General features: G+C 52.1%; 2 protein-coding genes and 1 long non-coding RNA gene across 26 annotated transcripts; 2 read left to right on the top strand and 1 right to left on the bottom strand.

The window, feature by feature from the left end:
• Nucleotides 1-47,718: 47,718 nt before the first annotated feature.
• TP53I11 (tumor protein p53 inducible protein 11) lies at nt 47,719-65,308 on the top strand. 9 transcript variants are annotated; one of them, XM_042233399.2, is made up of 10 exons: nt 47,719-47,859; nt 49,312-49,380; nt 59,484-59,551; nt 60,352-60,511; nt 61,150-61,208; nt 61,389-61,437; nt 61,780-61,876; nt 62,589-62,690; nt 62,954-63,086; nt 63,182-63,654. In XM_042233399.2, exons 4-10 carry the CDS (start codon nt 60,383-60,385, stop codon nt 63,219-63,221), a joined length of 609 nt encoding a protein of 202 aa, XP_042089333.1. In that variant the 5' UTR covers nt 47,719-47,859; nt 49,312-49,380; nt 59,484-59,551; nt 60,352-60,382; the 3' UTR covers nt 63,222-63,654. The 9 variants fall into 9 exon arrangements, with proteins under 9 accessions (XP_042089333.1, XP_042089336.1, XP_042089331.1 ...); XM_042233402.2 differs by lacking the exon at nt 49,312-49,380 and having other exon boundaries at nt 62,959-63,086; XM_042233397.2 differs by lacking the exon at nt 49,312-49,380.
• On the bottom strand, nt 65,234-269,708 carry TSPAN18 (tetraspanin 18). 14 transcript variants are annotated; one of them, XM_060399534.1, is made up of 12 exons: nt 269,436-269,708; nt 238,838-238,980; nt 229,521-229,599; nt 206,034-206,244; nt 97,130-97,205; nt 91,930-92,002; nt 89,512-89,706; nt 83,189-83,263; nt 82,082-82,180; nt 81,348-81,530; nt 71,048-71,131; nt 65,234-68,581 (listed from the first exon to the last, which is right to left on the bottom strand). In XM_060399534.1, exons 6-12 carry the CDS (start codon nt 91,990-91,992, stop codon nt 68,534-68,536), a joined length of 747 nt encoding a protein of 248 aa, XP_060255517.1. In that variant the 5' UTR covers nt 91,993-92,002; nt 97,130-97,205; nt 206,034-206,244; nt 229,521-229,599; nt 238,838-238,980; nt 269,436-269,708; the 3' UTR covers nt 65,234-68,533. The 14 variants fall into 14 exon arrangements, with proteins under 14 accessions (XP_060255517.1, XP_042089325.1, XP_060255515.1 ...); XM_042233391.2 differs by lacking the exon at nt 206,034-206,244; XM_060399532.1 differs by lacking the exon at nt 238,838-238,980 and having other exon boundaries at nt 97,126-97,205.
• LOC132657835 (uncharacterized) lies at nt 145,111-192,404 on the top strand. Of its 3 annotated transcripts, none has more exons than XR_009596549.1 (3): nt 145,111-160,855; nt 161,439-161,701; nt 162,862-192,404. It is a non-coding gene; the product is annotated as an uncharacterized LOC132657835 (long non-coding RNA). The 3 variants fall into 3 exon arrangements; XR_009596547.1 differs by having other exon boundaries at nt 145,111-160,909; XR_009596548.1 differs by having other exon boundaries at nt 145,112-160,909; nt 161,558-161,701.
• Nucleotides 269,709-285,022: the final 15,314 nt, after the last annotated feature.

Below are 285,022 nucleotides of genomic sequence, written 5' to 3'. Positions count from 1 at the left end.
TGTGACGGGCCACAGTTGAGCCCTGACCCCTATTAGATTGACCCTTAACCCTGGCCACTCTCTAGGTCCTTTCCCTACTGATGTCCCCAAACTTGCGCCTTTGGTGTCCAAGTGGCACTCATTTGTAGACAAGTGTCAGCTAGAGAGGGCAGGACCTGGGAGCACTGTTCAGTGCCCTTCTAAAAGGTCAGCTATCCCTGGGCATTCCTCTGCCCAAGCCCACGTGGCCCTCACATTCTCAATGCAATGAGCAGGCTGTGGGAACTCCAGATAGATAGGAACTGGTCTTGTTCTGCAGGAGGGCATAGCATGGTGGGAGAGGCATGCTGCAGTTATATCCTCTTATAAGAGGCTGAGTGGTCTAGACTCAGGCCTCATGACCCCTGACCAGCGCTCCTCCTCCTCCATCAGCCTCCCATTCAGAACGATCCTCTCTCTTCCCAGGACACCATCCTCCAGGGACTCCCCTCACCTCCAACAGAGGGGACAGGCGTAATGACAGTTCCTGGGCACCTTTGTGGGTTTCCCTGGTGACTCAAATGGTAAAGAATCTGCCTGCAATGTGGGAGACCTGTGAAGATGCCCTGGAGGAGGGCATGGCAACCTACCCCAGTATTCTTGCCTGGAGAACCCCATGGCCAGAGGAGCCAGGTGGGCTACAGTCCATGGGGTCACAAAGCATCAGACACGACTGGGCACCTAAGCACGCACAGCACAGGGCACCTGTGTGACGCGGCTGGGCTCACAGGACACTGAGGATTTCAGTGTGCTCTCTGCCTCATTCATTCCTCGCAAACATCCCAAGGTCACCCCCGGGAGGGTCACTCCAGGTCACCTACAGACGGTGTTCAGGAAAATATTGTCCCCTCCCTGTAGAGAGCCCAGGAGTATTGAAAGTGGTGGTGGGTGGGGGAGGCGTGGAAAGGGGCCCCCCACTCCGTGCTGCCTGAATTCAGTCCTGCAGGGAGGGGTGCATCTCGGGCACTAACAGCCAAGAGCAGAGGCCCTGCCCCCACAGAGGGAAGTCTGGGAGGCCTTGGCTCCCTGATCTCGGCTTCTGCCAGTCTGACCTGCGAAGGTGACAGAGGATGGCTCTGTGATTCACTATTGGAAAAAAAACCACCGCAAGGAAACCAGAGAAGCACCCGGAAGGCGAGCTGAGGGCAGAGGGGAACAAATCTCAGTTCAATACTACTCAGAGGGGCCCACCTCCCAGGTGCTCAGAGCTTGCCCAGCACAGGTTCAAATACGGAAACTGAACCAAGATCCCAGCAAGGACTAAAAGATGCAAACGACTCTTGCTCCGCCCGTAAGATAGATAATGATGTACTTACTCAGTATTATTTTTAGTGAATAAAATAATGTCATCTATTGAGAGTTTACTCCAGGCACCAGTCTAAATCCACTTATGCTTCAGCTTATTGGATTCCCTCATCAACTCCGGGGCCATTATTATCCTCATATTACTGAAATGAACTAGAGAAGATAAGTACACAGCTAGGAAGGGGGAGGTGAGAATTGAACCTGGTTTTCCCATGCAAAACTCACACTGGTTTAATTATTGTCAATTTATACTATATTTTGGTACCAATAAAGTAAAATCTCCTTGTCATCTTTTCATCGCTATTTGTCCATAATTTTTTTGGCTGTTTGCAAGCAATTAGTTTTCCAAATGAAGTTTACATTCCCACTACTCTTTTCCTTGGAATTACCTTATGTTTATTAATTATAGGAGAGACAATTGAGATCTTTACATTTAAGACTTTCTTTCTAGAAATATGATTATGTCTCTACTTATTCAGATATTCTTTCTTTTTCCCTGTTGTGAAGTATTAATAGATTTCTTTCTACAGGTCTTGCAATGTTTCTTGTGAAGCAAATTCTTAATGGGTTTTCAGCTTCCTATTATAAGCAAAATCCTTTTTCAAACAACACTTTGAAATGAAACAACGAAAACAATTTTTACCTAATTTTCATATCTACATCTTTTAAGAAACATTTTTTACCAGCATCGCTCATTGCTATCCAGGCACACTTGTTTGGATTTTTCAACTTAGAAAAATCACATCATCAGCAAATTGTTACCATTTTTGCCTTCCTTTCCAATGTTTTTCATCTCTGTTTGTGTTTTCTTGTCCTTGGGACCACCTGGAGCAATCCTCTCATGCGCTGAGACTGGAACCAAGTCCTGGCGAGTTAAGAGCCTAAACGCCCTTGTTCATATTCTTTACGTTTCATATTTTGCGAGCGCCGTCACAAACACTAACTCATTTGATATTCACAACAATCATTTTGTCAATGAAAAGCTGTGTGCCAAGCACCTCCTCCGTGCCAGGTGACCCAAGACATGTGTTTCTTGTCTCCATGGGGTGCACAGCATGAACCCAGGAAGTAAACAAGTACACACATTAGTTAAACAATCACAAGTAAAGAAAACACAGGCCAGAAAAAGCGGAAAGCATCATCACCTCCAATTTACAGGTGAGGAATCAAGGCCCAGAATGGGGCTGTGACTTGCACAAGGTCACGTAGCAAACTGGTGGCCTGGCTGAGATGCAAATGCTTTTTTGCCCCTTGAGGCTAGGGCCAACCTCCCAGCTTTCTCGGCCTGTGCTGGTGGCCCTTCCTGGGCCCAGAGGGCCAGCGGTCCTCCAGGCAGCGCCAGTGTCCAGCTGAGGGCCGAGGAGAGAGCTCTCTGCTTTCTTTGCCAGCCAGCCAGGGAGGTGAGCACTGCCGTTGGGAGAGCTTCCATGGAAAACCTTGAGCCCCACAGCTGTTGCTACTCTCTGGGCACCTCCTGCCCTCAGAGTTTGCCCTGCTGGGGAGTCCCGCTTCCCTTCCTAGAAGGCTCTGCCCTGGGAAGTGAGGTCTGGCTGTAGATTGTGACCTGGCTCCAGGACATGTGGCTTCAGGCCCGGCTGAGAACTGAGGCCAATGCCAGGTCTTGTAAAGTGGGAATGAGTGTGGCCATTGGCAAGGAGGCTACACTCATCTGCAGGTTTCCAGGGACTCCACAGGGGCTCAGACAGGGCGGATGGAATAGAACCTTCTACGACTCCACCTCCAAGACCAGTCCTAAAGCTCCCGCCCTTGACCCTCCTGCATCTGGCCCGGCCACTTCACCCTTCCTGGCCTTCACGTCCAAGGCCAAAAGGCGCTATTGCGAGTTCTCCATTTGCCCTCCTAGCTCACACCCTCTGTGCGTTTGCTCACTCTCCTGCCTCCGGTACTAACTTTGTCCCCCTCTCGCCCTGCCCCAGCCCTTTGTCCACATGATCAGATCCTCTCCATCCCACGCACCCCAGCCCCGATGTCTCCTCCATCAAGCCTCCTGCACCCACCCACCGCCCTGTTGGAAGTGAACTTGCTTCCTCTGAACGCCCGGTCAGACAACTAGGTATTCTGATCGACGGAGTTGGTAGACCTCTCAGGGCCTCAGCTTCTCTCTCTACAGAACTGGGATGCTAGTCCAGTTATCTGGGAGAATCACAGGCTCAGAGGATACGGTGGAGAGTCACGCAGTGCTTGCTACCTGCCAAGCACCACGAGAGGTGATTTGCAAAGGTGGCGCTTTTCTTGTTCCTGGCCTATGGAGAGAGAATCAAGGCCCAGGGAAGTGAAGGGACAAGCCCAAGGCCTAATCAGCAGCCAGGGTGAGACTATGCAAGGGTAGCCTGGCTCCAGCTCCCTGCTCTGAATCACAGTGGGGTAAGCAATTAGCGTGTGTGTGTGTGTGTGTGTGTGGGTGTGGGTGTGTGTGTGTATGTGTATATATGTGTGCCTGTGGGTACCATTTACTTTCACTGCTCCTCTCTGCCCCTCTGACTCGGCCCCTCCTACTTTGTTTATATAATTCTTGTGCTCACGGCTTATCTTCTTACCTAACTGTGAGCTCCTGAGTGGGGGGTGGGTAGAGGCTGGCTCTCCCCCAAGTCTGAATCTCCAGGCCCACCCCCAGGAGCCCTGACCACCTCCCCTTGCTTAGATTTTCCTTTCCATCTTCCTGAGATGATCCCATGATATCTATATTTGTCTGTTTCTCTGTCCCTCCCACTGGCATCTAAGCTCTGTGAGTAAAGTGTTCCTGTCCACGGAGGGGTTCAGCACAGAGCTTTTTACCAACCACGTGCTCCCCAATCACCTGGGGATCTTGCTATAAAGCAGATTCCGATGGAGTAAGACCAGGGCTGGGCCTGAGAATTTGAGTTTCTAACAAGCTCAGGTGATGCTGGCATGACCAATCCCCAAGCCCTGAGCAGCCAGGTCGTAGCACTGTGGTTGTCAGCCATATGGAATCAGAAGCTCTGGGGTGGGGCCCAGTGGCATGCGTATTAATGGGTGATTCGGAGACATGCTCGACTGTGTGAACCTCTGCTCCAGAGCTGTGTTAAGGGAGCCAGCCCTGGAGCCAGGGCTGCCTTGATTCAAACGCTAGGGCGACTCTACTTCCCTGCACCTTTGTTTGTCTTGCTGTGTAACGGGGATGATGGGGCTTCCCTGGTGGCTCAGTGGTAAAGAATTCACTTGCCAGTGCAGGAGATGCAGGAGACATGGGCTTGATCCTTGGGTCAGGGAGATCCTCTGGAGAGGGAAATGGCAACCCACTCCAGTATTTTTGCCTAGAGTATCCCATGGACAGAGGAGCCTGGTGGGGCTACAGTCCATGGGGTCATAAAGAGTCAGACACAACTGAGCAACTGAACAACGCAACAATGGGGATGATAACAGTCTCTTTCTCGTGGGACTGACTGAAGATGGAGTGAGTTAGCACATGCTTGCTGTCACCACTCTGGTGATTTGTCCAATGAGTGACTGGGTGTCAGCCAGAAGCTGTCAACAGGAGGTGATGGAAGTCGCAGCTGAAGGTCGTGCCAGGCTGGGCATGACTTTCCGGGCCAGCTGTCTCACTGGCTGACAAGGATTCCTGTTGCACTGACTCCCAGTCTCCAGCAAGATTACAGGGTTGACCTAAGCACCAAGCCACACCGGCTCCGTGGCATCTGCTGAAGCGTTGGCCACACAGGAAAGGAGAGGTCCTGGGTTGCCAGGAGTGATCCCTCACCTGGCCTTGTTCCAGGGGTGCTGGCTTGGGGGTTGCCTGGGTACCATGGAGGAGAAGAGGTGGCTCTGTCCCAGCCCAGACGAAAGGCTTGACACCGACACATTTCCCAGGCGACCTCATTAGAGTGTGTCAGTCTGTAAAATGGGCGTTATCCCCATTTTACAGACAAGGAAACCGAGGCTCAGGGGAGCGCCTGGAAGGATCCACAAACAAAGCTGCCCCTGATAGGGAAGCTAGAAGGGCTGGTCCTGATCCAGAGGAAGGTAGGTCCAGGACCCCTGCCCTAGGCATCCCCATCCTTCATCCACCAATCCCTGGAGACTAAGGGCAGCACCTCCAAACAAACTCAGGGTCCCAACCTGCCTTGTAACTTAACATACAGCCACAAGCCTGGCCCCTGATGACTGACTGAGGGCCAATAAGAACCAGACAGTGATATGCCTGCTGGGGCAGAAGGTGAGCCAGGCTCTGAGAAGAGGGCACATCCTTGTCTCTGCCATGCACCTTGCTAGCCGCCTGACCTACAGACACTTTCCCAGAGAAATTTTGTATTAATTCATAAAACAGTATACATAATTATATAGGAAACCAGTTATGTTAAAATTTGTAAAGCAAACAAAAAATTGCAATACAGTAATATAGAGGCTTTGTTGTTGATTCATTAGATAGCAAGGTCCAGCGGCAGTTCTAATATACTGGTGTGATTTCAAAGCAGTGATGAAAAATGATGAGTACAAATGAGATTTCGAGACGCCTGCCACACCTAGTGTGCATTGATAATGTGGAAATACCTGTCATTTCTTGTGGCAACAAAGTCACAGGGGCTGCTCATCACTGTGGTTTGTTGCCTACACACTCTCGAAGGAAGTGGTAAATTTCAAAGAAGAAAGATGGAAGTGTTTTTCTCCATTCAGATCTGCGGATCTCAGTCAGAGCTCTTTAAAAGAGGCTGGAGCCCAGGGGTAGAGCCTGGAGGGGTGATGCCTAAGAGAGCTGCGACTATGGTTGGAGGGAGACAGAACCTCACCAGGGCCCTTTGGTTTTGCCGGTCCACTCTCTGCACCACCCAGTCTGACCATCGGTGCTCCCGTCCCCTGTTTCACCCCACTTCCTCCACTGACTTCTCAACATGATCTGAGCTCCCATTGGGAAGGTCTCTTTGGGGAGAATGGGCTCATGGAGAATGTCCTCTCCCAGAGTCTGTATCCCCTGGGTTTGTACCACTTGCCTCCCCCCAGTGTCAAAGCCAGCAGCACCTGGAGGGAGGTGTGGATAGGTCAGGGAGGGCCTCCCAGAGCTGAGATCCAAAGGACGAACAGGAGGCAACAAGATGGGAGAGGATCAACTGGGGGCGGGGGGCAGCTGTGCAGAGAAGGGGTGAGCTATGCGGGCTCCTGTGGTCATGTATGGATGTGAGTTGGACTGTGACGAAGGCTGAGCACCAAAGAACTGATGCTTTTGAACTGTGGTGTTGGAGAAGACTCTTGAGAGTCCCTTGGACTGCAAGGAGATCCAACCAGTCCATTCTGAAGGAGATCAACCCTGGGATTTCTTTGGAAGGAATGATGCTGAAGCTGAAACTCCAGTACTTTGGCCACCTCGTGAGAAGGGTTGACTCATTGGAAAACACTCTGATGCTGGGAGGGACTGGGGACAGGAGGAGAAGGGGATGACAGAGGATGAGATGGCTGGATGGCATCACCGACTCAATGAACGTGAATCTGAGTGAACTCCGGGAGATGGTGATGGACAGGGAGGCCTGGCGTGCTGCGATTCATGGGGTCACAAAGAGTCGGACACGACTGAGCAACTGAACTGAAGTGAACTGATGTGGGCTCCGGGATCAGGCTGGTTTCAGATCCTGGGGTGTCTCACTGACTAGTTGTACAAGTATGATAAGCCCTTCACACTTTGAGCCTCGATTTCCTGAAAATCAGGGTAATAAACATACCTACTTCACAGGAGTGTCATGAAGATTTAATGGAGTGAAAGGAATAAAACTCAGCATGATGCCTGGCCCCTAGTAAAGGCTCTGCACCCCACTCCAGTACTCTTGCCTGGAAAATCCCATGGGCAGAGGAGCCTGGTAGGCTGCAGTCCATGAGGTCGCTAAAAGTTGAATGTGACTGAGTGACTTCACTTTCACTTTTCACTTTCATGCATTGGAGAAGGAAATGGCAACCCACTCCAGTGTTCTTGCCTGGAGAATCCCAGGGATGGGGGAGCCTGGTGGGCTGCCGTCTGTGGGGTCACACAGAGTCGGACACAACTGAAGCAACTTAGCAGCAGCAGCAGCAGTCGAGGCTCTGATTCAGCCCTTTAGCTTTTTTTTTTTTTTCTTGTTTTGGCTGCCCCTTGACCATGCATGGTCTTAGTGCCTCAGCCAGGGATTGAACACACGCCTCCTGCATTGGGAGCACAGAGTCTTAACCACTGAACCACCAGGGAAGTCCCCAGCCCTTCAGCTCTGAGTAAGTGTAGACACAAATAAACACATCCATAAAAGCAGTTCACGAGAAGGTCTGGCCACAGCATAAACTGAAGGGGTGTGTGGAAATTTCTACTGGATCGCCCAGCAGTGGTTCAACCTCAGCCACATATTAGAATCATCCAGGTGCCCGGGGCATACCACATATCCGGACCAGGTTCTCTGAAGGTCCATCACAGCACCCATAGCATTTAAAGCTCCCTACTTTATCCCAGTATCCAGACAGGACCCAGAGCTACTGTTTTGGAGGGAGGCTTCTTTACTGTCTGCCATGGCTGGAGAAGGCTTCTAGAGCTGTTGGTGATTGAAGGTACCCTCCAGGAACAGATCAAAAAACTAAAATCATGGCATCTGGTCCCATCACTTCATGGTGAATAGGTGGGGAAATAATGGAAACAGTGACAGGTTGTTTTTTGGGGGCTCCAAAATCACTGTGGACTATGACTGCAACCATGAAATTAAAAGAGGCTTGCTCCTTGGAAGAAAAGTTATGACCAATCTAGACGGCATATTAAAAAACAGACACATCACTTTGAGGGTAGAGTCAAAGCTATGATTTTCCCAGTAGCCAGGTAGGGATGTGAGAGTTGGGCCATAAAGAAAGCTGAGCACCGAAGAACTGATGCTTTCAAACTGTGGTATTGGAGAAGACTCTCGAGAGTCCCTTGGACTGTAAGGAGATCCAACCAGTCCACCCTAAAGGAAATCAGTCCTGAATATTCATTGGAGGGACTGATGCTGAAGCTGAAACTCCAATAATTTGGCTACCTGATGTGAAGAACTGACTCTTTGGAAAAGACCCTGATTCTGGGAAAGATTCTGGGGAAGACTGAAGGCAGGAGGAGGAGGAGATGAGAGGGTTGGATGGCATCATCGACTCAATGGACATGAGTTTGAGCAAGTTCCAGGAGTTGGTGAGGGACAGGGAAGGCTGGTGTGCTGCAGTCCGTGGGGCTGCAAAGAGTCAGACATGACTGAGCGACTGAGCTACAACAGCAACCAGGAACAGAGAAGCTTTAAATGCACAGAAAAGACCAGGGAAGGAATTCCGGACTTTGGGAAGAGGCTGAGAAAAATCTCAGAGATTGGGGTGTGGGATGGCATTTGGAAAGTGAGCTATTTCCTTCTTTCTTTGGCTGCACTCTGTGGTCGGTCAGGGATGAAGCCGGTGTCCCCTGTCGTGGAAGCACAGAATCCTAACCACCAGACTGCCAGGCAAGACCAGGGAAAATGAGGTAAGTGAAGGAGACTGGACTGGCTGGGGGAGACGCTCACACAGCTAGGGGGCTGAACACAAAACTGGTATCAATTGCTGAGGAGGCCTGAGGACAGAGACAGGCCTTGGTCTGAGTAGACTGAAAATATTGTTGCAAGTGGATGGATTTGGAAAAACTCATCTGACCTGGGGCTGCCTCATTGGGAAGAACAGAAATTAAAAGGAGTATCACCTTAACACGCCAACGTCTGCTGATTGGAGTAGCTGTTGAGAACACTGTGTTGAGAAGGATTCGGAGCCTGCATCTGAGGGTGGCAATTGATCAGCAATGGTGAGCAAGCATGTGGTGCCCATCCGGGAGCACAGATGCCAGGCACTTCCTAGCCTGGCTGGGTGGGGCTGCGGGCGCAGCAAGGGCAGACAGTAGGGGTTGTTTTCTATTTTCCTTCTGTGGTACCTCCGCTGAAGTTGCTTCAAGAAGAGGACCTTCCTGACATGGTGGAAATTAAGGAGCCAGCCAGGGGAAGGGAGGTGGGTCTGAACTGGGTAAATTACAAAACAGGAAGAGGTAAGGTCAGGAAAAATGGAGGGGTGGGCTTAGAGATTCCTAAGATTGTCCTTCTAGTTCTGATATTCAGTAGAGAAAAATTTCCCAAAATGCCTTTGAGAGATTGTGAGATTTCCGTCACTGGAGGCATTCAAGGAAAAAAAAGCTAGAAGACCAGTGGACTGGACTGCAGAGAGAGCCACATTTCAAACAAGGGCTGGCTGAGAGGACCTCTTAGGGGGTCCCAACGCGGCGGTTCGGCAATACAGCCAACAGCTGACCAGGAGACTGGAAACTGGCCTGTTCCTGGAGGCAACAGCAAGGATTTCAGAGGACTAGATCTGTGCCTCAGAGTCCCAGGGAGCAGAGATTGGGACCCAGAGGGAGAGGAGTGGGCAAGGAGGGGGCTCAAGGAGCCCAGAGCCTAAAATAAAGAACGCTGACCAAACATTGGGTTCACCCGGCTGCCCCAGGCATGGGACCCAACCGTGAGCCAGTGGCCTTCCTGAGTTTCTTTCCTCTGAGCCAGCCTTGGCCTTGGAGCACTTTGGGACCCGGGCTAGTCTCCCTGGAGTCTCTCTTCTGAACAAGAGGCTTGTAGACTTGTCCCCTCTCCTCTGCTGTTCCGACAGACACCGCCTGGAACAGCCAGCTCTGCTGCAACCAGCCCTGTTTGCAGGGGGCTGGACAGGAGAGGAAGTGCTGTCTTTGGGCCTGGAAGGTCACCATGCCCATCCATTCTGCTGCGGACTTGGAGAGGCCAAGGCGATGACCTAGCATCACCATGTGCTGCTGCGTGCACTTTGAGCCATGGGCTCAGGACGCATCCCCAGGGAGTGGCCTTGCTCTGATTCCCCTGGGACGGTACAGGGCAGCTACTAAGAGCCAGCGTGGATACAGAGCCGTCTCAAGACAGACAAGGCTGCACACGACCGATTCTCCTCCCGTTTGTGGGAAACGTGAATCTGAAATACACACATGTGGGTTCAGCGTTGATCTTGATTTCACAAAGCAGCTTGCACTTTCAGTATTTTCTAAAATAAGGTACAGCGTAAGCCACTGCAGTGCATCCGTAACACGGGTAAATGTTCTGATTAAAAAAATAAAATACATGTATATTTATGCACAGATGATCTCTGAAAGGGTGTTTAAATTTCCTCACGCAAATACTCATGGTGGATATTTCTTAGGAGGGGAATCGGGTGGCTGAAGGACAGGGTGAGAAGAGAGACTGGTCTCTCATCAAATAACTTCCATAACTTTTTGAGTCTTGGACCATGGGCATGAATGGCTGTTCAAAATTAAATCAAGCATAGGGCACTGTTCTTCGGTCAGACTCTCTGGGGTGAAGACGGAAGCCTTGAGCACATTACTTAGCCTCTGTCTGTGCCTCAGGGTCCTCTTCTGTGAAGAGGAGATGTTGACAGCACCTGGCCAAGAGCAGGTTGTGAGAACTCAGGAGAAAGCGCGGTCAGGGATGCCCGGCAGACAGGACGTCTGCGAAGACGCTGCGCTGTGATCACCATTGGTTAGTGGAACCATTCCCATCCGGGGAAGTTTCTAACAAGGAGACTGAGTCTCAGAAAGGCTAAGTGACCCAGCTGAAGTCCCCGTGTCAGGAGCCCGTTCTGGATGTGAGATCCAATGAGACGCTGTCCCTTCCCGCAGTGGAGGGTGCAGTGGGGACAGCTGTATCCACGGCAGGACATAGGAGGACCGATAACCCCACAAAGGGCTGTGCGAATGCAGAGAGGGGGCCGTGCAGGCATGTGGGAAGATGGGGGCGGGGGTTGCTGAGGGCTGGGTGCATGGATAGGCATGCCAGGTGGAGGGCACAGCATGCACGAAGGCTCAGAGGCGCTGATCAGCGGCAGGTGAAGGAAAGTGGAGAACTTGAGTGTGAAAGAAAACAGTGGGGGGAAAAGAGAGATGACTGGGGAGACGGCAAATTAGCGCAAAGAAGTAGGACAGGAGGAAGCAAACAGGAGTGGGATACTAGCGTGAAGCCAACGGGAGGGGAGGCTGAGCCAGGGCGGAAAGAGGAGAAGATTTCCTCTCATCTCCAATCTTCTCTGCCTTCACCTTCCATCCATGTGATAAGGAGTAGGCGTTTCCTGTTACAGACACACGCAGACATGCCCCCCCCACACACACACACACACTCATACATGCACAGAAGCACACTCAGTCTTCACGCTTCCCTTGTCTGGGGTGCAGGAGACAGTCACAGTTGGGCACCAGTTTTATTGAAGCAAATGTGAGAACATCAACACATGGACGGGTGAAGCAAGATGAAGCTCAGAAACCAACGTCTTCTCGTCTGTGGGGCCGTGTGGACCACCTTGTGTCAACCACAGTACCCCTCTTCCACGGCCCCTTCCTCTTCCATGTCGATCATCTTCTGACCTTCTGGTAATTTACGTAGCTGTTTCTCATCTGTCTGCACCAAAATGAACACTCCGTGAGGGTGGGGGTTTGTTTTGTACTCCAGTTCATCCCCAAGACCTGGAACCGAGCCTCGGACACAGTAGATGTTCAGATAGCAACATTTATCATGGTTGGGCAATTACCTGCTTGTCAATTCTCACGCATACTTTATTTTACTAATTGTCTCAATCCCACCCTTTGAGGTGGGGATTTTGATTTCCATTTTATGGAAGAGGAAGTTTAAGAGGGATCCAGTAAGTTACCAAGATTTGAATCCAGCTCCTCGGGTTCCGTCAAACCTTGAAAAACCTCTGAATGCCTTTCGAGCCCCTCTGAAGCAGGGAGGGGACAGCCAGGCTTCCACCACCCCACCCAAGTTGGGCGCAGAAGCCTGCAACTGGCTGGCCTATGGGCCTGCGGAGCTTGGTCACTTCCACCAGGGACCCCTTCCTTTGGCACCAGCACCCTCTTTCATAGTGGAGGCAGCAGCCCACCAGATTATCACACGGGCTTTGGACCCAGAGTATGGAATGCTACTTCTAACTGTTGGCTGTGTGACCGAAGCCCCGCTCTCCCCTAAAGGGGGAAACAGGTCATTAGGTATAAATAAAATAACTGAGCACAGTGTCTGACACATGTTGGTAGCTGCATTAGTCAGGATCCCACAGGAAGCAGAGGCACAATCAAGGATTTAACTGAAGAGAATTGAAGAGGCTCTTTACAGAAGGGTCACTGCTGCTGTAACAAATTACTGCGTATGCTTATCCCTTAAAGCAATACACGGCTTCCCTGCTGGCTCGGTGGTACAGAATCCACCTGCCAATGCAGAGGACATGGGCTCCATCCCCAGTCCAGAAAGATCCCGTATGCCACGGAGCATCTAAGCCTGCATGCCGCAACTACTGATCTTGTGCTCTAGAACCTGGGAGCTGCAACGGCTGAGCCCACTTGCTGCCACAACAGGTGGCCCCGAGTCCTTGAGCCTGTGCTATATTCCAAGAGAAGCTGCCACAGTGAGAAGCCAGCACCTAGAGCTAGAGTGTATCCCCAGCTCGCTGCAACTAGAGCAAAGCCTGTGCAGCGGTGAAGACCCAGCACAGCCAAAGATAACTAATTAACAAACTAAAAGATACATTTTATAAAGTACAAATTTACTCTCCGGTCCTGGTGATCAGGAGTCCAAAATGCTGGTTCCTTCTGGAGGCCCTGCGGAGGTTCAGTTTCTTGTCTCTCCCAGCTTCTAGAGGCTGAGGGCATTTTCCCAGCTCCTGGCCACATCATTCTGATCTCTACTCCCATCATCAAATCACCTTGCCCCTCAGCCTTCTTCTTACGAGAACCCTAATGATGACATCATTGCACCTGCCCGATAACCCAGTAATAATCTCCCCATCTCAAGACCCCTGATTTAATCACACCTGCAAAGTCCTTTTTGCCATAAAAGGTAATACATTCACAGGGTCCGGGGATTAAGGCATGGACATCTTGGGGACCGTGATTCAGCCCATCACATGTAGAAGTGGATGGAGAGGCAGCCAGGGATTAGCATCTATGGGGAGCTCTTACCATCCCTAGGCCGGAAGCAGGGGAGGGAGAAATGAAAACTGACCTTTTCTCCTGCCAGTGCCTCCTGTTGGCTGAAGCCCAACCAGAGGCAGAGGCGCAGGGCAGGGCAGGGCAGGGCAGGGAAGAGATGGGGGTGAAGAGATGGAAAACCAGCAGCAAAACGTACTGGAGTTGTCTGAGATATGCCTGGTGTTCTGAAGAGGGGCCCAAGGTCTAGGTTGCCTGCCTCTGTGCTCACCTCCCCCTCCAGGAAAAGCAGAGCCTCCCACACCATCCCAGCACCCTGGGTGGAAAGTCTATTCTCCCCAAGCCACACTGTTAGGATTTGGGGCAAAAGAGCTGCTGGGGAAATTCAAAGCAAAACAGCCGGCAAACTCTTCAAAGCCCACCCCTGCAACAAAAGACCGAGGGAAGAAAAAGGCGCAGGCCAGCAGGCGGCCAGTTAAGCAGACACCACGGCTGCCTGAGAAGCAATTAGAGCCTCACAGCCTCTCTGATCTTGCACAGAACCCCTCACAGGCCCTTAAACAAATCCCTCTGGCGAGCTGGAGGCTGAGCAGTGAGGGACGGGGACCCCAGAGCCAGGAATCTGGAGACTATGCTCTTGACTCATTATTTGACCTTGAACATGTGCTCATTATCCTCCGTGCACCTTGGTTTCCTCATCTGTACAATGGGGGAAAGGGACTCAGTAACTCCTGACAGATTCTCTAGAAGCAGAGACTGAGATGAGGATTCTTGTGCAAGTGGTGTACAGGGGGAAACCTGGAGGGGAGTAAAGGAAACAGGACGGGCTGGAGAAGAAGCTAAGCGAAGCCGTGGGTTCAGCTGAAGTCTGGATTTAGTCTGATACCAGAGACGTCTCAAGAACACTACAGGCTTGTTCCCCTTGAGACAGAGGTAGGGCCCTTGTATCCATGTTGGGGGAGGTGCGTGCCTCCATCCTTCCCCTAAAAGAGTAGACTGAACAGTAACCCCAGGGCATGTCCACGTTCTCGTTGTCACAACCTTCTAGGTTGAAAAAAGTAGAGGGGGAAGACTTTGCAATTAAGGACGTTGAGACAGGGAGATTATTCTTGGTTAACTGAGTGGCCCAGTGTTATCACATGGGTCCTTATAAGGGGCCTAAGAGGGTCAGAGTCGGTAGCGGGAGAGGTGACGTTAGGTGTGAGAGATGGCAATGACGTGTGGAAGGGGCCACAAGCCAAGAAACGCAGGCAGCCTCTGGATGCTGCCAGAGGCAAGGAAACAGTCTCCTCCAAGGCGGCTGGGGGGAGCTCAGCTCTGATGCCACCTTGATTTTCGACTTCTAACCTCCAAAATGGTATGGTTTCAAGCCGCTTTGGAACAACAGCAGCAGGAAGCGAACACGCCTGCCGTGGCACGGTGGCCACACAGCTTGTCCGGGGCCCAGGGGTCCTGGTCCCAGCCCCGTGCACGGGCTGCCCCTGCCTGCGCTTAATGAGTGGGTGACACGAGAGATCCCCTGGGGTCCTCTTGCCAGGTCCAAGTGCCCCACCTCCCACCCCCAGCCTCTGTGAGCGTTGGCTTCTAGCAGTCCTCAGGCCTGGAGCTCCTTTGACCTCGGTTGCAGAGCGCGGGTTGCTGGGGTGACCCTCAGCCTTGCCTCAAGTCTGACCAGCTCAGAGGCATGATGTACACTGGGCAGCGCCTCAGCGCTGCGCCTTGGCTCCCCTCCCCAACACCGCCCTGCCCACCCTTCCCCTGGTTCACTGGAGCCCGACCCTGATGGACTCATTGCACAGAAGCTCTCCTCTCAGGCTCTGCTTTGGAAGGCCCAGCCCAAGGGGCCCTGTGCCAACAGCTTGCTCTGTCTGGTGGTCCCCATTATACCCCAAGATGGGGAGGATGACGATTCTCATTTTACAAAGAAACTGAGGCTCTGACCGCTCCTGACCACAGAGGTTATTAAGCCAGAATCAGAATCCACACACAGGAGATAATGCTTTCATCCACGGACCCTACCACTTTGAAAAGGTACCCTTCCCCCTGGGGTCCGTGGGGAGCTCCTCTAGCCCTTGGGAATAATCGTCTGCATTTCCTGGGGGCAGGAGTGAGTGGAGCAGAACAGCTGGACTCTGTTGGTATCTTACCCTTCTGACCCCAGCCTGGGTCCCCACAGTGGGACAGTGTGAAAGGAGAAGGTCTAGACCCTGAAACTGGGGTTTCAAAGCCACGGCTGTATGACGCCATGGATTGCTGAAACTCACACAGTCTTCAAATAGATTCTCGGACCAAATCCTAGCAAAGGATTTATCCCTGGCAGATAATTTATCTCCCCTTCCTTTTTCCTCAGTGCAAGAGGCTCACAGTCCTGTGACTTTCATCCTAGTTCAGGATGAAAGAAGTAACAGACGGGAAGTGGCTAGGACAGAGACTGGCATGGTGTTGGGTCGGGGGGGGCGAGGGGGCTCCTTCCCTGCTGAGCTAATCTTACTGAGCCTCAGCTTCTTCACTCGTAAAATGGGGATAACAGCATCTGCAGTGCAGCTGCAGTGGAGAGAGACTCACCATACGGAGAAGTTGCTGTGGGGCTTCAGGAGTATGGCTGCCGGAGCCCCAGTGCTGGGTGACCAGGGACTAGTCACTTCTCTGTCTCTGCTTATCCTCTGGTTAGTGAGAACCATGTGAGTACGCAGATGTGCAGAAGGGCACACAGCACACAGTAAGTGCCTTTGTCGTCGCCTATATGAAGGGCTCAGCTGGCACCTAGTACGTGATAAGTACTCAGTCTTATTATCAGTGCTGCCTGGCCCCTGGGGTGAACGTCACCTCCCTACACTTCCAACAGCTCTCTGGCTTCAGCCTCCGAGGCCCAGGACCCCAGCAGACTGGTCAGGTCAGTTAGATGGAGATGATTTTGAGAGACCATCAGTACCGTCCACGTCACTGGAACTCCACCAACCAGCCATGCAGGAATCCTCTGCGGGTGGAATTGGACGGGTTTTGTTTTTCCACTCTGCTAGTGGACACTCCTTGTCCCCTCCACCTTCTCAGGGCCTTTTCGTGCCTCCAGCTATCACCCCAAACACATCCCCTCCACCTTTTTCCCCAACCCAAGGGCTCATCCTTCGCCCTCCGGCTCCCCACCCACCACCAGCTAGTTCACGCTGAGTCACAGCGGAGCCGGGCCGATGCTGTGATGCTGGCGTAGGTGTGCTAGCCTTCCAGAGTCTCTCGCCTTCTCCGAGCTCCTGCGGCATGGGACGAGCCTCCCCTGCAAGTCTGCCCCCAACCCCGGGGCTCTCAGGGGTGCTGCGCTTTTTCCCCAGAGAACCCTCTAACGTGGCAGCGGAGTCCAGGAGGTCCCAGTGAGGTCGGGCGGACACCCCTGCTGCTCCCACAGCGTTTGCACTGGTGCATTCCTGCCTGAATGGGAGAAAAGCAGCTTCGGTATCTATCTGACACCTCTGGTATGGAAAACAAAGCTTCGGGGCTTTTGCTTTTCTTTTTCTGGATGAACAGGCCTGGATTGCAGGACCCACCTTTCTCCCTTCTTGGGGCTCAAAAGCCCAGGACAGACAGGGCAGCCCAGAGAAGGGATCCCCTTTGGCCCTCCGCCTTTTCAGCAGCATGCTGGCCTCCCATCAGGAGCTCTAGAAGATTCTAGACCAGAATCCCTGCATCGCCTCCCATCACACCCAGGAACTCAGCTGGGGACTGGGCCAGTCTGAGGGCGCTAGGCCAATCCATGTTCTAGGCAAAACCGAAATAGGGCAGGGGAGGATCTGAGTCTGAACCTGAACTACTTCCCTTGTTAAATGAAACGAACCTAGAAAAAGAGCAGAGTGGAAAAACAAAACCCGTCCAATTCCACCCGCAGAGGATTCCTGCATGGCTGGTTGGTGGAGTTCCAGTGACGTAGACGGTACTGATGGTCTTGGCTCCGGCGGTACCTGGGCTCGGGGATGAAGCCACACATTCCCACCCCTGGAACTGTCACAGCCTGGTGGGAAGGAGAGACTGAAGGGGTGCGGTAGAGGCCAAACAACGCCCAGGGTACAAAGAACGCGCTGAGGTCTGGCTGAAGAGGTCAGGGCCTCTGCTCGGAGCAGCGCCCCAACACAGCAACCTGTCCCCACACGGGCCTCTCCGCCGCTGGGGCCTCTGCTGGCTCTTCTGACGACAGGCAGGGTCTTCTTATCCTTCCCTCTTCTGCCCCCAGAAGCAGCTCCAGCATCACTGGCTTCAGTCTCCCCTCTCCTAGACCCTGCTTCCCCCATCAGGCACCCCCCGCTTCCCTCCTCACACACTCCACATCCCCCCTGGTATCACCTTCTCTTGCTTAAGTGTCCCCTCTGGTCCCCACACTGTCCCACCACCCTCCTCCCCCCGTCCCCTCACCAGCCAAGAGAATCCCTGAAAGGAATGCCGATGACTTAGGGAAAGGCTACCCACTCCAGTATTCTGGCCTGGAGAATTCCATGGACCGTATAGTCCATGGGGTTGCAAAGAGTCAGACACGACTGAGCGGTTTTCACTCACATAGATATCTTAGCCTGATTTCAAATCGGAAGAAGCTTGGCTTTATTAAGGGTTAAACGGCTCAGGAGTTTTTAAGCTCAAACACAAGACTTCAAAGGCATTCCCTGCTAATGGGATTAAATGAGATAATGTGTGGAGCTCAGAGCTCTGAGTGGACAGAGGCTGCTTTGGATAAAGTCCTCGGACCACGACCAACCGACCAACTGGGGTCCTGGCTCTCCTCTGTTGTCAGGGCACTTTGGACGGGGTGTATGATGCTGGGGAACACAGCAGACACGGGAGCCCAGTCATCCGGCACCTTCAGGCACAAGTGTGTACAGAGGGACGTGCGTGCGGCCGACGGAGAGGCGAGGGAAACAGGGAGGCTGATGTGAGAGCCATCTGACCACGTCCTGCTGAGTCTCATGTCTCCCTTGGCGTCTCACTTAGCTGCTGTCTTGCTGCCACAGTCATTCTGGACGTAGGAGGTCACTGTAGTCAGCATGGTTCCCTCTGGCTTGGCCAGAGCCCTTTTCCCTTAGACCTGCTGTCATTTCCAAAATGATTTTGTAGGAAGAACAAGGTGAAAGCTGATTATGTCTGTATGCTTGATAGTTATTCCTTAAGGCCAGCTTTCTGGTTCCAAGAGACCCCCAAGGAATCAGCAAAGACACCTTTGAACCTCCAATGCTCCCACTAAGATAACCACAAAGGCACATTTTGGGCACACAAGCATTCTTCTGGACATTGTCTACTAAGAAGAGTCAGCCGTAGTCCACGGGCAGCAAGCAGGGGACAGGCACTTCCAAACACTCAGTTCGCACGCTGCCCAGGGCACTGTGCTAGGAGCTCCGGTTCATGAACTCACTCATTCCCCGTAACAACGTCACCACGCAAGGTCCAGCTACACAAGGCCCTGGCCTAAGGGCACGGAGCTGGAAAGAATGACTCCAGCTGTGGAATGTCTTCTGGGTTGGAAGCTAATCCATATTGTATATGTGGTTTGGACCCTCTCAAACCAGCGGTAACAGATTAGGTACTTTCATTGTCCCCATTTTACAGACGAGGAAACTGAAGCTCAGGGAGGGGAAGGGATCCAGCTAAGATCCCCCAGATGGCTGGAGTCAGCATTCTGGGACTGGAGAAGCTACTTCCCTTTATCCTCCCGGGCTTCTTGAGGAGGAAATGGGCAAATTTGGCAGCTCCTAACTTTCTGAGAGCTTTGCGTGACTATCGTCACTTCAAAGATTTACGAGAGCTCAAGAAAGAAGCAGGGGGCTTTGTCCGGTGGCCCAGAGCCCAGCTTGGCCAGTGGCCCAGTCGAGTCACGAGTCCTTCCCTTGGACTCAGCTGGAGCAGGGACGTTGGATGCCGAGGTCCTGTAAGCCTCTGCAGGTCTCCCTCCCCCGCTTCCCCTCCTCGGCTTCCTGCCTGACCTGGGCCACCCCTGGGTCTTGGGCAGCTCTCCCTGCAGGCTGGCAGGCTCTCTGCTGTCCTCCCAGCAGGGTATCCAGGCAAAATAGGGCCAACACAGCTTCTGGCCCCAGGACCAGAAGCTGATTTTAATCCCAAGTCTACCGCATATAGCCTGTGTGACCTCAGATATGCTAACTCACCTCTCTGAGACCATTTACCCCCACGCGGTGATTAACAGTAGTACTCTACTCCAAAAGATGATGTAAAACTTTCATCACTTCCACCTCTTCTATTTTTTTTTCTCCCATTTTCAGGGAACAGTATTTATATAGCACTTACTTTGTGCCAGGCACTGTTGTAAGTACTTGTATTCCTAATTTAAACCTCATCAAAACCCCGTAAGGAAGTCACTGTTACTATCTTACTTTACAGATGAGGCTTCTGAGGCACAGAGAGGTTAAGAAACTTGGCAAAGGTCACACAGCCTTTGTTGAGGAAATATAACTGACATCTAACATTACATACAGCTTTTAAGAGGCAGAGACGGGACTCAAACCACAGAGTTCACGGTTTTAACTTCCTACTCTATACTGGGGCTTCCCAGGTGGCGCAGCAGGTAAAGAATCTGCCTCTGGCAGAGGCTGACTCCAGCCAGCTGGGGCATCTTAGACGGATCACTTCCCCTCCCTGAGGGGGCAGGGCCCAGCTAGAGTGTGGGTGGGGATTCCCTCCTGACTTCCAGAGAAGGGCAGGGCGTGCTCACTTGCTTCTGCCCACCCAAGCCCCCAGCAGACTTCCCCCAAGTGCCTCTCCTGCGCAATGCGGGAGACACAGAAAACTCAGGTTCGGTCCCAGATCAGGAAGATCCCCTGGAGGAGGGCTCAACAACCCACTTCAGAATTCTTGCCTGAGAAATCCCATGGACAGAGGAGCCTGGTGGGCTATAAATCCATGGGGTCAGAAAGAGCTGGACATGACTGAGTGACTAGCCCAGCACACCTTTGTGGTTTCTGTCCCACCGTCGGCAGGGTGAAGAGTCCCACCTGGGTCAAGGTCCAGGCCAGCAGGCCCTGTTTCCTCCGAGGGTCCATCACAAAAAAAGGCAAGAGCTCCTTCTGGAGAAGTGTCCTAAACAGGCAGGGGCTGCAGCGGGGCCCTGGGGGGCTGATGAGGAAGAGGGCTCCAGCTAGGAAGGGGCACGCAGGTGGGGTGAGCAAGCAGCAGGAGGATGCGGGCCGGGGAGGGGGCAGGGCCTGGCTGGAGCCCCCCAGCCAGGGAGGATTCCCTCCTGACTTCCAGAGAAGGGCAGGAGGCTTCTCGCTCGCTTCTGCCCACCCAAGCCCCCCAACAGACTTCTCGTAAGGACATCTCAGAGTTATGGCTATCCGGGCAGCCTCAGCCAGCGGGTGATGGGAGCCCTTTCCGAGGAAGCTGTCTGTTGTCCTCAGAGGCGGGAAAGCCACTTCCTGTGGCCCCAGCTGTATCCTGTAAGAAACCAATCCCTGGCCCAACAGCCTCCCTCCTAACTGTAAACCGGAGGCGGCCTGGGGCGGATTCACCCAGAGCTCTTGCCTCGAGGAGGGTGAATTCCTGTCTTCGCAGCTTTTCCGTTTCCCCCAGTGGCGATGACAGCCCAGTGGCCCCAGAGTAAAGTCACCACGCCAGTCTGACCTCAGTGTTGCCATGGGAACGCTAGGGATGCCACTGCTACCTGCGAGCGGTGGCAGGGAGGGCAAGTGGGAGGGGACAGCGGCTGATGTTGCTCCTGGCTGCTGGGGTTGTTTGCTGCCAAACGAATGTTGTCATATCTCAACCAAGCGGGTTGGGCAGTGGACGCTGGGCGGGTAGGGGGGCTGCTGCTGGCTCCATGGTGTGTGTCTGCATGTGAGAGAGGTGTTTATGAGACCTCCCGGGGTGCTTCACTTTCCTCTCCCCCTGGACCCCGCTGACTCCTGTGCTCTTCATGGACCCAGACTTGACCTTCACAGACCTGGTCTCCATGGCAACCAGCTGTGACATCACAAGGAACCTACAGACCCTGTAGCAAGAGCGAGGAAAGCATGAATGCATGTTCAGGGCAAGAAAGAGTGCCTGCTTTCCCTCCTGCAGCCCCTCACAAGATAGGGGAAGTGGGCGGGACAGGGAAAGGGCAAGAGATTCTGGTTAGGAAACCGTTTTCCTGTGAGTTGCAAACCGACACCCCTTTGGAGGTTTGAATGGAGTCTCTACAAAGTGGCTCCCTCCCTCTCATTCTCCTCTCTCGGCATCCCTTAGAAATTACATCTCATTTCCCTCAACTTTAAAATGAGGATAATAATATCATTCTTTATTAAAGACTTGCTATGTGCTTCTTACTTGTCACCGTTTTTAAGCACCTCTTGTGAATTTCCTCCTTAACCTCATCACGACGCAGTCTGTTCAATAGTATTTCCCTCTTAGTATTCCTCCCTTATGAGCAGAGGAAAATGAAGAACAGCAAAAGAAATTGAATGCAGTCTGGTTGGAGAGCCCGTATTCACAGCCTCCCAGGCGCTCAGCAGCACCTCTATTTTCAGCCACGCTGTGGCAAACAGTTTCATGCAGGCTTCGATTCACTTTGCACTGACAGCATCTCGCCTCATGTGAGCACCAGGCATTTTTCTGTCTCTGCCCTAGAGCTTGTGCAGTGCCCAACATGGGCTGCTGGCCCAGGAGTACGCTCAGCATGAGGATGTGTGGAAGGAAGCTGTCTTTCTCTGGGCCAGCTTCAACCAACGAGGCCCGGAGTTGATGGATGGCTGCTCCTGCCAGCTCGCCATCTGGCTGACAAGCTGGAGGGCCCTTCAATATGCTGCTTTTGGAAGGTCCCAGCAGCGCTGAGCCCCAGTCACCCCCAGCAGTGACCTGGTGATGCTCCGTTACTTTGGACTTTCTGCTTTTCTTTTTTCAGTCGAATTGGTCCCTCATTTCTGCTCCCTGGGATCACCTCCAAAGTAAAGTCTTTGGACACATATCCATTCATTGGGTTCTGTTTTGAGGGGACTCTAGGCTAAGACAGTTGGCCCTGTGGCATGTTGGACTGGATTACTTGGTGAGACGCAGTGAGGATTCCACTGCAGTGGGAGTGGGCGGGGGTGGGTATGACAAGCTGCCATACTGAGCATCACAGACTTTAAGACAGTGTGGGGCTGGCTGGCTACTGTTAACTGTGTTGGAAGCCTTAAAATAAGAAAATAACAGGCTCAGGTCAATCAAGTATCAACTCATGGCATATAGCAAACACCCAAAGCTTCAATGGTACTGTTTAAAGACTCTCTCTTTCTGCAGCCAAAGGGAGCCCTGTACTGATGATCAGGCTCAGGGGGCGCTTGGAGAGGAGTAGGGCAGCAAGGGAAACTAGTGCATGGTCTAGACAGGTCTCCAAAGCAAAGCCAGAGCCCTACTCAGGAGAGAGGGTACCCTGACACCTGAAATGGGGACCCTTGGGTGGGTGATTCTGAGAACCTTAGAGGCCCAGACTCCTCTGAAACTTTGAGCACTGAATCCCTACAACTCAGCAAAGCACTTCTTGGCCCTCTGAGGCAGAGGGGCAGGGTTGGGCTGCCTCTGTGAAAGATTGCCATGTCTCCCCACCCTGTCCCCTCTTCTGAGTCAGGCTTGATGGAGAAAGCTCAGTCAGGGACAGGTCGTGCATGTTCCCAAACAGAACACCAGGCCCCAAAGCTCGTCTCATTTCAAATGAGCTTGGGATTCAGATTCATCCAGTCTTGAGTGGATATACAACCTGGCAAGGTGGGGACCACACCTGGGCTTGAGCTCAGCTGGGCCTGGGCTCTGTCCCACTTGGGGCCCAGGCAGCACACTGCCTGGTCAATCCCATTGGTGGTTGGGACTCAGGGAATCTTGTGGATCCAAAACCCATTACTGCTGACCAGGCAGGTATTTACGGTATGCCAGGCTCTGTGAAATGGGAGGCTGCAGCCATAAATAGCTCCTGTCTTTTCAAAGCACTTACAATCCAGTGGGGAACACAGACACGTATAAACTAACAGTAAAAAAAAATGGACTTTTTTGAAATTTCACTAAACACCAGGCTTTGTACTGAGCTCTTCAGGTGTGTGGTATTATAAGATTCTTTAAAGAACTCAGTGGGGGGAGTTTCACCCCAGTTCACAAATGGGAATGAGTGGTAAGGCTCAGAAGCATGTGCTCTGCCTCTGTCCACAGTTTGCTTGCATTCAGGGGTGTGACAGCCACAGCTGATGGATGTCCAAGATAAAAGGGTGGTCTTTCTGACCATGTTGGTCTGATGGGAAGGTCCAGGAACGTCTCCCAGAGGATGACAAGACAACCCACACACTTAAAGGGCAGAATAAGTGGGAACCATGGTTAGGTTTTTATTCACCATCTGTAGTGGGGGCTCTATCTCAGGATCAAGTTTTCAGAAATGGCTCAATGCCACACAGATCAAAGCAAGAAGGAGTTCGTGCCCCACACACAAATGGTGAGAGGGCAGCCCCTGGCCTTGGCAGCTGCCTGGGTTATTGTTCTTCAGTTGTTAAGTTGTCTGACTCTTTGTGACCCCAGGGACTGCAACACACCAGGCTTCCCTCTCCTCCACTATGTCCCGGAGTTTGCTCAAACTCATGCTCATCGAATTAGTGATGTCATCCAACCATCTCATCCTCTGTCATCCCCTTCTCCTCCTGCCCTCAATTTTTCCCAGCATCAGGGTCTTTTCAAATGAGTCGGCTTTTCGCATCAGGTAGCCAAAGAATTGGAGCTTCAGCGTCAGCATCAGTCCTTTCAGTGAGTGTTCAAGGTTGAATTTCTTTAGGATTGACTGGTTGGATCTCCTTGCAGTCCAAGGAACTCTCAAGAGTCTTCTCCAACACCACAATTCGAAAGTATCACTTCTTTGGCGCTCAGCTTTCTTAATGGTCCAACTCTCAAATCCTTACATGACTACTGGAAAAACCATAGCTTTGACTACACCGACCTTTGTCAGCAAATTGATGTCTTTGCTTTTTAATATGATATCTGGGTTTGTCATAGCTTTCCTTCCAAGAAGCAAGAGTCTTAATTTCACGGCTGCAGTCAATGTCCACAATGATTTTGGAGCCCAAGAAAATAAAACCTATCACTGCTTCCATTTTTCCCCCTTCTATTTGCCATGAAGTGATGGGACTGGATGCCATGATCTCAGTTTTTTGAATGTTGAATTTTAAGCCAGCTTTTTCACTCTCATCTTTCACTCTCATCAAGAGGCTCTTCAGTTCCTCTTCGCTTTCTGTCTTAGGGTGGTATCACCTATCATCTGCATATCTGAGGCTGTTGATATTTCTCCTGGCAATCTTGATTCCAGCTTGTGATTCATCCAGCCCAGCATTTTGCATGATGTACTCTGCATATAAGTTAAATAAGCAGGGTGACAATATATAGCCTTGACATACTCCTTTCCCAATTTTGAAGCAGTCCGTTGTTCCATGTAAGGTCTTAACTGTTGCTTCTTGACCTGCATACAGGTTTTTCAGGAGACAGATAAAGTGATCTGGTATTCCCATCTCTTTAAGAATTTTCCACAGTTTGTTGTGATCCACACAGTCAAAGGCTTTAGCACAGACAATGAAGCAAATGTTTTTCTGGAATTCCCTTGCTTTCTCTATGATCCAATGGATGTTGGCAATTTGATCTCTGGTTCCTCTGCCTTTTCTAAACCCAGCTTTTATATCTGGAAGTTCTCAGTTCACATACTGCTGTAGTCTAGCTTGAAGGATTGTGTGCATAACCTTACTAGTATGTGAAATGAGCACAATTGTTCAGTAGTTTGAATATTCTTTGGGATTGGAATGAAAACTGACCTTTTCCAGCCCTGTGACCACTGCTGAGTTTTCAGAATTTGCTGACATATTGTGTGCAGCACTTTAACAGCATCATCTTTCAGGATTTTAAATAGCTCAGATGAAATTCCATCACCTCCACTAGCTTTATTTGTAATAGTGGTTCCTAAGGCCCACTGCCTGGGTTACAGAGTCCCACTTCTGCCCCCAGAGGAGACCAAACACTTCCGTTCCTGTTCTCTTCCAGGTTTTCTGATGAATGAATCCTGGAAATGGGGGCTCCTGGGTTGGGTGTTTTCTGGCCTGGATGGAGGCAAGGACATAGTGCTGGGCTCCAGAGTTTTGAGATCAAGAAACCAGTTCACGCTGGGTTCAGTGACAAGGGGGACATCTTTATGAAATCCTAATGGTGTTTTCCAGATTGCCCATGCAGGACTGGGTCTGTCTGGGGAGACGAGAGCTGGGCTCAGAACTATGAGGAATATTTCTCCCTCCGCATCTGGGTCCCCCCTGCCAGCTGGCCTTGTTCCTCTCCCTCTTGGCCAAGAGCAGTTTTCATTCCTCAGAGGCCACGGCTGCCTGGAGCAACTGGGGCCCCTCTTCTGGCTCCATCCTAGCCCCCCAGAGAGACCAAACTGCTGTGTCCCTCCCTCTCCTGCCTGTCCCAAATCCCAGTGTTCAAGAGCGGTAACGACTGGCCCAGATGGGGTCACAGGTCCATCTTGAGTCTAATTACCCCTAGCTGGGGTAGAGTCACACAGTACCATCCCGCACCCTCCCTCGGGGAGGTGGGCAAAGGAGTTGCTATAGAAAGGAGGGGTTTTCTCCTCCTAGGCTCTGCAGACCTTCCCAGAAGTGGCTGAGGCCAGGGACCTACCTCTGCATCCACCTCCTACCTGCTCCCCTTTCCCCACCACCACCCTGGTCAAATGTCCATAAAGACCCTTTTAAAAAAATATTTCACCAGCTCTAGATCTCAGGCAATGTGTAATTCATCAGCTAAAGCCCTAGCCCATCAATGGAATTAATACTTTCACCCTTCTCTTTATCATTGTTACTGTCTAGCATTATTGAAGTCTTCCTATATTTCAGGCACTGGGTGTAGCCCTTTACACAAATTGCTTCTTTTAACATTCACAGCAACACCGTGAAGCAGATACCATAATTATCCTTACTTTATGGAATTAGAAGCTGAGGCCCAGAAAGGTGAAGCAACCCGCTGACCATCCCTGTGGGTTGGCAGGGCTGGCATTGAAGCCCTCTGAACCAGCGGGCTCAGCTCTGTGCTGGAGGCTGCCGGGCACAGAGCTGTGGGGTTCTGCTTAGTTGGCGAGGCTTTTCCGGACACAACAAAGTCACGGACAGGACTGACTGACGGCACAGCTGCGGGCTGGCCGGAAGAGATCACAAGCGGAGCTCAGAGAGGTCCTGATCAATGAGGAAAGGTTTCCTGGAAGGTGGAACGTGAGCTTCAGAGGACAACTGAGACTAGGGCAGTGGAACAGAGGCATTTGAGAGAGAGACCTGCATCAGGCGGGCCCGTGTGAGGACGGCTGGGAGGCAGCCAGGCTGGCTGCAGAGCAGCCTCAAGGACAGACACTGGGGCAGGTGGGCAGGCTCCGGGCTCCAGCCAGCTCTGCTTCCAGATGCGCCCCTGTAGCCCAGTGCAGCTAAGCATGCATGGCTGCAACTAGCATTTGTTGAACAGTAAGTAAAAGGCAACCCAGAGTGAGAGGAAGGTGGTACAAGCTACGGCTGAGGGAGACCAAGTCCTCTTGCAGGTCCTTTATTTGGGTCATGTACCTGCAGTGTCTCTCCAAGTAGGTCCTCCCAAGTCAGTAATGTCGGCAAGGATTGCTCCTTCTCTTTCCCAGATGATGAAGCCAAAGTGCAGAGAGTGAAGCAAGTTGTCACAGAGCACGTGGGGGCCCAAACTCCATGCCCTTTATTACACATCCAGGCTTCCAACTAGGAGGATATGGCATCCGGTCCCATCTCTTCATGGCAAATAGATGGGGAGACAAATGACAGACTGTATTTTCTTGGGCTCCAAAATCACTGCAGATGGTGACTGCAGCCATGAAATTAAAAGACGCTTGCTCCTTGGAAGAAAAGCTATGACAAACCTAGACAGTGTACTAAAAAGCAGAGATATTACTTTGCCAGCAAAGGTCCATGTAGTCAAAGCCATGGTTTTTGCATGTATGGATGTGAGAGTTGGACCATGAAGAAGGCTGAGCACTGAAGAATTGATGCTTTTGAACGGTGGTGTTGGAGAAGACTCTTGAGAGTCCCTGGGACTGCAAGGAGATCCAACCAGTCCATTCTAAAGGAGATCAGTCCTGAATATTCATTGGAAGGACTGATGCTGAAGCTGACACTCCAGTACTTTGGCCACCTGATGTGAAGAGCTGACTCAATGGAAAAGACCCTGTTGCTGGGAAAGATTGAGGGCAGGAGAAGGGGATGACAGAGAATAAGATGGTTGGATGGCATCATAGACTCAATGAACATGAGTTTGGGCAAACTCCAGGAGATGGTGAAGGACAGGGAAGCCTGGTCTGCTGCAGTCCATAGGGTTGCAGAGAGTCGGACAGGACTGAGTGACTAAACAACAGCAACAACAACCAGGAGGGGGTTTGAGAAAACCTGGGGACAGTTTCCCAGTGTCTGCACAAATCATGAAATGCTAAACCACTGGCATTTAGAGACAGGGGGAAGTGTTCTGGACCCGCAGCAAGCAGGGGTTGAATGTTAGCTTTGTCACTTCCTAGGTGACCCTGGGCTAGTCGCCATCTTCCCTGTGAGGACAACGGCTGGGCCTCCAAGGGCCCTTGTGAGAATTAAGGGAGTCGATCCATACACACAATGCAGTCAATAACTGTAAACTATTATTTATGACCATCACAAGTTGCTTAAGCTTTGAGCCTTGGTTTTCTCAGCCATGAGATGGGGGTAAACGTTCCAAAGGGATCCTAAACACAACAGGTGGGCAGACAAATGAGACAGCATACCCAGGTCCCATCCCAGCGTCTGGCTGGACGCACATTTCTTCCATCCGCCTGCAACCCTCTGCTGTGTCAGACTTTCTCTTCTAGCATACATGACATGCCACGCGAAGAAAAGCACCGCTTGAGAACTTGAACGTACAGGCCTGAGCTCAGGAGGCTTAACGCATGTTCCCACCCCGACCTGGTGAGAAAGCCTGTGCGGACGTCAGGGTGAAATGGCCTGAGTGGGTGCACGGGTACCAGAGGGATCATGCTGGATTCAGCTTCCAAGATTCCCCTCGGGGCCTGGGACTGGGGCAGAGGTGCCAACTCTGCCTGCGAATTTGGGTGGTTGGGGTGCTTCTGCCCAGAGAGCTTTTTGGTTGGGGTGGGTTGACCAGGGGTAGGGCAGAAAATTTTGGGTGTAAGGCAAGGACAATGTCCTCTCCCCAAGACTGAGCCACAGATCTGAGTTCCCTTTTTCTTTTCCTTTTAAATAAACTACCAGTTTACTAAGTTTCAGGCACTGTACCACGCAGTTTACCTGAATCACAGCCACAGCTCTCTGTGCAGCCTTGGGCAGATCTCTTAACCTCTCTGAGCTTCGGTCTCATCTGTTGCTGCCGCTGCTGTTTAGTCACTCAGTCGTGTCCTACTCTCTGCGACCCCATGGACTGCAGCCTGCCAGGCTCCTCTGTCTGTGGCATTTTCCAGGCAAGAATACTCGAGGGTGTTGTCATTTTCTTCCCCAGAGGACCTTCCCAATGCAGCGATCGAACTCACGTCTCCTGGATTGGCAGGCAGGTTTTTTACTGCTGAGCCACCAGGAGAGCCCTCCTCATCCGTGAAATGGGCTTAATATGATGTCTGCCTCCTAGGGTTGTGATGAGGGTTAAATGAGTTATACATATGGTCTTAGTGATTAGATTTTGGTGTTTTTAAGTACATTCCTCAATTTAATCTTCATAATGATCTTGAAAGAGTAAAACAATTGTCTTCTTTCTCACCTTACCCCAGTTTTTTTAATTTGATGTGTTTTGTTTTGTTGGGGAGAGAGAAATGAAAATTGAGAGGTTCAATTTGTGGCTCCTGAGTGTTGACCGGACTGCGGACCAGCACATGGCAGACGTGTGGTAAACAAAGCTCCCCGGGGAGTCCAGGATGGGTCCGAGGACACGAGATGTGTTTGCAGTTGGGTGCAGCATCCCAGGTGGTCTGAAAGTGAGAAGCTGGGCTAGATGATCGGGCAAAGGCCCCACAAGGGAAGGATTTGACTGTTGGCATCATTTTCACAAAGAGCACTTCCACTGGTGGGTGGATTCTAACCCACTCTCCAAGGCTCCTTGGGGCTTGGGAGGGGTGGGGAGTGGGGGTGTGGTTCTAGCCTGGCCCTCTCTCTGAGGAGGAGGGCTGCAAGGGGCTGTTTGGAGCAAGATCTTCTAAGCAGCCTTTTGCTGGCCACCCTGCCCCCATCATGGCTTCCTTTCCCAAAGCCACCCAAGCTATTTCATCAGCTCTTGTGCACTCTGGAAGGTCTCACCAAGGATCAGGGACCTGGCCCCCTTTGGCTCCACAAAGACTTCCTTTCCAGGACCCCGTCTCTGCCCTCTGCTGCCACTGGGCATTTGGAGAGCCTTGGGCAAACTTCAGGAGCTGCCGAAGCATTGGTTCTTTTGCTCATTTTATTAATAAATGTGCACTGATGCCAACAGCATGGAGACGGATGCCTGGGAACAGGAATGCGAGCTTGCTCTGGGGAGCTTTCTGGCTGGATCACGGTGGCAAGAGTGACAGACAGGGATCGGGGCGGGGTGGGGAGGGGGGAGGCAGGCGGCCTGATAGCCCAATTTAGGGCAACTGGGGGCATCCAAGGACTGCTGGAGTTTGTGAAGACCTTTTTGGGAAAAGGAGAGCTTGGAGGGACCTGATGGGAAGGAGCCTGGTGCCCTGACCCTCCAGCCAGAGGACCTGGAGCTGCTTGGGGCTGGAAGCCTGGCTTAGCCCAGCTGCAGGCAGCTGGACTCATTTTCCCCTGTGTCTGCTGGACTCTGGGTGTGTAATGAGGGGCGGAGGAGATGGCAGCAGTGCTGTACCTGCGGAGGAGCTTAAGCCCCGAAGGCACGAGAAAGGCAGGGAGGCAAATTTCCCAGAGGGGCTACTGGACTGATGCTGGGCTCCAAGGGCAGGAGGCAGGGATGTGGAACGAAGGGCGTGGGGCCTGACACACAGCAGACCCTCTGTACTCACAGCGCAGCATCACCAGCACCTTTCCAGGATGCTATAAACAGACAGTCAGCCCTGGCGTGGCTGATAAGGTCAGACCAGAGAAGTGGGTCTTGGTATAGAGGTAGCCAGCAGGCAAACCTCACAGGGGCAAGCTCCCAGTCTCCAGGGCTCCAGCCCCATGTACAACCATCAGAAGCACCCTCTCCTTCAGCCAGGGTATGTGTTCACTTCTATTACTGGCCAGTGAATAAATAAGCAGAAAGACTTGCCAGGATCTGCTGTTTACCCTTTAAGGGAATGAACTTCTGTTTCCTTTAGGGAGTTAAAAAAAAAATCCCTTCCAGATGAAATCCTCACATCACAGTCCAGGCGTGTCCATCAAGCTTGCTCATGCCCCTGACGCAGCAAAAAGTTTTGATCACACCTACTGAATATCTCTCTTCATTTATAAGTAATAATCATGTATTACTATACTCATGTAGGCTGAATGTTATTGAACAGGCACAAAAATATAAATTGAAAGTGCAATTCAATTAAATCAGATTACAATAATATTTTTAATGTTTTAATAAGTGTGACTGGTTTTACGCCACCATTTGCTAAGATCACAAACCAAAAATCGACATTTAAAATTGGAATCCATGGCTCAGTGGGTAAAGACCCATCCTGCAATGCAGGAGATGAGGAGACGCAGGTTTGATCCCTGGGTGGGGAAGATCCCCTGGAGAAGGAAATGGTAACCCACTCCAGTATTCTTGCCTGGAAAACCCCATGGACAGAGGAGCCTGGCGGGGTGCAGTCCACGGGATTGGACACAACAAAGCCCACAGGCGCAGTCATAGTGCTGGATATAAATTCTTACTGCAAATTGTCTCCCCACTCATATCTGGACTTTGGGGACCACTCTCTTATTAGACCCAGCTGGATCATCACGATGCTTGCTCCTCCGTACCTGTCAGAGTGGATGCTGGGAGGCAAAGGGCCCGCACCAGGCCTCATTCTGGATTCGAGCGCTTGCATTCTATTCAAGGTTTCTTACATTTTTTTGTTCTTCCTTTACGCTTTCAAGTTCTCCTTCCACTTGGTGAAAAATCAGTCGGAGAGTATTCTAATCTAGCGATTTGTTGAACCGGTCTCCAATGAAGAGAAAATTCTTCAAAATGCAGACAGCAAAGAAAAAGGCCGGGCTGCCAGCCCAATCTTTTCTGCAGTAACATTTGACATAGAGACCAAATATGGACATCACCGTGAATCCATAAATACTGGTAAAACGAAATTCTCCTCCCGCCCCTTTTTGGATTAAATGGAAATAGAAATATCAGTTTTGAATATCCCTTTCTCCTCAGTGAACTCCCTTGCACATCTCCCTGGGGTGTTTGCACCCCACTTTGGAGACCTCTGTGTCAGATTCCTAGCCGTCACAAACAGGAGCCGGCGGGAGCTCAGCAATATGCGGGAAATGTGGGTTTGGTCAAGTCACTACCCTTCCTTGCTTCTCACGGCTTCCCAGGGGTCTTGGGGAGAAAGTAAAACTTAACTGGGTCTGGCTGCCTTTCCCACCTCACCCACAGCCCCACTTCCGGATTCTGCCTCACTTTGCCTCCATCGTGAGGGCCTCCTGGAGTCCCTTCACCCCGTCACCTACCTCCGCGGAAGACAACAGGTGGCTGGCTTCCTCTCACCCTCAGGTCTCAGTTCTAAGATCACACCTTTAAGAGGCCAGGGTCAGCCCCTCACCTAGAGATTATTAACCATCCCTCCCCTCTGCAAGTATCCTCTGTCTCCACGCTCCTTCACAACCTCCAGAGCACCCATCACATTTTGTCACTATGCAAATCCGTTTGCAGACTTTGCTGTCTCTTCTACCAGAGGATAAACTTAGGGGACCACGGGGGAGCCCCCGGGTTTGCCTTTTTCACTGCTGTGTGCTTGGAGCCCACCACGGTCCCTGCCACACTGTAGGGGCTCATTAAGTGAATGAATAATGAAATGAATGAATCTGGTCTGGGTGGATCTACAAAGGTTATCTGGATCAGGCTCGTCTCTTGGCCGCCAGAAGCTCCACAATATGGGAACCAGCTCCCCATCTCTGGCCTCAGGCCTCTCCAGCCTTGCTTATATCAGGGAGGCCAGATGTCCCCGGACCTGTCCATGGGGCTCAGAGAAAGCTTGGAGCGGCTCTCCAGGGCCGGCAGAGGCTTTGAAGAGCGAGATGTCAGCTGCCCTCCTTCGAGGGCCAAGAAACCAGAGTATCAGAGAAGGGGCAGGGTTGTAGCTAAAGACACACAGCAATGTCGGGATGGGGAGCACTTCCAGGTGAAGAGATAGTTGGTGTTTCCTTGGCGCGAAGGACTGTGGCACTCGGGAAGTGTGTGGTCACGGAGGACAGTGGCGTCATTGCCTGGGCGGGGCCCTACAAGGGACAGGGTTTGAGGCCTGACATCGCCCTCCCTGGGGACTGGTGTCTGTGCTCACGTGACTCTCCTGGGACCCTCGTGGGATATCCCTACAGCCTGGTCAGGGAGGCAGAGAAGAGGTGCAGAGGGGGGTCTAGGCTCACGCAGGCTGTCAACAGTGGAGCCAAGACCACAGCTGGGCTTCTCCGCAGGTGCAAGGTGACGGCCCTTCCCCTCCCCACCTCCAACTCCTCTTTCTGAGCCAGCGCTGTGAGTTGCATTGCCCTGGAGCCTGCTTTTCCTCGGCACACAGGGGAGGGACAGTCGCCAGCCTCATCTGCTTCTCCTGCTCAGCGCTTGCCTCTGAAAAAGAAGGAAATTTGACCCTCTAGGAAACTTTGGAGAGAAAACAGAAAATTTCTCTTTTCAAGAAAGAGACCCAAAAAGACCCTGTTTCACCAGATTCCTTGTTAGCATCTGGGATAGTGAAGCTCGAATGTATTTTAAAGAAAACTTGAAGCCCACAAGGTAGAACCTGGTGGGAACCATTTGTAAACATCGTTCCCTCTTTGGGTATCAGTTACTCCTTTACCATGAAGGGAAATGGCCTTTATCACCCAAAGCTAACAGCACAGGCCTCCATGTCAGATATCTAGGCTCCAAGGAACGTTCCTCAAAAGTGGAAGCTGGATTTGCGTCTGGAAAGACCTGCAGGAGGAAAAGTTTGAGCAAACACACAGATGGGCAGGTCAGGGCCAGGTCTGGGGAGGCAGCCAGGGCCTGATCACAGGGTAGGGAGAAGGGCAGAGGGAGGGGGATGAGGAGGCCGTCGGAAGGGAAGAGGGCGGTGTAACAGGAAGAGTCTCAAATCTTGACCCTGGGTTCCACTCCAGGCTCTGCCGCTGACTTGCTGGGGGAGGTGGGGTGGGGTCTCTGCCCTTTTCCAGGCCTCAGTTTCCCAACTGGCAAAACCGGTTGGGACAGGTTTAGACTTGTTGTTCAGTTGCCAAGTCCTGTTGGACTCTTCGAGACCCTGCGGACTGCAGCACATCAGGCGTCCCTGTCCTTCACCATCTCCTGGAGTTTGCCCAAATTCATGTCCATTGCATCGGTGATGCCATCCAACCATCTCATCCTCTGTTGCCCCCTTCTCCTTGTGCCCTCAATCTTTCCCAGCATCGGGGTCTTTTCCAGTGAGTTGGCTGGTTGTATCAGGTGGCCAAAGTGTTGGAGCTTCAGCTTCAGCATCAGTCCTTCCAGTGAGCACGCAGGGGGATTTCCTTTAAGATGGACTGGTTGGATCTCACTGAGACGAAGTGAGCCCTAAGCTGCCTGGGCCAGAGGTGGCTCTGACAGCCCCTCCCCTCCCCTCCCGCTCCGTCCTGGCTGCAGCTGAAGCTGCCCACGTCACAGGACTTCTCAGGCCCCTCCCAGCAGCAGCTTGCGGTGGCCCCCGCTCATCTCCTTGAACCCACATCTTCCTGGCTGCGGTCGCCATGAATGGCCTGTGGGAGCCTCCTCTCCCTGGAAGAGAGGACTTTGTGACTTGGCAGGAGCGAGGGGGGCAGGCCGGGCCTCTGCCCGCCCCCTCCCCCGCCAGCGGCCCCCTGGCCATCTGTTCTTCAGGCTGGGTCCCAGCAGAAAGGCCATTCAGCGCTCCCTGCCTCCCCCGCCCCGGCCCAGGCCTGAGCAGATGGTCGGCTGTCACCCCTCTCTGGAGGCTGGGGAAGCCTTGAGGCCCAGCTGGAAGCTGGGGGTTGGTGGGGTCTGCCCTCTCTTTTAGAAGTGGTCAGGGCCCCTGCCAGGTCCTGGGCCCCAAACTCACTGGGCCTCTGTGCCAGACTCACGCCCTTTTCACCTCCCACTGCCCAGGCAGCCCCACCTCTGAGCATCCAGAGAGGCACCGTGAGGGTGTGAACACCCTTCAGACACGCCCAGCCCCAGGCCAATCCCCTAGGCTTGCACAACAGACGCCAGCCACCCGCTGAGGCCACACAGTTCCTCAGAATTACAGAACTTGAATCTCTGGCTCCTGGTGAGCGCTTGCCGCCTCACGGCTTTGGTCCTCAGTCTGCGGTCCTCAGTCTGCCTGGGCCTCAGGGTGACTTGGGGTGGGGAGGGGTGGCTGGATTCTGACCCGGAAGGTCCAGGGAGGGCCCTGTGAATCTGCATTCTTTTCATCGGGGGTGCTGGGTCTTCATTGCTGTGCGTGGCCTTTCTCTGGCTGAGGCAAGTGGGGGCTGCTGTGCCTCCCTTAGTTGCAGAGGACAGGCTCTAGGGTGTGAGAGCCTCACTGGTTGTGGTGCACAGGTTTAGCTGCCCTGAAGCACGTGGGAGCTTCCTGGACCAGGGATCGAACCTGTGTCCCCTGCATCGAATTCTTAACCACTGGGCCACCGGGGAGTCCGGAATCTGCACTCTTGGTAAACCTTCCAGGTGATTCCCTGCAGGCCTCACAGGCCTCCTTGCTGCCCTCTCTGTTTATTTTTAGCCTGAATGGCAGTTAACGTTTTGTGACACAGGCAAGTCACCATTCCCAATTCACAGGGAAAGAAACCTCGGCCCCCAGAGACAGGCGATTTCACAAAGTAAACCTCACACAGGAAGGTCCTGCCAGAGGCTGGTCTGGTACTGACACTGCTGGCTTCTTAGTTAGTGGCTCTTGGACCACAGTCGCCTGTCATCTCCCCAGCAGGGATGGCCCTGAGACCCTCCTGCCACTTCTCCCCTCCCCACACTTAAAACACTTAAAGCAAGTCCTGAAAAGATGATAGCATCTCCCTCTATCCCCAGGGAAACTCTAAATAAAACATGAAACTCTAAAGTAATTGTAAGGAAATCCCATGATGACAATAGTACCTTGCATTTAAAAAAATATTATTAAATCCTCTAAAAACACCTCCCCTCATTTTATGGCCCTCCTTCTATGGTGCCCAGAGCAATATCTCCACTTCTCAGAGATAACTCATTGTCCCAGGGGCCCTTTCCAACCTGGGGGTCTGAGTGAGGGGCCAGCTTGCCACTGAGAGCCGCCCTCTCTTCACTGAGCCTCGTCCTCCCCCTTCCTCCTCCAGTTCCACCCAGTTTCCTCCCCACAAAGCTGGAATCCACTCGACATCGATCTCAGATGGGCCCTGGCAGGGCAGACTCTCATTGGTGGGTTCTTGAAATATCTGCCTCTCATCTCCCTTCATCAGCCTTCTCTTTCTGCGGGGCCTTGAGGGAAGGTCCAGGCTCCCTCCTCACCCCTTTGGAGAAGCAGTTCCTCCTTAATCATCTTCAGAGAGGAGAGAGAGGGCAGCCCTCCCAGGGATGGGAGCCCCTGACACTGCCCTCTTTCGGGACCACTGGTGTTAGCTGGTTGGAGAATGGAGAAACTGAGAGGGACTTAGGGGGGCTAAGAAAGCCATGCTGTGTGCCGTTGAATAGGCTCTCTGAACCTTACTAACCTAGAATAGGAACTATAATCTAATCCTACCTTACACAGTTATCCAAAGGTGGAAGGAGATAGTACACAAAGACACACACACAAGACACACACACACACACACACACACACACACACGGCATTGAGCACAGAGCCTGACTCACATTCAGCGTTCAACACACTGTCCTTATCATTGCTGTGAGCTAGAGTGACATCAGAAGGAAGAGCACTGCAGGAGTCAGGCACCTGCATTCTAGCCTGGGCTCCGCCACTAATGGTAAGCCGTTTTGAGCAATTCCCACAGCCTTCCTGGGCCTCAGTTTGCCCACCTGTAAAATGAGAGAGTGGGGCCAAAGAGGTGTCCAGCCCCTTCCAGGGCTGGCTCTCCATCACTGCACCGCTTTCCATAGCTCCCATTCGCCCTTCCCTGTTCAGTTAAATGTCACCGTTTCTAGGTAGCCTTTCCAGAGTCCTAACTCACAAGCCTTTCCGGCAGCCCCGACCCCAGCACCGCATTCCTCCCGCTGGCCCCGGGTAAGCGGATCACGTCCCCTGACCAGTTCCATACCCGGCTATGTGCGCCACCTTGACCTCTGACCTTCAGCCTCAGGGAGAGTCATGAGATGGAGCAACCCCTTGTCCCTTCCTCTGGGCCGGTATTCCCTCCGCTCCACAGACGCAGACACAGAGGTCGGGGTATTAAACAGCCCAAGTGGCACGACTCAGGGAGCCTGGGAGACCCAGCGCCTCCCCCTTGATGTGCTGTAGTGACTCAGGGCTCTGGCAATCATTACAGGAGCGATTACTCCTCAAATTGGGTATTTTTCACTGTTGACGCCACCGCTGCCGATTGGGATTTCTTTTTTTTTCTTTTCAGTTTGCATTCTCCAGGGCGGGGGAGGGACTGAGTGTGAAGCAAGGCAGAAGGAAAAGAAAGAGAAAGCTGGACTGAGCAGAGAGGTCAGGGTGGCTGAGGGCTGCCCTGGTCCCTGGTGGGGGGAGGGGGAGGGGAGGGGGAGGGGAGGGGAGGGGAGGGGAGGGGGAGGGGAGGGCAGGTTGGGGGGAGTCGTTCAAAAGCTTGCTGCACCCACTGGAGGTCAGGCTCCTTGGACTCCAAGGGTTACGCTCTGGGCCAGGGAGCTGGATGTGTATTGGAGGGGGGCTGCTAAGACCAAGACCACCCCTGCTCTCACAGACATCCCCCCGCCCCCGACACATACTCCCTACACTCCTCAGACACCCACTACGTGCCGACCCTGGGCTAGGCACACAGATACGCCAGTCAACTGGACACAGCCCTACCCGGAATTAGCCCTCAGCCGGCCCTGGACACTCCGAACCTAACTCTCAAGTCCACCAGGGTGTCTTGAGAAAGTTGCTGGGGTCACCTGCATTCTAACCTGGGCTCTGCCACTAATGGGTAAGCCGTTTTGAGCAATTCCCACAGCCTTCCTGGGCCTCAGTTTGCCCACCTGTAAAATGAGAGCGTGGGGCCAGAAGAGGTCTCCAGCCCCTTCCTGGGTTGGCTCTCCATCACTGCACCACTTTCCATAGCTCCCATTCGTCCTTCCGGGCTCAGTTAAATGTCACTGGGAAGGCTTCTGGGAAGTGTTTCCCAAGAGCCCTAACTCACGAGCCTTTCCAGCAGCCCCAACCCTGCTTTGGGGAGGGTCTTTGGGAGCCCAACCTGGGACTAGAGTATGGGAGATGCAGGTGAGTGGCCAGGAAAGAATTCCAAGAGGAAATGAGCTGAGCTAAGAGCCGCTAAGTGAAGACTGGGCGTGGTGGCGGAAGAGCATTCCCGCGGAGGAACACACACAGGATGGAGCCAGGCCGCAGGACCCGGAAGAGGGCAACCGGAAGTAGCATCTGCTCGGATGTCTGTCTCCCCCATCGGATCACAAGCTTCTCTGTGGCAAAAATCACTTGTTTCATGTATGTATATTCTCATATTCTTTTTAGCTCAAACATTAGAAGTTCATCTAACAATCTCGCAAAATGAAGTGACAGGTCTATGACGGCCTTTACCCTCGGGCTGTTGGGTACTGCTGCATATAGGCTGTGCAACGCAACATTCCCGGCGCAATAGGATAGGATTAATATCTGGTGCTTCTGCTCTACACTATTATTTATTAGTAATTATTCTCAATCCCTCTATCAATCTCCCCACCCCCCTCTCTCTCTCTTATGTAATATGTACAGAATAAGGTGCTAGGAATGCAATGGTGAGTTAAACAAATCAAGTTTCTATTGGCAAGGAGGGTATATTTATTGGAGGCAGATGAAACAGATACATTTAAAAATGGAAAGGTAATCTTAGATGGTGACACCTGCTGTAAGGGTAGAGAACAGATGAACCAGTTGGGTGATAGGGGTCAACTGTGGTATGGTGACTGAGTAGGCTCTCTGAGATGACCTTTCAGTTGACACCAGGGTTGAAAGAGAGAGAGAGAGGCTGCCATGGGAAGGCCTTATGGGAACAGCATTCCAGGTAGAGGGAACAGCATGTACCAAGGGCCCAAAGTAGAAATAAGTTCAGTGGATACAAGAACTGGGAAGGTGGTTGGGGAATTCCCTGGTGGTCCAGTGGTTAGGACTTTGGCACTTTCACTGCTGAGGGCCCGAGTTCAATCCCTGGTCAGGGAGCTAAGATCTTGCAAGCTGCACTGTGTCGCCAAAATGAAAGACAGAACTGGGAAGGTGAACACCGTGTGGCTGGTGCAAGGGAATGAGAGGAGGAGGGCAGAGGACGGAGGGCCAAGATGCTACAGGGACGAGTCCGGATTTTACCCGAAGCAGTAGGGGGGGCCATGTCTCATCTTCTCCAGTCAACTTTTTCAAAGCTCTCCTGGACTGCTGAGTGGATGGCAAGTTGGAGAAGGCAAAGCCACGCGCTGGAGGAGGACAGACAGCAACTGAGGAGAGAGACGACAGTGACTCGGGTTACAGCTGGGGAGACGGGTAGGCGCTGGTAGCTGCGGTGAGGCGACATAGAGACAGGCACTCTTTGAGTAATTAACACCACCAGCCACAATAAGGTGGCTTATGAGCACAAAGCACTTTCCCGGCGCCCCTTTTCTCACCTTGGCAGGGACAGGGCCCTCACAATAGGCCCATTTTCAGCTGTGTAGACTGAGGCTCAGAGAAATGAAAAGTCCTGCTCTTCAAATCCTCATGGCCTGGAGGGGACCCCCAGGAACTCTCTCCCTGCCCCAGGACCCCACTGATGCCTCCTCTCCCATAGCCCTACCTGGGGCCAGTGTCCTTCCCCACCTCTGGAGTGCAGCAGCAGCCAGGCAGAGTGGGCTACTGTTTACTGCCTTGGGCTGAAAATATATTTTAGCAACTGGCAAAACACAAGGCGCAGCAGCTCAACACGCTTAGATTGGCAAATGCACACTGTGCCCTTCTCTTAATACAAGGATATAAAACAATAATTTATTCTTACTCAGAAACCAGAACACTTCCTTCTGCCAAAGTCTTCCTGCAGCCCCTTCCTTCAGCCACACCCCAACAGAGGGGCTCCCAGCATGCCCCCCAGGGTTGGGGGAGTGGGCAAATCTTGGGAGCTAGAGTGGAGGGGCACACATATTATTGAGCACCTGCTGTATGCTGGGCCTTCAGTATTTCTCATCTAATTGCCAAAATAATCCTGTAAAAGGGAGACTAAGGTTCGAAGCCAGGCTGTGTCCCTTACCAGCTGGTGATTTGGGGGAGTTTACTTATCTGTATGCGCTTCCCAGGTGGCGCTAATAGTAAAGAACCCACCTGCCAATGCAGGAGACGCTGTTCGATTCCTGGGTCAGGAAGATCCCCTGGAGGAGGGCTTGACAGCCCAGTGCAGTATTCTTACCTGGAAAATCCCATGGACAGAGGAGGCTGGCAGGCAAGTGCAGTTTTACCAGGTGCTGCCAGGGCTGGAAGAGGCAGCCTTGAAGGCTTCCTGGTACGTGTGATGGAGGGAGCAGGGGGGAGGTGCTGGGAAGGAACCCTCAGGAATGAGACTGCCAGTTGGGTGGAAGAAGGGTGCTCCTGGAGGAAGGCCCAGCCAGGAGGGCTGGAGGGCTGAAGCACTGGAGTGTTTGGGGGTCTGGCAGGGTGACTTCTCAGGATCTGGGCTGGTGGGGAGTGTGGGGGCCGGGCCGGTGTGCTGATCCCCACTCACCCAACCAGGCAACAGCGTGGCCTTGGCACCATCTGCTTGGTGAACACCAGCGCTTCCCAAGCCAAACCCCTTCCCCAGACCCTAACGGGGAGATCCACACTGTCTCCAGCATCCTGGTGCTCGGACCCTAAATGAGGAAACAGAGGTAACAACTGATCCACGGTGGTTATAAAGACCTCTTGCAGGGTACCAGGGGAAAACCGTGGGTTTGGGAGTTGACAGATAGGCGGGCTGGAATTTCTGGGGCGCGAAGCCGGCCCTCTCTGGGACTGATTCCCATCTGTAAAACGGGCCATGTCACAGACGGTTGATAGGTAAGGCACGGGTTTTGCACCCACAGGTTGCCCAGCGTGTCATCTTTTCTCTCTCTACCTGACTCCAGTGAGGACTGGACAAAGACAGCAGCAGCGGCAGTGAGTGGGGGGACGGGAGACCCTGGTTCAGCCTGCCGGGGTGGGGCGCGGGGCAGGGAGACTGGGGATCTGCTTCTGGGGGCCCCCACCCCAGGAGCGGCAGGCTGCACCCAGCCACGCAGGGGTTAACCCGCCTCGTGGGTGGGCTAACCCGCCTCGTGGCTCGGGCGTGGGAGGAGGAGCGCGTGGGGTGAGGACTCCTCGGCAGGTGCTCCCTCCACCCGCTCGCCGCCGGCCGGGGTCCCCGCGCCCCTGAGCGGAGCCTCCCAGTCGACCGAGTCCCCCGCCCCCCAAGTACCGGCGGCGGCCGCGGGTGCCCAGAGCCTCGGCCACGCCCAGCCCTGCGCTCCTCCTCCGAGCAATTACATAATGGTGCCTCCGGCGCGGTGCGCGGCGGCTAGGCCGCCTTTGTTATTGCGACCCGCCTCGGCAGAGCCCCGCGAGTATTAATAAACCGATCCCGCAACACGCCAGGCTGGGCTGTATTTATGTGAATTTGGGCTGGAGCACCTCCGAAAGAATAATAAACACGGCCCGCCCCCTCCCCTGGGAAGGAGGGCAGCTGGCTTCCCCGCTCCCACCCCCAGTCCCTCGGCTCTGAGCCCCTCTGCCTCCTCGCCTTGGTCAGCAGTCTATACCCAAGAAAGGAAAGGAAAAAAAAAAAAAAAAGCACACACACAGAGGACCGAAGACTATGGGTCTCAGGCCCATCTTTTCCACTTGCCTGGTGGGTGATAATCTGGCAAGGGGGACTCATTACTCTTACCTGTAGAATGGGCCGAATACTAGCCAAGTGTCCGTTTAAATGAGAGCGTCTAGGAAGGGACTTACTCTGCTTTGTAAACTCTGAAGCCAAGTTCTTCAACTTTAGCTTCATCAGAATTGCAGGGAGGACTGGTTGAAATGCAGATTGCTGGCCCAGCAACTCGTGTCTCTTCAGAGTTTCCATTCTGTGTAATCTGAGGTGAGACCAAGACTTTGCATTTCTAACCCGTTTCCTGTAACCATGCTTTGAGAACCACTTCTCAAAAGCCATTTATGAATTACTGTTATAAATGTAAACGTATGCCCTTACTCCAGACTCGCATGACTACACTGGAGATGTCTGCACCCGTGCTAAGTTGCTTCAGTTGTGTCCAACTCTTTGCAACCCCATGGATGTAGCCCACCAGACCCCTGTGTCCATGGGATTCTCCAAGCAAGAACACTGGAGTGGGCTGCCATTTCCTCCTCCAGGGATTTTCCCCACCCAGGGATCAAACCCTTGTCTCTTACATTTACCTTCATTGGCAGGTTGCTTCTTTACTAGGGCCACCTGGGAAGCCCAACACTGGGCATAGGGCGGGGCCAAGGGTCTGCTCAGCCTTGCAGGAGACTCAACCATCTGTGCCCTGGTCAGCCTCACAGCCAGAGCCATCTGCAGCACTCGGCCTGAGATTCCAATCCTGACCTCATTGCTTCCTGGGGTGTGGCCTTGGGCAAGTTATGTAACTCAACGGGCCTCAGTTTCCACATCTATAGAATGGGGCTAATACTGGGTACCAACCTCATAACATTTGTTAAGATGTGTGTGTGTGTTAGTTGCTCAGTCATGTCCGACTCTTTGCGATCCCATGGGCTCTAGCCCGCTGGGCTCCTCTGTCCATGGGATTCTCCAGGTAAGAATACTGAAGTGGGTTGCCATTCCCTTCTCTCCAGAGAATCTTCCCAACCCAGGGATCAAACCGGAGTCTCCCGCATTGCAGGCAGATTCTTTGCCATCTGAGCCACCAGTGATCCTTTGTTATGATGAATACCTGTAAATCACCTAGATAGGCGTCTGAAAGCTATCTACTGAGATGCAGATAGAGCCCTCTGGGGTGTGGTACCCAAGTGGTCTCACAACCTCCTGGGCAGGAGGCAGGTGAGGTGCTGCTCATGGTCCTAGTTGGCTACCCAGGGACCAAGGTCCTGACCTCACAGCCCAGAGTGGCTGCTGTATGCTATCACTGTGAAGGGGTGCTGGGCGTCTCCCAAGCTGAAGATCCACTATCTGCTGTCCTTGACCCCATAGCAATTCTTTTTTCAGTCAGGCAGGGTTCAGAGCTTTCAGAGAGTCTGCACCCATCCTGAGGCTCTAATTTGATTTGCAGAAATATCAGCTGTACCCACAAGGAGTAGTCCTTGCTCCATTCTGTCTGAGTTTTAGAAGCTGCCTTCTTCACACCAGCACAGAAAAACAGGTGTCCTGGGCCCCATACAGCACCCACCCACCCTCTCCAGAAAGGGCTGGCTGGGGCTGGCCAGTCCCAAGGCTGAGCTGTTACCTCCTTCCTTTAGAAGGGCTGAGCCTGCCTGCTCCCACCCCCATCGTAAAGGGCTGCCTCTCCCCTAGGTGAGGAGCTGCTTGACTTTCTGTGGTCCTGGAGCAGCAACCGCAGCGGTGGGGATGATTCATAGGAGGGAGGGCAGCCGTGGAGGAAAGGAGCCTGGGCAGCTCTCTCTGAGCTGGAGGCAGGGGCCAGGCAGTGTGAGGGAGGCCGGTCCCAGGGTCCCTGAGTTCCCAGCGGCTCCTCCCAGTCCCCAAGGCTGCATTCAGCCTGGGCCTGCTGGGACTGGAGAGGAGAGACTCAGAGATCTTCTTACCAGACAGGCTCACAGGGAAGGAAGCAGCTCTGGAGGAAGTGAAGCAAACCAGGGAGGGAAAGCGGCAGGAGTTATGAGAGCCCATCCGGCCTGCTTTATGAAAGCCCTGGGTCCTGGGACAGCAGACTTTCACCTGGGCCAACGTGGTGCTCGTTGTGGCAGTTTCCACCACCCCCTGGCTTGACAGGATTCACCCCAGAGCTAATTTTCCAGTTTCCAAAGCACCAGCCCCTCAGAGGCCCTCTCCCTCCCTCCTCTTATGGCCTTCAAACGAATAACATCAGCCACAACAGTTTGCTATGTGCCTTCTCTTTCTAAGGGCTTACCAAGCATCCTCTCTCTTACATTTCCAATAACCTCTAAGAGACAGGCTCCACTATTACTCCCATTTTACAGATCAGGAAACTGAGATTTAGAGAAATGAAATCACTGGCCCAAACCAAAGATTTGAACCCAGGTCAGTCAGTTCTTGCAAGGAGATCAAAGTAGTCAGTCTAAAAGAAATCAACCCTGAATATTCATTGGAAGGACTGATGCCGAAACTGAAGCTCCAATACTTTTGGCCACCTGATGCGAAGGACTGACTCATTGGAAAAGACCCTGATTCTGGGAAAGAGTGAAGGCAGAAGGAGAAGGGGACGACAGAGGATGAGATGGTTGGATGGCATCACCAACTCGATGGACATGAGTTTGAGTAAAGTCTGGAAGCTGGGGATGGACAGGGAGGCCTGGCATGCTGCAGTCCATGGGGTCACAAAGAGTCAGACACGACTGAGTGAATGAACAACAGTCTGTTCCCAAACCCCTGGGCTCAAGCACCACAGGCCTCTGACATCTTCTTCCTCTACATGTCCTGTCCCCCGCCCCCCTCGCATCCCCGAAGAGGGGACCCTGGTGAGACCTATCCCCAGTCCCTAACACCAAAGACTAGATCAACCCACACCCCCGAAGAGGGGACCCTGGTGAGACCTATCCCCAGTCCCTAACACCAAAGACTAGACCAACCCACACTCCCCCCAGCCTCTCTCCTCCTCTCTTGGGTGCCAACACTGGTCCCACTGCTGGAATTTTTGAAATCTAATTGCATCTGCATTCTCCCTCAGGGATTCACAATCCACAAGTGATTTCTAACCACAGACACTGGCATTCCCTGTGCCCACGCCACCTTCCAACACCCACCTGCGCGTGCCACACAGACACACGGGCACAAAGGAGGTGCTACCGCCCCGCTGCCGGCTGGGCCCGGGGCAGATGGAGCCCCAGCTGTTTCCAGGCTCCGGTGGGAGGCGGGAGGGAAGTGACTCCAGCCGCTCCACCTGCACCCCACCCCCACCCCCCTGGGGCTTTGAGGGATTCATTTCACAATAATGAGAATCACAGTATGAATGGTAATAATAGGAATCCGCATTTCCAGTTTGCAAACCGTTTGCATCTCATCACCTCTCGTGACTCTCACAAGCACAAGGGGCAGGTACTTTTCTATTTCCATTTTTCAGGAGCTGTAGAGGGCCTCACGGCTGATTAGAAGCAGAAGCCGGGTCCCAACCCCTTTCTCTCTCCCTGTCAGTTAACGTTCCCTGTCCTGCACTGTAAATCATCATGACATCTCAGGGCTACCATGTGTCAAGCATCTATTCTTGCCTAGATTTGGGCAGCACTTTAAAGTGCTGGTTTTGAGGGATTCGCTGGCAGTCCAGTGCTTAGGACTCTACACTTCTGCTGCAGGGGTGACAAGTTCAAACCATGGTCCAGGATCTAAGATGCCCGAAGCTGTGTGGCATGGCCAAAACAAATAAATAAAATCAATGTGTCAGTTTCTATACTCTTTACATTATGTTCATTGTAAAAATGAGGTGCCTCAGAAATGTTAAGGGTAGAATGGCAGTCTAAAGAATGTTCCCGCAATAGAAGCACATCACTCTAGAAAATTGTATAGGAAGGAAAAGAACAGAGCTTCTAATGGGCTCTTTAGGGAAAGTGGACACCAAGGATAATGCAGAATGCCTTTTCCTTCTCCTCTGCACCCCCCCACCACCCCTCAAGCACTTTGACTGTTACTGTCAGCTGTTTCTACTGTTGCTGTTGACTATATGTGAGTATATCTGTCTTCCAGGAGCTGTGAGTTCTTCAAGGACAGGGACTGGGACCTTTGCAGCCAGCACCTTGCCTGGCACACCAGAAGGGCCCAGTCAACAATGCCTCCTTCACAAAGGATGAAGGAGCTTGTGCTCACCCCTCCCATCTGATGGAAACAAGAACACAGAATCGAGTCACCCAGGGCTCAAGGTTTATCCACATCAAACACCACTAAGGCGTGAACCCCTCTGTTAGCACCCTCATCAACTCTTCCCTGGCTTCTGCTTGTATGCCTCTAGTGACAGGGTGCTCGCCTCTATATTGGAGGTCTTGGAGCCATCCCTATAACCTCCTTCTACTGATATAAGGCAGGCCCTTGGGTATATGCAGGAGTCACACCTAGTGGGGCACTAGAAGTGTCCCCAAGCCAGTGGGGGCAATCAGGGGTGCCACTGCATACCAGTGAGGCTGACGCCTGCCCTCGGGCATGCTGCTCGGAGGGCAGGAGGAAACTCACCATTCCTGCTTGAGCCAGTTCTGTTTAAGGCAGTGAGCTGAGACTCTAAGTGGTCACAAAGGCTACTACCAAGCCCTGAGACTCCAGTCAGGTGGATTTTGGGTCTGTGCTTCACACAACACACCTGGGAACAGTCCTGATCTGTATTCATACATTTATTCACTCATTATTGGCTATCACTGGCCAGGCACTTGGCTGGCAGCAGGGATGGTGACGCTGTGGGCCACCGCACTGCCTCAGGATCAGAGTTGTTACCTTGCTAATTAGACAGCTAACCGTCACTGAGTGCTTCCTGTGAGACAGGCACTTCCTGTTTACTTCCGTGTAAAGGGCATAGCATTTCCCACCCAGTCCTAACTCCCAGGAGGGTGATGCGAGTCTGCTGGGTACCCCAGCTCTGAGCACCTGATACAGTCAGTGCCCAGTAAGTGTGAGTTGCTGCCATTTAAATCTCCACAACAACCACAGCGGCTCCTAGTTTTGGTTGCCCCATTTTGTGCACTGAGAAATTCACACCGCTAGAAGATGGGTAACTCGTCTGGGGCCACACAGTTCCCAAAAGGCTGAGTCAGGATTTGGATCTGGGCCGTCCAAGATCCCGAAACCTGATTAAGGAATGGGTGCAGAAAAAAAGGAAAAAAAAAAAAATCAGAGCTGGAGTCAAAATGCCCACCTAGCTAGAAGCCTGGGGGAACCACTCACCTTTCTCTGCCCGCTTTGTTTATCTTGGGAAGAAGAGGGAGTTTGTCAGCACCTCCTCCCTCACTGAGACCATCAGCCAAGATAGAGAGGGAGGTGTTTTTTCTAGGGAGGAGGTTGGTGGGAGGTGGGGTAGGGAAACACATTACTGGTAACAAAGGATTGAAACGAACCCAGAATCTTGGTGTGTGTCTAGGAAGTTGTTGCTGTAGGAATCTAGTTTTAGGCTGAAAGGGTCCCAGAAAGCCTGAGATCCCCAAACTCCATTCTCACCCCTCTTCCCCACCACAGGATGTGTGGATATAAAAAGACTCACCACAGTGCCCCGCCCTCCCCCCACGGTGCCAACGAGCCCCAGATAAGATCCTTGTCCCCCGGCAGTGCAATTTGCTATTAGGCTGGAGAATGGAGATGTGTGAGTATCCGGGGGGTGGGGTAGGTGGGGGGGGTGGGGTAGGTGGGGGGAGGGGGATGGCGGCGGGGAGGGCGGGTTGGAGGGGTTGATGGTGTCAGGTTATTTGACAAAGTCACACCAAATAAGGGGCGACCAGAAGGGTGAGCCTAGGCTGGAAGCCAGAAGGCTAAATGAAATCAAACATTAATCCCTGCCGTCTATAAAATGGGATCCATCATCCCGGCCCCATAGGTGGTTGTGAGAATTACATGAGTTAATACTTGTTAATTCCTGCAGCACGCGGTGCCTGGCACAGAGCGGGCGTTCAGCAAGACGGGGACCATTGTTGTACAACTGTGTTCTTACACAGTCAAAGCAGAGTCCTTTTCGTTTTAGATACTGGCCTAGGCCCCAGGGGATACCCCAAGGATATTTAAGACAAGGTGGCTTGCCAACCTATGGGGGTGTTGATAGTCTCACCAAAGGAGAACTTGCCACGAAAGTCTTCCCTGGGAGGCGCGGGCCCTCGGTTAGGATTCCCGACTGCCTTCCCCCCGGAGCGTGAGCGCGCCCCCCGCAGGCCATCTCCAGGAACGCCTCTGCTGGGGAGCCCGGGGGGCCCAGTCCCCCCAACCCCTCTCTCCCGCCCTCCCCGGCGGCCACCCTCGGGGGCGAGGCAGCCCGGCGCGTGGGAGGGGACGGCGCGCCATTGGCTTGTGCGCGGAACTGAGAGGAGGGACCAGCTCGGGCCGCCAGACTCGGGCAAACCCCGGCCGCACAGGGCGCCGCGCGCAGTCCAGCCGGCCCTGCCCTGCTCTGCCCCGCGCGGGCGGCGCGATGTGAGGCGCCCGAGGGCCCGAGTCCCCCAGCTCCGCGCAGCGCCGGCGCCAGCAGGCGCTACGAACGTAAGTTCTGCTCCCCGTCGCCGCTTCGGAGCCTCGCACTTTCCCTTCCCGCCGCCAGCCGGCCGGGTGCCTGCGCAGCACAGCCCAGCCGGGCTCTCGCGGCCGCAGGGACCGCCGGGGACAGTGAGGACCCAGTGCGCGCGAGCCGGGCGCCCCAGCGCCTCTCGGCGCCGGCAGGTTCTGCCGGGACCCCGGGGATCTCCGGCCCCACCCCCATCCTCGGCTCTCCCGGGCGCCGTCCCGCAGCCCCTTCTGGTCCTCTCGTTGGCGCTCTCCGCTCGCTGCCCTGTCCTCTGACTCGGTTTCCCTTTCTCCTCCGGCTTCCTCCCTCCTCCGTCTCCTCCCCCCTGGACTGTTGATTCCGCCCTCCGCCTGCCCGTCTCGGGCTCGGGCTCTCTGCTTCGGAGCGAGGGAGAAGCCGAGCGGAAAGCAGTTTCTCCCGCTCTGGGGTCTGACTCGGTCCCCGCGCTCGGTTCTCTGTCCCCTCCCCCGCTCCATCCCCGTCCCCATCCTCCTCCTCCCTCCATTGTTCCCAGGTCCGGGGTGCGCGCGGCACAAACTTGCGAGACCCTTTCCTCGCCCCCGCTGGGTCGAGGCTGGAGGTGGCGGAGTTCCCGCTGCCCACAAGTCTGGCCGGATCTTCTGGTTCGGGCGGCCGGGGGCGGGGAGCACCGCGGGCGCCCAACAGCCCAGATCTACCGCCTGGAGCCCCCCGGCTCGCAGGCTCGAGCCTCAGAAAGTGGGTGGGTGTCTGGAGCTGGGAGATAAAGGACCCATGGGAGGGGGGAGGAGCCAGACCGAGAGACCCCAGTCTCCCGGGTTGGGAGCAGCAGAGGCGGCAGCCGCGCCTAAGCCCCAGTTGTTGGGAGGGGGTTAGGGACGCACAGGTGGAAACCGGCGCTCCCCACTCTCCCGAGCCGCGCGCTTAGCGGGACGGGGGCAGAGCGGGGCCATTGTCCTGGCGCTCGGCGGACGGGGGCTGCCAACCCTGGGCCGTGAACTCGCACCCACCCTGGGGGTCCGCAGGGGAGCCGGCAGAACGCCGCGCCCACTCCCCGGCGCCCCCAGCGCGGTGGGGATCTCGCTAGGCGTCCTGTCGCCCCGCCCTCCCCCGCCCGGTCCTGGACTCCCGCCGCCCCCGCGAGGCCCCGGGGGAAGCGGGTTTCTACCCGGGAGCGAAGGGGGCGGGGGCGGGAGCCCGGTAGAGGGTGGAGGCCGAGAGCCCCGAGGCTTCTCCCGAGCTCAGAGCCCAGCGCCGACGCCCAAGGCCGCCTCGCCGCCCCACGGGCCCCGCACTTCCTGCTTGATTTCCTTCGGACAAACTTTTCCTGGTGGGGCTGTCCTGCGGGGAGGGCACCGGGGATGGGGATGCCCGCCCCCACTGAGCAGCCTCTTGGACCTCCAGCCCTGGTGGCCTGTGGGGAGGGGGCTGATAACCTTCTCTTCCTCCAGCCCGCAGATACCAGGGACTCCGTCCTCCGGGCAGGTCCATGGCTCTGAGTTGCCACCTGGAAGGAGATGGTGAGAGGGTTGTTGCAGAGCCAGGAGGGGGCAAAGTCCATTTTTCAGCCTCGTTCCGTTTAGCCCAGGGGGAACGACGATTTTTCTTGTTGGGTTGTTAGTCTAATAAATAAGACCAAGTATTCTCCAGGCCTCTGTTCCCCCATCTGTAAAATGGGCCCTCTGGCTTCCAAGGTCCCCTCCAGGCCCCATTGTCTTGGGAACCTGCGGCTCTGACTCCTTTTCTGCCCGCTTGCTGTCAGCTTAATACATCCTTCTAAATTTGGAGTGGAGGGCTGAGGCCCAAAGCCCTCCACCCATGCTTGGCTGGTTAGCACCTGCTGGATCCTCAGCTCAGGCCTGTTCTCTGCAGCTCTGTCAATCCCACCCCTACCCCAGGGCCTGCAGCCCCACTCTCCACTGCCTCCCCTCCGGCAGGATCTGATGGTACTCTCTCCTCTGTCTACTGGAGGAAGGGCTTCCTGGTGCTTGTTGGTCCTAAGGTTGGCATGGGAGGGACAGTGGAGTTAGCAGTGACCTGTGATATTCACACAGCCCAGAACTGTCCTTTCCTTTCCTTCATTTACTGAACAAAACTGTTAGTGAGGGCTAGGCCAATGTGATTTAATGACCAAACTGCCAGATATAGTTCTGGGCACTAAGAGACAGCTGTGAACAAAATTGAAAGATTCTTGCCCTTCTGGAGCTGACATGGAGTAGGGGAGGGACAAATAACTGATAAAGTAAATAAGCAAATTATATAGTATATTGAGAGGTGAGGCAGGGGGAAGTTGAGTGTTGAGGCCAAGAGTGGGGTCACCATTTCAAATAGGGTGGTCAGGGTGGTCTCCCTGAGGAGGTGACTTTTCAGCTAAGGTTTTGAGGGAGAGTGAGCTTTGCGGAGAGTTTCAGGGACTAAAGATCTGACAGAGAACAGCCTGTGCAAAGGCCCTGAGGCTGGAATATGCCTGCTTTTTTTGAGGAACTGTAAGGAGCCAGCGGCTTCTCTGGTGGCTCAGTGGGAAAGAATCTGCCTGCCATTGTAGGAGACCTAAGAACTGTGGGCTCGATCCCTAAGTCAGAAAGATCCCCAGGAGGAGGAAATGGCAACCCACTCCAGTATTCTCGCCTGGGAATCCCAAGGACAGAGGAGTCTGGCGGGCTACTGTCCATGGGGTTGCAAAGAGTCAGACAGGACAGAGTGACTGACCATGCAGTCAGGAGCCAGTGCAGCTAGGGTAGAGTGAGAGGGTGGGGAAGAGGCAGGAGACGAGGCAGGCTGAGAGGGGATACGCGCTCCCATTTCACAGATGAAGGAAGTGATGCTCAGAAGTGACATGTGAGTAACCCCAGGGCCTCAGGAGAGGCAGCTGCAGGGGGGGCTGCCCAGTGTTCTAACTCCAAGCTCATAATATTTTCCTTTCACCCTGCATTGCAGCCATTTATTCACAATAGTGGTTGCGCCTCTCGCAGGGCCAGGCCTGGCCAAATGCTGGGGACACGGAGGGGAGCCACCCAGGCTCAGTCCTGGCCCTCCCCAGGTGCTCCCTCCCCACCTGTGGTCAGTACACTCAGGCTGGCATCTTCCTCCTGAGCCAGAGTGACCCGAGTTCCCTCTTGCCACTTCCTTCCTATGGCCCCTCTCCTATAAGCACCCCTGACTCCGTAGCCACATGTGGCCGCTCCAGGGAGGCCTGTTCTGAAGCTGATATGGCCAGGGGAGAAACTGAGCAGGGAAGTTGAATTTCCTTGTCTGAAAATAATAGCAACGTGATTTTTGAGCGTTCACCAGAGATCAGCACTGTTTTAGGTGTTTCTGTGCCGCTTCTCATCGGTAGGAGGTGCGTGTCATTATGACAGAGGAGGAAACTGAGGCCGAGATGGTGTCACAGGCCCAAGGCCATGCAACTAGCAAGAGATGGAGCCAGATGTCAGCACAGGTCTTTTGAGTCATGCCAGAGCCCCACATCCTGGGGAAGGTGGTCGGTTCTGGTCTGTGGTTATGGCCCATCCAGGCCCCTGGAGAAGTACCGGGACCTTTCTGCTTCCCTCTCCCAACCCACCCAAAGGGCAAATAGCTTCTTGCTTATGAAAAAGTTGGCTCAAAATAGTGGAGTATTTCTTCAGGGAAACTCCCTTTCTCCTCCCCTCCAAGTTTCTGAGCACCTTCAGGGGCACGGGAGATGGGAGGAGTCGGAGGGGTAAAGGATATGTCCACTACCTTCTCATAAGAACTCGTGGGATCTGGAAGCCAGACCGCCCTGATGACTGGCCCCACAGGGCCTGGAAGCACCAGCTGTCTTTGAGGGCCCTGACGTGGTCACTGGGCCAAGGGGGAGGTTGGCCCATTTCTGGGTTGAAAAGGATGGAAATTCTTCGTGTGTTCTGCCCTTTATGAGGGTAGGGACAGGGATGCCCCTCGCAGTGACTCCTGAGTGGCGCTGGATGGCCATCAAAGGGCTGCCCCCCCCACTGCGGCCCCCGCCTCCCATGTCCCCTCCTTCTTGCCCCTTGCCTGCCCTGCCCTCTCACCCTCTCCACCACAGCAGGGGATGTTTGTTTTTTTTCTGTCCCTAAGGCCTTAGAGATGTTCGTGACGAAAATGTGGGCTTTCCTCTGTCCTGGAAATTCTGTAGCTTCAAAAGAAAGAGAACTAGTAGAAAGGCAGCAAGGATGTGTGTTTCCAGAGCCAATGAGCGAGGTGCTGGTGGGACTTGGGGGCGGGACAACCTGTGCTGGATTCTTTGCTGGAACTGGAGTGTGGCTGGTGACTGACAGGGTCTAGAAACCAAGTCAGGAATATCACAGCCAGGAGGGGCCCTGGAAACCACACTTTCATTTTTGAGATGGAGGAAATCGAGTCCCAAGATCAGGCCCCGGCTTACCCTCTCCCACGGGGCAGAGTCTGTTGTTGACCTCACTTGTCCTGTCTCCCAGCCCAGTGACTCAGGACTCAGCCTTCCAGCTTCTGTCAAAGCCTCTGCTGCCAGCTCCTGTGTTCCTGGAGGTTCTTGGAAATGGGTCGTGGAATCCCTTTCTTGACTACCGAGCCTTGTCATGGGGGCAGGTTTATGTCCCTGTGGGATTTAGATTGTGTTTTTTCCTCTCCTTGGCCGGTTCTACTCTGTCGTCGTTGCCCTTGACGCATCCTTAGCCCGGTGGTGAAGCTGGTACCCGAGAGGTGGATGAGGCGGCCCTGCCCTCCCCTGACTCACCGGCTACTTGTGAGACGAGGCAGGCTGGCCTTTAGAATAACTGTGCTCTGCTCTCGAGGGACATGCTGCAAGGAAGTCCTGCCGCGGGGTACCCTCACCTCAGCTTCTGCCCTTAGCCTGTGTGCACTGAGAAAACCCCCTACCCCGGCGCAAACCTGCACCCCAGAGGCCACCGTGATCGTGGCCGTGATGCACAGGGTGACCCTGCTGGCAGCCCAGTAAGTCAGGCGTTGCCACCGTGTTAACAGTCAAGGGACAGAGGCTCCAGGAGGTCAATCTGCCCAAAGGCACAGGACTCGTGGGGCAGAGCCCAGAGACTTGGACCCTTGAGACTGGAGACTCACTCAGCCTGAGGGCCTAACCAAGCGGAGGGTTCAGGGCTGGGGGTCTTTAGACCCCCCTCTTGCCCAAGGGGCTGATGGGGTGCCCTAGATGCTTCTTGATGGACAGCAAGAAGGATGATGCTGACTCTGGACCTCCTGGCCCCCGAGGTGCCCTTGCTGGGGCTCTCCCCGCCTCCTTTCCCTCTGCCCAGAGCTGGGAGACTCCGGCTCTCACTTCCCCCGCTCCTCCGCTGCAGGTTCCAGTCCCCATTTCCAGCTATTTTGTACCAACGTGATAACAGAACAATGGGTCTCCCTGCAGCCCTCCCCAGGTCCTGCCAGAGTCACAGGCCTTCATCCAAGGGAGGCTGGACCCCAGGGCGGGGTTCAGATGCTGGCAACCCGCCAGGGACTTTCAAGGGGAGATGTGATGGGGAAGAAAGCTTAGAGCTCGGTTCTTGTTGGATGTCATGTTCACCACACCACACCCCCAGCCCACACACGGGCACGGGCACACACACACACACATGAGCTCGTGTCTGAATATCCATTAGGCACCGTTAACTTGGTTGGAATTTCAGCTTTGTCACTTAGCCAGAGACACACATGTGCGTAAGTCAGTTGGGCCTTAGTTTCTTTATATGTAATACAGCCATTCTCATCGGGCTCTGGGGGTGAGCGCGGAGTTCCTGGTCTAGAAGTCCTTGTCCACTGCTTCCTTTCCTGGGGTGGATGATCGGGGGGCGTTTCTCCTTACAGGTGCGCTGGCCCTCCTGCAGAGGGTCATGTTTGCCAAGGAAGCAGCTCTTGGCTCTGATGCTCAGCAGCAGTGACTCCCCACTGAATCACCAGAGGCTTGGCAGCTGGTGGGTGTTTTGGGCCCCCTCCCCTGCCAGTTAGGTTCCTAAGCCAGCCCTCTTGGGGGCACAGTCTCCACGAAGGGGACTGCTCTGCAGTCCATCTGTTTCTATGGAAACCAGGCTTCCCAGGAAGGCTCTGGGGGGGGGGTTGGAAGAGAGGTCCTGCAAGACTGGCACGGGAGTGATGCCCCAGCCCCACGGATCTGCTGTGGGGGCAGGGCCTGGACAGCTGCCCCGTTAGTGTTGTTCATTGCTGTCCTTTGTGGAGCACCAGGGGCCAGGCCCCTCCACTGCCTTTTCTCAGTCTGTCTAATCAAAACCCGGTGAGCTAAGAATTCGTCCTGTGGTTTCACAAATGAGGAGGCTCGGAGAGGTTAGGCAACTTTCCTGACATCACAGAACAATTGAGAGAAAGGGTTGGGGGTTTGAACACACGTTTGCCCAATCATTAAGTATACACCCACCCTCCCATCCCCACCCCCGATCCTTGTAACACCCCCCCCCCCACCGCCCCACAACACTCCCCGCCCCAGTGAGCCCTTCTCTCTTGGTGCAGTCTCTGGGGCATTGCTCAGCCTCTGTCCCATCACAGCCCCTTCCGTCTTTCAGGCTCTGGGAGCTCTTTCGGATAAGGAAGGTGGAAGGGCCTACAGGGGGTCTGATCTTGGCCAGCAGGGGGCCTCAAAACCCTTCCCCCCAACTTTTGTCACAAATTTTTGTTGAGCTCCTCCCACACCCCTGAGCTGTCCAGGCCCCGTGAGCAAAAAACCGTTAGTAAGCTCTGCCCTGTGGCATTCCCCTCCAGATGGCTGCAGCTTTCTGAGGTCCAGGGAGTGGGGTCTCATCCCACGCTCTCATCCAATCTCCACCCATTTCCTGGGCACCCCAGATGCCAGGGAAAACCCTTGCCACTCTCGGGGAGTCTTCAGCACCCCTGACCTGCTTGCCCAAGGCTGCCTGGCCGGAGGAGGTGCCAGATTGAAACCCAGCTCTGCCTGACCACAGAGTCCCTTCCCTGCCCTTTCTGTGTCACCAGCTCAGGCATGGCCCGGGGCAGCGCCTGCCTGCCCTGGGCCTCAGCTCTCTGCCTTGTCCTGCCAGTGTTTGGATCAGAGCCTCCCCTCGGGCCCTGCCAGCTCAGAGGTGATCCTGAGTCTTCTGGGTGGGGTGAGGGAGGCCTGCTTGCCTTGGCCCCACTGTCTGGTCTTCGTCTGTGCCGTTGAGTATCTCTGTGTCCGGGGGCCCGTGGTTCTCAGGTGGGGAGATTACCAGCTCTACCTTCAGATCGCTGGGTCCTGGGGAGGCCAACTGGCCCTGAAACGCTGAAGGATGGGCCGGAAGTGGCCTGTGGCCACCACTGAGGGTTCAGAGCGGCGAGGGCACTGTGCCCTAAGCAGGTGCCCTGGAGGAGGGGTGCTGCAAAGCCCTGGAGGAGCCGGGGACCTCGGGGTGGGAGGAGCAGAGGGCAGTGGTTCAGAAAGGGGAACAACTGTTGAGGCCCGTGATTTGCTGGTTTATTGGGAATTGAGCTCAGAGAAGCTGGCTGGGGGCAGCATGCAAAAGGTCATGAACGCTGGGTCTGGGGGCTGCAAGCTGAATTTCCCCTTCTCCTCTCCTGGCTGGTGGAGAGGCAGCCCTCCTCCTGCCCCTCTCTCACTTGCCTTGGGCAGCCTGGCACCCCCCGGCGGAGCCCTAGGGGCCCTTCAGGAGGCAGCAGGGCCTGGGAACGGAAGCTTGACAGCTGTGACAGGCAGGCTTTTTCCACTTGCACGGCTGGGTGAGGAAAGAGGAGGTGGAGGAGCTCAGCCTGGCTTGGCCCTGGGCAGGGAGGAAGGGCACTTTGCTGTTGGCACCTGCCCGTACACACTCCCTCCCTCCCCCGCACTTCGGCAGAGTGCCCCTTCTCATTAGCACAGGGGCAGAAACTGGGAGAGCTGCAGCGCCTTACAGAAGCAGGATTCGAACCCAGGTCTGGCTGTCCCAAAGCCAGTATCCAGCTGGGGTGCAGCGAGGGAGCGGGGGACACTCCCTCCAACCTCTTAGGTTAAAGTCTCCTAAAAAAGACACCTGGAGAGGCCTTGAAAGGGAGGACAGTTCCCGAGCAGATGGGGGTGTGTGGGGTCGTCTCTGGACTGGATGCTTAAGGATTGGTGAGAGCTGCCCACCTGCCCTCCCTGGGGGGATAGGGCCTGGTCCTGGGGTCAAAGAGCCCCAGGACTCAGTGCTCAGAGCAGTTAGCTCCATAGGGCCGGCTGGCTGCTGGGGACCCTGCTCCCTGGAGATAAAGTTCAGGATCTCACTTTCCCTGGGAGGCTGCAGGGCCCGTTGTCGGTGGTGAGCTCACTGCCGGGGCTGGGCCCTGGGCTCCAGGGGTGGCGACAGTGGGTTCCCCCTGCCCAGTTGCCTGACAGCAGTGTCTGTGGATAAGGCTTATCCCACCTCAGCGATGCTGAACTTCTGATAGTGCCCAGGACGCTGTGACCACCCCCCCACCCCGCCGTCCGTACCAGCCCTGGGCCTGTGGTGCCAAAGGAAGCACTGTGCTGTGTTGATGGGGAGGGCACAGGGGATCAGAGGAAGGCAGCCAACCCTGCCAGCAGGGGTCGCTGACCTGGCCTGGAGCGGCAGCCTTAGGCGATGGGATTGAGCTCTTGGGGCTTTGTCCAGCGGGTGGAGATGTTAGGAAATGCTAGTTCGGCCATTCTCCTGATCCTCCCTGGTCTCCATCTGAGCCCCTGCCGCATAGGGGGGCATGGGGAGGAGGGGGTGTCTGTGTATCAGTGCCCATCTCAGCCGAGCGCTTGGCGTGGGCCCGGCACTGCCCTACGCTCTTCCCCATGCGTGTTTTCTCACAGCATTCCGGTGAGGGAAGACCTTTGGCTTTCACAGCTGCAGATGGGGCCACTGAGGCCCAGAAAGGTTAAGTGACTTGCCCACAGGCACACAGCTAAGAAGTGGTAGACCTGGGCTTTGAACTCCGGAGAGTACGGCTTTGGCAGCTAAGCTCTTCCGGCTTTAGCAGTTAGCTGGCCCTTTACAAATTACTTTCTGGCCATTATTTTGCCTCCTTTGACTAGCCCTAGGGAAGATGTAAGGATTCTTGTTTCCATTTCACAGATGAGAACACTGGGGCTCAGAGAAGCAACTTGCTCTGATTGGTGGCTGACAGATCAGCTTCCCCACCCCCACCCAGGCTGTAAGCTACTTAAGGGCAGAGGCCGGGTGCCACCACCCCGTGCCCGGCTCACAGCTAAACCTCACTAAACGCACTTCTTTCATGTAAACATGCAGGTGGTCTGCTGTGTGCTGGGACCAAGCTTCCCTTTTTGCCCCTGGATCTCTAGGAGCTGAGAATTACAGCTCCATTTCACAGATGGGGAAAACCGAGGCTCAGAGCTACGTGACTTGTCCACACAGCTAGTAACAGGCACAGCAGGACTGAGTCAGGCAGCCTGGCCGGTCTGGGTGAGAAGGGTTAAAATGCCAGGGAGACCTATATGAAGGGCCAAAGTCAAGTTTGAGAACAGCTGATGCTGGGGAGAACGTGAAGGAACAGGAATACGCATGCATTGTGGGGAAACGTAAACGGTTCGCTGCTTTGGAACGCAGTCTGGCACTTTCTCCTAGAGTTGACTGTAGATTTACTGTATGTTGTCATTCAATATAATCCCACGCCCAAGCATTTACCTTAGAGAAATGAAAACTCATGGTCACCCCCGAACCTGCACACGAATGTTTATGGCAGTTCTGTTTCACTCTGGAACAACTCAGGTGTCCGTCAGTGAGTGAGTGACGGGGGAAACGAACTGGTACATTGGCATCTGGGAATACCACTCTCCTTCCAAGGGGAAGGGACCGTCCATACGCACAGCGTGGATGGGTCTCAAAGGCACGATGCTGGATGAGGGAAGGAAGCGGGTCTCCGAGGTTATATACTGTATGATTCCATTTAGGTAACACGTGTGCACAAACAGAACTATGGCGACAGATGCCAGATAACAGATGGGTGGTTGCCAGGGGTTAGGGCGAGGGGAGGGTCCTGATGTGGACGGGGTGGTTACCTGTCCTCGCGCTACGATTCTTAGCACTACAGACCACAGAGAAGGTCCATTTTGCTGTATGCAAATAAACAAAAGACCAAAGGGGGGGCTGGAAGCGGAAGGGTGGCTGCCAGGTGCTTCCTTGGTGGAGGGCCGGCTGGGGGCCAGGCCTGGGCTGTTCCTCGCAGTGGCTCACTGACTCCTGTGGGCAGCCTCCAGCGGTCCATCTGGCATCAGGAGGGATGCAAGTCTAATTATACCTTCTACCTGGATCTCCAAGAAGGTGGTGGGAAGTGACTGGGCTGTGACAGTGCCTGGGCCGCCTCCCCCCGCCGTCCCGCCCCGAGGAGCCCAGTTACACCCTGGCTCCCCAGGCTGGGGTTGGCGGCCACCTCCCCTCTGACTGGCACTGGGCATTGGGCTGCCTTCCAGGTCACCGCCAGTTGCCACCATCCATTCCCCGAGCACGTGTATACACGGGAGGGCAGAGCATAGCTACCCTCTTCTTACAGATGAGGCGCTAGGCTGCTGGGCTTAGGAGGGCTGCTGGGTCTGGACATCACTCACAAAAGACTTCTAGTCAAAAGCAGACACATTACTTTGTCAACAAAGGCCCATCTAGTCAAGGCTATGGTTTTTCCAGGGGTCATGTATGGATGTGAGAGTTGGACTGTGAAGAAAGCTGAGCACCAAAGAATTGATGCTTTTGAACTGTGGTGTTGGAGAAGACTCTTGGGAGTCCCTTGGACTGCGGGGAGATACAACCAGTCCATTCTAAAGGAAATCAGTCCTGGGTGTTCATTGGAAGGGCTGATGCTGAAGCTGAAACTCCAATACTTTGGCCACCTAATGAGGAGAGCTGACTCATTGGAAAAGACCCTCATGCTGGGAGGGATTGAGGGCAGGAGGAGAAGGGGATGACAGAGGATGAGATGGCTGGATGGCATCACCGACTCAATGAACATGGATTTGGGTGGACTCCAGGAGTTGGTGATGGACAGGGAGGTCTGGTGGGCTGCGGTTCATGGAGTCGCAAGAGTCGGAAACGACTGAGCAACTGAACTGAAACTGGATGACCATTATCTCCAGACTCGGGGCTGGTGTGCGCCGTGCCCAGTTCATCCGGTCTAAAGCCACAGTATCTGAATATCCCGCCGTTTGAGTCTTTGTTCTGAGGTTTGTTTTCTGGGTGCTTTATTTTGTTTTGAGACACCGGGAGGCTGGAGGACTGGAGGTGACCTGGGGATATGTCTGTGTCCTCCCACTGGAAGCCCTGGCTGCGGCTTGGAGGCTGAGACGTTTGCTGGGGCCGCACGACAGGAAGACCTGCATCTGAGGCCTGGTCAAGGGCGACTGGCAAGCCCACCTCGGGTCCCTGGCGGAGACACAGGCAACTTCTGAGCCTTGTCGGTTTTCGGGGGGTGGTTCTCCTGCCCTGCTGGAGTTACTGTGGGTGGGAATGAGGTGCAGGAATGTGGGAGGCACCTGGCATGGGTGGGGCACCTACTCGGGTGGGGGCTGCTTCCATTTTTTTAACCTGGTCTCTGTTGAACTTCATTGAACTTGGCTTCCTCATCTGTAGAATGGGTACAAGTGGTACCCATCTAGCAGGATGGCTGTGGTCACAGGAGGCCAACTTCTGAACACCTTGACCTCATTGTGGCTTACACTGTTGTCTCCACATAGATTTCGTGCTGACTGAAGGTGAGGACGGCCACTCAACCCATCTCAGTGTCTCCATCGCCCGGCACACAGTAGGTGCTCAAGGTCCGGCCGGAGGTAGAGCTGGGGGAGGCTGGAAACTGGGGGCCTTTGCAGCTTATGGGTGGTGGGTGGGGACAGCAGGGAGAGGCAAGGCCGGACTGCTGCCCCTGAGCCCAGCCAGCCCTCCTGGCTGGCCCTCCTCTGGCTTGGCTGGGTCCTGGGGTCCCCCCTCCCCTTCTTTCCAGTGCTGGCAGGCTGAGTGGAGGTTGTCTGGGAGTGTGGGTGGGTTGGTGGCAGGGCTTGCTGGGCAGTAGGAATTGTATGGGCAAAAATTCAGTGGGGGCCTGGATCCCAGCACTCAGGACCCCTACCCAGGCTTGGGCAGACCCTTCCCTTTATTGGCAAGGCTGACCCAGGCCCCAGTTAACTCCCTGCATCCAAGAATCTTTGGATCTGGTCTCCATCTAGGCCTGAATGCCTAGTCCTAGGCCTGGACTTCCCCTAGGACTGTCTGTAAGTCTCCCTCCAGCCTGGTCACTGGGGGTAGGCCACATCCATTTAGGCCAGACGGGCTGATAGAGCTGGAAGGCCTTAAGACCATCTGCTCTAACCCATTTTACAGATGAGGAAGTTGAGGCCAGGACAGGGCAGTGAGTTGCCCGTTTCATCCCACAGCTGGGTGATTAGGGAGCCCAGAACTAAGCCCAGGCCCTCAGAGTCCTCCTCTGGTGACCACCTGCTGCCCCAGGCTGACGGGGAGGCCTCCCCCAGGCCCCAGGCTGGGTCTGGCCGCCTTCTGAGATCTGGATGCTGGTCAAGGTCGGTGGCTGAGACTGGTGTCTCCCTGCAGCTCCGCTGCAGAGGCCGGGCTCCAGGACAAGATGGCAGCCAAGCAGCCCCCGCCTCTCATGAAGAAGCACAGCCAGACGGACCTCGTGAGCCGCCTGAAGACCCGCAAGATCCTCGGCGTGGGTGGGGAGGACGACGATGGGGAGGTCCACCGCTCCAAGGTGGGCCGGGGTCGGAGGAGGGGCCTTGAACCAACCACACGTGGGGGTCTGCCTCTGAGCACCAATTGGAGGAGGCGGGTCTGGCCCACTGTTTGGGGAGAAGAGTAGCTGAGACCCATATAGCTGCAGGGGGCCCCCAGATTCAGCTCATACTTTCTGGAAATGTAATGGATATGTCAGAGGAATAGCAGCAATAATGAAAACGGATGGTTGGAATTAGGTGAGTGCTGATTATTTGCTTGTTATGGCACCAGCTGCTCTGTAAGCATTATTTAATCTTCCTGTTAGCCCTCGGAGGTGTAGGTTCAGTTATTAACCCATTTTATGGATGAGGAAAACTGAGGCTCAGAGAGATTAAAGACTTGCCCAGGACCACACCAATAAGTGGTAGAGCCAGGCTTCGAGTCCACAGCGGGCAGATGCCTGAACTCACATTTCTCAGCCCCCATATTTTCAGCTTCCGCTGGGCCCTGGTATCGAGAGGAGGTAGAGAGTGGCCTCAGTGTGGACCCTCCCAGCCTAGGTGACTCTGGCTAAGCAGAGGCACCCAGGTGGGTTCCTGGGCATCTGGCAGGCTCTGGGAGGTAGGGAGTGAACTGGGCAGATAGTGCTGCCTTCTGACCCCTCTCTGTCCACAGATCAGCCAGGTCTTAGGCAATGAGATCAAGTTTGCTGTTCGAGAGCCTTTGGGGCTCAGGTGAGCATTGACTTGTGAGTGTTGGTTGGGGGCAAGGCTGTGGGGAGGGGCCCTGTGTAGTCTTGTCCTTGGTTCCCTCCTCCAGACCGGTATCTTGCCTGGAGAGGGGAGGGTCTGGGCTGGGGCCTGGGGGTGGCAGTGAGGGCTCTGCCTCTGACCTTCCTCTCCGCGTCTCCCCAGAGTCTGGCAGTTTGTCTCTGCTGTGCTCTTCTCCGGCATTGCCATCATGGTGAGTGGGACCCGGTGCCCTCCCCTGCCCCGGGACCCCCTGCTGCCGCTCCCCACAGGGCCACTGGGCCATCATGCTGGCGCCTTTGCTGTCCAGGCCCTCTGGCCGCCTCCCTGACGTGTGCGGATGCTCATCCCCCTGTGCCCTGCCCTAGAGCATCCGAGGTCCCCTGGTCCATGGTCCCGACTCTGTCCTTGGAACCTGAGATCTCTGCTGCCATGGACGGGGTGGGGGCAGTCAGGGTCCTGGCCCTGGGCTGCCGCTGGGGAAAGAAGGGAGATGACCAAGGGGAAGGTTCCACAGGGAGCCCCTCACCCCGAGCCTCCCGCCCGCTGTCCGCAGGCCCTTGCCTTTCCCGACCAGCTCTACGATGCGGTCTTCGACGGAGCGCAGGTGACCAGCAAGACCCCCATCCGCCTCTATGGCGGTGCCCTCCTCAGTGAGTATTGCTGGGCGGACGCTGGGAAGGTGATGAGCAACTGGGGCGGGGCGTGGAGGGCGAGGGAAACCTGGGGGGCCTTTCTTTTCTTTGTGCTGGCGCTGGCTTCCCCTTCAGCTGCCGGGTCTGTCTCTGCTGGGTGTGTGCTGCCATCGTGCGGCCACGGGTGGAACATCGCCCGTGGTTCGGGGCTGTTCTTAACCATCATCTGAGACAAAGCACTTCCTGAGCGCTTGCTGGGTGCAGTGCTCCACCAGGGCACTGGGATCGAGAGATGAAGGCAGCCCAGGCTCCGCCCTCCAGGGTCTCACAGCCTGGAAGAGGAGGCGAAATCAGCACAGCGTCTGTAAAACCCTCGCCACTTCTAGCAGTGCCTGTTAGGAAACTGAACGACGTTTAAAACCCAGCGCCTGTGGTGTCCCTCCGCGTCGCCAAAACTTTCTATGACTCCCTATTACCTGCAGGCTAAAGTCCCAGTCTGATGTTCAGGGTTATCTGTGGGGTGTAATCCAGCCTCCCTTCCAAAATCTCCCTGCCTGTGAGCGGGGGCAGGGGATGCCTGGGGTCCTGGCTCCCTGCCTGTGAGCGGGGGCAGGGGATGCCTGGGGTCCTGGCTACTTTGCCGAAGGGAAAAGGAGCAGACCTCTTGCCCCCATCTCAAGGGGCGGGGATCAGGCCGCCCCGCGCCCAGTCCCCTCGTCCTTCCCCCCAGGCATCTCCCTGATCATGTGGAATGCTCTCTACACGGCTGAGAAGGTCATCATCCGATGGACTCTGCTCACTGAAGCCTGCTACTTCTCTGTCCAGTTCTTGGGTGAGTCCTGAGCTGGACAGCTGCGGGGTGTGGGGGGGGTGATGGCGGGTTGCTGATGGGGTGCCGGTAGCTTGGTCCCTGACCTCCCAGCTCTTGCCACTTGATTTCTGGGAAGTGATGAAAACCTGTGTGAGGGGGAGGGACTCATGTGGCCGCGTTTACCTGTGTGCCCGCACACCTGTGCCCGCACGGCTGACGTGTGCCTGTACCCTCCTGAATGCACGTCCGTGCACCCACCACCCTCTGCTCCCTTGTGTCCCCAGCACAGGGGGGGACAACACACGCCCAGCTGTGCCCATGTGCTCGCCCCCGTCCCTGCCACGTGGGGGACTCACAGCAGACGTACCTGCGGGGTTGGGTGGCTGGCCGGACGCCCCAGCTCAGGACGAGGATGAGGTCAGCCAGGCAGCTGCCCCGGGGCCCCTGGCATCCCGTGCTGGGGGGTGAGGAACAGCGCTCCTGACCCCTGTGCCCTCCCGCCTCTCTCCCAGTGGTCACTGCCACGCTAGCCGAGACGGGGCTCGTGTCTGAGGGGATCCTGCTGCTGCTGGCCAGCCGCCTCCTTTTCGTCGCCATCAGCGTTTACTACTATTACCAAGTCGGCCGAAAACCCAAGAAGGTGTAGCCACCCGCCGGGCCAGGGGCCCCTCTGGGGCAGGGAGGCCCTGGGACCGCCCTCGGGTCCCCTTTGGTTCTGGAAGGCAGTAAGCATCCTGCCCTGGGCAGGCAGGGCGGGTGCCTTCCCCTTCCTCCCTGGATGCTGTGATCTCTCGGGCCCTCAGGGCTGGGGAGGGAATGGGGTCCCTCTACCCCGTCCTGCCCCCCGCACGGTGACGCCTCCTTCTTATGGGTCTCCCGGCCTCTGGATCCCCCTGGACAGAAGCTCACGGGAAAGCTTGAGTCACGGGCCTCTGGCCGGGCCAGGCCCCTTCTTCCCCTATCATGAGACCCTTCAAGAAAGACAGGCTGTGGACCGCCTCCCTGTCCGTCCCCCGCACCCCCTGGCCAACGATGCCCAAGCAGCCAGACTTGACTCCCGCCCCTGCTTGGAAAACCCGAGACCTCGACCCTGGGCCCCTTTCCTTCCATGCAGGCCCTCTCCACACACAGGGGCCCCTGTGTCCCCTAAACACCCAGCACAGCTGTGGGCTGGCAGGGAGCCCTGTGGGGGGCTGCCTTTGATCCAGCACCTCCCTTTCTGCCCCCTGGGGGTAGCGGGGCCCTGTTCTCAGCCCCGGCCTCACTCTTGGCTTCTCTGCCTTGGCCCCAGCTCGTGGAGGCCCCTTCCCTGCCCCGGGCCCAGGCCAGCCCCGACAGACGGGCACCCAGGTAACCCCAGATGCAGGCCACCTGTCAGCGATGGGGCTTGGGGATCAGGCAGAGAGAAAAGCATTTCCTCCTCGCTTGGGCATGTCCTCTGGGGTCTGCGGCACGCCTGACTCAGCCCCCTCGTCCACCTTCCCCCCTTCCCCAGCGTGCTGCCCTTTGGCCTTCTGTCCTGGGTTTGCCACCGAGGGCCGGCTGTGTGTGTGACTGGGTAACCTTCAAAGCTCAGCAAGGCAAAAAGAAACAGTTCAGCAGGCCGCCTCCAATCACACCCATCTCCCCCAGTGCCCCAGAGGGGCTGAGCCCCCTGCAGGCCCAGCACCATTGTGCCCACCGCCCACCACGTGTCCCTCACCTGACGCCTTCCATCGCTCCATCACACGGGGATTGGTGGCCCCGTGTCCTGGGGACGCATGTGCAGGGAAGCAGGCTGGGCCCCAGACTTGCCTCCTGTCTCAGCACTGTGTTGAAGGGGCAGAGCGGTTGGTCCTGAGGTGTAGCCCAGCTCCGCTGCTGCCACACAGGGGGCCCCCCACCCCTGACCCTGGGCCTCACTGCCCTCCCCCACGCCCACAGCTGTCCCAGTGGCCACAAACCCAGCCGCATGGCCTTTGCCCAGTGGTGCCATCGCTGTTAACTGAGGCCCGCCCGGCAGGTCAGGAGTCCAAGGCTGCTGACTGCGGCTGAAGGCAGGGGAAGCGGGACCCTGAGGATGGGCCGTTCCCGCTTGGCCTCCGTCTCTTGGGCTGAGGTTCTAGTCTCTCTATAGAATCCTGTCCACCCGCCCCCACCCCTCCACCGAGTCCCAGGCAGACCCAGAGCCAGTGCAGCCTTTGGGAGGAGGTGGTGGTGGCTGGCGGGCCATGCCCCCCGGCCTCGCTGTGTCGAAGCTGACCCATGCTTTTTGAGGCCCGGCTAATGCGCCAGCAAGTGATGGACGGTTTGTCCTAAGAGCCAGCTGCTGAGCAGGGGAGGGAGGCTGGCATGGAAGGGGGAAGTGTGGGTGCCGGAGCAGGGCCAGGCCGGGCCAGCCAAGCTGGGGTGGGTGGCACGGCCTTGGCTCCAGAGAGGGTGGACGAGGACCCGCAGGGACGGCGCTGTCCGTCCTAAAAGTTCGGAAAGATCAACCAAGATGGCCCTACTCGGTTCACTCCCGCCAAGCTCCTGCCCCGGCCCTGGCCTCCTCCATCCCCACCTCCAATCAAGACCACCGTTCCTCACGGTCACTATTTATTCTTCGTTCCTTTTCCTTTTTGTAAGAAACAGTCACAAAAACCAGTGCAAAACCATCAGTGTGGGCGTCCTGTTTTATATTACAAAAACTCCTCTTGATAGATAATATAAAAAAGGGAGGCTCAGGGGGGATAAACATGATAAATTAGCTCTGCTACCTACGGCAGGGAACATGGACAGTTTCCAAAATAGACTTATAGGACCCACCAGGGGAGGGACGAGGGTCTTCTAGGGAGGTGGGGGGCTGGGCCCTCAGCTGGCTTGGAGGATCCTGCCTGGGCTTCTTAGGCGTGGAGAGGAGAGGAGGGGCATGGGATGCTGGGCAGGGTCCCAGCACCCGGCCCCTGAGCAGGAAGGTGGCCTCAGTACTGGGCAAGGTATGTGACCAACTGCACAGTCTCCCTGGTTCCTGGTCTATTTTCAGGCTCCGGAAGTCTCAACAAAGAAACTCCATGCCCCGCCCCGCCCCGCCCGGCCCCACGCTAAGTTGCTTCAGTCATGTCCTGATTTTATGACCCTACAGACTGTAGCCATCCAGGCTCCTCTGTCCATGGGATTCTCCAGACAAGAATGCTGGAGTGGGTTGCCATGCCCTCCTCCAGGGAATCTTCTCCACCCAGGGATCAAGCCCGCATCTCTTCCCCTGGATTGGCTGGCAGCTGCTTTACCATTAGTGCCACCTAGGGAGCCCCACCCCCACCCCAGCAGCCCCCAAATTGCCATTTGTACCCATTGAGGGCTGTTGGGGCTGGGCTTTGCCTTCTCAGGCCTGTTCAGAATGGTCACAGACAGCCTTGCAAATAGCTGCCGGCCTGCGTTAATGCTGCAGAGCAGAGGCCTGTTTCCCCTTTTCAGCCCTGGAATGTAGTTGGTGGGGGCAGATCCGGGCTCCTTGACCCTTTATGGAAAGCGCTTGGTGATGAGAGACTCTCATATCCACCCTCAAACCCATCTTCTCCCCCAGGTGTTCCTCCATGACCAGCCTTTTATCTCAGGGACCTGGGGGTGGGGGGTGGTGCCTGATGCCTGGTTCTTCTTACCTTGAAGGCCCCAAATTCTCCTGGGCAGTGGGGACTGGATGGGGCCATTATGCCTAGGGCACCCCTAAACTGAAGCCACATAGTTGCCCAAATTGACTAACCCCAGCCTTTTTTTTTTTTTTTTGGTCCACCTCATACCAGCCCTTTGCCTCTGCCAGGAAGTTGGAGCCAAGTGGGTCTAGAGACCTGGCTGGGGTGCCGGCTGCATGGCCTCCGGGGTCCTGGGGATGCCGGATCTTTAGGGAGTTTATAACATCATTTATGGAGGTGCCAGGGCAGCCAGGTACAGGAGCACTATGGGAAGATTCAGACCAGAGAGGACGGCGGGGAGGGTGCAAGGCGGGAAGGTGGCAATAAGAGGAGGGTCAAACCAAGTCTTTACAGCAGGCACCGAGCTCTGGTGGTATCAGGTGGCAGAGCAGGGGGGCATGAACTGTAGGCCACTGCTCCGTCTCCTGGAGGCTGGAAGGCTGGAGGGGAGGCTGGAAGCTAGCATAGGGCCTGTGAGACAGAAAGGGTCCTTCCCAGACCCCAAGGAGGGACAATGATAGGAGGAGAGCAAGGCAACATACTGCCCCTTCCACGCCCATGCCTGTGGCAGACATCACCAATCCAGCCCGAGTTGCTTGGCAGACATCACTAATGAAGATCACGCTGTCCTTGCCCACTGAGCCCAGACCAGAGCTCAGATCCACTGCACAGCTGCCACTCCTGACTGGTCAGAGTTGAGACATCTTGCAATGCAGTTGTCAACACTGCTCTAGAATTTGAGACCTGCATATATAAGGGGCTGATCTGTGGGTGCTGTGTAGGTGTGGGTGAGTCTGTGAGGAAACCTCTGCCTGCCAGATCCTTGAGGAAACACTCGGAAGTGGTGAAAGGACCGGAAAACTGCGTCAGAGCAAAACTGACGAGGTGGCCTGGGGTTCTTCAGCCTGAGGGTGAAGGGGCTCGGGGGGGACCACGTGTGGCCTTCACACTTTGGGACAGAAGGAGAGAGCGAGTGGCATGACGTGGACAAAACCACAGAAAAACAGAAACCTCTTGCGTGTATTGAGCTGATGCTAAAGTCAGAGCAGTCCAAAGAGAAGCCTGTCTTGGGAGGTAGTGAGCTCCCTGTCCTTGGAGGTCTGCAAGAAGAAGATGGAGAAGTCTTGGCAGGGGTCTTGTGGAAGGCATCCAAGTGGCAATTCTGAGTGAGGAGAGGCGAGCCAGATGATCCTGGGGGTTCCTTTCAGCCCTCGGAGCCAGGAAGTTAGTGGAGCCCAAGGAGGGCCTTGTGGGGAAAGGTGGGCAGTGTGGAAAAGGGGCTGTGGTGCGTGTGTGCATGGTGTGTGCGTGTTCCTGGGACTTCAAGAAGAGTGTGGGGAGGTGGGGGTGTGGAGAGCAGGGAGGGTAGAGTCCAGAATGTTCTTAGCTGTGGAGCTGGGAGGAGGCAACTCCTGAGCAGCGTGCCCTTTCTCTTCTGGGGAAACCAGGATGCGGAGGCCAGGGAGCTGGGAGAGCAGATCTGCTGGGACCAGCAGACCCTTGGGAGGGGCGACAGGCAGCCTCGGGGAGACGGGGCTTTTGTTTGGAACGGCCATGCGTGTGCTGTGTGACTGTGGATGAGAAACTGCCCCTCTCTGGACTTTCCAGATTATTTGGTCCGACAGATGGGGAAGTGTGGACCCGACCAGCCGGGACATTCTTCAGTCCAGTGTCTGGATCCTAATGTTGGCCCCAGCCTGAGGCAGGACAACTCCATCTTCGGGGGACCAGGGATTCCGAGGAGGTTTCAAGTCCTCGAGGACGTGGTGACCAGGTCTCCTGGGGGCCCCTGGGCTCCGCCAGCCTTCCTCCACCATCTCCTTTTGCTTCCTTCTTGCCGACATCCTCACTGTTCTTGGCACCCAGTTCTGAAGCCCAGGTCCCAGGCTGCTGGATCTGGTTGGGCCGAGGAGGGGGCCTGGCCCTGCTGTCGCTTTGGTCTCCAGTGCAGACTGCCTCCTGGGTGTGCACGGGTCCACGCAGAGAACCTGCGGCGCCCACTCTGAGTTCAGACGGGCTGTATCAGTCCATAGTTTTGTCTTCTTTTTGTTTTGTTAAAAAAATAGCTATTTTCCTCTGCCCCTTTTCCTGGCCACTCATGATGGCCTCACCTCCTCCCCCGGGGCCAAGAGGGCAGGGGTGCGGGGGAGGGGGTGGCGTTGGGTGCTGGGCAGTGGTGGGCGGGGTGTGTCTTCAAGCTTCAGGTCACACCATCTACTGGATGCCCCGGAAGAGGCACATGGCAAAGATCATGGCAAATAGCTGCAAAGAAAGTAGGATTTGGCTTGTCAGTCTGGGTTCATAACCCTCCAGGGGGCTATCCCACCCCGAGGATACGGGGCTGCCTGCCCTGGCACAGGAAGGGGGCTCACTCGTCACTCTTGGGATGCTCTGCTGCAGGAACTCCTGACCCTGCCCTGGGCGGGGGGAGCGGGGAGGGGGTAAGCCCCTCTTGCCAGCCACTGTCCCCTCATGTGGTGTGGTCATGAAAAGAAGGGGGTTTTGGCCATAGGTTCAAATCCAGCTCCCTTATTTGCCATCAGCAAACATGGGCCAAACACTTCCCTTCTCTGGGCCTGAGTATATATCAAGAGCTTACCATGTGCTGGGCACAGTTCTAAATGCTTTCTCAGAAGTATTTTCACAGATCAGGAAGTGAGACCCAAGAGGCCAAGGAACCCACCTAAGATCACACAGCGACAATAAGGAATCCAGGGTTGGAGTCCAGGCATTCTGAGCCCAGAGGCCAGTCTCAGAGCCCCTGCACTCCCCTTCTTCTAGCTCACAGGAGGGGGGTGAGGTGGGAAGTCGAAGATGATTAACAACTTAATGAGGCCTGTTATATAGTAGATGTTAAATTAAAACTTTCTAGGAATGTTATTGACAGGCAAGAAAGATGTAGCCCTTCCCCAAACTAGGAGCACAGCCCTCTGAACACCAATCTAAGGACCTTGGGAGGGTGGGATATGCAGAGACCCTGACGCAGGGATGCCTGTTTATTCATGCTGGCTTGTACCCCGATGCCAGAGCTCCTGCAAGTAGCAGAAAGCACAGTCCCCCGACCACAGGCTCCTGACCGAACCTCCGGGAGGGGCTCTGGGTGGGGGAAGCGAGGCATATGGGGACTGTCCCTGCTGAGGTTCTGCCCTCCACCCAACAGAGGCCGCAGCTGGGCTTGTGGGCTGGGCGTGAAGGCAGCAGACTGGGAGCACAGACACTGTTTAATGAGCCCCTGTCTCAGGGTCCCCCCACCTCTGACGTCCACAGTGCTGTAGGAGCCCGCTTTTAGCATCATTTTGCAAATGAGGAAACTGGCTCGGGCAACCTGTGCGCAGAGAGAGGCAGAGCTGGGAGCTGAACTCCGGAAGCCCGTGTTCTTCCGGCAGGGTAGCTCGTCTGCGATTTCTCAGGGGGCCTGGTACTGATCTATGTTTCTTGATCATGGCTTCCTCCCAGGAGAGGAGTTGTTCACCTAGAACAGTGTTGGTGCACAGCTGGGGCTCAATCTATGCTTGATGAGTGAATAAACGGGTGAATGAATAAATCCATCTCCCCATCCTCGAAAGTCTCCACAAAACTGCTCTAGGACTGCAGGACACAGTACTCAATGGACAGGAGTCTGAGCAAGCTTCGGGAGACGGTAAAGGACAGGGAAGCCTGGCGGGCTGCAGTCCATGGGGTCCCAGAGTCGGACACGACTGAGCGAGTGAACACAGCAAAGGACACAGTAAGGAGCTAAGCAAGTCCAGGTTTATGGTGCTAGGTGGGAGGAGGAGGCTGAGGATTGCGTTTCCTGGTTTCATTTCCCCGCTGGCCAGAGACTGGCCTCCCGTTTCTTCAGATCAACTGGCGTGGGCAAAACTGTGCAACTTTCCAGTACAGGGGATTTGAGATCCCAGACAGGGGTGAATAGAAGGAAGCGGGCAGCTCCACCGTTTGGCCACAGCGCCACCTAGTGGCGGCTCTAAGCGTCTGCAGAGGCCTTCCTTTTCAGGGGGCTCAGCGCCCTTCTGATCTTCACTGCTGGGACTCCATCTGCAACTTATGAGGTTAACAAGGCCCCAGGGCCCTGAACATCCCACAGAGAAAAGGCCTGATCCAGAAGCAAAGGCTGCAGAGAAGGCAATGGCAACCCACTCCAGTACTCTTGCCTGGAGAATCCCATGGACGGAGGAGCCTGGTAGGCTACAGTCCATGGGGTCGCTAAGGGTCAGACACGACTGAGCGACTTCACTTTCACTTTTCACTTTCATGCATTGGAGAAGGAAATGGCAACCCACTCCAGTGTTCTTGCCTGGAGAATCCCAGGGACAGGGGAGCCTGTTGGCCTGCTGTCTATGGGGTCACGCAGGGTCGGACACGCCTGACGCGACTCAGCAGCAGGAGCAGCAGCAAAGGCTGTAGCCCCTCCCTCAGATCAGCTGCACTGATCCTTCAGAGTTCACTCTGGACCTTGGGTTGGGGGCGAGTGACTCTCAGGGCCTGGCTATCCCCATTGCCCGGAGACTTGCTCAGATGTGTCCAGAGCCCCATAACAACTCAGGGAGCAGACAGGCACGGCTGGGCTTATCACCCCATAGTTCCTGAAGTGGGGTCCCATTGGGTCCTGAGCTAGGGATCTGGAGGTGGAGGTAGGCTGGGGGTGCAGGCTGTAGGGGAGTGTCTGCCCCAGACCCTGTGAGGGTGTCTTTCTTCTGGGGAACTGCAGGAGTGGGGGCCTTCACTTACCTCGATGGCCAGCACGCCTATCGCCAGGGCTCCGGCCAGGTAGACGTAAGTCTCGAAGGCGTTGAGGATCACCGTGTAACAGCCCTGGGGGGGGAGGGGAGCGGAGAAGGACCAGAGGTGAGGCCACCGTGTAACAGCCCTGGGGGGGGGGGCGGAGCAGAGAAGGACCAGAGGTGAGGCCACCGTGTAACAGCCCTGGGGGGGGGGCAGGGAGAAGGACCAGAGGTGAGGTCACCGTGTAACAGCCCTGGGGGGGGGGGCGGGGAGAAGGACCAGAGGTGAGGCCACCGTGTAACAGCCCTGGGGGGGGGGAGCGGAGAAGGACCAGAGGTGAGGCCACCATGTAACAGCCCTGGGGGGGGGCGGGGAGAAGGACCAGAGGTGAGGCAACCGTGTAACAGCCCTGGAGGGGGGGGGAGCGGAGAAGGACCAGAGGTGAGGCCAAAGCCAGGAGGGACAGGGGTCAGGGCCAGCCTCCCGACTGGGTTTGAAGCCCGGGCGCTGGCATGTGGCCCCAGAGCTCAGGCAGCAGCCGGCCTGCCCTGTCCCACTGCTGGTGGGAGAGTTTAGCAGGAAGGGGCTGGGAGGGAGGACGCCCATAAACCCAGCAATTTGGAGGCAACGCACCAGAGACCCACCTGGCCCTCCAGCCCCTAAGGCAAGGCTGCAAATGGCCAGCTTGACTGCTGTTCAATCAGACACAGACCTTTTTTTCTCTTTCGATGGGAATATTGGAAAATTTCCAGTAACTATCTAGACTCCCGTCTGCTCTCAAAAAGATCAGAAGATCCAGTAAGGTAGGCCATCATTTCTATGTGGATCTCCCTGGGGACAGGTGCTCCCTGGGGATTCGCAGTCCCCACCATCTTCTATCATCCCACACCCACCCTTTCTACTCCTCCCCATTACCAGCCCGGCAGCAGGATTTTGGTTTGCAACCTCCACCCTAAGGAAAGCCAGCCCATTCTTCAAGACCTAGCACATACCTCACCACCTCCAGGCAGCCGTCCAGGACCAGCTCAGCTCTCACAGTGCCCCTTCTAAATGGATTGAATCCCTGTGCTACTACTGCTTTCTCAAGCAGTCCTCAGGATATACAGACTGGGACAGAGATGGAGCCAGTGAGAGATGAGCCAGAAAGAGAGGGCCAGCATACCAGCATGTGACGCCACCCCATCTGACCCTGAGTGCCTCACGTCTTGGGTCGTCTTTGTGCCCACGCGCCCTCTCTCTGCACCAGGCTGACCAGAGACTGATGCGTGGTATTTGCTTTGAAAGGAATGTATTTTTAAAGAGAGAGAATTTTCTTTCTTTTAGGAGAATCCACATGTTCCTCGGGCCCAGCCAGAGGACCTGCAAGGGAAGGAGTCGCCAGGGTGGGGGTTAGGGAATCACGCCTGGTCCCTGGGTGACAGTGGCTGTGTCTGGGTCCTGTTGATATTTGGGGGTGCTTCTTAGGTGATTCTTGGGGGCTCACACGCATTGTCAGTCACCCAGCTCTGCCTCATTGGCTGGAAGCGGAAATGATACACCGTGAGGCTGTACTCAGGCAGGCGGACAGCAGGACCTGACCTGGGCAGAGTGGCCAGGCGGATGGCATGGGCCCTCCTGCTGGAGGCTGGTGGGGGCTGGGCAGGGAAGGCCCCCACAGGCCCCTGTCTGAGCACCCCGCAAACATACGGGATGCACCCAGATGAACAGACCCCCCAGCATGGTGAGCTGGATCCACAGTGTTCTTGGGGCTGAAGGTATGTCAGAATCACCTGGGAAGTAGTTAACAATACACACACCAAGGCCACACCCCCAGGACTCTGGATCGGGGGGATCTGGTGCGGAGCCTAGGAACCTATGTGGCGAGCAGATGCCCCAAGTGATTTCTAAAGCCTGTGCCATGGTCAGGCTGAGACACCCCAGGCCTGGTAAGGACGACAAGGAAAGAAGGCCTTAGCTGACTGGGAGCCCAGCCAAGCGCTGTGTGGTTGAAGTCCTAAGGGCGCCCTCCCACAGGCCAGCTGGTCTGGAACCCAGCGTGGCTGGAGGTGGCTTCAGAGCTGGCAGGGAAGCCCCATGCAGCTGGCCAGGCCTGGGGCCATCCTGGATCTGCCTGCAGACCCGTGTTGGAGTGGAACTCAAATCGCCAACCCCCTTGCTCTGTTTGCCTGTGTTTGTGTTAAGTCAATTCAGTCAGGTCCGACTCTACCAGGCTCATCTGTCCATGGGGATTCTCCAGGCAAGAATACTGGAGTGGGTTGCCATGCCCTCCTCCGAGGGATCTTCCTGACCCAGGGATCGAACCTGTATCACTTTGAGTTCAGTTCAATCACTCAGTTGTGTCCAACTCTTTGTGACCCCATGGACTGCAGCATGCCAGGCTTTCCTGTTGATTGCCAACTCCCAGAGTTTACTCAAGCTCATGTCCATCAAATCGGTGATGCCATTCAACCATCTCATCCTCTTTCATCCCCTTCTCCTCCCACCTTCAATCCCTTCCAGCATCAGGGTCTTTTCAAATGAGTCAGTTCTTCACATCAGGTGGCCAAAGTATTGGGGTTTCAGCTTCAGCATCTGTCCTTCCAATGAATATTCAGGACTGATCTCCTTTAGGATGGCCTGGTTGGATCTCCTTGAAGTCTAAGGGACTCTCAAGAGTCTTCTCCAGCATCACATTCAAAAGCATCAATTCTTTGGTGCTCAGCTTTCTTTATAGTCTAACTCTCACATCCATACATGACCACTGGAAAAACCATAGCTTTGACCAGACGGACCTTTGTTGGCACAGTAAAGTCTCTGTTTTTTAATATGCTGTCTAGGTTGTTCATAACTTTTCTTCCAAGGAGTAAGTGTCTTTTAATTTCATGGCTGCAGTCACCATCTGTAGAGGTTTTGGAGCCCCCCCAAAATAAAGTCTCTCACTGTTTCCATTGTTTCCCCATCTATTTGCCATGAAATGATGGGACCAGATGCCATGACCTTAGTTTTCTGAATGTTGAGCTTTAAGCCAACTTTTTCACTCTCCTCTTTCACTTTCATCAAGAGGCTTTTGAGTTCTTCTTCATTTTCTGCCATAAGGGTGGTGTCATTTGCATATCTGAGGTGATTAATATTTCTCCCAGCAATCTTCATTGTGCTTCCTCCAGCCCGTCATTTCATATAATGTACTCTGCATATAAGTTAAATAAGCAGGGTGACAAGATACAGCCTTGACGCACTCCTTTCCTGACTTGAAACCAGTCTGTTGTTCCATGTCCAGTTCTAACTGTTGCTTCCTGACCTGCATACAGATTTCTCAGGAGGCAGGTCAGGTAGTCTGGTATCCCCATCTCTTTAAGAATTTTCCACAGTTTGTTGTGATCCACACAGTCAAAGGCTTTGGTGTAGTCAATAAAGTAGAAGTAGATGTTTTTCTGGAACTCTCTTGCTTTTCCATGATCCAGCGGATGTTGGCAATTTGATCTCTGGTTCCTCTGCCTTTTCTAAATCCAGCTTGAACATCTGGAAGTTCATGGTTCACATATTGCTGAAGCCTGGCTTGGAGAATTTTGAGCATTACTTTGCTAGCATGTGAGATGTTTGCAATTGTGTGATAGTTTGAGCATTCTTTGGCATTGCCTTTCTTTGGGATTGGAATGAAAACTGATCTTTTCCAGTCCTGTGGCTATTGCTGAGTTTTCCAGATTTGCTGGCATATTGAGTGCAACACTTTCATAGCATCATCTTTTAGGATTTGAAATAGCTCAACTGGAATTCCATTACGCCACTAGCTTTGTTTGTAGTGATGCTTCCTAAGGCCCACTTGACTTCACATTCCAAGATGTCTGGGTCTAGGTGAGTGATCACACCATCGTGATTATTTGGGTCATGAAGACTTTTTAATATAGTTCTTCTGTGTGTTCGTGCCACCTCTTCTTAATATCTTCTGCTTCTGTTAGGCCCATACCATTTCTGTCCTTGATTGTTCCCATCTTTGCATGAAACATTCCCTTGGTATCTCGAATTTTCTTGAAGAGATCTCTCGTCTTTCCCATTCTATTGTTTTCCTCTATTTCTTTGCATTGATCACTGAGGAAGGCTTTTTTACCTGTCCTTTAGGAGAAGGAAATAGCGACCCACTCCAGTATTCATGCCTGGAAAAATCCCATGGACCGAGGAGCCTGCGGGGCTACAGTCCATGGGGTCACAAAGAGTCGGACACGACTGAGCAACTTCACTTTCACTTTGCTATTCTTTGGAACTCTGCATTCAGGTGGGTATATCTTTCCTTTTCTCCTTTGCCTTTCGCTTATCTTCTTTTCTCAGCTCTTTGTATCACCCTTTGTCTCCTGTATTGGCAAGTGAGTTCTTTACCACTAGCGCCACCTGGGGAACCCTTGCTCTGTTTATCTCTTTTTAAAGCGTCAGAACCCCGACATATAGAAGAGCAGCAGCAAGCAGGCCTGCTCCAGAGGGAAGGGAAGGAGACTGGGAGAGGCCTGGGAGAGGTGCTCCCAGCCTCCCATCATTCCTTGAGGCTGCCACTCATCTCCTCCCCCCACCCCTGAGTCCGCCTCCTGCCACCAATACCCCACCCCCCCACTCCCTCTACCCAACACAGCCTGGACTTACGGTGCTTTGAGGGGCCACCCAGACAAGAAGCACCAGTAACCTGGGGAGAAGTGGTTACGCAGGTAACACCGGCCACTTGCTTACTGGGTGAACTTACAGGCACGTTTCGTCTTATTGCGCTTCACGGATATTGTATGTTTTTAGAAATTGGCGGTTTCTGGCAACCCTGCATTGAGCAAGGCTACTGGTGCCATTTTTCCAATAGTGGTTGCTCACTTCACGCCTGTGTCTCATCCTGGTAATTCTCACCGTATTTCCAGCATTTTCATTCTTATCAGATGTAACACAGGGGTCTGTGATCAGCGATCTTTGATGTGACTGCTACCTCTTGCTTCCCAGGTGGGACTAGGGGAAGCAAGTATCCTGTGTAGGCTAACTACTTCCTAGGACTGGTGTGAGGATAAGATGAGATGCTACGGATAAAGCACTCACCTGTCAACGCAGGAGATGTAAGAGATGTGGGTTAGATCTCTGGGTCGGGAAGATCCCCTGGAGGAGGGCATGGCAACCCACTCCAGTACTCTTGCCTGGCGAATCCCATGGACAGAGGAGTGTGCTGCTGCTGCTGCTGCTAAGTCGCTTCAGTCGTGTCCGACTCTGTGCGACCCCAGAGATGGCAGCCCACCAGGCTCCTCTGTCCATGGGATTTTCCAGGCAAGAAAATGGCACTGGAGTGGGGTGCCATTGCCTTCTCCACAGAGGAGTCTTTCTCTCTGGGCCCCTCAGAGCACAGCCTGGGGGTGGGCGATGTCTGAGTGCAGAACTGGGTTTGCCCTCTACAACCGGGGAGCAGCGGGCCCCGCGCCACATGCATGCATGCAGCCCTGTTCCATAAGGGGATGGGAGAAGCGTAACCCCCTTCTGAACTTGATGTTGACTTTCACATGCCTCACCTGGGCCTGGAGGGCCTTCTTAGGCCTGGAAGGGGCCTTATTTGGCCAAGGGAAGTTGTCCCTCCACCCTTTGCCTGCTGCAGGTGGGGCACCCGGGGCCTTAACTGCTCATCTGCCCTCTGTCGGGCTCTGACACCAAAGGTTCACCCTGGGCTGAACCAAGCAGATGGCTTGGCTGGCGGAGGCCCTGCTACTGAGAAGCCCTCAGGGAGAGCAGCCAGGGCAGAGGGCGGATGGAAGATGCCGCCAGGACTCAGTGAGTGTCCCCTCTGGCCAGGCTCTGCTGGGGCCTCATGTGCTTCTTCTGACTTGAACCCCATTCCAGCCCCTCGAGGAAGAGGAATGGAAGGAGGGCGCAGACGACCACTGGCTCAGGGTCACCGCCAAGGAGGCAGGGAAACAGGTTGGTCTTAAGGGGAGTGCAAGCTTCTTCTCTGCTCTATTCTAAAGGGAAGCAGTTGCATCAGGAAGCCTTGATTCCTGCTCATCCGGGCGGGGTCCCTGGCTCAGGGCCCAAACTCCAGCCGGTACCCCTGGGTATCACCTCTTCCTCCCCCGTAGCATGGATGCCACCCCGACCCCTCCCCTGCCCAGTGAGACACCACGGGGACCATCTTTCCCACCCTGCCACCAGACTGTGCGTCCCTGAGCTGTGCTGCTGTTGGCAGCCCCTCCCCTCCATCTCTGCAGGGAGGGAACAGGCCCCCACCCTGACTCCCGGCTGCAGACACCCGCCCCCCGCAACCTCATCTGACAGAGGCCAGAAGGGCCACCAGAAGACCGACACATTTCTACGTCCAGCACAGACCTTCCCCCGAGCCCTGCAAGTCCAGCTGCCCACTGCCTGCAGGCCCCAAAGGCAGCTGACAGTCCACTCGCCCCAGGGCAGATCCGAGGTCCCCCTCCAACCACAACCTACGGAGTCACTCCCAGCACAGCCTCATCCTCCCTTCCCCAGAGTCAATCTGCCGCCGTTTCACCTCCTGATTCCTTTCTCAGACCCATACACTTCTCTGTGTCTCTTCTGCCGTCATCCTGGTCTAACCCATCCTCATTTCTCACTGGGACCAGTGTTCTAATCCCTCCTGTCTACTCAGGCCCATCTCTAACCCCTGGCCAGTAAGCGGCCAGAGAGCCAACAGGGCCACAACCCCGCGTAGAACTTGGGCTTCTTTGCTTGTCTAGCATCTTTGCCCTGGGCCCACAGGCACTGCATGGTCTGGCCCTGCTGATACCCTCGCCTGGAGCTAGTCTTGGCGTATTCACTGTCCTCCAGCCATACTGGCCTTCCCTTGGTGCTGGGACACACCATGCTCCCTCCTACCCCAGGGCCTTTGCACAGGCTGATCTCACTGTCTGGCTGGAGCGCCTTTCCCTTGTCAAGAAGATAAGAGTGTAGAAGTTTATGTTTATGAGAGTCACAGCATCGCCCGTACTCACGACCACCCAGGAAGCAGGTGCGGAGCCATGAGGATAAAGCAGAGAATCAGTGATGCTCTGGGGCGAGAAGACTTGAGACCACCCTGACAAGTGGGGGAAATAGATGGTTTCCTCTTGGGTCAGGGTCTAGCTAGGTCACCATCTCCTGGGACAACCCCTGATTTTTTTTCCCAGCAGGGAAATACATTCTTGACTTGCCCATATGACTATCTTAACCCAGGGAAGGCCAAGGAATGAGCAGGAGAATCTGCCATGGTGGGGTCAGCTGATACCAATGGAGGAGCCTGATTTCTCATCTTGGATCACGTTCTTTGGGGACTTCCTCATTGTTCTTCATTGACATTCAGTGATGAACAGGGCTGGTGGACTAACTCAGTACCCATGGACGAGTGCCCTCTGCCTCAGCTCCTGCCAGCCATGTGACAGTCCTGGCCGATGAGAGCTAAGCGGATGTCTTAGGGAGGTTTCTGGGAAAGAAGCTGGCACTGCCTTTTCAGTTTCTTCCCGTCTTCAACAAGTGGAAAGTCTGGAGCTATGGCAGCCATTTTGCCACCATGAGGTACTAAGCACAAGGAAAGGCTGCAAGGATTACAGAGACTAGGCCTTGGCTGACATGATGGAGCCACTGATAAATAAAGAAGCCACCATCTTCCAGAATTCTTACCGTGTGTGAAACACAGAGGCATTTGCCTTAAGTGTAGATTTTCAGTTTCAAAGATTTTGCTACTGACTCAACATTGTGAAGAGGAAGTAAGGCAAAGTCAGAAAAGCATCCCGGGCTTCAGGGAGCTCGGTTTTGGAGAAGAAACAGAGTGAGCCCCTCAGCAGAAGCTTTTAAAAGGAAGAGTGCTCGGGGGGATGCCTGTGCCTCAGAAAAGGAATCCCAGAAGTCAGTCTCAGGCAGTCCTGATGAGGAGCAGGGGAAGAGTCACGGAACTAATGCACCTGCCCAGGGATCTCTCTGATGAGCTTCGATTTCAAAGCCACGCCTGGGAGAAGGAGGGAGGCAGTGTAGTGGAGGACGAAGCCAGAAAAGAACAGGGCCCATGAGAAACTTCCCTAAACAATTCTCAAGTGGCTTTAGGAAAGAGCTTTGGCTGCAGGCAGCAAGCAGTCCTATTGGTAACAGTTTGTTTGTCTTTATCAAACCCTGTATTCATCAAAACCATAGTCAAAGCTACGGTTTTTCCAGTAGTCATGTATGGATGTGAGAGTTGGACTACAAAGAAAGCTGAGCACCAAGGAATTGATTCTTTTGAACTGTGGTGCTGGAGAAGACTCTTGAAGGTCCCTTGGACTGCAAGGAGATCCAACCTGTCAATCCTAAAGGAAATCAGTCCTGAATATTCATTGGAAGGACTGATGTTGAAGCTGAAACTCCAATACTTTGGCCACCTGATGCGAAGAGGTGACTCATTGGAAAAGACCCTGTTGCTGGGAAAGATTGAAGGCAGGAGGAGAAGGGGACGACAGAGGATGAGATGGCTGGATGGCATCACCAACTCGATGGACATGAGTTTGAGTAAACTCTGGGAGTTGGTGATGGACAGGGAGGCCTGGTGTGCTGCAATCCATGGGGTTGGTTGCAAAGAGTCAGACACGACTGAGTGACCGAACTGACTGATCAACCCCTGAGTTGCTGGCTGCTCTGCTCCATGTGGTTGTCGGTGGCCCAAGCGCCTTCTCTCTTGATGCTTGGATATTCTAGGGGATCACCCTCCCCTGCAAGGTCTGAGATGGCTTCAACCATGAGCTGGGGGCAGGGGTGGTGAGAGGGAGAAGGGGTGGGCCCAGCACTTTCTCTTCAGGACATGGCTCAGGCGCACAGATCACCTCTACTTTCCTCCCTTTGGCCAGAACGTGCCACGTGGCCTAGCTGCACGGGAGGCTGGAAGAGCGGGTCAACCTGGTGGTCACTGGGTCTATAAACCTCCTCTTTCCAAGGAGGAAGCCGCAACTGAACACGAGGGCAGCCAGCTGTCTCTGCCACTACATGGGGAATCTGAGGTCCAGAGAGTGAGTTTTGGCCAAGGTGACATGGCTGCCGACAGCCCAGGTCTGCCTGCCATCAAAGCCTGAAACTGCCCCCCTCCCCGTGCTCGGCAGCCTCTCCTCAGGGCTGAGACCTAACTCCTGGGGTGGCTGTCCCTGCCCCCAGCTCACAGCAGCTTCATCCCAGGACCTTTGTTTCTGTACTTCGGTCTTTTTCACTCAACGCAGGGACACAGGACCATAAGGGATGGAGGAACGTGACTCTCTGGGCCTGGGAATCCTTTGACATGACGTGGGCAGGTGCAGGAGAAGAGGGTGCTGAGTTTATGAGGCAAAGCTGAAGCTGGAAAGAGTCTCATCAGATGGCTGGGTCAGGCCTCAGCCCAACTCTCCCCTTCCCCAGGGGGATTCCCCTTGCCTTAAGCCCTACCCCCGTCCCACCCTAGTCCCTTCTAGCCCATCATCCGGTTTTATTTTCTTTACAGTGAGATGATTACTTCCTGTGAGATTATGACTTCTTATGTGCTTGCTGCTTGCTTATCATCTGCTTCCTCTAGCCAGACTGTAGGCCCTGCAGGAACAGGGCCTTTGCCTCCTGTCCCCTGCTGCGGTTCCCAGCACCTGGAGCTCTCCCATGGGAGCCTCATCAAAGGCCAAATCAAGCACGGGGTGTGGGGCTCGGTTCACCCTCATTCTCCCTGCACTGGCCCGCCCTCCCCCAGCCTGGCCTCACATATCCCCCTGAGGAGTGTGGGGACTGGTAAGTAGGAAGGGGGATCAAGGTCAAGGCACTGTGTGTCTCACTGAGGGGACATAGCAGGATGGGAAAGGGCTTCTTCTGAGACTTAGATGAAGTCCTTGGGTTGCAAGAGAAGCCAAGAAGTCTAGGAGCTTCCCTGACTTTGGAGGCTAAGGTCAAGGAAATCTTATTCTCTTGGGGCCTGGGGGTGCTTCCACATGACAAATGTGGGTTCTCCCCAGATAAAGTGCACAGCTGAGGAGGGGCCCTGCTGTGTAACTCTGGTTTTCCTTCTTGAGACCTGCAGTACCAGAAGCTCAGGGAGTGTTCTACTTGGAACACCGGAAAACTCCTAGTTACCCTTGAACCCCAGTCAAAATGCCCACTCCTCTGGTCTGTGCCACTGATGGACTGTCTGCCGTTCTCATGCTTTAACTCCTTTGGCTGGATCTCAGGGGCATGAGTGGAGCCTTCCTTAGCCCCCGTTCAGGAGTCCCACACCACAGCCAATGTTTCCACGGGATTCCCTGAGTGCCTTCAGATCTTCTGGGCTCACACTGCCACCCACCCAGCTTGGCCAGCCGCCATTCCTGATGGACAGGTCTCCCCTGCCAGGGGAAGCAGGGCCTGGTACCTGCTTGTTCAGGAACAGGTCCCTTCCCAGGAGGCATTCCTCTCTGCTCAGCAGGACCCCGTCCCGACTCTGGGGTTCTCTCCGGCAGCAGGCCTCCGGCACCTCATCACTGTCCAAAGTCAGGAGTCGGAAAACTGATGCATACTTAAAATCTTCGGGCCCGTTGACCCCACAGCAACCAAACTAGACAGAGCAAAGAGAAGGGCAGGTAGGAGCTGGAGCCGGGCATGAGAGTGAGGAGGCAAATGCAAAGCTTATCCACAGGCCACTGCGAGGCGGCGCGGGGGCGGGGGGGCAGTCATGATCCGAGTGGGAGCTGGCTCCACCTGCTCCCGTGCAACCCCGGGAAAGCCACTCAGCCTCTCTGAGCCTCCAGTGTCCTCATCGGTAAAATCAGAGAGGTGGTAACAATTCCTACTTCACCGGGGCTGAGCACTCAATAAGTAGTTGCTATGGTTACTATCACTGATGACAGTTAAAACTGCTTGAGGACTCAAGACAGGGAGGGCAAACAGGTTTCACCCTGAGTTCGGACTGTGGCTGATGGGCAACGGCTGCCCAAGATGCTGTGCGGATGGATGCCGGTTCTGAGGCTGGGCCTGGGCCGGGCGGATCAGCGCCTGATTGATCACTGATATCTGCACAGGCGCAGAGAGCAAGGCTCTGGAGGCCAGATAATGGCTCCCCTGGGCATCAGGGCTCTGAGGGCTCAGAGCATCCCTGGGGCCACTCACCGTGATCATGACAGAGTTCCAGGTGGCGGAGAAGACGTCCGTGTCGTTGTTGCCCTGGTAGTGCTTGGTGAGCTCCTTGGTGAAGAATTCACGGGTGAGCTGGAGGCAGAGGGAGGGGCTGGACTGAGAGCCATGGCAGCTAGATACGGGCTTCTCCACTGATCTGCTCTGGGGGAGGGTGGGGGAAGGCCTCTGAGCCCTAGTGCCAGGGACCCTCCTCGGGAGCAGCTGACTTGGGGCGGGCCCTTGGGGTCCACCCCCCACCTCTAAGCACTTGTGGCCTCCCTGCATTGTCAGATCCCCAGCATGAACACACAGACTACCCACACAGCCCTCAGCAACCACTGGTGAACCTCCACCGGTACTGCAGCTCTTTCCAGAGGGTGGCTGGTCCACACTGGGGGCTCACCCCTCCTGCCACTCCCTAACCCTGAGCTGTTCCTCAGACAGAGCCGAGCGGATGCGCTGTGTCCTGGGCCCTGAAGAAGCCGCTGTGTGTGCAGCAAGACATCTCTGCAGAGCCGCAGTTTCCAGAGGCCCTTGCAAGTCATTGCTACCTTCAAAATACTCCCCGGAGGCCTGATCACCCTGCTCCCCTCTGCAGGGAAGGGTGGGGCCCTCGGTGGTTGGAGCCTCTGGGATAAGATGGTCTCTGGGGGTAAGTGGCCCAAAATGCATACTTGCCAGGGCCTCATCCAGGAGGGCTCTGCCCTGTTCTCCTGCTTGGTGCAGATTCTGCGTGGGGGCTGGGGGTCGGTTGGGGGGTGGGAAGCCTCTCTGACTATCCTTGGACTATGAAACGACCGCTGCTGGGCCAGTGCTGGGCAAGGCATAGAATGGAAGATTCTAGAGTTAGGGATGGGGTTGCACCAGACGCTTGGAAAGAGCGGAGACCCTTAAGGGCCCTCTGACTCTGACCTTCTGGGAAAGCCCTTGCAGGGACAGGCTCGCAGGTTTCTTTTTGGGCTGTGGGGCTTCACTGGGTGAGGTGGTGGATTGTGATTGGAGCTGGAAACACTGGAGGGGAGGACGCTGACTCTGTGAGACCCTTTGGGGACGGAGGGGCTGGCCACGAATGGGCCAGGGCACACGAGGCCAGGTACGTACATTCCCCCTGAAGATGAAGGCCAGGATGGCTGCTGAGAGCTCTGCCAAGAAGATGATCAGGATGAACAAGAAGAACTGTAGAGAGAAGGGGGCAGCCTTGTGAGTCCCGAGGGCAGGTAGGAAGCGGACAGCTGACCGCTCTCTGAGGCACCCTTCCATCTGTCACACGATGGGGCAATGTACCCATTTCATAAGACTGAGGAACTTACCTGCCATAAACCAGACATTTTTCATAAAAGTCTATCTTTGGAGCCAACAAGGTTGTAATACAAATATGGAACAAATAAACATACACATACGTCTTCTGTGCAAATGGCACTCTTTAGAGGGCCCTTGTGCAGTGGGCGTTCTGACCAACCGTACTTGGCAGCCCTTGAAAAAGATCGATGTTGAAACTTGTTTGGACCTCCCCCAGGTGGACTGTCCAAGTAGTGGGAATCCTGAAGTCCCTGGGGATCCCTGGCTGGCTGTCCCCACCCTATCAGGCCCAGGCCACCTCTCCCTGCCTGGCTGCCCCTCATTCCCATGGGTAGTGGGGGTAGTGACGTTACTTTTCAGCTGCAATAAAGGAGCATGATTGGAGGGAAGGTGGTATGTCTATTAAAATCTGAAAACCCAGGGGCTGGGAGTCTGGAATCTAACAAAGTACCCCACCCCCACCCCCTGCTACTCTCTGCATATCTCCATGTCGCCACGACACCTCTTGCCTGGGGCACCTCACATGCTGAGCTCCCTGGAAGGCCCTGCCCTTGCTTGCCCACCAGCACCCTGCTTTCCAGACTCGGTTCCTGGCTCCCCCACATCCCAGGGCCCTGCAGAAGTGTGTACCACAGCCGCTGCGCCCCGCCGGATCACCACCATCAGCTGGGATCCAGCGGGCAGTGTTCTTGATGCCCGGACAGCACCGGTGCTGGTATACGGCTCTCCGATGAGTAAATGAATCCACGAGTGACCAGCTCACCGTAATGACCTTGCTATCTGCTATCTCCAGGCCCGGGCCATCATGGGCACTGTTGTGGGTGGATGGTTGTGTCCTCATCACTCAGCATTGTCCGCTTGCACTGGGACCATCCTGGAGCTGTCACCCCACGTGGAGACCACCAGCAGGGCCCTGAAGCCCCAGCCGCACATGCGCACGGCGGCCCCAGGACCTGCTCCCTTGCTCAGGCCAAAGTCCTCCGAACTTCCAGTGTGCACCGTGTGTGCCCAGGCTGGAAGGAAGCGAAGGGTCCTGAGCTTGTCCTCAGCACTTCAGCCCCCACTGCCTCGCTTTGAAAGTCTTAAGACCTGGAGGCTTTCCTGGGCTCCAGGATAACATGGTGTTAGGATGGTGTTCTAGAATCGGAGGTCCCCTGTTTCTTTCCACTGTGCCGCTTGCCAGCTGGGCTGGCTCTGTCAGCTTCTACCATGTCTGGGTTCCGGTTTCTCCATCAATAGAACAAGGGTGTTGATGGTCAGCAGCTGCTTTGCCAGGCTGCCCAAATGATTCAGTGAAATGGCTTATATACGATCCATGCCCAGGTGTTAAGCGCTGGATGCGGAAGGAGTGCGTGAGTGCTAAGTCGCTCCAGTTGTGTCCGACTCTTTGGGACCCTGTGAACTGTAGCCCACCAGGCTCCTCTGTCCATGGGATTGTCTCCAGGCAAGAATACTGGACTGGGTTGTCACACCCTCCTCCAGGGGATCTTCCTGACCCAGGGGTTGAACCTGCATGTCTTGAGTCTCCTAAGTTGGCAAGTGGGTTCTTTAACAGTAGTGCCACCCAGGAAGCGCCAAGCACTGGACAGGTGATAGTTATCATGCATTTTCCAGAGACCAGTGCTTGTCTCCAGGAAGGCCACGCTCGCGCTTGGTTCTGAGCCACCACTGAGCCATTCTCACGCTGTGCACGGCGCTCCACTGCATTATCTCACTGATGTGGTGCTAAATGCCCTGGAAAGTGCACGCACACTCCCGGAGTGATGAGCACGCGGAGTTCACGAGCTCCGTCTCATCCATAGTTTATAACTGTCTAAGCTGAGATCGATAGGCAGAGACAGCTCCGTCACATCACTGGGGTGGAAACCATTTCCGAGGCTGCTCTTTATGCCAGCCTGAGGACTGCCAGCAACTGCACTGAGAGGGCAGAGGGCAGGGCGGGTCTCCATGGAGGCCTTGTGAAACAGAATCGGATGACCATCTGTCACCAGCCAAATGGAGGTGCCAGGAGCCCTGCCAGGGCCCTTCATCACTGTCAGAGGGAGGAGAGGCTGCAGAGGCGGGGAACATACCTCTTAACCCAAGGACCAGCTCGTGGAAGTGGAGGGGGATGGGATGGGCACTGTGGCCTGGGGCAGGCTGCCCAGGGTACAGGAGGCCTTCTGTCACTCTCCTTTCCGGCTGGGGAGCTCTACCTCCCAACTTCAGTCCTAGGTCACCCCACACAGCTGACTGCAGTGAGGCTTACTGCAGGTCTGCTTCCTGACCTGTCAGAACCAGAGCCCCACGTTTTAAGACTCAGCTGGCCTGCAGGGTCTCTTGTGGATCAACACCAATCCTTTCGTTTTCAATTTATCAAATGCTTATATGTGCCAGGAACAGAGTTAAGCAAGATGTACATTTTCTTATTGAATGCTGATCACAGTATTATGGCGGGTAAGGTGGTATTATCATCTTCAGCTTACATATGAGGAATCTGAAGTTCAGAGAGCTTAAGTGACTGACCCCAGGTCACACAGCCAGGAAGTGGCACGGCAGGGATAAGAACCAGGCTTTTCTGACTGCAGAGGCCATGCTCTGGCCCAGGCCCCCTCTCTGCCCCTTCAGTCCAGGCTTGTCCCCAGGCTTTTCTGACTGCAGAGGCCATGCTCTGGCCCAGGCCCCCTCTCTACCCCTTCAGTCCAGGCCTGTTTACTGAGCACATGCTCTGTGCCAGGTACTGTGTTAGGTCGTTGTGGTTTAGTTGCTAAGTCGTGTCCAGCTCTTCTGCAATCCCATGGACTGTAGCCTGCCAGGCTCCTCTCTCCCTGGGACTACCCAGGCAAGAATACTGGAGTGAGTTGCCATTTCCTTCTCCAGGGCATCTTCCTGATCCGGGGATCAAACCCTCATCTGCTGCCTTGACAGGTGGATTCCTCATCATTCTGAGCCACCCGGGAAGCCCACTGTGCTAGGTACTGATATACAAATACACACAAGGGTGATGTGATCCCCACTCTGATGGAGTTTCCACTGAGCCAAGATTCATGATCCATGAAATGAAATCCACGAGATGAAAAGCATAAGTCCTGAGATGAGATGAAAGAATAAACCCGTAACTCATTGATGGGGAAAGCAGGTCTCCCCAGAGGAGGAGGGTCTGCAGATCTCCTGGCCACTGTTCCTGCCTGAAGCAGGGCCCCCCAAAAGCCTGGGCACGGAGTGGGTGACATGAGTGTGTAAGTCACCTGGAGGAAAGTGCAGGGCTGTGGGGCCAACATGAGTAACAAGATCACTTCTGCCAGCATCTCCAGCGTGAAACAATTGCCTCCTGCTTGACGAGATTACTCCTGGTTATTTGAAGGGGCATCCCGCCTGGACCCAGCCACAGGGCTGATGCTTTCTGGGGCTCCCCCGAACCAGGGCCTTTCCCAGAGTGTGTTTCTCTTGAGTTATCTGACCTCATCCCATTTGTCTGAGGGCACACTTGCCAGTAATTCCTCAACATCAAATTTACAACGCTTTGCATAGGATCAGGCGATTAATAAAGGGGTAAAAGCTGCTATTTTGCCTACTTGTGAGCATTTCCAGACTTTCCTAACCCATCTGCCTACAATACATCTGCTTTTCGCTCTCATTTCTAATAATATTTACCAAATTTACATACTTGTTGTACAATTCAGCTCGTTTTATCGCTTTTAAATTATACTCTTCCCTTTTTGCTATTCTCTTTTCCAATTTAGCATGCCTTGGTTATCAAATATTTTGAAAATGTGAAGCTTTCAATAAATGGGTTAGAAACATTCCTTGAACTGTTTATAGGTGAGCAGCTAGGCAAAAAGGGATGCCACAAAATGTCACTAATAGGCTGAAGTAGTCTTGTGGTCCATGAAAATGCTCTAGAATTGATCAACAGGACTGTTTGGAAAAATGTTTTAGAAAAGTAGGTCATTAGGTGACATCAGGACCATTGTTCCTGGGCTAAGGGTCACTGGGACCCCTTAGGGCTTAGCCTCCAAGCAGGGGCAGGGGTCCCCCAGGTGACCTCCATCTCCAGGCCTCCTCTCTCTGCGGGCCTTTGAGCCCCAGTTCCAGAGGGGACTGAAGTCACTCTCTTGGCTTCTCCCAAGACTAGTCTTTGCTTCTTCCCGAAAGGGTGACGAGGCGGCTCAGGCTTCTTTAACAAACAAGGAGGGGTGAGACTCGGTGCTGGAACCACCCTGCATGGCTGAGTCCAGGTTGGGAAAAAAAAGTGTTTCTTCTTACTTTTCAGATTATGAATCAATCTGAAAACCTTCCAGAAGCTGTGGGAATCCCAGAAACACGCAAGCATGCACCACACACACACAGAACACACATGTATAGCCACACACACAGAGGCCCAGACATAATATTTTGCATATAATTTTGGCTGAGTTTTGAACCGCTTGAGTGCATTCCAGGGGAGGAGCCTCTGGACCAGTCCCTCTGAGACAGCAGACCCGGGTCCAAGCGTCCCCTGCCTTTGACCTGCACTGTGACCTCGGGTTGTGTGCCTTAGGCTTGTGACAGAGAGGACAGTGGAGTGGACTGGGCAAGAAGGAAGGGGAGGAGGAGAGGGGAGGCAGGGGAAGTCAAGGAAGTGCGGGGAAGGGAGAGAGGGGCAGACAAGGGGGCGTCCAGGAGAAGGAGAAGGAAGCGCAGCAGGAACAGAAACCAAGGGATCAGGAGGAAGGCAGAGAGAGACAGGGAGACAGAGGCAGAGGAAGAGCGAGAAAAGAAGGGGAGAAGCAGAGGCTGGAGGGAGACCGCAGAGGAGGAGGCGGAGAGAGGGGAGACTCTAAGGTTTGGGGGCAGACCAGCCACAGCCAGGACTTAAGCCTCTCTCCGGGGAGAGCTGCAGCCAGCCCCCTCCTGGGTCTCAGCCTTTTTCCTTAGGCACTGGGGAGAGCGATGCCTCGTCCAGCTGGCAGGCTCTGAAGGAGCCACTTAGCTGGAGAGGGCTTGCGAGGCCCCCAGCTTGCTCCTGGCCCAGAGCGCCAGCGTGGTTTTTGTCTTGGCTTCAGAGATGAGCCCGTTCATGCTGGATGAGCCTGTTCAAGCACCGAGGCGCAGGGTGGGCGGGGGAGGATGGGTTTGGTGTGTCCTGGGACCCCCGTACTCAGATCCTTTCAGAGTCCCAGGCTCCCCAAGCCCAGACCGCCGGCACCATTGGACACTGCACAGAGCTGTCCACCAGGGGGCGCTAGACGCCTTGCGAGGACGCATCGCTGACCGGCCCCCGCCTCCCTATCGCTTAACTCCTGACCCACCCGCCGGCTGGCTCCTGAGGCGAGTCTGCAAGTTGGCCCAGCTGCACAGCCAAGGTGGGCTGTTTTTAACTTTCCTTCCGGCAAGATTGCGCTCAACCCAGTTTTCCTAACCCTGAAGGCACAGGACCTGGGAGGGGAGGAAGCCAGACAAGTGAGGAGAGAAAGGGCCACAGTCCATGTGAATACAGAGGACCCGAGGAACGGGACATCCGCTGCTGGTCTCGTTTGACTCCTGTCTACAGCCGAGCAAGTTAGCCTCTGGCTTCACCAGCAGATGCTAAGGCTCAGAGAGGTTAAGAAACTAAATCAGAGTCACACTGTTTGTTATGAGACACAGCAGGTCACGCACACAAACCCAGCTCATCCTCCTGGGCTTGCCTGCCCCCCCAACCCCCCACACGACTATGGATGGTCACTCAGCCCTCGATGCACCTATAGCACCAGCGAATCACGTGGCCTGTGACAGCAGGTCAAAGACCATTCAGCTAATGAATAAAGGACCTACCGAGATCATATCACTTCCATTTTAGAAGGGAAAATGTGAAAGAGCTTCGGTCTTTTATTTGAGTTCTCGGAAGCATGCAAGTCGAAAAGCATCACGACTCAGTGCTCTCAGCTGACCCTGCGGTGGGGAAGCCTGGCCGTTCGGACCTGGAGGCCGAGGCCACCGCGCTCCTGGGGGCGGCTCACCCAGGCGGCAGGCACCAGGCCAGCATGGATGCATATGGCAAGGGTTGGTGGCTCTCCCGCTCCTGGAGGCCAGCCTACCTGGCTCAGACCCCAGTGTGAGTCCCCCTTAGTGTGGGTACAGGGCTCTATCCACCCCCCTCCCCAGGGCACCCATGGGATACTCACGAACAGCAGCAGACACTTGTTCTCCCGGACGGCCCCGCAGCAGCCCAGGAAGCCGAGCAGAAAAAGCAGGCCCCCCATGGCCAGGAGGATGTAGGCACCCGTGATGAGCAGGGGGTTGGCGGCCACGATCTCCCGGAAGCCGGTGGGGTCCACCATGACCCAGATGCCGATGCCCAGCAAGCAGGCCCCGCCCAGCTGCTCCCCAAGGCCAGGCAGGAGCACGGAGAAGACATGGGGAGACACGGCGGTTAGACACCCCCCCCCACACACACCAGCTCCCTGCTCGAGGCCCTGGCGCGGAGGTGCCGAGTGAGCTGGGCAGAAACTGCCTCTGTGTCTTCCTCTGCTTTGAACGTCCCTCCTTAATTCTGACCTAGGGTGCATCACGCATCCTCCAGAGCCCGTCTCTGACCAACACTCTACTTTGGGCCGCCAGGAACCATGTCCTGCAGAGTCTATCTGCCACGTTCCTAGTCTCCTTAAGTGTTAGAGCTGCTGGGCACTGAGGTCGTTCAGTCCAACCCTCTGATTCGACGCTGAGCCCCAAAGGGGGCCAACAAGTTGCCGAAGGTCACACAGTAGGTTCATATCAGAGCCAGGGCTGAGCCCCAGGTCCCCCTGACTCCAGCCCCAAGATGCTCCCCAAGTTCGTGAACGTGCTCTGACGCCTACGCTGGGAAACACAGACCAAAGCCATCCTCGTTGTCCTCACAGGAGCTCTCAGTTGGGGCAGGCTCCCCACTCTCAAATCCGCGCCTAGAAAGCCTTCTTGTTCATGACTTCCTCTCCACGGTCCGCTCTCCAGGCCTTACTTATCTCTGGAAAGAGGCAGCTTAGTCCAGAGAAAGGGCTGTGCCACGCGTGCGCTGTGAGACCTTGGTCAAGTGCCTTAACCTCTCTGAGCCCTAGCTTCCTCGTAGTTAAACGAAGATACTGTTTCCCACCTCCCAAGGACTTGAAGGTGCCTAGCAGGGTTCAATAGACATCCGTTCCATTGGTCTTGGGCACAGACCAGTCTATTGGAAACGGATCTGTTGCAGGAGAACTCATTTGGCATCATGGATTTTAAAGACTGGGAAGGGCTTAAAATCCCCGTGTGGCAGGAAGACCAGAGAAATGACGTAAAACTGCCGGCTGATGGGGTCTGTCAGTGGAGGAAGAGCTGGACAGTTTGGGGCAAAAGATGGTCCTTTCAGGTGCGGTGGGGGGAGGGGTGGGGCGCAGAGGCCTGGGGACCCAGGCGCAGCCAACAGAAGCAACATTTTGCCATCTGCTGAGCCCTGCCTTTCCCCCTGGTTCCCCACAAAACTTCCAGGAAAACCCATGTCCCCTCCTCACAGCTGCTGGAGGTTTGGGAGTTTAACAATTGCGTGCTGAGTTCTGCTTCAAGGGGGGCTCAGGCACAAACTGAGTGGCCCAAGGTCACCCCGCTTGGAAGTCAGGTCTAGAATTCAAGTCTGTGGAGTTGCCTGCTCTTCAAAATTAGGGGCAGGGGAAGGAAATCCAGGAAAGCTGCTGAAGTGTACACAGAATAGATGGAGACAGACAGACAGATGAAGTCAGTCTTGACCGGAAGGGGCCTCTCCTTCCTAGTGACCCTGCCCTGGGGGACTTCAGTGGGTCTTTACTCATCCAGGTCTTGGCTGCGCTAAGGTCAAAGGTTGACGTGGGGTCACTTGATGAGTGTGGCTCTGCTCCCAGGAGAGGCCATAGGTCTGAGCAGAGCAGGTGGGCTGTGGCAGGGTGCAGGGCTGGCCCCCTGAGCCCTTGGGGATGCTGTCCTTTCATGTATAGAATCCATAAGTTGGATGGGGATGGAGCTGATACATTCCAGGCACATCCTTATCTTGCTTCATTTTCAAAGAATCTGTTGAGGTAGAAGATTAAGGGATGACGATGCCGAGGTTCAGGGAGGCGGCGTGTGCTTTAGATGACACAGTGGGTGAGGTGCAGAGTTGGGCTGTGAACCCAGGTGCCTCAGACCCGGAGAGGTTTCAGGCTGCATCAGGTGACTGCGCTGGCTCTGCTCCGGTGTCCACAGCTGCTCAGGGAGTCCCGGCTTGGTGGCAGCCCCTGCTACCCTCTGATCATCTCCACCTTCCCTTTCACCTCAACTCCCTAAGAGGGGTCAGATCCCAGGATAGTAGCTGGGGCTAAAGCCTCTGCCCCCTTTTCTTTTAGAACAGCTGAACTATCCCTGGGCTGTGCAAAACGTCTCTCCTGTGATGGCAGGCTCTCCAAGTGGGGTGGGCACTATTCGGGGTCTCCCCACCACGAACCCCCAGCCAGGCAGGCTGGGCAGCTTCTAGCACTGGCCCCTAGACCTCAGCCCAACATGATTCTTTCCAAGCATCAGTCAGCTCCCCCCACCCCGCAGAGGTCTGGGGAGAACCCCAGACACGTTCCAGGAATACTCACAAATATGAAGAAATTGAACACAAACATCAGATACTTCATGCAGCTCAGACAGTCGCCTTCCATGGTGATCCCCCTGCAAAACAGCAAGGCCCCTTCAGTCCTCTCACTGGGGGACTCCATCCAGAAGGAACCCTTGCCCGTCCTCCGTCTCCTCCCCCTTGAGGTGTCCCAGGGGCCAGTCTGCCTCTGGAGCTGATAGGGGGAGAGAACAGTTGGTCACAGTGTCCTCATCACAGAGCTTTGCCCTGGGGGGCTGGAGTTGGGAGCGAGGACTTGTGAGCCAGCCAGCCTGGGTTCTCTACCATTCATGCGCTGCATGGTCTCAGGCAAACGGGGGCTTCCCAGGTGGCACTAGTGGTAGATAACCCACCTGCCAATGCAGGAGACATAAGAGATGCGGGTTCAGTCCCTGGGTCGGGAAGATCCCCTGGAGGAGGGCAGGGCAACCCACTCCAGTGTTCTTGCCTGGAGAATCCCATGGACAGGGGAGCCTGGCAGACTATGGTGCATAGGGTCGCAAAGAGTCAGACACGGCTGGAGCGACTTAGCACGCATGCATGCACTCAGGCAGATGACGCCACCTCTCTCAGTCCTGCTCACTCCAAGTTGAAAAGGGAGATTAAAAACAGAAGCTTCTTCCCCAGCGGTGTTGGGAGGATTAACTGGAATAATGCATAAACATGCTTAGCACCACGGGGCGGACGCTCAGAGGCATGACGTCATGATATTACTTGATTGCAGGCGTGAGCCTTCCGTTTGATAGATGAGAAACTAAGGCTCAGAGCTGAGAAGGACTTGCGGAGGTCACGGAGTAGGAGCGGGACCCAGGCCTGACAAACCTCCTACCACCCCACATGCCCTCTGACCAGAAGGACCTGCCCCCGGGGGAAGCGGTGTTACAGGGAAAGAGCTGCTGGCGCCTCCTGGGGCCTCAAGCCCCCAGACACTCCCCCGACCCTGACCACCTCCATCATGAGATCTATAGCATCCCACCTCCCCCTGGAGCCTCCCTGGTCCCTATGGACTCTTAAGCACATCCATGGCAGCCGGACAGACTGAATACAATTCTATTCTGCCAGCATTTACTCTGCAATGACTTGATGCCAGGCACTGCAGCTTGAAAACCAGGCTTCCCTGTGCCCGGGGGAAGCAGATGGCATCTGCTGTTACAAGTCAGCCTTCAAGGTGCTCATAAGTCGTGGGCATGTTCAGTACACCATATTCAGTATTCCCAGGCTTTCTTTCTGACAGCCCTGGGGAGAGGATGGCAGGCCCAGGAGGATCCTTGTTCCAGGCCCTGTCCTCCCAGCAGCCAGCGGAAGGCTGAGATGCAGTGGGGACCTGTGGGTATGGCAGGCCTGTGTAGCTAGCATCTCTTGGTCCACGCCATGCCCATCAGTTGTTAAACCATCATCCCTGGCAATTGATCATCCTTGTCTCTTGCATCATCTCCAAGCCCAGGCTCTCTACCTCCAGAGCAGGTCCCCAGACCAAGCCAGCCACCCTCCTCCAACTCCTCCATCTCTGACCTTCTAGAAGCAGCATCTAACCTGCATCGGAACATGACAGCTCCAAGCAGGGTCTCTGAAGCCAGACACACCTGGGCTCCGATCCCGGCTCTTCACACCTCTCTACCTCTGTGTCCGGTAAATGATGTAACCTCTAGAGACTCAGTTTCTTCATCCATGAAAGTGGGTATTTAGGACCTACGTCGTGGCATGTTATAAGAGTTAAATGAGACATCCTGCATCAGGGCTCCCCACAGAACCTGCTTCAGCGAGGGGCGGACAGCTCTTACTAGGAACACACCTAACTTGATAGTCACAGGTGACTCCCTGGGCTGTTGCGGCCCATGAGATCAGGACCCCAGGATAATGACCTGCACCCCAGGCACTGCATGCTGACCCCTCTCCCTTGGGCACTTGGCCGAAGCAACTCCACACATCTGCTGAGACCCCATGCTCCTTGGACAGGGGGAAGAAGACAGGAAAGAGCAGGCACCGAGGACGGATTCCTTGCCAGCCACACGCCAGCTCCAGGAAGTGACTTCCCTGAATTTTTCAACAGTGTCATAGGCAGGAAGCACCGTGTTCATTTCAGAGGTGAGGACACTGAGGCTCAGGGTGATGAGGTGGACTTAACCTCCTGGAGCTTGTGCATGGGCCCCTCGGCCCACTCCACATCCTGCACTCTCCCTGTCCCAGGGGCTGGTGATCAGGCAGACAGAAGGGCAGAAGGACCCCTAGACTGGGAGCCGGGAGCCCCAAGCTCCAGCTCTGCAAGTCACTTCTCTCCAATCTCAGCGTCTCCATCTGCAAAATGATGGAGAGGGATTTAACGGCCTGTGAGCTCCTGCTATCGGGTTCTGACTTGGACGGGCCTTTGGAGGGCAGGAGGGACCGCCCCTGTGAGATGCTGAGAGAGTCTGCAGGAGGCAGGCTCTGGGGCCCCGTCCTCTGCCCACCCAGGCAAAGCCTAGTCCTCAGGGTCGGATCTGGCTTCAGCTGGCTCTGACTGTTTGGCAGTTAAGGGGCATAATAAACATAGCAGCTCATAAACGGGCTACCTGTATTTATTATGTATCACGTTCATTAGAGATTACATCTAATGGGCAGCTTGTGGAGTGCTGGGCTCCCAGACGAATGCAATAAAAGAAGACGTGTCTCGTGGGAAAAGCCTCTGACCAAGGTGAGGAAGGCAGAGGGAGAGACGATGTGAGCTGGAGGGCGGATGGAGGCAGGGGGGCCTGGGCCCAGCTCCAGGGCCGGGAACCGAGTGGACAGAGGGCTTGGGAGCCTGACGGGGGACCACGCCCCAGCTCGGCCAGGCCCAGCTGGTGGCCTCGAGTGAGTTCTTGTTCTGCGAGCGTCTACATTTCCTCGTCTTTACAATTAGCATAAAAATAATGCCTTCCTCATAATGCATGGAAAATACAGAGCACAGAGCTTGGTGCAAGGTAGACTGTAACAGCGCAGTGAGCAACATCCGGCTCCCCTGGAGCCTTACTGTGTGTCAAGAAACATGCACAGCCTCATTTAGTCTCCCTAAAGCTCCTGGAGGTAGGCAATGTCATTGCCCTTGTCTCAGGTGAGGGAATTAAGCCTCGGAGGAGGCTTGTCTAAGATCACGCAGCATGGAAATGCCTGAACCAGGATTTGAACCAGGTCTGTCTTAATCTACAGCCTCAACTCTCTTTTTTTAAATTTAAAGTTAATTTTTATTTATCTGGCTGTGCCAGGTTCTAGTTGCAGCGTGTGGCATCTTTTAGCCTTGGCATGCAGACTCTCAGTTGTGGTGTGTGAGATCCAGTTCCCTGACTTGGGATTGAACCCGGGCCCCCTGCATTGGGAACGTGAAGTCCCAGTTACTGGAAGACCAGGAAAGTCCCTGGAAGCACAGCTCTTAATCCTCATTTTCAGTGAATGCTAATCCCCTTGCCACATTCATCCATTTTTCTCCCAAATTCAGGCCTGTCTTCACACCTCCTCTGCCCAAGGACTCAGTCATGTCCAACTCTTTTGTGACCCCATGGACTTTGGCCTGCCAGGATCCTCCGTCCATGAGATTTCCCAGGCAAAAATACTGGAGCGGGTTGTCATTTTATATGCCAGGCAATCTCCCTGACCCAGGGATCGAACCTGTGTCTCTTGTGGTTCTCACACTGGGTTCCTCTAGGCTAGCAATCTCCTAGAGCCATTTTCAGGATTTTAGGTAACGTCTCAGAAATCATCCCCTCAGCACCGGCTAACTCATGGGGCAAGTGTCTTTGGTTTTGGAGCAATTCAACCACCCAGGTTGGGAACCTTATTTCTCAGGTTGGTCAGAAGTCCTATGTACCAGGTACATATGAGGCCTCAGTAAGAAGAAACATACTTGGTAAAGGCAGTGCTGTTTGGCCAAAAAAGTCCTTTAAATCTTGGGGCCCAGAAAGATGAAATGCAAGAGTCAGTATCACAGGCAAACTTCACCTTGTGTGTGCGTGGTCAGTTCGGTGGTATCCAACTCTTCACGACCCCATGGACTGTAGCCCACCAGGCTCCTCCGTCCATGGGATTCTCCAGGCAAGAACACTGGAGTGGGTTGCTACTTCCTTCTCCAGGGCATCTTCCTGACCCAGGGATCCAGCCTGCCTCTCTCACGCCTCCCTCACTGTGTGCTTAGTCGCGCAGTCGTGTCTGACCCTTCGCGACCCCAGGGACTGTAGCCCACCAGGCTCCTCTGTCCGTGGGATTCCCCAGGCAAGAAGCCTGGAGTGGGTTGCCGCTTCCTACTCCAGCCTCCTGCATTGGTCTCCTACGTTGGCAGGCGGATTCTTTACTGCTGCACCATTCATGAGCTCAAATCTCACAGGTGCTGGGAAGGCAGCTGAGGCGCTGTGGACCTGGCTGCCCTTCCACGAGGTGCCTGCCCCAGGGTGAGCCTGAGAGGGGGCTCTGCACTTGCTGCCTTGAGTCTCATGGTCTCAAGTCTCTTGTCCCTGTCACAGCGCCCCCTGCTCCTGGACGCTGAGGCTTCCCGGCTCACGGATGGGTGTTTTATGATTCAATGTGACCCTGGATGCAACTGGCTGTTTCATGTATAACAAAGCCAGAGGTGTTTATGGGCTTTAAGGGGAACTATAATGCGACACTTCTGTCTGTGTAATAACTGATTTAGAGTCCAGCCCTTGCATAACTTACGTCACCAGGGAAATGGGAAAACAGACTGCAAGAGGGAAAGGAGGTGTAGCCAGGTTACAAAACCAATTAGCGAGGGGTCTGGGCCTGGAGACCCGTTTCTTAAAGCCTAGGCCAGTGCCTGTGGCTGTTCTCCAAGTTTCACTTCTTTCTTTCGGCAGCACACACCTTCCTGTTAGAATGTGTGCTGAGAAAGACATGGGCTTATTTTGCTCACTGCCATGTTCCCAGCATCCAGAGCAGTGTCTGGCACGTGTAGGTCCTCAATTTCTCTGTCTGGATGAAGGAATGAATGGAGAGTGGGAAAAGAGAAAGCAGACACCGAGAACAATAGAGACTCAGTAAATCAGAGAGATCAGCAAAGTCGGAAAGAGAGGGGAAGATGGAGAAAGACAAGGTGAGGTACGGGGAAAAAGACGGCAGGAAGGGATCCGGGAAAGGACAGACTGAGAGCTCATGGGAAGACGGGGTGGAGTCAGGGATACGGCTGGTGCAGAGAGGGGGCATGGGGAGCAATTACCGACTTGTCACCTGGACAGTTCTTCTGACGTCAGCAGGACAGCGTCCCCAGGTCAGTCTCCCTTATTGGCCCAGCTTGTCCTATAAGAGAAAATACTCAATTACTCTAGAAATAAGGAGCAGCCACTTTCGGGAAGCGCACATGAACACCTGCCCGCCCTTCGGACACACACATTCAGGGCAAGTGCCTTGCTGATCTGGGCCCATTAGCGCTGATGAAAAGTGCTCGGCACCTGGGGCACTCCAGCTGGGTGGCCCACACGCCGCGCCCGCCTTCTGCCTGCATGGCAGCTGCCGGGTGCCCTCGTTGGGGCTGCGAGGGGAACCTCATCTCCAAGAGACTCGCGGTTGCTGGCATAGGCTTCATCCCTGCTGACACCCTGCTGCATGCGGCGGGTGAACCAGGAGGAGGGCTGGGGGGCCCATGCCCTGGGATGCCACCTGGCTGCTCCCTGGGCGTCTGCAGTGATGCCCCAGCAGAGAGAGAGAGCCAGCGGGGCCCTGGAAATCAAACACCCTCCCCAGAAACCCTGACTCCCAGGGGGCAGAGAAATTTGATGCTGGAAAGGGTTCCTTAGCTTTGCCTAAGAATTTGCCAGAAGGCTCCTTTTGCTTGCCAGCTCCCAGCAGTGGAAATGAGGGTGTGGTTTCAGCAGTCGCAGGGGCCCATCCATACGGAGAAGCCTGGCCAATCACACGTGTGGGGAATTCCACAGCTGCTCCTGCTCAAACACTGGGCTGGAGGACACTGCCAGGAAACCTCGAGGCCTGGGGTGCTTGGGCTTCACAGGCATCCCCGTGGGCAGGAAGCGGGGATTTCTGGGCCTCGGGTACTGTTCAGATTCCTTTCCAGGCTTATCAGTGGTGGCGGGGGTTGGGCTGTAGATGAAAGATTCCTCCCTGTTCATCCATCCATATACTAGGTTGGCCATAAGATGTTATGGAAAAACCTGGATGAACTTTTTTGGGAACACAACACATCCCTTACTCTCTCCTTCCATTTATCCCTCCCTCCTTCCACCCACCCATCTACTCTGCGCTGGGTGCTGTGTTAGGGAACAGAGGTGCAGGTAAGCATGAACTCACAGTTGGGTGGTGGTCGGGGTAGGAGATTGGAAGAGGCAGGGGAAGGGATGACGATAGGGCTGGGGCCACAGGAAGGGGGACAAACTCTCCCCCGGGGTAACTCCACTGGGGGCAGTTGGGGAGCTTTCAGTTGGGAAGGGGATGGTGCAGGGGAGTAGGTTGGGAGGGAGTGTAGAGGTGGGGATGGGCAGATGGGAAGGAAGGCAGGAAAAGGGGCCTCCCTCCTGCGAGCTCTCGGAGGCCCTGGGAGCTGGTACTCTGCCCTAAACATAAACACGTAGGAAGTTCTTCAGCCGCCTTCCTCGGTATCTGCTGTGTGGCTTTGGGCTACACACTTACATGCATGAGCTCATTAGATGCCAAGAACAAGCCTAGGAAGTAGATATCATACCATCACCCTCACTTTACAATGGAAACTGAGACCTGGAGAAGAAAGAGACTTGTCCGGCATCACACAGCTAGCAAGTTACGGACCGGGGATCCACACCCAGGAGTCAGAATCAAAACCGGCCTTCGTGGGCAGGGCTGTGCACCCACCCACGTGATGACGGTGAGTCCTCATGATGGCCTTGGGAGGTGGACTATTGCCCCATTTTATAGAAGGAAGTTGAGCCTTAGAAATTTAAGTGGCAAAGCTGAGCATCCTCCTGAGATTTCTAAGCTCTTTCTCCTAGAAACTCCAGGCAAGATGTTAGAAAAGCTGTGTTGGGGGCAGAAGTGGGGAAGAGGGCAGAAGTCCAGCCCCATCTGAGCAGTGAGGGATCCCCTGAAATTGGCCCTGGGGGGTGTGGGGAAGGGAAGACATTGTCACTACCAGATAGGACCCTGCTACCCAGGTGGACATCTGCGATGAGAAACCCACGGGTCTAGGCAGGGGCCAAGGACATTTGGGCTGGAACCCTGTCCAAGGGTGGCTTACTGGGTAAGATGAAGCCAACTTCAGTTCCCCTTAAAACTCAGGTATCTGTAGCCTTAGGAAGGGGAGCTCTAAAGTCTAGTTCAGGGGCTGTATCCCATGCCTGACCTCAGGGCTCAGGGAAGCAGGAGGGGGTCTTATCCCTGTCCTTCCCCTGGCCCATCCCAGCTTGTGCGCCAATATCACCATTTTCTGCCCAGCATCTCAGGCTAGTGGTTGTCCTGGATGTGATGTGACCCACCTTCCTCTGGACACTGAGGCTGGGATGAAGGCCTGGGTGATGCAGAAGGCACCCCTCACCCCAGGGGCATGAATCTCTGATATCTCCTGAACTCCGCATGAATCTCTGATATCTCCTGCCCTCCTCTTTGCCAGGATGCCCCCTCCCCAGCTGTTTTCTGACACAGCAGATATCTGCACTAAGGGGAAAGGATGGCCTGGGAGAGGCCCGGCCCGCTCAGCCATCACCGCTGCCTTGCACAGCCTGGGACGGCCCCTGACTCGGCCAGCTCCTTGGAGGCCTTCGGAAAGTCACTGTTCTCCCTGAGATGCTCGGTTCTCCTCTGAAAACTGCGATTCTCAACGTTGAAGCCGGAGGTGGTTGTACGAATTTGTGCAGTGAGGCACATGAAATGAAGCGATATGATGTGAAAACACTTGGAAAACTGCAAAGCACTGCTCCCAGGAGGAGGTATTATTATCAGCATCCTCAGATATTGAAAATAGGTGGATGCCCAGACCATGTTCACCAGTTATCCATGGAGGTGGGTGTGGGGCAGACCGTGGACATCTGGCTTGGTCAGGAGGGATAGATATATATATATGTCTTTCCTCTTAGTGGCCCCAAAGTCAAATTTGTTGCTCCAATTTTGTGATAACTGAATCTTATAATAACTGGTAGTATTGAGCATTTACCATGTATCAGATTCTGCTAAGCATTTCTCCCACATTCTTTTATTCAGTCTTCATATAGGAGGTGGGTATCATTGTCAACCCATTTTACAGATGAGGAAACTGAGGCTTAGAGAATATAATTAACTGGCCTGGATTTTAATCACATGTTTAGTAAGACTTGGCCATGAATCAAGCCTAAGTCTGCTAGACTCCAAACCAGAGCTTCCGGTAAGGTCCATGGACACAGCTTGCCAGAAAGGAGTGCGATGCCTCGGTCTCCAAAGCTTCTAACCCAGTGCTGTCAGCCCAGAGTCAGGAAACCAGGCGAGTGCGCCCCAGGGACCAGCTAGCATCCTCCCCCGTGCCAGCTGCAGGCCTCTGGGTGATGACCCCGTCCTGCCATCCCGTGACAGATGGGAGCCCCGAGGCCCAGGGAGGGGCAGACGCGGGGCGAGGTCAAGCAGTGCTGCTGCGATCTCCTCTGTAGGCGCCGGCCTGGGCCAGACAGCTTTGTTCATCTCCCCTCTCCCACCGCCCCCAGACGGCCGCTCAGTTCCATCTGCACGGAGCAGGCCCAGCAGCGGTTCTGTGATGAAGAAGAACAGCTCAGTTCATAAATCACTCCTTTTACTTTCACCGTCTCTAGCTCCCACCGGGCGTGCTTTCTGGAGAGAGAGAAAAGAAAGCACGTGGACAGACAGGGCAAAATGCCCATCGGAGGAAGCAAAGGTAGGTCTGCTTTGGGCTGGTGGGAGCTAAGAAGCATCTTGTATTCGCTCCTGCCAGGTGAGGGCCCTGTGGTGCAGGGCGGAGCCTCTGGGAGTCCCAGGGGACCAGCCTCACCTGGGTCTCAACCAGCACCCTTGCCTCCAGCAAGCTGGGAGGCCTGGGCCAGCCTCCGCATCACCCGGGCCTCCACGGATGGCTTCACCTCTGAGACGGGCATTCTCACATTTAACTTCCAGGGTCAGCGCGTGGATTCAGAGATAGTGTCGGCGAAAGCACTTTAGCGTTGCTTCCTTCCTGTGTGTTTATGCCAGCACTGGGCTGCGTCCAAGGCATGGAGGCCAGCAGCTTCCCTCCCTCAAGGACTCGAGTCTCCTGAGAATTAATGACCTGCTACTCAGAACTGTTAACAGCCGCATGGACCACCTTCCCAACCGCAGGAAGGGAAACTGGCGCTGACTGCCTTAGAGGGTGACGGGGGGTGTGGCAGGGGCAGCCTGGAAGCCTGGGGGACCTGTGTGTGGGGAGCACACACATTTTTGTTGGCAGGGACCAACACTTTTGAGCCTCAGTGATGCTGCAGGGCATTGTGTCCTGGGCATTTACCTATAATGAATGACCTTACTGATCCTCCAAAGAGATCTGCAAATTAGATGAATTGCCATTGTTCCCTTTTACAGAAGAGAAAACTAAGGCCCCAAGGGGCTTGAAAACCCTTAGAGCCAGAGCTGACTCAAGTCGGCCTGACTCTAAGACCCCTGTGCTCCTTCCTCAGGACATGGGACTGAGGCTTAGAGAAAAAAAAAAAAAAAAAGCAAGGCAGTATTTCCCTGGCAGTCCAATGGTTGAGACTCTGCCCTTCGGGCCACGGGTTCGATCCCTGGTTTGGGAACGAGAGCCCATATGCTGAGCGGTCTGGCCAAAAAAGGGAAAAAAAAAAGTAAGGACTTGGGTCTGAGACTTGCTGGAATAAGGATGATGCTTCTCATCAGGTTCCAAGCCGAGGGGGGAGGATCTTATTTGCTCACTGGTGGTGCTTGCTGTGCTTCATCTCAAGACAGACGGTCTCATAAACAAGCAATTGGCCCCAAATCCTGGCACACCTGGTGAATGGCACAGACATGGGGACATGGGCACAGCTGATGGGGGAAACATCTAACTGGGCTCCTGGGGGCAGAGCCTGTGGTGGATGTAGCAGATCCCAAGCGACAGCCTTCGCCGGCCCTGCTCTCACTGAATCTTGAATGTCGCGGAGGCAGAGTGGCTGCAGCGTCTTGGAGAGCACAGTCTCTGATCTGGGAGCTGAACCAGCTCTGGGCACTGTGTGCTCCTGCCATGAGCCCTCTCCTCTGCCTCCGGAGGATCTTCAGAGAAGGAAGCCTTAGTGAGGCCTGACTCCAATTCTCTCTTCACACCAGGGGCATGTTGAGGCCCAGAGAGGGGCAGAGTCTGGTCCAAAGTCACACAGCAGGGCCAGAATTAGGAACTCCTGATTTTAAGCCCCCTGCTCTGCCCACCTGGTGCTTCCCAGGTGGCGCTAGTGGTAAAGAAGCCGCCTGCTGATGCAAGAAATGTAAGAGACGCGGGTTTGATCCCTGGGTTGGGAAGATCCCCTGGAGAAGGAAATGGCTACCCACTCCAGTATTCTTGCCTGGAGAATCCCATGGACAGAGGAGCCTGGTGGGCTGCAGTCCATGGGGTTGCAAAGAGTCGGACACCACTGAAGAGGCTTAGCACGCACACACACCCTTCCCATCACTCAGGGCAGCCTCCTGAGACTAACATCTCAATTTATTTTGACTCCAGAGAGCATTTTACACACACAGTTTCTCAATCACCCTGGAGATAGGCACTCCTGCTTTATAGAAGAGGAAGCTGAGGCCCAGAGAGATGAAACCCCTGGCCTGAGGTTGGGGAAATTTCTGGGGCAACAAAGCAGGATCCGCATCCTTCTGCCTGGTCATCCTTCAGAGGCGTGGCCCAGGGACTTTGGGCAGTCGGTCCCCAGAGTGGCCCTTGCTACAATCCTTATCCCCTGCCCCACGGACCTGAACTGGACTCAGAACCACAGACGGCGCTCATCTCTGGCAGTTCCTGGGACGGGGCCATGGCTCCATCTTCCTGCCTTTGCACTTGGGATGACCCATGTGCAAAGGCCTCTGGGAAGGCTGTGCACCCTCCACCAAAGGCTGGTAGTCAGCCTGGCTGCTTCCATGGAATTCAGACAGCATCTACCCCAGGGCCCGCCTGGATGGGCAAAGAACAACCTCCCTCCCAGACAAACATTATTCTTGTGGTAATTTATATCAGAAAGCATTTCATTCATGTAGACTTTCATTTATACTCCCTTTAGTGAGCACTGCAGGTCTTTGGAGTGACCCACAACCCTGTGGGATGAAGTGCTGGGAAGTGTCACAGTGTCCCCAGACTCGGGCAACCATCTTCCCCACGTGGGTTCTCCCTGCCCAGCCTGGCTCAACTGTGGCTTCTGGTAACACCTCTGCTTCTCTTAGTTGAGTCTCCTTATTCTCCAGGGCACCTCCTGGAAGCTTGTGTTAAACTTCATGCTACCCAGAGTTAACTCTTACTGTATATCTGGCCTTGAACTAACAGCATACAGATCCTCACAAGAGTCCTAGGAAGTGTGTCTGCTCCCCCAATGACCTGTGATTGAACCGGGCTCAGAGACAGTGAGCAGCCTGCCTTTTAGGGATTCCCCTGGCCTGATCCTAAAGTTAAGGTCTCTTCCCCCGACCCCTACATAAAATAAGATACACAGGATTAAACCAATTATATTAAATAATGTTATCAAAATATTTTCAAAATGTTTGTTATAGGCAAATACTTCTTCATTAACTCATTAAATTCAAGAACTAGTGATAGATTTGACAGCTATCGTAATTTCGAAAGATCTGCAACAGTTTGGGGGCGATGTGAAAATATCTGCTTCCACCTACTGATGGCAATATTACGAGTACAGCTAATAATACTACAGCTTGTTGCCTGAGCTCACCGAGGGTGAGATGGTCAGATGGCGTCACTGACTCAATGGACCTGAGTTTGGGCAAACTCCGGGAGATGGTGAAGGACAGGGAAGCCTGGTGTGCTGCCGTGCATGGGGTCGGGAAGAGCTGGACACAACTGAGTGTCTGAACAGCAATAACAGTAGTAAGAGGATATGCTCGATGTCAGTTAATGTTAGTGAAAGTAAAGAGAGAATTTTTTCCCCCAGACCCGCCAGTTTCTCGAGTTCCCTATGATCCGTGGACACTGGGACGGGAACTCCTGACTTAGACGTAGATCATCCCCGACGGTGACGCCCTCCCCGTCTGTAGCTCATTAACCCAGTTTGTTACTTCTGATCTCCATCTCCCTCACGCCCCTCCTCCCCCCAGACAGAGGCTGCCCTCTCCCCTCAGCCCCTGCCCCCAGCAGAGGGGCAGCGAGTTTACAGCAGGAGCAGATGGGACTGCAGGGGCAGGGGAGAGGCGGTGGGGGGGGGGGCGGGAGGGGAGGTGGGATGCAAGGATCAGAATCCTAAACTGACCGTAGCTGAATGTGGCCGTCTTCCCCCTGGGAGCAGACCCCGCCAGCTGGGGTGGAAGGGGCGGCCAGGGAGCCAGCCTGTCTGCAAAGCCCCTGGGGAATTTGTTAATAAGCCCTCAAACTTCCAGGCTCCAGCCCTGAGATTTGGATTCTGCGGGATCCAGGAGGGGTCTACCCGTAGGCCTCTCCTTTGGATCCATCCCTGGGGGCGTCTACACTGTCAGGTTCAAAGTCCTCAAGGTGAGATTCCCTCCTCCCCTCTAGGTCTATCCAGGAGGCTGGGACCCCCGGCCAGCTGAAAATCATGCTCCCCAAATCTAGAAGGGTATCGGTGCAACCAGCCAATGGCCGTCTGCCGGTTCGATGCCCGGAATTCCTCCTCCATCACCGTGGGCAGCCGCAGCCCAGGTTCCCTGACATAGCCCAGCTTCCAGCATGTGGCTCCTGGCCTCCTCTGGGCCTCCCACTCGGCCCCTCCCCTTCGCGGAGAAGCGGACAGTGATTCCACACCACTGGCCTCTGACCGGGACGAGCCAGCACGTGTCTGGAGCGTCTGGAGCGGAGATGTTAGTTCTCTGGAAATCCTCCTGCCTTTGGAGGGACCTGGGGCTGGGGTGGGAGGCAGCAGTGGGGTTTCAGAGGGGAGAAAATACAAGGAAGGAGGCGCTTTGAGGGCTAGAGAGCAGAGTCCATGTGGAGGTCGCAAGGAGCTTGCAGGGCTGGCCTCATCCTCTCGGGCTCACTTCCTAAAGGGGCATCACAGGATGGGGGGGTGGGGAACGCGCCATCTCTATGGGTGGCTGGTGCCTCCATGCCAGCTGGAGAGGGGGGCTGCCGCGGAAAGTGACTCAGAGTCACCCTCATCCCACAGCTGAGGAGACTGGCATCCGGAGGGCGAGGGACTTGCCCAAGGCCACACAGCAGAGTCATGGCTGGACGGCACAGCGCAAGCTCCCAGCCTGGGTGCTCCCTGCCGTATGCTGGGGGCCTGGCTCAAAACGCACGCCAGGCAGCTCCCAGGTAGGCTCACACTGGGATTGCAGGGGACAGGGAACACTGGACACGACCTCAGAATTTGCCATCGCTGGCAGACCTTCCTGTCAGATATAACCCTTTGGTGGCCGGGGCTGTGTCTCCCACTTCCTTGGAGTCCCCTTAGCGCAAACAGGGGTGGCTGGTGTTCAGTTGCTAAGTCGTATCCGATTCTTTGCGACCCCATGGACCATACCTTGCCAGGCCCCTCTGTCCATAAGATTTCCTAGGCAAGAATGCTGGAGTGGGTTGCCATTTCCTCCTCCAGAGGATCTTCCCGACCCGGGGATTGAACCCGCTTCTCCTGCACTGGCAGGCAGATATTTACTGCTGAGCCACAGGGAAGCCCCGGCATGCAATATCATCAATATAATAACTGCTCCTGCTTCACGTGGGCCAGGAGCCGTGCTGAACAATGTTCCAACATCATCTGAAGTGAGTGAATTATCCCCAGGGGTACATGGAGACCCAGAGAAGGTAAGCTTCCCACAGCGGTCTAGCTGGAGAGGGCAGAACTGGTGTGCAGACCCCAATCCAGACAACACGCCCACAAGGTGGAGACAAGTAAAGAGAACAAGCTGGCAGGCGTGAGGCCTGGATTCAAGTCCAGACTCTGGAAAACCGGGGAGAATCCTGCCCTGTCTCTGACCCTCCAGTCCTCTGGCTGATTCCCACGATGACGGTCTCTGTAAGTCTCAGTGGGGCTCCGAAGTCCCCAGCCCTCCCACCCTCCCTCCAACAGTTCTCTCTTCCCACATTTCATCCCCCTTCGGGCCAGAGCAGCAGGAGACCCTTTGAAAGACTTGGTAATCCATCCCAAAATATGCAGAACTGTTGCTGGGGCAACCTGGGTGCCACATAGCCCAGATTTAAATATTTAATGGCTTCTTGGGTATTAAGGGGTCCTGGGAACTGGGTGGGAAAGGGCACAGGTCTGAGCTGGGGTAAGGGGGTGGGGGAGCCCTGGAGGCTCCTGCCAGAACAGCACCCCCACAACAGGGGGCTTTGAAAAGCCCCTGATGCTGGGAAAGATTGAAGGCGGGAGGAGAAGGGGACGACAGAGGATGAGATGGCTGGATGGCATCACTGATTCGATGGACATGAGTCTGAGTAAACTCAGGGAGTTGGTGATGGACAGGGAGGCCTGGTGTGCTGCAGTCCATGGGGTCACAGAGAGTCAGACACGACTGAGCGACTGAACTGAACTGAAGTGTCTGATGGGATAAGACAGAAGCCCAGACACATAATTCTGCTGCAAGCAGGTGGAGGAGAGTGGGTAACAGAAGGGGAGGGACTCCGAGGGGACGCTCTCTGTCACACGTGGATTTTTTTTCATAAGTACTGCAGCGCAGCGGACGCTGTGCTGGTCTTACACTCTCCCCTTTGAGGTCACTATAATCCTATGAGACAGGCATGTTATTGGTCCCAACTTACAAGTGAGAACAGGGATCAGAGAGGTGAAGTGACTCCCCCAAGGCCACACAGCTGCCGAGAGGCACACTGGAACCCAAGGCCAGGTGGCTCCATGGCCAGTGTGCTTTCTGCTACATCTATCGGGAGCCAGGCTGGAAATCCTGCTGAAAGTTAATGCCTGTAACAGAGGGGGCGGTGCATAAAGCCCTTTCTACAGGCCGGGCACTGTGCTAAGGGCTTTATAGACTCTAATGCACTCAACTCGTCATGACAGCCCTATGAGGGAGGTGTTATTGCCCCCATTGTACAGATGTGGAAACTGAGGGCTTGAGAGGGGAGGTCAGACCCCAAGATCACAGGGACGTGGGGAAGCCTCTATTCCGGCCTCAGCGGAACACTTCTGAGCCGGTGCCCTTCATCTAGTTCTTAGCCCAAATTTAGAATGCTGTATAACAGAAACAACAACAAATAAATAAAAATCAAATTCAAAATGCCTTTTCACGCTGGTGCTTTGTCCATGTCCTCCCAAGATGGATAGGATGGCAATAGGGAATTCTCCCAACCGCTCAGTAATGAAGATGAGTCACCTTGGGGTTTTTTGGCTTCAGTCACTTACTCTACACATAAAACATGGGCACGTAGACAACAGTGTAGACATAGCCTCGGAGACACACAGACGCACGCTAGGTCAACATTACGAGACACAGACCCATAGGCAAATGTGGGTGCACACGTTGGTGCAAACACCGGCGCGCACACACACACACACACACACACACACACACAGATGGACTCTGATCACTTTCCTCCTGAGTGAACTAACTAGAGTGTCAGGAAAGGAGAAAGACATCCGAAATCATTTGGCCAGTGCCTCTGCCAACCTCAAGGCTATTTTAAACAGCCAAACTGATCTGATCTTATTTTTAAAGCTCTTCAGGAAGGAGGACAGATCCCATAACCTCATTCTGATGTCTCCTCCTTAAGTAGGGAAGTTCTCCTGACATCTAACCAAATTCCTGCTTTAGATGGTAAAGAATCTGCCTGCGAATGCAAGAGACCCAGGTTTGATCCCTGGGGAAGATCCTCTGGAGGAGGAAATGGCAACCCACTCCAGTATTCTTGCCTGGAGAATTCCATGGACAGAGGTGCCTGGCGGGCCACAGTCCATGGGGTTGCAGAGTCGGACACGACTGAGCGACTAACACTTCCACTTTTCACTTTTACATTAATCACAATGCAACTTTTACCATCAATACCCTGCTTTACAGCTCCCAAAGCCCTCCTGTATTGTGTTCTTATTTAACCCTCGCAGCCGTCCAGCGAGGCAAGCAGAGCAGAGATGATTATAGTATTTTATGGCGAGTGTGGCCCAGAGAAGTCAAGGAGCTTGCCTGAGATGACACAGTCCCTGTTGAAGCTAGGCTGCAACCCAGATGCAGGCTGTTGATTTCACGGCTCCTCGGGCTATGCCAGGTGCTGTCAGTGTCCTGCCATTTTCGCTTTGTCTTCCCTCTCAGCCTCTGAGCTTCCTTGGACCTCAGCCTGTCAGTGAGGGGACCAGGGACCACACCTCGCCTGGCTCGCCTCCCTCTTGCCTGAGTGATGCCCGCGTGCAGCGTAGGGGTGGGGGCCTCTCAAAGCTGGGTGATCCCAACAAGCTCCTCCAGCCAGAGGCAAACGGCACACTCCCTCCCGAGACAGTGATCTTCCTGTGCTGAAAGCAGGCTGGTGAGGCTGCCTGCTCCTCCTCTGAGCATCCTTCATCCCATGGAAGGCTCCTCCAACTCCCCAGGGACCAGGACTTGTCACCAGAGACAGAGCCAAGCCCCACCCAAGCCTCACATCCACCGGGCACACGGCCGCACTTACATTCACTCGACAGTAAATACTAGAGACACCCGGTCTTCCCAGGGCAACTGCAATGCTTCTAGCCATCTGGCCTGATTTAGGGAGGGCCACAACCCCTCCCCATTAGAGGAATGACTACAGGTACTTGGAGTTGAAGTTATGGAGGGAAAGCAACGGAGAAGTAGAGGGCTCATGGCAGAGTCCTGGCTGGCTTGAGAAGATCCTGAGAGGAAATGAATCCAGGGAAGATCAGGGCTGGGGCCCGAGAAGAGGAGGAGGCAGGAGGCAGAGAGATTCTTTCCTCCCCGTAAAAAATCATCCCAGCTGTGCCTAGGAGCCCTTTAGGAAGATGCGGGCGGGATGGGGCAGGGCCTAGATGGACACAGGCGCGGCTTGGGCAAATCCACAGCTCCAGCGGATATAAGGATCAAAAGTCTAGGGTTCTGATATCAAGTCCCGTTTGGGATTTTATGGCCACCAGCTAGCTCTGTGGCTGGACCAGTCCCCTCTCACCCTGTCTTAGGTTCTGTGTACCAGGCTTCCCTCTGTCTCTCCATCTCGAGTCTCATTTCTCTGCTCTGTCTGCGCTCTCTCCCCTCTCTGAATGCACGAGAGCACGCGCATACTCACACACACACACACACACACAGACACTGTGACCCCTTCCTGCAGGGGTGGAAGGCTGCCTGCTGATGGTGGCTAGAACCCTTTCCTCTTAAAGCCCACCTCCTCGGGGGCCTGGACAGAAATCCCCTAGCCCTGCCCTGGGACTGTGACCCCCAGCGGGTGGCAGCCACATTTAATTTAGAGGCTCTGCATGTGTGAGCCGTTGCGCGCAAGCCTGCTTGCCCAAAACAGCCTGAGGACTGCCGGGGCCCTGCTGGGAGCGGGGAGCCTGGGGACCCTCCTTGCTGGGAAAAGGAAGAACGTGGCAGGTGTTTCATTTCCCCCCAGCTGCCCGCTAATTAAGAAAGAGGAAGACTCAGCGAGTTCAGGGGGCAAGCTGGGGTTTCCCAGAGACCCTGTGGGGGTGAGGAGGGGGCGGGGGTGCAGACCAGGTTTTAGGACAAGGCCGTCCTGGGCTACCCTCTGAGCCTACCCCTAGGTGCTCGTGTGACCTTGAACAGGCACCTCTGAGCCCCTGGAAGCTGACTCCAGAGCCCCGAGGGCCCTGACCACTTGTGCAGACGTGGGTCACATCCAGGCAGACGTCAGCGGCAGGGCTCTGCCGGAGCTAAGGGGCATGTTGGCGAGAAGGCTCTGCATTTTGTCTCAGGCCATTACTCCACCAATTGCCCCTTCCTGGGTGTAATTCTGAACAGGAAATGTTACTGGAGGAGAAACCCTGTGGGGAAGTGGATCTTCTGTGCGCGAGTGCCCAGTCGCTTCAGTCGTGTCTGACTCTTCTGTGGCTCATGGACCGTAGCCCACTAGGCTCCTCTGTCCATGGAATTCTCCAGGTGAGAATACCAGAGCGGGCTGCCATGTCCTCCTCCAGGGGATCTTCCCAACCAGGGAGCAGACTTGAGTCTCTTACATCTCCCGTGTTGGCAGGCGGGTTCTTCTGTAGAAGCCTCATATTGAACTTTCCAAGGTCAGTGTTCCAGTAGGAAGCAAGGAAAACCTGGATCCATAAACCAGGTCAAGCAACAGGGAGGGGATAAACCACCTCCGAGCTCCACCCTGGGGCAACCAGCGCCTCCCGGTGAATTGGCATGAAGGAAATACGGAGGTGCTTAGAACGGGGCCTGGCACAGAGTGGGGCCTCAGGGAAGGCCCACACGCATCGCCTGGCGCTGGGTGGAGAATAGATGTTCACAAACATCCCACTGAAGCTTTCTGATGCCTTGCGACTACCCTTAGTTCATGGAGGAGGAAACTAGGATGAAGACCCTGAAGGATTAGAGAGCAGAGAAGAGAGAGGGTTAGGGCTGAACTGCGTGAGTTCTAAAGCCCTGACCTGCGGCTTTCTCTCTGCTGCTTTTCAATCACTTCACACCCTGTTAAGTCATGCGTCCCTCCAAAATATGGATTTGGGGGTCCTTTGTTCAACTTCATCAGTGGTGCCCAAAGAGATCCTTTCTTCCCAGGTTATCTTGTCCCCATGAGGTTACATCTGCCCAGCTGCTTCCGGAAGGGACTGGCCCTCAGGCAGAGGTCCAGAGGGTGGCAAGGGTCTGAGAGGCCAGGGTCTGGGGAGGAGTGTCCCTGCCCTCAGCGGTGGAACCAGTTCACCAGGAGAGAAAGAATAACAAGAACGTGTTGCTCTTCCACAAAGCTGCGTGGGCCAGACGCGGTTCTCATTGGCTTCCGCGGTCCCATGTAGATGCTCTTATTATCCCCAGTTTTCAGCTGGGACAACCGAGGCTCAGAGAGGTTAAGCCACTTGCTCGAGGATGCACAGCGAGAAAGCAGCAGGGCTGACTCCAGAGTCTGGGCCTGTAACAAAGGCCTGACACTGCCATTCTCCCATCTGTGATAGCAGCGGCCCCAGGCCTGCTGCACAAAGGCTGATGGCCAGAGCCTTCAGCCTGCAGGCCCGTCCCTGAAGGGCCCCTGGGCAAATGTGGGACCTGCCGTCTGCTGCCCTCACACGGGGAGGAATGGTGTCCTGGTGGATGGGGTCTCATGGAGGACTCCATCACTTTCCCATCTTAGAGAAGGCCAAGCCTTGAGGGGGCCCCCGAGGTTCTAGAGTCCGTCCTTTTCATCATACAGATGACGGCTCTGTGGACCTGCCCCTGGTCACACAGCATGTCCTGAAGAGCCTCAGCATTATGGGTTGGTCTTCAGCTTGTTTCACCCTCTGCCGTTGGCTTCCCAGGTCGCCTGTGGCTGGCTGCTGAGTCTCAGAGGGGACACTCAGGCTGACACCCCACTCCTAAAGGGTCTCGGGGAATGACTACTTCCCATGTTCCATGCGCTTCGATTGCCCTCTCATTTGATCTTCACATCACTATTCGTATCCTCATTTACAGATGAGGAGATGGGATCCCTTCCCCAGGGTCACAGAGCTTGGAGGAAGAGACGCTGTGGGCCTCTGCCCTGGGGCCACTGGCAGGGAGGAAGGGTCTCTGATTACCCACATGCTTGGCACAGAACAGCTTCCAGAGCTCTGCCCACAGGACCTGGAACCTGAGGCTGCTGAGCTGCCACTCTCCCTGGCGTTCACGCCATCCATCTCAGAGTTCATTTGGAGGAAGGGGACAAGGCTTATGAAGCTGCACCACGATGGCTGCCTTGGGGGCACTTCTGGCACATACAGCATCAGGGTGCCTTGGGTTGGCCTGGTTATTTTTTGGGGGGGCATGTTTGCCTTTTGATTGCACAGAGATGGAGCCTCAGAGGCCTGGGGAGGAGGCAGAGATCTAAGGCAGGAGTCATCACCTCTCACCAAACCAGAGGGCCTGCCATGCATCCCTGCCCAGGGACAACGTGTCCCCGAATTTCCAGAGGACAAAGGGACACCTTCATCCTTCCCCCTGCCATTCTGGCCTCCAAGTACTAACTGCAGGGGATGAGGAGCAACCAGCACTGGTGCAGGAATCCTCTACCCCCGGGTCATTTATTGGGTTAGTCAAAAAGTGTGTTCAAGTTTTTTTTAAACATTACACAAAACACTTGAATGAAATTTTGGGCAGCCCCATACTTGGCAAAGAGTCGGACACGACCAAGCGACTGAGCTGAGCTGAATACTTAGCCCCATGACATCCTCACAACAGCTGACAAGGCCCCCCTCCCCAAGCTCATCTTAGGCTACGTCCTCCCCACTCCCCCCACTCCAGTCAGCTGCAGTCACCCCGTCTCTTCCACACGGTAAGCACACAGCTGCCTCAGGGCCTTTGCACCTGCTGGTCCTTCTGCCTGGGACTCTCCTGCCGATACTCTACACATTGTATTCCTTTGCTTCATTCAGGCCTCTGATCAAATTCTGCAAGGAGATCTTCCCTGACCACTCCCAGGCCTGCTCCCCAGCAACCTAAAATAGCACCTCTCCCCAGTCACCATCACCGACTCAGTGGACATGATAAGCAAACTCCGGGAGACGGTGAAGGACAGGGGAGCCTGGCGTGCTGCAGGCCATGGGGTCACGAAGAGTCAGACGTGACTGAGTGACCGAACAAGAACAACCAGTCACCATCTATCTCCTTGCTGACGCTCATCTCCAACAAAGTTCTCGTGAGGTTATTTGTCTTCTGTCCCTTTCCCTTGAATGCAGGAAGGCAGCAACCTTGTTCGTCGGCTTCATGGCTGAATCCCAGCCTCTGACACAGTACCTGCCACAGAAGCAGGGCTCATGGACGTTTCAAGAAGAAAGGAAAAAAGGGAGAGAGGCAAGCAGGAATAAATCTCTTTCACACGATTCTGATTTGACTCTTGCTAAAACAGTATCAGAAGACGCAGGACCAGTTACGTAATTTGTGAGGCCCAGTGAAAGTGAGGGTGTCTCATTCAAAAGTTGTTATGACTTACAAGATGGCAACAGCGTAGCCTGAAATCAAGTGCGGGGCGCTGGGCCATTGCCCAGGCTGCATACCTTTGAAGCTGGCCCTGAGGTGGTGTTATTACCGGTTCCCTAGTGCTGCTCAGAGATGGGAGGATCAGAGAGGTATAGTGGCTTGTCCAATATCACAGAGCATTGTGCTATGGCTTAGAAACTCGCAAACTCTCCCCTCCTCAGTTCTTTCAGTGGCTATGGAAGGAATCCTGTTATCCCCACACACCTCGAAATCAGGGAACCCAGCCCAGAGAAGAAAGTAGGAGAGCAAAATTGCCTGTAAATCTATTTCACCTCACATATTCATGTCATATATATATATATTTTTTTCATTTGACTGCAAAGTATGTCCACAGTTGTTTTAATAAAAAGACAAGGTATTATCTTCCAAATCTTTGAGTGCATTGATGTTCCACTAGGACACACAGAGCTAGTCCTGAGATTCTGTGCAACCCCTGGCTTGGGGAGGAATACCCCAAGGGATGTGGGTACCCATACCTCAGCTGAAAAAGCACCTCCGTAGAAGATGCTCGCATAGGTTCAACAGAGCACTCTGCACAATACATGTTATTTCAGCTCCTCACGCACTGTCTCTCTCCTGCCTGGTCCAGGGAAAACCTCCTCCAGGATGGCCCCAGACCCAGATGGCAAGGAGTCTCACACAGATCTCCTTTTCACAACAGAGAATGGGGGATGGGGGGTGGGGGCAATCCTCCCTCCTGGGGAAATACGCCTCAGCCTGTTAACAGAGAGCGTTGTTATTACCCTGCTCAGCCAGCCAGCTTCACTCGCCATGCTAATTGGAATGTGTAATGGTTTGTTAATACGGTCTAATCTGGGGAGCCCGGCTCAGAGGGGTCTCTGGGGTGGGGGTTTGGCGCGGGGGTGGGGGCTTCTGAGGGTACTGCCAAGAAGGGCTGGGAGTGTGGCTTTGGTGCCTGCTTTGCAAAATGATGTCTTAATCCGGCATCCAAATCCAGCAGCACAGCTTGGGATCTTGGGCTGCTGCAGCTGTGTGCGTGTGTACCTGTGTGTGTGTACCTGTGTGCGTGTGTACATGTGTGCACCGTGAATACGACGGCTGGCGGGTGAGCACGCTCTGTGTACATTCACGGCGCCGGGTACAGGACTAAGAGGCGGGGGGAGAGAAGAGAACGTAGCCCAATCACATCTAAAGGCAGGACACAGCCCTCTAGTTTCGACAACGCAAACAAAGACATCTATTTTCCCATGACTAGCTCACCCAGCCCCTATTAACACTAATTAGGAGGACTGGGAATTCCCCATAACTTCATAATTACTGTTAACAGATTTCACAGGGGCCGTGAAGGAAATGGAACACTCCATCCTAGACTCATAGCCAAGGTGACGACGGTTCAGGTGGTCACTGCGTCCCCCTGCTCCAGCCTCAAGGCTGCGCGACTCCCCCCAGGGATCCCAGGTGCCCAGACTGCCCGATATGATAGGATACTGGAGGTGGGGGTGGGACCAACATCTCCGTCATGAACTGTTTCAGTCGTGCCAAGTAGATAAGGTGCCTTGGATGAGGCCTCTGGGGAAAATTCTCTGGTGTTGGGAGCTGGGAGAAATGAGGCAGGAGTCCAGGGAAGATGGGATGGTACTCGGGAAGAGACTTCAAGTTTGGCCTTGGACCTGGAGGTCGAGGAATGAACAGACCAGCCAGCGCTGATGTTGACCCACCACTGCCAGCTCAGGCCACCTGTCCTGAGTACACACCCCCCGCTGCTGCCCCTCTAGGGGCTCCAAGTCCATCAAGATGAACCATATTTTAAAGGTGGCGCTGAAGAGTTGGCAAGATCACAGCAGTGGCATTACAGTGTCATTAGGCCCCCTCCGCAGGCTGCAGCCAGACAGCTTAGGAAACCACACCTGAGCCATGCCGGGGACCTCTCAGCCGCTTAGCAGTGGGAGGGCCACTTCTGCCAGCTGACAGAGGCAGGGGCATCCCAGGAACAGCAGTTCTGGTCCTCGCCACGAGCCCCATCTGTGCTCACGAGACCCTCGCCTGGCCTCCCCACCTCGGCCCCGGTGGTCCCGCTGCAGGCCCTGCACCACGCGGGGTCGTGGGGGCAGGCACCAGCGCTGTCCCCCTAACCCGAGTGTCTGCCTGGGCGTCTGCCCCCCCCCCCCAGGCTGTGACCTTCCCAGCCCCCACGCCCAGGAAATGCTGTCCCTCCGTGCAGGGCTCGGGTTCTGGCTTCAGTTCCAGAGGACAGGTCTTTGTTCTTTCCCTGTCTGCCCAGACTCTGAGATTCTCCATTTATTAGTGAGTTTAAAGTCCCCTTACTTAACCATATTAAAAAGCGCTGAAACAGTATCGAACATTAACTGCCTCTTAGTGACTTTTTCTTTTATTCTTTATATTCAGTGACTTTTTTTTTTTGCTTACTAGGAGCATGTATTATTCATCTAATTAAAACAAATCATTGCAAAGGGGCAATTTCCTCCACACTCTGAAGCTGCTGGGTCTTTGTAAGTATTGCAACCTGGGCCTGGAATAGCTTTTCTTTCCTTGTCTGCCTAGAAAACTTCTTCTCACCCTTCAGTGTCCTGCTTGATGGCTCCTCAGCCATGAAGCCTTCCTTGATTTCTCCAGCACTGGCAGTTTTTTAAGTTTTAAAAAATTTTTAAAATTTACATTTTCTTTAAATTTCATTGAAGTATAGTTAATTTACAATGTTGTGTTAATTTCTGCTTTACAGCAAAGTCATCCAGTTATGCATACATATTTGTTGTTCGGCCGCCCAGGTTTATCACAGGACATTGAATGTAGTTCCCTGTGTCAAACAGTAGGGCCTTGCTGTTGGCCCATTCCGTAGACATTAGTTTGGCTTTGCTGGTCGCTCAGCTGGCATAGAATCCGCCTGCAATGTGGGAGACCTGGGTTTGATCCCTTGGCTAGGAAGATCCCCTGGAGGAGAGAATGGCCACCCACTCCAGTATTCTGGCCTGGAGAACTCCATGGACTGTATAGTCCATGGGGTCGCATAGAGTCGGACGCGGCTGAGCGGCTTTCACTTTCACACATTAGTTTGCATCTGCTAACCTTCTGTTTATTTCTGAGACCCTCGTTTTGGAGATGAGAGGATGAGGCCCAGAGAAGGGCGGGGGTCTCCCCACCAGTCTCACAGCTAGGTCACGGGCGCTGAGGTTACACCAGGACCCAGAAGGGCGCCTCTTATAGCAGGGGTGGGGGAGGGGGGAAGGAGGTCAGTGCAGACCCTGCTTCATTCTCAGTCCCCTGTCCTTCCCTGGAGCCAGAGCCTGCCCCGTCTGAGCTGGCCTTGACCTCCGGCTTTGTTCTCCTCGGGAATGAGCCAGGGTGCTCTTCTCCCTGCCTCCAGGGGCACAAATCAGTGAAGCCCGGGATGAGGAGCAGAGAATGGGCTGGTTGTTGTTCCACAAAGGGGATGGGGGACAGGAAGCACTGGGGCCTCTCCTCCTGCTCTGGACCCTGAGGCTGTGTCTGAAAGGCCACCTCTCCCAGGGCCCCCCTGCCCACCCGGCTCCTGCCCTGGGCCCCTCCCTGGCTCAGTGGCTAGAGGCCAGGCTCACACAAGGCCATGCCTTCATTGCCTTAAGCGTGCATCTCAGCTTTACCACTGAAAAAAAGCTGGGAGTTCACCTCTCTGAGGTTTCTTGTACCAGTGCTAGGTGCTAAGGTACTTATGTTACGTCTGACTCTTTGGGACCCTATGGACTGTAGCCTGTCAGGCTCCCGTGTCCATGGGATTCTCCAAGCAAGAATACTGGAGCGGGTTGCCATTTCCTCCTCCAGGGGATCTTCCTGATCCTGAGGGATCAACCCCTCATCTCTTGCACCTCTTGCATAGGCAGGCGGGGTCTTTACCAGTAGCATCATCTTATTTCTGAAAGCAACCTACCATTTATTAAGCTGCGGGGATCAGGGGCCTTGGTGAGGTGTTTCATAGACACTGTGCCTCATCCTGACCACACTCTGAAGAAGCTATTAGCACTCCCATTGTACGGGTGAAAAACTGAGATTCACGGGAAATGAAGTCACTCCCCTCGGGTCAAGAGTTAGTAACTGAGCTGGGACTTGAGTCTGGATCTATTTGGGGGTCAGTAAGCCCAACTCCCAAGGTAGTTTCACGGATTGGAGGAGATAATTACACAGGCCAACTGCTCTGCAGATAATAACACACTGAACATAAGAGCTTCTTCTCATTTTCTTTTCATAATGAGTGCAAGCACTGCAGGGAACTGGCTTGTGGAGCCCGCCCAGCGGATGGTGGGTGGGGAGGCGAGACATCTGGGGACCTGGCAGGGCCTGGCAGACCTCCTGGCGACCCCAATCCCTCGAAGCCCCAGGGCCCAGACTCGCCCCGAGACAGAGTGCTGTTTGAGAGTAAATATTATTTTACCCTCCAGCTTAATCCAGACCAAGCTTATCTTTCCCACTCAAAAGTCCGCAGCCCAGAGAAAGTTAAGCCCTTTGCTGCTCTCCTAATTGCAGGCTTGCAGCTCTGCTTGGGGACACTGGTTCCCTGGAAAAGCCCGATGAGTGGTCTGGTATTTGGCTGTGGCATCAGAGAGGCTGGCTCTGGGCTGGGCTGTCTGGCTCTCAGGGCCACATTGGGCTGGGGGAGCCCTACGGGGGAGAATGTAGGCTTCAGCACAGCGGCTGGTTCCTGGGGTCCCCCTTTCCCATGGATCCCAGAACCACCGCAGATCTGGCTACAGTGGGGATGAGGAAGTGAATCCTGCCCTTCCGTGTGATGCCAAGTCTCAATTGGCTGGAAAAGGAAAATGGGTCAGTGGGCCGCTAGACCCCCTTCTCTTTCAGTTACCATGTCTGTTTCCCTTCTGCCAAGAGGAAGACCTCTGAAGTGTGGATAGAACTGGTTTTTGTTCATACCAGAAGCTCTGACACCCTCCACCGGCAGTTTCTCTAAAAACAGGCCACTGGAGGGGAGGGGTCCAGTCCACTGAAGGAAGGGACTCTTCAAGGGGTTCAAGGAGCCATCCTGGGTCCAACCCAGCCAGGTCAACCCACCCAGGCACCAAATGTCCAGTTAGTTCTCCAGCTGCTTCTCATCTCACTGTTTTCCTTTCTCCCCTGCCTGTTTCTAGAAAGATACCTGGGAAGAGAAGTGATTAGTGTCCAGGCTTTGCAGTCAAGACAGACTTGGATACAAAGGTTTGCCCTGTTTCCTTCAGGTTACCTGGGGCAACTTGGCTGCCTTCTCTGTGCCTCTGTTTGCTTGTCTGTATAATGGGCTTACCACACTACCATCCACAGTGTTGTAGGGAGGACTACATGAGGTCATGAGTATACAGCTCTTAGCCCAGGACCTGGCAAAGGCAGCTCTCAGTTGACTCTGCCCAGGATGAGAAAAAGGCAGAGGTACCAAGGCGGCTGACTCTCCTGGGGGCAGACGGGCTCTTCCACTCGAAAAACCACCCTCTTTCCCACACCCGGGGCACCTGGCTCCCATCTCCTCTCGGAGGTGGAGGAGTAGGGGATGGAACTGGCACTGGCTGAGGAACCATTGTGCGTCCTGCACTGAGCTCGTCTCATCCGCTTTCTACAGATGAGGAAACCAAGGAAATCCTGTGGTATGAAGGAGTTTTCCCCAGAGCTTACGGTGCCTGTGGGGAAGCAGGACCATGTCCTCGTGCTTTTATACAGGGCTCTCCCCTGCCCGCTCAGCTCCTCGAGCCCCCAGTGAAATAGCGGGGAGTATCAGCCCTACTCCACAGGCACGAGCCGAGGCCCAGGCAAATCTCCCAGCTGGCCGGGAGCAGTGAATGGGGCTGGGATGGACCCAGCGGTGCCAGTCTGGCAAGGTTCAGCTCATAGGAGCCCCTGGAGGGGCCAGGGTTGGTGTCCATGAGTGCAGTGTGCAGCCCCCGCCCCCGGACAGCCACAGCCCTGCGCGATGCACCTGCTCGGAGGGCCTGGAGGAGCAGCGCCTGGGTATCCAGGCAACAGGTGCGTCCTTGGTTCTCTCCAAGTCACAGGTCTGCACATCAGGACAGTGCTCCTGCAGACCTCCCAGAGGGCTCATTTTCAGCTTTCCGGAAGGAAATAGACCCTAAAGAATCCAGACTCCTTGAATCCCCCAGGCTTCTGGAGGCAGAGGGCTTCTAGCCACATCTCCTTAGATGTTCCACCCGTTTAAATCTTGTAAAGGGCTTCCTAGGTGGCAGTAGTGTTAAAGAATCCACTTGCCAATGCAGGAGACATAAGAGATACGGGTTCTATCCCTGGGTTCGGAAGATTCCCACTCCAGTATTCTTACCTGGAGAATCCCATGGACAGAGAACCTGGCAGGCTACAGTCCATAGGGTCGCACAGAGTTGGACACGTCTGAAGTGACTTGGCACAAGTCTTGTAAATGCATATCCAGGTATAGATCTTTCCATGTTTCCTTCCCCCCCCCCCCCATCAAAAAGTTTGCCTACTCTGAGTCTGCATATTCTTCTTTCTGAAAACATAAAGAGTAAGGCTAGGGGATGCCAGAGACGACACACAATCCTCGGGGTTGTCACAGAATCCCCAAGGTTCAAACCATCTGGAACCCACAGAAGGTGCCACAGTGATTTTGGGAGTGTCCAGATCCCTGGGCTATGACACTGCGCTGACCACACAGGTCCCCTGAGTGCCAGAAAAAATTGAGGGGCTGCCATATAGTTCCCTGAACCAGTATGGAACCTCCAGGTTTCAATGGGTGAGGGGATGCAGCTGGACTGCTCCAGGATGCCTAGGCGATATCAGAGATCCTGGGCTACCAAAGAACCTCTGAAATATCTTAGAATGGAAATGCTCAGCTTATGGATCTTCCAACAACCCACAGCTGCACACTCTCATTCCCAGCTCTGTATTCAGGATATGTTCTTTCTGATCTCAGTTTAAATGTTTCTTCTTCCAGGAAGCCCTCCCTGGTGTCTCCCTGGGCCTTGCTAGGTACCACAGCACAGACGTGATGTTATGAGCTCCATGACAGCGCCCTGGGTTTGCCCCAGTAGAGCACTCGGCACACAGCACTGCCACTACCTGCCCTCGGGTCTGTCTCCTCCACCAGCCTGTGAATTCCTGGAGTTCAGCGACTGAGTTCTCGGCATGGTCAGATTACCCTTAACGAATCTGTTGTTATTATTGTTTAGTTGCTAAGTCATGCCCCGACTCTTTTGCGACCCCATGAACTTTAGCCCGCCAGGCTCCTCTGTCCATGGAATTTCCCAGGCAAGAATACTGGAGTGGGTTGCCATTTCCTTCTCCAGGGGATCTTCCCAACCCAGGGATTGAACCTGTGTCTCCTGCGTTGGCAGGCAGATTCTTTACCACTGAGCCACCCTGGAAGCTTAATAAATACTATTCCAATAAATAATGACATCAATTCTATTCACCTACTGGGCACTTGATGGCTGTGTGACCTGGGGCCAGTCACTTCACCTCTCTGTGGCTCCGTCTCCACTGCACAATTGGGATACTAAGAATATCTATCTCACAAGGCTGACATGAAGTTTATATCCGCTCTATAAAACACTTCGATGGAGCCTGGTATAGAAGCATGATATAAATAGATGCTGCTTTTTTTCCTCTTTTAAACCTTTTTTATGGTGATAACCACCCACTCCAGTATTCTTGCCTGGAGAATTCCCATCGACAGAGGAGCCTGGCAAGCTATAGTCCACAGAGTCGCAAAGAGTCAGACACGACTGAGTGACTAAGCATAGCACACACAGCACATGGTGATAACATTTAAGATTTACTCTCTTAAAAACTTCCAAGTATACAATAGAGTATGGCTACCTATAGTCACCATGTTGCTCATTACATCTGTTGAGTTCAATAATCTTACAGGAAGTTTGTATCCTTTAACCAACACCTCCTCATTTTCCCGAACCACCACTACCAATCTGATCTCTAGTTCCAGGCGTTCAGCTACACTAGATTCCCCATATCAGTGAGATTGCACAGTATTTGTCTTTCTGACTTATTTCTCTTAGCATAATGCCTTCAAGGTTCATCCACGTTGTTTCAATGTTGAGATTTCCTTCTTTTTATGGCTGAACATAGATATCTATTATTATTGTGTCTACTTATTAGGTTTTCACGGGGTCTAGACTCGCAGCAAGAATAGCAGATTCTCCCATTCCCTGTGTTTAATGCTAACAGCATCAATAGTAGTGTCCACAAACATATCCCTTAACACATGCCAGGTACTGCTCTTAACGCTTTACACACATTTGCCCAATTGATCTCATAGCAACCCTCTGAGGTTGGTGCTTGTTATGGACTAAATTGTGTTCTTTCAAACTCATATGTTGCAGTCTTAATTCCCCCAGTGTGACTCTATTTAGAGATATAGCCCTCAGGGAGGTGATTAAGGTTAAATGAGGTCATAAGGGTGGGGCCCTCATCCAACAGAATTAGTGTCTCCATAAGAAGGGAAGAGACCCCAGAGAACTCTCTCTCTCTTTCTGGGCACACACAGAGCAAAAGGCCACGTGAGGGCACAGTCTATAAGCCAGGAGGGGAGGCCTCAGCATAAATCGAACTTTCTGCCATCTTGATCTTGGACTTCTTGACCCTCTGGGACTGTGAGAAAACAAATGTCTTCTGTTTAAGCCCCCAGACTGTTCTATTCTGTTATGGCCGCTCTAGCTGACTAATGTAATGTAACGTTATTCTTAATCTCATTTGATGCATGGACAGTGAGGCTTGGTGAACTTAAGGGGCTTGCCCCAAGGTCATACCTGGTGAGTGGCAAAGCTGGGCTGTGAACCAGGCATTGGCTACCAAGTCCACACTCTACCTGAACCTGCCTCCAAGTTCAAGGGCAGGGGCTGGGCATTCCAGAAGTAGGTGGCTAGGCCCGAGCAGCATGGATAGTCTATATCAAGGAGCATGGGTGGAGGAACGGGGCACATTTCGGCCAAGACTTTCAGGCTGTTTCCAAGACCTGCCTGCTATGTCCAGCATCTGAAGGCTGGTGGTAGGGAGAGGGGCTGACCGCATCCTGTATGACTACAAGCTGGCTGTGGCTACAGGGAATCGTCTTCAGCCTGGCCTAGAGCCAGAGCAGTTCTACAGTGGAAAAGGTTCCCAGGTCGGGTGGTAAGCTCCCTGTCCCTGAAGGTATTCAAGCACTGCTGTTGGACCTCTATTTACTAGTGATGTTTGGGGAAGAATAAACAGCAAGAAGATATTTTCATACAATATGAACAGCAAGAGTAGATATTTTCAATAGTTCTCTCCAGCCTCAAGCAGCTGTGAAATATTAGAAGGGACAGCAGTTTTAAGAGTCCCTGGAAAAAAAACTTCCTGACCAGCTCTGCCTGTTAATTCTTGCTCATTTTCCAAGTCCCAACTCAGATATCACCTCCTCCAAGAAGTCTTCCTTAACTCCTTCTCCCTCTGACCTCCTCATGTCCAGGTTGGTGGCATGGGAGGGTCCTACTGGGCCTTCATAGGTGGCGCTAGTGGTAAAGAACCTGCCTCCCAATGCAGGAGATGAAAGAGACTTGGCTTCAATCTCTGGGTCAAGAAAGCTTCCTCAAGGAGGGCATGGCAACCCACTCCAGTATTCTTGCCTGAAGACTCTCATGGACAAAATAGCCTGGCAGGCTACAGTCCATGGGGTTGCCAAGAATCAGATACAACTGAAGCGGCTTAGCACGCCCGCACGCATGAGTCTAACGGGCAAAACTAGAAATGACATGAGACAGTTATAGGGAGACACAGTTCATCTTGATACAGTGATACGCATCTCCCATCTCTGTGAAGTCAGAGAGGCCTAGGGTTTAAATCCTGGTATCTGCCACTTCCTGCCTTTGGGGGAGTGCCTCAATCCCTCTGAACTACTATTTCCTCAGTTGTAAAATGATTTCATCTCAGAGGATGAAACCAAAGATGAAAGATATCAATAATATCTGGCTATACAATATGGTGTATGGGCCACTGGCACTAGGCCTGTGATCAGGATATGCAAATTTCCTTCAGTCTCTGGGAAGGCAGTAAGGTGGCGGAGGTATTAAGCTGTCTGGCACTGGGTGTATTCAAGCAGATGTCAGAGTCTGAGTGTAGGATCGGGGTCGGAGGACTTCTTGTTTGCACTGAAATAAAGACTGTACTCAGCAGTGTCCTTATGAGTTCTTACAACTCTCTAAAATCACACTTACGACTTGGCCTTGGCCGGCTATGGAAAGAGTGGACATGGTCTCCACCCACCTCCACCAGGCTATGAAAAACAGGAGTCCACACAATGCATGATTCCCTTTATAAAAAATGTCCAGAAAAGGCAAAATTTACAGAGACAGAGGGTAGATTGGTTGTTGCCTGGGGCAGGGGGCGGGAACAGGGACTGACAGAAAATAGGAACCAGGTTTCTTTTGGAGGGTGATGGAAATATTCTAAAATTAGATTGTAGTGATGGCTACAGAACTTCATAAATTTACTACAAATCATTGAATCATACCCTTAACGTGAGAGGATTTTATGGTGCATAAATTTTGGCTCTATAAAGCTGTTAAAAACAAAACCAAAACAGTCACCAATAACACAGGATTCCAGGGGAACCAGCGGTGTGGTGGACGGTGATGTCCACAGCCCCCAGGAAGCATGGTGGTAGCAGGTTGAGGTCAGAGGTCAGGAGCCCTGAGGTCACCTCCCGTCTCCTCCACCTGCGGCTTCCCTTGAGTACTTCCTTGTTATCTTTTGCTGTGTAAAATGTGAGGAAATGGAACAGACCCACTGGCCAACCTCATTAAAAGCCTGCAGAGACCCTCAGGCGATGTGAGGAGGTGGCTCTGCAGAAGGTTGAGGAATCCAGAGTTCTGTAGGAGACTGGCCTCCCGGAAGACTTCAGAGACCAGTGCTGTGTGGCAGCTCAGAGCATCTTGTGGTTCTGGGTCTCTGAGTTAGGATAAAAGCCAAGGACTTGGCCTGGTCTTGTCTTAAGGCACTGCTGAGTCCACTTGAGGGAGGAGAAGACGCAACCCGTTATCTGCTGAGCACCTACTATATGCTGGGGAGGGTGGGCATTCACCCTGGTGATGTGACTGGCTGGGGACCTGCAGACCCACAGCGAAGTCTTATCTGGGCACCAGACCTATGCACTGTGGACAGATCTGACTTGCTTATGGTTGTAAAGCTGTCTAGTTTAAATATAAGTGAGAAGTCAGTATTTATCAAACCTTGGCTTCCCAGGTGGCTCAGTGGTAAAGAATCTGCCTGCCAATTCAGGAGACACAGGCTCAATCTCCGGGTAGGGAAGATCCCCTGGAGGAGGAAATGGCAACCCACTCCAGTATTCTTGTCTGGGAAATCCCCTGGACAGAGGAGCCTGGTGGGCTACAGTCCATGGGGTTGCAAAAGAGTTGGACACGACTGAGCAACTACGCAGCAATATTTATCAGACCCATTTAACATAAAAGAAAACCAGAGCGATGGAAGCTACGTCACTTGCCTGAGACTGCACAGGAAGTGGCAGAAGCAAGATCTGAACCCAAGATCTTTGTCCAGCAGGAGAATAACTTTCAAAGCAATCTGAATGAAGGCAGATTCTTGGTTATTAGTGAGCTCCCCATCACTAGAGGTATGTAAGCAGAGGCTTAACCTCAAGAAGTCAAAACAGATGACCTTGGAAGCCCTCCTACTCCACTTAGCTTGCGAGTCCACAAATCCGTGCTGGTCAGTTTCCTTGAGAGATAAAACTGGACTGAGAGGAAAGTAGAAAAGCCTGGGCCATTTCTGAACCCCTGAGGGAGGGGGAGGGGATGTAGAGGGCAGGGCCTGGCTGGTACGTCCTCAGCTGGAACCATAGCTCCTCTGAGCTCCTGCCACACTCCACTGCTGATTGCTGTTTGGGGCTAACACGATACTCGAATACACTGGCTGGACTGGGGCGAGCGTCACCGGGCTCCAGGCAACAGCACTTCATCCTAAACTAGCCCTGGGAGTGAGGGCAGAAAGAGCAGGAGCTACCATCCCAAGGCTGCTGCCCAGCGGGGCAAAAGGGCCCTGTCTGGCCCTCTAGCCAGAGACCTGCTTCATAGCTGCCCCACCTCTACCCTACAGGGGCACTCGGATCTGGCCTCCCTGAGGACTCAGCATCCTCCCAGCTCTGGACTCAACACGGGATGAGCTCAGCAGAGGCCCCTTCCCAGTCAGGAGCCCCAGGCCTGGGAGAGGCCCTGGCTCTCTTTCAAGTGCCAGCCTAGCCCTGGAAGACAGCGAGGGAGGCTGGGCCTCAGAGGAGGGGGCTGGGCTGGGGGCTTTCTCTGCCTCCTCCTCTTCAGGGGGCTCCCCAAGCCAGCACTGAGGTTGGGAAGGCCAGGGGCCCTCCAGACACACACCGTCATCCATTTCAGGGCCCTCCAGCCTCCTCAGCCTCTACCCTGCTCCACCCTCAGAGGGGATCTCCGTTTGCTCTTCCCTCTCTTGGTGCCTCCCTCTGGACCTAGATCCCAGATGTACAGAAGGCACTGCAGTCTTTTCTGCTCAGTTGTTAAGGAATCCACCTGCAACGTAGGTTCGATTCCTGGGTCGGAAAGATCCCCTGGAGAAGGGATAGGCTACCCGCTCCAGTATTCTTGGGCTTCCCTTGTGGCTCAGCTGGTGAAGAATCTGCCTGCAATGTGGGAGACCTGGGTTTGATCCCTGGGTTGGGAAGATCCCTTGGAGAAAGGAGAGGCTACCCACTCCAGTATTCTGGCCTGGAGAATTCCATGGACTGTATAGCCCATGGGGCCGCAAAGAGTCGGACGAAACTGAGCGCCTTTCACTTTCACTTTCACCCCAGAAACAGTGACTGGAGACGGGATGGGAGGCATGAACGCACAGACTAATCGCAGTCCAAGACAGTTACAGCAGCCTTTCAATGTCCTAAGTCAGACAGGGACAGAGATGGTTACCCGGGCTCTCGTACTCTCCTGAGAGAATGTTCTAGCAATGGAGCCGGGCTCCTGCACGACTCAGGGCTGCCCAGCCCCACACTGGCTCCTTCTCTTCATCCGCTGCAGGCTCAGCCTTGCCCTCCAGAAGACAGCCTGCCCCCTGCTGTGATCCAGGAGCCCCAGGCAACCATCCGTCTTCCTCACCATCCTTCCTCTGCATAAACCCTTCCTTGGCTCCCAGGCTCTCCTGGGGAAAAGCCCGAACTCAGAGCACAAGACGCCTATTGATAGTGCCCTCCCCTCCCCCACACCCAGCAGCACCCCTCGTAGCTCCTTGAATGCTGGGCCTCTATCACGCCCCAGGGACTTTGCAAGGGCTGATCCTTCTGCCAGGAATCCACTCCCCTCCCCTAAGTCACACACAGATGTCTTTGTCCACCTTTAAGTCATTCATAATCCAAGCCTTCCCCAGGACCTGCCCCTTCCCCAGCATGGGCTCCTTCACCCCCTCTAAGTGTGACCGCACCACAGTGTATTAGAGCTTGGCTGCCAGCCTATTGTTCTCAAACTTGATCTTGCATCAGAATCCTCTGGAAGGCAGCAGAGAACACACACAGGGGAGAGCAGACTGTCAGAAGGTGGACAGGAACGAGCAAGTGTCTTGCTAGGAACATGGAAGCGTGGGCTGGACCGAGCCCTGGGGCACGGTGACAAAAGAGGGCCTGGCCACACGGCCAGACTTGTGTCTACGAGCCTCCCACCTCAAGCTTGGTAGGAATGTGACCCCTCAGGCTACCGCCCCAGGACTCCAGGACACAACACTGGAGACCCTCAAGGCTCAGAGAAAACTGGAGCCAAGGACACGCAGGCTGCCCTGGCTCCAACAGGACCACTGGCACTGACCGCAGCACTTTGGGCCCCGATGGCCATTTGATGCAATGGCCAACTGTCCACTGTCCCCTTCTGACTGTCTATCTGCCCTTGAGGCAGAAAAAAAGGAGAAAATTCCCAGGCTTGGGAAGCTCCGCATTCTAAGAGAATATTGCTGGGGAAGGGGAGGGAAAGAGCTGGAAGGTGGCAGACAGTGGGTGGGGGGTACTGGCTTTTATATTCAAATCTTTTCACTTGAGTTTTTAAGGAGCATGTATTACTTCTAAAGCAATAACCTTCAAAAATAATTTTTGTCTTAACAATGCAAAGCACTCTGCAAAAATGTGTTCAGAAGGGAGAAGTCTATGCCACAATAGCTTAAGGATGAAGCTTACATCATCATCCTCTCTTGAGCATCTACCACGAGCCCAGAGCGCTACTCCACTTTGTAACACCCATTATTTAATCTAATGCTCATCACAGCACTATAAGTTGGAAGCTATTAATATTATCATTTTCTAGATGAGAAACAGAATTTGATTCAGGCTAAATAACATGCCCCAGATTACCCTCCCTTGGAGCAGGGGTCTGAACTGTCTCGTGTCTGACAGACAGATGTAAGGTCTGACAGATCTCAGGTTTCGTCCTTAGATCAGGGTACACACCACGCTGCCTCCTGCAACTGAAGCTGAAAAACTGGCAAGCCCCCAAAGCCATTTGTTTTGTGTTTCGTGTTTACTCTGCTACTTGAAAACCACTGGTTTTGCACAGGAACCCAAATCAAATTGTCAAAGAAAAGCAAAGCCAGGACCTGGTATCACCAAATCACCTTGGAAATTTGGGCCGAGGCGAGGAAAGTGTGTGTGAATCCACTGTGATCCACCCATCCGTCCAACCACTCCCCAACCCCTGACTGAAGCCTGGCGTGCCTGGCTGGCTCTGTGCTAGATGCTGGGGACCAGAAAGCGTGAGATGCCTTCAGCTACCAGCAGAGGATCGGGTGAGCACAAGGCAGACAGGAGCCCTTAGCACCCTCCAACTTGCCAGCTTTGTGTCCTCCAGAAGGACCCCGAACCCTGCAATCTGGGACCCAAACAAGCATTACAGGCAGTGAGAGGAGAACACAGCCCTGTAACCCAGGCCCGCTGCCGGCCTTTCTCTCCCAAATGCCTTCCTGTGCCTAATGCCAAGCTTGGTCTTGGCAATCCAGTCCATGCATACACCAGACCAGCTAGATGTGGCGGATTCCGTGGCATTTCATCCATCAGTCATGTAAAGCTCCAGGAACTGCAGGAGGCAGGATGGGATTTCTCCCCGGGTTCCAACCTGCAGACTTGAGTGCATTTATGCTGCCATGAGCTCCTCTGGCCAGTGGTATCGACGGGGCCAGCTGGAGGGCAGAGACTGCCCCAAGCACAGTCTGAGCTGCTGAGAGCAGGCAGCGTGGGTGCCCCATTCAACAAGATCAACAGGATCCCATGCGCCTCTCAGAGACCCCGGAACACGGCATGTTTGATGGATGAATGAATGACTGTGATTTTGAGGAAGGCAGCTATGTCCCCGTTTGGAGATGGGAGAGGTGTGACCGTTGACCCCACCACCCAGTTTTTGGGAACATGGACATAGGCTGCCTTTCAGGCACCTAGACAAAGAGTCTGTTGAGGATTCCTCCCACAGAGTTGTACAACTGAAAATATAAATAATGTTAACGCCAATAGCATCAGTGCTACATCACGAGTACTGAGCTCCGGCAGGTGTGCCATCAAGCACATTATCTCACTTAGCTATTTCATTGCATCTTCACATCAGTCCTGTGAGACACAGAGTATTATTAGCCCCAATTTGTAGATGAGCAAACTGAGGCTCAGAGGGCCAAGCCTGTACCAGTAGCAGAGTTGGGGTCTGCAGCCAGAATATTATTCTGACTCAGAATACAAGCTTAAAGCTGGAAGGGGTCTCACCCCTCATGTTACAAAGCAAAACTACAGCAGCGAGGCTGAGGTCCTCAGTAGCACAGCTGGGCCAAGAACTTGAGAGCGCCCCTACCTTCAGCAGCCACTAGGCCGGCTGCTTGCTGTCCCTGATCATGGTTCCGAAGTTCTGCAAAGAACCTTGTGATGGGAAGATTAATTATTCTTGGTCAGTGTGCAGCACTGTCTCTTCTAAAGGGCCCCTCCAAAACTCCCTCTCCTGGACATGGAAGGGAAAAGGAGAAAATAGAAGAGCCACTCAGCTCCAAACCCAGCCTGTGGTTTAAGGCGGCCTTGCGTGGCCAGGCCTGGAGGACTGCGCAGAAGAAGCTGACTGCCCTCACCTCACTTCCTGCTTGGTACAGTCTTCCCAGCTGCAGAGCTCCTGCCTGCAGGCTTCAGCTCTCACTGTTCTTTCTCCTAGAAAGCCCTCCCCCCGACGTCTTCGCCTGTCCCATGTCCTACCCAGTTTTCAAAGCCCAGATCAAATACACTGCTTTCCCCTGATTTCCCACTGCTATCACCACCCAGCAGAGTCTGCCTGAACTCGTCTTTGAACCGCCTAGCCTTCCTTCATATTTCTGCTCCAAACCCTCCCATTCTCCACCTCAAATGACAGGACTTACTTTCATGTCTATCTCCCTTATTAGCAGGTGGCTCGGAGCAGGGCCCCCAGCGCTGGCTGGGAGTGGAGAGGTTGGCCTACTCTTGACTCAGGCACACCCCTGGCCGTGTTTGCATACAGTTCTCTAACCTTCCTTCCTCTTCAGGGCCCATCGCCAGCTTCATCTTAAACTCTCAGTCCTAGAGGGTGAGGACCAAATCATTCCAGTGCAGCATCAGTCATAAGTGGGGGCTTTAAAAAATAAAGTGGAAGATAATTGTGACAAACATCCGCCAAGTCCCACTACAGTTTGGCATTGAATGAGACACTGTATGAGGGGTTGGGGGCAAAAAACCCAGAGGAAAGATCCTGCCCTCAGTGGATCTCACAGAGGAGATGGAAGGGATCCTTGAGGGCAGGGACCTTTTGACTTTGCCCACTCCTAATCCCCAGCAAATAAACAGTGTCTGGAACCCAGTAGGAGCTCAAAAGAGAACGGCTGTAGAAATGAATTAATACATATTGACCCAAGAGCAGTGAGTATCCCATATAAGGCAGGGTGGTGCTGAACGCTGAGTCGGTCTGTGCGGTGAGTCAGAGCTGCAGAATTCACAGGGGAAAGAGATGGAGAGAGAGAGAGAGAGACACGGGTACAGGGCCAGGAGGTTTGTGGTTGACCGAAATCAAAGAAGGGCAGATCTTAAAAAGCACTTGGCCACAGTTGTCTGGGAGGCAGCATCAAACACTGTGGTTTTCCATCTTTTTTCTGCAGAGCAATCTTTTTTCAAATGAAATCATACACCGTACCATAAATGCATAACAGAGCTTCCACGGTGGACGTCAGCTGGGGCTATGAGGCTGACCTGCAAACCCAGGGACTCCTGGGGCCCCTCCAGCTCAACCAGTGACCTCCTCCTCTCCTCTCCCATCCCTCTGAGAGGCCCCAGGGAGGAGGTGGTTGAGGGGAGGGCTGCCATAGGCCAGGTCTTCTGGGAGGCCATTTAGGGTAAATAAATGCTAAAGTGGGCTTCCTGGTGGCTCAGCCATAAAGAATCTGCCTGCAATGCAGGAGATACGGGTTTGATCCCTGGGTTGGGAAGATCCCTTGGAGGAGGGCACGGCAACCCAGTCCAATATTCTGGCTGGAGAATCCCATGGACACAGGAGCCTGGTGGGCTACAGTTCATAGGGTCACACAGAGTCAGACACGACAGAAGTGACTTAGCATGCACACACACAAATGCTAAAGTGGCTCAAGAAACTTCCCCCAGCGATGAGGGAGTGGGGGTGGCGAAAAGAAAGCCAAAGTCCCTCCCAGCAAGGGAAGGGCAACCCAAAGCCTCCAGGTAAGTGGTAGCTGTTGTGACTCAGCTGGTCAAGAATCCACCTGGAATGCGGGAGATCTGGGTTCTATCCCTGGGTTGGGAAGATGCCCTGGAGAAGGGAAAGGCTACCCACTCCAGTATTCTGGCCTGGAGAATTCCATGGACTATATGTAGTTCATGGTGTCGCAGAGTTGAATAGGACTGAGTGACTTTCACTTTCAAGTGGTAGCTGAAATAGTGTGGTGGTTACTAGGGAACACAAGGACTCAATTTAGGACGTGTTTGCTTTCTGGACTATGCTTTCGGAAACTGAAGCGCCACCTGCAGAGTGTGTGTGTGTGTGTGTGTGTGTGTGTGTGTGTGTGTGAGGCTTTCAGATACCAGATCCATTGAAACCGAATGCATTTGTCAGAGAGAAGCTACCTGGGTGCTGTAAGCCACGGGAAGAGTCGGTTTATGACAAACCAGCCCCCACCCCCTGCCACAGCACCAGCAGGGAGTACCTGTTGCTGTATCTGCTCAGCATCCCTTCCTACTTTTTCTGAAAATAGCACCTGGGTTTCCCCTTTGGGGTACCAGCCCTCTCACACTTTCAGGCTGAATCCTTCCACTCACAATACACACACACACACCTCCAAACACAGACCACTCAACACTGACCTAGTCTGGTCAATGAGCACATTCTCTCCTTCAGTGATTGGTCAGAGGTGGTCATATGACCCAAGACCAGCCAATAAGCTTTGACTCTGGGACTTTCCTTATTCCCTGCAGCCAACCTTCACTTCTGGCCCGTCACTGGTTCTTCTGACCTGGGCAGCAGCTCTAGCCTTCCCCTCAGACCCAAGGACCATGCACAGGCCAGTAGCCTGTGGGGCTTACCCGTACCCGAGCGTTCCCAGCTGTCTGGCCCCACCTAGGGTTGTGTTTGGCTGATCTAGTGAGATCCCTCCAACCTGGGCTCTAGTTCACTCCTGGAAAATAGAAGCTCTCCTTTCATTGGGTTTGCAATGAATAGGATGTCAGCCTGGAGCTGCTGGCCGCTGCCCTATGCCACGTGGGGAGTGCTTACTAGGGGCTGAATCCCACAAGGAAGGAAGCAGAAGGCACAGACCTGGGCATCTCTTGAAACTTGGACACCAAAAAACAGGCCCCAGATTGCCACGATATTGGAAAACAAAACAAACAAACGAAAATGAATGCGTTGCATATCTTCCTGCTTTATTAGGTTTTAAATGAGCATTGGCTCCCAGATGATGCAGCCTCTGACCTCAGTTCAGGCTTTGCCTGGCATCCCTGGTGGCTCAGATGGTAAAGAATCTGTCTGATAATGCAGGACACCCGGATTCAATCTCTGGGTTGGGAAGGTCCCCTGGGGAAGGAAATGGCAACCCACTCCAGTATTCTTGTCTGGAGAGTTCCATGGACAGAGGAGCCTGGGCGGGCTCTAGTCCATGGAGCTGCAAGGAGTCGGACACGACTGAGAAACTAATACTTCGCTGATCACCCCACCCCACCCCACCACTGTGTCCGCTGCCCCACCTAGGGGTCTCGTTTGGGTGATCTAATGAGACCCCTCCAACCTGGCCTCAGATCCATTCACTCCGCCCCATCCCTCCTCGTTCTGTTCACTGAACTTCAGTTCTGCTGCAAGAAACAGATACCGCACAGTGAATGAGGGCCCTCCTGAGCTCGAGGTGGGAGGAGTCACCCCGTGGCTTTGATCTATGCCTCAAAGAGACCCACTGGGGGCAGAGGCAGTGGGGTACGACTGGGCTCGGTTGGTGGGGACAGTTCCTCGATCTTTTACCTGCTGTATCATCTTGGGCAAGCTGCTCTCTCTCTCGCAGGATCCTCAACTTTAAGCTGGGGTCATGAACTACATGCCTGACAGAAGGACAAAAATCTACAAACTGACAGCACCAGCTGGTGGTGATGAGATGGCGCAAAAGGAACTCTCACTCGTTGCTGGTGGGCATGCAAAGGGAAACAGCCACTTTGGAAGACAGCTTGGCAGTTCCTTAAACAGCTAGATATACTCTTACCAAATAATTCAGCAAGCATGCTCCTACATATCCACCCAACTGATTGCAAAGTTATGTCCACACAAAAACCTGCGCATGAATGTTTATAGTAGCTGTATTCATAATCACCCCAAACTGGTAATAACCAAAATTTCTTTCAGCAGATGAATGGATAAACAAATTGTGGTGCCTTCTGTGGACTATTATTTAGTGACAAAAATGAATGAGTCATCAAGTCATGAAAAGCCATGGAGGAATGCGTATTGCAAAGTGAAGGAAGCCAGTCTGATAATGGTACCTACTATACGATTCCATTACATGATGTTCTGGAAACGGCACAAAGAAGGCAGTAAAAGGACCGCTGGTTTCTGGGGGCGAGGAAGAAGGCATGGAGGGTGAAAAAAGGGGGATCATATCATCTGGCAAGGCAGAGGGTCCCTCAGTACCCATTGCCCCTCCTTTCTTTTTATTTATTTTTATTTTTTACTCTATTTTGCTTTACAATACTATATTGGTTTTGCCATATATTGACATGAAACTGCCACGGGTGTACATGAGTTCCCAATCCTGAACCCCCTTCCCACCTCCCACCCCATATCATCTCTCTGGATCTTCCCCGTGCACCAGCCCTAAGCATCCTGTATCCTGTATCGATCATAGACTGGCGATTCATTTCTTACATGATAGTATACATGTTTCAATGCCATTCTCCCAAATCATCCCACCCTCTCCCTCTCCCACAGAGTCCAAAAGTCCGTTCCCCCTCCTTTCTTTTTAATAGAATTATAACTGGACAGATAATCCCCCAGAATAAAGACTCTAACTCCCAGCCTCCCTTGCAGCTAATTGTGCCACAGGACTCCATTGTGGCCAATGGGACCTGAGAGGAAGTGATGCGCGCACCCTCTTAAAGGAAGGGGCACCGTCTCGTTTCCCGATCTCTTCCTTCTTGCCAACCAGAATGGAGAGACTGTCACGGGCCCTCGTGGGTCATGTAGACAAGTGATGGATACCACCACAGGACAAAAGGAACTCGGGTCCCTAATGTTTTTGTGTCAAAGGATCGCTTTAGCTTAGAAATTTCCTTAGAGAAAAATCAACCTGTCTCTTGCTTAAGGAACTTTAGTTTGCATTTTTATCACATACAACCAAGTGATTATCCTTATAAATGCAGGAACCCTCAAGAATTATCCTGAGGATTCTGCATAATATAGGGAAAACAGCTTCACTCACTCAGTCATTCATTCAGCAAATAACAGCCAGTTTACTCTGCCGGCTTCCCTGACGGCTCAGGCGGTAAAGTGTCCGCCCGAAGTGCAGGAGACCTGGGTTCGATCCCTGGGTTGAGAAGACCCCCTGGAGAAGGAAACGGCAACCCATCCAGTACTCTTGCCTGGGAAATCCCATGGATGGAGGAGCCTGGTAGGCTACAGTCCATGGGGTCGCAAAGAGTCGGACATGACTAAGCGACTTCACTTTCACTTTCTTACTCTGCTGGGATCTGGGGGTTCAACTAGGAACGAGACAGACAAACCACCCTGTCCTCTGGAGTCCATATTCTATTGCAGGAGACAGACAAGGACTCAACATGAGAATGAGTTAATTACAGATTGTCACAAGTGCAGTGATGCTATTAGTAACAGCTAATGCTTTCTGTGTTCTAAGCTTACTACATGTCCTGTTCTAAGGGCTTTTCATATATTACTTCATTTTATCTTCACCAGAAACCCAAGAGAGGGGTGCTCTTGCTTTCTCATTTGACTGAGGAGGAAGCAGAGTCACAGAAAGGTTGAGAAACCTGCCCAAGGTCACACAGCTAGTAACTGGTGATTCAGGATTGGAACCCAACTCTGTTCGATTTTAAAGCCTTAACCACTGGGCTCTCCTGCTAACGAAGGGAATACAAGATACAGTGATAAAGAATGATTAGGGTGTCCTCCAACGGCTGCTGTTAGCAGCAGCAAAAGCTGCTGAACACCCTGAGCTCCCTCACCTGGGTAGCCGGAGTTGAGAAGTCTGGGAAAAGATTGTGCCCACGTTTTTAGGAGTTCAAATGCAAAGGGTTCACGTTGCTTTGATGACAGTGTCAGAAGTTCTGGTCCCTGCAAGCCCCGGCTGCCAAGGAGATGCCCACCTATGACAGACAAGCAGAACCAGTCATGACTGCTAGTGGGGGACCCCATCAGCTCATACTGCCCAAGGTCTGTTTGTTTAAAATGCACTCCAGGCCCTGAGGAGAAAGTGAGAAGGGTGGCTGGCAGGTGGAAGCCTGGGCCTGGGCCTCAGGACTGGGGAGTCACCCTCTAGGTCCCAGCTGAACTTGCCTGCAAACAATTCCAAGACACAAAGATATGCATACGCCTGAGTGTATACGTCCTGAATGGAAATATGCAAGCGTCACGCCCACTGTGTCTAGCACGGCGCCCTTTGCAGAGCGGGAGGCTTGATGAATGTCTCCTGATTTGCTTTGATGTGAAACATCATTTTATATGTCTGAGTGAGTGGGAGGAAACTGAGAGTTCACGCACATTGGTGGAGAGAGTTTTTTTTCCTCGTGTGAAAATACACTCCTGGGATGCTCCATCCAGCCAGACCAATGGCCTCGTTTTGCCAATGAGGAGACCACACACCCCCCCCCCCACCGACCCAGAGAGGGGCAGCAACTTGCCCAAAGTCACAGAGCAAGTTGGTGGGAGAGTGAAGCCGAAACTGCAGGTTTCACCTAACCCATGGCTGGGTGCCCTCTCCCGGGCCATGCCCTCCCTTGTGGTTGTCAGACGGGCACCCGCTGGAGCAGCGTGGGCTCTGCTCCCGGCCTGACAGATGAATGCTGCTCACAGGCCTGAATGGAGAGTGGTTCTCTGGCTGCGTCCAAGCCTGGACAAGCTATGGGAGCTAGTGCTCACGGTGGCTGGGAGCTTGGGCTTGCAGGCAAATGGACCTCCGTCACATGTCGGGGCAACCTCTTTCCAGGAGTGAGAGACCCTGCGGGAAGCAGGCATCCTCTCAGAGCATCAGCCTCCTAGTCTGCAGAACGAGAAAACAAGTAGCATCTCTCTTGAAGGATTGCAGGGAGTGAAAACGACTCTCCTAAGTCTGTGGGGCCACGGCAGAGCATCTGGCTCATAGCCATCACCCCAAAAAAGCTAGGGAGGCGACCCAGAGCAGGGTCTGTGAGAGTCGGAGCATTGGACTTGGGAGGTGCCTTGCGCCCTTGGCAAGTCTTTAGACAAAAAAATCTCTCGATGTTGCCGGTGATTCATGATCTCAGCTCCCACTGTCCATCCCTGTCTCCCCCTTCACAGCCCAGTGTGGGGCCCGAGCCCAGTGTACCTGCCTCTCCCTGCTGGCTGCAACTCCCCACCTACCCACTGGCTCCCCACACCCCAGCCCACATTTCACCAGCCAGCAAAATGCAAATGTCATTAGCTCGCTGCAAGCTGGTGAGCTAATGTCACCAGACGGCACATGAGAACTGGGGCGGGCTGGAGGGTGGGGGCGAATTCCCCAGGAGGGGTGGTGTTCTCAGCTTTTCCCAATAAGGGTATGAAGGAGAGCTAAATGAATGGCTGCAGGAAAGAGGTGACCGTGGAGACCGTTCTGGCAGCCTCTCTGCAGCTGTGGCTTTCTCCAGGTTCACCATGGCCGCCTGTGGCCCCTGCTTCAACCCCCATCTGGATGATGGATGTGTCTCGGCCTCTCTGGGCCTCCACCTCCTCCCCTAACTGATGATGAAGCTCATAGGCGGGACACTCAACCTCCACCCTCTCATTTCCATCCCAGCCTGCACTCCCTAAAACCTAATGAGAGAAGTAGGCCATCCCCTCAATTAACATGGCAGTGGCGGGGGGCTGGGGGCGTCCTCCCTCCCAGGAGGAGGTGGCAGCATTGGACCCCTTGGATCCACAGGCAGGAGTTCTGGGTTCCAGCTCCAACATGGAGCTAACTTGCCCTGAGCACTCAGGCACATCCTCCCCTTCGTGGGATTCTTAGCTTCTGTAGTTGTGAAAGAGGGTGTCAGACTCACCACCAGTCCCAACAATCTCTCCAGGTCAGCTCTAACCACCACCGCCCACCCCACCTCAAGCAACTCACAGGCAGAGATGCCAATGTAAGTTTCCTTCTCTCTCTCTTTTTGTTTTGGCTGTGCTGCACACTTGCAGAATCTTAATTCCTTGACCAGGGATCAAACTCTTGCCCTCTGCAGGGGAAGTTCAGAGTCTCAAATCTTGGAGCACTGTGGAAGCCCAAGGCTCCTCCTCCTCTAATGCCCTTATCTGGAGGCGAGGGCAGGTGTGTGTGTGTGTGTGTGTGTGTGTGTATGAGGGCAGGGCATGAGCGAAGGCATGGGGAGACCCAGCAGGGGGGAAGGACTTGGAGCCGAAGCTGCCCATGAGGTGGAAAATGAGATGGAAGAGTCCTGTGGTCAGCGCTTTCCACACATGTTCCCCTTTAATCCTAACATTGCTAGCTTTCCCAATTTATTGATGAGAAACTGAGGCTCAGAGAGGTTAAATAATGGACAGAGTCACAGCACCAATTGCATTTGAACTTCAGAGCTGATTTAAGAGCAGAAGCTCTTGACTGCTGTGGGAAGCTGCTGTCTAGACTGTTTAAAATAGAAGGACCACTAGAGAAATTCAGAGCCTTTGTGTCATATAACACATGCAAGGTGGGGAGTTGCATGTGTGAACGTGTGGACATTGTAAATTTGGGTGGGTCACTGCTGAATGAAGTTGCTGCCCGAAGCCAGGGTCCAGAAATGCCAAATGGAGAGGACATGGCCAAGTGGCCAACGGGGCTGGGGAGTGGGCAGGCAGAGGGCCCGGGCCACCCCACGGTGGCCCCCGAAGCCTTGCTCTGCTGGCTACGAGTTGGGCCTGTGCTCACAGGTCCTGCCACGCGGCCTGGCCCGCACCACTTACCCCGGATCCCATGCTCCCCTGACTTCTGCCCAGGAGGGTGGCATGTCTTGCCCTTGGCCTCTTTCTTGCTCATTCTCCTCCATGGCCCCTGGGGTTGCCTGCCCCAACTGGGGACAGGTCCTGCAGACAGAGCCTGGTAGACACCTGGGGCTGCTGCCAGCGAGCGGGGAAGCCAGCAGGTGAGTGGCACCGTGCACCCACTGGGGACCAGCAGGCTGGACTCCAGCCACCAGCCACTGGCTGTGTGATCGCGGCTGCACACGTGATTTCCCCTGGGGGCCCACGTGATTTCCCCTGGGGGCCCACGTGATTGCCCCTGGGGCCCACGTGATTGCCCCGGGGGGCCCACGTGATTGCCCCGGGGCAAGGGACCCCCTCCTGAGCTGCTAAGATGACCGCCTAACGGCAGAGCTTGCAAACCATAACCTTCCGAGCCCACAAAGAGGTCTGTGGTGGCCCAGGCAACCCAGGAAGTAGTAGAGTTCCCGAGGGAGCAATGACTGGGAATCCAGCCAAGGCCTTTATGTTAAGGCCCCCTGCCCCTCTCCTGGGCCTCAGTCTCCCCATCCATAAAGCAGAGGGTCTTCAGGCTCGGGTACGGAGTAGTGCTCGGTCCCTCGTGTCTACTGTTCTTCACCATGATTCGCTGTTAAGGTCACGGCGGGATTTCACTTGTCAGAAACCAGCGGGCTCTTCATGCAGCAGTAAGCTGAGTAACTGCGGCCCGAGATGGGGAAGTTTCGACGGGTGGAGAGAGGTTTCATGGTTGCACGTTCAAGTCACTGACCAAGAAGGAATGACTCTGAGCAGACAGAAGGGAGCATGCAGGAACAGAGGGGAGCAGAGCTGCTGGAGGCGGACAGAACTGGGACAAACTCTCGCCAAGTCTGCACTGGGCTGGCCCTGAACGAGAAGACACAAGGCGTTCTATTTCCTGGAGACCTCAAGGGACAGGAGCACTAATGGTGAGCATTAATGGAGCACCTGCTGTGTACTGGGACCCTGGGGGTGCCAGGTGAGGTACCCATGAGCGAATCATGGTGAAGAACTCTGCCTTAAAGAGAGCTCCTGTTACAGGGAAGAGTCACCATGCCCAGGTCTCCATACTTCCAAGTGGCTTCAGGGGGCTCATCACTTTGCTTTCAGTTCAGAAGAAGGAGGGGCCCCTTCCTGCTTGGGCCCCAGGGAAGCCTTCCTGGAGGAGGAGGCAGATTTGAATGCATGGAGATGAGGGCACGGTGGACAAAGGGACCTGGGTGAACAAAGGCAGGGAGGTGCTCAAGTGTGCAGTGGGTATTCAGGACTAGAGGCAAGGCTGTCCATAGAGGTAGAATGAGAAATGAGACAGGAAGGGGCTGGATGATTTAGGTCCTTGAATGCAGGACCAAGGACGATGAACTCTATTCAAAGGCAGTGGGGAGCCACTGAAGTCATGAACAGGAACATGCTTTAGGAGATTGAAAAGAGCAAGGAGACCAGGCAAGTGGACACAGACAGTGAGAGGATGGGAGGAGGAAGGGCAGGGCCTGATGGTGGGGAGGGAGGTGGGTGAAGGGTTGATGGAGGCGAGGGGAAGGTGAGGGGATACTGAAACCGGCGGGTTGTGGGGAGGTGACACAGGTGTGTGCAGGGAGATGATGGTTGGATTAGGACATGTTGGGTTTGCATCCCAGCTCTGGAGCTGTCCCCATGCATTCTCTCAGGCAAGTCAGTTTACCTCTCTGGGCCTCAGGTGCCTCCCCTCTAAATTGAAAAAAATAGAGAGATGTGGAATTCAACCAGAGAATCTATGAGAGGTATTCTGAACAAAGTAAGTGACTGTTGTAGGCTTGCTTTCTAAAAAGTAAGCATTTATTGCTTTTATTAATTAGTGGTGACCGTCCCCTATTACAAATGAAGACACTGCAGTTCAAGGTCAAAGGAGTGGCTGGAATTGGCAGTGTTGGGCCTCCAATCACAGGAGAAGCAAATTATGAGCAAATAAATGTGGGATGACTCAGAGAAGAGTCTTGATTTTAAAATATTGCTAAAGAAATGACTTTTGTGCCGTGTGCTTATTAAACCCAAGCTATAAATGTGAACTAATAAGTAAAATGAGTCAAGTTAATGAAAAAAATCAACCTTCAGAACGGATCCATATTACCTAATGGCAGTCCATAAACATAAACATAAAATTTTTAAATACAAGAATGAACTGCAATGCCCAGCAGCTCAAGGAATCTGCAGTTTCTCTGCCTTAAAAATAAAAGCTATTGATTTTAGCTTGGGTTCTCATTGCTCAAGAGTGAGCTTTTGAGAAGTCATAAAGGAAGGAATTATTTCCAACTGTTTACCCACTAAGGATCATATGTATTGAATTTAAATTGTCTCTGATTCCTAATTAGTACAAACCAAATTAGAATCCGAGTACGGCAGATCTGGAAAGGCCCCTGGAGACATGTAAGCTCAGTGTTCTTTGTGTTATAGGCCTGGAACCAGAGGGACAGAGAAGGAGAACTAGTTGCCCAAGACCACATAGCAGGTCGGGGTAGGAGGGTCCAGGCTAGAACCCCGGGCTCTGGGCACACGGGTCAGCACCCCTCTCTGGTCTATGCATCGTCTGGGATCAGATTATTAAATCCAGGGTGTGCAAGGCTGTTACCTGGGCCTTCGTCCTGGTGATCCTGTAATAAGAACTTTCTCCTAGCTCTGGGGAAAAGTAATCTGCTCAAGAAAGGACCCTCAAAGCCCAACTCATCCAATACTGATAGCAAAGGGTGTTCTAAGACCCTCTAGCACATTGCTATGTATGGAACCCTTGAGTCCCTGTGCCCACCCTGCTAGCCAGGCAGCTCAGCCACGAAAGAGACACACGGGGGGCCTGGGGTTCTGTTCTGAGAGTGGCTGCAGGTTGGCACAGCCCAGGCCCAGGTCAGTTCCTCCCCGTGTTCCAGTGAGCAGGGGGCACAAAAGCCTATTGTATGGTTAGGAGGGGAGGGGTCGCTTAACTCTGCCAGGCTCTCCCTACCTTTCTCTCTCTCTCACACACACACCCACACACACCCCCACAGGGACGAAGGAGCTTTGTATGTGGCCCGGGCACGCATGCATGTTAAGCTTCAGCCCACACTCGATTATGAAGCAGATGTTTAATTACTACCTGAGTGTTATTAATCAACACGATTAATACACAACCCATACCACATAATTACTTTGCAATTACACCGAAACGAAATATTTTATTGCCGAGGGTTTGATAATTAGCCGGCCTCGCCAAAGGACAGGTATGACGGGCAGCGATTTTTCTTCTCTCCTTCCTTTTCCTTCCTCCCCTGCCCTCTCATTAATATTCCGGGCCGATGTCCCCACCAGGCAGAGCGAGGAGCCCAGGCAGGCTCCCGGCCCCCTCCCTGCAGTGATGTTTCTGCACTGACACTGGTTTTAATGTGATCCTCATTCATCCTGTGGAGAAGGAAATGACAACCCACTCCAATACTCTTGCCTAGAGAATCCCGTGGGCAGAGGAGCCTGGTGGGCTGCTGTACATGGGGTCGCACAGAGTCAGACATGACTGAGGCGACTTAGCAGCAGCAGCAGCATTCGTCCTGGTCCTCTCTGCTCAGCTCTCCAGCTTGGAAATCCACGTCTTTTGCAGAAATGAAGCTGGCCTCCCACCGGCCTGTGGATTGAGAGGCAGCGGCCGGCAGGAGTTACATGGGGGTGCTCTGCAGGCAGCTGCCTAGAGCCGAGTCTCAACTCTACCAGTTACTCACTGTGACACCTCTGTCGGGTCAACCATGCCTCAGTTTCCCCAGGTGCAGGATGGAAACGGAACAGTCGTTACTTCAGAGGGGTCTTGTATTGCATATGATAGAAGACATAAAGCATTTAGTACAGAGCCTGGCACAGAGTCACACTCCAGTAATATCTATTCTAACTACTGCTGTTATTATTTGGGCTTCCCTGCTGGCTCAGATGGTAAACAATCCACTTGCAATGCAGGAGACGAGGGTTCAAGCCCTGGGTCGGGAAGGTCCCCTGGAGAAGGGACTGGCTAACCATTCCAGTATGCTTGCCTGGAGAATTCCACGGACAGAGGAACCTGGCGGGCTATAATCCATGGGGCCACAAAGAGTTGGACACGATTGAACTACTAACACATAGTTATTATTTACCTAGAAATGGCCTCTCCAGGATTCCTCCCAATCAGAGAGTCTCCCAAACATTCAGATTTTTGGATTTCACTCTTAATCCTTCACTTAGAGCTCGGTCCCATCCATTAGGAAACATCTTCCCACCTTGCCCTTTCCTTCTACCGGCCACCTCCATGGGCCCCACTTCCCAAATCCAAGCCTTTACCCTTTCTCTCCTGGTCCACGGCCATTAACCTCCACGCCATCTCCCTGCTGCCCTCCCCCTGTTCCATCCTCCACTGGGCAGGGAGACAGGTCCTCAGGGAGCAGAGCTTAGACCATGCCACTCTCCTGCTCAACAACCATCTGTAACTCACTATTGCCTAAGCCACCTGCCCTCGCTGGATGGTCACCAATGATCCAAATCCCATCATTGCTTGGTTGCATGAGCACCTAAGCTTTTGAGGATGAACGAAGGACTGAATGTCTTGCAAGATTTGACAGGCATTCACACCCACCAAGCTGCGATGCCCCAGAACGTTTTATGAGCCTGCATATCTCCATGGACTTAGGTTTATCTTGGAATCTGGGGTTTATTCCTCACTAGTTGTTTCCCCTCCCCTCTCCTCCCACAAAAATCTTCAAACCAGTTGCATTTAAGAAGGATTCAGGACTTCTCTGGAGACCCAGCGGTTAAGACTTTGGGCTTCTACCGCAGATGGCACAGGTTCAATCCCTGGTTGGGAAACTAAGATCCTGCACACCACGCAGTGTGGAAAAAGGAAAAACAAGCAAACAAAACCCCTGAAACAAATAAAAACAACCACATCCATAAAGAAAAAATAAATAAAAATAAAAATCCATATTTTCAGACACAGAAACCACAGGTCCAGCTGAGCAAAGAGGCTATATCAGGAAGCTCCGATGCAGGGGCCAGCGTGTGATCTGCTTGAGAGGTGAGTGCAAGGGACATGGTGGCAAACCCAGCACAGATGGCACAAGAGAGAGCCCAGGGGTGGTGGCGGTGTGCTTATGTGAGCAGCTGCTTCCGGTGTGCATCAGGCACTCCTTGCTTTGCACAGACAGGGCCAACGGAGCTGCTTCTCATGTGACTTAACTCCTTCAGTTACAAAAATATCAAGAACTGTGAGTCATTCACTTACTTGAAGTGAGACGTGAAGTCACTCAGTCGTGTCTGACTCTTTGCGACCCCGTGAAGAGTGTCGGCTACCAGGTTCCTCCGTCCATGGGATTTTCCAGGCAAGAACACTGGAGTGGGTTGCCATTTCCTTCTCCAGGAGATCTTCCTGACCCAGGGATTGAACCTAGGTCTCCCACATTGTAGGCAGACACTTTACCGTCTGAGCCACCAGGGAGGCTAGAATTCATTTACTTGGTAAACATAAAACTCTGGGCTCCGGAGTCAGCCCACTGGTGAAATTCTGTCTCCACCTCTGGCTAGCTATGTGACTTTGGGAAAATCCCTGAACTTCTCTGAGTTATTAGCCTCAGCTGTTCAGATGCAAAGTTGTGTCCAATTCTTTGCGACCCCATGGGCTGCAGCACGCCAGGCTTCCCTGTCCTTCACTATCTCCCAGAGTTTGCTCAAACTCTGTCCATTGAGTCAGTGACACCATCCAACCATCTCATTCTCTGTTGTCTCCTTCTCTTCCTGCCCTCAATCTTTCCCAGCATCAGGGTCTTTTCCAAACAGTTGGCTTGTCACATCAGGTGGCCAAATTATTGGAGCTTCAGCATCAGTCCTTCCGATGAATATTCAGAATTGATTTCCTCTAGGATTGACTAGTTTGATCTTCTTGCTGTCCAAGGGTTAGCCTCAGTTATTAGCTGCAAAGTGAGGCTAATAATAGCTCCTACCAATAGCATTCTTGTGAGAAGGTCATGCACACTCTGATCACATTGTTTGGCATATGGGATGAGCCAGACAGTGTTAGCTATTTTGTTATTATTAGTAAGAATAATGGGGCTTCCCTGGTAGCTCAGATGGTAAAGAATCTGCCTGCAATGCAGGAGACCCGCGTTCGATCCCTGGATTGGGAAGATCCCCTGGAGAAGGAAATGGCAATCCACTCCAGTATTCTTGACTGGAAAATTCCATGGACAGAGGAGCCTGGTGGGCTATAGTAGTCGATGGGATCACAAGAGTCAGACACGACTTAGTGATTAAACCTCAGTAAGAATAGTAAACCCTGAGAACATATAGAAACTCAGTGTCTAAAGCAGAACACGGCATGTAGTTCTAGACCTTTGGGTGGAGAAGTTCCTGCAGAATCACTACAACAGAAGGCAGGAAAGGGATATTTGTCATTCATTTATTCATCCAGCAAATGCTCCCGGAGTGCCGACTGTATAAATCTCCGCGTTAGGTGCTGCGGGAGGGCAGAGGTCACGTGGCAGATGTAGTTTACAGGGAGCTGGGGGAGGGCAGAGTCTGGGAAGCGCTTCAAACCTTCATTTTAAGATTACTCACTGCTGTACCTCCAAAGGCTCACATTTCTGGCCATCCCCAGGTGCTGGATGGGACGTATGACAACACGGATGAAGGTGTGGGAGATAGCTCCTAGATGAGTGGGCTCCGGTCCAAGGAGAAGGTGAAAAAGAGGAAAGGCAGAGGGCACAGCCCAGGCAGTGGCTCAGGGGCCTTCCCTTGCATGACAAGTGGACGGAACAGCCAGCAGGCTGTGCTCTGGCGGAGACGTGAAAGGGGAGAGGAGAGGGAGCCAGTGGTCACGGCTGCGGCGGCAAAGCCTGGGCTAGCGGGGAGCCAAAGGGAATTCACAGCGGGGCTGATGGGGGCCATTTCAGGTCCAGGGTTTTCCTTCTTTGTCTGAAGTTCAAGCCTTGTTCTTTGGAGCTCTGAAGCCTCCCTCCCAGGAAGCTGATGGGAACACTTCCAGGGCACGTCAGATCGAATATTTCTCTTGCCTGGAATTTACATAAAGCTCCCCATTCAGCCACAGGGCAAGGCCACTGGGCCAGTGCCCTGGCCACCAGCCTCCACGGATGCAGTACTAACCCAGAGGACACACAGGGAGCATGGCCCCCCAGGCAGATGTAGGGAGGGGCGTGCAAAGCCAGGGTGCAGTTGTCCTCGCTTAGAGCCAGCCGGGCTCGCTGCTGGCACTCGCTCAGCTATACACGATGAAGGTGGCGGTGGCGGAGCACAGAGGTTTCCTTCCTCGCCCCGTGGGCCTCCTGGGCCCCCTCCCTCCCCCGACCCATTCTGGCTTTTCACTCACACATACACATACAGACATGCACACACGCACACATGTAAGCACACGCACACATACAAGCACACGCACGTGCCAACACCCAAGGCAACTTCCGGCGTTGGATTAAAATAATAAGGTCAAAAACGTTGAGAATGCTGACCACAAGGCAGAAACCTTTGCTCTAGTCTCAGCTCTGGGACAGCCTTGCTGTGCGCCCTGGGCTTCTGTTTTCTCCTCTACAAAATGAGACGCGTGCGCTAAGTCACTTCAGTCATGTCCGTCTCTTTTCGACCTCATGGACTGTGGTCTGCCAGGCTCCTCCGTCCGTGGGATTCTCAAGGCACGAATACTGGAGTGGGTTGCCATTTCCTCCTCCAGGGGATCTTCTCAACCCAGGAACTGAATCAGTGTCTCCTAAGTTTCCTGCACTGGCAGGCAGGCTCTTAACCACTAGTACAAGGATCTTCAATGCTCAAGTGAATGGAAGGGGGCTAAGTCCCCGCAGATGGGCAAAAGTGAAATGAGGAAGAATCTGAAGAGCCTGAGTCCCTGGGGTGACATGCCCTGTACCTGGGAGAAAGCCAGCCAGGTGCTGACAGATTCAACAATCTGGGGTTCTTACAGCTTCACTGGGGGTGGGGGGTGAGGTGAAATTCAAAGGCTGAGCCCATGGTTCATTATGAGATTGGAAACCTTATGTGAACCCCTCTAAGCCTCAGTTTCCTCACCTGTAAAATGGGTTCAATGACATTTCTCATTCGTAAAGTTAAACAAGAAGACACAAGGAGATTGCCCAGCATGGTGTCTGGGCCCACTTCGCTTCAGTAAGTGGGAGCTTTTGTTAGTATTACAGTTACAGCTCCAGCCACATCACATCTGGGGGAAACCCCAGCTGCAGCTCCGTTGCTGCTCTGTGCTGCCCTCAGGCCAGCAGGGACTCTGGGAAGTGGCCGGTCTTCACAGGACAGAGCACAGCCCTCCCAAACCCCTGCTAGCCCACTCTGAAGGGGTGCTTGCCTTACAACAACTTGGCCACATGCAAACACGGCTCCGGATTTAACATCAGTTTTCTGAACAGACAGCGCTCACTTCTCAGAGCTCTGGAGAAAGGAACCCACCATTAGGGCTTCTAACCTCCCCTGAAATGTGTCCTTTTTATTCTTGAGGGGAATGTCTCCAAGTATTGTTAAATACCAATGTTAAATACCTCAATCATCTGGGGACAAACATCTCTGGGGAAATCCCAGCCTTGGTTGACCTCGATGCTGAAAGCTCCAGCTGTGTTTCTCATTCTTGGAGGAAGGGAGCTAAGAACAATGGCCTTCCCCACTCCTGGCCCTGGGGACAGGGGTTACTAAAGATCACTGGTCCACCTCCAGTCTGGAGGAGGGAAGGAGCTCCCACAGGCGGGGCCAGGCAGGAGAGACTGGTCCTGGGACGGCCTCCACGCAGACGGTGAGAGCAGGAAGCCTGACGCCACCCACCCAAGAGATGCCCGGGGGCTACAATGGAGCTGCCATCCACGTGGCATCTGATGTGTCCTCCTGTGTACCCTATGGGGTATTGTGCTCAGATGCTCAGTTGTGTCTGACTCTGCGACCCCATGGACTGAAGCCTGCCAGGCTCCTTTGTCCATGGGATTTTCCAGGCAAGAATACAGGAGTGGGTTGCCATTTCCTCCTCCGGGGGATCTTTCCGACCCAGGATCAAACCTGCGTCTCTTGCAACTGCTACTTTGGCAGGTGAATTCTTTACCACTAGCACCGCCCGGGAAGCCCATGGAGGGGTCTCTAAATGGAGACCCAGAGACGGGGGTGATTCCTGTAAGTGGTAGAAAGGGGCTTCACACCTAAGTCTGCCAGGCACCACAGCTGGTGTTTTCTAATCCCAGAGGAAGGGATTGTAGGTGTGGGCGTCCTTCCCTGGAGGGCGTGTGAGTGCGTGCATACTCAGTTGCTTCAGTCGTGTCCAGGTCTTTGCGACCCCATGGACTGCAGCCTGCCAGGCTCCTCTGTCCATGTGACTCTCCAGGAAAGAACACTGGAGTGGGTTTCATTGCTCTCCTCCAGGGGATCTTCTCGACACAGAGGTCAAACCTAGATCTCCTCACCGCATGCAGGTTCTTTATGGCTGAACCACGGGGGAGCCCCCTCGAGGACGCACCCCTCCCTTGACTGCGGCTATGATGGAGGCAAAAGTCGCCACGTGCCGCTTCTCTGGGGGCACTGCTGGCACTGGCTGTTCGGGTCCACATCACTCGGTGATGCCTGGGAAGCTACAGCCCTGTCCCCACCCCCAGGCACAGCCCGTTGCCCCCGGCAGAGCGTGCTGGCCACAAACTCAATGTCATTCACGCCCTGGAGCTCCCCTGGGGTCCAGCTGAGGCTAGAAAGCTCTTGAACCCCGTCCCTGCTTAGCTTCTTCTCTGCCTTGTCCTGCTCTTCTCCTTGGGCCTGAGTATCCTCCCGCGATAATTCACTTGCACAACAGTCTCTGTTCATGTTCTGCTTTTAGACAACCCAACCTAAGTCACAAGGAAGACAGACACAGCTCCTACCCTCTTGGGAGTCTGCACCCAGCGGGAGTCAAACCCGAGACACAGACTGACCGTAACACGGGCCCTTCAACCACGACCGCCTCTCCCCTACCGGATTGGGCATCAGGCGCTTCAGACATGCTGGGTGACCCCATTCCCTTCCAACATCACTGAACACCAACAACAGCCCAGCCAAGAAGTTTCCTTAGCTCCTACTGGATAGATGGCGCTGAGGCTCAGAGAGGTTATCATTTGCCCAGGGTCACTGGCAACTCCTATGTGGCTGCACTTGGATTTGACCTCAGTTCTGCCTGATTGCTGGACCCCAGGGCTTGCCTCCCACTCACAGAGGGGACCTGAATACATCTGAGATGGAGAGCAGGGATTCCCAGTGGTTAGGGTCATCCCTGGGGCATGACCCAGGGATGCATGAATAGCTGGCTATTCCCTTCTGCCACCTCCGGCTCAAGGACAGCAGCCAGTGGGAGGCAACTCGCCAGTGGAGAGGGAGTGTGACTGCTTCCCTGGTGCCATCCTGGGCCCTTCCCACATCACAAGCCTGGGGGTCTCTCCTTCTCAAACGATTCCCACCCGTCAGGCTCCTCTCCACCCCTCCCCCAATTCTTGTTTTGACACAGATCTTGCAGTTCGGCCAGGCAGATAACAGGCAGAGAATGGGAATTTTTACCTGTTAATTCGTTTTCTGAGCCCCTGCTGCTGGCCAAGCCAGAATAGCTCTATGTCAGGCTCTGAAAGGAGTGGAGAGGGGAGGGGGCAGGAGGCAAATGGGGGAAAATTACCCCTGCAGGCAGTGGCGGCTCCCCCGCCCCCAGGCCCCAGGCATGAATCCGACAGCCAGGCCCCTGAGTGAGGGCGGTGCAGTGAGGCCAGGGCAGGTTAGCCTCCTTGGATACAAGAACAGGACGGGGTTCTGCTTCCCAGAGCACCAGCCACCTGCTCACTCTGCCCCATCTTGGAGAGGAAAGGGCAGAATGCCTCAGTCAGCCCACCGCCTGGGGATGCAGCTGAGCCCAGCCCCTCATCCTTCCCATCGACACCGTTCAGTTTTCTGCAACAGGAGCTCTCCCAATGCACCCTGAGCCCTGGCTATCCTGGGCGTCGGGCTTCATTTAATCCTCAAAAACCGTGTTCCATCGACCTCGTATGGGAAAGTATCATTATCATCCCCATTCTACAGATGCAGAAACTGAGGTTTAAAATGATACAGTATCCCCAACAAGTTCAACATAAAATCACCATGTGTGTGTATGCAAGCTCCGTTGCTCAGTTGTGTCTGACCCTTTAAGACCCCATGGACTTGGGCCTGCCAGGCTCCTCTGTCCATGGAATTCTCCAGGCAAGAATACTGGAATGGGTTGCCATCCCCTCCTCCAGGGGATCTTCCCAACCCAGGGATTGAACCTTTATCTTTTTGCATTGGTTAAGAGGATTCTTTACCATTGTGCCACCTTATGACCCAGCAATTCCACTCCTCAGTGCCCCAGAGAACTGAAGACAGGACTAAACAGACACTTGGACCCAAATGCTGACAGTGGCACTGTTCACAGTAGTCAAAAGGTGGAAACACCCCAAATATTCACCAGTATTTACATGGATAAACATAGGAATGTAATAGATCCATTCAATGGAATATTATTCTCTCAGAAAAAGGACGTGCCAGTACATGCAACAGTATGGATAGACCTCCAAAACATCATGCTAAGGGAAAGAAGTCAGGTTCAAAAGGCCATGTGTTGTATGATTCCGTTTATATAAAATTTCTAGACTAGGTCAGTCCATATACACAGAAAGCAAATTAATGGTTGCCAGAGGCTGCATGGAGGTACCCTTGATGTGTCTGGGGTTTTCTTTTGGGTGAAGGAAAGGTTCTGGAACTGGATAAAAGCAGTTATTGCATAACACTGTGGACTAAATGCCACTGGGCTGTTACTTTAAAATGGTTAATTTTATGTCATGTGGATTTCACCTCGATTTTCTTTAATGAAATGAAGTTGTAATTATTATTATTATTTTTGGCCATGCTGTGTGGCTTGCAGGATCTTAATTCCCCAACCAGAGATTAAACCTGGGCACCTGCAGTGAAAGCGCTGAGTCCTAATCACAGGACTGCCAGGGAATTCTCTCACCTCAAATTTTTTTTAAAAGCTGAGGGAGACTGACAAGGGGGACGGTGACACAATTCACTGAAGATCAAAGAACAGGTGAGCGGGGAGCCAAGGCTCACTCTTGGGTCTTGCAGACTGCAGGGCATGCCCTTGGCCATCATCCTCAGCTGCCTGACCTCACTCTCCCATCTCTGGCCTTTGCCTCTATTGTTGCCTCGGCCAGCACGGCCCCCTTGTCCCATTTCTGCCCTAAAAATCCTACCCATTCTTCAAGGGCCTTGGTTAAAAGTCACCACCTCCATGAAGCCTTCCTGATTTCTCTCCTTGGAGGCCCTGGCCCTGTGCCCTGTCTGGGTCAGCTTTGCCTCCTGCCTCCTGCAGGGTTCGCAGTGCACAGGCCTCTCCCTGGCTCCCCCACAGCCTGAGGGGGTCATCACACTCACAGGTCCTGATGAGGGGTAAAGGACATGAATGCCCACGGTGTTCTCCACTCTGGGCTTGGCAGGCAGAGAGCGCTCAATCAATGGTGCTTGTTAACAGGGTTGGGTTCACTGCAAAAGGACTTGAACCTGCTGGCTCATCTCTGCTTCCCTGGCACAGGCCCTGCTCCCAGCGGAACTCCTCAAACAATTGTGGAATGCAAGGGTAGAGACAGAAAACTCCCGGACAAGCAGGCACTTCCCTACCTGTCCTCCCGCTGGGCAGGAAGCCTGTCTTGGTTCACAGTTTATAATAAATGCAACTCCATTTCCTCCCGGCCGCACTGGCCCAGCACGCACACACCCGGAGTCGGCTGTTTCTGCTGAATGCCTGGGGCTCCTGGGACCAGCCAGGCCCCGACTGAGTCCTGATATTTTGTTTCCTGAGGTGTCTCCAGCCCCAGCTTCTGCAGATCAGGACAAATCAATTCTGGCCTCTGACCGTGAGCTCGCTAATGCCTGCTGCCCTGCTTACTTCACTGGCTCAACTAATGAATATGCAACAAGGCATTCATCGTGGAAGCACTTTCTAAACTAAACGAATTATATGCATTTAAGGTATTGGCATTAAGAATAATCCCAAACACCAGGCTGTGCCAACCTTTTCAAGATGCTTTTGGAAGCTCTTTTGAATCTGCAATGGAATGTGAATTAGTTAAAGATGCCAAGAAATTCACTTCAAATAAAACAAGGCGGCCAAATTAGAAAGTCCTCATTCCAGGAAAGGCAAAGAGATATGCACCTCCTTGATCTTTCTCTCCACTTGGCTGTTGATGGCAAGACAGGCTAAGGATAGGGGTGGGGGGTGGGAGGTAGAGGGGACGACCACATCTCCAATTGACACTCAAAAGAGAAAGAGACAGCTTGGGACCAGAGAAGTTCAGCCCAGACACTTGCCAACTCTAAGAAGGTGGGCCAGTTCCTTAAATCCCTTACTGTCAGGTGGTGTGGGGGCCTGGAGAGATGGGATGATGATATTCACCTCCCTGAGTGGTGATGAGCATCCGTGAAGGTGAGACAGATGTGCAGAGCACCTGGATGGGCACAACAGAAGCTCTCCACAGTATTTATTCCCTTCCTTTTCAAACTATCCCCAGACACCATTTAGAGAGTAAGGAAAAAAGAGCCGCAGACTGAAAGCTGTGTTTATTATACATATGTTTGACAGAGGCCTTGTATCCAGAATATGTAAAGAATGCCTACAAATCAATAAGAAAATAATCCAGTTGAAATCGGGTGAAAGACTTGAAAAGATCCACCCTAAAGAAGATATCCACATAGCTGATAAGTATATGAAAAGGTGCTCAGCATCATTACTCACCCAGGAAATGCAAATAAAAATCAGAGTGTCTCATTGCGGTACTGAGATACTGACCCATGAGATACTGACCCACTGGTTGACTAAAATTGAACAGAGGGATGAGAGCAAGCATGAGTGAGGAGACAGAGAGACTGGATCATTCACACACAGGTGGAAGGACCTTCACATGGCACAACCATCCTCTTGGGTACTGTCTATTGAAGTCAAACCCATGACAATTCAGCATTTCCACTCCCAGTTACACACCCAAGAGAAAAGCCTGCACGTGCCCACAAAATGACCTGGATCACAAAATATTTGTTGCAGTTCTGTTTATAGGCATCCCAAATGGGACACAACTTGATGCCCCCACAGAAAAATAGATGAGCCAGCTGTAACGCATGTATAATTTACAAATGTGCTGCGCTAAGCTGCTCATATGTATGGTGGTGGTGGCTTAGTCGCTCAGTCGTGGCCGACTCTTTGCGACCCCATGGACTGTAGCCCAGCAGGCTCCTCTGTTCATGGGATTTCCCAGGCAAGAACGCTGGAATGGGTTGTCATTTCCTTCTCCAGAGGATCTTCCCAACCCAGGAATCAAACCCTTATCTCCTACGTTGCATGCAGATTCTCTTACTGACGAGCCGCCGAGGAAACATATGTGTGTGTGTGTGTGAGAGTCTCTCTGTGTGTCTGTGTGTGTCTCTGTGTGTGTGTGTCTCTGTGTGTGTCTCTGTGTGTGTGTGTCTGTGTGTGTGTCTCTGTGTGTGTCTCTGTGTGTGTATGTCTCTGTGTGTGTCTGTGTGTGTGTCTCTGTGTGTGTGTCTGTGTGTGTGTGTCTTTCTGTGTCTGTGTGTCTGTGTCTGTGTCTCTGTATGTATGTGTGTGTGTCTCTGTGTGTCTGTGTGTGTGTCTGTGTGTGTGTGTCTCTGTGTCTGTGTGTCTGTGTGTGTCTGTGTGTCTATGTGTGTGTGTGTCTGTGTGTGTGTGTCTGTGTGTGTCTGTGTGTGTCTCTGTGTGTGTGTCTATGTGTGTGTGTGTCTCTGTGTGTGTGTCTGTGTGTGTCTGTGTGTGTGTGTGTGATGGGATATTACACAGCAGTTAAAATCAAGAACTACTGTCACACGCAGCAACATGGAAGGATCATGTTCACCGTGTTGAACAAAAGAAGCCAGGCCTGGAGGAACTCAAGCTGTATGGTTCCATTTATATGAAGTTCAAGAACAAGAGCAACAGCTTGATTATGCCTGAAGCCAGAGCAGTAGGTACCTGGGGGTAAGCGGGGCTGAGGAAAGGAGAGTGTCAACTGGGACGGGACGCAGGAGCGCCTCTGGGCTGGTGGGATGGGTGCCTGCCAACCTCCCTGGCCTTGCTTGAGCCTCTCCCTCATCTGTCACGAGGCCATACGGTACTCTTCGCTCCATCTTTCCCCACTCAGATCCATCACTGCCCCCGGCCACTGCACGTCTTGCCATCTCAAACAGGAACCCTCATCTCCCCAGTTCTGCATGGCCAGGCTTCACCTCCAGTTTGGTCTGCATGGCGGTTATTCAGTCCATAAAAGAATCACTGAGCTGTATACTGGAGATGGATCTATTTTACTATATATGTATTATCCCTAAAAGGATTTTTTTTTAAATTCCCAAAAGATGAACTTCCTTGGTGATCCAGTGGCTTAGACTCCACACTCCCAAGGCAGCGAGTCTAAGGCGGGGTTCGATTCCTGGTCAGGGAACTAGATCTCACTTGCTGTAACTAAAGACCCTGCACACCGCAGCAAAGGTGGAAGGCCCCACAAGCTGCAAGGGAGACCTAGTGCAGCCAGATAAATAAATAGCCAGAGGACCCACCAGACCCAGCCACCTCTAAGGCATGTCAGCTCCATCACTTTAGGATTCTCAGAGCCTGGAGAATGATTCTTAGAGTCTGATGCTAGCATCTGAAGGTGGTATGTTCATTCTATTCTTTCTCTTCCCTTTCACTTGCCAAGAGAGGCCCGCGCTCTGGCTCGCTCTCCCTCCCTGACTCTGGGTCAGTCAGTCGGCCGCTCCTGGCCTCATCACCCCGTCTGCAAAAGAGAGAGGGTCGTGCTGCCAAGACTCCCCTCCAAGGGGGAGAAACATGGTCATGCACGGGAAATGCTCTGAGCATCACAGAGCAAAAATGCTAAATGCATTCCCAGAATTGCTAGCAGATGTCTCTTTGCATGGGGTCAAGTACATTCAGGCAGAATTGCAATTACTACAGCGAGGGTGTGGTTTAAAACTCAAACTTGGCCCATGTGTGTTTCTTCGGTGTCAAGGGATCTAGAGACGGTGGTCATGGAACAAAAGTCATCATGGGAAACGGACAGCCACTGGTTTGACCCGGGAAAGCACCAGTGCTAGCGTGATCCACAGGCTCTCCGGCCAGGACCAAGCTGGGCTCATCCTTGAAGGAGACAGAGGCAGTTCCTGGGCTGGGGCTTCGGCTAACCTTTCAAGGGAAAGAGAACTGAAGCTGGAGTCTGGGGTCCTGCGTTCCAGGGTTGCTTCTGCCTCCAAATGCTGTATGACATCGCCCACCAACTTCTCACCTCCACAGCCTCAGTTTCCCCACTGTACTATAAATGGATGGGCTAGATCCTATTTAGAGATCCTTTCAGCTAGAGTTGTTTGTGCTTAATAGCTCAGTTGTGTCTGACTCTTTACAACCCCATAAACTACAGCCCACCAGGCTCCTCTGTCCATGGGATTTTTCAGGCAAGAATACTGGAGTGGGTTGCCATTTCCTTCTCCAGGGATAAATGTTTATGAGCTTGTAAACTGCTTACTTCTTAAAGTCAAAATTAAACTATGTCCCTCCTTGCTTAAAACCTTATCTACTGCTTCTTATTCAACTTAAAAGTCCAAATCCATGATCAGATCCTCATAGTTAGATCCCTGCCAACCTCCCCAGCCTTGGCTTGAACCTCTCTCTCATCTGGCACTAGATCCCAGCTGTAATGCTCTTCCCTCCAGCTTACAACACTCAGATCCATTCCTGCCCCAGGGCCTTTGCACATCCTGCCCTCTTACCTCGGAACCGTCCTCTCCCTAGCTCTGCATGGCCAACCCTTGCCTGTTTCAGGACCCTGACTCAGAGCTCTGCTCCTCAAAGACCTTCCCTGAGCAGAGAAGCAGTCCCTCCCTGTGTTTTCTTTTTCTACCTTCATTCCACTGATTAAACCATGGAATCACTGGAGGAAGTCGGGGTTTTCTTGTTTTCTGTCTCCTGCACTGCGGTGTAAGTTCCATGTGGTCAGCCACGGTGTCTGTCACCATTAAACCCCCTGACATATACAGAGTAGACACTCCGTGTATATCTGCATTTCTTTTTTCCCATCCTCTCAGGCAGCACTCCAGAGCTCCTGCTGCCTTCAGAAGCTCATGTCAGAATTTCCCAGAGAAAGAAAATGTTCAGGTATAGAGGACCCAGCAGGTACTGTGACGATGCCAGTCTCTCTGTATCCTCGTGTCATTTAATTCTCACTAGAGCCTTCAGAGACAGGATTAGTTGGGTAACTGAGGCTCAGAGCAGTGAAGAGATGTGCCCACAGTCACATACCTAAAGCCCTGAGCTTGGACACAGATGGCTCTGTGCCATCTGTGGGCGGGTGATTCCATCTCTCCAGGCTGTGCTTTTCTTGTCTGTAAAGTGGGGCTAAGGCCTCCTGCCCGTGCTGCAAGCTGTGTCCTGATCAAGCAGGATAATTAAGGAGGGACGCTTTGCACACTGGCAACCGCAGGCAGCTGCACTGATGTTGAAACGGAGGCTTGCTTTGCCCGTCAGTCTGCGCCTGCCCCTCCCCCAGGCATCCAGTGAGGGGAAAGAGAGCCTTCTGGAGTCAGACTGCCCTGGATTGGAATCCTGCTGCATCTCAGCTCAGAGCTGAGTGCCCTCAGGCGCCATGATACATGTCTTTGAACTTGAGTCTTCTCTGCAAAATGAGAAGAATAATTCCTCCCCGACTCCCCCACCCTGCCCAAGTAGTTAAGAACATTAAGCGCGATCACCTATGAAAAGGGCTTTATTCCTTCCAAAGCACTGTGCAAATGTTGTTTTTGATGTCCTGTGGCTTCCAGCTCTGAGAGCTTCCAGCTCTCCACTAAAGAGAGAGAGAGGCCCCTGTAGATGAAACAGGCAAGGATACTCACTCCACCCCCAGGCAACAAGCTGGCTGGGCTTTATGGGCCTTCACGGCATGCCCGGCACTGCGGGACACCCTCTCAAGCAGTCTCCTATGTGCTTAGCGGTGCCCTCTGCATCACCTTCAGCCCCATTTAATAGATGGGTAAACTGAACCAGTCAATCCTAAAGGAAATTAACCCTCAATATTCACTGGAAGGACTGATACTGAAGCTGAAGCTCCAATACCTTGGCCACCTGATGCCAAGAGCTGACTCACTGAAAAAGACCCTGATGCTGGGAACGGTTAAGGGCAGGAGGAGAAGGGGGCGACAGAGGATGAGATAGTAAGATAGCATTATTGACTCAATGGACATGAGTTTGAGCAAACTCCAGGAGACAGTGAAGGACAGGGAGGTCTGACTTGCTGCAGTCCATGGGGTCACAAGGAGTCAGACACGACTGAGTGACTGAACAACAATGATAAACTGAGCCCCGAGTAATCTAGCTCAAGTTTCCCTGGTTGTCATGGGGAAGTTTTATCCCCGTGGAGGACTTGGCCAAGCCAGTGCCTTTGTTTCTTGTAGAGCGAGGTCCAGGGTGACCTGGGACACTGCTCATTCCCGAGTTGGCCCTGCACGCGGGGAGGTGCTGGCCGTGGGCTCCACTCTGCAAGGGAACAAGCACAGTAACCCACCCTGAGTGTGGCATGTAGGACTGTGCACACAGAAAGAGGAGTGTGCCTGGGGTGGGCAGGACCCAGCTCTGGGTCCCAGGAAGACCTTCCTGCGTGGGGATCCCTGGGGACTCAACACATCACGTTCACCTTGGCCTCCTTAGATATTCACTGGCCCAGCCTGCCCCCAGGCTTCTCCCCACCCCCACTCCTAAACGGCCCTTGAGCATCTGGGGGCATCACTCTGTCACCCTTCCCCCCATCACATGCTCACTTCTGATGGTGCCAGTCTTGGCTTCCGTAAGCCATTAGACAAGATTCGTGAAGCAGAGAGAAGGCAGGTGGTGGGGGGAAGAGCTGGCAGAAAGGGATCCTGGGGCAGACAGACTCCAGGGGATGGGGAGAGAGGGAGACAGAGGAGGCAGGCTGGAGGAGAGAGGGAGAGAGGCAGCGGGATCTGGACTCGAGAGAGGATGTGCAGGGCAGACAGAGGTACCAGGACACCCCGGGAGCCCGTGGGAGGGAGAAGGGCAGACCAGAGGCCCCAGGAAAAGGGGACGGAGAGCCCAAGGGAGAACCTCAGCAGACACAGGCTCATGCAGCTGGCCTTGTCCCAGAGGGTGTCTGGGAAGTGGTTTCCCCTTGCAGGAGGCCAGGGAGGCAGCTTTCATGGAGGGAGGGCAGGGTGGGAGCCGAGAGACCCGAGTCCGGGACACTAACGCTCTGAACCACGGGGACTTGCCCTGGAGGTGAAACGCGTCTGTGTGGCCACCACAACCTTCCCGGCAGCACGGTCCACAACAGCCAAGAGCACTGGAAGCCACCTGTACCTGCCAGTTCTCCAGAGACACAGGACCAAGAGCAGCTTTTTATATATATATGTGTATATCTATGTATCTCATACAGATGATATCACACACATCATATATGCACAATATTACATATGTGTAATATATGTGTGCGTATACACTGAGAGATTTCTCTGAAGGAACTGCTTCATGCTGTTGTCAGGCTGGCAAATCCCAAATCTAAAAGGTGGGTTGGAAGCTCAGATGGGAGTTGATGCATTCTTGAGGCAGAATTCCTTCTTTCCTGGGAAACCTCAGTTTTTGCTCTTAAGGCCTTTTAATTGATTGGATAAGGCCCTTCTACACACCTAAAGTCAACGGATTGCTGATGGTGTAGCCACGTCTACAAAAGACCTTCAGGGCAACGCCTCGAATGGTTTTAGCTCCGGACACCGGGTACGACAGCCCTGCCAAGCTGATACATCACACCACCTTGTGTGGTTTCCTCTGGCTGCTCTGATGAATTACCACAAATGTAGGGGCTTATAGCAAGACATGGTTATTCCCTCACAGTTTGGCAAGTCAGAAGTCCTTTGAAATGGGACTCAGCAAAAATCAAGCTGTTAGCAGGGCTGTGTTCCTTCTGGAAACACGAGGGAGAAGCCTCTTCCAGATTCAAGATGCTGCCTGTGTTTCTTGCCTCACAGTCCCTCTATCTTCAACGTCAGCCAAGGCCAGCCTGCATCCTCCAACACTCCCCTCTGTAGTCAAACTCCCTTTTGCCTCTTTTAAAGATCCACGTGATTAGACTGACCCCACCCAGATCATCCAGGATAATCTCCCATCTCAAGACCCTTCACTTGCCTACAAAGTCGCTTTAGCCATGTAAGAAAATAAATTCAGAGGTTCCAGGAGGCATTACGATGTGGGCATCTTTGGGGGTTCATTACTCTGCCTGCTACTCCTCTCGGAGGCTCACCACCAGGGGAGGGGATGCGTCTAGGTGCCACCACCCACCCAGGGAAATGGACCCAGTGTGATCAGAGTTGAGCTATAGATAGCTTTCCCAGCAAAATAGGACCCCCAACAGCCATCCAGACCCCATGGAAGGCCCAGAAGAGCTCTCAGGAAATAAGAGTAAGACCAGCTTAGAACTCCAAAGGACTGTGAGGTCTGACAAAGGATTTACTGACTCCCTGCACGAGTGTGCTGTGTGTCTACAGGTCAAGGTACAAGCCTCTCTGTGACCATTTTGGTGGTTGTGTCCGTTGTTCAGTTGCTAAGTCGAATCCGACACTTTAACAGCCCCGTGGACTGCAGCCCTCCTGGCTCCTGTGTCCATGGGGTTTCCCAGGCAAGAATACTGGAGTGGGTTGCCAGTTCCTTCTCCAGGGGATCTTCCTGACCCAGGGCTTGAACTCCTCGCATTGGCAGGTGGATTCACCCTTACCTTCATTACATGTCCAGCGACTCTGATCCCTGGCACCACAGTCTGCACCCTAAGCACTAGCTAAGAGCTTCACATATGGCAGAAGCTTTGTCAGGGCTCCTCCAAGGTCCCCTTTCTGTGTGGTTCTTCCTCCCAAGGCCTGCACCTGCCACGCTCATGAGAAGACTGCGCTTGGGCTGCCGGAGCCCCTTGTCCCTGTGTTTAGGGAACCAGAAATGTCTGGGAGCTTACCTCCTCCCCCATACGCTTGGGTGGCCCTCAGCCAGTGTCTGAGGGCATGGGCAGATGTGAGCCCAGCTTTCTCAGGTTGAGACAGACTCAGAGATGCAATCTACACCCCAGAGTTGCCGGTGGGGTCGGGGAGCAGCCTCTGCAGGACTCAGCCTGTCTTTGCTCCCTTTCTCTGCTTCTTTTCCTTCCCCGTTCTGCTCCCATATCTTACTGGGTTCTTCCTGAATAAATCCCTTATTCACAAATGCTTATCTCGAAGTCTACTTCTGGGGCATCCAGACAAGGATACATATGTGCTCTCATTTAACATCAACCCTTCAGGGTGAATGCTGTGATGATTCCCACGTTTCAGATGAGGAAACTGGGGCCAAAGAAGTTTAACAATATGCCCAAGAGCGGGATGACAGCGGGATGAGATGGTTGGATAGCATCACTGACTCAATGGACATGGGTTTAAACAAGCTCCAGGAGATGGTGAAGGACAGGGAACCCAGGCATGCTGCAGTCCCTGGGGCCGAAGAGTCGGACACGACTGAGCAACTGAAGAGCAACCAAGTTGCAAAGCGAGTAAGTGGCCGAGCGGGATTTGAACAGCCGTCAGTCTGAGACCAGGCATTCCGGCCTCCCCTCTTCTCTGTGTGATGGCTTCCCCAACCCCTTGGAGATGTGAGAACATGGAGGAAGAGGGCTGGGGAGAGACATCTAGTAAAGGACGACGGGTGAAAAGCCCTTGTGGGTCTTGGGCTTCATCGAAGTAAAAAGCAAATACAGACAAACCAGACTCGTCATTCGCCAGCTCAGGCACGCAGGGTGATCCGAAGTCCATCTGCCAGGCCTTCTCTGGGGCTGCTTCTCTCGCTTCCCGAGAAGGAACCCTCTGGACTCTCCCCCTCCCAGCCACCGCAAGGCCCAGCTCAGGCAGCGGTTTGCTTTCTCAGCAGAGAAGGGGGCCTCTAAGGGGCCGTGGCGGCTGGCAGGTCCTTGCTTGTGTCCGAGGGGCTGAGGTACAAGGCTAGGAAGGGGCTAATGACTTGCTCTTCAGTGCCTTGGTCCCCTCATCTCCCCATGGGGTCCTTTTGAAAGAAAGAAAAAAAAAATCATAGACAGGTCCCTCTTTGCTTCTAGTCTTGGAGACCCGCCTGGGTTTAAACCTTGGAAACAAAGGCTGATCCCCGGGCTGCACGAGGCTGGGTGGGGGGCGGGGGCGGGGGGCGCGCAGCAGTAATTAATGATCTCCCAGCTGCCGTCATAAAATCCTTTTCTGTGTGTTATTTACCTGCCCAGCAGGTTCCATCTGGGCAGGTGATGGGCAAATCAGCCTCCACTGTAGATGAGAGAGAGCACTCAATTACAGATGATCACGAAAGGAGGAGTCTTTATTCTCCGCAAGTCCCCACATCCCAGAGACCCAGGTGACTTTTAAAGAAGGAAAAATCAAGGCAGAAGTAAGGTGTGGATCAGGGCCGAGGTCTGCACACGGCACCTTCTCTGATGCTTCCAGTTCCTCTTCCCTGCTGGCCACCTTCTGGGTTTACCAGGATCCACAGCAAATGTAGCCACCATAGAAAGGCACTGTGATTTAAGATTATGTCATGCACCCTCATAAGATGAATCTAGCATAAAAGATAAGAGCATTTAACAACTGTTCTAAGGGGGAAAATCGGTCATTAATGAAGTGCTGGGGGGTGTCAGAGTAAAGAAGTACAGGCCAGGGAGGGCTTCCTGGAGGAGGTGGATGGTAACACCCTTGGGGTCAGGGCAGGCAAAAGCAAAGGAGTAATTATCATGCAGCTACCATCTGTGGCATGCCAGGATGGAGGTGGGGGCCTCACTAGCCTCTGATCATTAAATGAACCCAGCAAGGTAATCTTGGTTAATGATTAATGATTTGGCCCAGTTCACAAAGGCGGTGATGGTAGTGGTTTAGTTGTCCAGTCACGTTCAACTCTTTGTGATCCTATGGATTGTAGCCTGCAAGGCTCCTCCGTCCATGGGATTTTCCAGGCAAGAATACGGAAGTGGGTTGCCCTTTCCTTCTCCAGAGGATCTTCCCACCCCAGGGATCGAATCTGGGTCTCCTGCATTGCAGGTGGGTTCTTACACTGTGGATTCTTCACCAACTGAGCCACGGGGAAGCCCCAAGGTAATCTTACTAGTTCCCTTTATAGAAGAAAGAATGGGATAAGAGAGGTTTGGCTACTTGCCCAAGGTCACTAAGCCAACAGGAAAGAAAGCTAGGATTTAAGCCCAGGTCCACATGTCCTGACCTGTGCCCTAAGTCATGAACAGCTGGGCACAGAAGTCAATAGTAAGGGGCAGACCATGCTGTGGAGCTCCGAGCTAAGAGAGAGTGCTTCTGTTGGAGCAGCATAGGCAGGCCTCCTGGAGGAGGTGTTTTCCAAATGTGGAAGCTTTGGGCCATCAGAGAAGGGAGGACGGGCATTCCTGATGGACGGCATTATGCGGGGAAAGGCATAGGGTGGGAGTGCAGAGATGGGTTAGTGAACAGCCTCACGTAGTAGATGTCAAAGGGGCACTGCTGGAAAAAAGTCCCCAAGACGCTCCACTCAGGCAGTCTGGCTATCTGGGTACTGGCGCTCCCTCTGGTAAGAATCTCTTATCCTGGATCTTTGCTCGGTTCATTCCCTTATTTCACTCACATCTCTACTCAGATGTTACCTCCTCCAAGAGGCCTTCCTGGACCACTGTGTCTCAGGCAGCTCCCTGCTCCACCAGTTATTCCCTGAAGGAAAGTTCTGGGGGATGCAGACTTTGTTCACTGTTTTCCCAGCATGGAGAATATTGCCCAGCACACAGTGGACATCAACATACCTTTGTGTAGTAGCCAAGATACGGAAGCACCCTAAGTGTCCATCATCAGATGAACGGATAAAGAAGACGTGGTAATACGGAGTATTACTCAGCCACAAAAAGGGTAAGACACTGCCATTTGCATCAACATGGATGGACCCAGAGATGATCACACTAAGTCAGACAGAGAAAGACAAATGTATGATACAACTTAACATGTGGAATCTAAACAAAAAATACAAATCAACTTGTTTACAAAACAGAAACAGACTCACAGACATAGAAAAGACATTTACGGTTACTCCAAAGGAAAGTGGAGAGAGGGGTAGATTAGGAGGATGAGATTAACAGATACAGGTACTGTATATATAAAATGTGACTCCCCAAGTAGCTCAAATGGTAAAGAATCTGCCTGGAATGCCAGAGACCCGGGTGCAATTCCTCGGTCAGGAAGACCCCCTGGAGAAGGGCATGGCAATCCACTCCAGTATTCTTGCCTGGAGAATCCGATGGACAGAGGAGCCTGGCAGGCTACAGTCCATGGGGTCACAAAGAGTCGGACACAACTGAGCGACTAAGACACAGACATATATAAAATAGGTAAACAGCAAGGATTTACTGTGGAGCACAGGGAACTGTATTCAATATCTTATAATAACGTATCACGGAAGCGAATCTGAAGCTGTACACCTGAAACTAACATGATACTGTAAATCAACTCTGCTGCTGCTGCTGCTAAGTCGCTTCGGTCATGTCCGACTCTGTGCGACCCCACAGACAGCAGCCCATTGGGCTCTGCCGTCCCTGGGATTCCCCAGGCAAGAACACTGGAGTGGGTTGCAATTTCCTTCTCCAATGCATGAAAGTGAAAAGTGAAAGTGAAGTCACTCAGTCGAGTCCTACTCTTAGCGACTCCATGGACTGCAGCCTACCAGGCTCCTCCGTCCATGGGAGTTTCCAGGCAAGAGCACTGGAGTGGGATAAAAAAAAATACAGTTGCGACTGAATGAATGAGTGAGTACATGAATGGCCCCGACACTCTGATTACCAACTTCCCCAGCAGGACCAGGGAGTGGGGAATGGGCTATGTGAAGAAGCACAGTGATGGTCAGGTCTGGATTTGTGGGTTGGCTTGTCCCAAAGCCAAGTTCTCGGGTCCCTGGGGCTGGCGAAGGCAAAGGCCTGGGTGAAGGACCTTGAGAGCGATGAACCAGAAAATGTAACACCACTCATCAGCGCTAGTGTGCCGTGGAGTCCTGACATTTTTTTTTTTTTTTTTTTGAGCTACATCTTTGGAGTCCAGAGCTCTGAGAGCACACTATCTCTTCATCTGTTCCTGAGGCAGGAGAGAGCCGCTTAAGGGTCTGACGGGGCCGGACAGACTGAGATTCCTGAGGAGCTTGGCTGTTCTGTTTCCTGTGCACTAAACCAGAGTGGAAACCCAGTGTCTGGGAAGCCAGAGCTCCGTTGGCCTAGCACAGTGGTAGCACGTGGGCATTTAAAACTAAAAACAGAACTATGAATGAGTCAGCAATATTTAACAGTTGGAAAGTATCTCTTTAAAAATCCAAGTTTTGGAATTCTTTGTTTGTTTGTTTGTTTTGCAGAAGATTTTTAAAATATTGGAACCAAAATGTAGCTTCTCTCCTCGGAGGGAGTGTGTGTTGAAGCTCACCGCAGTCACTCCCAGACAATCGAGTCATGGTTTAAATGCCCATTATCACTGAGCCTGGGCTCCTGGTTTGTTTGTTCGTCACTCAACCTACTCCCTTATTTGCATTAGCTGCTTGGTCCATGTCGGAATTCGAGTGATCCCTGGTTTAAGCACCCTTTGCCTCAGTTTCCTCACTTATAGAGTACAAATGATCTTTCCTCCTAAAATCAAAGAAGAGGAATGAAGGTGGTCAGACTATGGCTGGTACCTAATTGACGCTCCATAAATATTTCTCCGTCCCCTTCCTGTCTGGCTAAACCAGCCCAGCCCTTCATCCTCCAATCAGCAAAGAAATGCCTAGCAACACCTTTATGCCAAGAGCTGGGCATGATCCTGGGATGCGTCTGAACAACAAATGGACATGTCACTGCCTCCGTGGCACTTCCAGACCATTGTTAAATCAAATCACTATTATTAAATCCAAATCAATCTGAAAATCTGGTTTGAGACATGTGCCACCACGGCAATAAATAGAGTGGAATGCGAGAGAAGACGAGGGAGGGCCTCCTGGGCAGGCTGAACACTGAAGAAAGAGAAGGGCCTGATATGTGCAGAGGCTGGACAAGTGCTCTAAACAGGGAACAGCCTCTGTGGGGCCCCTGAGGCAAGAAAAGGGCTTGCCTGGTTCTAGGAACTGGAATGGGGCTGAGGGGCAGGGGTGGCAGGGGACAGGAAAAGGGAAGGGTGTGGGTGAAAGGACCTGGGGAGGAGGGCAGGGCCAGACCGCCACAGGAGCAGGGGTTTGACTGTGAGTGCAGCGAGGGCGCAGAATGCTAGGAGAGGCATGTGGACCCAAACCACCTCATTGAAAAAGGAGACAGGAGAAATGACCTAGGCAGAGAGTAAAGCCATGCCCTTCACCTGGACTCGCAGGGAGACGCCGCCCCACCCCGCCAGGGCTGACTCACACTCCTCTCGGAACACAAGTGCCTGTGTGTGTCCAGCCACAGGCCACCCGGGCGTTAAGAGGCAGACCCATGGGATAAGGGGCTCTGCCTCTATCACCTGCCAGCTGTGTGACCTGGGGCGAGTTACCTAACCACTCTGTGCATCTGTTTCCTCCTCTCTAAACCCAGGGAGAAGTGAGGCAGCTAAAGCCCTGTGCACAGAAGCTGAGGTGCTACTGTTGCTGACATTTGCAGGCGGCAGACACGGGGACAGTCCCCAAACGCCTGCACTCCACGTACTGGTGGACGCAGACTTTTGTTTAGCTTTCTGTTCCAGGAAAGCCTGCTTTCTGCTGTATCCCTCCAACTCTGGAATGTAAAGAGTGATTGATATCCCCTATCTCCTGCCGGCTTTCGTTCAGCCAGTTAAGGGAGCTTTTACCATTGTTCCATTTTACTGATGGGAAACAGAGGAGGGAGGTGTCAGAGCTCCAGGCCCGAGGCCCCACAGCCAGCAAAGGAACAGGATGAGAGCGCAGAGCCTAATTTCCAAGGCCGCCTCGCCCTGCACGCACTGCAAGACACGCTGAGAAATCACTCACCTCGAAACATATTAAAGAAAAAACAAGTCCAGCAGGGGCTCCATGTACAAATGCGGAAGCTGAGAATCCATGAAATGGCCTTGTAAAAGAATACAGGCCCCAGGTGACACGGAAAGCCACAGACAATCCGCCCTGACGCATTTCTATCAGGCTCAAGGGCTGATCCAGAGACCTGCTGGAATCCTTAAACAAGTCAGCAAGACCCTGACTCCTGCTCCCAGCTCATGTCCATCGGGAACCCCCCCCACCACAGAAGGGGATTCCTCTTGAGTGCATCAGGTCAGGCAAGGTTAGCCTTCTCCGAGGTGGGGCTCCACCTCTGCAGGTACCTGAGAACCCTGCAGAGAGCACCCAGAGAGGGAGAGGTTTGCAACAGGCAGCGAGACCCAGAGAGAAGCGTGAAGGCCCTGGAGTCCACAGACCTGGGTTACCACCCAGCCGCCCACTTCCTCAGTGATGTGAACAGGCCCAGTGACCTCAGTCCTCTCATCTGTGAAATGGGGACAAAAGTCAGCCCCATCTCAGAGGTGTCCTGAAGATTAAACGATCACTGGGGTAATAATCTGTACAAGCTCCCACAGCAGTTTCTGACACATGGAAGGTGCTGGATAAACCTCTGCCTCCTAATTGGTTGCATTCTAAGAGTCCTTTGGTTTGGAGTTGGAAAGAGATAAAAAAGTGAACTCTTTGACCATTTTTGGTACTCAGCAGGCATCTAGGGTGCTCAGATCAGAACACCCCTGACCTCCCAGCCGGGCCCTGACCAGTGCACGCCCCTCAAAGGTAGTGTATTCCTTCATTCTCAGCATCACTTCTAAACCTTGGGTTTGTTCTGATTATTCAGCTGGCCACACAGAACCACAAAGATCTGCTTGGTGTCTGTCTCCAGGACCAGAGAAGGGCTTACAAAGGACAGGGATGGGTGTATGTTGATTCTACATTCCCAGCCCCAAGCAAAGCTTCTGGTACCAGCTGGTGCCAAATAAATGTCTGTGGCATGATGGATGAATGAGTGACGGCAATGTCCCTGTGGAAGCATCAGACAGGCAGTCTGTCCTTGCTCAGGCTTCTGAAATGGAACGAAGATCTCCACGATCACTGCATAATAAAGAGGGCGCTGGCCCTGTAAGGGCAGGAAGCCCAGCCGTGTTTACACCGCAGCCTCCTCTCACTGGGCTGAGAGGAGCCGGCCTCCGGAATCCCAGGCACAGGCTCCAGGGCCCTGGGCTTTATCTCCCTGCTTTCTCCTTCCTCCCATTGTCCCCGCCTGGCTTCCCACAGCCCCAGGCCAAGAGCCTGGCTCTGTATGGGGGTCACTCAGTGGCCCTGCCGGTCTGAGGTTCTGGGCAGAGCAGAGCGGCCAGTTCCCCTTCTGCGACATTCCTTTCCCAGGGACCCTCCCTGTCACAGCTTGGTTTTCTCAGAAACTGGGAGGCCTCCACTTGCCCTGATCCTGCCCGCAACCTCAGCTGGCTGGTAGTCCACTCCGGAGGCCCCCAGGAAGCCAACTGATTAGCTGAAGTGGGGATTATGCCACAAAGCTCCGGGCCAAATAAGTAACCAGGGCTGGTAACTTCAGATGCTAAATAAGGACCCCTAGGAAGGGCAAGGAACGGGGGGTTGGGGGAGGGGGCACACCCAGCCCTCCCCACGCCCCCAGCAGAGGGGAAAGTCCATGGAGGAAGAAGGCATGTGAAAGCACCAGGAGTCTACGGCTGTCTTAGAACTCAGGCTGCTCGGAGAAACTCAGAGGCCTTAATTCCAAATCCTGGACTGGAGCTGCTGAGGTAGGTTTTCCACTGGGGGAAGACCCAGAAGACAGGAGGCAGGGGTGGCAGTTGGGGCTCAGCACCAAGCCTCATCTTCTAATTGATTTATAGCCGCTGCCACAGAGCAGAGCTCCCGTGCCTGTCAGAGGCAGGCAAGAAACACGCCTCATCGAGCCTGGTCTTCCAGTGCGAGTGGGATGTGGACACCCAGCCCCCAGGGGCTGACTTCTTTCCCCCCTGCCCATCTTGCCCAGCTCCAGCTCCTTTGACTCCAAAGACCCTCTCTAATTGTCACAGAGAGGGATGGAAAATGCAGAAGACGAGATCTCCACTCAGTTCAGTTCAGTCGCTCAATCATGTCCGACTCTTTGCAACCCCATGGACTGCAGCACGCCAGGCCTCCCTGTCCATCACCAACTCCTGGAGTTCACCCATACCCATGTCCATTTAGTTGGTGATGCCATCCTACCATCTCATCCCCTGTCGTCCCCTTCTCCTCCTGCCTTCAATCTCTCCCAGCATCAGGGTCTTTTCAAATGAGTCAGCTCTTCTCATCAGGTGGCCAAAGTATTGGAGTTTCAGCTTCAACATCAGTCCTTCCAATGAACACCCAGGACTGATCTCCTTTAGAATGGACTGGTTGGATCTCCTTGCAGTCCAAGGGACTCTCAAGGGTCTTCTCCAACACCACAGTTCAAAAGCATCAATTCTTCAGTGCTCAGCTTTCTTTATAGTCCAACTCTCACATCCATACATGACCACTGGAAAAACCATAGCCTTGACTAGACGGACCTTTGTTGACAAAGTAACGTCTTTGCTTTTTAATATGCTGTCTAGGTTGGTCATAATTTTCCTTCCAAGGAGTAAGTATCTTTTAATTTCATGGCTTCAATCACCATCTGAAGTGATTTTGGAGCCCAGAAAAATAAAGTCAGCCACTGTTTCCCCATCTATTTGCCATGAACATGCCATGATCTTAGTTTTCTGAATACTGAGCTTTAAGCCAACTTTTTCACTCTCCTCTTTCACTTTCATCAAGAGGCTCTTTAGTTCTTCTTTGCTTTCTGCCATAAAGGTGGTGCCATCTGCATATCTAAGGTTATTGATATTTCTCCCGGCAATCTTGATTCCAGCTTGTGCTTCCTCCAGCCCAACGTTTCTCATGATGTACTCTGCATATAAGTTAAATAAGCACGGTGACAATATACAGCCTTGACGTACTCCTTTTCCTATTTGGAACCAGTCTCTTGTTCCATGTCCAGTTCTAACTGTTGCTTCCTGACCTGCATACAGGTTTCTCAAGAGGCAAGTCAGGTGGTCTGGTATTCCCATCTCTTTCAGAATTTTCCAGTTTATTGTGATCCACACAGTCAAAGGCTTTGGCATAGTCAATAAAGCAGAAATAGATGTTTTTCTGGAACTCTCTTGGCTTTTTCCATGATCCAGTGGATGTTGGCAATTTGATCTCTGGTTTCTCTGCCTTTTCTAAAACCAGCTTGAACATCTGGAAGTTCATGGTTCACGTACTGCTGAAGCCTGGCTTGGAGAATTTTGAGCATTATTTTACTAGCATGTGAGATGAGTGTAATTGTGCAGTAGTTTGAGCATTCTTTGGTATTGCCTTTCTTTGGGATTGGAATGAAAACTGACCTTTTCCAGTCCTGTGGCCACTGCTGAGTTTTCCAAATTTGCTGGCATATTGAGTGCAGCACTTTCACAGCATCATCTTTCGGGATTTGAAACAGCTCAACTGGAATTCCAACACCTCCACTAGCTTTGTTCGTAGTGATGCTTCCTAAGGCCCACTTGACTTCACATTCCAGGATGTCTGGCTCTAGATGAGTGATCACACCATCATGATTATCTGGGTCATGAAGATATTTTTTGTACAGTTCTGTGTATTCTTGCCACCTCTTCTCAAGATCCTCTGCTTCTGTTAGGTCCATACCATTTGTCCTTTATTGAGCCCAAGATGCATGAAATATTCCCTTGGTATCTCTAATTTTCTTGAAGAGATCTCTAGTCTTTTCCATTCTGTTGTTTTCCTCTATTTCTTTGCATTGATTGCTGAGGAAGGCTTTCTTATCTCTCCTTGCTATTGTTTGGAACTCTGCATTCAGATGCTTATATCTTTCCTTTTCTCTGTTTTTAGCTTCCCTTCTCTTCACAGCTATTTGTAAGGCCTCCTCAGACAGCCATTTTGCTTTTTTGCATTTCTTTTTCCTGGGGATGGTCTTGCTTCCTGTCTCTTGTACAATGTCATGAACCTCTGTCCATAGTTCATCAGGCACTCTGTCTATCAGATCTAGTCCCTTAAATCTGTTTCTCACTTCCACTGTACAGTCATAAAGGATTTGATTTAGGTCATACCTGGATGGTCTAGTGTTAACTGGGACTGGTGGGACTTAATATTATACAAGTGGGTAAACGGAGGCCCAGATCAACTCTCTTTCACCCTCAGGGGCAAGGCCTGAGCTTCATTTGGAATCTAACATTTTCTCAGTTAGTTAGATTTTGTCTTCTCAAGCTGTTGGAATGTGCTCCTCAGAGAGCTGAAAAGGGTTGCAATTCCAGTACAGAGAGACTGGCTATTCCAAATACCCATGCTCTCCTTCTAGAGTGAAGAACTATGGCTGGAAAAAGCCTGCTCAACCAGGAACTACATTTCCCAGGCTCCCTTGCACCTTTGGGGCCATGTGAGTCATTTCCACCAATGGGAGTGGAAGTGATGTGAACCCTCCTAGTCCAATGTGATGAGGAAGCAGACAGACCCTCTCTACATTTTCTTCTTCTTTCCATGGTGACCTTGGAAGCCACATGTTGAAGAAGAAGGGAAATAGCAGCCCTCAATTCTGTATGGTAAGCTGCTTTCCACTTTCACTGAACTGTTGCTGAGCAAGAAATAATTTTGCATTGTGTTAAACTGCTGAAATTCAGGCTTTACCTCTTATAGCACTCAGTACTGCCCTAACCAATACACTAGTCTTAGATTCTCATTTATTACAACCATCTCATCTATAACCATTACTGAGAATGCTGGGAAAGACCCTGGTGACCCCAAGGGTTCAGCTAGAAGTCTGTTTAATTCAGGAAGAGCACTTCCTATGCCTGGCCCTGTCTCACCAACGTGTAAAAAGTTCTCTGGTAAACCCATTACTTTATCTCCACTCCCATGCACAGCGATGATTCTTCCCTCCCTTTCGAAGCCACACCTCTCACTGGAGCTGTCTGTACCTCCTGTCACCATTTCTACATCTTCCACTCACTTCTCAACCCCCTCCAGTCTCGCCTCCATTCCAGCTCTCCTAAGAAAGAGAACCAGCAAACATCCTCTCTCCATACCCGTCAAGGTCTGGAGTACCTTGACTTCTTGAAATCTCAATTCCTGCATCACATGGCCTCCCCTTTCAGAGGCACAGCTGTCCATACAACGTGTCTACGAAGCTGACTCCTGACCCTCGTGACAGCTCAAAAGATCATTCAGCATTTCTAGAAATATATGTTAGGCAACATTCTAGGAAAGCAAGAAGAGGTAAAAAAGAAACCATCCTTGCCCTTGAGAAGCTTTCAGTCCAGGTAGGGTAATATATCCCCACTTTTCAGATGAGGAAACTGAGGCTCAGAAAAGCTAAGTGTCTAAAATAACATAGCTGATTTGCGACATCTTGCCCATTGACCTAACACATAGGAATCACCTGAAAAAAAGATCAACAAAGATGATGTACGTCCTTCAAAAGACTAAAAGCAAAACTTCCAAATGGAGACAAAAAAAAAGAAATAGAACAATCCCAGGTTCACCTTCTCTTCTACTTTATTTTAATAATAAAGTAATATTATTAAAGTATAATAATATGTAATATTCTAATAAAAGTCAAGCACTCTTAAGCAGCCCCAAATGAGATCTAAGGAGATGTTTTAATTTTAGCTCCATGCCAAGTAGCCCAATATTATATTGTTAAAATTATTTAACTAATTATGAAATCACTAAAAGGTTACATCCCTTCTCTGTGCTTCAGTTTCCCCTTGGGAATGATAAGGAGCTAACCCAACAGTCACTCAGGCTCCCTGCAGTCTTCAGTGTCTGTGACTCTGTAGAGTCGTCTTGCTTGCTGATGGAGGAACTGCCTCCCCTCTCCACCTGCCCCTACTGATAAGTGAACATCTTACTGAGTGTTTATCCAGTGTGACACAGAGTGGTCATATATCTTTTATAACAAACATATGAAGTAAGGGCTATCATTTTATCGATGAGGATACCAAGATGCAGCCAATTTTAAGTAAATGGCCTAGGAGATACCCAGCAAGTAGGCGGTGAAACCAGGATTCAAATCCAGGCAGTCAAGCTCTCAAGGGCTATGTTGGCAAGACCCACAGTCCCATCTATCCACAAAAGGCTTTGCCTATAGCTTCTGAAGAGTGGATGGCAGACCACAGGACCCCACCTCACCGTCCACACCGAGGTGTGGATCAGGAATGACGCCTGGCCTGGGGCAGCCCACTCTTTGACCACTGGCAGTACCAGGCACAGCCTGCTGGGGAAGGCATTCAGGCAGGCTCGCCCAGGGAAGCTCCAACGGCCCTTGGTCATGAGACTGAAATCTAAGAGATCGCAGGGTCCCCTCACCAGGATCCGAGTCCAAGTCAGCAGCCACTGCTGGTCAAAGCCGTGAGAGCATAGAGCCGCCCTGAAGGGCCTGATGGGAGTTTAGAATTCTTCAGATGTTTCTCTGGATCTAGCAGCTTGGAAGTGGCCCACTTTGGCCCCTCAGATTGCCTTGAACTCTGGATATGTCTCAACAGCCACCTCCCTCGAGTGGCTCTGGGGCACGTGGTCCTCTGTACCCCCCGCCACCCCACCCAGCAAGCAGCTTGCTGAAACCAGCACCTCTGAGCAAACCAACTCCCCTTCTGCTTGCCAGACACCTTTGCTGGGTCTGCCGGCACCTTTACAAAACCAACACGCTCCTTATAAGTAAGCCATTGGCTCAGGCGCTGGACTTTTCTGTAACACAGAGATTTGTGCTGTCACAATATTTACTGTAATAGGATTTGACAAATAGAGCAGTGGGGTGAGAGACAGTCTGTATAAAAGGGGGAAAAAAGAGAGAGAGAAAGGAGGTGCTTTTTTTTTTTTTTTTTAATAACCCTTCCTAGCTCAAGAAAATGGAAAAAGCAGAGTGCCTAACAGAGGGGAGAAAAGTCAATTAAATCACGATAATTACTTCCGCTGCCATGCCCGAGAGCAGCATGAGCGTCTATTAATTAGGATTTCCACGTTGACTGTGGCCATTTGACTTCACCGAGACTGCCAGTGGGCTCAGTAATAACGGTTCTCCTGGAGAGCAAATGTGTGAAAATATTTTCACCCTGACAATTAGCAGTTTTAAAGAACCCAAGACACACCCACACATACACACACACACACACACAGCTGGGTTCCCTGGGCCCCTGTGATTAGCATGAAATGTAACCCCCACCTCCAACTTCAGAAGTCAAGATACCCCAACCCCACTCTTTATAATTAGCAGCTCATCCCAGGTCTCTAATTAGCACTAAGATGCTTCTGAGGGTGCAAATTCCTACACAGGAGCACAGACCAGGAGGCTAAAGGAAGTGGCATGGTTCTCTTGTCCACTGCCTCTGGCAAGACCAGCCCCAACCACTCAGGAGAAGAGCCAGTTTTAATGCCAGTTTTAAGAGCCAGTTTAAGTTTTAACACTGAAGGAAGGACATTCAGCAAAACTTGACTTCATCCTCAGAACCACATTCACATCTAGAAACCAGAAGCTTCAATAACGGTGGGTGTTCTAAACGATCCACAGAACCTGGGTCTGAGATGACGCTCCCTGTTCAGACAGGCAAAGGCCTGCAGCATCTGCTCACGGGGGGCCTCTCCAGCCTGTCTCTAGAATATCAGGGTCAGGACTGCTGTGAGAGATGCTAGGCCACTTGGCAAATGGAGAAGCTGAGGTTCAGGGAAGGCAAACCATGTGCTTCCAGGACCAGGACTCAGGCTTAGGCCTCTCGAGTCCCAGCCAGGTCTCAGCCAGATGCAGGACACTGGGCCAACCATGCCTCAGAAGCCTGTGCCACCTCCCCACCTGCCCTGATGAGCTGGAAACAGAGAATCCTGGCTGGGAGCCTGGGTGGGGCGCCCTGCCACGTGCCCTCTGGCCCCCTGGTGGGGCTGAGCCAGGAAATCCTCCAGCTCTGGGGCCCCAGGCTCACCCCAGCCTCAGAGCCCTGGTCAGAGGAAGGTCAGGGTCAGGGCCCAGGAGAGCTGTGTCCTGGAGGATGTATAGAAATAGCGTCCCCTGCTTGGGCAGGGCTCGCGGAGGGAAATGGGCTTTCCTGTCATTCACCATCTGTCCTGCACCGGCCAAGTCAAACAACAGAGACTCGCCCACATCACACACCTAGCCAGAGGCAAAACCTGGATATCCTGACTGGCAGGCTACTGCTTCCAGCCCTCCTAGCCTAAAACATACTCACGGCTAAAAGGAAGAGATATGAGCACTCAGCATGGAAACAACTGGAAGTCTGTGGACAGACTCTCCGGCTTCTTGTATGGATGGATGACCTCACTATGGGACTCCCCTCTCTGGCTTCAGCCAGCCCATGTACAACGCAGGTACCTCTGGGGATCGTCGGCAGGTCGGATATAAGCGACCGGCACAGAGGGAAGTGCCTGGACCACAGTGGCTAAGGGTTTGGACCCAGGGAAGGGTGGCCTGGTGAGACTTCAGGTCCTGAGGCCTTGTTTTCCTGTCTGGGAAGGAGATTGGTGGGGAAGCGCCGCCACCGCCATAGCTGATGTGCCTGAGGCACTTTGCATCGTACCTGGATGATGTGGGTACGTGCTGAGTCTGCACTGGGGATGCTGTGCGAGTCCTTCCGCGTCTCGGTGGTGGCTGGAGTGGAATAAAGAGTTCCCGAGCCTCCCCGCCCCCATAGTAGAATTACTCGTCCACACCCTTGCCACAGCCGCACATGGGCAGTGATCGCCCGCCCTTTGACTTCGGGCCTGAGTGAGTGACTTGCTTTGACCAGTAGGATGTCAGAGCAGAGCATGGCTGTCCCTGCACGGCTGGGAGGGCCCTCTTGGGCACTGGTCAAATGCCATGAAAAGAACATGTCTCAGTAGCCTGGCCTGCAGATAAACACGCAGAGAGCAGACCTCAAGCCACAGTAGCTGCTTGTCTAAGGAGGATGAGACACGTGGTACAGACTCAAAGCCCGAGTCCAAGCCAGCCCAACCAAGGTGCAGCTGTCTCACAGACCACAAACAGGAGAGTAAATGCGGCTTTAAGCCACTGAGCTTTGGGATCTTTTGTTATGCGGCATTATTTTGATAACAAATGCAACTCCCATTCTACTATGAGGAAGAGAGGTTAAGTGACTTGCTTAGCTCATGATGCTGGCAGAGAGCAAAGCTAGGGCTGAAACCCAAGATGGCCCCCTGAGACAGACCCTCGAGCTGCCTCTCCAGCAGGTCAAGGCAGTGATGCCCACCAGGTATCCCCTGAGGGGTTGCTGCCAAGCAGACCCCTACATCCTCCCTTCCAGCCCCACACTTTCCTGAGCAGAGGGTGGGGTGGGGGGGGTGTTGGTTGGAGTAGCCCCATCAGACTGTATCTAGGCCACTAACCCCAGCTCTGGGACCAGAGCCCAGCTGCCCACAGGACCAGATCCCCTGCCCTAAAGGTTGCCCTCACCAGGATGGACACTCTGATTTATCACCCTCTCACTCGCCCTTGGCAGGGACAGACCCGGGTGAAAGGGAAGGAGAGGAAGAGCAGACAGCAGTCAGAAGAGGAGGTTGTCAGGTTCTTGCTGGGCCCACCTGCCTCCTGCACCTGGACAGCAGGCAGCCAGGGAGCCAGCTCCTTTGAATAAATCTACATTCACTTAGACTGGCAGGCAGCAGGCTTGAGCGGGAGCAGGAGGGCATAGGAGAAGCAGGCGGTCAGCACCTATTTCCCTGGTCTCACTCCCAGCGCGAGTCTCTGTCAGGGCACAGTCTCCAAACGTGTGCAGGGTCCTCCCCTTCTCTGAGAAGGCAGCAGTTACAGCAGAAAGAGCGTGTTGTTCACAGTGAGAGGAGTTCCAATTCAGGCCTCTTCCTAGCTGCAAGGCCAGAAACCAGTTCTCTGGGCCTCAAAACCCAGAATAAGGAGGAAAGACTTGAGACCCGCCCCCAGGGTTGCTATGAAGAGTTCATAGGTTATGAGCACCAGGGTCTGGTGTAAACTCTAAAGCAGTGTCATACATTAGCTAACACTGTTCTCTGATGTTTAAAAGACACTTGGTCCTCGGAAGAAAAGCTATGACAAACCTAGACAGCATCTTAAAAAGCAGAGACATTACTTTGCCAACAAAGGTCCATCTAGTCAAGGCTATGGTTTTTCCAGTAGTCATGTATGGATGTGAAAGTTGGGCTATAAAGAAAGCTGAGCACCGAAGAATTGATGCTTCTGAACTGTGGTATTGGAGAAGACTCTTGAGAGTCCCTTGGACTGCAAGGAGATCCAACCAGTCCATCCTAAAGGAAATTAGTCCTGAATATTCAAGGACTGATGCTGAAGCTGAAACTCCAATACTTTGGTCTCCTGATGCGAAGAGCTGAGTCCTTGGAAAAGACCCTGATACTGGGAAAGATTGAAGGCGGGAGGAAAAGCGGATGATAGAGGATGAGATGGTTGGATGGCATCACTGACTCGATGGACATGAGTTTGAGCAAGCTCCGGGAGTTGGTGATGGACAAGGAAGCCTGGTGTGCTGCAGTCCATGGGGTCACAGAGAGTCAGATGTGACTGAGCAACTGAACTGAACTGAACTGATCTGATTCTCTGAGGTTGGTCTGTGCCAAGGGTGGTTACAAAAGCACTTGATTCTGATGAACCAGAGGGGAAAACCCACAGATGCTGAAATGGCTACAAGCACAATCATACCCAAAGCGGCCTCCTGCCAATTCAGTCACAAGCGATGCAGGAAAGGCAGATGTAATGCACATGTAACTATCGTGCCTTCTAATTCCCATGGGGGCAGACATCACTAATCGATGACAATACTCTTTGCTGATCAACACAGAAGAAATCTCAGAGTCATTTCAGGCCAGGGCATTGGCAGCTGCTATCAGTCGTCTGAGTAGGTACTATGAGTAAAACCTACTTCTCCTCCGTGGTCCAGTCCTGCAGTCTTCTTTTACAAAATGGAAGCCCTGGGCCAGTGATTGACTTGCCCCAGGCAGCACAGGGGAGCACAACAACAACTCAGGTCTCTAGATTCCGCTGCTTCCCCCACCGCACCAGCATTTTCACACTGACACTGGCTTTGTTTTCTGGACATGCTGGGGGAAAGGAAGGGACTAGTCTTCCCTGTCTCATCAGTCTCTGACACGTGAGGCTCAGGGAGACCCTCCATCTTCTCGCCCCCTCCCCAGTTATCTCAGCTCCAGCCACCCAGCTATCTGTGTGTTCCTGGATCTCACAGTCCCCATGCAGTGGCCCACATCTGGCCCCTCTGCCTCCCGATGTCCCAGGGCTGGAGGGCTCTCAAGCTCAACTCTCAGCGACCCCTTCTCAGAGAGGCTGCTCTTTCCCTGGCCCCTCGCTCTGAAGTGGCTGCACCCTGAGCCCCCATTATCCTGCTCTACGGTCTCCTTTCCTTTTCTTTAGCTTGTCATTTTTCACTGTAGCATCCTCAGGGCCTAGAACGATCCCCAGCATCAAGTAGGTACTTGATAAATATTTGTCAAATGAACCTTATCTATCCCAGCCACCCCGATCCCAACACACACACACACACACACACACACACACACACACACACACCCCTCTGCAGAGGGGCTGGCCAGCTGTAGGGTTGGGGAATCAAGCTTCTGCCTCTTCATTCTCAGTCAACTTCTGGGACTAGGGCAGGTTTACTGTGATCCCTTGGTTTCAGATGTGAGTTGGACTGAGAAGAACTCTGAGATAATGTGGAACCAGCTCCTTGTTCCTGGCTCACCCACTCTGCACCCAGATCATGTATCACAGAAAGCAGGTCTCAAGTGAGGGCTGGGAAGTTCCCCCAGGAGTGCTGCCTCGCAGGACAGCCCCAGAACCCTGGCGGGCTTCCATCTTCACACCAGCCAAAGCTCGGGCAGACCCCAAGGTGAGGCCCATGGGGGCCCTGGACTCGCACCAGCTGAGTACCCAGTCCCTGGGCTTTCTGCCCCAAGGGTCAGCAGCTGGAGCCTCTGCACCTACCTGTTTTTACTCCTTTCTCCTCTCCCCTCTTGATTCACCAACTCCAGCTGCAACAAAGGTCTGTCTACTCAAGGCTATGGTTTTTTCCAGTAGTCATGTATGGCTGTGAGAGTTGGACTATAAAGAAAGCTGAGCACTGAAGAATTGATGCTTTTTAACTGTGGTGTTGGAGAAGATGCTTGAGAGTCCCTTGGACAGCAAGGAGACCCAACCAGTCCATCCTAAAGGAAATCAGTCCTGAATACTCATTGGAAGGATGGATGCTGAAGCTGAAGCTCCAATACTTTGGCCACCTGATGCGAAGAACTGATTCATTGGAAAAGACCCTGATGCTGGGAAGATTGAAGGCAGGAGGAGAAGGGGACGACAGAGGATGAGATGGTTGGATGGCATCACCAACTCAGTGGACGTGAGTTTGAGTAAACTCCGGGAGTTGGTGATGGACAGAGAGGCCTGGCGTGCTGCGATTCATGGGGTCGCAAAGAGTCGGACACGCCTGAGGGACTGAGCTGAGCTGGGCTGAGATGTCACTCTGCAACTTCGTGCTGCTTCTCCCCAACACCGAGCCCACTTCCACGTCAGAACCAGGGCTCTTGCCCCTTCCTCTGCCTGGAACGTTCCTCCACCAACTCTTTGCATGACCAGGTCCTTCTCATGGTTCAGGTCTTCACACAAATATCACCTCATCACCTGACCACCCCATCGTCACTCCGTCCTGTCACTCTGTTCCATCATCAATGTATCATTTTCACCCTGCCCCAGAATCACCTTATTTATTTGCTTCCTTTAGTCTTTCCTTTTATCTGTCTGTCCCACTAGGCTTCAAACCCCGTTAGGCAGTCCCTAACGGCTCTATGTTTGGAGAAGGTGATGGCACCCCACTCCGGTATTCTTGCCTGGAGAATCCCATGGATGGAGGAGCCTGGTGGGCTGCAGTCCATGGGGTTGCGAAGAATCGGACATGACTGAGCGACTTCCCTTTCACTTTTCACTTTCATGCATTGGAGAAGGAAATGGCACCCCACTCCAGTGTTCTTGCCTGGAGGATCCCAGGGACAGGGGAACCTGATGGGCTGCCATCTATAGGGTCACACAGAGTCAGACACGACTGAAGTGACTTAGCAGCAGTAGCAACGACTCTATGTTAGCTGATCTATTGCGGTGGCTCAAAAAGCTATTGACAAATTAAAGAACGAGAGAATGAGTGATTGATTCTTCCTGTGGGATCCAGTCCTCCTCGGTGAAATTTCTCTCCGAAGCCCCAGTACTGACCCGGGACCTGGGGCAGTGCATGAAACATACCCTCAGGAAACATCCAGGGAAGGAGTTGTCTCGTTTTCAGGGTCTTGGTTTCTACATCCGTTCAATGAGGCAGCAAGACAAGTCAACACTCTTCAAACAGTGTGGCTGGAAACCCTCTGGAAACGGCTCCCACGGGTAGTGCTCCTGCTGCGGATTTCAAATCCGCCAACGAGCAAACTCCAGACAGGCAGTGAGGTTTCAGGAAGATGGTGTCCTCCTTGCAAAGCCCTGCCCTTCTTCACTGGGGTGGAGAGGGAGTCAGTCCTTCGTCTGAGAAATAGCGGTGCTGGGAGATGGTCGTTGTCTTGTTTTTTTTTTTAACATCCTTACTCTGTAACAGGAAGAGGTTGTCAACCAGATGCAGATGTCAGTCCTGAATCTTTTTTTTTTTTTTGGTAATTTTATTGGTAAAGGAAATGAAGTCTGGGCCCCTCCACCCTGGTGCTCTGCTGACATGCCCCAAACAATGAGCCCTTTTCCACCAACAATGAAGAATTAAACTGCCCAAGACTCCCTTGCTTTTGTCTGTTTCCTATTTTGAGCTTCCTTTGAAAAAGTCGTTTTACTGCTTTATAGAGTTCGATGATCTCAGGACTGATCTCCAAGGCCCTGTTCCTTGGCCTCTGTGCCCTTGATTCTTGTCACATCTCAGCCCCTAAGCCTAATCCTAACCCTGTGCTAAGCTGTGCTTAGTCACTCAGTCATGTCTGACTCTGCGACCCCCTAGACTATAGCCCACCAGGCTCCTCTGTCCATGGGGATTTTCCGGGCAAGAACACTGGAGTGGGTTGCCATACTCTCCAGCAGGGGATCTTCCCAACCCAGGGATCGAACCCAGGTCTCCCGCATGGCAGGCAGATTCTTTACCATCTGAGCCAACAGGGGAAGCCCAAGAATACTGGAGTGGGTAGCCTATCCCTTCTCCAGGGGACCTTCCTGACCCAGGAATCGAACTGGGGTCTCCTGCACTGCAGAAGGATCCTTTACCAGCTGAGTTGCCTGGGAAGCCTGACCCTAAGCCAGACTTTCCTCCAAGCCTAGGTGTGCTTGAGCTCCTGGTGTGCAAGAGCCAGACTCGGAGAAAGTGCCCTGCTAGCCCAGCTCGGCGCTGCGTGCGGCTCTGGCAGTGACCCCTGCCCTCTGCCCCACACACTGCTTCCAGGGCCTCTCGGCACTGGACTTTGTGCATCTTGAAAAAAAAAAAAAAAAACCACGAAATAACTGCACTTGAGGTGCGGCGGATGCATCTGGGGCCCTGACCCTGGGAGTGGCTGTCCTACCTTCATTTTTAGCCTCATTTAGAGCGACCCGCGGTCTTGCTCAAGGTCACACAGCAAGGGAAGGCACAAAGCCAGTTCTTGGAGGTCTCTCGCCCAGCAGCGTCTGTTGAACGGAAATTTCAAGAGCCCTTTGGCAGCCTGTCCCGGATGTGAGAAACGTTAAACCTGTCTCCAATTTGCTCACCCTGTGTTCCTAACCCCGGGTGTGGAGTGCTGGGGTTGTGCCAGGCACTTCAGGGTATCTTCCCAACCACAGATGCAAGCCTGTGTCAGGAGCCCAACTCACGTCTGTGGACACTGAGGCATGGGAGGTTTCATAAATTGCCCGCGATCACACGAGAAGTCCGAGATGGGGCTGAGCCAGGATCTGGCTTGAATCTGCTCCGCCTTCTTTCTTTGTGTCTTTTCCCCAAGTCATGGTTGCAAGTCCCCATCCACAGGACACTCAGCTGGCCATTTTCTGCATAGGGTCGTGTCTCTAAAAACAGCCTGGCTGAGACCCTGTCTTGCAGAAGCAGGAAGCACCAGGCTGCTGAGGCCAGGAGTGGCTGGAGAAAATCTCAGACTTGGAGAAAATCTGAGACTTGGAGACATCAAGGCTTCTGGGCCACTCTGAGCAAGACCAGGAGCAGAGCAGCGAATAACAGCAGGCTCTGGCCATGTGAGGGGTGCGGGAGGGCGGAGGTGGTGTCTGAAAGGGCAGGGCTAGTGCTGGGGAGGGTTGCAGAGAGACACGGCTCTGCTCTGTCATTTCACTAATTAACTCACACACAGAGCATTTATCTCTGTCACAGGGCAAAACAAGTAATTTGGGCCCCTTTGTGGGCTCCACGTACGTGTGTGCGTGCGTGCGTGTATGTGTGCACTAACAGGTCTTGGCATTTCTGCAAACCCAAGAGGCCCCACTAGTGCCAATAGCAGCAGCATCGCTGAAGGAGGGGCTGCCAGCTACATCCCCCCTCCCTTCTGCAGAGACTCGCTTTGGCTAAGAATCCCCCAGCCCCTTCTCCAGCCCAGGGAAGCTATTGCAGGAACCTGGCCTGTGCCTTAATGATCATGGTGCCCCACATCCTTTGGGGGTGGATGGGTGGGGAGGCAGCTGGAGAGGTCATTCCGTCATTTGCTGAGCCCCCATTTCCCACTGGGGTTCCTTCTTTGAGTACCCTCTTTGAGCTGGGATTAGCTAGTTCTGCAGAGAACAAGAACCACACCTTGTTCTCCTAACACACCAAAGACAGACTGTAACTTCCAGCCTTAACTTCTAACTCATCTTAGCCTTCATGTAATAAGGCATTGAGCTTCCCAGGTAGCCCAGGGTTCAAGAATCCACCTACCAATGCAGGACATGCAAGAGATGTGGGTTTGAACCCTGGGTTAGGAAGATCCCTTGGAGGAGGAAATGGGACCCCACTCCAGTATCCTTGCCTGAAATATCCCAAGGACAGGGGAGCCTAGTGGGCTACGGTCCATGGGGTTGCAAAGAGTTGGACACAACTGAGCGACTGCACACGTGTGCAGTAAGGTATTATCAGATCTCACCTTAAACACACACACACACCCGCAGACCTCGACCCACCTAATTACACTGCTCACCTTGTTCTGAAACACCTCCCTGCCTCTGCCCGGGCTAGGCCCTCCTGGGAATGAATGCCAACCCGGCTCTTCCACCAGGCAGACTGCTGGTCAGGAGCCAAGTAGGGAGTCACTCCCAGGAAGATGGGTCCATGGCCCCAGCAGGATTTCTAGCAGTGCACGGTACTTCCTCCGTGATTCCATTTGTTTGTTTGGTTGGTTTTGCTGTTTGTGTTTTTAAGAGTTTTTTAAAATGTAGACCATTATTAAAATGTTTATCAAATCTGTTACAATCCTGCTTCTGGTTTATGCTTTGCTTTTTTGCCTGAACGGCATGTGGGATCTTGGCTTCCTGACCAGGGATAGAACCTGCACCCCCTGCATTGGAAGGCAAAGTCTTAACCACTGGACCCCCGGAGATGTCCTCTTTTTTTGCATATCATCCCCCTGGACTGCCCTTCAGGACAGCAGAGGAATCACAGCTCCCATCACACACCAGAAGCAGAAAGTGTCTGGAGTCTGGAGGGAGGAAGGAAAAGGGCACAGTAAGAACAATCATAGGACTTGGTGGGTTCCTGATACGCACCAAACACTGAGCACAGAAGCTCAGGCTCATTTCCTGGTTACTATGACCTCTGAGAGGTTGAGTCATTTGTCTGAGGTCACACAGCCAGGAAGTGGCCAGGTTGGGAATCTGAAACCAGGTCTACAGACCTGTAAAGTACATGCTCTTGGCCCTGGTTAGGCCCACCTGGCCTCGGAGGATGGAATGTGCCCAACCTGGAGGCCCATCTGGTGGCGACCTGGGAGGCCTGCTTTGATCCACCACGGAGAGGGCCATTTCCAGCAGGCGCCCCAGGGGAAACGAACGGATGGCTGCACGTGGCGCTGCCCACTCACGGGGTGAACAGTGACAGTGGCCGCCCCCAGAAGTGAGTTGACCCTTCTCCACTCTTCTGGGGGTTCCTAACTTCACCCACAGCTGTCTTCATTAAGGAGCTTGTCAGCACATCAAAACTGAACAGGGGCAGCGCCCCACATGTGCAGCCAAAGAAAAACAGCATAAAATACTGTATGTGCCGTCAAGCAGTTTATCACTGGAAGATGAATTGTTCTTGCATTTCTGAGTCCGTCCCCAAGGCTAATTGGTGGCTGTGCTTTCTCCCCCCGCCTCTTTTCTCACATCTTTTGAGTGGCTCTGAGTGCCTAATGGAGGCAGTTACAAACCCAAACATCAGATTATGTCAATAAACATCAACAGAGACACAGCCTCCCAGTTGGAGAGCAACCGGTGGAAAAGCAGCGGCTACCGCCTGAGAAGGCTCAGGCATGTATTTGTATGCGCGTGTACACACGCTTGTGTGTTTAAAACATGAACCAGGGAAGTTGTATTTAAACCGCATTTGTAGGACAGGAAGTCTATTATTTGGGGGGATGAGACAGACACGAACCAAATTCTTTAATTATAAATGCCTGCTGGCTTAGTAACGTTAAGATACGACAATGCAGCACGCATCTGTCTAGTTCTTTAAAATTTAAGGCAAGTATTATAAACCCCAGAGGTTTTAAATAGGGAATAAAGCAAGTCTATGTACATGCACGTTCACAGCAGCACTATAGACAGCAGCCCAAGGGTGGAAATAATCCAGTGCCCAACAACGGATGAACGGACGACCAACTGCGGTCCATCCAGCCCGTGGAATATCACTCAGCCACAAAAAGGAGCTAGGTACTGGCACGTGTTACAACATGGACGAAACTTTAAAACACCTTGCTAAGTGAAAGAAAGGTTACATCCACAAAGGCTGCATATTGTAGGATTCCACTGATATGAAATGTTCAAAATAGGTAAAGCTATGGGGAGGGAAGGCAGATATGAGGAGCTGGAGGAAGAGAGGAGTGGAGAGAAACTGCTTAATGGGAGAGGGGTACTGCTGTGGAACGACATAGATGCTTTAGAATGGGAGATAATTGCACAAGATAGCCCATGAACCGAATGCCACCGACTGTTGGCCTTAACATGGTTAATTTCACGTTATGTGAATTTCATCTCAATAAATTATCTTTTTTAAAAGAAAAAAAAATGTTAAGGAAACCCTGAGCTTTCCATGATAAAAAGGAGATGGTTGATGCAGGGTAGTATTGGGTTACGGGTCAGGGGCCCTGGTGGTACTCTTGTTCAACCTTATCTAACCCTGGAACTTAAGGCAATCACTTTTGTGTTCGCTCAGCCTTAGTTTTCCCCTCTATAGAAAGGGGGCTTTCTAGGCTGTGTGAGGGTCCAGCAGGTGCGAGATGGGGAAGTGATTCTGAAAATGTAAGATGTATTAAGCAAACATTTATTAAAGATTGATGGGTCACTTACTGTGTGGAGCATTTATCACCTTTTTTTCTCATTTAGTCTTCATAAATAAACCCATTTTACAAATGAGGAACTTGAAGTTTAAAGAAAATCAGAGCTGGGAAACCAGAGTTAAGCCCAGGCTGCGCTAACCATGATACCACACTGCCTCGCCCACCTCATACTTGCTACTGTTGTTTAGGAAGGCTGGCTATTGCTGGCCTCAGAGCATCTCAAGGTCAACACCAAGCACCATCCCCTCCAGACTTGCGAGCCCACCTTGTCTGCACACAAATGTTCAGTGTTGAGCAAGGAGCCAGGTCATCTGCCCCACGTGTCACCAGCCAGCTGCCTCCATGGGCTCTTTCCTCTTCAAATGGCTTTTCCTAATTCTCGGCGCCCACTGTTGAAAATTTTTCTGAAAGTGAACTTCAACTTTGAATCTTTATTTTTTAAAACAAAAACAACATTATCGAACATTCGCCATATGCCAAGTGCCATGCTGGGTTCTGGGATGCAGAAATGAGGAAGCCCAGGCCCCAGCTTCAAGGAACTCGCGGCAGAGAAAAATAGGAAAATAAATGAGTGCTCTCGAGTATCATAAACTCAGTAATCGACTTCTACTCAGAATATGCTGGAACTCCCATGAGTTCCTTGGACATGCATGGATATGCATGGCAAAGTGCTAAGAAGGCAGACTCTAGTTCTAATCTCGTTTCTATCACAGCTGAGCTGTGTGACTTTGGCCAAGTCACCTAACCTCTCTGGGTGTCACGTCTAAAATGAGGCTAACTGTAGCCGCCTCAAAGGGTTGTGCTGAGGATTAAATAACTGAGGACATGAGACATGCTTAGAACAAGGCCCGACAGGTGAAAAGTGAAAGTCCCTCAGTCATGTCCAGGTCTTTGGGACCCCATGGGCAGTCCATGGGATTGTCCAGGCCAGAAAAGTGGGGTGGGTAGTTGTTCCCTTCTCCAGTGGATCTTCCCAACCCAGGGATCAAACCCAGGCCTCCCACATTGCAGGTGGCTGCTTTACCAGCTGAGTCCCCAGGGAAGCCCTGACAGGTGGTAACTGCCACATGATTAGTGTTAAGTCTTGTTATCGTCACCCAGGTCTCTGCCTGTACGGAGTGTAGGCTTGGGGAGAAATTAAGGCGCAAAGTTCAGACAGACATCCGGTGAGCCACAACAGACCCAAAGGCCAAAGGAACTCAGGCCTGTTTTCAAGGGAATGTCCACGTGCCAGTGTGAGCCTCGTAAGAATAAGGGCAATCGGTGGCTATCATGACCGTGGCGAGAGAGACGTAGCCCAGGAGACAGTCCACAAATTCAGATCTACTGGGAAGTGAGACTATCCATTTCCAAGAAATGTCAAATTATACCTCCCTCCCTGTGCAACTGCCAGGCCCCGGGAGTAATTTCGTGTTCAAATTGCTTTTTAATCCCAGGAGATTGCATCCCCCCGCCCCTATGGTCTCTAGAGGATGCGTCTGGACGATTTTACTGGCTCTTGCGCTGCAGAGAAATGTGAAAGCCTCAGATGAGGTGATGATCCCCTGTGTCTCCTTTCTAGAAAGACAGGGGAAACGAAGAGCATGAGCCTGGGGGGTGCCTTTACTTGGCAGATGCTTAGGGACCAAGCAGTGTAGGATTTTCTGGTCAAGCTCCTGTCTCTTCTCCTATTCCAGGTCCGTCCGTCACCACAGCTGTTCCCTGCATCCAGATGCAGAAACACCCATCCTGAGGGTGGTAGGACCAGGGCGTTGGAGCAAGAAAGATGGTGAAGGTTCCTAACCCTCCCTCCGCCTCTTCTAGTTGTAAGACCTTGGTCAAGTTACTTCACTTCTCTGAGCCTCAGTCCCCTCATCAGTAAAATGAGAATGATATCACTTTTCCCTGTGGGGTTGTTTTGGAAGTAATAAAACTTCAAGTGAAGTACCTGGCACACAGTAGGAGCTTTAAAAATATATATATATTTAAAAATCAAATTAAAGCTTCCTGAATCAGTTTCTTCTCCTGATCCCACTCTAGCCTCGAAACCACAGGAGGCTGCCTTCTCAGGATCACTTCCTAGAGTCAAGCATTCTTGGGGAGCTGGAGGGATCCTCTCCAGCCCAGAGCCCTGGAACTCAGCCAGCCCCACACTGCCCCCTCTCTTGGGCAACTGGCAGTTTGGACCTGTCTTCCAATCTGAATGCCACCGGAGGCACCTCTGATTGGACAGCCACTTCCAGCCCACATCAGCTCTCCCTCCGTGCCCAGTGCTCCACAGAGATGATCCTCTCTCTGCCGTCAGATGGAGAAACTGATGCCCAAAGGCATAAAGTGACTTACCCGAGGTTCCCAGGCCGGTAAGTGGTACAGCCAAGACCCAAACCCAGGTATGAATGTCAGCCTCTCTAATCCACTTAGCTAGTGTTCCCCGAACTTGAGTCGCTCCTATAACCCCATCACAGTATCTGCAATAATCCATACACATTGCACGCTACCTCCCTTCACTCATCTTATCACATACATATCCCATTTGTTTCTTTACTGAATCTTGCTCTTTCAAATGACTGAAATAAACAATCTAGGTTTTAAAACCTGATCTTAAGCAACACTATCCAGAAAACCATGGGTTGGAGATGTTTAATAGCTATATAACCATTAAGATGAAGAGTGCTCTAATTTATCTGAGTTCCACCTAAAATCATCGAGCATGTCATGGGCCTCTGACTCCTGACGTCCTTCCTCCCTGCGCTGGAAGTGTTGAAGGAACCAGACTCGCAAAGTTCTGTTTGACTTAGATCTGCCAAGACTTCCTAGACTATCCAGTCTATATTCCAACAATTGTTGGATCGAGAGTCTGTGGAATCAGAAAATGTTCTTTCAGCCCCAAGACAAGTGAGACAGAGTTTTATAATGGAAGAAGTGACATAAAAAATGATAGCTCTGACATTTTTCTTTAGACGTCCAAGGAAGTTTGAGGTTGTCTAATGCAAACACCACAGGTGTTGTAGTTAAGCGGCTACATTTCTTGGGAAAAAGCCCTGTCTTCTTGGAACCCATCCAGCCCCCAACAGGCCTAGCTCAAGTTCAGCCGACGTGGACTTGTTATGAATGAAGCAGACAAATCCAGAACGGTGTCTTACTCATCTTTGGAGGCTCCTTCCCCTGCACTCTGAACCCAACAAGCACTCAATAACTGCTTATGAACTACGCATGTTGAACTCCCTAAAATACAACTCTTCAAAGGAGGAGGATATATTGAGTTGAACCGTGTTCCCCCCAAACAAAAGACCATGGGAACCTCAGAACGTGGCCTTATTTGGAAAAAGGGTCTTTACACATGTAATTAGTTAGGATGAGGTCATCCTGACTTAGGGAGGGTCCTAAATCCAATGACTGCGTCCTTGTAAGAGGAGGGGAAGCACAGGAAAACAGACACAGAAGCAAGACAGAGTCAGAGGCTGGAGGGATGCAGTTACAAAGCCAAGAAACACCCCAAAATGCCAGCAACCACCAGAAGCTGGAAGAGGCAGGAAGGATTCTTCCCCAGAACCCTGGATGGAGCTCGGGTCTTGCTGGCCCCTTGATTTCAGACTTTCATCCTTGAGAAATGTGAAAGACTACACTTTTTTCTGTGGCACTTGGCAGCCCTAGGACTAACACAGAAGGCGAGTACAGAGATCCAGAGAGAGCTGAGGCCCCACGATTCCTTAATCTGAGACCTGGGATTGAAACTCAAGCCTCCCAGGCTGGGTCTTAATCTTTCCTTGAAAGAGACAGGAGCACCCTAGAAGCCAGTAGCCAGCACACAAGGTAGGCACATCCTACCTCCAAACTTTCCAAATCCCTGAGACTGTATTTGCCTCAGCAGAAGCAGCTATTTTTTTTTAAAAACTTTTTATTTTATATTGGCGTATAGGCGATTAGTGATGATGTGATAATTTCAGGTGATCAGCAAAGGTACTCGGCCATACATACGCATGTATCCATTTCCCCCCAAACCTCCCTCCTGTCCAGGCAGCCACATGATAGTAAGCAGAGTGCCCTGTGCTCTACAGTAGGTCCTTGCTGGTTATCCGTTTTAAATACAGCAATGTGTACATGTCAACCCCAAACTCCCTAATTTTCCCTTCCCCCCAACTTTCCCCCCTGGTAACCGTACGTTCATTCTCTTAAGTCTTTACTTCTGCATCACAAAGAGCTGTGAAAATTGGCCAGAAATGCCACCTGTCATTAGCCGAGTCTCCCCCATGTGTTCTCACGGGCTGTCTGCACAGATCTGCACATCCACAGCTCCTATTTAGAGCTGGTTTTGTACTCTGCCAAGGGCTTCCCTGGTGGCTCAGATGGTAAAGAATCTGCCTGCAATGCAGGAGACTGGGGTTCGATCCCTGGGTGGGGCAGATTCTTGGGAGGAGGAAATGGCTACTCACTCCAGTATTCTTGCCTGGAGAATTCCATGGACAGAGGAGCCTGGTATACAGTCCATGGGGTTGTAAAGAGGCAGACATGACCGAGCGACTAACAAGGGGCCCCACCCAGGCATCGATCAGACCCAACTTTTGTAAAAAGCAGTAACCAGAGCAGTTTCTTCTGGGTGGACAATGCCAGGCTGCTTCAACAACTCCCACTACCAAGACGCCAGACAGGCACTCCCCCTGGCCTCTCCCAGGGTGCCTGTGGTTTTTGCTGCTAAATGCAGCCAGCCAGGAGAAGGTCTATTACTTCTCCATAAACTGATTTCTCCCCCTTTCCTCTTCCCAGCACCCCTGGGGCTGGGCTGGTGGCTCACCCCACTTAAACACCCCCAGCTGTTTTTATAGCTTTAACCTCTATCCCAGAAATCGGCAGGGGGTTGGGGATGGAGAAGTTTTCTTGTTTTCTCCTCTTCCTCCTTCCCTCCCCCACTCCTCCTCCTCCTTAGAAATGCAGTCCGCTTGTTTTATAGGCTGAGGTTTGTAAATGCCTTTGGACTTGAAAGGAAAAGTTATATCCAAACCTCAAAGATAAATACACCATTGACTGTAAACATGGCAGCTACCAGAGAGGAGCTCTGAAACCTCAGCCTGCAAAGAATCACTCCTCCACTGCACACTGGTCCGTGAATATCAGTTAAGAAGCTTCTGAGAGCTAGGCTTAGTGCTCAACAGAGATGAATAAGGCCTTCCTCCCTCCTTCCCTCCCTTCCAGCCGCCTTGTTGAACTCTTCTGTTACCAAACACAGCGACATGTTCTGTGTCCATAGGAGTAAAAAGAGAACAAACATGGCCCCTGCCTTGTGGCCCCAGATGAATTCAACATCCGCCAGAGTTGAAAGAAACAGAGTCAAAGGCATAGAGTAAAGATGAGTAGCAATGTAGTCTGATAAAGACCACACAGTCAGGCTCCGGGCTGGCAATTTCTATCCTCCTTTTCAAGCCTCAGTAAATGTTGGTCGAACTTCCATCTCAGGGCTGAGAGTACTGCTGGAATGGAATTCTGATATAGGAACAGCCGTGGAGTAAGAATTATAGCTCTTTGCTCAAAGCTGAGTTTATCATCTCCCTGATGTCTCCAACTTTCTCTTTCCCCATCCTTTGAGCTCCCACTGCTTTTCTTAGCAGCCTCAACAATCTCCCAGCCACCTCATCATTTCTGCTGCTGCTCCTCCCCAATTTGTTCCAAAGTCCTATAGAGTCTTCCCATGGCTTCCTGCGTTTGCCGCCTTTTCTCTACCCCAGCCTCCCTGCTCTACCTGACGTCTGCATATTCTGCTGCTTGGATCTCTGCAGTAGGCAGAGGTCCTGGTCTCTCACCTCTTCTGTCCACCCTCTGTAGCCCTGTCAGAGCAAGTCCCCCTTGACCATTGGCTTGATCCAAAACTTTCAAAGTCTCCCTACCCTCCAAAAGGTGGAACAATTAAGTCCAAACTCAGCATTCAAGGACTTCTATAATCTGATTCCAACTTACTTTTACAATTTAGTATTCCACTATTCCTCTACATGTTGCCAGAACTGTCATCAAAAGAGATGATCCTCCTTTGCTTAAAATATACACCCCATGCTTTCCTATGTCCTAGTGTTGCCAAATGCTACCCCTTCACCTGAAATGCTGTCTTCCCAACCCCAGTCCTTCAAGGCCATCTCAATGAAGGCTTTGCTGACGCCTCTTTCACTTTTATCCTCTTAAAAAGTCTTAACTATCCTTGTGGATGTTGCTTCTGGCACCATTCATACCCTACTTCAGTGTTACAGTCTGTAATTACCCCCTTGCTTTTCTTTTTTAAAAAGACAGTCTGTTATTTTATTGCACAGATTTCATTTTTTTAAATTGAAGTATAGTTGATTTACAATGTTGTGTTGGTCTCAAGTATATAGCAAGGCAGTTCAGTTGTACATATAGTCAGTATTATGAGGCTGATTCCTAGGGGCAAAAACGTGGTCTTATGGACTAGTGAATACCCTTTAATACCTAGTAGGGTCCAGAAGACACCAGGGTCCCAGTGAATGGGTGGCTAATGAAATTACACTGTTCCTCTCTCCATACACTGTCCTCCCTGCTCTCCCCTACCATCCAGAAGCTGGTGTACCAGTCGCCCACAGCGGCTCAATCTCGAAGTAATAGTGTTTTTTTAAAATGTTTTACAAAATAACCCTAAAAATGTTATTTCTTATTAATTAATGTTTGAATAATAAGATGAAATGTATAAACAACAACAATAATTAAATCAATAGGTTCATGCATACTCCGGGTGGGTGGGGGCGCTCCCCTAATAAAATCCTCTGTGCAATTTTCCTCTCTCCATTTCCTCTTCTTTCCCACTATTTCGAGAATCATTCTAAACAAACTGAGGGCCCCTACCTCCCGGCTAGATGCTAGGGTTCTCCCTAACCTGTAGCCCCATCTGTAGACCCCCAGTGGCCTCTCTTCCAGGTTCTTGAACCCACCTGAAAGAAGATGTGTGTGTGCGTGTGTGTGAGCAATGCTCACCCCTAGCAGGTCCTTCCCGGGGGTGCTGGCGGGGGTGGGACAGTCCCGACTTCCGTCTCTGTCCCTCCAGATCCCCGGCTCCTGCTCTGGCCCCTGTAATCCACTCTTCACATAGCAGCCGGAGATGTATTTAAAATGCAGATCAGGGCCTGGCACTCGTGCTTTAACCCCTCTGCAGGTTTCTCATTGTGCTTATTTTATTTTTTTAAAAAATTGTTTTGGCCATGCCACGGTGGCATGTGGGATCTTAGTGTCCTGGCTAGGAATGGAACCCACGCCCCCTGCATTGGTAGCACAGAGTCGTAACCACTGGACCACCTCATTGCGTCTCATTGCGCTTAGAATAAACCCAAACTCTTCGAAGACTATGGCCTTCCCACCTGTGACTTTATCCCCTAGTCTTGCTCCCTACTCACCCAGCCACATCAAGCTTTGCTTCTCTGAGTCCCTGAACACATCCCAAGGCCCCTATGTTTACTGTCCCTCTCCAGGAGGGTTCCTAACCCATCAGAGACCCTGGGGGTCTCCCTAGGGTTCCCCCCATCTACTTCTTTCTCCACTCACCAAAGGACCTCCCTCCTTTCTTAATGAGGAAACTCCGAAGACCTACATTTAGTTTGGCTCCGTGCTACCAGACATGGATGCACCGGTCAACAGGTCAATGCAGGAGCACACAGAGAAGACACAGAAAATACTAAAAAGAACTGTGAGTTAGGGGACCTCCCTGGTGGTCCAGTGGTTAAGACTCTGTGCTCCCAATGCAGGGGGCCTGGCTTCAATCTCTGGTCAGGGAACTAGATCCCACACTGTGCAGCTAAGGGTTCGCAGGTCTCAACTAAACAGCCTGCATGCTACAGCTGAAAAAAAAAAAAAAAAGGATCCCCACACCGCACCTGAGACCTGGAGCAATCAAATAAATAAAAAGAACTGCGAGTTATCCTAAGTTTTGTGGAAGAAGCAAAGAAGGACTGCAGAGGAGAATAGTAATCTAATATTTTCTTTCGGAGAAGGCCTTTCTGAGGAGGTAATATGTAGTTTAAGATTTTAACTGATGATTGTGGAAATTTTCAAATATACACACAGAGAGAATACCACAGTGAATTCTCATGGACAAATCACTCAGTGTCAACAATCCTGCCATCCTTATTCTGACGCTATTCAAAAAAATAAATAAATAAGCATGTGTAGCTGGAAAAGTATCAGACTGAGGGGGTCAGAAGATCTGAGTTTAGGTCCTGGTGCTGCGCTTGACCAGAGAAGGAAATGGCAACCCACTCCAGTGTTCTTGCCTGGAGAATCCCAGGGACAGAGGAGCCTGGTGGGCTGCCGTCTATGGGGTCGCACAGAGTCAGGCACGACTGAAACGACTTAGCAGCAGCAGCTGCCCTTGACCAGCTGTATGGCCTGAGGCTGTTGGTCAGGCCCCGGCAGCCCCCAAAAGTCAGGCGGGGTCCCTACATGGTCGAGAGCCATCGTGGCCTTCTGGAAATCTCCTTTCCCAGGAGACAGCCTTCCCTGAAAACACTCGCTTCTGGCGGGGAAAGCTATGCAGCTGGTCCTGATTTAGGATCTGACAGCAGGCACCCTCTTCCAGTCCTGGGAAGCTGCCCTCTCGGGGAGGGGACCACACGTGGCCTGAGGAATATCTGGTCCAAGTGGGGAAACCAGAAACTTCCACAGGCAGGAGTTTCCCAGAGTCTTGCTGGACAGCCCAGGAAGAGTCCCCCTGGGGAGATCGGTTTCCAACACTGCACACACAGAAGCCCATCAGCCAGTCCAGAAGCGCCCTGGACGAGGCGGCTGGTTCTCTCACAGGTTAGAGGGGCTGGTCCAGACCCATGCGCTGATCTCCTGCATTAACCTGGTTTTCATTCACAGGTTGACCCTGCCCCAAGGACTCGGGTGAAAATCAGTTGAGCTAGAGAGGCTGGTTCCAATGCTGGATCCACAGGCTCTGGCGCTTCTGGCAATTCCGGTCACCCCTTGGGACCTCAATGTCTCCATCATCAAAACGGGCTTTGTATTTCCCAGGTGGTCAGCCTGAAGACTGTAACTGGAAAGAGAATCCTGAAGCTTGTGCGCTCGAGAAAGGCTGCTTTGGTGGCAGAGACAGTGCGCGGCCCACGAACGCTCACCAGGCCTTCTGATAAATGCAGGGGATGTCGAAGAGCTCGAAGGGCAGGTCTGAAAGCAGCCTGCCGGGGTTCGAAGCCTGACTGCCGTGCGCTGCCCATGGTCTGAGCAAGGAGCATCACCCCCGCGGCCTGTTTCCTCTCCAGCTGCCTCACGGGGTGTTGTGACCGCCTGGATCATAGCCGGCACATCATGAGGACACAGTAACGCTCCTCCCCATGCGAGTCTGCAGAGTCACCGGCCCTGCCTCCCCCCACTGCCTCCCCCAACTCGCGAGTCACTGCTCGCTCACGGTTGTTGTTCTCCCACGCGGAGAGAGGCTAATAGATGTTTCTGGAACTAGAATACAATTGAATGGGGGTTGGGAAAACCTAAGGGAAGAATGAACTGGCTGATCTACTGAAACGGCTAAATCCGAGCCTGGCGCTGTGTTGAGGTTGTTATGTGGACCACGGGTGTGGACCGTGCAAGCACAGTGGGGCGGGGTAGGGGGGCAAAGAAACCCATCTGCCGCACCCCCACCCCACCCCGACTGGTTTAGTCTGGTTTTCCAAGCGGACGAGGTTCAGGGGGGTCTTGGGCAAGGCTGAGGAATGTTCCACAGGCCCCGTGGGGAGGGGCAGGAGGGGTCTACAGCCTCACAAGGGTTCCATTGTGTCCTCTCCGCACCGGCAGGTCCCACAGTGGCCCGGGCTCTGGGGAGCTCTCAGAAGAACAAAAAACCAAGGGAGGGGAAGGACAGGGGGCTACACTGGTTGGGACGGAGCCTGGGAGAGGGGGCAGGGAGGGGGCGCCATATGCCAAGTCACAGGGGCCAGGGTGGGAGGGGGGCGTCCCCGCACTGGGGTCCCCTGGTCGACCCCAGTCTCCCTCAATTCAGCGAGGGATGGGAGAGCCTAGAAAAGCAGGAGACGGCCAAGCCCGGACGGGGCTGAATAAAAGTCCTTTATTTGTCTTAATATCCCTTAAATGCACAAACTTGAAACCCTAAACCCTCCCTCTCTATTTCTTTTGGACGTGGCTGTGCCTGGCAGAATTCTCCCTCTTGCCTGAGCTCCTGACCAAAATTATACCAGCTTCCTGTTTAAAACTCTCCGATTCCACAGGCTTCTGAGATGCTCCGCATTAGCTCCGGGATGGCTGGGGGCAGGGCAGGGCAGGGTGGGCTTCCCAGCCAGCTAACAATCTAGACACCAAACTGGGGGCTCCCCTCCCCCTCCCCCAAAGCCTACTACCATCACTGTGGTTTGGCCAGGGCCTGGGATGGATGGGGGAGGGTACCAGCCCCTAGCAGGATAGGGTAGTGGTCAGGCTGGGGGAGGGGCGTGCTCTGAGACCTTCCAGTGACTACCTGCTGATTCGACTACTTTCCAACCTTGGGACCTGAATCCTCCCAAGTTTTGCATTTGAAAAACCCTGATGCTGGGAAAGATAGAAGGCAGGAGAAGGGGATGACAGAGGATGAGATGGTAGGATGGCATCACCAACTCAATGGACATGAGTTTGAGTAAACTCCAGGAGTTGGGGATGGACAGGGAGGCCTGGTGTGCTGCAGTCCATGGGGTCACAAAGAGTCGGACACAACTGAGCGACTGCACTGAACTGAACTAAAAATGAGGATGGCGGTGATAGTATCCAAGTCCCAGGGCTATTCCGAGCTTTCAATGAAAGATGCCTGGGAACTACTCACAGGCGCCTGGTCCAGGGTGTGACTGAGTAAGGAATGGCCATTATTATGATGCTAATGATGGCACCATCTTCAGAATAATCCTCAGCCTCAGGGAGTGATTTCCCAAGAGCCAAGTGTGGGAGAGCACCGTGCCCCTTGACCCTCTTCAGCGACAGCCAGCGATTGAGCAGATACGAGGGGGGGCCTTGGCCAGCAGAGCCTTTCTTGAAGTGTGTTCAGATGTTAAGTGCATCAGCAATAAAAGGCCCTGTGATCGGTGAAGTCTGAGAAATGCTGGCTTAACCCAAGTTAAATAGGATCTTTTGTGAGGGACTCATCAAAGTCTTTGTTGGGCCCAATCTGCATCTCAAATCTCCAGAAAGGGAGAGCAGAATACACACTCTGCTTCACGATCCTTTAGAGACGAGAGTGAGTGTTCTGTGTCACCCACTTGCGGGGAAGGCCGGATGCTGCCACACCCTTTCCTGCCTTCACGAGCTCTTTCTCCTCCCTCGTTCACATCCGCGCTCCATGAACCAATCATGGGAACCTCATCCCACGAGGCCCTGCCCAAGAATCTCTCTGTCTTATTAGGGAGACCTGCAGCTATGTCTATCTGCTCCCCTATTTTTGATAATGGCAGGACTCTTCTCCTGGAGGCTCAGGTCCAAACTCCCAGCCACTCTGCATCCCCCCTGCCCCTCATCCCTCACACCCCTCCATCAGCAAGCCCTACTGGATCTACCCCAAGATATGTCCCAACTTTAATCATGGCTCGCCTTTTCTAACTACTACTGCACTCGTCCCAGTCCCCATCATCTCTCGCCTGGACGTTATTGTTGCCTCCTCACTGACCTTCCAGATTCCCTCTAGCCCCACCGGCCTTTTCCCTACAGTGGTGGTGTAGTTGCTAAGTCGTGTCCAATTCTTGCGACCCCACGCACTGTAGCCCACCAAGCTCCTCTGTCCGTGGGATTCTCCAGGCAAAAATACCCTGGAGTGGGTTGCCGTTTCCTTCTCCAGGGGATCTTCCTGACCCAGGAATTGAACCCGCATCTCCTGTATTGCAGGCAGATGAGTTAAATGCAATCAGACCATGCCACCCGCCTGCTGCAAACTGTCGAATGGCTTTCATACTAAACCAAAACCTTTGCCTTCTAAAGCTCCCCATGATCCTGCCTTACCCACCAACTTGCATGCAATTCACCCTGCCACTCATTGTCCTGTGGCCTGGTTGGTTTCCTTTCAGATCTCACCCCAGGGCCTTTGCACTTGCTGGTCCCTCTTCCTGCAACGCGCATCCTCTGGAACTTCGCGCGGATGTCAGGAGTCTGCCTAACCATCCACCTTCGGCGCGAGGAGACCCTCCCTGACCACTCCATCCCAAGTAGCCCCTCCCATCCCGATGGTCATAGGTGCTGCCACATTTCCCTGTCTCCTTCCCAGCACTACCTCCATTTGAAACGTTTGTGTTTAATTTGTTTCCATGTTTCTTTTCTCTCTCCTTGAACTAGAAGGTAGGAAACTCCGAGGGCAGGAGATTGCCTTACATGTTGCTCTAGCCTCAGTATCTAGCATAAGACCTCGCCACTGGAGGTGTCCCAGCAATATTCGCTGATAGCATGAGTGAAGGAGAACGCTCAGCAGACAGCGGTGAGAACAGTCACTGGCTTGCGGCACTGCCAAGGATGATCCCGGTCCTGGTCCAGCTGAGAAAGTACTCCTCTCCTGCACGTCATCACCCACAGGCCTGATGACAGGGACTCAGGCTCTAAGTCCTGGGCAAACAGCCAGAAGCCTGCCCCACTTGGACAGTTGTAGCTGAGGCCAGGTATGGCGACAAGCACTGAGTTAGGCACTGTTACATACTGGAAGTAAGTTTAAAACCCTTCACATCGACACTTGAGAAGTAGGTTTCATCTCTCTAATTATAGCTGAGGTCACACAGCCAGTCTGTAAAGCAGGGGATCAGTAACAGATCTTTCAGTCTAAAACAGGGTGCCGTCGGAGGAATGGATGAATGAATGGAACTTCTAACTGCCAAAATGCGGAGGGAAAAGTGGTGGCCAAAGCCTCTCCTCCTCTCCCTTCTTACCCCTCAACCACCCCTCAGCCCCTTCTCCCCTATTCCCTAACACCCACCCCCCATCAGGGTACAGCAGGGCTCAAATGTCCAGGGTCTAGTTTGTGAGCCTCACGAGGAGTCAGCTTCTTGGAGCCTCCGGGTTCTCCTTGGTAAAATGGGCAGAGTGAGCCTTGCTTTGTCTGCTTTCCTGGGCAGTCGTGAGAAATCAGATGAGCCAATCGTGCAATGCGCTCGAAAGACATGGGCATTATTAGAGCCCTCCTCGTGGCCGTAGGGAGCAGCGTCTCCCAAGGGCATCCTTGTTAGAAGGAATACCAAGGGTAAAGCTTATCCCTAAAGACAGATCCTCCCATGGCAGAATGTCAGGTCTGGTGACACCTGGAATGAGATAAGGGTATTACTTGGGGGCCAGGGGTGTATCCTTGGCACCCCCAAAGCCGGTAACAGAAGAAACCCACCTGGTGGCTCTGATGAAACCCCAGTGATGACCACACCAAGCCTGTATCTCAAGAGGGACTATGTGCCCTGTAGACTCGGGCCTGGGACCTAGGGATACACATGTCAATGAATTACGTGCTCTCGCTTTCATCTGCAGCTGGGGCAGGAGCGCAGGGGCAGACAGAGGAGGGAAGGTGGGCTTGAGCTCACCCGGGGTGCGCAGGTCTGGGGATACGCCTGCCCTCTCTGGTCATTATTTCCTCTGTGCACAAACACGAGGGCAAGGCCCATCATCATGAACATTCTGCTTATTCTAATATTCCAGGTTGCACTGTAGGCACCATGAACGAGCCACTCCTGCAAGAGGGCCAGCAATACAATCCAAGAAGGCGCAGCCCAGCCTAAAACAGGGGGCTCAGACCCCTATAGTACACTGAACCCTGAGATTTTGCTTTATACCTCCTGGTATGAACGCAGAATACTTCTCCAGGGATGGTGGAGGAACCCATGGGGTGAAAGTGGGGAACAAGAGAGGACTCTGACCTCTTTTTCCTGTGAATCAGCAGAAAACCTAAAAACTAAATCTCCCATTGGTGCTTTCTCCACCGTGAGAAACGCGCACCTCCAGCCATTTGCTGGTGAACTCTGAAGCACGAGCATAAATAATTAAAATGAAATTACAGTTGTCAAAATAAATGAGCAGAGAACCAGGAGCTTCCTCCTTGCCATCCCGTGAGTCCTTAGCTGGCTATTTTACAAAAGCTGATGATCAAAGGCAAAGGGTGCCCTGGACACTGAGACAGTGAGAGGTGGCTGCGATGAGGAAAGGGCCCAAGGGCGGTGGGCTGGGGCACGGAAAAGGACTGGCAGGTGTATATGCAGCTGTGGCAGAACCTCGCAGTTTGGGGTGGTCAGCGGCAGTGACAGTTTGGGTCTGTGGGCCGTGAGTCCACATTCAGCAGGCCCAAGGGCAAGGGTTCTGGCCAGTCCTCATTCACCCCAGAGCCCCAGAACGCCCTTGGAGCAAGTCTGCTGTGGGCTCTGGGCCCGGAGGCGGTCCCACATGCCTCCACTAAGGAAGCAGATGCATCCTTAGGCTCCAACCACGTGGGCACTAATCACATTCTGAGACTGATTTATCCAGGGGTCTGGTGAGAGAGCTCACCTTTCTCCCTGCTCTTAGAGCAGGGGCCTGGCCCACTAGAAGTGGCAGGCCTCAGAAGGTGGCAGTTCCTGGGTGTGAACTCACTGGAGGCTTGGTGCATGTCTGATCCTGGCCACCACCCTTTGTCTGCTTGAACTAATGCCTCCTACCCAGTCTCCGGGGCCTCTGCCCTACTGTTTGGTAGAATGAATGAATGAGGAGAGGTAAGGTTATCATTATGCCCATTTTACAGATGAGGAAGCTGAGGTTTAAAGAAATGATCTGGCTCATGCTCACTGGGAGAGGTGAAGTGGGACTGTGGGTTTCCTTCAGATAGGAAGACTAAAGGGCAAGCATCTTAAACGTACCTGATGCCAATATCAGGACTAGGGGACTGGGCGGTGGTGTCTGCTGGATGATGCCAAACATCTCCCGCAGTGAGGGAAGAGGTCCCAGCAGAGAAGCAGGTGGTACGAAGACAAGAATGACTTGGTATGCTGAAGGAACCCAGGGAAACCAATATGGCTGGAGTAGAAACAGCAAAGGGAAGGAGTAAGGTAAGTTGGCAGGAGCCCGCCCACAGGATGGGCTTAGATCTTACCTTAAGTGTGATGGGAGGATCCCAGGGGGCTTCCAATGGCAGATGGGGCAGCAGCTCTTAGGGGGCAGGCCTGGATAATAACAATTTCTGCCCCAAGCCAGTTAATGACCCATCTTTCATGCATCAACCAAAGCGGCACCACTGACTTCCATTGGTTCAGCTAATAAATATAAATGATCACAGCTAGCATCTGAGTCATGATGAGACGGAAGGATGGCATCACCGGTGCCATGGATATGTACTTGGGCAAACTCTGGGAGACGGTGAGGGACAGGGAGGCCTGGCATGCTGCTGTCCATGGGGTCGTGAAGAGCCGGACACGACCGGATGACTGAACAACAACTAGCATGTACTAAGCTTCTACTCTGTGCCAGGTACTGTGCTGAGCACTGTTCCATATGAACACATTCATTCTCTCACTAAACCCTCATGCCTATCCCATGACACAGTTTTGCGTACAACATGATTTACTTTACAATAATACACAGGTGACTTTTGGTACTTTCTCATCTGACAGATGGAGAAACTGAGGCTCCAATGGTTAAGTAGCTTGTCCAATAAATACCCCAGCCACTGGCAAAGCCAGAACCTGAACCCATGTCTGTGTGAGCACAGAGAATGAGTCCTTAATGCTAACCAGCACCACCTCCCCGCCCCGGAGACACACACACACACACACACAGACACACACACACAGACACACACACAGACACACACACAGACACACACACACACACACACACACACACACACACACTGGGTTTTAACTCTCTGGGAACTAGGAACACTGTTGAGGGGTGGAGTTCGTAGTGGGTTACAGTTTCTCAAACAGAACTTGACTGGGGCTCTTTCTCTTTCGTCCTCTTGCTGCTCTGGCCCATGAGATGGGGCGCCAGGGGAAGGAGGCCCACTTCTCCCTCCTGGAATAGCTCACGTTCATTGCTGGATAACGCAATCAGAGCACAGGGATTAATGGACTTGGCTCTGGCTTTCAAGTCCCACCCGCTGACAGATCGCCTAGTTCCCCCCTGTTCCTGAACCTTTCAGAAAAAAATGCAGGCTGCTTGCTTATCTTAGTGTGGGGTTGCCGTGGAAACTGCATCCCTTGTGAGATGCACTGTCATAACATTTCAGTCCTGTTCTGAACACTTAAAGACACAGCCTCCTCCTCTTCGGGGCCTTAGTCCACGGGCACTCATCAAGTGGCTGGGGAGCGGGTAGGGGGTGAGTATGGCAGGAGGTGAAGAAGGAGGAGGACCCCTGGCTTTGGAAATGTTGGCTCCCATCCATCTAAGGCTTGGGGTCACCTAGTGCCCGGCAAGGTGGATTCAGAGAACATTCTTCAAGTGGCTTCTAGTCTGGGCAACGGGCTCTACTTGGGTTATCTGTGATGAATCCCACATCTGCCCCATGAAGTTGCCAGAATTATGAACCCCATTTTACAGAAGAGGAAACTGAGGCTTGAGGAGGTGAGGTCATTGTAGAGGCCACTGTGGCAATGCTCTGGGTGACCGAACATCCTGGTTTTAGCATTCAAATTCCCACGTCCCAGGAAACCTCCGGTCTCTGGCAAACTGGGATGATGGGTTCACCTCCCGGGCATTTGTTTCTAATGCCTATACCTGTGACTCTCCTTCACATCCCAGAGATGCTCTGCTCACCCTGCAGACAGTCAGAAGTGCTCTGAGCCACCCTCCTCTGCGCTGGGGGCAGGAGGGCGGTGGGGTGGGGTGTGCTGAGCCAACAGCCAACAGGAAAGCCCGGTTCCCTGGCCTCAGCCTAGGACAAGTTCTGAGCTCCCCTCAGGCTCAAATGGAAGCCACCGTCTGCCGGAGGGTGTCTGGGATCCCCCTGGGTTGACGCCCTCCCCTCCTCTCCCTCATCAGTTCCCCTGGGGGCAGATCCTTAACAAATGGCACAGGCCCCTCCCCTCAGGCTCTGCTCCGGGGCAACCTGGCCTCAGGCACCCAGGGGGTCACGTGGGAGCCGGTCCCATATCCAGAGCTTGGCTCTCAGCCCTTCCCATCCCTCGTGCTCCCTGGACTTCCAGGCACACTGAAAGAGGGCCATTCCCCACAGCCGCGCTCCTCCGAACTTTAGGGCCTCGGCACGTGCCGTGCCGTTGGTCTGTGCACTCGGCTTGGCGTCTCCTTCCCAGGCTGCTCCCCCGGGGCTGAGGTCCACGCACCCTACAAAGGCTGGCTGAGGCATCCCCTCGCCCAGGAGGCCTTCCCTGGGCCTGAGCCACCGCTGAAGGGGCTCAGAGGGGCACGGGGCCCACCTTGTGGCTATATCACTTCCACCAAAGCCCCAACTTGAAGGAGCTGTCCTTGGTGTCCCCAGGGCAGTCACTGAGACATCCTCTCCACATCTTCAAGCCCCGCTCAGGGGTTCATCACTGAGGAAGTGCTAACACCAAATGAGCGAATGCAGGCACACTTAGGTACCACCTAGTCTGTGCCAAGCCGCCGGTCAGACAAGCCGCACGGTCCTCACAACATGTGCAAGACCCTGTATGACGCCCTGGCTGCCTTCCCAGCCTCCTCGCACTCGCTCCCCCACGCATCACTCCAGTCCTAGAAAGCCAAGCCCCTGATGCCTGTGGTTCCCCTGACTGCAGCCATCTGTACCACAGAGGCCCTGGGCATGTTCCCTCACTTCCTCTGGTCTCTGCTTAAGCATCCCTGTCAGAGGGCTCTCCCCGACCCCTCTAGCCCCTCTATGGCAAACAGCATCTCCCATCATTGCTCACTGATTTTCTTACTACCTTAAGCACATATTTGTTTATGTATAATATATGAGCCTACATTAAGTATATATTTAATCACAGGCATACAGTTAAATGAATACTATGTGTATAACCTATAAATTGATTCACATTGACCATATATTTAGTTGTCTGTCTCTCCCACTAGAGTATAATGTCCAGAAAAGAAGGACCTTTGTTCACTGCTATAATCCCAATACCCACAGCAGTGGCTGCAGCACACTGTAAATGCTTAACAAATATTTTTGAAGGAATGAACACAGTCTTAGCCCCTAATCGAATGCTGAGAAACAGTCCTTCGATGGAAGTGCCGTGACACACTGAAGCTCACCGGGTGAGATGACTTGCCCAAGGCCACACAGACCAAGGACACCCTGACTCTCCAGCCCTGGGGCCCAGGCTGACCATGAGCCCTCACCAGTACCACCGCACCCCGCATACTGTCCCCAGAGCCTGTCTACTCTTTCCAGAGCAGACGCCCAGAGCCTGGTGATGGCTCCTCCGTGGCAGGAGTCACAGCGGGGGCCTGGAGGAGGAGACGGGCCAGAGAAGGTGTGGCTGGGCCACCTCTGAGCATCTCTCGGTGGCCCTGAGGAGGTGCGGCCAGTGAAGGCAGGGGCAGGTATTCCTCAGAACAGAAAGTTGCCTCCATCAGCTCTTCAATCACAGCCCAGGCTTCCAGCCTCCTCACGTTGGGGGTCCAGATGCAAACTCTGAAACCTCTTTGGGGGACCCAATATGTTGTTATTAATTGAACATGTGAGCCCATTACCTCAAACGTCTGAATGTGTATCATTATGAACATGTTTCAGGGATCCCTTTGTTGGGGGATCCCTTCCCCCACCAAAGCAGGAGAAGCAGGGGTCCAATGACACTGGTCCCTTTGCTCACCCCCCAGACCAGGGCTAGAGTCGGCCAATGGCAGAGCATTGCCAGGGGCAACTCCGCTGATCTCGCCTTCAGTCCCTGTTGTATGCTTCAGTAGTGAGTCTCTCAGGGGGCAGGACAGACTACCCCAGACCCAGTTTCCAAAAGTTCATGGGGCATGGATTCACTCAGAAGGCCTCGTACCCAGCTTGGGGCTGCTGCTTGCCTCCACACAGGGACCAGAGTAGCTTTCATTTCCTGAGGGCCTGGAGAAGGGGCTCAGGACAGACCTTGCCCTAGATGCCTAGAGAACTCCCACTCCAACACAAAGTGCCCTTTCCTAAGGGGATCCACGAGAGGAAGCCACTTTAGGATGACTCCGTCACCGGGCCACCCTGTCCTGGCTCCCGCTGTGCACCTGGCCCCGCACCGACCTGTCCTCTCGCCCTGAGAGGTAGCTTTCCTCGGTCCCACTTCCCAGATGAGGATGTCGAGGCTTGGGGGGAAGTGCAGGGCTCTACACCTCGTGGTGTCCCTGTTTGGGGTACTTCATTCTGCTTGACCAGGTTCTGGGTATCCGTAGATGTCTGCTATCCCATCACCTTTTCTGTTCTCTGAGAGCTCAGAGCAAGCATTCACACAGGTGTGCGTGAACACACACACACGCGTGTAGCCAGGCACCTTCTTGGCCCCCAATAGCCCAGCAGTGAAGTTATTGCCCACGTGATAGCTGTGAGTCTATGATGCCTGAGGTCCTGGACTCAGGGGCAGGATAAGGACATTCTCATGATGGGTGTCCTTCTGACACCTCATAAAATCCCAAGAGACCTTGCTCCCTGGAATACCAGCCAGCATCACCCCAGGCCCCCAAAGCACTCACCAAGGGGCTGTGGCATGGGGGTGAGGGCTCCTAAAAGGGTCTTTCTGGTCCATGCACAGGCCCACAAAGAGTGGGCAGAGGGAGCCAGAGCTACATTTAAACACGGACTATTACTGTTTTTCCTTTTCCGATGCTTGCAGTGTCCTGCTGACAGACTATGAAAATAAAGATTCATTTCCTACTGATCTGGGGTATTTTTTTTTTTCATTCCACAAATACCATATTTTTGGGTTTCTGGCACACACTCCACCCCTGGCTTGCTCCTGAACCAGCATCACTAACCTTGAAGGCTCCTTGTGAGCACACCTCCCTCTGCCGTATGACAGCCCCACTTTTTGTCTCAGCAAATTCCTAAAAGCCCCCTGCAAGGTACTATTGCCCATCTGTGTCAGATGGCAAGACTGAGGTCCAGAGAGGTTAAGTAACTTGTCTTAGGCCACACAGCAAGTTCACAAAGGAACAGACAAATCGTGGAAAGCTTTTTCCTTAGTAGATATAAAAGCCAACAGAGCTATTTTCCTTCCCAAGGCTCCAAATTGGACAATTTAATTCTGGCGGCGATGGCTAAAGAGGGGAAGAATCCTGTAAGCCCTGTAACTGGGTGATTTTTTTTTTAAATTTCCCCGCCCGTGACTTATTTTTGTCGGGAAGTGAGAACCTCAGCTTTTCTGCTGAACCCAGCCCTGCCTCATGTAAACATTCATAAGCTGTGAAAATAATTCATTGATGAAATTATATAGCACTCCCTTCTCGCCGGGTGAATGAAACCCAGCCACTGACACGAGGGTGGTGGGGCAAGGTTGTCACACACTGAATACCCACACATCTCTCTCCTTTTGCTGTTCTCATCGCTCTCTGGATGCCGAGGTGCTCTGCACAGCCTCGTCTGCAGAAAGGCAAAAGTGGCCGGATGCCTGGGTTCTTCCTTCCTCTTACTCTCTTCTCTGCTTGGAGCAGAGGGGAGGGAATTCGTGTAGAAATCAACTCTGACACATGACTTCCTCGACCCTGGCCAGCTTCTCCAGGTACAGGAAAAATAAAGCCAGGGGCGAGACGCCACCAGCTCTTGTTGAACACCTCCCTTCGGAGGAAACCCCTCCTCCAAACTGCACGGGCCACTGTGGCTGCCACTGGCCACACATGGCTATTAAATTTAAATCAATAGAACGTAAATAGAATTAAAGGGCCCGGGAGCAAAGTTCTGCTTTGCCAGGTCCAGTCAATGACCCGATGCATACAGAGTGGAGCAGAGCCGGGGAACCTCTGGACAAAGGGAGCACTATTAATGGTATAAACCACCTTGCCAAAGCCACAAATATTTTGTGGAAAAATACTCACAGAGGGCTACAGTGTGTGCCAAAACGCAAAGGAGGCATTTGAGAGGACAAGCTGGCTTCACGGAGTGGTTGGGGGTGGGAGACACATACCACCAGGAGGAATTTTTTTTTTCTTTGGTCAGAGGAAAAAAAAATCATCTGTCTTTCTTCCTTTTTGAAAACTGCAGGAGTGGGACTGGGAGACTCTGTAAGGCTCCCCTTAAGAGTAGAGCTCTACCAGCATTTGCTGGACGAATGTATCAATGAAGAGAAAATATTAAAGTAACGGATGTGGTAAAGTCATAAAAAAAAGAAAAGGCTAGAGGGGGATAAATACAAAATCCAGGCTGGGAAGAGACTGGCTCAGGTCGGGTGAAGCCTCTGCTGTTTCTGGGTTGGGGCAATGGGTATTCACATGTTCAGTGTGTTGTTATAACTGATCCCCTGCACTTATTTGACAAATATCCTTTGCATCCCAATGTTCAACAGAAGCATTCACACGTGAGATATACCAAGACCCTAAAAAACATCTAAATTTTAGCCCTAATCCTGCTCATGTTTCAAAAGATGCTTTGTCTCATTATTGTAGTTGGGGATGATTAAAATCAACATAGATATTTTTGATGATACCTTTTATTTATACAGCATTGCACATTTTTATAGCATTCACCACTTTCTTCCATTATTGGGTTTAAACTTAGAAGGAAGTAATGTAGCCATTGTAGGGCAGAAAATGCCAGAAACCAGATCTGCCTTTTCAGTGACTCTGCCTCTCATTAGCTGTGAGACTCTGAACAAGCCACTGAGTTTCCTGGAGCCTCTGTTTCCCAACTGAGAAAATGGAGGAATGTATTCAGTTGTCTGGGCTTCCCAGATGGCTCAGTGGTAAAGAGTCTGCCTGTAGTGCAGAAGACTCAGGTTCAGTTCCTGGGTCAGGAAGATCCCCTGGAGAAGGAAATGGCAACCCACTCCGGTATTCTTGCCTGGGGAAATCCCATGGACAGAGAATCCTGGTGGGCTACAGTCCACGGGATCCCGTAGAGCTAGACATGACTTCGGGACAGAACAAGAATAACTTAGCTGTCTAGCATGGCGGGTGGTTGTTAGTTAACCTTCACTGATTCGTGACAAATTCATTGAGCAAGTCCTGCATCCCAGGCTCAGCTCCCAGTGCTGGGGACAGGACAGGGGGTGTGCAGAAGACTTCTCAGCAGCTGCTGTCCCAGGATGCAGACAGTGGGCAAAGAACATTATAAAGTGCCTCATTTCATTGAGAGAAATATGCAAAGTGATAGCACGCTGTCCACAGAGAGCTATGGCAAAGGGTTCAACAGGTCTGATGGGGGCACTGATGCCTGAACAGTCCCATCATCTGAAGGCTTATTGGAAAGATAACGGGTTGACATGAATAAAAAGTCTTTAGAGAAAACAGGGTAAAGGCAAGACCATGAGCCAGGACCAGAAGGCCAACCAGACAGGCCAAGAGCTCGCCTGTACACCGGATCTGACGAGAGTCCTGCCACAGGCTGGCACCGGTTGGTATTAATAATTAACTGTTGCTCTGGGCTCCAAAGTCTCCCCACAGCCCCCAGCCCCTGCCCAGCAGCTGAAGGAGGGGTGTCTGCTCCCCGCAAGGACCTCTGCGACTCAGCACTCTGACCAGGGTCTACCTTGGCCGGTCAGTACCAGCACCCACCTGTCATTAAATGCTGGCGTTTTGCCCTTGAGTCAAAGGATGGGGGTGGGTTCCTAAATCGCCCCTCAATCTCTCCCCGCAATGCGGGCTGAGTCCTGACCCCTTCCTTTCCATCCAAGCCCCGTGATGAGGCAGCCTCCACCTCTCGGGTCCAGGGAAGTTCCACTCAAGAAGGCTCACCTCATGCGAGTTCTGAGGAGGGAGGCGAGGCCGCTGTGTGAACCTCCAGGAAAAGTGTGTTCTTCCAGAACAGCCTATGTGAAGGGAGCTCTCGGGTGAGAGCTTAGAGCCTCGCGAGACTTCGGGACCAGCGCGCGAACACAAGCTCTTGAGTGACAGGGGGCGGAGTCTTGAGGCCGTCTCCAGGGTGCTGGGACTTACCCTGTGGGTGCTGCAAGTTCAACATGGTTAGACTTGCGTTTCAACAGAGAGCACCCTGGCTTCTAGGCGAGTGGGATCTGTAGGACCTCATAGGGTGGGGCAAGTGCCAGGTAGAAGCAAGTCCTCATAAAACGGCTGTGGTACATCCTGGGCACATGTGCTGTGATTCTCTTCTGGTCTGTGGATTTCCGATTCACTTTTCTTAATAGAAACAAGTTTTAAATTTTGGTGACGTCCAATTCATCTATTTTTCCTTTCACGGTTCCTATTTTTTCTGTCCTGTCTCAGACGTCTCTGCCGACTACAAGACTGTGAAGCTATTCGGGCAGGCTGTCTTCCAAAAGTTAAATAATTCCTTTAACTCAGTAATAAAAAGACAATCCAATAAAAAATGGGCAAAAGACTTGAATGGATCGTCCATAAAATAAGACATTCAGATGAAAGATGCTCAACTTCACTAGCCAAACAGGGAAGTACACATGAAAACGCTAATGAAATCATGTCACACAACTACACAATGCCTAAAATCGAAAAGCTCTGTTGACCACGCGAAGTGTTGATCAGGCTGTGGAGGAATTGGAAGCCCCAGACACAGCTGGTGGAGGTGTGAATGATGCAAGAATTTTAGAAAACAGCCTGGCACTTTCTCTTAAGTCAAACATACACTTGCCCTCTAATGCAACCATTCTACTCCTAAGTGTTTACACATGAGAACAGAAAGCAGGAGTCCCCACAAAGACTTGCACTCAAATGTTCATAGGAGCTTGATTACATAGTAGCCCGAAACTGGGAACATGCAAACGCCTATCAAAGGATGAATGTATAAACACGATATTGTGTAGACATAAGATAAAACAGTGTGCAGCAGTACAAAATAATGAGCTCCCACACAGCTCCCAACAACAGGGATGAATTTCAGAAGCATCAAGATGGTTGGATGACTCAACGAGCTCAATGAACTTGAGCACACTCCAGAAGATGGTGAAGGACAGGGAAGCCGAGCATGCTGTAGTCAGTGGGGTCGCAAAGAGTCGGACACAACTTGGCAACTGAGCGACAACAACAAGCTGAGGGAAGGAAGCCAGACACAAGAGAGCAAATTGTGTGATTCCATTTCTAGGAAGCTCTAGAACAAAGCTAACCTACAGTGATACAAGGCAGAGCCATGGTTAACTGGAAGGGGGCCTGAGGAAACTCCCCGGGCTGATGGAAAGCTTCCTGTCTTGCTGGGAATTCGGATTACAGGGGTGTAAACAAGGTCGGCATGTATGGAACACTTTAGATCTGAATGTAAATTGTACCCCAATAAAGTTTCTCATTCTTTGTGGCTGGGGTGGGGAGGAAGAAGTTGCTGGATGAAAGTATATATAATTCCTTCAACTACTGATATTTCATTTATTTTTAAAATAAGTTTACTTATTTATTTATTGAAATGTATTGACATATTTGTTGTTGTTGTTCAGCTGCTCAGTCACGTTTGATTCTTTGTGATCCCGAGGACTACAGCACACCAGGCTCCCCTGTCCTTCACCATCTCCTGAAGCTTGTTCAAACTCATGTCTGTTGAGTTGGTGATGCCATCCAACCATCTTGTCCTCTGTGGTCCCCTTCTTCTCCTGCCTTCTATCTTTCCCAGCATCAGGGTCTTTTCTAATGAGTCGGCTCTTTGTATCAGGTGGCCAAAGTAATTGACATATAACATTGTATAAATTCAAGGTGTCCAGCAAGTTGATTTGATGTATGTATAGTGCTATTATAGTGATAGCACCTTTATTATATTACATGATTATCATTTCTTTGTTTTAACGTGGGCCATTTTTAAAGTCTTTACTGAATTTGGTACAATATTGCTTCTGTTTTATGCTTTGGATTTTGGCAGAAAGGCATGTGGGATCGTAGGTCCCCAACCAGGGATGGAACCACATCCCCTGCATTGGAAGGCAAAGTCTTAACCACTGAACCACCAGGGAAGTCCCATCATTTCTTTTTTGAGCTGGGAATAATTAAGATCTAGTCTCCTAGCAACTTCAGTGACTTTAATGCAATAGTGTTGTCCCTACTCACTACTCTGCATTAGCTCTCCAGGACTTGTCTCCTAGTTGCAGGTTGGGACAGTTATCTGACGTCTCTTTTATTCTCCCATTTTCCAGAGGCTCCGTTAGTCTGACATTGTTACTAAGCGTGCCAGGGATGGGGAAGAGACAGAGGCAAGTACAGGCAAGTTGCTGCAACATCCCATTCCTTCCTCATCCAACAGAGATCTGCTACCCCTACTGCGTGCTATTAGGACCTCTGGAGCAACAAAGGCCGATAGGCCAGCGTCCCATCCATCAAGGAGCTCACAGTCGTTGTGTGTGTGTGTGTGTGTGCGCGCGCACGTGTGTGTGTGTGTGTGTGTGTGTGTGTGTGTGTGTATCTCACTTCTCAAGAAGTTAGCCAGGGACTTCCCTGGGGGCTAGGTGGTAAAGAATCCACTTGCCAGTGCAAGAGACATGGGTTTGGTCCCTCATCCGGGAAGATCCCACGTGCAGGAAGTCCATGTGGTGCAACTGCTGAACGTGTGGCCCCAGAGCCACAGCTCCTGAGCCTGCGTGCCAAGCTCCTGAAGCCTGCACGCCCTAGAAACCGTGCCCTGCAGCAAGCGGGGCTGCCACAGTGAGAAGCCCGCGCATCGCAACTAGAGTAGCCCCTACTCGCCACTGCTAGGGAAAAGCCTTCACAGCAACGAAGACCCAGCACTGCCATGAGTAAAGAAATAGTATTTTTAAAAAGGAAGTTAGCCATCGTATTTTCCAATAACCATTTAAAAGTGTAATAATGTTGAAAAAAACAAAAAACAAAACACAGCCAGTAGCCACCTCTTCATTCCCCCAGGCCCCAGGCAGCTCTAACTTCTGGACCTACATTAAGAAGGCCCAGGGTTGGGGAGGGGCAGGTGGGTCTCTTTGGGGATCTGGAGACTGTGGGCTGCCCTCCAGCAAGGCCCAGCCTTCCACCATCAGCGACACTTCCCGAGCCCCCAACAGGCTTCTCTGTCTGCTCTCTAGAGACAGCTAGACTGCCGGGGCCCCTCCAGTGCAGCCTCCTGATGGCTAAGCCACCAGTTTCTGGCTGCTCCTCCTGCCCTTTGCAGAAACCTCTACAGCAGCACATTTCCTTAATGTGTGTGACAGCTAGTCCTTTCTCAATGTCTTTCTCTTAAAGGGACAGAAAAATAGAAACTGACCAACCATGGCTGAAATGTAGGCATTCCGGACACAGACCCAAAGATCCACCAGGACCCACATCCCCGCTTCTCATTCCAACCCTAGGAAGCTGCAGGTTGCAGGGAGTTTATTTTGCCTCATTTCATCCCTATTTTAAGGAGCGTTTTGACTTTTATTGAAGTATAATTGATTTACAATATTAAGTTAGTTTCTGATGTACAGCAAAGTGATTCAGTTATACATATGTATATATTTTTTATTTTTTTCCATTATGTTTTATTACAGAACATTTAATGTGTTTCCCTGTATTGTATAGTAGGACCTTGTTTATCTATTTTCTATATGGTAGTTTGTATCTGTTAATCCAAACTCCTAACTTATCCCTCCTGCCCTTTTCCCTTTGGTAACCTTGTTTTCTGTGTTTGTGAGTCTGTTCTGTTTTGTAAATAAGTTTGTTTCTGTCATAGTTTAGATCTACATACAAGTGATATCATATGATATTCGTCTTTCTCTGTCTGACTCGTTAATGCTTCTCTTAGTATGATCATCTCAGGTCCATCCACACTGTCGCAAATGGCATTCTTTCTTTATGAGTGAATAGTATTCCACTGTATGTATATATATGACATCTTCCATATCCATTCATCTATTAATGGACATTTAGGTTGCTTCCATGGTTGGCTATTGGAAATAGTGCTGCTGTGAACATCGGGGTGCATGTATCTTTTTGAATCAGAGTTTTCAAGGAGGGTTTTGATGATGGACACAGAAGTCCCCAAGTTAGTGCTCATGGCTACCATCCCCAGGGCCCAGGACTCTTCCTGGGATGAGGCACTATGATTCCCATTTTACAGGTGGGGAAACTGAGGCCTAAGGATGACAGGACATGACCAAGGTCACAAAGCTAGCAAGAGGCAGAAACTAGATTCCAAGGTTTCTGGTTTCAAAAACAAGTATCAAGGCCCTATGTTATTTCCTCCTTAACAAATCTCAGAACCATGAAAGAAATGCCTGGTTCACTACTATGAGTATGCTCTGGAATAAATGATGGGTAGATTAATAAGCGAATGGATGGATGGATAGATGGCTGGACTGGTGAATGGCTAGATGAAGGATGAATGGATGGATGGATAGAAGGGTAGATGATGGATGGATGGATGGATAGATGGGTGGATGGGTAGATGGATGGGTGGATGGATGGATAGACTGATGGACGTGTGAAACAGGAGGAGTCAGGACACTTGCTCACAGGGCAGTTGCACTGGGTCCAGGCTTATTCTCTGACTCAGCCTTCCCACTCTCCCTGGAGCCCTTGCTGGGCTCAGCATCTGAGTGAAAAGGGTCCCAGATAATCCAGAGTTCTGCAGGCTGAGAAACAAGCAAGATCATCGAAAAGTCTGGACGCAGGCTGTGCATGTGCGTGTGTGCTCAGGAATGGTGGGGTCGGCGGGGGGGGGGGGCGCCCTATGGAAAGGACAGGGTGTGTATAGGAAGGCTGTGGGTAGGAAGTGGGAGCTGGGGTGAGCGTGGAGCAGAGGCACGGGCCAGGATGTGAAGGCGTTTGCATGAGTGGGTGCGTGCGGGGGTGAGTAGGTATATACAGGCGTGTTGGAGGTGTGCACAGGCATGCGATCAGCACGTGCCCAGGATGGTGAGCATGAAGGCATGGGGCTGGCAGGTGCGTGTGCCCATTAGAAGCAGTTGAAGGCAGTCTGTGTCTTAACAAGGCCACGGTGCAGGCTCCCAGGGTGATCAATTTCAACCACAGCCATGATCCCAAAGCCTCCCAGCCTGGGAACCTCGCTGCCTCCCACTACCCCTCCCCAGGATCTGAACCGGCTGGCCTGCCCCACTCCCTCCTGCCTGTCACAGGTCAAGGAGGGCCCCTCACTGAATACAAAAAACACACAGGGCTTTTATTAGCATCTGAGGGTAGCCAGGCCAGGGGAGGGCCTAGACAGTTCTGAAATCTGTGCTCCCGTCTGGTCTTGTTTCAGAATCCTGAGGGCAAAGGGTTGGTCTTACTGCCCCTGATCTCAGGTAAACTGAGGACACAGCCAGCTGGGCACCCCAGGAGGGGCGGGCTGGGGAAGAATGAGCAAATCTGCGAAGCAAGTGAGCACGATGGAAGGTTCTTCCTACTGAGAAGAGTCCAGAGTCAGTTCCACGGCAGTCTCCCAGGACCGACACACTGGGGCCTGCCTGAGCTCCCCACGAAGTCCCTGGTGGGCAGCCCAGCTCCTCCCTCAGCTCAGCAGGACCCAGAGCCTAAGCTGAGGTTCTCACTGCCCAGGCTGGATGTGGTGGGTATCTGACCAGCCGCCGTGGGGAGGCCTCACGAGTGGGCCAGGGACCAAGCCCAATGTCCCAAGGGACCTCCACACCCTCTGGCCATTGGACAGGTGGCTGCACAGACTGCCATCTGTCTGGAACAATCTGGGCCAGCCGTGCCCTTGGTCAAAGCTGAACCCAACACTTTAGATTCTGAGAACCACAGACCACAGGACTGTCAGCTCAGATCAGGGGGAGGGGGAGGGGAGGTGAAGGGGGAATGGGAGGGAGAAGGGGAAGGGAGGGGACAGGGAGTGGGGAGGGACAGGAAACTCCCTCTTTCAATAGAGGCCATTATTCACCAACTTAGTCCTTAGCCACAGGACAAGTGCTCCGCCTGGCTATCTCTGGAAACTGGGCAACCCTGGTCCCTGTCTTCCCTTCTAGGTCCCCTCCCTCCCCAGCTCAGAACCAGAAACAACCCAGCCCACTCACATTTCCACCTCCTCTTCCTCCTGCTTCCTTCCACAGGTGCCATGTCTAACCCACCAGAAGGTTCCCTGCCATCCCACCCCCAGGAAGTGCCGTCCTTCACACCTCCAAGGCTCTGCCCAAGAGACCCTTTCCACTGGGAAAAAGTCCTTCCAGGCCCAGGACAAGCAGCCTTGCTACTGCCCAGCCTTCCCCGGTGTCATACAGACAGATCCCATCTTGCCCACCCCACCCGCACACACACAGCCACAGGTCTCAAAACAACTGTTTCCTCCAACAGACACTGCTGTTCTTGTCCACAGGCTCCCTTGAGGGGAAGAGCCAGGATAACAGGAGCGATGCTGACCTCAGTACCCCCAGCACCCGAACTGGGGGATGGAATACAGTAGGTGCTCAGTAAGTGCATGGGGGAATCACACTGACGCATCTTCCGGGCTGCCCCTTCTGGAGCTGGTGTAAAAACTTACACGGGGGACTTCCTTGTCAGTCCAGTGGTTAAGACTCTGAGCTTCCAATGCAGGGACCGCAGGTTCAATCCCCACATGCCGCCAGGGCACGGCCAAAAGACAAAACAAACAAAAAAGACTACACGGAATTACAAGCACAGGGAGGGCTGTGGCAGGCAGGCGGTGGGGAACCGCAGAGTGATCTGTTAACAGCGGGAGAGGAGACGGAATGAATTCATTTCCTCCCTGTAGTAATTTGCCTGTAAATATTCACAAACCTCGCAGTTTCTCTCAGCCTTCCCATTAAAGATAAACGCATAAATAAACCAGCCTACCCAGGGCTTTGCACACAGGCTGCTGTTCCTGTACCCAAGTACCAGGGTGACTATTCAGCTGCTGCAAAGAATCCCAGAAGGTGTCCAGAGTGGGTGACTCGGAGAGCAAGGAGGTGGCTAGGCAGGACTTGGCGCCGGTCACTCCAGAGCTGGAGGAGATTTGCCTGCAAGACCCATGGAGGTGTGGACCCAGCAGGCCAAAACCCAGAACAGGTGGCCTTATTGGCCTAGGTTTGGTTTAATGAAGTATCCTCCCCACCCTCGAGCCTGGACCCCAGGGGGAGCTCAGAGGTCACACACAGAGAGCCCTCTGTGCTCCAGGTGGATCCCTTGATAAGGAGAAAAACAAACGCCTTCTTGAAATGCTAGGGATCCATGACATACAGAGAGGGAGCACCAACGTCGCAGACAGACCAACTATTGGAGGGTGATGACCTCTGGGCAAGGGGCCCTGTCAGGGCCAAAGTAGGGCCCCTCATAACCTACCCATGGCTCCCTCTTGGTGTACTTCCCTGAGCACTCAAGGAGTGGTAAACACCCGTCAGACAATGGCAGGAAGAAAGAGCAGCTCTTTCCTTCTCCCTAGACTGATGGTGAAAACTCCTGGGGCACTTAACCTGGACGCACTTAATCAAGTCCTAGAATGACAATGGCAAATCCTTGCATAACACTGGCCTGGACAAGCTCTTTTGCTTTAAATTCTCACGACAACCCTAGGAGGCAGGTCACTACTATCCCCATTTTATAGATGGGAAAACTGAGGCCCATAAATAGAACCACACAAAAGTCAGGATTCAAACCCGGACATTCTGTTCCTGCAGTCTTGCAAAAGGATTAAGGCACAAAGGAGGCAGGACAGCAAAGTAGAAAGAAGCTGGAGGCAGGGTCCCAGGAAAAGAGCATGTGGGACATTTGGGGATAAGAAGGTGTATGTGCTATTTAAAATATATATATATATGAAGACCCAGGTGTGCAGCCCACCCACAATTACCTCACTTCATCTCATCAGCAGCTCTGTAAGGAAAGGTTATTATGCCCAATTCAGAGATGGAGAAACTGAGGTTCATGAAGCTTAATGGTCTTCTTCCAGCCAGGAAGTGGGGGCCAGGATTTGAATCCAGACCAACTCACCACCACCATTTCTATTGGCTTCAGATTCATTTCCTCTACCAGCCAGAGTGACTTGAAGCGAGTCCTTCACGTCATGGACCTCAGTTTCCATATCTGTAAATGGGTCCCTTCCTTAGCCCCAGTCCAGGGCGGCTGGGAAGACCAAATGAGGTGGCGGCAGATGTGAAGCAAGGGCCACTGCATGGCACATAGCCTACGGCACAGGCTCCAAAGCCCAGGTCCTGACTGTACCTAGAAGACTGCCATTTACAACAGCATGCCCTGACGCCCCACAGGATGCTCTGCCAGCAAAGAGATTCAATTATGGTCATTATGGTGCACTTAGGAAAACCAGGGAGCAGGCTAATACATTTCAGAAAGATTTGCAAGAGCAGAGGATGAATCAAAATGAGTTTTCTACTTAACCTCAGTTAAACAGAAAATCCATTTAACCACAAGGCATCACTCTGTCTTCCCACTCTCTAGTCAATCATTTTTTTTTTCCTTTACTGTCTGCCACTTCGATTTATATTTTTATTCCCTGAAGCTGCCTTAGAATGAAAAATAAGTTCACTGATGGGGAGAAAGATGTCATAAACCTCTGGGGGTCTGCAGCCCTGGACCAGCATCCTCAAACCTTTTCTCCTCCCAGCAGGGCAAAGGTGGGCACACTGCTTATATCTGTGGCAGCCAGAGAGGCTGATGGGCTCTGGAGGAAGCAGCTCCATGGACCCAAGGGGGAATGCTAATATACACCTCCCACCAGCCCTTCCTTCTCCCTCCATAAAGCAAACCAAATATCTGCAGTCATTGGCAGCCTCCAGAAAGAGGCTGAGGGAAAGATGTACTCAGAGGGACCACAGGGGATGAATTCATTGACCTCCAAGTGTGCTAAGCCACAGAGCCCTGGATATCAGAGCTGTCGGGGAGACACAATAAAAAAGCAGGGATAGATTAAAGTTAGGGAGACTGTTCCCCACAAAACGGGAAAGGAAATGTATCACCAGCTGGTTTTCTGTAGCATTCAATAAAGCAGCCTTGACTACATATGCAACAAGACTCTCCAGGTACACAACTTCCAGGTAAAATCCAAGATGCTCAGTGAAGTCTGAATTTCAGACAAATACCCAAGAATGTTTTAGTTTTTGTTCCAAATAGTCCATGGGACTGCTACTGATGGAACATAAGAGCGTAAAGCATTAGTTGGTCAGTCACGTCCGACTCTTCGCAACCCCGCGGACAATAGCCCGCCAGGCTCCTCTGTGCATGGGATTCTCCAGGCAAGAATACTGGAGTGGGTAGCCATTCCCTTCTCCAGGGGGGTTTTCCTGACCCAGGGATTGAACCCAGGTCTCCTGCATTGCAAGTGGATTCTTTACCATCTGAGCCACCTGGGGACTCCTACTGATGGGAAACGCATTTGCACTAAAAAAAGATTTGCTGGCTATACGAAGTTCAAGTTCGAGTTAACCTGGGCACCCTGTAGTGCGATCTGCTAACCTACCAACCCTTTTCAGGAGGCACGCATTTAGCATCGAGCACTAGCAGACATCGGAAGCACGCTGCCGGAATGGGGGCCCCCAGCCAGGTACTGCCCAGGAAGGAGTCCCACATGGCTATTTTGCAGCGGGACCTGGTGCGCAAAGAAAAGCAGGAAGCCGAACTCGGCGAACTTTCTGGAGGCATCTCTGCTGTATGTGTGCCTGAGTGGGAACAAAAGCAGGAAGCGAGTGGGCCTCTTGTCCTGAGAGGGGCACTGCCTGAGTTCTCTTCCCTCCATTTCCCAAGCTCTCTCTAATGTTGTTTCACGGCCTGAACAATAACAGTGTGTGCTGGCACGCCCGCCCAGGCACACAAAGCGCTCGAATTTCTTATCTTGGAGAGCAATCAGGTTGTTCTACCAGATTTCAAGCTCGTTGAAGTTATGGACCGGGGATTTTTAATTCCTGTATCCCAGAGGATGCTCAGCGAATGATGAAGGGAAAAAGGAAAGAAGAAAGGGGGTGGGGGGAGAGAGAGAGAGGATTTGTTGGTATAAATGCCAAGAGCTGGGATATCTGGGCTTGGAAAGGGGCTCCCAGGGCCCAGAGGACCGCCCAGGCTGCAGAAGCTGCTCTGTCACCCAGGTCTCCTTGCTCCCTCCCCTGGGTGTGGAGGCCTTGGCAGTCATGGGCTGGGGGGCTATTTGGGGAACAGGCAAAAGAAAGCCCAGTCTCAGGTCTGAGACCCTTGTAGCCTCCGCCCCCTCAGAGCTCTGCATTTACCCAGAGCCACCCCCAGCAGGAGGATGCACTGCAAGAAGGAGGAACAGGCCTGGGGAGCTTTTCCTAGGCCAGAGAGCAGATTCCGCACCCTCCTGCTCCACCCTGTCCCCCTCCTGTGGGAGACACGCCTGCTTCCCGGTTCAAGTTCAGTTTAAACAGATGTTGTATCCCTAAGAAGCCAGCACTGTTTTTGAAGCCCAGGAGAAAAATCTCAGCTCTGAAGGGATATTTCCTACCAAGGAGGCTCTCCGGGGAGTCTTGGCAGAAATAAAAACCCAAGGTCCTGGATGCTTATCTCCTGGTATTTATGAGATTTTTCATTAGAACGGCTGTCTTCATGGACTGCTCTGCAGAAAAAGGAAAGGGAAGGAGAGAGAGGGAGGGGAGGAGGAGAGCAGGGATCCCACTGAGCAGGGCTGGGTGCAACTCCAGAGGGGATGTCGGCTCATATCCACCAGAGCAAACTGTCACTCCATGCAGGCAGCTTTCTGTGTCCGGCTCTCTGTTATGCTAGACTGTACATAGATGTCCTCAGACCCAGGGTGGCCTTCAGGAATTAGCGCCTGGGGTCGCATGGAGTCAGACATGACTGAAGCGACTTAGCAGCAGCAGCAGCAGCAGCAGCCAACCTACTCAGGGTCCTCCTCAGTGTATACAGGACACCTGCAAGGCCTTTCTGCACCTATTTCCACCTGGAAACTAGCTGGTCACACAGCAGAGCCCGTCCACAGCATCACCTCTTCAGAGTCCTCCGCCGGCCTCCCCTCCACTGCCCAGGACAAGAGGCCCATTCGTTTCCTGCAATATCTCCCAAGGGCCGGGTTGTAGGGGCAGTCTGCACAAGGTGTAAGCAATAGGGGATGAACTGTCTGCAGGAAAATTTAAAACAAACATAAAACCAGCTAAAACCTGACAGTGCTAAACAACGTCAATGATGAAACGTACTGCCTTGAAAAAAAAACAATCTTGTTGTTCCAAGTTCTAAACAACTGCAGTAATCACGACTGAGTTTTAATAATATGTGTGGAAGCTCCACATAAGCACATTTTTATTACTTGACCTTTCATAAATATTGTGCTTACATGGATGTGAGCTCAGAGGACAACCTCTGGTACAGCGGACGCCAACACGAGCCGATTCTGCTGCACAAGTTCGTTGTGAGAAAAAGGATTCAGAGCCGAGCGAGTTCTGTCCGTACAGGGTGGTTCCAAGACTAGTGCTCTGTACTAGTTCTCTTTGTACCAGCTCCTTTGATACTAGACATTCTCACAGATGCCAGATCTTCAAGTCTTCAATAGCAGACTTGAACGAGGCAATGACAGGGTGGTGGCTGCAAGGACATTGAAACAGAGTATTGCCAAGGCAGCCACCTCTGTTCATTCTCCCAGCCTTGCGGGGTTCACAATTTTGGAATTTCCTTTGTGCAATTTATTCTCTTTTTTCAAAAAAACCCATTAATTTAATTAAAAAGTATGAACTCATTCCTTCCCCCACCCCACCCCCATTATTTTTTGCTGCTGTAACATTTGTTGACTGGCATGGTTCTGTATATAAAGTCCATTGAAAGGAACATTTCGCTTTTTCTGGCCATTATTGGAATTGGCTTTATTTCATCACTATTACTGAAAATAATTTTGTTGTACAGAGATGACAGGGCTTAAAAGCCATCTTCCCCGGGTGTTGCATATCCTAGGTACCTCATCCGGCTGCCCCATTCTAGCTTCTGTCGAGCACCGATCGTTGAACAGCACTCACCTTCAGGGCAAGCTAAGCCTGGGCTTGCTCTTGCAGCTGGCTTCTCTTCCGCAACAGTTCCCTGGACAATGCAAAACTAAGATCTGTTCACCCTGGGGTCCCAGCCGGGCCGCCCTCTGGGCAGCTCTGGGTAGCCGCAGCGGGCACCTTCTACAGGTTCTCCAAGACCCTGCACTGCTCCATCATCTTCTCCATCTACACTCACCCCGAGGGGGTCTCATTAGGGATGAAGGCTGGAAATACTCGTCAGCTGATGGGTCCCAGACTTGTCTCTTCAGCACAGGCCTCGCCCCTGAACTCCAGGTATATACCTTCATTCGTGTTTTTGCCACCTCCATTTGGATGGATCCATGTCCCACCTTAAAATGGCTCAAAAGAGAGCTCGGTAGGCACGTGTCCCTCATCCCTCACTGAAGCCCAGCCATCCAGGCGTCTCCACTTACAGGCACAAAACTCTAGTCATCCATGACGCCTCTGTTCCTCTTCCTCCTCATCAGTGAGTCTGTCAGCTCTACTTTCCAAACAGATGATGAATGATTTGGCTTCAAAGCACCTCCACCACCCTTTTGTCCTTCCAAATCACCTCATCTCTGGCCTGGATCAGTCTCTACCCCAGTCTCCTTGTCCCCTATAATCTGTCCTCTATTCCGCAGTCAGAGTGATCTTGGTAAAATGTATTATTTTACTGGGTCCTGTCTCCTCCTTGTACACTGGCTTCCCATCACACTTAGAATCCAAATCCACAGTCCTCACCTGACTGGCAGCTCCCTCCTGGCCTCCCCCCTCTCCTTACTTCCCTCGCTCTATCACTGCGGCCTCCTTGCTGATCCTCCAACGTGCCAGCTGCCAGTAAGGCCCTTACTCTTGCTGTTCCCTTCACCAGGAAGCTCTTCCCACAGATGAAGTCCAGGCTCACTCCCTGCAAGTCTCTGTTCAAATGACATCTGATCGGGATGCCTTATCCGAAAGAGCACATCCCTGGCCCCTCCCTTTCTCTTCCTGCCTGTAATACTGTCTGACACTCAGTTCATTTGTCTGATCTCTGTCTCCTCCAACTTGAGTCCAAGCTCCACGAGGGCAGGGACTTTACTGTTTTGTTCACAATACTACATTCCTAGCATATAAAGCAGAACCTGGTACATACACACCAGAGGCTCAACAGTATTTACAGAATCAACAAAGTGGACTTACATTTAACATCTTCCCTCAGACTAACTCTGGGCAAAGCATTGCTGTCATCATACCCATTTTGCAGATGTGGAAACTGAGACTCAAAGAATGGGAGGGACTTAGCCTCAAGACCCCTCAGATCCATGTCAGTTAGTGACACATCCATGATTAAAGAAGAGAAAATCAATACAGAAAATCAACAAAATCAAAAGCTGGTTCTTCGAGAAAACTGGCAAAAATGAAGAAACCTCTAGCCAGGCTAAGAAAAAAAGAGAGAAAATACAAATTATTAATATCAGAAATGAAAGAGAGGACATCACTATAGTTTCTACAAACATGAAAAGGGAAATCAAAGAATACTGTGAATGATTCTATGCCCATAAATTTGATAACCTAGATGAAACAGACCAATTTCTTGAAAGACACAATCTGCCAAAAATCCTACAAAAAGAAATATGCAATCTGAATAGGCCTGTACCTATTAAACATTTTGAATCAATAATTAATAACCTGTCAAAAAAAGAAAACATTAGGCACACATGGGTTCACTGGTGAATTCTACCAAACATTTAAGGAGGAATGTATCAATTCACAACAATCTCTTCCAGAAAATACTAGCAGAGAAAATACATTCTGACTCATTCTATGAGACCAGTATTAACCTAATAACAAAAGTGAAACAGGGCTTCCCTGATAGCTCAGTAGGTAAAGAATCTGCCCGCAATGCAGGAGACCCTGGTTCGATTCCTGGGTCAGGAAGATCTGCTGGAGAAGGGATAGGCTACCCACTCCAGTATTCTTGGACTTCCCTTGTGGCTCAGCTGGTATAGAATCTGCCTGCAATGTGGGAGACCTGGGTTCGATCCCTGTGTTGGGAAGATCCCCTGGAGAAGGGAAAGGTTATCCACTCCAGTTTTCTGGCCTGGAGAATTCTTTGGACTGTATAGTCCATGGGGTTGCAAAGAGTCAGATATGACTGAGCGACTTTTGAGTTTCTCTGATGGCTCAAATAAGAATCTGCCTGCAATGAGGGAGACTCGGGTTTGATCCCTGCGTTGGGAAGAACCCCTGGAGAAGGAAGTGGTAACCGACTTCAGTATTCTTGCTAGAGAATCCCCATAGACAGAGGAGCTGGTGGACTACAGTCCATGAGGTCGCAAAGAGCTGGATGTGACTGAAGCGACTTGGCATGGCAAAACTGAAAAAGACACTACAAGAAAACTAGAGACAAATATCTCACAAACATACACGTAAAAATCGTCAACAAAATATGAACAAATAGAATTGAAAAAAGTATAAAAAGAATTATACGATATGGCCAAGTGGGATTTATCCCAGATATACAAGGCTGGTTCAGTATTCAAAAACCAGCTAAAGTAATCCATTCTATCAATTGGCTAAAGAAGAAACATCACATGATCACATTAATAGATATAAAAACAGCATGACAAAATCCCATACCCATTCATGATAAAACTCTCAGAAGACTAGAGAAATAGAGGGAAATTTTATCAACTTGATAAGGAATGCCTATAAAACCCCATATCTAACATCATCCTTAATGGTGAAAAGCTAGAAATGCTCCCATTGAGAAACGAGGAAAGTACATCCCTTCTCACCATTGCTTTTCAATATTGTACTGGAAGTCCTAGCTAGTGCAATAAGACATAGACTTTTTAATTTTCATGTATTAGGAAGGAAACTTTTCCACTTTCTATGGGTATTTTAATCTTACAGATTGGGAAGGAAAGAATAAAACTGTCTTTGTTCACATATGACATGATTGTCTATCTTTAAAATTTGAAAAAACTGACCGAAAACTGCTTGGAACTCATAAGTATTTATAGTAAAGTGAGGTTGCAGGATACAAGCTTAGCAGATAAAAGTCCATTGCTCCCCTATACACAAGCAGTGAACAAGTGGAACTTGAAATTTTTAAAAAAGTATACATTTCCATTGGCACCCAAAGAAATGAAATACTTAGGTATAGTTCCAACAAAATATGTAAAGGATCTATATGAGGAAAACTACAAAACTATGATGAGAGACATCAGAGAAGAAACTAAATGATTAGAGAGATAGTCCATGCTCATGGACAGAAAAGACTCAGCATCGTCAAGATGTCAGTTCTTCCCAATTTGATCTATAGATTCAATACAACCTCAGAGAAAACTCCAGAAAGTTGTTTTGTGGATACCTGCAAACTGATTTTAAAGTCTCATAAAGAAGCAAAAGACCCAGACTAGCCAACATTACAATGAAGAAGAAGAACAAAGTCATAAGACGGGCACTACTGCCTTCAAGACTTATAAGCTACAGTAATCAAAACAGTGTGGTCCTGGCAAAACAGTGAACACATAAATCAATGGAAAAGAATAAAGAGCAGAAACAGACCCACATAAATACAGCAAACGGATCTCTGACAAAGAAGCAAAAGGAATGCAGTGGATAAGTTGTCTTTTCAACAAATGGTGCTGGAACAACTGAATATCCACAAGCAAAATATATATATATATACATACACGTACACACACATATAGACACAGATCTTATAACTATCCCCCAAATTAACTCAAAATGGATCACATACCTAAACATAAAATACAAAACTATGAGACTCCTAAAAGATAACACAGGAGAAAGATCTACATGACTTTGGGTAGAGCAATGACTTTTCAGATACAGCATCATAATCCATGAAAGAAATAATTGATAAGCTAGACTTGATCAAAAGTTTAAAATTCTGTTCTCTGAAAGACATTGTCAAGAAAACAAGAAGTCACAGACTGGAAGAAAATGTTTACAAAAGATGCATAGATAAAGAATTATTACTGAAAATATACAAGGAACTTGTAAACTCATAAACTTGCTTTGTTGTAAAACTAAACAATAAGTAAACAAATAACTCAATTTAAAAATGGCAAAAGACCTGAACAGACAACTCACCAAAGATCCACAGATGGAAAATAAGCATATAAAAAGATGCTTTACACCATATGTGATCAGAGAAGTACAAACTGAAACAAAATTGGATACTGCTATACACCTGTAAAAATGGCCAAAATCCAAAACACTGACACCAAATGCTGAGAAAGAAGTGAAACAACAACTCTCATCCACCGATGTTTGGAAGGCAAACTAGTACAGCCACTTTGGAAGAGAGCTTGGCAGTTTCCCACAAACTTAAGCAAACTTTTACTGTATAATCCAGCAGTTGTGCTTCTTAGCATTTACTCAAATGAGTTGAAAATTTACGTCCACACCAGAACCTGCAGAAGTTTTACAGTAGCTTTACCCATAATTGCCAAAACTCGAAAGCAAACAACATATCTTCCAGTTGTGCTGTGCTTAGTCACATAGTCATATTCGACTCTTTGGGACCCAATGGACTGCAGCCCGCCAGGCTCTTCTGTTCATGGGGATACTCCAGGCGAGAATACTGGAGTGGGTTGCCATACCCTCCTCCAGGGGATCTTCCTCACCCAGGGATCGAATCCAGGTCTCCTGCATTGCAGGCAGATTCTTTACTGTCTGAGCCACCAGGGAAGCCCAATATCCTTCAGTAGATGATGGATAAATAAACTGTAGTACAACCAGACAATGGAATACTATTCAGTGCTAAAAAGAAATGAGCTTAGCAGAATTACTGGCAATGGCTAAAGTGTGGATGCACTCCAAGGGTCCATCAGCAGATGAATGGATTAGCAAGATGTGGTTTACACATACAGAGGAATATTGCTCAGCTTTAAAAAGGCGGGAAATTCTGTCATACACTACAACATGGACAAACCTTGGGGACATTACACTAAGTGAAATAAGCTGTTACAAAAATAATAATAATGGATGATTCCACTTCTATAAGGCACTTAAAGAAGTTAAAATCATGGCAGCAGGAAAGACGAATGGGGTTTGCCAGAGGCTGGGAGGAGAAGGGAATAGGAAATTATTGTTTAATGTTTATTTTTACAAGATGAAAGGCATTCTGGAGACGGATGGTGGGGATGGTTGCACAGCAATTTTAAATGCACTTAATATCACTGAACTGTGCACTTCAGATGGTTAAAACATTAAATCCTGTTATATATATTTCACCACAATAAAAAATAGGGGAAAAAAAGAAGCTGAACTATCCAAACATGAAAAGACATGGAAGAACCTTGAACGCACATTACTAAGTGAAAGAAGTCAATCTGAAAAGGCTCCATACGTATGATTCCAACTCTATGACACGCAGGAAAAAGGCAAAACTACAGAGATGGTAGAAAGATCAGAGGTTTCCAGGGTTCAGTAGTGGGGGGAGGATGAATTGGTGGAGCACAGAGGATTTTTAGGGCAGTGAAACTACTCTGTATGATACTGTGATGGCGGATACATCATTATCCATTTGTCAAAACCCATAAAATGAATATGCAACACCAGCAGAGAACCACAGCATAAACTATGGGCTTTGGGTGATAACAATGTGTCAGTGTAGGTTCCTCGACTGTAATGTATGTACCGCTGGGTGTGGGATGTCAGTAGTGGGGGTGGCTGCATGTGTGTGTAGGAATGCACAGAGACAGAGAGAATATGAGAAGTCTCTGCACTTTCCTCTCCATTTTGCTATGAATCTGAAACTGCTCTAGAAAACAAAGTGTACTTTAAAAGAGAAAACAGCTTCAGAGTCCAGACCCCACTCTCCTGCCTCCATCCCACAACACAGCCCTGCCTGTGGCCCAGAAAAGGAAGGCGTCGTGGCAAACCCTAAAGCACAGTTAGCGTCTCCATTCACATCTCACATCAACAGCTCTGGGCAGACAATACACTGCCACGGCCACCAAAGGCGCACTGCCGGCTGATTTGGGCTTTTTTCTTTATTTGTAGGCTATTAATGAACATACATTAGTTTACACGTGTTTTTTTAAATTATTTTTGGTAGTGCTGGGTCTTCTTTGCCGTGCACAGGCTTTCTCTAGTTGTGGTGAGTGGGGGCTGCTCTCTGCTGCGGTGCGTGGGCTTCTGATGGCGGTAGCTTCTCTTGCTGTGGAGCACCGGCTCTAGCGTGTGCAAGCTTCAGCAGCTGCTGCATGTTGAGCTCAGTGGTTGCAACTCCTGGGTTCTAGAGCTCAGTAGCTGTGGGGTGTGGGCTTAGTTGTTCCGCGCCATGTGGGATCTTCCCGGATCAGGGATGGAGCCCGTGTCTCCTGCGTTGGCAGGTGTACTCTTTACCGCTGAGCCACCCAGGGAAGCCCTAGTTTACACTGTTAACCAATGAAAACGGTGGCTGGGTGCAGCAGGATGATCACCAGTCCAGGTCAGAAGACCTACGCACTGAGGCCATCTCCTTCCAAAGCTCTGAGGCTTTGGGCAAGGCATTTCCCCTCTGTGATGCTGAAACGCATCTGAAAATGAATACTCCCTCCCTCTTTGCCACATCTTGCTATTTGAAAGTTCTTCAGCTGTGATTCATAGTGTGGATATATGTCATTTCTTAAAAAAAAAAAAATAAAACCTTTTAAGGGCATGTTATGCTCATTTTTGCTACATGAACAGAAAAGTAATACTTTGCTTATTTTTAGATGAGGAAGTTTAGACTTATTATTAACTATCCATGGTGTGAAGGAGTGGTCACCCCACCGAGTGAAGGGTCGGTCTGGCCTTGTTCTCACAGCCAACCAGGTCAGGGAGAGAGGACATTTCAGAGGGAAAAAACACAGGGACAATGTGTGTGTGGTCCTGGGATGAACTTGTTGCAAATTTTAAACAACTTGAAAAAGAAAAGAAACGAAAGGTTTGGTATGGGCAATACCCTGGAGGGCAGAGAAGGACCAGGTTACTGTCATGAGTCACAGGCAGATGAGCTGGATTGGGACTCAGGTCTTCCTCCAAATCACACTAGGGTTGGGTAAGAGGTTAGTCAGACTCACCTGGACCACTGTCTTTTGTTTGGCATCTCTGAAGCCTTTCCAGAATCAAGGAAAATCAGGATATCTCCCCCATTAACCTCTTTCAACCTTATCATGGCCTCTTCACCTTAGTGACTGAAGCTTTAGTTCAGGGTTACATCTTCTCTGCCCTGGATCATCCTGGCAGGCTCCCAACCAGCCTCCCTGACTGTGCTTTATCTTCCTTAAAACACCAGCAGTGCACAATCATGGTTGTACATTGGAATTACCTGGGGAGTTTTAAAATATACTAATACTCTTCTTAAAATTTACACATAAAGCTCCAGTGATCAAAACAGCTGGTAACAGCATAAGGACAGACATACAGACCAGAGGACAGCAAGGAGACCAAACGAGTCCATCTGAAATGAAATCAACCCTGAATATTCATTGGAAGGACTGATGCTGAAGCTGAAGCTCCAATACTTTGGCCACCTGATGTGAAGAGCCGACTCACTGGAAAAGACTCTGATGCTGGGAGGGATTGGGGGCAGGAGGAGAAGGGGACAACAGAGGATGAGATGGCTGGATGGAATCACTGACTCAACGGACATGAGTTTGAGCAAATTCCAGGAGACAGTGAAGGACAGGGAAGCCTGGTGTGTTGCAGTCCATGGGGTCACAAAGAGTTGGACAAGGCTTATACACTAAACAACAACAAATAGATCAGTGGGATGGAATTGAGAATTCAGAAACAAACCTATACACCTATGGCCAATGAACTTTCAACAAGGGTGCCAAGACTATGCAATGGGGGAAAACAGTCTCTTCAATGGTAGTCCAAGGACATTCAAGTGCCAAAGAAAGAAGTTGGACTCCTACCTCAAACCATATAGAAAAATTAACTCAAAATGAATCGATGGCCTAAATTTAAGAGCTAAGGTCTTAAAACTCTCAGCAGAAAACACGAGGTGAATCTTTATTAGTTTGGATTTGGCAACGGAGTCTTAGACGTGACACCGAAAGCACAAGCAACAGAAGGGAGAATAGGTAAGTGGGTAGAGGCTCTAGGCGGTGGCAGCCAGGCCTTCTTCACCGCCACCCACCACCCGCCAGCCACCTGCTTCCTGCTCGGAGATCTCAGCAGGAGGATGACCTGGAGGCTTCCAGGAAGCTGCCATCACTCATTTGCGCAGCCTGCTGTAAAGGGCTGGCTGGGGAGATAAAAACATCAAGGGACTCCCCGTTCTTCCTGGGTGGAGAACACAGGAGCACTGCCACTGTGGGTGCCTGCCACGGTGTGTCACTGCAGGCATGCAGGGCGCTCTTAAGCCACGTGGGGACCACCATGAATGCCATGGGATGACGTGAGTCCAGGGGCTGCTTCGTGAACGTCTTAGGTGCCTCTGTGGGCACAACGGGGAATCACTGTAGCGCTATGTGGCGTCCCTAAGGACATACACAGTGTGCCTCTGGAAATGTGAACGAGTGCCTGTGAGGGGGCTGTGGGTGCTGTGGGGTGCTATGGCAAACACGCTCTCTTTAGGGCAGGAACCCTGGGTTTGGGTCCTAACCTTGCTGCTTTTCAGAGGTGAATCCTAGAATAATTTACCACTTTCCAAAATCCCAACTGTCCTTAAAAAGAGCTTACTAATCGCTGCCTCTCGGGAGGTAGGGAGGATCCGTGATTATCTCCAGAGAGGGTCCAGGAAAGATCACTGGGAGTCAAACGTAAACCATGGAATTAAGGCTCAGGAAGAACTGTTCACACCCGACATGGCCTCACGCCCCAGGAGTGTCAGAACAGAGAGCTGATACAATCCAGGCGCTTCCTCTCGGGCCATTTTTAGATCACGTCCAGAAAGAGGTATGTGTCTCCAGGGTGACCCCACTGTGTGCTCACAAACACCCAGCTTTCTCATGTCAAGAGCCCAAGCCTCTTCACAGAGGTCACCTCGGAAGGCCACCCACATCATTCCAGGGAGCGACCCTCGTTCAAAGCAAACAGGAGCATCGCGCTGGCTATTTCCTGGCCCTTACAACCACCCAGTGAGGGTGCGTGCTATTTGCCCACTTAATAGATAAGAAAACTGAGATCATTCTGGGTGATCAAAGCACTCGTCTGGAGTCAAACGGCTACTGAAGGGCGGAGCTGGGACTCAGCCTCCGTCAGTCTGGCTACGAGAGGCCGGCAAACATTCCCCACAACACTGCACGCCTGTCTGCCCGTAGCTGATGGTCATCTTTACGTGCTCCCTGTGACTATAACATTTCTGTTTCCTGATTAACAACAGAGGCCAGACGAGATCACTGCTGTCTCAGCAGCCTTGCTGATGGTAAACCAAGATCAAGAGCCTCCTTACTGTTTTTCTTTCTGTACTTCAAGAGACTCTTTCCTCCCATCCAAGCCCCAAGGCTTCCCCTGATGGAGAAACATCCCTTAAAGAAAGATCCTAAGGAAGTTAAGCTACTTCTGACTCACTTCAGCGCCTTCCCCTGATTAAAAAATCAGGCAGGAATCCAGGCTCTGATAAGGTGATTGCTTCCTGTGGGGATCAGGAGGTTTACACAGAATATTATGGCCGAGGTGGCTGGTGGAACCCGGGGAGCTGCAGGACAGATGCTGTGGGGGCTCCAGAGAAGCCCCCCACCCCCGATTCCTGGCCTCAGTGCCCCCTCTGCCTTGTCCACTTGGGTGGCCCTTGACCTGGTCCTGCTTTATCTGCTGCTAGGACCTGGCCACCCTGCCTCGGATTTCAACCTAAAATAACCCCAGCCAGTCAGGAGGCACACTCCACCATTGACAGGACAAGCTTGGAAACTGGTGGAATATCGGATTAGTGACTCAGAAAATGACCAAGTACAAACCCAATCACGGGCACCAGAAATCCAAGACCCACAGAGATTTTAACAAGAACCCAAACTTAAAAAAAATTAAAAAATTGTTTAGAAGACGTTCATGTCTTTTTCAAGAAATGAAGTTCAGAGATGTGATTTAGTTTCAAGGAATTTTTTGACCTTAAGATTCAAGTCATAGAACCGGTAAGCAAAATGCACAAGAATGGTCGGGTAGTTCAGGGAGGTGCTTCAAATTCAGCCACACAGTGCTGTGTGACCTTGAGTGAGTCACTTAACTTCTCTGAGACCTGGTTTTCTCTTCGCTAAGATGGAGGTGACAGTAGGGCTGTTGGTACAGGAACTGCAACTTAACCTTGCACTTGGCATGGAGAAGCTTCAGTCAAGGTTAGTAAATCTGACTCTTCTGATTAGCAGGGACTCAAACACAGTTCCGTCTACATCTCTGTGGTCTGCACCTGTGCTCTTTCCCCTGAGGGTCTGCGTCATCCTTTACTCAAGACAGGCAATCAGATCCCTCAGAGCTTTCCAATCCCCTCTCCTCGCCACAGACTTGACCAAACCTCTGCCTCCCTGCCGCTCCCCCCACCCCGACACCACCACCTGTCCCTTCCTCTAGCTCAGCCCTGGTCTTGGGACCTCAGCAACCGGGGACGTGTGGTTGGAACAGAGATTTGAGTCACTGCTGCCCCATTTTTACAGACGAGGAAATAAGGCACAGACTAAGAGCCAGAAGCCAAACATCCTGGCTCCTCATTCAGGAACCTTCAGGGAAAAAATGAGGCGACCCGGCCTCTCACCAGACCTGAGATGGTGAGCAGCCAAGAAGCTTCCAGAACCCAAGAAGCAGACCAAGCCTTTTCCATTCCCAATTCCATCGTGGAATGTGATGACTGATCCTAGTACTTGTGGGTTTAAACTTTATCCAAAAAGAGAGTCTTGGAATGGGGGAGAGGAGGAGGGGAGAGACAGGGGTGGAAATCACCCTAGGAAGGTATTTCCTTCCCACAATCCCAAGATTATGGTGGGTGTGGGGGAGGGGTGGGGTAGGGGGGTGTAGGGGAGAGGTGTGTGGAGGAGGTGTTGGGGAGGGGCATGTGGGGGGAGGGGAGGGAGGGGTCCTTGACAGAGGGGAGACCCTCTGTGAGCCTCCAGGAACTCTGCTTCCCCCAGACGGCTCACTTTCTCCAGCCCTTCAACCCTCAACCTCCTGGGCTGTCTCAGGACCAACCCTGACCTTCCGCCCCGCAGTGGGGTAGCACCCAGTCTGGTGAGATTCCCTCTTCAGCGTCAGCCTCCTCCTCATCCCTCACCCCTCACCTTTGCTCCCAGCATGGAGCAAATATCTGGGGGTGAGGACAAGAGGAAAGCCGCCCTTCACCTGCCCTGCAGCCTCCAGCATGAACTGAGAGCTTTCTCACTCAGCCACAGAGGGTCTGAGAGCAGGGAGAGGAGAGAAGCTTCGACCCTCTTATTTGAATAAGTTGAGATCCACGCCTCCAGGGCACCAACCGTACCTTTTTCAATTGGTGTCTTCTGCCTGGAGTGTCAAGATTCTCCTGAGGTCTCTTTCCGATAGTGGCTTCAGGATAAACTCTAGAAGGAGGATAGAGAGAAATACATTTTAAAAGGCTAAGGGGGGCTTCCTGGTGGCTCAGGGGGTAAAATCCGCCTGTCAATGCAGGAGGCACGGGTTCGATCCCTGATTTGGGAAGATCCTACACACCTCGACTACTGAGCCCGTGTGTCCTGGACCCCGTGGTCCACACCAGACAAGCCGCCGCAATGAGAAGCCTGCACACCACAATCAGACAGTGGCCTCCACTCGCCCCACCTGGAGAAGACGCCCATGCAGCAACGAAGACCCAGCACCGCCAAAAATAAACAAATAAGGCAAGGGATGGGGGGCATGCGGCTTCTGGGGGCCACGTCGCTTAGATGTTCACCCACTCTCTCCTCCCATCTCTGCGGGAGGTGATACAGAAGCCAGACAGGGCCCAGCAAGACAGAAGCAAGCACCCAGCCCCACCGAGGGTCCCAGGATGGTGTCCCCAGTGCCTAGGGCTCAGGGTGTATTTTCAGTCTGGGAGCCTGTACAACGGCCCTGTGATAACACGGAGCAGGCTGATTGCAGCACCACACTGCATCTCTTTGCTTCTAGCTAGAATGTTATCAACTTGGTGTGGGGACTCCACTTTCCTCAGGCGAAGTAAAGGCTCTCTGAGTCATTTTGAAAATGCGAAAGCGAATTAATCATTGCTTAATGAATGCAGGCTCTGGGGCAGACCCACACTTTCAAGATCTGGTGTTCAGACACAGGTAAGTAGTAAGCGGAGAACACTCTGATGGTGAGAAAAACAACTCAGCTCCAGAGCCCAGGACCCAGAAATCCAGCCTCTCCCCACACCCCCCACCTCCTCTCTGTCAGTTTCACGAAGAGTTCGAAGGTCACTGGAGAAGGATCAAATTCACTGCGTGCAGGCGGCATACCTGTCAGCCAAGGCTTAGGCCGGTTCCAGGGGACCAGCTCGTTCACATACCCAGCTGAGCAAAAGACACAGCTGAGCAGAAACAGGGAGGGCCGGGGGCCCCCATCCCTGCCTTCCAATGACCCGTCCGCGCAGAAGCCCCGATTAAATTTCATGTTGCCTCAAATAATAATGACAATGATCCCAACGCCCTCAACAATCTCATGAGAAAGTATGGCCCCGTTAGGAATGAGGACCACGATGAATTCCGAGGCGTTAACTTGCCCATATGGCCGTACTGCTGAAAAGGGACAGACCCGGGAGAACACTCAGGGAAGTCAAGCCCTTGAAACTGCCCTGTCCATGGTGGGGGAGGCCTAGTTCAAGGAGAGCAATGAGTTCAAGGTCTGCCCTGTAGGTCCCAGCACCAGTGCACCCTATGCATAAAAGAAGTTCTCAGAACTCTCTGCTAACTGATGGGGAACAAGGCTTGGCTGGAGGACATGACCTCGTTTTATTTGGCTACCTAATTTGGCTATTTATTTGGATGCCTCAGACATCCACCCAAGTGGTGTCAGCCCAGGGGGCCTCGAGTGTCATGGGCCAGACTAAAGCTACAGAGGAATTCATGATACATATACATGTACAGATACACCTACAGTCATATCCGTCTCCATATGCATCCATACACATATGGATAAGGATGTATATGTACATAATTTTCACTTTTAACTACAAAAGTGCAAGTATTTCCATACTCATTTATCCTGTTTAACAGATAGACTCACTGTGCAATCTCTGTGATATGACCTTCCAGGCTATAGGCCATGTAATCACATATGTGTGTGCATGCATGCTAAGCTGTTTCAGTCATGTCTGACTCTTTGTGATCCCATGGCCTGTAGCCCACCAGGCTCTTCTGTCCATGGGATTCTCTAGGCAAGAATACTGGAGTGGGCTGCCATACCCTCATCCAGGGGACCTTCCCCACCCAGGGATCGAACCTGCGTCTCTTATGTCTCCTGCACTGGCAGGCAGGTTCTTCACCACTAGCACCGTATTTGTGTACATGTGTGATAAGCATGTACCCACGGTGGCCCACAGGCAGACCGCGAAATCTCCACGTGTTATACCACCCCAGCTCTCCGTGAGACCATGTCCACCGCTGCAAGTCAGTGCACAGGCATCTTCTGGAGTCTTCTTCACAGTCACACAGTATCCACGGTAGGTGTGGACCACAATCCCTCCCCTCGCCCACCATGCATAGTGAGTATTTCCATTTCTGGCTGTTACCACCGTGTGGCCATGGTCCCGCTGATGCACTCATTTCTGTGTGGATGGTTTCAAGCACTTTCAAAGCCTGGATGCCTCGAAGGTGGACGGCCAGGCAGAGGCTCTGCAAACATCACATTTGACAAACTGCCTTCTCCCTATTGTTGTTGTTGTTTAGTCACTTAAGTCGTGTCTGACTCTTTTGCGACCCCATGGACTGCAGCCCACCAGGCTCCTCTGTCCACGGGATTTCCCAGGCAAGAATACTGGAGTGAGTTGCCATTTCCTTCTCCAGGGGATCTTCCCAACCCAGGGATCAAACCCAAGTCTCCTGCATTGGCGGGCGAATTCTTTAGTGCTGAGCCACCAGGGAAGCCCCACAATACTGGATTAACTCCCTTCAAATAGCCAGGGCAGGAGCCCCTTTGCTTGAATGCAAACTTGAACTGAGTTGCTTTTCTGCTCACCTCCCGGTGGCCTGGGAGGTCATGTTCCCCGGATGAGGCAGGAGTTTATTTCTTGGCTTACGTAGCTGTCCACTGTTCTACTTCCCCGGAGCATCTCTGTGTTCCTGGCCCACCTGAGCCCAGGAACTACATTTACAGGCTCAGAACTGATAATGAGCTTCTATGAGCTCTAGGGACCGCTAGGAACACGTATTAATGTCAAGTGTGCCCGTCAGCCACACAGCCTGGGTGAATGTCACACATTAACAAAATTAAAGGCTGCAGCCATGCTGGGAAGGAGCCGCAGGCTGTGTGTCAGGAGGTGCGAGCAAGGCCCGTCAACAACAAAATTACTTTTCGGGTTTTGCACTCCTGAGCCCGAAGCTGTCTTCAGTCTTCGATGGAATTCTGTCTTCCTGCAGCCTAAGAGGAGATTAGTTTATTACCAGCCTGCCAGGAGAGGTGAAATCCGGCACTAATCCTAATTCCCATTTAAGCAAATCTGCATTGTGTGAGGGAAACCAGCTGGGCTCGGAATTTCTTCCCCTCTCCCCTGAGATCTCCTCCCAGCCCCATCCTCTCTGTGGGGGAGGGAAGTCACTACAGATGTTAGACCCAGAGCCCTCCAAGGAGGGGAAAAGAATCCTAGGGTTTGGGGCCAAGACGGCAATGTGGGGGCCAGGGCGGGGGGCTGGTGACAAGAGGCAGCATCGAAAGGTGGCCGGCAGGGTGATGGCGGCTGTGGTTGACTAGGCAGTCTCATGCCCTGGACTTGCTCTTGCTTTTATCCAAAAATCCGCCCCCACCCCCCTCCACCTGCAGTTTTAAAGTGAAACAGGTTGGAATCCTGTTGTTGTTCAGTTGCTCAGTCGCTCTTTGCGAACCCATGGACTGCAGCACACCAGGCTTGCCTGTCCTTCACCATCTCCCAAAGCTTGCTCAAACTCATGTGCATTGAGTCGGCCATGCCATCTAGCCATCTCGTCCTCTGTCGCCCCCTTCTCCTCCTGCCTTCAGTCTTTCCCAGCATCAGGGGCTTTTCCAATGAGTGGGCTCTTCACATCAGGTGGCTAAATTATTGGAGCTTTCAGCTGCAGCATCACTGACCACGCTAAAGCCTTTGACTATGTGGATCACAACAAACTGTAGAATCCTGAGTCCACCTCTGACAAGCTCGGTGACCTTGAGCAAATGAACTTCCTGCTCCACGCCTCAGCTCCTCATCTGGGAAACAGGGTTAACAACAGCTGATGACTCATACAATGTGAGGATGACACGACGAATGTACATACAGGACTCAGCTAAGAGCCCGGCACGTAATACCCTGTTTCTTGAATGTAAGACTCCATGGGTTATAATTGCACCATTAGTTTATGGGTTTCTGATGAAGAGAAAACAGTGCCTATGAAGCTATTTGATTGAGACATCACTTTTTGTATGATGCACCCCCATTTCAGAGACCTTAAAATATTTCTTAACAAGGGTGTCTTCAGTTCAGTTCATTCGCTCAGTTGTCTCCAGCTCTTTGCAGCCCCACGGACTGCAGCACGCCAGGCCTCCCTGTCCATCACCAACTCCCGGAACTTGCTCAAACTCATGTCCATTGAGTCAGTGATGCCATCCAACCATCTGTCATCCCCTTCTCCTCCTGCCTTCAATCTTTCCCAGCATCAAGTCTTTTCCAAGGAGTCAGTTCTTCACATCAGGTGGCCAAAGTATTGAATTTTCAGCTTCAGCATCAGTCCTTCCAGTGAATATTCAGGACTGATTTACATTAGGACAGACTTGGTTGGATCTCCTTGCAGTCCAACGGACTCTCAGGAGTCTTCTCCAACACCACAGTTCAAAAACATCAGTTCCTCAGTGCTCAGCTTTCTTTATATTCCAACTCTCACATCCATACATGACCGACCACTGGAAAAACCATTGCTTTGACTAGATGGACCTTTGTTGGCAATGTAATATCTCTGCTTTTTAATATGCTAAGTTGGTCATAGCTTTTCTTCCAAAGAGCAAGCATCTTTTAATTTCATGGCTGCAATGATTTCACCATCTGCAGTGATTTTGGAGCCCCCAAAATAAAGTCTGTCACTGTTTCCACTGTTTCCCTATCTATTTGCCATGAAATGATGGGACCAGATGCCATGATGTTCGTTTTCTGAATGTTGAGCTTTAAGCCACCTTTTTTACTGTCCTCTTTCACTGTCATCAAGAGGCCTTTTAGCTCCTCTTCACTTTCTGCCATAAAGGTGGTGTCATCTGCATATCTGAGGTTATTGATATTTCTCCCGGCAATCTTGATTCCAGCTTGTGCTTCATCCAGCCCAGCGTTTCTCATGATGCACTCTGCATATAAGTTAAATAAGCAGGGTGACAATATACAACCTTGACGTACTCCTTTTCCTATTTGGAACCAGTCTATTGTTCCATGTCCAGTTCTAACTGTTGCTTCTTGACCTGCATACAGATTTCTCAGGAGGCAGGTCAGATGGTCTGGTATTCCTATCTCTTTAAGAGTTACTGTGGGCAAGAATCCCTTAGAAGAAATGGAGTAGCCCTCATGGGAGAAGACAATGGCAACCCACTCCAGTACTCTTGCCTGGAAAATCCCATGGACAGATGAGCCTGGTAGGCTACAGTCCATGGAGTCGCAAAGTGTTGGACACGACTGAGCGACTTCACTTTCACTTTCCTGCATTGGAGAAGGAAATGGCAACACACTCCAGTGTTCTTGCCTGGAGAATTCCAGGGACGGTGAAGCCTGGTGGGCTGCCGTCTATGGGGTCCCACAGAGTCGGACATGACTGAAGCAACTTAGCAGCAGCAGCAGCCCTCACAGTCAACAAAAGAGTTCAAAATGCAGTACTTGGGTACAGTCTCAAAAACAACAAAATGATCTCTGTTCGTTTTCAAGGCAAACCATTCAATATCACAATAATCTAAGTCTATGCTCCAACTGATAATGCTGAAGAAGCTGAAGTTGAATGGTTCAAAGAAGACCTACAAGACCTTCTAGAACTAACACCCAAAAAAGGTGTCCTTTTCATTATAAGGGACTGGAACGCAAAAGTAGGAAGTCAAGAGGTACCTGGAGGAACAGGCAAGTTTGTCCTTGGAGTACAAAATGAAGAAGGGCAAAGGCTAACAGAATTTTGCCAAGAGAACACACTGGTCATAGCAAACACCCTCTTTCTTCCAACAAAACAAGAGAAGACTCTACACACGGACATCACCAGATGGTCAATACTGAAATCAGATTGATTATATTCTTTGCAGCCAAAGATGGAGAAGCTGTAAACAGTCAGCAAAAACAAGACCAGGAGCTGACTGTGGCTCAGATCATGAACTCCTTGTTGCCAAATTCAGACCTAAATTGAAGAAAGTAGGGAAAACCACTAGACCATTCAGGTATGATTTAAATCAAATCTCTAATTCAGTGGAAGTGACAAATAGATTCAAGCGATTAGATCTGATAGACAGAGTGCCTGAAAAACTACGGACAGAGGTTCATGACAATGTACAGCAGGCAGTGATCAAGACCATCCCCAAGAAAAAGAAATGCAAAAAGGCAAAATGGTTGTCTGAGGAGGCCTTACAAACAGCTATGAAAAGAAGAGAAATGAAAGGCAAAGGAGAAAAGGAAAGATATACCCATCTGAATGCAGAGTTCCAAAGAATAGCAAGGAGAGAGCCTTCCTCAGTGATCAGTGCAAAGAAATAGAGGAAAACAATAGAATGGGAAAGACTAGAGATCTCTCCAAGAAAATTAGAGATACCAAGGGAACATTTCATGCAAAGATGGGCACAATAAAGGACAGAAATGGTATGGACCTAACAGAAGCAGAAGATATAAAGAAGGGTGCCTTGGAATCCGTGAAATATACAATAAGAGGTTAGTCAATGCTAGTTAGTGATGATACTAGCCAGGTACTCCCATTTTGCAAGGTCTGGTTCAAAACTTAATTTTCTTCCTCTTCTTTCCTCCAAGCAAAGCAAATCTGCATTTTAAAATAAATATATAGGAAAAAAATCTGACAGCCACTTCAGTATCCTGGATAAGACCCAGATGAGAGACTTAACTATCTACCCTGACGTTTTCTACTCTATATTAAATTGAAATAATATAAACACACACACACATATATATATATTCAGTGGTGTACACACTAGGAGTATACAGCCTACTGGCTTTTCAAAAGCAGAGCACCCTGTGGAATGGGACACCCAGATCAGACTTCCCTCTTTTCCCAGTCATTGCTTCTCTTCCACCCCACATCCCTCCAGTCATCCCTGTTTCTCTATCCTCACCGCAGCTCCCTGCTGGTCCCTGCCTGGGCACAGCCCGAGGTCGCCTGTCTGCTTACTGCAAGTAGGCTCCCTCTTGTCTGCCAGCCTGCTGCCTCTTTTCCTTCCAACATGCCCTCTCCTTTGCTGTCAGACAGAGCCCATTTCTTTCTCTCCTGCTTCAATGGGTTACCTGGCCTCCCTTTGCCTATACCCAGGACCTTTTATCATCTGACCCCTGGCTGACTTTCCAGCCCATCTTCAGGTCCTTGCAATATGCACAGACCCCATAGTCAAACTGAACTGACCTGGACCCTCATGCCACACCACCACACTCAGTCGGATCTGGCTGGTTTTCATTCTGCCTGGAAGTCCGTTCTGCCTTTCCTAATCCTGAACTTCAGCCCCACCCCCATATCCCCAAATCACTAGGAAAACTAGTGTTTTGGAAAACTCATCTTGCAAAAACCCTTCTTCAGTATCCGCTCTGAGAAACCTTCCCAGATGTACACAGGCATGATTCATCACTATTCTCTGGGCTCTTGTGACAACTTGCGTGGATAGGTAGTAAAGTCAGCATCGAAGCACGGTCTATTTTTTTGTTCATGTGATGTTTCTCATCCGTCAGACTGAAGGATGTGGGTGATGTCTTCCCCACTCTGTGGTCTCAATTCCTGACTCAGCACATAATGGTTGGGTGAATGGATAGTCGCTATGACAGATGAATATATGGATGGGTAGAGAGGGGATCTACACAAGAACTGAATGGTAGAAGAGAAAAAGGAACTAGATTGTAGTTGGTTGCAGAGATGGATGAATAATTAAAGACATGGAAAGATGAACGATGGATACATGCATGAGGAAATGTGCAGATGAATGAATGCAAGCGTGCATGGGTGCATGGAGACAGAATGGACGACAGATGATGCACATAGCTGGATGGATGGATGACGGGCAGATGGACAGGTAAACGGAGAAATGAATAGGAGCACAGGTGGAAGTGAATGTACCTACAAAAGAACGGGTTTTATATGAAAAGTAGGAAGGCAGAACTTGGTTAATGGAGATAAGAGAAGGAATGAAAGACTCTTAACTATTTGTGTAACTTCCTGTGGCCCCCAAGAGGCTATGTTTTTTCCAGTAGCCATGTACAGATGTGAGAGTTGGATCATAAAGAAGGCTGAATGCCAAAGAATTAATGCTTTCAAACTGTGATGCTGGAGAAGACTCCTGAGAGTCCCTTGGACAACAAGGAAATCAAACCAGTCAATCCTGATGGAAATCAACCCTAAATATGCATTGGCAGGACTGATGCTGAAGCTGAAGCTCCAATACTTTGGCCACCTGTTGTGAAGAGCTGACTCATTGGAAAAGACCCTGATGCTGGGAAAGATTGAAGGCAGTAAGAGAAGGGGCCAACAGAGGATGAAATGGTTGGATGGCATCCCCAACTCAATGGACATGAGTTTGAGTAGACTCTGGGAGATAGTGAAGGACAGGGAGTCTGGTGAGCTGCAGTCCATGGGGTCACAAAGAGTCGGACACAACTTAGTGAATGGACAACAACGAAATGGCTGAAAGGTCAGGCTCAGCGGACAGTGTAGAACCATTTGGATGGTTACCTGTGAGCAGGCTCTAAGGGGGCAAATCCCCACTAGAGCCTGCTGCCCCTCTGCAATGTGGAACAGGGTGGGTGGTAGGTGGAGCGCCCTCAGCATCGAATGGCAGTAAGTACCATGGTCAAGAGACCAGGCTTTCCTCTCCCACAGGCCTAGGTATGAGTCTCAACTAGGCCACCTGCCACCCTTGGGGCCTTGAGAAAGTTCCTTATCCCACTAAACCTCACATTGGTCATATGCAAATTCTGGACCACCACAATCCTACCTCAGTGCCCTGAGCTGTAGATTAGATGAGCTGCTGGTGCTGCTAAGTCGCTTCGGTCGTGTCCAACTCTGTGCGACCCCATAGACGGCACCCACCAGGCTCCCCCGTCCCTGGCATTCTCCAGGCAAGAACCCTGGAATGGGTTGCCATTTCCTTCTCCAATGCATGAAAGTGAAAAGTGAAAGTGAAGTTGCTCAGTTGTGTCCATGGGGCTGTCCCAGGCAAGAGTACTGGAGTGGGTTGCCATTGCCTTCTCCAATTAGATGAGCTAAGGGGTTATAAGTGATTCCCACGGTGCTCAGCACAGAATAAGCCCTCAGAGGCCATAGAAATTACATGAAAGAACTTGTTGCTACTTTCTATAAAGAGGGTAGTGGCCACGATCAGTGGTTCCAAGCATAGTCCTCAGACCCTGCCCTCTCTCCCTCAGGGGTCTACACTCAGAACAGGTGGCATCTATACCCTGTATATACAGCTTACCACTTTAATTCCCAGTAGATGGACTTTCTAACTGATTACATATTAAGTTTCCAGATAATGTTGAAGATGACTGATTGAGAGCCTCTTGATATCCTAGAATCCCAAGTCAGTAGGATTTCAGAGTGGAGGGCTGGGAAGTCTTCCTGGAAGAGGCAGCAAGAAAAGGAGAGACGGAAGAAGGTGATCAGTTCAATGATGAGCCTTTTCCTGGCTAGCTCCTGCTAGAAATCTCTCTCTTTCTCTCTCTCTCTCTCTCTGTTTTTCTCCCTCCCTATCTACTAGCCATCCTAGGTGGACCAGCCTTCCTTCTGAGTTCTGTGATCACCGGGACTGTGGGTCTTGAGCCCCAAGAAAGGACAGCATCCTCGGTGAGTCCTGGAAGCCAGCTCAGCCTTGGGCCCCCTCACCCCACACCGATGCCAGGCCACGGGATCCAGGCTGGGCTGCTGCCAGCCAGATGCATCGCTTGTTGACGGATAAAAGCTCTGCAGTTTACGGCTCCAAAGCAAAGCTGGGGCTTTGTTTGGCTTTGTTTTAAATTAGCAACGCAGGGGGTTGGCGTGGGGGTGGAGGAGAGGGAGAAGAGCCAAAGCTTGTTCAGGACGAGTTCCTGCTGCGTCCTGCATCTCAAAGATCCCCCGGGCAGCCCTAATGAAGCCGCCTGAGCTCATCACGCCTCTGCCTCGCCTCTCCACCTGCACTTGTCTCGCTGGGGGAGGGAGAGCGCTTCCCAGGGCCGCCCGCCCTGTCACTCAGCCCCATCACCCTTTTCTGTTCCCATGATGCGTCCCTGAATGAGCCTGTTAATTGTGTCCCAGGGTCTCGATGGGGCTAAAGTGGGAGCCGTGACATCCTCAGAAAGACTGGGAGGTATGATTTATCTTTGCTCAGGGAGGGGAGGGCTGCACCTGCCATCGGGCACAGTGCAGGGGGCGCTGGCACTGCTAGTCAGGGCCCAGGAGGATTTGCCTGGTCAGCGAGGGACTCCCAATCTGAGCCCATTAGCTCTTGGTGGCTTGGGGAGGGTGGAAGGGCCCCGAAGGGAGAGGTACCTTCCCCACAAATTAACATGTGAAGCTGTTAATTCTCACTGCAACTGTCATTAGTGATCATCTCCCCTTCTCGGCACCTGCTGTCAGGTCTGGAGTTTTTTCGCACATGCCAGTCAGGGTCTCCGGTGCCCTCTGCATAGCACCGGGATCCATCGGACAGTTGCCACCCCTACGATGCTTGGCAGAACAGGAAGGAGAACTGGTGAGACTGCCCTGTCATCAGCGGGCAATGCTCTGCGTCTGCTCCCCCTCTTTCCCGACTGGAAGCACTTTTTGGTACCTGAGGGGGTGGGCGGACAAAGGCTGTGCCTCCCCTGGAGCAGACTGTGCTCCTGATCTTCATTCCTCTTCCTCCCACACTGCAAGGAGAGAATCACCACTCCTCCCATTTCACAGGTAAGGAAAGTGATCTGAGCCACAGGGTTTTTATGTAAGTAAACATTGGTTTGTGAGCATGCTAAGTCGCTACAATCATGTCCCACTCTTTGCAACCCCATGGACTGTAGCCCGCCAGGCTCTTCTGTCTATGGGGATTCTCCAAGCAAGAATACTGGAGTGGGTTGCCATGCCCTCCTCCAGGGGAACTTCCTGACCCAGGGATTGAACCCACATCTCTTATGTCTCCTGCACTGGCAGGTGGGTTCCTTACCACTAGTGCCACCGGGGAAGCCCAAACATTGGTTTAGTTCTTAGAGAAAGGGAAAACGAATCAATAAGACTGTCTGCTAAGTAAGGCTCACTCATTCTCACAAGGAGATTGGGGCTCCCGCAGACCTGTCAGACAAGCTCCCAGAGGGACCCAGGAGCCCTAAGGGTTTAAGGGACTTTTCTCTGAAGATGGAGCCTGACTTGCTTGGCCCCGGCTTCACTGTGTCATCTGAAGCACAGAGAAGGGAAAGATCTGACCCCAGTACTCTTGTACTAAGTGGTCAGCATCCTCCTCTTCACTGACAAAGGAAGGAAGTGATGCTCAGAGAGGTCACCTGTCTGCCGTGACAGAGCTGGACCAGGCAGAGGGAGGACCAGCACTCACGGTGCTGTCTGTGGCCAAAGTTCTGGAGCCACTTCTCCGGAGTCCAGTGTGCATTAGGCTAACCCCGTGAGTATCCTGTCTCCAGAGGATGCATCTGAGATGTTCTCAGGCCATTGGGCTGTTTGGACAAAGACGCCTGGTGTTTCAAATGCTTCAAGAACAATCCAGCATTTCCCAGCATAGGGTTCAAGAAAAGCTGATACCGTCTCAGTGCTGAAGCTGACTTTGGCACAAAATGAGTCTCAAGACGCTGCAGACCCTGAACTCAATGGGGATCCACTGTGCAGCCAGCTTTACACCTACGGGAACGCCTGTCTGAGGCTAGTCTGCCTCTGAGAGAATCAGTATTAAAAAGCCACACGACAGTAATAGAGATGTTCCCAAACCAGCCGCCCTGCCGTTAGCCAGGAAGCCGAAAGCTGAGAACTCATAACTGAAGGGCCAAGCCTGCAGCCCACCACAGCTCTCCTCTGCAACGTGGGGCTGTTAATTCAGCCTTTACAACCCACAGGGCTGTGGTGGAATCGGGGGAAAAAGGCACCCCAACTCCTTGTAATTCTTCCCTGCTCAATATATTTCCCTGTAAATATATTCCAATTCAGAAAAGGGTCTGCGGGAGGTGAGACAGCAGGTCTATTAGCATTTTGATGGGTTTTTCCCAACACGTGGAACAAGAGGGCTTTAAAATTCATCGCTCAGAGATTAATCCTTCCATCACCCCTCTCCCTCCACAGCTGGAGGTGGCCAAGAACTTTTTACCCCTTTAAGACCTTGATTAGGAAAAAGAAAGGAACTCAGCTCAGTCTCAAGAGTGCTACAGAGAAGAGAGAGCCGCGTTATCTAGACTGAGTGTGTAGAGCCCTCCAAACACAATTAAATGGCAGAATCAGGCACGGGGGGTGGGGGTGGGGGTCGGTCAGAAGGTTGAGATACTAAGTGGGGGTTGGGAGCTTCTCTGACTCAACAGAAGCACACAGCCAGTCCTGGGAGGAGCCCCGCTAGTTTGGCACAGCACGGTTCATCTTTCGTAACTGACGAAGGCCAGGCCTCTTAACATGCCTGTTCGCTCACTCGACAAGCATGGCAGAAGAATCACTATGTGTCCTCTACTAGGTGCTTGGGAAAGAAGGATCAGGAAGGCGGTTCGGCTCAACAAGTCTCTGATCTCAGGAAACTCAGGCTAGATGGGGAGACAGAGAGAAGGAAATTGACAAATACAAGAAAATGCAGCAGGCGACTGAGGCCAATGCAGTTGCCCTGGGACCCCAAGGTGGGGGGATTCGGTTCAGTTCAGTTCAGTCGCTCAGTCGTGTCCGACTCTTTGCGACCCCATGAACTGCAGCACGCCAGGCCTCCCTGGTTGGGGGTGGGGGGCACCTCAATCAAGCTGGGCTGAAGGACAAGTCACACCCTTGGGGGACTTCTGGTCCTTCCTCAAAACTTGCTTTTGAAAAAAAAATGAATGTGAGGGAATAGTAAGTATAGAAGGTGAAGCATGCAGTTAGCTAGGATATGATCAGGAAGAATATATAGACACTGGTGGGATAAATGATAACTGAACTTTCATCATCACATTGGAGCACTGTTAAGCAGACTCACCCAAGGAGCGATTCTCTAGGGCAGGGGTCCCAGACCCCCAGGATCTAATGCCTGATGATCTGAGGTGGAGCTGATGTAATAATAATAGCAATAAAGTGCACAATAAATGTAATGAGATTGAATCATCCTGAAACCATCCTCCCCTCCCCAGTCAGGTCTGCGGAAAAACTGTCTTCCATAAAACAGGTCCCTGGTGACAAAAAGGGGTGGGGGGGGGCTGCTGATCTAGAGGATTCTAGAGAAATGTGATTTTGACTCATGGGAGGTTACAGGTGAATTTGTAGATGATTTTTAGCCTGGTAGAAAAGATAACCCAAAGGTGCGGATTAAACTGTGTGCATCCAATCCAGCCGTCTTTTCCCAGTATTCTTTCTCCCATGCCTACATAACTGCTGACTCTCCAGTTCTCCTGAGAACCAGCTTTACCCACGAGCTTCTCCTGTTGGCTCCCCCACTTACAAGTTAAATCAGCCTTTGATCCTTGTTCAGTCTAGATTTACATGTGATTGAGGATTTATAATTTTTTGAAAAGTATCCTTCGACAGTACATACCCAGTTACACACACATACATACTTGCACTCAATGCACGGGGTCAAAGTGGAAAAAAACTACAGCAAAATGTTACCAGTGGGTATCTTTAGGGAACTGGTGTGTGTGTATGAGTGATTTTTACAATCAGAAAAGAAGCGATAAACATTATTTTTTAAACAGAGAAATACACACCCATGTAAGATCCCCAGGCTAACAACTAATACAAGCTGCTTGCTCATCCCATCTGTGAGGCCACGTGGGGCTCTAAGCACCTAAGTGGACCACCTCATTAAGGCCTCACCATCACACCATCCACGCCAAAACTACCATTACTCTCCCCATTCTACAGATGAAGAAATGGAAGCATACGAGTTAGCCTCAGATCCCAGATCTCAACAGTAAGAGCCAGGATCTGAACCCCAGGCAGCCTGGCCGCCAAAGCCTGCCTGCCTAACCACCCTGCCAGACGCCTGCCTCCCAAGTGGAAAAGGAAGAAATAAACACATCTGCTGGGCTGCCAGGGTCAGGCTTGGAGAAGACCGTGTTCCCACCCACTCCCAGAGCACCATGTGCTGGGAAGTCAAGCGCAAACCTCGCCAGCCTTGAATTGAATTCATATGTGTCTCTCCCACACTTGCAGGCTGGGAGTGCTCTTCTCCATTCTTGGAACCTCCCATCAGGACTCAGTGGATGCTCAGCACATGTCTCAGAACACCCCTCTCCCTGCTCTGATGGCAACTCTTCTAGCTAACCCCGTTCAGGGACTCTAAAAGGTAGCCTCTAATTAATAGCACACTCCATCTCTCTCCTTGCCCACATAGGCACTACAGGCTGGTTTACTACCTGTACAAAGAGGGGATTCAGCACGTTGGAAAGGGACCTGGCCTTGGAATCCTGGAGGACGTGGGCTCCTGCCTCCAAATCACTGTGTGACCTTGGGCAAGCCACCAAGCATCTCTGGGCCGTGGCCTTGCCCTTAAAATGGGCAAGGGGGACCTGCTATGCTGTGATGCCCCCGATGTTTTGCCAGCATCAATCTTGCTGCCGCTGCTGGGGTGTTTTATATGCAGCAGACGTGGAGCACACACCAGAGACCCACGCCTACTGATTCTTAGTAACGCTCTTCACGTGGCAGGTCACTGCTGGTTAAATCTGTGCAGAAATTAGGTGTTGAGGGAAGAACACCTTGTGACCTGGAAAACCAAATTGGGGTGGAGGGCTGCAGAAGGCGGAGTGGGGAAAATACTTCATCTCAATAGGGCTCTTAAGAGCCCCGACAAACTACCATATCTGTGGGTTCGTTCTGCTCACAGTTTATTTATTTATTATTTATTTTGGCCAAATATGTTCACAGAGTTGAGCAGGATTGTTTGGATAAATATCCTGTTTCAAAAGATTCCAAGCCAAAAGCCCCATTTTCCTTGATTTAACAATAAATATCCATCCACCTCTACCTATGACTTTGAGGAAGGCAGAAGAGAATAATTCAGAAATGTCAGCCGCTAAGGAAGTGTCAATATTGAAAGACACATCTCTAGGTGATTAATTAAGATCAATGGCCAAAAGAAACACAGGAGAACCCTCTTCTTAAAATGGGAAATGATACTGCTAATGAAAATGATTCTAGTAGACGTGTCGGCCTCTGATTCCTGGGTGAGTTCATGCCCCTTGCAGGATCTCAATTTCATTAACTGTCACCTAATGGCCTGTGATTCTCAGAATGGGTTTCCCAGGGGTTCCTCAGGAGACACCCACGTGGACAGGGAGAGGGGAGGGGGTACCCACTGCCTATGCCTGCTTCACCAGGGCAGCTCCTCTCTGAGTTGTTTCAGAGGCTTCATGGTGAACTTTCTTTGAGGTCTGTGACCACAGGTAAGTTGAATGCCACTGGACCAAGTTGTCCCAGACCCTCTTCACTTTGGCGTCTGGAATCTGGGATGCTGAAGATGGTACCTTGGGTTAAGAAACTCCAAGGTCATCTGACGGGCAAATGGTTTTTCATCCAAAGACATCGTGGTGATCCGTGTGTAAGAGCACTTGGGGACAGAACGCCTCTGACTCTGGGATGGCCTCTCTGAGTGTGCATGCACGCACGCTCAGCCGCTTCAGTCGCGTCTGACTCTTTGTGACCCCATGGACTGCAGCCAGCCAGGCTCTTCTGTTCATGGGATTCTCCAGGCAAGAATACTGGAGTGGGTTACCATGCCAGCCTCCAGGGGATCTTCCTGACCCAGGGATCAAGCTTGTGCATTGCAGGCAGATTCTTCACCCAGTGAGCCCCCTAAGAATCCTTTACAATAAGTGACTGAGCCCCAAAGAGGGTAAGAGATTTACCCAAGGTTCATAATGAGCTTGACCTAGAGGAGGATTAACTTTCAGACTCCCGTCTTGAAATCCCATTTCTTCCCCCTCAACATTGGCACCACTGGGCCACTCAGGACAGTGTGCTTTGGGGGTCAAAGCTTAGCACAAGTGCAGGTCGCTGTCCTGTCAGAGACCCAGCTATGCCTCCCAGGCTCCTGTCTCACCATCCTTAAAATGGGGATGATTTTCGTACATAAGCTGTAGGGCTGTTGCAAGTATTCAGGAGGACACTATATGCCATTATTTGCCATAACCTGGGGCAGAGACAGGGACACAAAGTAAAACGGATCCTTCCACTGGGTTCGGTGCAGGAACCATAGTATCTTTCTCCTGATTTCCACCCCCTTCCCGCATCAGCAGTGGCAAGCTGACCACCATCCCTGTTTCCCTAGTCACCTTCCTGCGGACACCAAGAAGAAGAGGAATGGGATCCAGTGAGATGCTATGATGTTGTGTCTCTCCAAAGCCAAGCACGAATCACCATCTTGAACTTTCTGATTTCTCCTGACCTCATTTCGAGTTCTAGGCTCCAAATAAAACACATTTCCTCAGCGCTGGGAAATGGCTAAAGAGCAACTTCAGGTTGGCGCACAGTCTGCCTAATGAGATGGAATCCACTCATTTGCAGCATCAGGGAAAGGACTTTACCTCTGAGCCTCTGAGATACTGCGGAAGAAAGTGACGATCCCTCTAAATGCAAACTGGTCGCTTTGCCTCTGGTATGAGAGAGGAGACCAAGGCCCAGAGAGGCTGAGTGATTCTGCCTGCGTCACACAGCCATAGAGTCTTTGGGTTAAAGAAACTGGGTGAGAACCAGATCTCCTGACCTGAAGGCTCTGCTGGGACTTGGAGGGGCGGGGGGTGAAGGGGATGAGGGGGAGCAAGGGTCAGGAGGGAAGTCTGAGTGTGAAAATGAGCACGAGCCTCTGAGGGAGAAGGAGAAACCTCTGGGGCATCTGACCTCCCCCCTGCACTTCGACTGTGAGCAGGGAAGTGTGAACAAGAGTGAGCAAGAGGGCTCTGAGCGGGGAGTGAATGAACGGGCGAGTGAGGGGAAATCCGAGTGGCGGAGAGAGAGAACAAGAGGAGGAAAAGCATTTGGGCCGTTTTCAAATTCCCACAGTCAAATAAATCAAAACAGATTGTTCTGAGACAAAAAGCCCATTTCAAACCACATCCTTTACCCCAAAGTCCACCCTCAATGGCCCACCTGATGCATTCTCACGGCCGACAGTAAGAGCAACGGTAACATTCACAGTCATAGTTAAGATTCCTGAACAGTCCTGAGGAGCAGGTGTGATCAACACCCACTTTCCAGATCAGGTCACTGAGGCTTGGAGAGGGGAAGTCACTTGGTCCCTACATCTCCTCACCCGGGTGATTCCTGGGATAAGGAAGCCTGGTGAGCAGCGGAGATGCAGCCAGCAAGCATCTTCCGGAAGCACTCTGTTCCTGAGGTCCCTCCCCTTAAGGAGGGCTGCTCTGCCCTCAAGCAAGATGGAGAAGCAGGCACCAGGAGCAAGAAGGGAGTGAAGATGGCAGGTTCCCAGCTGTCCACAGGGCAAAGCAGATGCCCGCCTCTGCAGGAGTGCCTGGCACCGTGATGGGCAGTATTAGCTATTAGGAGCTGTGGGCATCACTTTGCCTGGGCGCCTGGCCCTGACCAGGCAGAGGAAGGCCCTGCCCTTCCATGCAACTCAGGCCCTGGTGCACAGGACTGGACCAGAGAGAAGGTCTCCCATCTCCCTCATCGACCTCAGCAAAGGGACGTGGGTCCAGGTGGCCACATCTCAGTGATCATAGCGTCTCGTGCCCCCAGTGGACATGAAGGGACAGCACCAGGCAAATGTCGCTCTGCCAGGCAGACCCAGCCACGACGCACACCACGCATTTTCTCATCTTAATCTTGTCCCGACCCCTGAACAATCCTTTGAAGTGGGTGTTACTCTTCTGGCTTTGCAAACAGGTTAACCGAGGCTCAGAGAGACTAAATAACTCCCCCAACGTCTACAAAATTTTAAGTGTCCGCATGGTGAGGACCGAAGCCAGCCTGACCTAGAGACTTTGCCCGTTCTACATCACCCATTACTCACCCCCAAAGCCTTTCTCTCTGAAGGAGGCTGGGAGTCCGTCCCCAAGGGCAGCGTTTCAAAGGCAAATCCCAACAAACAACCTGAAACAGACAACCTTCCCCGAGGGGGCAGCCCCTGCTCACCCCCAGCCTGCTCTTGCCCTGAAGGCGCCCCTTTGTCAAGGAAAGCAGAAACCTAGAGTTCTATGCTACGTCTTTTTCAACTGGCTAGAATTCTGTTTTCTGTTTTGTTAACAATGCAATATATTGAAATACAACCTATAAGCAGAAAAGTACCTGGATCTGAAATGCACAGCTCCATGAACAGTCCCAAACTGGACACACCTGTAAAACCAGGAGGCAGAACACGAAAAGAAACAAACCAGCTCCCAGAAGGCCCCGGTTCCCTCTTCCAGGCTCTCTCCAACTTATGCCCACGTGGAACAACTATCAGGGCTTGATTTAACACCATAGCTTCATTTTGCTGACTTTGAACTTTATATAAATAGAATCCTTCTGTGTATTCGTTTTCACCTCTGGGGTCTTTTGCTCAATATCAGTTTTCCGAGATGTCCCCCCAAATTACCATCAGTGGCAAGACTTCATTCATTCTCTGCTGTGTAGTACTCCTAGATCCATTCTAGAACTGACAAAATTGAGTTGTTTCCAGGTATCACATCTCATGGAGAATGAGGCCACGGACATCCTTATACATGCCTATTAGGAGCACATGTACGCCTTCCTATTGGAATCATACTTAAGAGTGGAATTATTGGGTCATATGATCTCTGCATGCATGGTCTAGGCATGCTTCAGCTGGGCTTCCTAGGTGGCTCCGTGGGTAAAGAATTGACCTGCAATGCAGGAGATGAAGGCAGACACAGGTTCGATCCCCAGGTCCGGAAGATCTCCTGGAGAAGGAAATGGCAACCCACTCCAATATTCTTGCCTGGAGAATCCCATGGACAGAGGATTCTGGTGGACTATGGTCCATTGGGTCACAAAGAGTCGGACATGACCGAAGCAACTAAGCACACACGCACACCCAATATTTTAATGTGGAGTCGGTTTTAGGTCTTAAACATTGTGTGCCTTAAACAAAATACATCTCCAGCTAGGATCTGGCCTGCAGGCCACCATGTTCACGTTGCACCTTTGGCCTCTGCTCTTCATTCATTGTGGCCACCAGCCAAACCATCTTCTGCCGTGCCTCACAAGTTCATGGGATACAGTAGGGAAGATTCTAACATTCCCCCTCACTCACTCACACTGATGAGTGATTGAGACCTCAGCCGTCAAAGGCTGTCCTTCAGTGAGTATTTCTCTCATTTCAGCTCAGTTCATTTTAGTCGCTCAGTCATGTCCGACTTTGTGACCCCAAGAACCACAGCACACCTGGCCTCCCTGTCCATCACCAACTCCCGGAGTTCACCCAAACCCATGTCCATTGAGTCGGTGATGCCATCCAACCATCTCATCCTCTGTCATCCCCTTCTCCTCGTGCCCTCAATCTTTCCCAGCATCAGGGTCTTTTCAAATGAGTCAGCTCTTTGCATCAGGGGGCCAAAGTATTGGAGTTTCAGCTTCAACATCAGTCCTTCCAATGAACACCCAGGACTGAAAGCCTTTAGGATTGACTGGTTGGACCTCCTTGCAGTCCAAGGGACTCTCAAGGGTCTTCTCCAACACCACAGTTCAAAAGCATCAATTCTTCAGCACTCAGCTTTCTTTATAGTCCAACTCTCACATCTATATATGACAACTGGAAAAACCATAGCCTTGACTAGATGGACCTTTGTTGGCAAAGTAATGTCTCTGCTTTTTAATATGCTATCTAGGTTAGTCATAACTTTCCTTCCAAGGAGTAAGCATCTTTTTATTTCATGGCTGCGATCACCATCTGCAGTGATTTTGGAGCCCAGGAAAATAAAGTCTGTCACTGTTTCCCCATCTATTTGCCATGAAGTGATGGGACCAGGTGCCATGATCTTAGTTTCCTGAATGTTGAGCTGTAAGCCAACTTTTTCACTCTCCTCTTTCACTTTCATCAAGAGGCTCTTTAGTTCTTCTTCACTTTCTGCCATAAGGGAGGTGTCATCTGCATATCTGAAGTTATTGATATTTCTCCCGGCAATCCTGATTCCAGCTTGTGCTTCTTCCAGCCCAGCGTTTCTCATGATGTACTCTGCATAGAAGTTAAATAAGCAGGGTGATAATATATAGCCTTGATGTACTCCTTTTCCTATTTGGAACCAGTCTCTTGTTCCATGTCCAGTTCTAACTGTTGCTTCCTGACCTGCATATAGGTTTCGCAAGAGGCAGGTCAGGTGGTCTGTATTCCCATCTCTTTCATTTTCCACAGTTTATTGTGATCCACACAAAGGCTTTGGCATAGTCAATAAAACAGAAATAGATGTTTTTCTGGAACTCTCTTCCTTTTTCCGTGATCCAGTAGATGTTGGCAATTTGATCTCTGGTTCCTCTGTCTTTCCTAAAACCAGCTTGAACATCTGGAAGTTCACGGTTCATGTATTGCTGAAGCCTGGCTTGGAGAATTTTGAGCATTACTTTACTAGCATGTGAGATGAGTGCAATTGTGTGGTAGTTTGAGCATTCTTTGGCATTGCCTTTCCTAGGGATTGGAATGAAAACTGACCTTTTCCAGTCCTGTGGCCACTGCTGAGTTTTCCAAATTTGTTAGTGTACTGAGTGCAGCACTTTCACAGCATCATCTTTCAGGATTTGAAAATAGCTCAACTGGAATTCCATCACCTCCACTAGCTTTGTTTGTAGTGATGCTTCCTAAGGCCCACTTGACTTCACATTCAAGGATGTCTGGCTCTAGGTGAGTGATCACACCATCGTGATTATCTTGGTCGTGAAGCTCTTTTTTGTACAGTTCTGCGTATTCTTGCCACCTCTTCTTAATATTGCTGCTTGTTAGGTTCATACCATTTCTGTCCTTTATTGTGCCCATCTTTGCATGAAATGTTCCCTTGATATCTAATTTTCTTGAAGAGATCTCTAGTCTTTCCCATTCTATTGTTTTCCTCTATTTCTTTGCATTGATCGCTGAGGAAGGCTTTCTTATCTCTGCTTGCTCTTCTTTGGAAATCTGCATTCAAATGGGTATATCTTTCCTTTTCTCCTTTGCTTTTCGCTTCCCTTCTTTTCACAGCTATTTGTAAGGCCTCCTCAGACAGCCATTTTGCTTTTTTGCATTTCTTTTTCTTGGGGATGATCTTGATCCCTGTCTCCTGCACAATGTCACGAACCTCCACCCATAGTTCTCTATGAGGATAAAATTATTGGGTTGGCCTAAAAATTTGTTTGGGTGTTTCTGTAACATCTTATAGAAAAACCCAAAAGAATTTTTGGCCAGCCCAACACATTGCAATCATCTGAGCAATCTTTTCAAACTACACGTGCCCAGCACTGCGCTAGTACCGATCAGACTTCCTGAGACCACAGACACCCAGGCATGATTATTTTGGAATGTATCCTAATTAAGAACCTTTGTGTGAGGACATAGAGCACAAAGCCAGAGCGCCCAGCTTCCCAGCAGCTCGTCTCTAGCACCCTGGAGGTGCTACGTCACTTCAGTCTTGTCCAACTCTGTGTGACCCTCTGGACTGTAGCCCGCCAGGCTCCTCTGTCCATGGGATTCTCCAGGCAAGAATATTGGAGTGGCTTGCCATGCCCTCCTCCAGGGGATCTTCCCGACCCAGGCATTGAACCCACATCTCTTGTGTCTCCTGCATTGGCAGGCGGGTTCTTTACCACTAGCGCCACCTGGGAAGCCCACCCAGCACCCTAGGGTTCCTAAATCTACCCTGTCGGCTAGCGCTCCACCTTCCTCCAACCATAGCAGACATCAATAATTGATCTCGGCCCTCCTTCCTGCTGAGCCCAAGTAACCCAGCCTGATCTACCCTTCAGCAGGCCCTACTAATCGATCAGACTTGGCATTTGAGATTAAATGTATTTGCCACTGGGCCTTCCCAGTTGACACTAGTGGTTAAAAACCCGTCTCCTAGTACAGGAGACTTCGGAGACATGGGTTAGACGCCTAGGTGGGGAAGATCCCCTGGATGAGGGTATGGCAACCCACTCAGGATTCTTGTCTGTAGAATCCCATGGACAGAAGAGCCGGGCAGGCTATGGTCCATAGGTTTGCAAAGGGTCGGACACGACTGGAGCGACTTAGCACGCACACGCTCCTGCTTTTCAGTGTTGGCCTCTGGAAATGCTTGCTCCTTACTTAAGTGGCTCAGCTTTTTTTACATCAGGACCAAACCCAAGCCTGGCCCCATTCTTCAACTGCTTTGATTCTGATTCCCACGCCAACCCAAGAAGCTTGCCATGAAGATAATTTATCTCTGCCCTGGGATTTTTGTTTGTTTGGGGTTTTGGCTACGGGTTCTATGGGTGGCAAACAAGCCCAGAGGGGGCTAGTGCCTTGCCCAAGGGGAACTTGAACCATCTTCCCATTGCTAATCCAGGGCTCTTTCACTCTCTCCAGGGGACCTCTCAGAACCAATTAGGAACTACTGGAAAAGCCAGAAAAACAATGGTAACCTCATTCATCCCGCACCAGTCACATCTGGTTCACTTCTTCCCCACTAAGCAGTAAACAGTGGAGACAGCGTCCAGGCTGGCCGCGGGCTGGGATCTCAGCTCAGAGACAAGGCCTCGGCTCAGAGCCGGTGAGAAGTCATTCTCACGCTGATCCCTGGGCTCCAAGAAAGAGATTTTCCCTAATGCAGCTGAGTTCGGTGACCCAACATGGCTGAAAACTGTCCTTTTCCAATGCGATAATCCACACAAACCCAGGGAGGGACTCCAAGATGGAGAAGCTTCCAGCAGCAGCCGGGGGGGGCGGGGGGACCTCTGTGGTCCCACCGCTTTCTGTCTTTATTAACATTTGCAGAAAAACTCACAGTGTGCTTTGCTGCAAATGAAAACCAAGCAATTTCATTTTCTCCCCTCAACCAGGCCAGATGGCTCCTTCTCACTCTTCTCCCCTTGCTCATGCTAGAATTTTTTTTTTTTTAAGCTCAAAAATACTAAAAGATCCCTCACATCTGCAGATCTGCCTTTCCAGGTCATTTTTAGCCAAAGGTGCCAAAAACTGAGTCCTTGGATTGTCTCAAAACAGCATCTCCCCCCTTGGGAACAGCTGTACCTTCACTTGCAAAGTCTTCGCCTTCTATAGAGCTTTGGGGCTCCCGGGGCGGAGGCAGGCACCCAGCATGCCCGTCCACGCCCACATCTGCATCGGAGACTGAAGGCGAGACCCGGAATGCCTGCAGCGCTTGGGAGACGTCCAGCTCAGAGTGTGGGGAATTCCTGCCCTTGCCCACACCTCTCCCCAAACTTCTGAGGACTCGTGTTCATGGCAGGACCTGATGGAGTTACTCAGCTTCCCACCAACCTGCACTGCTGTTATCTAGTCTCACATGGAATGAAAAGAAACCAACTCGAGGTTGCTCTCTCTCTCTTGCTCTCTCTCTCTTGCGCTCTCTCTCTTGCGCGCGCTCTCTCTCTCTCTCTCTCTCTCTCTCTCACACACACACACACACACACACCAGAAAGTGACAGGGTCAGAATCTACCCATGATGACCTGACCCCAGGCCCAAGCTCTGACCGCTGCCCCACAAAGTTCTCATCCCATTACTAATGAACTGGCTGGAGTGGACCCTGCCCTAATCCTGTCCCCATCCCAAAGGCACAGTCATCTGCTGCCTTCATCATCGCACTGATTTCCAACGTGGCCCTTGGTGACGCCTTAAGGCCCAGGTTCTTGTGTGTGTGCTAAGTGTCTTCAGGCATATCCGACTGCTTGTGACCCCGTGGATTGTAGCCCTCCAGGCTCCTCTGTCCATGCAATTCTCCAGGCAAGAATATTGGAGTGGGTTACCGTGCCCTCCTTCAGGGGGTCTCCCTGATCCAGGGATTGAACCTCCATGTCTTACGTCTCCTGCATTGGCAGACAGGTTCTTTACCACTAGCACCACCTGGGAAGCCCAAGGCCCAGGTTCAGGGCCCAGAAAAACCCACCCAAGTGCACACATGTGTACGTACTGGTGTGACATCAGCTCCTTAATTCTCCTTTGGGGGAATAAATACTACCTCTGTTCACACCATCCTGTTAACTGGCAGGAGAGACAAGACTTCAGATGTGAGCTAGGGAGATGACCTGCCGCTCCCCATGGGAGGACACTTAAGAAAAATATTCTCTCAAGAACCTTTAGGTACCAAGGCACAGATAGTCTCAGAAAATCAAGAGCATCAGGAGCCCAGCCAGGACTGGTTAAAAAAAAAATCTCTGACAAAGGGCAACTTTGTGCAGGAGGGAAGGAGGATGAGGTGGGTGCTGGAGAGGCTGAGTTCCCATCATTCTCCAAGTGAGAGCAGTACCAAGCCTGAGTCACCCACGTAAGCAACAGGGGATCTTCCAGGAGACCAGAAACTCCATGTCCTCAGAGGGAGGGACAGAGGGGACCTGAGACAGGGGAGAGGGGTAGGCAAGAGGGTGTAGCCTGAGTCAGGGACCCAGGAGAGAATTCCTCACAGTGGGTGTGGTTCAGGGGCTTCAAGACCAGTGTTGGACTGGGTGATTATACACCTTCCGGATGTAGCCCCGTCCACCTCAAATCTTCAGTAAAAGTCTAGTACAGTCATCCCTCAAGATTGGTTGCAGGGCCTCCATGGATAGCAAAATCCACTGATCATGCATATAAATGGTGCAGCATTTACATACAACCTACACCATCCTTCTGTATCCTGGACATCATCTTGTTGCTTATAATACCTGAAGGGAAAAGTGAAAGTATCAGTTGCTCAGGCATGTTTGAGTTTTTGCATCTCCATAGACCCACAGGTTCCTTTGTCCATGGAATTCTTTAGGCGAGAATACTGGAGTGGGTTGCCAGGGAATCTTCCCGACTCAGGGATGGAATCTCAGTGTCCTGCACTATAGCCAGATTCTTTACCATCTGAACCACCAAATGTAAATGCTATGTAAATAGTTGCTCTTTCTCTCTCTCTCTCTCTCTCAGTTACTCAGTCCTGTCCGACTCTTTGCCATCCCATGGAGTAGTCCACTGGGCTCCAAGTTCCATGGAATTTTCCAAGCAAGAATAGTGGAGTGGGTTACCACCTCCTACTCCAGGGGATCTTCCCAACCCAGGGATTGAAACCACGTCTCTTGCATCTTCCGCATTTGCAGGTGGATTCTTTACCACTGAGCCACTGGGGCAGCCCAGATAGTTGCTGGAGTGTGGCAAATTCAAGTTTTGCTTGTTGTGGAACTTTCTGAAATTTTTACTTTTGAATATTTTCAATCCACAGTTGGTTGAATCCACGGATGCAAAATTTGCGGACGCGGAGAGCTGACTGGACACGCAGCGGAAGAAAGAAAGAAAGAATGTCTAGACCAGGCAACACCAGGAACCCTTTTCTGCATTCAACAGACCTCCCAGGCAAGGATCCTCTTGCAATGGAAAAGGCTGGGCCTGGCAACGGTTCAGAGAAACCCTTCCCGTTTCTCATACCACTCCAAACAACTGGGTGATCTATGGAATTCCATTATCTTGCACCTCCAGTTTCCCTTCCATAAAACAAGGCTTAAAAAATCTCACCCCAATCGGACTGTTGGGCATCAAATGAGATCATATACATGGGTGTCTACTGGAAACATGGAAAAGTTCTGCTGTGCTTCTGGGATGGAAAGGGGAGGAAAGAGGACCAGTGTAGAAGGTCATGCCACACGCAGCAGCAGGTGGATGCAGCTTGTACTGTCCCCTTTTTTTCCAGATGAGGAAACTGAGGTTCAGTTAGGATTAAAAACTTGTCAAGGCCATGTAGCTGGTGAGGATTTCAACTGTCAGGATCTGCAGTGTGGAATTCAGAAGCCGGAACTCCCCCTTACTTATTCTACGTCCCCACTCAAATACCACCTGGGTTCTACAGCTGCCTTCGGAACTCTTCCTTCTAGAAAAGCATTTAATTTTAATCCTGTACGTTTCTCCCCAGCAGACATGCACAGAACCTTATTTAAATATATTGTTAGCATTATTATTGCTTCGCCTAAAGATTCCTTAACAGAGATCTTTATTTTTCTTTGCCCACAAATACACACACGTGCACCTCTCCAACAGGTTTGAATAGAGCTTTGTGAGTGGTAGGGCTACTCAGAAACAAAAATTGCCTATTATTTCAATTCAATTACATAGCAACCACTTTTTTTTTTTAAAGACTAAATTTATTTGAGCTTATTGTGTGGCGAATCATCAGACATTTTCTTTCTCCAAACTATTTTGAGAAGAGAAAATGATCAAATGAAAGGGAGGAAATGTTAGGCATATCATCCCCGCTATTGAGACTATTGCTGATGGATTTTCCTCTTGCACTTTTAATTTATTTAAACAACACCCCCGCTTCCATCAACAACCACGCCTTGGCTTCCTGAGCGCTTTCCTCCAGGGGATTCGAGGCCTTTCGGTTGTAGTCCCTGATGGAGACACTGAGGGGCGGTTCTGGAGTCAGAGGAGACGTGGAGGAGGAGCAGTCGCACTCCCCAGGCTGTGGGTGTGATGTCAGAGGTCCCCAGCAGACTCGAGCGCTGGTTGCAGCCCAAACAGGGTTAGGTCTAGGTTCTGACTGTCTGGACTCCCAGTCCAGCGCTCGTCCCACCTCTTCAGTTGGGGACAACGGTAAGGACGGCAATTCAGGGGTTGGATCTAGTCCAGCCCTCTTGGTGCGTGCATGTTAAGTCGCTTCAGTCATGTCTGATTCTGCGACCCCATGGACTGTAGCCCACCAGGCTCCTCTGTCCATGGTGATTCTCCAGGCAAGAATACTGGAGTGGGTTGCCATGCGTCCTCAGTCCTCTTGGTGCCCCCACCCAATTCCCAGGCTTTCGTGAGCCCATCCCAGGCTCTGACCCTGGCCCCCGTAGTCCCCATTTGGTCTCTGGGATCAGAAGAGGGAAGGGCCCCTCCCCCGGGGAGAGCCACCACCTGTGGCCCCCACTCTAACCCCTCCGCAGCCCCTGCAACCTGACCTCTGTCTCCTCAGCCTCACAGAACCAGCAGCAGCAGCCTCAGAGGTCGCTCTGTTTGCCTTGGCTCCGCAGCCTGCTTCCCCAGCAAGAAGCCGCTGGAAAGGAAAATAAAACAACAACAAAAAGCCTTTTGATCTGCCAGCGGACGTCGTCGTCCAACCCTGGGGGAAGGTGGAAACCACTCTCTGGAGTGACCTGCTAACCCCTCTCTCACAAATGCTCTCCAAAGGGCCCCAGGGTCTTTCAGAGACCCCACCAGGGCAGGCTCCCAGCCCCATGAGATGAAAGGGTCAAAATGACATCTGTAGGGACTAAGTGGGGATGGGTAGGGGCCAGGAAGAGGCCAGAGAGGATCCAGGAACCATGGAAAGAGAAGATGGCCACTGACCCAGGCTGGCCACTCCACAGGAGGAGGTCACCACAGACTGTCTGCATGGAGGAGCAGCGAGAAAGAGGTGTGTCCCAGAAAAGCAATTCAGTTCAGCAGGAGGGAATCCAGCAAAGGCATCACGCTGTCCACACAGGCGTATCCAGGCACCCATCCCAAGGCGACGCGGCAAGTCACTGACATGGGAGCCGTGCCGCAGTCCACTCCTACCCTTGCCTGGAAAATGCCATGGGTGGAGGAGCCTGGTGGGCTACAGTCCATGGGGCCGCAGAGCTGGACACGACTGAACGACTTCACTTCACTATACTGTATATAGGACATATATACACACAGTTGGGTACCTAGGCTAACTGTTAGACTTACAAACTGGACTTACGAACGTGTTCTTGGAAATGGAACTCCTTCATACACGAGGGACCTACTGTATATAGGAATAACGGGCATCATATACACAGCTGGGCTCATTTACTGGGCAAACAATTCAGCAGGATTGGGGGTTGCTCACAACAGGTCTGGGTAAGGAGATGGGCTTAAAACTCGGTTTCCATTGAATCTTTTTTTGTTCTATTTCTATACTCTCTTACTGTGTTTATTCTGATTATTTTTTCTTTGGTCTTTTACCAATAAAAAGTGATTCATTTCAAAGAGCTTCTGGAAAGTAAAAAAAAAAAGAAAGAAAGAAAAGAAAGAAAAGAAAAAGAACTATGCTGCTGCTGCTGCTGCTGCTAAGTTGCTTCAGTCATGTCCGACTCTGTGCGACCCCATAGACAGCAGCCCACCAGGCTCCCCCGTCCCTGGGATTCTCCAGGCAAGAACACTGGAGTGGGTTGCCATTTCCTTCTCCAATGCATGAAAGTGAAGAGTGAAAGTGAAGTCGCTCATCGTGTCCGACCCTCAGCAACCCCATGGACTGCAGCCTTCCAGGCTCCTCTGTCCATGGGATTTTCCAGGCAAGAGTACTGGAGTGGGGTGCTATTGCCTTCTCCGAACTATAGAGAGCGAGGAAAAACCCAGAATCAATGATCCCCCTGTCTTCCTAGGACCCTCCCACTTCCTTCTCACCTCCGTCTCAGCCCACCTGCAGTACCATGGGCCCCAGTTCCCTTAGAGGTTTGGCAGCTGCTGTCAAACAAAGGAATTAAGGAATGGAGGGGAGCAAAGGGCCAGGGTGAGAGGCCTCTCAGACCCCTGGATCCTGATTTCCTCCCACTCTGGCTGATAAGACACGAACTGGCTCCAAAAGAGAAGACCTTGGTGTCCCACAGAGGAGCAGAGCCAGGGAACAGACCATGTACTGCTATAATTAAAATGAGGCTTTTAGGGTGGGTCGTAATCCAATCCAACTAATGCCCTTAATAAAAAGAGATTTGGACCCCCAGGGGACACCAGATTGGACCCCCAGGGGACACCAGAGGTACATGAGCACAGAGGATCCAGGGAGAAGACAGCCTGCTGCAAGCCTAGGAGAGAGACGTCAGAAGAAACTGAATCTGCCAACACCTTGACCATGAACTTCTATCCTTCTACCTAAAACTGTGAAAAAGTAAATTAGATAGGAATTAACTTACTTCGTGCCCACAACAACCCAATAAATTAGGTATTATTTTTAGTCCCATTTTATGGACAAGAAAGTGACGAACCAAGAGGTTGAGTAACTTGCCCAGCCCTGCAGAGCTGGTGAGTGAGAGTTGGGACTGTTAACCATCCCTTTGGATGAGATAGGGGCTCGTAAGTGCCTGGCACACTGAAACTGATCAATACATGCTAGCTACACTCATTACCCGAAACCACCTGAAAAAGACCAGTCTGCAAAGGGTAGGAATGGAGGAAGGCGTTTTGTGGGCACCTGCCAGGTGCCTGGAACCCAGGGATGGGCCAAGGCTGACAGGGTCCCTGCCCTCCAGGGGTTACACTAGAATGGGGAGATGGAAGTTAAATAATTACACACACACAAGTCAACAATCACCCAGTTTTGACCAACTTCCTGTTAAGAAGAGGATAGTGGAGCCATCGGGGCTTCCCGGTAGCCCAGCTGGTGAAGAATCCACCTGCAATGCAGGAGACCCTGGTTCGATCCCTGGGTCAGGAATATCCCCTGGAGAAGGGATAGGCTACCCACCCCAGTATTCATGGGCTTCCCTGGTGGCTCAGATGGTAAATGATCTGCCTGCAGTGAGGAATACCTGGGTTCAATCCCTAGGTTGGGAAGATTCCCTGGAGGAAGCATGGCAACCCACTCCAGTATACTTGCCTAGAGAATTCCCCGGGACAGAGGAGCCTGCTGGGCTATATAGTCCATGGGGTCGTAAAGAACTGGACACAACTGAGGGACTAAAGCAGGTAAGGGCAAGAGAAGGAAGCCAGGTGGTTGTAGGCTGGAGCAGAGGGTGGTAGGCTTGGGGGGCAGAAGGGGCAAAAGTTGCCAGAAAGTCTTAGAAACGCAAGTGAGGTGCTCACTCCGGCAGCACATACGCTAAAATAAACGCAAGTGAGAATCTATGGAAAGGGTTTCCAAAAGAGTTCAACACGGCTAGCACGATCACATTACACAACAGATGTTTCCTCTAACAAAGCAAGCAGGTTGAACGTCAGTAAATTGAATTTTATTTTTAAGGCGGTAGGGAGGAACGAGAATCTGAGAGTTAACGGTCTGTAAATGGGATGAGGAGCCTCTGATCCAGCTGGCATTTCATAGATCCGGCCACCTCGAGTGAGGCACCCCTGCTAGGTAACAATACTGGAGGAGGACTGGCCGTCCGTGTGGCAGCGTGTGGGCCAGTGTCTCTGCTGGGGGTGGCCGTCTGCTCCCCCATGGGTCTCGGGGCACCGGAAGCTTGTGAGCATGGCTCTCCCCAGCGGCCACCACACAGCCTGCTTTCTGGCACCCGCAACCTTCCAGGCTCCTCTTCCCCAGCTCCTCCTCATCCCCCAAGCTTTAACTTGTACTTACTTTCATGGGGAGGCCTTTGCTGCCCAAGCCCCCAGATGTATCTGTCTTTCATGAGTTTTTCCTGGCACCCCTGACACCCCCCTGGGTTTGTCCCCATACTATCCTCAGTGCCCCCACCTAAGGGGGTTACCGGTAGAGGCCTCGGTACACAGCAAAGAAAGATGAGATCCCAAACAGCTCTAAGAATTTCATTCATTCATTCAGCATGTATGAACACCTATGAACATCCATTTATTCTGTCCCAGGCACTGAGTTACACATGCTGTGGGCACCATGGAGAATGAGACAGACAAGTCTCTGCCCTCATCCCCCTGAGGAAAACACATCATAAATAAAGTAATTAGAATAATTCCAACATTCATTGAACACTTTTGAGGTGCCACGTTCAATCCTGCAAGATACATTTATGCATTTTAATCTTATTTTATCTTCATAAAAGATAAAATGACAATGATCATTTCACAAAACATACAAAAACTGGGTAATTATGTTGTACATCTGAAACGAATATAATGTTTTATGTCAATTAGACCTCAATTTTAAAAAAAAATCCTTATGGTGGTACAGAGAACTTAAGTATTTGGTTAAAGGCCACTGAAAGTCACGAACTGTGGCTGAACTGGGACTTGAACCAGGGCCCTTACGCTCAGAACGCCTAACCCTGCATGGCATGTTGCCTCTTCTGCTTTCAAAGCACAGGATAGAGCTGTGTATCTGAACTTTGGCCTCCGCAGCTGAGCCTTCAAACCCTCCAGGGTCCCTGTGGGATGGGCTCGGGGGATGGGAGCCTCAGCTAGTCCGTCCTAGGCCCCCTTCTCATGCAGAGAAGTTGGGACACCACCCCAAGGGGAGAGGAACCCAACTTGCCAACATCATAGTGATCTCTGGTGCTGAAGGTGAACCTAGGATAAACAGCAAGGATAATTCATCAGGACCAGACATTCTTAGCCTGAGAGGAGATGGAGACAACAGGCACCCCACCCCCCAGAAAGACAACCAAAAAAAAAAAAAAAAAAGTAAAGGGTGCCTTTCTTGCAGTCCTTTCAAATCATTCTTTGTAGAAAACATCCTTTCTTGCAATTAGTTCCAATCCACAGGCATTGATGCTTCTTAAGCCCATATTGAACACCTAACACACTTCCAAGCCTATTGTGTGCTGTGTGCTAAGTTGCTTCAGTCGCCTCCAACTCTTTGTGACCCCATGAACTGTAGCCCACCAGGCTCCTCTGTCCATGGGATTCTCCAAGCAAGAATACTGGAGTGGGTTGCCATTTCCTTGTCTAGGGGATCTTCCCAACCCAGGGACTGAAACCATGTCTGTTACATCTCCTGCACTGGCGGGCAGCGTCTTTACCAATAGTGCCACCTGGGAAGCCCCTCCAAGATTGTTGGGAGGGAACAAATATAGAAAGCAGCATCTGACAAATGTCAGTGGTGGAAAGAGTGTGTCTGATGCAGACACTGATTCTTCCGATGCTTTTAACTAGGCCAAGTGGGTGCAAATCCTCACTTTATTGATAAGGAGACTGAAATGTACAGAGATTACCCACTATTAATTGTATAGTTGAATGACCTTGAGTGATAACATACCCACCTGTTATGGAGTGAATTGTGTGCCCCCCAAAGCTGAGTTGCCATCCTAACCCGCTGGTCCGTGACTTTAGTTGAAAACAGGGTCTTTGCCGATGTCATCAAGTTCAGATGAGGCCCTTAGGCTCTAATCCAATGTGACTGGAGTCCTCATAAGAAGAGGAAGGACAGACCCAGGGAGGACATCTCGTGATGACAGAAGAGGAGACTGGAGCGACACGTCTACAAACCAAGGAAGAGCAAGAGCCGCCAACAGCCCAGGAGCAAGGGACCCTCCCCTGGAGCCCTGCTGACACCTTGACATTGGCCTTCCAGCCCCCAGAACTGGGAGAGCATGAATGTCTGTGGTCTGAAGCTCCCAGTTTAGGGTATTTATCACTGCAGCCCTGGGAAACCAATACAGCCTCATCGGGCTCTTAAAGCTGGTCCAAAGCTCTGCCCCAGGGTTTAGTGGGGAGGGGCTGCAGCAGCTGACCTCTGGGGGCAGGAGTGAATGAGATGTGTTTTAGGGACCTCACAGTGCCTGACTCATAACCTAACTGGCTTGCTCCCCCCCTCCACCCCACTGCTTCTCAGAGAAGCTGCGGGCATCTTGGTGGCAGCCGCAGTGGAAAGCCAGTCTCTCTGTGCCCCCAGAACAATTGTCTCCTCTACTCAGGGGTACACAGGCCACCTCTGAATCCTGTCTTGAGGAGCCAAACCTTCCCAAAGACCCTTCCACCCCAGTGTCCAGTCCACCAGCTATTCCTGGGATGTCTTCTGCAAGGGAGGGGACAGTAAATCCCCATTATCCTAGGGGTGTTTATATTTTGGCTAGAGGAGCCCATCATCACCCTGGGGGCTAAAACTGCAGACAAAGTGAGTACCCTGGGCTCGCCCTGGGGAGGGAGCCCTGTGTGCCAGGAACCAGCTGGTGGCGGGCTACCGCACCCCCGGGAGGCTGAGGCACTCTTGGCCAGCGAGAACGCGGCAATCTGTCCCAACCGGAGAGGCAGCACCAAGGAAGGGGGCCTCTCTCAGCAGTACCCCCAGGCCCTGCGCCCACAGTGGTAATTAGACATGAAAAGATGGGCCTACATCCAAGGGCTGGGGCTCCAAATTCTTCTCCCATTTCAAATGGAAGCTGTATTAGTTCAACACAAGAGCCCAGCCCGAGGCCACCCAGGATGGGAGCCCAGAGCCTCTCCATCCAAGAGACGGGCGTGAAAGATGGGTGCGTTGGGGGGTGGGGGGGACGTTGGGGAGGGGTGAGCACTTGGAGCCTCGCCTCAGACACTGGCCCCTGGCCAGAGGCTTCGCTCCCTTCTAACTCAAGTGGGTGAGAAGCAAAGCGCAAACATCCTGACACCTACTAAGTGCCAGGCGCTTAATTAGCTTTATAGCTTTCTACATTCTTTCCATTTTACAGAAAAGAAAACTGAGCCTTAGAAAGATGCACTCATGCTAAAGCAGAGGAGTCAGGATTCGAATCTAAGTTTGACCATCTTACTGTTCTCAGAAAAACAGGGCTGGGAAGCCTCATTAGACTCCCTCTCTTTACTTGCTCAGTCCCACAAGGAGTGAAAGGGAAAGCAGGAGGCTGCAGAGATGGGACAGGAAGCCCAGGTAACTTTCTGTGTCATTCGGGGGGCACCCCAAAGCTTGAATGCACAGCAGTTCCCAAAGCAATGTATGCAGGGCCCAAATGCCTAAGGCTTTCACTATGAGTATTTACAACCAAGCCTTCTCAAGCTCCAGCACTATTGCCTCAGCTTCCAGATAGTTCCTGCAGTCTCCCCCAGCCTCCTCTCCCCCTGCCCCTGCACACACAGAAGATGAACACAGAGCTCTTCCCCATTAGGGAGTGGGAAGAGGAAACAGAAGAAGAAGTAGGTTCTGGAGGGTCTTGGAAGAAGTCCTCAGAGCAGCAAATTTCAGCAGGGCAAAGGAGGCCATGGGCGCTCTGGGGCTGAGGTCAAGGGCCTGGCTCCGCGCCCGTGCTGTGTGGTCACGGGCCAGTCCCTGGGCCTATCTGGGCCCTGCCTCTCTGCCGTGTACTATGGGCAACTACATCATCTGCCCAGAGATCGTTTCCAGGTACACGGTCTGTAATCTCCTAAGAGCAAGGCACTGCGGCTGCCAAGTCGCTTCAGTCGTGTCCGACTCCGTGCGACCCCATAGACGGCAGCCCACCAGGCTCCCCCATCCCTGGGATTCTCCAGGCAAGAACACTGGAGTGGGTTGCCATTTCCTTCTCCAATGCATGAAAGCAAAGAGTGAAAGTGAAGTCACTCGGTAGTGTCCGAATCTTAGCGACCCCATGGACTGCAACCCACCAGGCTCCTCCGTCCATGGGAGTTTCCAGGCAAGAGTACTGGAGTGGGTCGCCAGTGCCTTCTCCGAGAGCAATGCACATCAAGGATCAGTAAGGAAAGGAAGCGTCCGTGTTTTAAGGACTGACTATGTGCCAGGTCTATGCTAGAAGCTTCAAATGCATCATCTCAGTGTATCCTCGAAGTATTCTATCCAGGAAATAGAAACGCAAGGAGTTAGTGCCTGGTAAATAGCAGCCCCCCTTGCAGCTGGTTTGGGGCCAGGTGACAGTTTTGCCCGGTGCACCAGAGCTGAGGTGACTGTGTCTCCTCCAGCTGAGGCTGTGGAGTCTTCCTGGGCCTCTTCCTTCTCCATCACTCTCCTCTCCTCCTGCAGTAACTGCAGATGCCGCATCACCCAGGATGTGCAGCTACAACGACGGTGGAGCCACCATCCGCCTGGGTCCCTAAGCGACCGTGTGGAGCAGAGATCCATGCTAGACGAGTAGCATGAGTGAGAATTGCTCCCACGGGTTAAGCCACTGGGAGTTTGGAGTCATCTGCTGTGGTTGCTGGTGTTACTTCGCTTGATAGTGGAAACCAAGGCCACGTAGCCCGTAAACGGCAGGCAGAACAAGCAAGTTCACGTCGGTGACTCCAACACGCATCCTCTGTCAGCTACAGCTTTCTGCGGCTGAATGAGATCATCCCCTTCCTATAAGCAACCTTGTCCCAAAAAACTCCTACCTCTCAGCGTCCCCAGGATGGCTGAGTAATCAACACAGGGTGAAAAAAGAGCATCTCATAAAGCACTCTGAGCCTGGAAGATGAGCAAAAGCAGGGAGAAAGGGGCCTGATTATATCTCAGGGAAATCTTTCCTGGGCTTTGGGGCTCCACAGGTGGTTTTGATGGGAGAGAAACATCACAGAATGGTTTCAAGCACAAAAGGGAGAAACAGATCGACCTAGGATCTAATTCCAGCCCCCCCCTCAACAACTTACTGACTTGCTTTTTCTGAGCCCTACATTCTAATCTGTGAAATGGGTGCAATATCTGAACCAGCTTTCAGGGTTGGCGGTGAGATGAAGCATTGTCTAGGTCCTGGCCGACGGTAAGCACTCCCCAAACATCTGCCATCTGATCATCGCTGGAATGGCTCAGAGAACAGCCTCTGCTGGAGAGAGATGAGGCCACAGTGCCGCTAGAGGCTGCCCTGCCAGGATGGCTGACATAGCCCAGACCACGGGTCTGGCCTGGCCCACGTCCCTGCAACAGACCGAGGGGCAGAACGCTGAGAGGGAAACAGGGCCAGCCAGACATAGTGCAATGCAGCCGAGGAGCCAGATTATTTATTTTAAAGTCGAAAGTGTCTTCTAGGAGGATGGCCTTTTATTTGGGTGAATCTGGGAGTTGTTTATCAGCTTAAACTCATTATCTGCACATATGGTCTTCGTACTATGGTTAAGGGTGGGAGACAAAGGATGGGCATCTACTAGCTGATGAAATATCATCCCTCAAGTGCCAGAAAGAAGGATATTTTCAGTGACGTCACATTGGGCTTCCTGCCACAAGGATGGGGCTATCATGAGAACATGCACAAGATTTTAACTCAGGAGTCCCTCCAGTGAGGCAGGGAAAGGAAGGAAAAGAAAACAAGCAACAAAAATATTCACCCTAGTCTTCCATCTCAAAAGCAGACACACACACACACACACACACACACACACACACACACACACGTATTCCATGCCCCAAAATATCAGAGCTGGAAAGGATCAACGTTGATCCTCGCCCCCATTTCACAATAACAGTAATAGTAGAAGTAATAATAATGACAGTGATGATACTGGAGGTTTGTTGAGCATTTACTACCTGCCTGGCACCGTGCTGTTTCACATGTTTTATCCTGTTGACGTTTCACAACAATCTGAGGGAGTATTATTAGTCCCATTTTACAGATCAGGAAACTGAGGCACCAGAGGTTGAATGGCCTCAGGTCACACAGCTAATAAGTAGAAGAAAGCTGACATTCAAACCCAAGCAGCCTAACTGCCTCACCATGCTGCATCTAGAAAGATGGGGAAACTGAGGCTCAGAGACGGGCAGTGACTCATTCAAGGTCCCACAGCTCCAGCTGTAACAGAATTGGGGCTAGAACACAGGTCTCCTTACTTCTGATTCAGCTGGTCCAGTGCCCTTTCCACTGCATCCTGTTGCCAATCAGTAAGTACACACACGCATACGACTAGCGCACGTGATTTTGCTCATCTCCAAGTGGTTTAATTACTAATTAAACCAGTAGTCTTGGGTACCAACAAGGGGCAAGGGCTGGACCTTAAGATAACAAGTGCCGAGATGAAAGATCTGCTTTGCCAGCTGCAAACACTGGGGCTCATGTCTCTCTTCCTCTCTTCTTAATCAGCGTTTCATTATCTGCACACTCTATCCCCCAACCACCCAGGGCAGAGCGCTGATGCCGGTCCAAGGTGGCAGCCCGTGCAGCAGGAGGAGCCCGGGCTGGTGGGTTACTTAACAGCATCAGATTGCAAAAATACCCATCAACCCATCATCTGCTCTGGGGGACCAAAGTGCTGTCTTCCAAAGGGCCCCCTCCCTTTGCTGTGTCCCAGCTGAGCATGAACAAATGTTCCTGGTTTTCCTTCTCAATGGCTGATGAAATAGACCAGGAAAGCAGCCCTCTGGAAAGAGGGGTCCCTAACAGGGGCCACCATTTGCTCTTCCCAGGAAAACGGAGACAGTGAAAGCTGGACAGACATCCAGAGAAAGGTAGTGTACAAGCTTGCAGGCAGAAATGTGGAGCCCAGCAGGAACTGGTCATCAACACCACCCTCTCTGTCCCCAAGCCACAGTCTGATGGTTGACAGGCTCCTGGTTCACGTTGCTTTGCAGGGGCAGAGCAGAGCAAGACATGGCCAGAAGAGGTGCCCCCCACTGGATGGAAGACAGACGGTTGCCTAGCACCCTGAAATGTCAGTTGCAAAGGCCCCCTCGGAATCTCCTGGGCCGACACCCTCATCTTACAGGTTTACCCTGTGCTCTATCTCCATTCTGCCTCCTCCAACCCCAGCCCAGCCCCAGACCATTAAAAATTCATTCCGTAATTCAGGGAGCTGTTTCCCAGCTGACGAGGCAGTTTTGAAAGGAGGTGGGGGGCAGTTTTTGCTGGACCAACCCAAGATGTCCTAATTCCTATTCCAGATGAACTGATGCCTCTAAAAAGTGGTCTGGAACTTTCGTCCATATACTGCCATTTCAGCCTTGGGCTGGGTAAAGACACCCCAGAGGTCTGCCATCTGAATGCATCTGGGGCCTGTTGGACCAGGAGGCCTGAAATTCTACTGGATCAGAGATCTTAGGGTTTCCCAGGGAGCACACTGAGCCCACACATGGTACTCAAACATGGACGTCCGCTGCCCTCAGAGTCTCAGTCCCCTCCTCTTTCCGGGGCAGGTTGGGTGTGAAGGGGGTGGGCAGGGAAGACGGGTAGAACGCAGACCTGCCAGCCCTCTGGGGGCCCCCTGCTCACTCCCAGGTTCCAAGGAGGGCTATTCTGGGCAGGCTTCCCTCCACCGAAAATCGAGTCATAAAAAACAAAACTGAACACAAACAAAACAACTCCTTTTGTTTTCTGGCCCCGTGGAATGTCTTGAAGACAAACCCAGAGACAGCAAGCCTCTCCACCCTTTCCCCTGTCTCCTCCCTTCATGTCCTCTTCTACTCAAAATAAAAACCATGCTGCTCTTTCTTCAGGGCAACTTTGTCCTACATCAATTTGAGAGCATCCAATTAAAAAAAAAACATTTGCTACACCGAAAGCAAGAACCTCAGCTCTCTTTCAAGGACCACCCCGTTTTCGTCACCTTTGCAAGGGACTCTGGGGACATGAGAGGAAGGAGGCGGGGGGCTGGGGGTGGGTGGGTGGAGGGCTGCCCCATGAGCCACTGTTTGGAGCCGAGAGAAAGATGAAAACTTGCACCGGCCGCTACGAGGCCACTGCACATTCTTAGGTTTGCTCAGTTGTACTCACTCGGGGTGCTGGGAGGAGGGAGAGGATTAGAAAAAGATGAGACCACAGTCCCTTTAGTGTCCCTTCAATGTCGAACAGCCCCACCTGTGACAAAGATGATGCTCTTCATAGAAGCCAGCAATTTTCTCCTTTCCAAGGCCTTAGCACAGACTCACAGGTTCAACACACAGGGGCCCTAAATTTAGTCCCACAGTGGGACACACAGCAGGTTTCCACCAATAATTGTGAAATGAGCGGATGAATGTGGCCTGTGGACTGCAGACCCCAAGAGGAGGGGCTCTTGTTTGAGAAATTTACCACTGGACTGCTGAAGTCTTTTAGGCGCCCCCATCAACCCCACCCCGTGCCCAGAGAAAGAATCCGCCCCAAGACTCTCAACCCACCCACACCAGAAAAGGCTCTGGCCAGATCCCTGGAACAAAGGTACAACTTTCACAAAAAGGATGCATTCAGCCATTTAGGTTTCAGGCTTCATAGAAACCTCAGAAAGTTAATTCTCCCATCCAATCATTTCACACCGATTTGCTGTTAATGTAAAGTTCTCCTCCTTTTTGTTTTTCTGGGGGTAAAATTTTTTTTTATTCACCCAGACATCCTGCCAGGTCGCCCAAGAAAAACCAGCTTTTGAAAGCCAAGCTTTCCTATGCACAGTTATAACTGAGGGCACCCCAGCTTCACACTCCGACCCTCTCCCCCTTTCCGCCGGGGTGCGGTGCTCCTCAGGGGGGGTCCCTCGTGCGTTGAGGGGTGGTCTGTGGTTGCGGTCTGTCGCTCCTGGATTTCCGTGCGTTTGTCTCGCTGAAACCAGAACTCGCCTTTCTAGGGGTGAAAGGGCCAGAGAGGGGCGCCCCCTGGCGGGAGCCAACTCCCCTCAATACGGCCGGGACGCCAAGCCGGCGCGAACCCACCCGTGCCCGCCAACCCTCCAAGCGTTCTTCCACTGCGCCCCTAAATCTGGATGTGCTCAAGTTTCGGATCCACCGAGCACCTCGGAGTCTCGGCTTCCCCAAACCGCACACACCGCGTTCGGAATAAAGGGGGAACCACCCCCCTCCCCGAAGGAAAGCGTGGCGCCCCCGCCCCGGCCCGCTCCCAGGGACCCCGAAGGCGGCCGGCCCTCGGTGGCCCCGCTGGGCCGGGCAATCCCCACAGCCCTGATCGTAGCTCCTAATCCCTAGTCCCTACCTGCGCCCCTCCCCATCCCCTTACAGAGCGGCGTGGCGCGCACCCCCGCCCCTCCGGACTCAGCCCTCGCCGAGCCCCTAGACCTCGTAACCACACCTGCCCCCCTCCCCGCGCCGTTCTGCAGGCGCCCCCGACTCACCCGGCCCGGAGCGCGGGGCCGTGGTGCACCTGTCCCCGGGGGACGCCGCCGGCCCTCGGCGGGTTCGGAGCGCGGATGCGGGCGAGCACGTCTTCCCCGCCCCTTCCCCAGCCTATAGCCGAAGTAGAACTCGGTTCCCGGGCTTCCCCAGGACCATCCTGGGAGGGCCCCCCCATTCCACCCTCCACCCCCACCACGCCGGGGTGGGGGGGGCGCGTGGGTCCCCAAGTCCCCTGGGGGGCGCGGCGGCGGGGCGCGCGGAGGGCACAGAGGTGCGGGGCCCCTACCTTCCAGCCGCAGCGGCCGGACCCCGTGCCAACTCGCGTCGGCGGCCGCGGGGGAAACTTTCCCCCGGGCGGAGAGGCGCGCTCGCAACTTGCTCGGCGCCCGCTGCCTTCCCGGCGGTGGCGGCGGCGGCAGCGCGTCCAGGGACAGACTGGCGCGAGGCGGCCGCGGCGGCCGCGGCGCTCGCTCGGGGCTCGGGGCTCGGGCGGCCTCGCGCGGCTCCGCGGTGGATCGCTCGGCGCTGCGTCCGCCCCGCAGCCTGGAGCCCCGGAGTCGCCGGCGGCAGCTGCAGCCGCCCGCCCGCCCGCCGGCCCCACCTCCCCGCCGCCGCTCCGTCCCTCCCTCGCTCTCGCCCGCGCGCCCTCCCCTCCCCGAACCTCCTCCCCTTCAGTCTCCAGCCGCCGCCGCCGCCGCAGCCGCCGCCACCGCCGCCGCGAAGGCACGTCTCCGCCGGCGGGCCGGCCCCCCTCGCTCCCTCCCGGCCTCGGTCCCTGCCTTCTGGACGGCATCCCGGCCTCGCCCCGGGGGCCCCTGGGGCCTCTCCCTGCTCTTCTCCCCTTCCTTCCCTCTTGCCCGCCTCCCCGCCCTTGGTTCGTCTGAATTCAGGAGATCCGCTGGGAGTGTGCAGAGAGGGGTACCCTAGACAGGGGATGTGTTCCAGGGAAACGTCCACGCTGCCCCCTCCACGTCCCTGACCGGACCTCAGGGCTGGGGGTGGGCTGATCCTCCGTGGGACCTCGCTCCTCGGCTTCCCGCTGCCCTGGAAGGACCTGTTGAAAGCCAGGGGGATTCACTGTCCCTGGGCTGCTTTGGACTACTGTCCTTAACAGAGACACCTGGAGGGAGTGCGGCAGGAAGGAGGGGTTGGTCCAGGGGGGCTGGGGGGTGCGGCCCCCAGACGAGAGGCAAATGACTTGATTTCAAGAGGCCAGACCTGTGTCTCCATCTCAGGGCTTATCTGTTCATCTTTGTACAACTGCCTCAGCCACAGCCCCCGCTCCAGCCACTGACATGTGACTTTACCGAGACATTTAACCTCTGAACCTTTTCTGTGAAGTAGCTAATGCCCCGCCTGCCCGGACAAAATGGGCAAGCAAGCCGACCAAAGCAGACAGCCCAAGTGAAAGTGCCCCCTAACCCCCTAGAGGAGAGGGGGCCTGGGTTGCCCAACTCTTTTTCCCTGGGCAACAATTTTTTGAGTCCCAGTTCAGAAGCGTCCACACCCAGTGCCTGGCTGCCTGGACATTCAAACGGGCTCAAGCTCTGCGGGAGGCCCCTTGGTCAACTGATTCGCACTAAGGAGTGAGTGACTGCTAGGAGTTGAACCTACTCCAGTCTTGGACAGGAATGTCCAAGATGATGTCAGGCCACCGGGCAATGTTTGCAAGGGGCAGGAAGTCACTGCCTTTCCTTGCCCACATTCCAGGAAAAGGATACATCCTTCTAAGGACTTCGAAGATGTCTGGTCCTTAAAACTGTTTCACTGAGTAAATCGTGGGGAGGGTAATACCTTAGAGGAATGACTGGGGGGAAAAAAATAAACAAACCTGGATCCACAGTTTTTAAATGGACCCAGAGTGAGCAACGCCTAACCCAAGGGAAGAAAAATCTTTAGTGCAGTTTCTGTAAAACAAGGACAAAGAACACTTGAAAGGGCTTCAGGCTCCACATTTACCCCTTCAGCTGCCAAAACAGGGTTGGGGGAGAGGCTGACCCTTTGCACTGAGAAACCCCATAGGCTCTGTGTTTCTGGAATGCTCTTGGAAGAGGCCGGCTGTGTGGGCCTCCTTGGATGCGAGGCGCCACATAAATTTAAAGAGGAAGAAAGCGTGAACCTACCATGAGGGTGCTGGGGGCCTGGGAGGTGGGGGCCAGAGGCACCAGGAGGGAGGGATGGAGTTTCTGAGGGTCCGGGGGGATTGGCAGAAGCAGGCAGGGCTAAGCAGGAGAAGGGAGGGGTGAGAGGAGGACCGAGCAGGCCATTTGGACATTCGGACACCCAGCTGGGAGGAGAGCTCTGGTTCCAAGTCAGAGTTTCCCAGACCTCAGCCCTTCTCCTGCCTCCATGGATAATCTGGCCATATCTGCACACTAGACAGAACCATTTGCTTAATAGCTTTCTTTAAATGAACTCTTGGGTTTTTTGTTTGTTTGTTTTATCACTCTCTCCCTTTTTTTAAAAACTTAAATGTGCTTGTTTTTACAAAGAAATGTTATATCATTACCATAAATGGAAAATGGGCATCATGCTACTATAAATAGGAGGTAACCATAAAAATAAATACAGTGAAAATAAAATAGTGTTATTAAATTCTAGCAATGTATATTTAACCACAGTAAAAAAAAAACAATTCCAACAAGATACTGATGCCTAGGGAAGGTGTGGAGCCAGAGGCCCCTCTGTCTCTGAAAAAGAAAGCTTAACAAGGAAAAAAAAAAAGTGTTAAGGACACAGCAGCAATAAACCAAGACTCCAGATCAAAAGGACTGAGAGTTGGAAAGGGACATCCACCCCTCCTCCCCGGGAGGTCCATTGGGGTATTAAAGGCCCCCGTAAAGTTTCCTTGAGAATCTCTGATGTCCCATAATCAGGAAACCCAATTCTAAATGTATTAGGCAAAAAGTACTTTTTGGCAAAAGTCAGGAACCTCAAGAGTTTAGTCCTGGACAAGAGAAAGTGATCTGGGTTCCAGAGAGCCGGGCTCGCTCCTTCTCACAGGATGGCCTTGGGAAGTCCTGCTTTGTCTGGCCTCAGGGTCGCCACCTGCACCCCAAGGGGCCAGGGCAAATGGCTTCTAGGATCCCTTTTGAGATCATCCTTTGATGAAAGCAAGGGAGGAGCTGAGATTGTGGCTTGTTGGAAGACAGAGGGAGATGGCTTCACCGAGAAGAGGGGGTGGGTTGGGGTGAGGCCAGTAAGGGAGAAAATGTGTGTGGGGTGGGGGGTTGTGAAGAAGGGTTAGTAGTCCCCAGGAAGGAGTGAAGGTGGTGTTAAGGCCACTGCAGACCGACTGGAGCCTGTTGTTACTCAGTTACTAAGTTCGGTTTGACTCTCACACCGCGGATTGCAGCACACCAGGCTTCCCTGCCCTTCACTGTCTCCCAGAGTTTCCTCAAATTCACATCCACTGAGTCAGTGATACTATCTAACCATCTCATCCTCTGCTGTCCCCTTCTCCGGCCTCAATCTTTCCCAGCATCAGCGTCTTTTCTAATGGGCCGGCTGTTCACATCAAATGGCCAAAGTATTGGAGCTTCAGCTTCAGCATCAGTCCTTCCAAAGAATATTCAGGGTTGATTTCCTTTAGGATTGATGGGTTTGATCTTGCAGTCCAAGGGACTCTCAAGAGTCTTCTCCAGCATCACAGTTCAAAAGCATCAATTCTTCAGCTCTCAGCCTTCTTTATGGTCCATTCTCACATCTGTACTTGTTATAAACCCAGAAGTGGCCTGGCCCCAAAGGTTCTAGATTTCTCGTTTGCCCACCCTGGCAGCAATCTTGTGGAGAATTCCCTGTAATCTAACCACTCATTTTATAGATGGGAAAAGTGAGGAGGAACCACAGACCAGCTGCCACTCGTGGTCAGAGAACTGGGCACTGAACGAAGCCTCCTGACTTCGAGGTCAGGGCCCTTTCTACTCTCCTGGTGTTTGAGGGTCTAGTACAAATGGTTCTTCTGGAAGTACTCACCTCTCCTCCAAAGGGTTCTTAGACGTTCTTTTTCTCTGTCATTGTAAACAATGTTGAATTGGCATGAAAGCCCCAAACTCACTGAGTGTCGCCAGTTGGGCAACCTGGGTATTGTGCTCCAGTCACTGGGCATGGGACACCTGGAGTGAGCAGCCACACATTGACATCCTGGGGGCACTCAGGCAGAGCCAGGAGCCCCAGAACATGAGTCCATGGAGCCAAGTTCCAGTCCTGCCCATCTTGACAGTTCCCTTCCCTCTCTAGGCCTTAGTGTTCCCATCTGTAACATGAGCTGTTTAGGGGGACTCAGCGGGCTTCAGTCCAGGCTGGCAGTTCCTGCTCCTAAAGACCGTGGAAGAGGGAAGGACATCTCCCTCCAGGCTTTAGCCAGAAGCAAGGTCCCTCTTCCTCTGTTTTGTACGTTGGTGTCTCACATTAAGATTTCAAGGAGAAAGTGTCCTTCACTTGAAAAGAATTCGAAATCACTAGAAGAGATGACCTTTTGCTCCTGACACTTGTAAATTTATGGCTGATTAGACTGTGAGCTTCTCAAGTACTGGGGCCCTGCCTTGTTCATCTGCGGGCCCTTGGCATCTGGCAGCATCAGTGCTCAGGGGACATGAATGCCACTTTCTACCTGTGCCACCTAAACTGGCCACTTCAGGACTCTCTGAGCCTCAGTGAACTGATGCATTTCTAGATGGAAATTGTAAATACAATTCACAGTTGTAAATTGGGGTAGCTGTGGGAGTCTCCTGGAAAACCCTTGGCATATAACGAATGCTCAGTCAAGGTGTATAACTGGCTGAGCCAACGCTAGTCAGGTTAGATCCTTTTCCCAGAAGACATCTTGACCTTCCAACCCAGCCTTTCCAAGGCAGTCTGCATTATAAATATTTAATTATTGCCTCCCTGATTTTTTTTTCCTGAATTGTCTCTTTTTATATGTAGTTTGCAATCATTTCCCCCAAAATGACAGTTCATTAAATGTACAACTGAGTCTGATTGAATTTGTTTATCTTTGCAATGATCTTCATAGAAATAAATTTGCAAATCCTTGGAACACTGTTTAGAGCTTTGATGAATATGATTTTGACCCTCCAGAGCCTGGACCAGTTACAGGATCACCCCACCCCCATCCCTTCTCTCTTTTTCTGCCTACAACTAGCTTACCCACAAGACTGGCCAGTCTTTCTAAGAGTTTTCAGCACCAGGCCCGAGAGCCTGCCTGCCAAGGTCTTCCTCCACCCCTAGGAATGCTGCTGGCTGGGAGCTGGGAGAAAGGGGATGGCCTGTGCCCCCTCCCCCACCCTCTGCAGGGAAAGAGGTGGATTCTTAGCAGCTGGGCTTCCCTGGTGGCTCAGATGGTAAAGAATCTGCCTGCAACTCAGGAGACCGGGGTTCGGTCCCTGGGTCAGGAGGATCCCCTGGAGAAGGGAACGGCTACCCACTGAATTGCCTGGGCAACTTCAAGGACGGAGGAGGCTGGCGGGTTACAGCCCATGGAGTCTCAGAGTCTGGACACAACTTAGAGACTAACACTCACACTGGATAGTTGCACTGGGAAGGGCCCAGGGCTGAGTTTCCTTTGGGTATTTTGTAGCCCAGTTTTCCAGAAAGCAGCTCCTTGACTAGATCCTGCCAGATAAGGATACTTCTGAACCTTCATCATTACCTGCATTTTCTTTATCAACTGATAGTAAGTAATACAAGACTACTGGGTCGGCCTAAAAGTTGGCTCAGGCTTTTCCAGAAGATCTCAGGGTAAAAAACCTGAAATAACTTTTTGGCCAGCCCAGTAGTAGCTACCATTCATGAGTGCTTACTTGAGTAGAAGCTCGGGTTTTAAGGTTGGATAAACCCAGGTTCGAAAGCTGGCTCTTTTGTGTACCAGCTGTGTAGCTTTGAGCAAGTTACTTTCCCTCTCTTTAGAGTAGACTAAAGAGAGATGGGAAACTGCTTTAGACTCCTAATCTTTAACAGGAGGAGTGTACACCGTATGACAGGCATTGTGATAAGGCTGTTAAAGCACCAGCTCACTGAAGCCTCCAAACAATTCCATTAGATGGGGACAGCTAGAGAGAAAAGCTCAAAGACTTCCCATAAGTTGCCCAGCAAAAAAATGCACAAGAATTCAAACCTTTCTCTTTTCACCACCTTTGGGGGCATATACTCAGAAGACAGGGAGAGAGTGGTAGGCAGGGAAGAGGTCAGAAAGAGGGTCATCCTGGCGCTGAATATTCTGGCTGTGTGACCTTGGTCAAGTGGCCTAACTTCTCTGAGCCTCCCTGTGGTTTTGTAAAGGAAGATGATAGGCTCTGCACCACAGGGCAGTTGTGAATATGGAAGAAGATGACATCTGCAAAGTGGCTTTGAAAATCCGAAAGCACATAACAACTCCAAGTTTTGGTTTTTTTAAATCATCTTTATCATCCATGTTTAGGACTCAGAGTCCTCCTGGTACAATTCAGTCAATCCAATAAATACTCCTGAAGATGCAACTATGAACAAGGAAGTGACTCCATACGTGGACATCCAAACCTGAGTAAGAACAGAGAATGTATATGGTCCCTACCTCTCCGTAGATGATTGAACCATCAGTGCAATCAGAAAAGTTTTAAAGTTAAGACTCACCCGTAAAAAAGACTTCTCGCTTCACAGATGAAAACAATGACGTTAAGCCCAGGGTGGGTAGCAACCATTTATCCATCTGCCAGCAAGTTGATTTCAGAGTTTAGGCGAATTTGAGTCCTGTTTCCAAATCGGTATTCTTTTGACCAAACCACCTGCCTCATTTTCTGCTCTCAGCGCCTAAGTTGCTAGTGGCTACCGTGTTCCCATTCTGACCTAATAGCAGACCCCCACACCTCTACCCCCTAAACTAAGAGCCTATGTCCACCCTTTCTGCCCGCTGATGGAAACAACTTCTGAAGAAGGATGTGGCCATGCTCATTCTTAGTCAATTGGGGGCCTGAGGCAATATCCAGGAATTGACTGCAGACTTTGGCCAAGGGCAGTTCTGCCCATGGGCCCTGGACCTCTCATCTGGGACACTCAAGCCAACAGGAAAGTCATGGGGATTAAGGTCAATTTCCTTGCAGTGACAGCATGTCTTGGACTCCGAGACAGATTAGAAGGGGGCTGTGACTTAACCTCCCCGAAGCTCAGTTTCCTCCTCTGCAAGATTCATTGAAATAGTACATGGAAAGTGTTTCTAGAAGGCACAGGGTAAGTATTCAAGACTGTTCTACTTATTTTCCTTGCAGACCAAGTCTCATTGATACACTAAGTGTTGTGAGCCTACTATGTGCTTAGAAGGAGGGCAAGCTACAAAGGCCACAGACAAGAACTTTATTGAGCTCTTACTGAAGCCCAGGAATCTCGCTTAGCACTGCAACTCTGTTCCTCCCCAAATCCTACAGTTCAGTTCAGTTCAGTCGCTCAGCCGTGTCCAACTCTTTGCGACCCCATGAATCGCAGCACACCAGGCCTCCCTGTCCATCACCATCTCCCGGAGTTCACTCAGACTCACTTCCATCGAGTCTGTGATGCCATCCAGCCATCTCATCCTCAGTCGTCCCCTTCTCCTCCTGCCCCCAACCCCTCCCAGCATCAGAATCTTTTCCAAACAGTCAACTCTTCGCATGAGGTGTCCAAAGTACTGGAGCTTCAGCCTTAGCATCATTCCTTCCAAAGAACACCCAGGACTGATCTCCTTCAGAATGGACTGGTTGGATCTCCTTGCAGTCCAAGAGACTCTCAAGAGTCTTCTCCAACACCACAGTTCAAAAGCATCAATTCTTCGGTGCTCAGCCTTCTTCACAGTCCAACTCTCACATCCATACATGACCACTGGAAAAACCATAGCCTTGACTAGACGGACCTTAGTCGGCAAAGTAATGTCTCTGCTTTTGAATATGCTATCTAGGTTGGTCATAACTTTTCTTCCAAGGAGTAAGCGTCTTTTAATTTCATGGCTGCAGTCACCATCTGCAGTGATTTTGGAGCCCAAAAAAATAAAGTCTGACACTGTTTCCACTGTTTCCCCATCTATTTCCCATGAAGTGATGGAACCAGGTGCCATGATCTTCGTTTTCTGAATGTTGAGCTTTAAGCCAACTTTTTTGCCTTCCTTTTTCACTTTGATCAAGAGGCTTTTTAGCGCCTCTTCACTTTCTGCCATAAGGGTGGTGTCATCTGCATATCTGAAGTTATTGATATTTCTCCCGGCAATCTTGATTCCAGCTTGTGTTTCTTCCAGTCCAGCATTTCTCATGATGTACTCTGCATATCAGTTAATTTAGCAGGGTGACAATATACAGCCTTGACGTACTCCTTTTCCTATTTGGAACCAGTCTGTTGTTCTATGTCCAGTTCTAACTGTTGCTTCCTGACCTGCATACGAGAGTCTATTAGCATCCCCCTTTTACAGAGGGGAAAGCTAAGGCTTAGAGGGATTAAGTTGCCTGTCCTTGATGCCCTAGCTGGTGAGCTGGAATTTGAACCCAGGCAGTCAGCCGTATTCCAGAGTCCAGTTTCTATATCCTGACTCACTCCTTCACACGCATTGTCTCTCTGTTCTTCTGATAACCCTGTGGTTATTAGAATCATCCCCATTTTACAGATGAGCAAAGTGAAAGTTAGGGAGGTAGGGTAACTCACTGAGCAGAGCAGCAGCCCAACTAGAAAGAATCCTCGATGTTCTGACTGCAGTGGCCTTGACTTCTGTAACACAGGCCGGTGACTGGCCTACAAGTTCCATCTACCCAGGAAGGGCTGCCTGTGTGAAGCTAAGTGACCCTTCAGGGGTCATGCAGGGCTCCCAGGCCTCCGGGTTGTGTACTGGGTGTGATGACAAGAAGGTGAGGCCACCTGGTTGTCCTTGATTTTGATGTTCATTCCATGTGCTCAGGTGCCAGATAGCTACAGAGTGTAGGGCTCAGAAACCTGGCTCCCTGCCAGGCCAGCTCCAAGGACAGATCCACACGTGGCTGTCACAGTGACAGGACTTGTGAGCTCCCAGGACCTCAGAGATGGAAGGAACTGGGATGGTTGGCTAGCCTTCCGCTTGAGTGTGTGTGTGTGTGTGTGTGTGTGTGTGTGTATGTGTGTGTCTATCTGTCTGTGCTTGTGTGTGTACATGCCCATGCTTGTGTGTGTGTGTGTGTATAGGAGGACACGTCTATGCTTACGGTGTATATATATGTTACATGTAATGGTATATATCTGTGTATGTGTGTGTGATAGTACATGTTTGTGCTTATGTAAGTGTGTGTGTTGGTGCACGTCCACACTGCTTAATGGCATCTTTTTTCTTTCTCGGAGAGAGGCTGATTCATTTACTCAAATTAATGTTCACATGGTGACTGACTCATTTAATGGGAACAGCTAGTCCGTGTGCCAATAAGCGAACTGACCTTCGAGACCCTTCCACCAACAAAATATGGAGTGGCTCTCATTCCTGAGTTAACAAGCATTAGGCAACCGTCAGCTTTTCTCTGACTTTGTCTTGTTTTGCACAGCGATGTCTACTGACCTCCGTCTAGCATTCTGACAAAAGAGGAAGTCTGAGAGGCTTGCAAAGGAAGATAGGGAATAAAAACTCCCGGAGGAGAGGTAAAGGGGAGTATTTCCTGGTTTATCAAAAGTGATTTTAGCCAGCTGACTTGCTGTGCAGCTGTGGAACCTCACAGAACGCAGCAGGTCCATGGAAGCCAAGTTCATCTGCTGACTTGCAGATGAGGGTCAACCCTATTGGTCCAGCTTCTCTCCTGTTTTTTCCTTCTACCCAGGTTTTTCTCTTTCTCTGCTACTGCCTGCCAGATCCCTTACTTTTTATTCCAAATATGTAAACCTCTAATAAACTTAGAGACAGGCTTATGTCTGATTTATCCCCAGTTACAGAGGAGCCCGAGCCAATTATAAGGTGGATAAAAGGCTCCATGTGCAGTTTATAGAAATGCTTCCCCAGCATAAACAGCTTCACTCCATAAAGTGCCCCCAGAATGTCTGCATTCTGGCTCCCTCTTTTCGAGGCCAGCCTTTGCGACAAGACCCTGGGTCCACTCAGACAATTACCCCAGAGCAGATCACAGAGGCTCACGACCGAGGATTTGCGAACCATTCACTTCCACTGTCTAATTCTCAGCATCTGGCACCTGGTAAGGATTCGATAAATACCTAGTGAATGAAGGAGTGAATCAAATAAATCAATAAGTGTTAGATTTAGCAAAGCAGAATTAGAAGATAAATTCCTCTAAAGGGAAAATAACAAATAGCATATTCATCCTGGCAAAAAAAAAAAATCTTGTTCTGATAATCTCTGCCTTTGAGCCCCGTGTATTTAGAGAGAGTGTGCTGCATTCTGGGGAAAGATCCTTCAGTTCAGAGGTTTCCTTTATCCGGTCAGTATTTTAGAGTCCTGCCCATGGGCCAGCAGCTGGCTAAACACTGGGCGTTTAAAGGTGAGCCTGACAGAGGCAGCCCCTGCTTTTGAGATGCTATCCACCTTGGGACTCACTAGACATGAGACTGCCCAGTGAAGGCAGAAGTGGCCCAGTTCCCCCTCATGGTCCACGGCAGGGAAAGACCCCAAGGCCACTTCTGGGAATAGGGGGTGACCCTCCCACACTTCCTATGAGGCCAAGCTGAGCCTTGCTGCTGCTGCTGCTAAGTCGCTTCAGTCGTGTCCGACTCTGTGCGACCCCGTAGACGGCAGGCAGCCCACCAGGCTCTGCCGTCCCTGGGATTCTCCAGGCAAGAACACTGCAGTAGGCTGCCATTTCCTTCTCCAATGCATGAAAGTAAAAAGTGAAAGTGAATTTGCTCAGTCGTGTCCAACCCTTAGCTGAGCCTTACCACTTTATTAATAGAGATAAAACTCACTGTACAATTCATACTTCACTTTCTAGAGCCCAGAACCACTACCCTCTAAAACAAACTGACAGCTCAAGGGAATAATTAAGCCCAAAGAGGGCTCCATGGAGCCCTGAATACGCTCAGAACTTGGAGGCAACGGGAGTGGGGTGGAGGGGTCTGGTCACCCTAGTCATCAGTGGATGAAGATTCCAGCTGGAATTGGTGGTGGCTTGTGAGCTGGAGACGGCCTTGCCCTCTCTGACTTGTACAGGTTGGATAAAATGGGCTGTGAATTCCCTTCCAGCTCAGACCTTGGTGTCTGTATAAATACCTCTAGTTCCCTGCCCTGTCCACGCCTTTTACCTGTCTTCCCCTGACTCAGGATCCTGCTTTTGCCCGGATTGTCCTGTGTCTCTCTCTGTCATGTACTCTCACTCTCAAAAGCAAGCTCCCCAGGGAACCACTGGCAGCAACAGCCAGCCCCAAAGACTCAGCCAACCTCGGTTCTGGGAGGAAGCTCCAGCCTTCACCGTTGGGTTCAGAAATCAAAGGCCGAAGATGCCCATGCAAGTGGTTCAGGGACACAGGGACTATCTGGGCTTGGGGCTCTGCACACATGGCCTTCCTGTGGCTTACCAGAGACCGTGATCCAGGCCTTTCTCTCATCCACAGGGGCGTTCACTTCTGCTAGGGGTTTTCCCCCAGATCATCCCCAGCCCAGTGCAGACCTCTGAGAACCAAGGTGGAGGACAGATCAAAGGGCAGCCTGGCATGTCCACGCTGCTTCTCAGAGTAAGAGCTGAAGTTCTGACAATGAAACAGCAGGCTTACCCGTTCTCCCTGCTACAGCCTTATCTCCTCTCCTTCCATCTCATACCTCACTTATCCTGCCCCAGTCATACTGGCTCCAACAGCGGCATGCCAGACATATTCCCACCCCAGGGCCTTTGCACCGGCTGTTCCCTCTACCCGGGAAAGGGACGCTGCTAAGCACTAATGAGTCTGCCCCTCTTGTCTTCATCATTTGCTCTGGTGCTTCCGGCAGAAGGAGGCAGCCCTCTGAGAGCCTCTTCTCCCCACCTGGGCTCAAGTCCCCCCAGCACAGTTAATGCAAAGACAGAAAAGACAGGACAGGTGAGCTTGCTTGGCCTAAATGGGAGTGGGGGAAGGGGAGAGTCCTTTTGTGAGAGGGGCCTGGACAGAAACAGGGTTTATTTTCCTTTTTATTTTTTCCACGTAGCATGTAGCATCCTAGCTCACCAACAGGGACTGAACCTGCACCCCCTGGACAGCTAGAGAAGGGACTGAACCTGTGCCCCTTGGACAGCTAGAGAAGCCTCAGAAACAGGGTTTATTGCAAGTCTTCTGACACACGCCCTTGCTTCTCAGATCCCTCTAGTTCAGGCCACATTTACAGAGGCCCAGTAGAGGCACTAGGGACACTGAGAAGCTCAGATAGCAAATTAGGCAGGCAGGTACGTGTTTATTGAGTGCCTGCTGTATACAAGGCACCATGCTCAAAGTCACACCAGCGGGTAACTTGGTAAAACAATCGGGACAACCAACCGTGATCAAATCCTGCTATCGGCTCTACCCCAGGCTGTGTGTGTGTCAGCTGGCTTCATCCTCATGACAGCAATTATCAGCTACTCCCACCATGTTGCCCCCACCTCACAGAAGGTGTGGCTTCAAAGAAAGGGTTAGTTAGCCAAGGGATGGTATAAGCCGAACCCTGACTGCCCCCTCCCTTTTTTTTTTTTTCTTTTGGCCACGCCTTGCAGCATGCACCATTTTAGTTTCCCAACCAGGGATTGAACCCGTGCCCTCTGCAGTGAAAGCACAGAGTCTCAATCACTGGACCACCAGGCTAGTCCCTGCTCCCTTTTCTTTAACCCTTTAAAGGTCATGAACAGCTTTGAGAATGTTGAGAAGCTGAAAATTCCTCCACAGAAAAATGTACATTAGTGGAATCAGTATAGATTGAACATGTCCCCCCAGCTTCACATGTGGAATTCCTACCCACAATGTGACGGTATTTGGAGGTAGGATCTTTGGGAGATTATTAGGCTTGTTATGTAGACCTCCATGATGGGATCAGTGCCCTGGTAAGAGGAAGAAACACCAGAGCCTCCCTTCTTTGTCATATGAGGATACAGAAGAAAAAAAAAATCTATATCTATCTATCTACATATATATATAGAGAGAGAGCACCATCTGTAAGCCTGAAAGAGGGTCTTCACCAGTCACTGAATCTGCTGGCACCTTGATCTTAAATTTCCCAGCCTCCAAAACTATGAAAAATATATGTTTGTGGTTAAAGCCATCCAATCTGTGGTGCTTTGTGATGGAGCAGACGAAATCATTTCACGCACAGTACCAGGGGCTGTAGAAAGCCTTGGTGATCCAAAGGAGTCAAGAATCACCAACTTGGAAACTGGTTATACATGCATGAATTATGACCATTTAGATTCGAGCTTCCCAGCAGCCAAGGCAAAAACGTGATAACCAGGTTCTGTAGCTCTCATTTATCTTCAGAGGGGAAAAGGCGTCTTAAGTTCTTTGAAAGAGAAAAATCTCCTTGCTGGCACCACTGTCTGGGAGGAATTTATCTCTTGGCGGCAACACAGTAGCTCTTATTTTTCCACTAGGCAAGAGCTGCAGGTTGCCCGGGAATCCCAACCTGCAGAGATGGCAGTAACACCTTGAAATGTAAAACACTGCCAGCTTCCTTTCTCCGACAATAGACTGTCACCTGCCCTGGGCATAAATACAGCTCCCAGTTTGGAGGCAGGTTGCTAAACATATGCGCGGGACATATGGAGACTGGGGAACGCAGCCTCCACCAGGAAACACTTCAGCAGCCAGCCTCCTGCGGCATCGTCACCACCGCTGTTCCCAGTGGTCCCCACTGAGCAGCCGGGCCCCTTGTGTCTGAGCCCGGGGGCACTGATGGGACATTGGCTGTTCTCCTGGGGAAGCAAGGGGCACAGCGCTCGTGACCTTTCCTAGGGCAGATCGAGGTTCTCCCAGGTCCCTCCCATGGCTGGGGCTCAGATCCCAGTGGGGCGGGGCTGGACACCCACTGCCAATCTGATCATCTTTCAGCCTCCATCTCCTGCCCCCTTTCCTGTTCATCTCTCTATTTCTGGTTCCTTTTTCTTTTCCTCATAAGCCACTCTCTCTTTCTTCCAAGTCCCTTTCTTTCCTCTGCTGGTCTCTCTCGCCTACCTTCTCTGTTACCCTCTTGTTGGTTCTGATTTCGTGCCCCAGTGTTCTCCAGCCTCCCTCTGCTTCTCTCTGTTTAATCCTTCCTCTAGCTCTGTCTCACCTTTTCTTTTTTTTCCCCTTTCATTCTCCATCTCTTATTCGCTTTATTCCTTCATCTCTCCGCGCGTCTCTGCAGCTCTGTGTCTCTCAGCCTCCGTGTCCCTTTCTGTCTGTCTGTCCTCTGTTGGTACTTTATGTGGGAATCTGCCCTGTTCCTCTTTCTCTTTCCTCCTAATAATCTCTTTCTCCCTCCCTCTCTGCCTCCTGCCTCTCTCTTCCCAGTATCAGTTTCTCCCCCCATATTCCTCACTCCATCTTTGTTTCCTGTTCTCAGAGAAGGGGGCTGGGACCCAGGGAACTGTGTACCATATGATGCATAATGATGGTTAACCAACTCAGAGCCCTGAATCTCTGCCTTACGGTTGCCCCTTTCCCACAGCCAGTCCTGGAGCACCCTTCATTTCCTCCTGTACCTCACACACACACACACACACACACACACACACGGTGACCCTGGAGCCCAGCCTGGCCCGCAGGCCTCTCCATGGACCTGGCTCCATCCATTCCTGGCTCCGGTGCCTGGTTGCCATGGTTACCTCAGCTCTCCTCAGAGGCCACAGGGGACAGCTGGCGCTGGTGGCTTGAACTAGCTGGGACCAGAAACACCTCCCTGGCTCCCGTGCGCCTCCTCAACAGACCTCTCTCCTCCAGTCCAGGAGACTCCAGGCTGGAGAACCCTCCATAATTCTCTAGGAGGCCATACCGTTCTCCAGAGAAAACTGCTGACAGTTCATTTGCAAAGAGATGTTAGACCCACGGCCAGCTCATCTCAGCTGAGCTCATGACCAGTTACCATTAGCCAAGGGTGGGCCAACTTTAATCAGAGCTGGGGAATCCTTACTAACCCGTGTTCATTCAGTCATTCAGTTATTCAAATACTTGGAGATAGAGGGATGAATAAAGACAGGTCCCTGCCTTTGAGGAAACCCTGCAGATAACAGGGTAGAAGGCTCTGGAAGCACCCATCTCTTTGAGTCTGGGGCATCGGAAAAGTCACCAGAGGAGAGGAAAATGGCTGGGCCTTGGGGAAAAGAGGTGAATAGGGGTAGGAGAAAGGTGACTGGATTTGAGGCAAATGACACAGCTTGAGTGTGTAAAATGTGGTCGTGGCAGTGACTGCGAGCTCCACGAGGGCTGCAGCCTTGATGTCTAATTCACTGCCCCGCATAGTGGATGCTCATGCTGAGTGAGTGCGTGAATGAGCTGAATGAATGAATGAGCTGCTAGAAGCTCAGTGGGGCTGAAGACATAAGGAGCGTGGAGGAGGTTGAGGAAGAAGAGCTGGAAAGCTACGTTTGGCAGGTTTTATGAATGGCAGCCCACTCCAGCGTTCTTGCCTGGAGAATTCCATGGCCAGAGGGGCTTGGCGGGCTGTAGTCCATGGGGTCACAAAGAGTCGGACATCAGTGAGGATATAGCATTACACTATTAATGACTTTTCCGTCCATGCTAGAGGTAGGACTTCACGCCTTAACCACGTAGAGTTTGTTTTCTCGCTTGTTCGCTAGTTTGCTCGTTTGCTCGTTTGCTTGTTTATTTATCTGGGTCTGAGCTGGGTCTTTGCTGCCGCAAGTGCTTCCTCTCACTGCGGCGAGCAGGGGCTGTCTCTAGCTGTGGCCTGCAGGCTTCTCTTTGCAGGTTTCTCTCGTTGCAGCACAGACTGCGGGATGTGTGGGCTTCAGTGGTTGCGACTTGCGGGCTCGGTTGCTCTGT

The sequence above is a fragment of the Ovis aries genome, chromosome 15, assembly GCF_016772045.2.
Source record: "Ovis aries strain OAR_USU_Benz2616 breed Rambouillet chromosome 15, ARS-UI_Ramb_v3.0, whole genome shotgun sequence".
NCBI lineage: Eukaryota > Metazoa > Chordata > Mammalia > Artiodactyla > Bovidae > Ovis > Ovis aries.
Note: the sequence above shows the minus strand (reverse complement) of the source record. Positions and strands in the feature narration are given on the sequence as shown.

What these genes read in the sequence shown, in the direction of transcription:
- TP53I11 (XM_042233397.2), top strand. Translation starts at nt 60,383, where the DNA reads ATGGCAGCCAAGCAGCCCCCGCCTCTCATGAAGAAGCACAGCCAGACG. An exon ending in CTATGGCGGTGCCCTCCTCA is followed by an intron (nt 61,877 to 62,588) that starts GTGAGTATTGCT and finishes CCTTCCCCCCAG; the next exon opens with GCATCTCCCTGATCATGTGG. An exon ending in CTTCTCTGTCCAGTTCTTGG is followed by an intron (nt 62,691 to 62,953) that starts GTGAGTCCTGAG and finishes TTGTGTCCCCAG; the next exon opens with CACAGGGGGGGACAACACAC.
- TSPAN18 (XM_060399534.1), bottom strand. Translation starts at nt 91,992, where the DNA reads ATGGAAGGCGACTGTCTGAGCTGCATGAAGTATCTGATGTTTGTGTTC. An exon ending in CCTTCATCTTCAGGGGGAAT is followed by an intron (nt 82,181 to 83,188) that starts GTACGTACCTGG and finishes CTCTGCCTCCAG; the next exon opens with CTCACCCGTGAATTCTTCAC. An exon ending in TAGGCGTGCTGGCCATCGAG is followed by an intron (nt 68,582 to 71,047) that starts GTAAGTGAAGGC and finishes CTTTCTTTGCAG; the next exon opens with CTATTTGCCATGATCTTTGC.